The sequence below is a fragment of the Myotis myotis genome, unplaced genomic scaffold, assembly GCF_014108235.1.
Source record: "Myotis myotis isolate mMyoMyo1 unplaced genomic scaffold, mMyoMyo1.p scaffold_m19_p_4, whole genome shotgun sequence".
Classification (NCBI taxonomy): domain Eukaryota; kingdom Metazoa; phylum Chordata; class Mammalia; order Chiroptera; family Vespertilionidae; genus Myotis; species Myotis myotis.
The window spans coordinates 34,424,588-34,712,945 of NW_023416346.1; the positions used below are offsets into that span (position 1 = coordinate 34,424,588).

General features: G+C 38.1%; 1 non-coding gene and 1 pseudogene across 1 annotated transcript; one reads left to right on the plus strand and one right to left on the minus strand.

The window, feature by feature from the left end:
* Positions 1–48,434: 48,434 nt before the first annotated feature.
* On the minus strand, positions 48,435–221,220 carry LOC118654423 (annotated as a pseudogene).
* Positions 156,335–156,441, plus strand: LOC118654799. Its single transcript, XR_004967066.1, has one exon. It is a non-coding gene; the product is annotated as a U6 spliceosomal RNA (small nuclear RNA).
* Positions 221,221–288,358: the final 67,138 nt, after the last annotated feature.

A 288,358-nucleotide genomic window follows, 5' to 3' on the forward strand; every position in this document is an offset into this window, starting at 1 on the left:
GACAACATTAACGATGAAGTTATTTGGTTCCTAATTGCCCATTTTACCCAAGATTTTTAAAAATTCTTAGTCATTTTAGGACAACTTGGGTAAGGAGCATGTGACAGGCTCTGAAATCTGTATAGTTCCCTCCTTATCAGCACCATGCATCTTGCAAATTGCCTGTTCATTATTTTCCAGTTACAGACGCAATTGGTAGTGGTGGGTGGGTGACAATATTTACTAAATTTATGTCCTTTTGAATATCATATGGCATGCACTGACTCACATTTTGTGGGCCAGAAAATATGAATAAATCATGGGATAACTCTGAAACTAAATTTTAAAATATAAATCAATATTTCATTTTGAGCTTTGTTTATTTCAGACAGAATTGACTAAAAATTCAGTAATATTGCAATTTATTTTTAAAAATTCAGTTTGTGGTGAGGCCAAATATAAATCAAGAAAACCTACTAACCATTCCAGAAGGTGAGAGAAGGAGTGCTCAATAGTAAACCTAGAGCAAGGGCAGTTTTCCATATTTTACTGTATTTTAGTTATGGACAACGTGTGCGCTGAGTAAAGGACAAGGTGGGAGGGAGGAGTGATGGAAAACAGTGACTTCTGCTCATTTCACATGATTAATTTTAACTGTATTTCCACACTAGTATTGAGGTCATTACTTTATAAAGAGCACAGAATGCAAAGGAAAATATCAAGAAGAGCTACCTATTAAAGTAGAGAAATGCTAATTGAATTTCCTTATTCTTCGATAAGACCTAACAAAATTGTGCATCCTATTCTGGCCATCACATGAAGATAAAATGAGATAAGAAAAAGGCCATTGAAATCATAGAACTAAAAAAACTAGCTTAGCTTTTCCTTTCTAACTCCATTTAAGCATTTTACAAGTAGAAGAGAGAAGTGGTGTAACAAAAAAAACACGAAAAAAAAAGAGATAGTTCATTTCTCTCAATTGACTTGTTGAGAAAATATCAACTAAAATTGCAATCTTTATTTTTTTTTACATTTTAATGCAACACATATAGTTGATTTTTAAATAAGTAAAAAACATCCTATATAATAAAGACATAATATGCAAATTGACCCTCATGCCATAACACTGTCACAAGATGGCTGCCCTGCCCAGCCCCTCCCCCGGCCCCACCCCTGATCAGCCTCTCCCACCCCAATTGAGGGTGGGGCGGCTAGCCAATCTCCCCACCCCCCCACAGCCCCTCACCCAGGCCAGCCATGCCCCCACACTTTCCCAGGGCTGGGGTAACCTCAGGCAGGCTGCAGGCAGGGTGTTGGTCAGAGGCAAAGGTCCTGGCTTCCCTGGCCTAGAGAGTCTAGAAAACCTCAGCAGTGACCAAAGACCACGACCAAGTGGAAAGGTCCCTGCCGGCGCTTATGGCTCAACCTTCAAGGAAGAGGGGAGCATCTTGAACATGCAACCCTGGCATCTGCACACCAAGCTTTGGGGCACACCATGCCAGTGGCACCTGTGAGTGAAAGGGGGAAAGCAGGGAGCTGGGGTGCAGAGCTGGGAGGGGCCTAGAGTCTTCGGGAGCAGCCCGCCTGCCGAGGTTGCTGTGACCCACGTGCTCTGGCTTGGTCAAAGCCCCTCGTCAGTTCTGCTGCTTGCCTTCCAGATGCAGCTAGCCCTGAGCTGGCTGGCGTTGCACTAAGAGAAGCAGCTGTCACTGGGTTCAGTTAAATAATTGAAATCAAAGAGCCAAGAGTAAATATCCTCCCAGCCCCTTCCTACCCCACAGGTGAGGAGGGCTGGGGATGGGGGTAATGGAAAATGGCTGCTGCTTTGCATTTTGTAATGAAAAGACTCCTGCTATGTAGAGAGAAGAGCTGATTCATTTCCAGCAACACCTGGCATGTTCCCTGCTTCATCTCTGAAGCCTGACAGCACCTATCAAAGGTGTGTCCGCACAGCCATGTTGGCCTGACTCCTGGAATGTTGGGAGCAAGTTTGAGCTGCATTGATTAAAAAAAAATGAGTAAAGATTGAAAAATACCTCTTTGTACTCAAATGGCATATAAAATGCAGATTACAGCATCTGATTTTGTCTTCTGTGTTGATTTTGAGGCAGAACACAGGTAGGTTCATAGAAAAAGCAGAAAAAAAACAAAGGGAAAGGAAGGGGATTCTGCTGTTCACAGCTCTGAATGTTGTTTTTGATTTTTTTTGTTATTTTTCCTTCTGTTCTTCAAATCTGTATATGCCATTTAAACCACTTTATGGCCTTAGGTAATGAGCTAATGCTTCCTCTATTAAGAGCAAGCAGCAGTGCCTTTCATATGAGTCACATACATTTAATCCATTCAAATGGAGCATACTGAGTGGAGAGAATGGTATGTGTCATTATATAAAGAACTTGGCATTTTGATGCTATCTGGCTGAAGATCTTTATTTTTCAATTTAGAGAATGTAGACAATTCAGGCATTGAAAATGCATGTGCATGCTTAAATGCATGATTTTATTTTCATCTGTAACAACCAAACGACTGGTCACCAGGAGGTGCATTGATGGGTCCCATGTTGTGGCGGGTCTGGAGTCTCATGGTGTGGAGGGTCTGGGTGAGGCTGCATGGCATGGGCCAGAGCAGCAGTGGGCAAACTGGCCCATTTGAAATGAATAAAACTAAAAAAAAAAAGAGACCGTACCCTTTTATGTAATGATGTTTACTTTGAATTTATATTAGTTCACACAAACACTCCATCCATGCTTTTGTCCGGCCCTCGGTCCAGTTTAAGAACCCATTGTGGCCCTCGAGTCAAAAAGTTTGCCCACCCCTGGGCCAGAGCCAGGAGACCTGAGGCTGCATCCCCCACCCAGCGGGGCTTGAAGGGAGTGGGGCCAGCTGGGTCTTGGTGTCGCCCAATGGGAGTGGGGCCAGCCAGACACTTCTATTATAGAGAAAGGGCAAATAGCAATGTTAAAATATTGCCTTTAGCCGAAACCGGTTTGGCTCAGTGGATAGAGCGTCGGCCTGCAGACTTTAAGGTCCCGGGTTCGATTCCGGTCAAGGGCATGTACCTGGGTTGCGGGCACATCCCCAGTGGGGGATGTGCAGGAGGCAGCTGATCGATGTTTCTCTCTCATCGATGTTTCTAACTCTCTATCTCTCTCCCTTCCTCTCTGTAAAAAAATCAATAAAATATATTTTATATTTTATTAAAATATATTTTAAAAAAATATTGCCTTTAATTAATTCCCTTTTAATGTGCAAGAATTTTGTGCACTGGGCCACTAGTAAAATATAAAAATACAGAGATGTGAAAAAACTGCTTCAGCTCCTGAACAAAGTTGTAATAAAGGAAGCAGTGATTCCCCAAACTATGACTCTTATTCTGTTCCAGCTTATAGGAAATGCTGTTGAGACTTCTAACAGCTACCTGTTTGGGGTGACATTTGAGACATGAGTGAATGATTTTACAACACACACACACACACGTGCACACGTGTGCGAGGATGCTGGCACACACACACCCACATCCTTTAAAGAAGTCAGGGGCCAGAACAATGTAATGCTTATAATTAATGTACTAAAATGCAAAGAACAAATCTATAATTGTGCACAGAAATTAGAGTAGTGCTGAATATCCATGAGGCAGAGCTTCAAAGGGGGAGTGGTAACTGAAGGAAGGTGATGAGACAATGGAAGGCAAGCAGCTGAGTTGAATGGGGTGAAGGCAGAACTGCTCTCTTGGCCCTGGGAGGAAGAGATTGAGTATATGTTCTCCCCATAATAAAGTTTAATGAATTTGTGATTATCCCATACTAATATTATCAGATTTATTAATTTGTCTTTCATACTAATATTATAAGATTTATTAATTTGTCTTTCACATTGGTATTTACAATCCACTTAATTGTGTGTGTATGTGTGTGATGTGAGTTAGGGGTTCATTTTTATTTTGTTCCAAGTTAATATCCAATTGGGTCAGCCCATTTATCAAAATGTATTTTGTTTTCCCTCTTGTCTTTCATGCCAACTTTGTAATATAATAAATCTCCATGTATGTGTGTGTGTTTTTTTCTGGACTGTCAATTCTGTTACATAGCTATATTTGTCTATTCTTGAATCAATAAGATGCTGTCTTAATTACTCTTATTTTATAGTTATACATTTGCTAAAAGTTTTTTGGTTTTTTATTTTTTACCAGCCATCTATTTGACATCTAGTAAATTACATCCTCCTACCTTGTTATTCTTTTTCAAGGGTGACTTGGTCAATTTTCAACCTTTACATAAGCATTAAGTTTTTAAAAGAAATATGTCAGTTTTCACAAAAGATATAATGGAATTTTTCTGTGAGAGTAATGAGTGCATAGGTAAATTCAGGGAGACTATTTTTAAAAATTGAGATTTTTAAATCAATGAACATACTATATGCACCACTTATTTATACCTACATACATTTTTATATTTTATAGCTTTCTGTGTTGAGTTTTCCTATATTTTACTTTAACTTTATATTTGGGTATTGTTTTACATCTTTATCTTATTGCAAGGTATTCTTTACATGTACCTGAAGAAATATCTATTATAAGTGGCATAGTTTAAAATTCCTTGTTTTAATTTTTTTATAGTCAGGATGTAGATATGCAACTGATTTTGAAATATTTTCGTCACATTCTCCTATCATGCTAACTTCACTGATTAATTTATTCAAGGTATATTGCCTGTGATATTATGAGTTTCATTTATTTCATTATAATACCTATACTATACATCTTGCTGCTTTTTCTTGATTTGGCACTGGCTTTGTACACCACTAAAAATTTATGTAGCATGTGGAAGTGATGATAGACAACAAAGTCTCACTCTATCTTAAGGAGAAAATTTGCAACGGTTGCAATTAAGTATGATGATTGCTGTAAATTTTTGTTCATAGTTTTTAAAGATTAAGGAATTTCCTTTTATTAGCAGTTTGTTAAAAAGTTCTTTTATCATAATTCAATAGTAAATTTTATCAAATGCCTTTGTTGCATTTGATTGAGTTGATCATATCATTTTATTATTATTTTTAATTCAAGGGTATGTTGTTAAGGGCATACTGTTTTAAAATCTCTATATATTCATAGTGTACTGAAACTTTCATTATTATTGAGCATTGCTATTTTTCTCTAGAAAATATTTATCCCTATACTTAAAATATACTTTCTCTTATATTAATGTAACTATGTTATTTTCTTTTGGTACAGATTCCATGATATATTTTATCCTTAACTTTTGCTTAAAATTTTGTTTTTTACAATTTGTGCACATATTTTAAATAATATGATCATGTTTTAACATATAACTCACAATTATTTTGTCTTTTAATTGGAGAATGCAGTTTATTTAAATTTAATGAAATTACCAATGTATTTGATTTAAATCTACTATTTCATATTGGCCTTCACATTTTTTCTTCACATTTGATATTCCTTTATTCTCCCTTAAGTTTTTTGGAATAAGTCAATTTGATTCCAGCTCCCCCCCCTTTAATTGTGCAGCTATAAATTAATAACTATTGAAACATATAATCAATACTTATTTATATTTTATTACATATGTATTCTTTTTATTCCTTTCCTAATTGACTAGCTGCCATCTGGTAACATATTCCTACTTCCTAAAGGACCTTTTGTATTTCCTTAATGTGAGTCTACTGGTGACTAAATTAACAATTTTGTTTTATAAAAATCCTTATTTCAAATTCATTATTAAAAGCTGTCTTTGATTTATGTAGAATTTTATGCATGCAATTAAGTTGTGTAAGCACTTTGACAACATCATTTTATTATATACTGCTGCCATTACTGTTATTTCTTTGAAATTATTTTTTCTCTCATAAAGCTTTTAAGATTTGTTTTGGTCATTGGTTTATAGAGTTTCATGGTCTTGTTCCTAGATGTTCTTTATCTTGTATTCACTCTTGTTAAGGTTCATATGGATTATTGCACCTATAACTTGAGGGCTTTCATAAATATTTAAAAATTTTCATCTCATATCTTTAAATATATATTTGGCTTCCTTATCCTCCTTCTCCTTTTTGGACTATACTTACTAGTATATGTAAAAGCTTTTCACTGGTTAATCTCTTCCCACACCCCTCCCCTTTAATGCCACCATCACACTGTTTTGATTACTATAGTTTTATAATATAGTTTGAAATCATTAAGTTGATGCCTTTAGCTTTGTTGTTCTTTCTCAATACAGGTTTGGCTTTTCAGAAACTTCTGTGTTTCCATACAAATTTTGATATTGTTTTACTATTTCTGTTAAAAACGATACTAGAATTTTGATAGGGATGCAATTGAATCTGTATATCATTTGGGGTAATATGGACAGTTTAACAATATCAATTCTTCCAATCTGTGAACAAAGGATAACTTTTCATTTACTTGTATCTTTTTCAATTTCTTTCATCAATGTCTTATAGGTTTTAGAGTATAATCCTTTATTTCTTTGGTTCCATTTACTCCTACATATAGAGGTGGGCAAAAGTAAATTTACAGATGAGAGTACATGAAACAGAATTTATTCTTGTATTATTACTTATTAATTATTGTATTATTTATTTGTGTTACAACTGTAAATCTATTTTTGCCAAATCCTGTATTTTTTTTTATGCTATTGTAAATGGAATTTTTTTCTTAATTTGTTTTCTCAGATAGGTTTTCATTGGGATATGGAAATTCACCTGAATTTGGTATATTGGTTTTGTATCCTGTGACTTTATTGAATCATTGACTAGTTTTACGAGTTGTTGTGGTTTTATTTTTGGAATGTTAAGGATTTTTTATATAAGGCACTTCTTTCCATTGAGGGCTGTCAAATTATTGTTGCTGAGGGGAGATGTGAGTGAGCCACCTCTAATTGTGCTATCGTGTTCCATTATTGATATATTGAAGAGGATAATTCTTTGTAGTGGGTGTGCAGTATGAGGCCTGAAATAAAGGCCAAATACTAGGAAATGTCTTGATATCTGGTAAGATCAGGAGGGCCTTGAATAACCTAAACACAAGTTCTCTTCCCCACTTTATTCTGCCAGATAAAGTCCACTACAAACAAGCGTCTTTCTCAAAAGAACCAACCACAGTTCCTGCTTATTCCAGAACACTAGGTTTCAGTTCCTTGCCTGACCACAGATTATTTAAACAAGTCAATCACATCATCACACAGGAACTAGGGGACACCCCATCCTCTGTATACTATAAAGCCTGCCTCCCATAGCTCCTGAATTTTTACTCTGTTTTGGAACACATTCTCCATGTGGCCCTGCATGGCATGCAGTGCTTTCTTCCCCTGGACTATGAGTGACTAATAAACAGCTTTGAAAAGTGGGGTTTGCGGTGCAGACTTTTCTTTCCATGGGTTCTTGTCCTCCCTCATGAAGCTTGAAGAATAAACTCATGGACAAAAGGGGTTCTTTAATAAAAAATGTAGAAGTTTATTGGAAGCAGATACAAACTCCATATGGGCAGGGGTGTCTCCAAAGGGGACCCTATATAAAAAGCCCCCCCCCATTGGGGAAAGCCTGCTCTCTCTCTCTCTCTTTCTCTCTCTCTCAAATCAATCTACAAAATGTGTCTCGTTTAACTTTGTCTCCCGTTTATATATGCTGCAGTTCTTTGTCTGAACTGGACCCTTTTTAACTGGTCCTTTTCCTTAATTTGGGAACCCATTCCCTCCCCCCTCCCCCTTCCCCCCGCTTTCCTCATTGGTCGTTCTTCTACATTGAATTCCTTTCAAAGCTCAAAGCCCACACAGTGCCTCCCTCTCTCTCTTCCCTTATCTTGCAACATTCCTTTATCCTCTGTACAAGTAAGGTAAGCTTTTTGGCATCTCCAAGCCTCTATCTAAGCATCCCTCTCCCATGGACCCTCTTTATATCTAAGACTCCTTAAACCTGCCTGTTTTGTCCTTAAAATTCCTTTCACTATTAATCTCATCTGTAATCCATTTTTATAACATTAGGATGGTATTTCCTCCCTCTTCAATAGGCAGATACAAGGTGAATTATATAGGCAGGCTATCCAGTTCATGGCAGGACTTTTATAATTACCCCTAATGTTTAATCACTTGATGCCAGTAGCCCCCTCCCAGTCATAACAATAAAAAATGTCTATAGAAATTACCAAATGTTTGTATGATATGAAACAAAAAGCACAAAGCATAAAACAATAAAAAATTTGACAAATTGTGACTCATGAAATAAAAAGATTTTTCAGTTCTAAAAAGAAAGGAAGGCAGCCCAGCCAGCATACTTAGTGGTTGAGCATCGACCTATGAACCAGGAGGTCATGGTTCAACTCCAGGTCAGGGTACATGCTCGGGTTGTGGGCTTGATTACCCAGTGTGGGGCATGCAGGACGCAGCCAATCAATGATTCTCTCATCATTGCTATTTCTCTCTCCCTCTCTGAAATCAATAAAAAATCTATTACAAAAAAGGAATACAAGAAGAGAGCAGTATGCAAAATAGAGAGTAACAAAAATTACAAAACAAAAACTTCTGAAAGCATATGCTATAATTGAAGTTGTGGATATCCCATACAACATATGTTGCAGAAGAGCTTCCATGGTTTCTACTGCTCACTAACTTATCCCACTGGACTTCCTTTTGCAGTGACAACAAAGCACAGCACAGCAGGATACACACAATGGCTACACTATTCTTTTGTCCTGACTTTGGGTTAAAAATAGGAACAAAAAGAATTTTGTATAGCTAGATTTTACAGATTACTATAAAGTTTGTCTACTGATAGTACTATGCCTCCTCTTTGTTTAATCTTCTCCTGAAGAGTTAAAAAAAATTTTGCACTTTCTGGCCATGGGAAGCAGTGGCAATGTAAACAGTGTATCAAGAGTAAACACTTTTAAATATTAAGGATGTGTATTTTTCTTATTGGGTTCAATATGTTTAGGGAGACTATTATTTGTCTTGTAGAATCAGTTAGAAAAGTCAATATTTACATGTACACATCAAATAATATTTTAAAAGCACATGCAACGTATTGTGTTAATGCCATACCCAAAGAGGAAACTAAGCAGAAATATTCAATATCTGAATTAATTTTTATAACGTCAGCATTGCTTTGCCATCATATTGTATTTACTGCTTATTACCCATCTCAGAGAAAAGAGCCATTACTTACTTGCTAACAGTGTATAATTTAAATCAAATGGTACTTACATAGGAAGAAAACAGTAGTTGAATGGATGTGGGCAGATTACATTTTCAACATATACCTCTCTGAAATTATTGAGAAAAAAACTTTATCCTTTGGTAGGGTGACCACTTTTTCTTATTTCATCAAAGAGCTACAAAGTGTCCCAGCCAGTGTTGCTCAGTGGTTGAGCATCAACCTTTGAACCAGGAGGTTAAGGTTCGATTCCTGGTCAGGGCACATGCCCAGGTTGTGGGCTCTATCCCCAGTGGGGGACATGCAGGAGGCTGCTGATCAATGATTCTTTCATCATTGATGTTTCTTTCTCTCTCCTTCTTCCTTCCTCTCTGAAATCAATAAAAATATAATTAATAAAATAAAATAAAATAGGAAGTGTCATTGAGACCTTATATTTGTCTCTGCAATATCATTCTTAATGTTGGTTACGACAATGATATAATTCAGAGCTATGGCAAATTTGAAAATCTTTACAAAAGTATAACAAATCCCTGTTCTTACCTTCTATGGTCTGCGTGTTTGTGTTCCCCCCTCAAATTTATATATTGATATCTTAATGCCCACCATAATGGTATTAAAAGGGGGGTATTTGGGAGGTGATTAGGTAATGGGATTAGAGCCTTCATAAATGGGATTAGTGTTCTATTAAAAGAGACCCCACAGAGCTTTCTAGCCCCTTAACACCATGTGAGTACACAGCCAGAGATTGGCAGTCTGCAATCAAGGAGAGGGCACCCTGATCTTGGACTTGTATCTTCCAGAATTGTGAGTAGTAAACTTGTTATTTATAAGTTACCCAGTGTATGGTATTTTGTTTTAACAGCTTGAACAGACTAAGACACAATTATATAGAAAATTATCCCTATAGAGATGCATTTTAAAATGTCAAGATGATCATGATCCTCCAAAGTTCTTATTTCATTGACTTGTGAAATATAGGCATTTTCTATTACAAGTTGTTCTACATAAGTTCTGGCACATTTTTCTACAAATAATATACATTCAACCCCTGGTCTTTAGCATTAAGACTGGTGGTTGAAATATTCATGTGTAAAACAATCATTATGCAATTGTATCTGATGAAAGTTTTATTGCGTAATTCCAGACTCATGAAACTATAAAGCTTTCTTCCTCTAGGTTACAATTCTTAGGGAAAATCACTTTGAAATTACCTGTTTCACAATAGAGTGTATTTTCAGCATCTATTTTCTGTTAATTAGCCAATCATGTGTTTTGAAGGGTGTTTAACCTTTCTTTCATATGGTAATGTTTAAAAAACTGGAGGAATAGCTTGTTTATAAAATAAATTTTCCAGCCCAATCAGCTCCTGGGCTCCATTGCCTGGAGTTCAAAACTGTTGGACTTTAAAATATGCAACTGTAGAATTCAGCATTCTCAATGTCATTTTCCCCCCCAATAATATTCATTTGCTCAAATCCCAGAAGTGAAGCAATAGTATTCTAATACAGTAAAATGATAATCAAATTGCCTACATGATGAATGGACTAGGATTATATATGACTATATATGACATACTTATAATTAGATATAGGACAACTTTCTTAAGTTATGTAAGAAGTTCAAGATATAGTAAATTGATCAAAGCAGCCTTGTCCTTACTTCCCCTTACTTGCTACAGATGCGCATGATAGATTTCTCTCCTCTATTGTTTCCATCATGTAGCACTAGAATCCCAAGTCAGAGAGGAGGGTTTGCTGGAGTCAACACAAACTGACTGTGTGCTTCTATTCCCAACCCCATGGGTTTAGTGAGGTCACATTGGTAGCTTGGAATTGACATGGTAAGAATATATAGACCATAGAAAACAGCAAGCAGTATAAATCAAAACTTTTATGCCCAGGAGAGCCAGTTGTTAAACATTTAGCAGCACATCACTTCAATTTCTATGTATGGGGCAGTATGCTAGTGAGCCAGCTCTCTGAAATGTACACAAGCAACTTTATTGATCCAGTGTGAGCCAGCTCCAGCACACCCATTTGATATAACTGCATGGGCCCCATTTATATAAAACTTGTGAAAGTATCTGCCTGGCTCCTTTATTATGAACAAAGTTGGCATTATCAGCATGATAAAAATTTAAAAACACCAAAGAACAGCACTGCTTTTGTAGTAAGGATGCAGTGTATCACCCTCCTAGAATATGAATTCCCTTCCTGATTAAAGATTCAGGAAGTTATCAGCAGTGTAGAATGGTTGCATAGTTATTTCATCTAGATTCATATTCTCTCTCTTTTACTTCTAGATAATTATTTTAGTAGTTTGATATTCACTGTCTTCTATATTTTTTCTGGAGACCTTTTTAAGCTAAAAAGTATTTAACTATGAAATATTTAAGCGGGAAATACAGAGTATATAACAAAAAGTAGTTACCACAAGCTAAGTTTAACAAAGATTAACATTTTTCCCTATTTGCTGAGACTCCTTCCCTCTCTCTACTGTACTTTTGACTAAAGAAATGATGCCCGCTGAAACCAGTTTGGCTCAGTGGATGGAGCATCGGCCTGCAGACTGAGAGGTCCCAGGTTCGGTTCCAGTCAAGGGCATGTACCTTGGTTGCGGGCACATCCCCAGTAGGAGATGTGCAGGAGGCAGCTGATCGATGTTTCTCTCTCATCGATGTTTCTGGCTCTCTATCTCTCTCCCGTCCTCTCTGTAAAAAACCAATAAAATATATTTTTTAAAAAAGAAAAGAAATGATGCCCTGGCTGATGTGGCTCAGTTGGTTGAGTATCATCCTGTGCACCCAAAAGTTCCAGGTTCGATTCCTGGTCAGGGCACATGCCCAGGTTGTGGGTTCGATCCTGAGTAGGGAGTGTGCAGGAAGCAGCCAATCAATGATTTTCTCTCATCATTGATGTTTCTACCTCTCTTTCCCCCTCCCTTCCTTTCTCTCTCAAAATCAATTTAAAAATTTTTAAAAGGAAATTAATTATAAGCCTCACCACCACCACCCTGTCCATCATATCCATACTCTTCTCCAGAGTTAACCACTGTTTGATATTAGCATGTGATATCATCAACCATAATCAATGTGTGAAATAATACATAGTATATTTATATACTTAAAGTACTACATAAATGGTATTTCACTGTGCATATGTTTCTTTTCTTTCTATAATTTTTATTTTGTGATTTCTAAATTATTATATATCTATTATACTTAAAAATTATAATTCAAGCATAGATAATTGTTGAAAAAATAATCACCACATAGCTTCTATTCAGATCCAACAATAATCACCATTGATATATCTTATTGTGTACTTTTTCCTCTCTACATAAATATTTCAGCCTGGATCTCCTAAGAATAAAACCATTTTTCAATATAACCACAATATCATTATCACACCTAAAACAATATATTTCCATTATATTATCTAGTATCTGGTCTCTATTCATTTCCCCTAGTTATCACAAAATAGAACCTATCTTTGATTTTGTTTAACCATATCCCAAACAAGATTCATTCATTGCATTGGGTTATTTGTAAGTTTCCTTTCATTTTTAAAATTCAATTCATTATTTTAAAATTTCCCAGATAAGTTGCTTTGTAGAATGCTCCATTTTATTTGTTTGACTGTTCCCTTATAGCTTTAATAAAAAAAGTGTACCTTGTATTTTTGTGAACTGAGAATTTCCTTCTGGTGACTGCTTCAAATATATCTCATATATTGTAATATGTAGTATTGTCATAATCATTGCTTCGAAGGATGCCTGCAATTTTCCTTAGTATCCTTTGCTCCAAAAATTGTGTAATATTTACAGACAAAAGTGATTTTCAAGTTATTGCATTGTATTTTTAATTCCCAGATCTTATACATGAAGATAAGAAAATACTTATACATTTTCTCTTTATGACACTTCCTGATATGGACTACATATGTGATTACATCTGAGAGAATTCTGGGAGAACATGAACTGTCTATGTATCTATAAAATATACTCTATTATAATTTGTTTTATTTCCTATATTTTGACCTATTCGTGCCTATGCCTATTCATTCCTTTATACTGAGTGTAGTATATTGAAATTTCCCATTATTAATGTTTTCACATATTTCTCCATGTATTGCCTGTACTTTCTCCTTTAAATGGGTAGTTACTGTGTAAGTTGGTATTATACAGAGATATTAATTTCTGTTATGTCTTCATTTTTAATATGAGTTTTGCATTATAAAATATACTTCTTGCTCTAGTTTAATACTTTTGTCTGAATTCAACCTTTTCATTTTTTCCTTTTTATTTATTTATTTAATTATTTTTATTGTTGTTATTAAAATCACTCATTAAAAGTCCAGCTTTATTTACAAAATAACATTGACTATAGAGGCCGAATTCTATTCTGTAAAATAAAAAATACGATTTTTAAAAATCTTTATTGTTGAGAGTATTACAGATGTCCCCTATTTTTCCCCCATTGCTCCCCTCAACCTGGTTCCCGTCCCACCCCAGGTCTTCAAACATTTTTGCCTTCGTCCATGGGCTATGCATATATGCATATAAATCTTTTGATTAATCTCTTCCTGTGCCCCCCTTTCCCCTTCCCTCTGAGATCCTTCAATCCGTTCCATGCTTCTATGCCTCTTCTATTTTGTTCCTCAGTTTATTTTGTTCAGTAGATTCTACATATAAGTGAGATGATGTGGTACTTGTCTTTCTCTAACTGGCGTGTTTGACTTAGCATAATAACCTCCAGATCTATTCATGCTGTCTCAAAGAGTAAGAGATCCTTCTTTTAAACTGCTGCATAGTACTTCATTGTGTAAATGTACCACAGTTTTTGTTTTTGTTTTTGTTTTTTTTTTATCCAATCATCTACTGATGGGAACTTGGGCTGTTCCAAATATTATCTATTATAAATAGCACTGCTATGAACATAGGAGTGCATATATTATTTCTGATTGGTGTTTCAGGATTCTTATGATATATTCCTAAAAGTGGGATAACTGGGTCAAATGGCAGTTCCATTTTTAATTTTTTGAGAAAACTTCATACTGTTTTCTTTTTTTAATTGTTTAAAGTATTACAAATCGTAGTACATATGTCTCCTTTTTTCCCCCCACTGACCTTCCCCTGGCCTCCCACCCGCCTGGCAAATGCCCTCACCCCATCCCCCTCCCAGTGTCTTGTGTCCATTGGTTATGCTTATATGCATGCATACAAGTCCTTCGGTTGATCTCTCACCCCCGCCCCCGCAACATTCCCTAGCCTTCCTGCTGTAGTTTGACAGTATGTTTGATGCTTCTCTGCCTCTGTAACTATCTTTTTGTTCATCAGGTTATAATATTCTTTATTATCCATAAGTGAGTGAGGACATGTGGTATTTTTCTTTCACTGACTGGCTTATTTCACTTAACATAATGCTCTCCAGTTCCATCCATGCTGCTGCAAATGGTAAAAATCCCTTCTTTTTTATAGCAGCTTAGTATTCCATTGTGTAGATGTACCATAATTTTCTAATCCACTCATCTGCTGATGGGCATTTAGGCTATTTCCAAATCTTAGCTATGGTGAATTGTGCTGCTATGAACATGGGGGTGCATATATCCTTTCTGATTGGTGTTTCTGTTTTCTTGGGATATATTCCTAGAAGTGGTATTACTGGGTCAAATGGCAGTTCCATTTTTAAATTTTTGAGGAAACGCCATACTGTTTTCCACAGTGGCTGCACCAGTCTGCATTCCCACCAGCAGTGAAGAAGGGTTCCTTTTTCTCTGCATCCTCTCCAGCACTTGTCTTTGGTGATTTGTTGATGATAGCCATTCTGACAGGTGTGAAGTGATACCTCATTGTTGTTGTGATTTGCATCTCTCAGATAATTAGTGACTTGGAGCATGTTTTCATGTGTCTCTTGGCTTTCTGAATGTCCTCTTTCAAAAAGTGTCTATTTAGGTCCTTTGCCCATTTTTTGATTGGATTGTTTACCATCCTTTTGTTAAGTTGTATGAGTTCCCTGTAAATTTTGGAGATTAAACATTTATCGGAGATAACACTGGCAAATATGTTCTCCCATGCAGTGGGCTTTCTTGTTGTTTTGTTGATGGTTTCTTTAGGTGTGCAGAAGCTTTTTATTTTGATGTAGTCCCATTTGTTTATTTTCTCCTTAGCCTCTTTTGCCCTAGCATCTGTGTCTATAAAGATATTGCTAAGACATATGTCTGCTATTTTGCTGTCTATGCATTTTTATAAGATATTTATGGTTTTACATCTTTCATTTAAGTCCTTTAGCTATTTTGAGTTTGTTTTTGTCTATGGTGTAAGTTGGTGATCTAGTTTCATTTTTTTGCATGTATCTGACCAAATTTCCCAGCACCATTTATTAAAGAGGCCGTTTTGACTCCATTGCATGATCTTGCCTCCTTTGTAAAATATTAACTGAGTATAATGGTTGGGTCAATTTCTGGGTTCTCTGTTCTGTTCCATTGGTCTATATGTCTGTTCTTGTGCCAGTACCAGGCAGTTTTGAGCACCGTGGCTTGGTAATATAGTTTGATGTCTGGTATTGTGATCCCACCAACTTTGTTCTTCTTTCTCAGGATAGCTGTGGCTATTCAGGGTCTTATTTTATCCCAGATGAATTTTTGGAGTTTGTTGTAGATATTTGAAATATGCCATTGGTATTTTAATAAGTATTGGATTGAATCTATAGATTGCTTTAGATAGTATGGACATTTTAATGATGTTGATTCTACCAATCCATGAACATGGTATGTTCTTCCATTTGTTTATGTCTTCCTCTATCTCTTTTTTCAATGTCCTGTAGTTTTCTGAGTACAGGTCTTTTATGCTCTTGGCTAAATTTATTCCTAGGTATCTGTTTTTTAGGTGCAATGGTAAATGGGATTTTTTTTTTTAATTCCTTTCTGTGAGTTCATTATTGGTGTATAAAAAGGCCATAGATTTCTGGGCATGAATTTTGTATCCTGCTACATTGCCAAATTCATTTATTAGGTATAGTAGTTTTTTGATGGAGTCTTTGGGGTTTTCTATGTATAGTATCATGTCATCTGAGAATAAGGACAATTTTACTTCTTCTTTTCTAATTTGGATGTCTTTTATTTCTTCTTCTTGTCTGATTGCTATGGCTAGTACTTCTAAACAGAAGTGGTGAAAGTGGGCATCCTTGTCTTGTTCCTGTTCTTAGGAGAAATGAGTTTAGTTTTTGGCCATTGAGTATGATGTTAGCAGTAGGTTTGTCATATAGGGGTTTTATTATGTTGAGGTATGATCCCGCTATTCCCACTTTGCTGAGAGTTTTTATCAAGAAAGGGTGTTGGATTTTTTTCAGAGACTCTTTCTGCATCGATTGATATGATTATGTGATTTTTGCCTCTCAATTTGTTTGTGTGATGTATCACATTTATTGATTTGCAGATATTGTACCATCCTTTCATCACTGGAATAAATCTCACTTGGTCATGGTGTATGATCTTTCTAATGTATTGCTGATTCTGATTTGCTAGAATTTTGTTGAGGATTTTAGCATCTATGGACATCAAGTATATTGGCCTGTAGTTCTCTTTTTTTGTGGTGTCTTTATCTGGTTTTGGGATTAGGGTAATGCTGGCTTCATAGAAAGAGCTTGGAAGTGTGCCTTCCTCTTTTATTTTTTGGAATAGTCTGAGTAGGATAGGTTTTAGTTCTTTGAATGCTTGGTAGAACTCCCCTGTAAAGCCATCTGGACCACGGCTTTTGTTTGCTGGAAGCTTTTTGATCACTGTTTCAATTTCTTCATAGTTATCAGCTTATTCAGATTTTTGGATTCTTCTTGGTTTAGTTTTGGGAGCTTGTATTTTTCTAGGAATATGTTCATTTTCTCTAGTTGTCCATTTTGTTGGAATAGAGTTGTTCATAGTATTTTTTCATGATCATTTGTATTTTTGTGGGATCTGTTGTCATTTCACCTCTTTCTTTTCTGATTTTTTTTTTATTTGGGTCCTCTCTCTTTTCTTCTTGGTGAGCCTGGCTAGAGCTTCTTCAATCTTTTTGATCCTTTCAAAGAACCAGCTCTTGGTTTTGTTGAACTTTTGTCTTGTTTTTTTTTTGTTGTTGTTGTTGTTGATGTTGTTGGCTTTTTTTGTGTTGTTTTTTTTGTCTCTATTTCATTTATCTCAACTCTGATCTTTATTATTTCCTTCCTTCTTCTTATGCTGGGGTTTTCTTGTTGCTCTCTTTCTAACTCTTTGAGTTGTAGAGTTAGGTAATTTATTACCATTTTTTTCTTGTTTTTTTGAGGTAGGCTTGTAGAGCTATGAACTTCCCTCTCAAGACTGCTTTCATTACATCCCATAGATTTTGGATTGTTGTGTTTTCATTGTTGTTTGTTGCCATGATGATTTTTTATTTCTTCTTTGATCTCTCTGGTAACCCAGTCATTGTTTAATAGCATGCTATTTCGTCTCCAGGTGTTTGATTTTTTTCATTGTTTTTATTGTAGTTGATTTCTACCTTTATGCCATTGTAATCTGAGAAGATGCTTGATATGATTTCTATCTTCTTCAATTTGAAGAGACTTTGCCTGTGACCCAATATATGGTTTCTCTTTTAAAATGACCCTTGTGCACTTGAGTAGAATGCATATTCTGTGGCTTTGGGGGTGAAATGTTCTGAAGATGTCAATTAATTCCATCTGATCTAGTGAGTCATTTAGGATTGATGTTTCTTTGCTGATTTTTTGTTTAGAGGATTTGTCCAATGTTGATAGTGGGGTATTAAAGTCCCCTACTATGACTGTATTGCTGTCAATCTCTGCTTTGATATCCTCCAGAAGTTTTTGTGTTTTTTTTTTGTTTTTTTGTTTTTTTTTAATGTGTTTGGGTGCTTCCGTATTGGGTAGGTATATGTTTACCAGAGTTGCTTCTTCTTGTTGGATTTCTCCTTTTAGTATTATTAAGTGGCCTTTCTTACCTCTTGCTATGGCCTTCACTTTGAGGAATAATTTGTCAGATATAAGTATCACTACCCAAGCTGTTTTTTCATTTCTATTTGTCTGAAAACAATTTTTTCCATCCCTTCACTATCAGTCTGTGTAAATCTTTTTTTCTGAGGTGGGTTTCCTTTAGACAGCAGATATTTGGATCATGTTACCTATCCACTCAGACACCCTATGTCTTCGTATTGGGGCATTTAATCTATTTACATTTAAAGTTATTATTGATAGGTACTTGTTTGTCACCATTTTTTTTTCTTTAAACCTGTGTTCCTTCTTCGCTTTCTATTTCTTCTTTTTACAGCAGTCCCTTTTAGCATTTCTAGCATTGCTGGTTTGGTGGTAATAAACTCCCTTAGTCCTTTTTTGTCTGTGAAGCTCCTGATTTCCCCTCAGTTTTGATTGATAGCCTTGCTGGATACAGTATTCTTGGATTCAGGCCTTTCCTTTGCATGACTTTGTATATTCCATTCCATTCCATTCCCTTCTGGCCTGATGTGTTTCTGCTGAGAAATCAGTTGCTAGTCTGATGGGGGATCCTTTGTAGGTAACTTTCTGTCTCTCTCTGGCTGCTTTTAAGATTCTTACTTTGTCGTTGTTGTTTGCCAATATAATTATAATGTGCCTTGGTGTCAGTCTTTTGGGGTTAACTTTGTTTGGGACTCTGTGAGCTTCTTGGATTTGTGTGAGTTTTTTCTTCCCTATGTTAGGGAAGTTTTCTGTCATTATTTCTTTAAGCAGGTTTTCTATAACTTGCTCAGTTTCCTCTCCTTATGGCACCCTTATTTTGTGGATTTATTTCATTTTTTTGTTGTCCCAAAGATCCCTTAGGCTCTCCTCCTGTGTTTTATTTTTTTTTTCCTAGATGCTGCTCTGCTTGGGTATTTTTTCCTACTTTGTCTACTAGCTCACTGATGTGGTCCTCTGCTTCTTCTAGTCTACTGTTGATGCTTTCTATTGAGTTCTTTATAGCAGTGATGCCATTTTTCATTTCTTCTTGGTTGTTCTTAATTTCCTCTTGGTTCTTACACATACTGTTGAATTTGTCTTCCATTCTTTTCAGCGACCTTATGAACATTTATCAGAATTCTTTCTCTGACATATTGCTTGCCTCCATTTTGTTTACTTCCTTTTCTAGTGATGCCTCCTTTTCTTTCATATGTGGGCTGTTTTTTTGTGTCCTCATGATTTCTCTTCTCTGGGTATCTGGTTATATAGCTTTCTCTTGTGTTGATTTAAAGGCACAAAATACAACACAACAAGGCACAACACACAAGGCACTGGACACCAATGTATTAAGGATACTAATAACCTTAAATAAAGGTGACCATCAGAGAAAAGAGAATTAGGGGATCAGAGAAAATTATGAGGGCAAAAATGATATTGAGAAAAGGAAAAATGTTAGAGGGAAAGAAAGTATAAAAAAGAGGGGGAAAACTATTTATATGGGGAGAAAAATCCAATAGAACAACCCTTAATCCCAAAAGATGCAAACAACAAACACCCAGAGATGAATGCAAACTACAAACAACAACTAATGACTAGCAAGGAGAAGAAAAACAGAGGCAAAAAACAAACAAAAAGAAAAACAACAAAAAAAGAGTAACAATCTCACAAACAAGCTCAACAATAACCAGTCTAATCAACAATCAGGCAAACAACAACAATAGGACAAAGGGAAAGCAAGACAAAACAAAACAAAATAAAAGGGCAGAGAGAAAAAAATTTGGATAGTGAAGAAAGAGAAGAGAGTGTGTTTGAACTTAGAGCAGGGGATCAGAAATTAGATATATAAATAGGGTGAATTTTTAACAGGGTGTAAAAGAAGGAATAGGAAAAATCTAAAGCAGGAATAGGCTAAGAAAGACAGGACAACAAGAGGGGAAAAGTACCGAAGAGAGTGTTTGCATAAAGGTAGAGTAAAATGATGCTAAAGGAACAATGGAAATAAAATGTAGAACACTAATCCCAAGTAAAATAAAATAAAGAGAAAATAAAATCACATTTAAAAAAGGTAAAATAGTAGTAGTAATAATACTGATTAAAAATAAAAATATAATAATTAAAAAGGTAAAATCAAGTGTGGAAAAAAGAAAAATTAGTGTCTTAAGTAAAAGATGGAAAAATAAAAATGTACAGTAGTGAAGGTCATTCACTTTCTCTACTGTTCTGTTTTGCACACCTGTTTCCTGTCAGGCAGTCAGGACAGTATTGAAGTTCCCTGGGTTCCCCTGCTCCTCTGTGTTGTAAGCCACAGTCCTGATTTTCAAGCAGGCAGTATTTCTTTGTTTCTTAGACTCCTTTATTTGTGTTTACACAAGAATCAATTTGTGATTCAACCCCTGGGTGGCAGTGTTTCTGGATTGACTTCCAGGGCTATAAGTCATCTCTAGCCAGTATTTAGATTTTGTTTTCCCTGTCACACTTAATGCTGGTTTGGGAGAATGGACTGCCCCAGAGCTGGTTCTCTGATCATTACTCCCCACTCTGATCCCCAGGTTCTACAAAAACAACTTTCCCCTGCAGTCTCTGAGAGTGTCCCCAATTGGGTGATTCTATGTACTGGGCTTAGTAATCAAAAGCAAGGATTTAAAGAGAAAATAGTGCCAGAGTAAGTGCACGAACTCGCGACTTTTACCCTCTAGCACTGCGCGCAATTCTGTGAATGTCTCTGTGCATGTCTTTTTTTTCCCCTGGCACTAAGCAGCCAGCACACTGTTAAAATTTCAGGCTGCCTTTTTTGCACCCAGTCCAGCTGTGGGTTGCTTTTTAGAGTTCCCTTCTGCTAGCAGCCCTGCAGATCCCCTTCCACATTTGCGGGTCACACTAGCCCCAATGGCCGTGGATTTTGTGGGGCTACCACTTCCCCAGAACCTCTAGCTCCTGGTGTGTGCGTTTTTCTCGCCAGGCTGGCTCACAGACCTCACCTTTTCCTAGGGGAAATATGACCTTTCTGTGAGAAGGTGCAGAGCTCCTCCCAGTCCCCATATTCGCCCTGCTTGAGATCCAGTATTCCTGAGTTCTCCATACTGTTTTCCATAGTGGCTTCACCAGTCTGCATTCCCACCAGCAGTGTACTAGGATTCCCTTTCTCCATATCCTCAACAACACTTTCGATTTGTTGATGGTAGCCATTTTGACAGGTGTGAGTTGATACCTCATTGTCATTTTAATTTGCATCTTTCTCATTATTAGTGACTTTGAGCATTTTTTCATATGTCTCTTGGCCCTTTGTATGTCCTCTTTGGAGAAGTGTCTATTTAGGTCCTTTGCCCATTTTCAAATTGGATTGTTTGTCTTCTGTTTGTTAAGTTGTATGCGTTCTTTATATATTTTAGAAACTAATCCCTTAGCAGATATATCATTGGAAAATATGTTCTCACATACAGTAAGGATCTTTTTACATTTTGTTGATGGTTACTTGGGGTGTCCAGAAGCTTTTTATTTTGATGTTGTCACATTTATTTATTTTATCCTTTGTTTCCCTGGCCCTAAGTCCGTGGTCAGCAAACTGCGGCTCGCGAGCCACATGCGGCTCTTTGGCCCCTTGAGTGTGGCTCTTCCTAAGCCTTAGAAGTACCCTAATTAAGTTAATAATAATGTATCTAAGTATATAGTTTAAGTTTAAAAAATTTGGCTCTCAAAAGAAATTTCAATTGTACTGTTGATATTTGGCTCTGTTGACTAATGAGTTTGCCGACCACTGCCCTAAGTGATGTATCAGCAAATTGCTATGAGAGAAGTCTGAGATTTTGCTGCCTATGGTTTATTCTAGGATTTTCATGGTTTCACAACTTACATTTAAGTTTTTTTTACCCATTTTGAACTTATTATTGTGTATGGTATAAGTTGGTGGTCTAGTTTCATTGTTTTGTATGTATCTGTCCAATTTTCCCAACACCATTTATTGAAGAGACTATCTTTACTCCATTGTATGCTCTTGCCTCCTCTGTCAAATATTTATTGAGCATAAAGGCTTGGGTCAATTTCCGGGGTCTCTGTTCTATTCCATTGATGTATATGCCTGTTCTTGTGCCAGTATCGGGCTGCTTTGAGTACAGTAGCTTTGAAGTATAACTTGATATCTGGTATTGGGATCCCTCCAACTTTGTTCTTTCTCAAGATTGCTGCAGCTATTTGGGGTCCTTTTTGGTTCCATATACATTTTTGGAGTATTTGATCTAGATCTGTGAAATATGTCCTTAGTATTTTAATAAGGATTGCATTGAATTTATAGATTTCTGTGCACAGTATGGACATTTTAATTATGTTAATTCTACCAGTCCATGAACTCGGTATATTCTTCTGTTTGTTTGTGTCTTCCTCTATTTATTTTTTCAATGTCCTGTACTTTTCTGAGTATAGGTCTTTTACCTCCTTGGTTAAATTTATTCCAAGGTATTTTATTTGTTGTTGTTGTTGCAATGGTAAGTGGAATTGTTTTTTAAGTTTTTCTTTCTGAGAGTTCACTAGTGGTGTATAAAAATGCCATTGATTTCTGGATTTTAATTTTATAAGCTACTTGGCTGATTTCATTTAATAAATATAGTAATTTTTTAGTGGAGTTCAGTCTTTGGGATTTTCTATGCACACTATCATGTCATCTGTAAATAATGACGGTTTTACTTCCTCCTTTCCAATTTGACGAGATCGTGCGCGTTCAGGGTGGTATGACCGTAGACCCTCCTTTCCAATTTGAATGCCTTTTATTTTTTCTGATCACCGTGTCTAAGACTGCCAGTACTCTGTTGAATAAGAGTGGTGAAAGGGGACATCCCTGTCTTGTTCCTGTTCTTAAGGGATTGAGCAAAAAAGAAAAAAAAGAGAAAAACTCATGGACATAGACAACAATATGCTGATTGCCAGGGGGAGATGAAAGGGGGAGGTATAGGAGGGTATAGGTAGAACAAATGGTGATGAAAAGAAACTTGACATGGGGTGGTAATCACATAATGCAGTGTACAGATGACATGTTGTAGAATTGTGCACCTGAAACCTGTGATATTTTTTAACCAGTGTCACCACAATAAATTCAATAAGAATTATTATTCCATTCTCTTTTTGTTTGGTATTTTTGTTTCTAGAAGTCTCCAGAGGGTAAAATACCTGAACAACTTGAATTAATTTCTCTTTTTTGTCTAGATGCTTTTTATATTTTCATCCTGCCCTTGAATTACTGTATACTATGTCCATGTATAGATATATTTTTATTTATCCAATGTGAGTCATTTTCTTCTTCAATCTGAGGATTCCTATATTTTATTAGTTATTAAAAATATCAACCATTTTCCACTTGAGTATTGCCTTCTCAATCCACAGTCAAGGACTTTTTACCATTTTTTCATATCTTCTATTACTTTATCTCTCTGTGTTTCCTTAGGAAAACTTGATCTATCATGCAGTTCATTAATTCTCTTTTCAGCAGTGTTTAATCTTTTTTGTCCAATGACTGGGTTTTTTAATTCATTAATTATATATTTTGAAACCCTAGAAGTTTATCTAGAACACAAAACCTTTTCTCTTGTACTGTGTAAACTTTTATCCCATGACTTGATCATTTTAACATGTACTAATTTTGTTTCAATAGTTTTAGTATCTCAAAAATTTGGAGTGAGCTTCTTATTGGTTTTATAAAGCAATTATCCCTCAAGATAGATATTGTCTTTGCTTGGCTTAAGAATTTTATTGTGTGTTCACCTTTTGCAGAGATAAAAAAAAATCACTGCTTCCCTCAGCCAGTGAATATAATTTGGTTGTTTCTTTTCAAATCCATTATTCAGGGAGGAAATAGTTCTTTCGGGTCTCCATATTTATTCAGAAGTGCCAGTTCTACTTTTATGCATTATCACTCATCACTCTGTTCATCCACCAAACACACGCATACTTTTTCCCCCCCACCAGCCAAATGAAACTTCTTAAATTTTCTGAAGCAAGTCTTATTCTTTCTTGCCTCTGGGTTTTGGCTAGTGGTGTTTGTCTTAGTCAGCTCTGATTGCTGACTAAAATACTATAAACTTGGTGGCTTAAATAACACAATTTTATTTCTCACAATTATGGAGGCTAGGGAATCCAAGATCAAGGTGCTGGTAGATTCAGTTGTTGGTGAGGACCTTGTTCGTGGCTTGTAGACAGCAGCCTTATTGCTGTGGGCTTGCATGGTCTTTCCTTTGTGCGTATGCATGGTAAGAGAGATCTCTCTGTCTTTCTCTTCCTATAAGGGCACTAATACCATCATGGGAGATCTACAATTATAATATAATCTAAACCTAATTATTTCCCAAATGTTCCATACCGAAATACATTACGTTAAGAGTGAGAAAAAAGAGGATTTGTAAAAGGTGTTTTGGAATTGGTGTTTTGTTATGTGTGAGGTGTTTGAGCAGGAACATATAACAAAAGTTGGGACAAGAAGTCCTGGAGGCTCAAGTGAGGTTTTCCTCTGTCCTCACAAATGTATTACACTTTATATCAGAACTAGAGGCCCAGTGCAGGAATTCGTGCATTGGTGGGGTCCCTCTGGGTGGCCTGCAGGGATTGGACTGAAACCCGCAGTCCAACGCTGCCTACAGCTCCTGCCTGCTGTTCCTGCTCCTCCTTGCCCCACTGTGCCTGCTATGGGCTTGTGCCCAATCAGTCCCGACCAATCAGGAGAGGCTCATGCTGCCGCAGCTGCACTCACAAGCCATGAGCCCTGCGTCTGGCACGCCCCCTCCCCAAGGGAGTGGCCTGAAGGATTAGGCTGACACTGGCTCTTTGACATCCCCCAAGTGGTCCCGGATTGCAAGAGGGTGCAAGCCAGGATGAGGGACCCCACTGGTGCATGATCTGGCCAAGGAGTGACCGTGGGAGGGCTCCAAGGTGTGTCCGGCCGATGTCGCTCAGTCCCGATTGGCCAGACCCCAGCAGCAAGCTAACCTACCAGTGGGGGCATCTGTCCCCTAGTGGTCAGTGCATGTAATAGCAAGTGGTTGAGCAACTTTAGCATATCATTAGCATATTATGCTTTGATTGGCTGTCCGGTTGTTCTACCATTTGGTCTATTTGCATATTACCCTTTTATTATATAGGATAGCTCAATAAAGTGTAGAATTGAACCAGGTGTGTAACTCAGATGTAGAAGAAGAATAAACAAATAGCAAGTTGAGTTGTACTTAAATATAAAAAATAAATATTTCTGGAAATAATGAAACTTCAGCCAGAAAAGAAATAATTAATGTAAAAGGTACATGTTTTGATTAAATTCTCATAATGGCCTTAGAAAAGGAAAACGGTTTTGTGGAGGATGTTAGAGATAACCATGCATTAATGAGCTGAATGTAATTTCTTGTGAATAATTTTAAGAATTCTTGCAAGTGTATCTGTTTATATACTTATATAAAAACCCTGTGTGGTGTTCGTCATGACCAGAATCGCGACCAAGTGGAAGGAAGTCAATCCTGCAGGGGTTGTCTTGGCAACGGCTGCGCCCTCCCCCGAGCTGTTTCCCGGAGCTGTTTCCTGTAAGGGTGGGGTTTGAGGCAGGAACCCGCCCTCGGAGCATGGAGGCATATCTTTTTAAAGTGTGCTGAACCAGCACGGCCAAGGTTGAACCTGAGTGGGGGCGGCTGAAAGGCTTAGGAAAGACAGACAAGAGAATGAAAGCTGGGTCTCGGTGGGACACTGCTTCTCTGAGAGACAGCAACCACGCCCACAGCCATGTCTTTATTTTATAGTAGATGCTACAAGGCAAAGTAAGGGCATGACCAAGATGTTTACAACATTCTCCAGGGTTTCAATCCTTCTCAACTACATGCACCTTAACTCTATTAAGCCTACATCACTCAGGCACGTGGGGCCACGTGTCCGGACCATAGGTTCAAGCTTACAACTATAGCTGTTGGCTATAGCCCTGCCCTCCAAGCTGGGACTTGCACATGGCAATGAGAGGACTGTGCCTGCTCATCAGTCCAAGGCTGGAACCTGTCCAAAACACTGTAGCGGCTCCCCGCAATAAAGTTTTAATTCTGTTTTTTTATTAATAATGCTGTGGCCCCATCCCATAACAAAGAAACAATTTCCGGAGGATGAGGCCCAGGAATCAGGATTTTAAAAAGATTCCCAGGTGATTCTAATGTGCAGCCAAGGTTGAGACCCACTGCTATAGATAATATTAAACTTATATCTAAATGTGCAATTCTTTGCCCAAAAAATGAGCATGTTCAAAAATTAAATGAAGAAAATTTGGATATACTCAATGGAGATTTTCGCACATATTTGAGTGATGATTCCATTGATTCCACAGATGATGCTGAAAAGGAAAATTTTTCCATTGAACTTCTTAATAGTATTGCTCCTTCGGGAATGCCATGTCATAAATTAAAATTGAAAGTGGGTGCAATCATCATGCTATTGAGAAATCTCAATAGTAAATGAGGTCTTTGTAATGGTACCAGATTTATTATCAAAAGATTATGACCTAACATTATCGAAGCTGAAGTATTAACAGGATCGCAGAGGGAGAGGTTGTTCTGATTCCAAGAATTAATTTGTCCCCATCTGACTCTGGTCTCCCATTTAAATTGATTCAACGATGGTTTCCCATGATGCCAGCATTTGTGAGGACTATTGATAAATCACAAGGACAAACTATGGACAAAGTAGGCATATTCCTACCTGAACCCGTTTTTGCACATAATCAGTTATATGTTGCTTTCTCTCAAGTTTGAAGAGCATGTGATGTTACAGTTAAAGTTCTAAGTCCTTCATCACAAGGGAAATTAGTCAAGCACTCTGAAAGTGTTTTCACTCTTAATGTGGTGTACAGGGATATATTAGAATAAGTTTAATCACTTTATCAGTCATTGGTTGCATCACTGTTGTTTTTATATCATGTTTTTGTTGTTTTCATATCATGTTCTTGTTGTTTTTATATCATGCCTCTGTTGTTGTTATATCCTTTTGTTACTGTTTATTTATTAATAAATTTATATATTATTTTCATATACATTTTACTAATTTCCTTTTATCTCTCACACTTCTATTATAGAGAAAGAGCAAATAGCAATACTAAAATATCTCTGCTAATTAATTCCCTTTTTTAAAAAAATATATTTTATTGATTTTTTACAGAGAGGAAGGGAGAGGGATAGAGAGTTAGAAACATTGATGAGAGAGAAACATTGATCAGCTGCCTCCTGCACACTCTCCACTGGGGAAGTGCCCGCAACCAAGGTACATGCGCTTGACCAGAATCGAACCTGGGACCCTTGAGTCCGCAGGCCGATGCTCTATCCACTGAGCCAAACCGATTAGGGCAATTAATTCCTTTTTAATGTGCATGAATTTCATGCACCGGGCTACTAGTTATAAATAAATAAATAAATAATATAAGCATTGTTTTTTGGTGCTCACAAGAATGAGCAAATTGTATCACACCAACTCAAAATTAAATGTGTATGTTTATTTGAATACTTTAATCTCTGTTCATCAATATTCCTCCAATATTTTTAAGGGTGCTTGTCTATGAATTAATGACCAGAAGATAAAGTAGGGTCAACATGATGTAAAGGTAGTCAATGTTAGGGTTTTTCATAAGATGTGACAGTCTATGAAGGGTCCCATTGTTCCAAATAATCTTCCTCATCATGTTGCTGGTGGCTAAAATTTCTGTTGTTTTAATTCAGTAATTTAAGATATTATTATTATAAGAACTGAATACGAATAAGCAAAAATTCTTAAAAAAATGCTCATGAGTATATTAACTTAATTGATTATCAGTGCCTAACAACCACAGCCCATACTACTTAATCACAAAACCTTCAACTTGGGTACAAACAACTATAATTTTGTGAGGAATCAAACTGAGAAAAGCTCAAAAATACAGATCATGGGTCAGTATAATTAGCTGAGCAAACAGCCTATGTTTTATTTTCTTTATCTTCCTATTATCAGCTGCATGGATTTTTCAATGTCTCAGTTTTATCATCTGTAAATGAAGATAATAATAATACCTACTTAATGGGATTGTATATTAGGGATTGTATGAGAAAGTACATTAAGTTACTTGTCACAAATGGTTAGCACTCAATAAGTATTAACAACTGTCATCATCATCATCATCATCACTGGCTGTTGTGAAGATAGGAGATCCCAGGAATCAATGAAGGCATACTTTACTGATTACAAAGATTAATGATACAGTTACTGAAGAGAAACATCATATTGGTGCTAATTTTTTATAAAACAAAAATTCAGACAATACTACTCATAAGGTGAAAAGATAACCTACAAAATGGGAGAAAATATTTGCAAACCATCATTATAATAAAAGGCTAGAGGCATCACATCCAAAAGGACCAAAAGACTGGTCACCAGGATGTGCATGAAGTAGGAGCCCCTCCCATGGCCCTACCCCAGATATGCCTCTTCCACCCCAATTGAGGGTGGGCTGGCTAACCAACCCTCCCACAACCCCTCATGCAGGCCAATCCATCACCCCAGAGGGGACCTCCGCCACGATTGGGGGCATGGCAGGCCAGCAAACCACCTGCGGTCCCTAGCCCAGAGAGGCCTCCCAGCCATGGATGCCGGAGTCTGTTCTGGACCTAGGGCCGCGCTCTCCCCGCAATCGACTCTGAAGCCACCAGTGTCTAACTGCCAGTTTCCAGGAGGTGGGTGTGCATCCACCATCCACCAAAACATAGGACCATCAAGCCATTCACAGTCTCAGTGCAGACACGGGGTTGTGGCTGAGGGGATGGAGGCCAGACCAAAACAAAACAGCAGAAACACCCTGCCCACCTCGGTGGGTGCAGCTGCAATCCACAGGGACCTGGGCAGTGTAGAAAGCGCTACCTTCTCCCGGGTCCTGTTCTGGCACTGCCACCTCGTTCACCCTCAAGCCCCCCTGAGTCCTGACAGCATAGTGTGTAGGGCATCCTGCAGGAGTTGTGCTGTTCTGGGTGCTTTTGCCCAAAGACACCCTTTGGGATGAATTCAGAGCCACATCTCACTTCCCACGAGACGAGAAGAACTATGTAAAAGGAATTCAACAAAAGCTTTCCACATCTCTGTTTATTCTTTTGAATCCATAAAATGACCTTAAAAAAAGGGGCCACCTAAGAGAGAATGCACTTTCTGGCCGGAGCATGCAGGATTCTTTTGCCCTACAGGTTAAAGGAAGCAGAGAGCTGGCACAGTGGAAATGGCCCTGGTGCCCTATGAGGAGACTGCGGGAATGGGGTTGCAGAAATTCCACAAGCCTCTTGCCACCTTCTCCTTCCCAAACCGCACCATCCAGATCCGCCAGGACTGGAGGCAACTGGGAGTCGCAGCTGTGGTTTGGGATGCGGTAAGCAAATCCTAAGGGGCCTCTGAAAACATCTGCAATTGATTATAAGACTGGTCTTTATTTAAAAAGAAAAGAACAGCTTTGTTGAGATATAATTCATATACTTTACATGTCACCTAAAGTGTACAATGAACTGGTTTTTTAAAGTAAATTCAGACTGGTACAATCATCACCATGCTCAATTTTTAAATAGTTTCACAACCCCATCCCCTCCAAAAAAAAAAATCTTCTACCCATAGAATCACTTTTCTGATCATCTTCCCCAAAATAGATTGCATTTTAAGGGTGGGTAAAGGAAAGTTGAGGGAAGTTAAAATACTGCACAAAGGATATTGTAAAATGACAAAGCCCAAAGTGAAGACCATGTGTTTTCTTTGTTTTTTAATATATATTTTTTATTGATTTCAGAGAGAAAGAGAAAGGGAGAGAGAGATAGAAACATCAATGATAAGAATCACTGATCAGCTGCCTCCCGCTGGCCCCCTACTAGGGATTGAGCCTGCAACTCAGGCATGTGCCTCTGACTGGAATTGAACCTGGGACCCTTTAGTCCACAGGCTGATGCTCTCTCCATTAAGCCAAACTGGCCAGGGCCATGTGTTCTTTTAAGTTCTGCGTGGTTGTAATGGTCCCCAAATCTATACTAATAAAAGGATAATATGTTAATTAGAGTGGATGTCTTCCGGAAGTCCTTCTAGACAAAGCTGCAGTGGCTGCGAGGGCCAAGGCTCAGGCAGCTGTGGGCGGCTGCAAAAGACTGAGGGTCAGGCCGGCAGTGGCAGCAGCAGTGGGGTAATGGGGGCGGTGACTTCCCCTGATCTGCTAGGTTGCCTCCCGCAGAGGGAGGCCAGACTGGGGGCCAAGGCAGAGGAAGTTACGGGCTATCAGGCCAGCAGGGGAGCAAGTTAGGGTTGATCAGGCCAGCAGGGGACAAGGTAGGGGCAATTAGGCAAGCAGGCAGAGGGGTTAGGGGTGATTAGGCAGGCAGGCAGGAAAACAGTTAGGAGCCAGCAGTCCCAGACTGTGAGAGGGATGTCCAACTGCCAGTTTAGGTTCGATCCCACTTGGGCCTAAAGTGGCAGTTGGACATCCCCCGAGGGGTTCTAGATTGGAGAGGGTACAGTCTGGCTGAGGAATCCCACCTCATGCACGAATTTCATGCACTGGGCTCCTCTACACTCTCTCTCTCTCTCTCTCTCTTTCTCTCTCTCTCTCTCTCTAAATATATATATTCCCAGTGACCGTTATGGTGGAACTACTGCAACAACCAGAATGGTCACTATGGGGCACACTGACCACCAGGGGGCAGATGCTCAATGCACGAGATGCCCCCTGGTGGTCAGTGCGCTCCCTCAGCAGAAGCATCACTCAGCCAGAAGCCAGGCTTATGGCTGGCAAGTGCAGCTGCAATGGTGGGAGCCTCTCCCACCTCCGTGACAACACTATGGAGCAGTGAGTCAAGCAGTAAGGAGCTAGCAGGTGGGTGGTTAAGAGCGAGCAGGTGGGCAGTTAGGAGTGAGAGGCCCTGGATTGTGAGAGTGATGTCGGGCCTAAACCAGCAGTCAGACATCCCCCAAGGGGTCCTGGATTGCGAGAGGGTGCAGGCCGGGCTGAGGGATTCCCCTGCACAAATTTCATGCATCTAATTAGCTTCTAACCACAATACATGAAAAACTCTTACAACTCAACAATAAAAAATGAATAACCCGATTTTAAGAAAGGGCAAATAACCTGAAGAAATTTCTCCAAAAATTTACAAATGACCAATAGACACATTTGTTTGATGCCAAGTTACTAAGGAAAGGCATATCAGAATCACAATGAGATATGAATTCACACCAAGTAGGAAACCTAGAATAAAACAATTTCAATAATTGAATGTAGATATAAATTATACACCACAAATAAGTGGCATTTGCACCCCAGATATTCAAGCTTGGATCAATATTTTAAATCACATGATCATATAAGCAGATACAGAAAAAACATTTGAGAAAATCCAGTACCCATTTGTAATAAAAATTCTCAGTAAACTGCGAATAGAGGGAACCTTCCTCAATTTGATAAAGAATATTTACAAAAATAACCCTGAAGCTAACATCATACTTAATGGTGAAAAACTCAAAGCTTTCCAACTAGAATCAACTACAAGACAAAATGTCCCCTCTCACCACTCCTTTTCAACAGTGTACTAGAAGTTTGAGCTAAAGGGAACAAAACAAGAAAAGTGCATTAAATGTATAAAAGTTAGGAAGGAAGAAATAAAACTGCCACTGTTTGTAAATGATGTGAACATCTATGTAGAAAATCTGAATCACCTCCCCAAAAAAACAAAACAAAACAACAACAACAACAACAACAAAAACCACTTAGAGCTAATAAGAAATTATAGCAAGGTTTTAGGACACAAGGTTAATATACAAAGGCAAATGAGCTTTCTATAGACCTGCAAGGAACAAGTAGCCATTGGCATTAAAAACACAAAACCATTTACATAAGCGCACCCCAAAATGAAGTAAATAGGTATAAACCTAAAAAGATATGTACACAATCTATATGAAGAAAGCTACAAAAGTCTGATGAAAGAAATTAAAGAAGAATAAAATACATGGAGAGACAGTCTGTGTTTAAGAATAGGAAGACACATATAAATTGACAGTTACAAAATAATTACGGGGATATAAATTATAGCATAGGGAATATAGCAAATAATATTGTAATAACTCAGTTTTGTATTTGTTTTTTATTAAAAATTATGAGCAAAACCTGACAAAAATTGAATATGGTATTTGAATAATATACCATATTATTTAGTCTAGTATAAATTTAGACTTCTTCATTTGAAAAACACCCCTCACTGAATTAAATTGAATTTAGTTGAAAATGATGTTCCAAGAGTTTCTTTTTTATTTTTTTTTAAATATATTTTATTGATTTTTTTTTTTTTTACAGAAAGGAAGGGAGAGAGATAGAGTTAGAAACATCGATGAGAAAGAAACATCGACCAGCTGCCACCTGCACATCTCCCACAGGGATGTGCCCGCAACCCAAGTACATGCCCTTGACCGGAATCGAACCCAGGACCCTTGAGTCCGCAGGCCGATGCTCTATCCACTGAGCCAAACCGGTTTCAGCTTCTTTTTTATTTTTTAATTACAGTTGATATATAGCATTATATTAGTTTCAAGTGTGTGTACACCCCAATGATTAGACATTATAAAACTTACTAACTGATCATCCCAAAAAATCTCATATCTTTCTGACACCATATATAGTTATTAGAATATTACTGACTATATTCCCTATGCTGTATTTTACACCCCCATGACTATTTTGTAGCTCTAAGTTGTACTTCTAAATCCCTTCACTTTTTTCACCCATCCTCTTAACACCTCTCTCTCCCATCTGGCAAGCATCAAAATGTTCTCTGTGTCTATGAGTTGTTTGTTTCACTTGTTTGTTTATTTTTTTATTCCATGATTTATAGGTATGTATTTATTGCCATTTTATTGTTCATATTTTTAAAAATATGTTTTTATTGATTTTCAGAGAGAGAGGAAGGGAGAGAGATAGAGAGATAGAAACATCAATGAGAGAGAAACATCATTGATCGGCTAACCCTACACACCCCCTACTGGGGATTGAGCCTGCAATTGCGGCATATGCCCTGACCAGGAATGGAGTCAATGGCCTCTTGGTTCCTGGGCCGATGTTCAACTGCTGAGCCACACCAGCCAGGCTATTGTTCATATTTTTTTATCTTTTTTTTTCTTCTTCTTAAAGAAGACCCTTTAACATTTCATGTAATACTAGTTTGGTGGTGATGAACTCCTTTAGCTTTTTCTGTGTCCCCTCCAAATGATAGATTGAAGTTCTAACCCCCAATTTATTTGAAGATAGGATCTTTGACAAGGTAATTAAGGGTAAATAAGTTTAAAAAAGTGGGGTCTTAATTCAATAAGATTGGTATCCTTATAAGAAGAAGAAGAAACATGAGGAGTGCATGCACGTAGAGAAAAGACCATACAGTGGACAAAGAGACTGAAGTCGAGGAGAGGCCTTTGGAAAAACAAAACCTGCTGACATATTGATCTGGGACTTGCAGCCTCCAGATATATAAAAAAATAAATTTCTGTTATTTAAGCCTCCTAATCTGGGGCATTTTGTTATGTAGCTAGATGATTGATATACTATGCTAAAAATAAGTTATTTGAAAAAGCCAAATAGTTCTAGTATTTTTGATAGGTGATTTCATATTTCTTGAGTGAAGTTAGTTTAAGTGTTATTTAAAATGATCATTCTTAATGTAATTTCAAGAAAGCACAATTGGAACACCCACCTATCACAGAAACATAGCTTATCATTGTATGTGTTAAAAAAGAAAAAAAAAAACCTGTTGATTTTAGTAGAAAAGAAATGAGCATAAGGGCCGAAGGCATAAGTCTTCCATAAGCATTTATATTGAAGCTCAGGCCCAAATACAGTTTTCTGATAGATTTTTATATTCAGTCCTGAATATATGTTGAATAACAGGGCTGTGACAAAAGCAACAACTTCAGCCATTTCTTCACTGTCAGAAGGAATTTCTGGCCGAAACCGGTTTGGCTCAGTGGATAGAGCGTCGGCCTGCGGACTGAAGGGTCCCGGGTTCGGTTCCGGTCAAGGGCATGTACCTGGGTTGCGGGCATATCTCCAGTGGGAGATGTGCAGGAGGCAGCTGATCGATGTTTCTCTCTCATCGATGTTTCTAACTCTCTATCTCTCTCCCTTCCTCTCTGTAAAAAATCAATAAAATATATTAAAAAAAAAAAAAAAAAAAAAGAAGGAATTTCTGTTTGTCACTCTTGAACAATAAGCTTTTGGACTGTATTGTCAAACTTATCCAACTCAGAGTCTCCTCAGTTTGTTGAATGCTTTTGTCAAGTCTCTACATTATTTCAACTTATTATATGTTGATCATAAATCTCTTTAAGGAATCCCTCTCCATATTTAAAAGGAAAAAATCCTGCAAATAAAAAAATAAAGTAGGTGGCTCTTATACAATTCTGGACATTTGAAATTAAAAAAAAATTACATATGTGGCTCTAGCTGGTTTTGCTCAGTAGATAGAGCATTAGACTGTGGACCAAAGTGTCCCAGGTTTGATTCTGGTCAAGAGCACATAGTTTGGTTGCAGGGCCTGGGCCCTGGTTGGGGTGAATGCAGAAGGCAACCAGTTGATGTGTTTCTCTCACATCGATGTTTCTCTCTGTCTTTCCTTCTCTCTTCCACTCTCTTTAAAAATCAATGGAAAAATATCCTTGGTTGAGGACTAAAAATATTAAAATAAAAATTACAAAAAAATAAAATAAAATAAAAATTACATATGTGTATATTATATATATGAATACACACACATAGTACATGATTGGATTTTTTTTAAAATATATTTTATTGATTTTTTACAGAGAGGAAGGGAGAGAGATAGAGAGTTAGAAACATCAATGAGAGAGAAACATCGATCAGCTGCCTCCTGCACATCTCCTACTGGGGATGTGCCCACAACCCAGGTACATGCCCTTGACCGGAATCGAACCTAGGACCCCTCAGTCCGCAGGCCGACGCTCTATCCACTGAGCCAAACCGGTTTCGGCAATGATTGGATTATTAACACAAGACCACATGACTTCCAACTAGATTGACTACTTTGACAGAATTGATCAAATAAACTAAAATCAAGCAGTTCAGTTAAATAACTGTATAGACAGGGAGACAGAGAGATAGAGATAGTGAGAGAGACAGAGAGAGACATTTTACTTTCATTCACTACTAAATTCAGTTGAATAACATGAACTAAGGGCATGTGTAAACATGAATTCTATGTAACAAATTTGGAGCTATTGTTTTTGCCCTTTAATATGGATATAAGAAATATGTAGGTGTCATTCACACCTCTACCAAGGAAGACATAACCTTGCCACTTTTCTGCTGACTTTCTAAGTTATAGAAGTTGTTTGGTGACAGTCACACCTCCTCTGTGAGGTGCTGCATTTGAAGATTGCATTGTCCTTCAACATGACTAAGAATATTGGACAGTGATTGAATGTTGTCTAGTACTTATTAATATGCATGTTGTCATTTGTCATCTCAGTCATCACTGACACTTTGTCATTTATGTTACTGTAAGCATTATATCAAATCTGAGTTGCTAGATTTCAGGCCCTTCTCTTCCTTGCAAACTCATCAAAAATACAGATTACCATCTTCAAGAAGCCATGCTAATAAAAACAGATGGGTTTAAGATTGTTTGACTCATTCAGTTCTTTAATACAATACAGAAGAGAACTACCAAAGTTATAAAAGGGGAAAAAAAACACAGAAATTGAATTTTGCCTTTTTAATATATTGTATCTGAGTGTACTGATTACCATATGACAAAATTGAATCTCCTTTATCAAAGGTAACTAAATATGTTTTTAAATAAGATAGTGCTTCTAAGTCAAAGAGCTTTCATATCTATTATTCCATTTTGTTATCATTATATCTATTTAAATGATAATGTAGTTAAAAACACTGAGGCTCAGATATTTTTAATGATTTGCCTAAGAACACAGTATTTTGTAATTTGAGAAATGACAATAGATTTCAGTCCCTCATATATTCCACCTGATGTTTCTCTGCAATGTGTTTTTCTATTTCAACAAAGTCTATTATTTTAAAGCATTCTTCTTTGATATTCTTTTTTAAAAATATATTTTTATTGATTTCAGAGAGGAAGGGAAAGGGAGAGAGAGATAGAAACATCAATGATGAGAGAGAATCATTGATTGGCTGCCTCCTGCATGCCTCACACTGGGGATCAAGCCTGCAACCTGGGCATGTGCCCTGACTGGGAATTGAACCATGACCTTCTGGTTCATAGGTCAATGCTCAACCAGGAGCCACACTGGTCAGGTAAAAGGAATTATTTTTTTCATTTCTTTTTTTGAATTGTCATTGTTTGTATATAGGGAAGCAGTGGCTTTCTGTATGTTAATTTTGTATCCTGCAAATTTACTGTACTTGTTTATTGTTTCTAATAGTTTTTGGTTGGCGACTTGAGGGTTTTCCAAATACAGATACATGTCATCTGCAAACAGTGATACTTTTACATCTTCATTCCTAATTTGGATGCCTTTTATTTATTTCTATTGCTTATTTGTTCTGACTAGGACTTTCAGAACTCTGGTGAATAAGAGTGTTGAGAATGGGCATCCTTGTCTTATTCCTGATTTTATAGGAAAGCTTTCAGTTTTTTACCATTGAGCATGACATTGGCTGAGGGTTCGTCATATATGGTCTTTATTATGTTGAGGTACTTTCCTTCTATACTAACTTCATTGAGTGTTTTAATCAGAAATAGATGTTGGTTTTTATCAAATGCTTTTCCTGCACCTATTGATAAAACAATATGTCCATGTAAAGACAACATAAATGCTCAACTGATAATGAGTAAATACAAAGTGGTATACCCATATAATAGGATATTATTCAGCAATAAAAAGAAATGAAGTACAGATACATACTACAACATGATGAACCTTGAAAACTTAATGCTAAGTGAAAGAAGATAGTTACAAAAGATCACAGCCTATGTAATACAAATTTTATCAAATGTCAAGTTTCCTAGGGCTGGAGTTGGGAAGACTAGCAAGAAATGGGAGCAACTGCTAATGGGGAAGAGGTATTTCACTTAGGGGTTATGGGAATGTTCTAAATTCATTGTGGTGATGGCTGCTCATCTTTGTGAATGAATATACTACAGTTCATTGAATTATAGATTAAAAAATATTGTATGATATGTAAAATACATACAAATAAAGTTGTTTTAAACAATTTAAAAAGAATTTTAAGGGTAAAAAAAGTCAACAAAACCTTAATGTTCAAGTATTAGCTTTTTAAAAAATTCCCTCTGCATTTGGTTTGCAATCCCAAGAATATCATTGTTCAAAAAAACTTTAGTAATAACATATTTTAATAATTTATACTTATAAAAGGGTAATATGCTAATTAGACCAGAGACCTTCCGGACGTCCTTCTGGGAAAAGCCATGGTGGTGGGGCCAAGGCAGAGGTCTTGAAGCCAAGAGTTGGAAAGCATCTTGTTTGAACCTCCAGAACTGGTAAGGGATTAAAAAGCATCATGCACAGAAAGCGTTTACATAAAAAAGATCAGATCAGTATGAGAAACTCAGTTATGAACAATATACAGCACAATTTAAAAATATATATCAGAACATATAGATGTTATTTTCTGGGGTACAAAATTGAATACCATATAGGCTTTGTCTTCATGAAATGTAATATTAGCTTGAAAAGGTTAGGATGACTATTTGGCACATATTAAGTTTAGGTGCCTACTTTAGCCAGACATGGGCGCATTTAACAACAAACATTTATTTCTCACAGTTCTGGAGGCTGGAAGTCCATGATAAGGTTGCCCACATGGCCAGGCTCTTGGTGGGTGCCCTCTTCCTGGCTTATAGAGAGTAGTCTTGTTGTGTCCTCACATGGTAGAAAGAGAGCTAGCAAGGTCTCTGGCCTCTCCTTTAAAAGCAGGAATCCCATTCATATGGGCTCTACCCTTTCAATATAATTAAGCCCCAAGGCCCCACCTCGAAATACCATCACATGGCAACTAGAGTTTCACTTATGAATTGTGGAAGAACAACATTCAGTCCATTGTAGTGCCTCTGAGACATTCAAAGGGAGATGCCAACTATATCTGAGTTTTTAGGGAAATGTATCCCAGCAAATATATATTTGTAATTGATTAGCATAAAACTAGTAAGTAAAACAGTAGAAAATAGGGTGCATTGAAGAAGAGTCTATAGCCCTAGTTGGTTTTGCTCAGTGGGTAGAGCATTGGACTGTGGACTGAAGGGTCCCAGCTCCGATTCTGGTCAATGGCACATGCCCAGGTTGCAGGCTCAATTCCCAGTGCACAAGAGGCAGCCTATCAATGATTCTTTCTCATCATTGATGTTTCTGTCTCTGTCTCTCCCTTCCTCTCTGAAATCAATAAATATATATCCTATATAATCATAGAGGAATATGCAAATTATCCAAACGCCCTCACATCATGACTGTTCAGCAGGGTGGGCAGGGCTGTGAGGCTGTGGGGCCGCAGGGCACGACTCCGGGTCTCATGTGATTTCATCCCGCAGCCAAATCCCAACACGGACTCAGGGTTTACTAAACTTTACTGGAGCTGCTCCCCACACCCCACACCCTGCCCCAGGACCACCCTGCCCTCAGCAGGGTACCCTGGCAGCCTTCTGACAGGTGGGTGGCCGGGGAGAGCTGAGTGGGGCAGGGTGGCAGGGAGCCATGTTCCTGGGGTTCTGAGGAGAATGCCTGACAGGAGCCTGGACTGCAAAGAAAGAAGAGGAAGCGGCCATTGGAAGCTCTTCCAATCCCCCTGCACAGACACCATATCCCAGCCCCTGCACCCCCAGGGGGATGGGGAGGCTGACTTGAAGGGCGGGGATAAGACCCAGCCTCAGGGGTAGCTGCAGCCTACACCTCTGACTCCAGACCTCTTCCACTGCCACCCCTGCCAGGGGCACCCACAATAATAGCATGCCAGCGACCCATCAGTGCTTCCAAGGCACCCGGGGCCCATTGCCCGCCGCTGCCGGGCCCCCTCCACTGGGGCCTGGCATGCCTCTCTCCCTACAACTCCAGACCCAGGTGGAGGCAGGCACGAGCAGCCCCCTCCCCCAACCTCCCCTTGTCAGACTCATCCCCCCCCCACAACAGCGGTGCTGTCTTTGCACCAGAAGTGCACTGAACCTTGCTGAGGGCCACAGCTAAACCCGCCCTCTTAGCCCACCTGGCCCCACCCTGGCCCGGCCCCCACCCCACTCCAGGAGATTGGAGTCCCACCCTGAGCACCTACAGCTGCAAAACAGCCACATACAATTTAAAGAATGGCGCCAAGTGGGGAGGTTTGACAGTTACTCCCTCTTTGGCCTCGCCACCCCCCTAGCGTCCCCCAGCGCCCCCCTATCGCCCCCCCCCCCCGGCCAGTGCCTCCAGGGACAACCACCGCTACAAGGCTGCTGACAAGAGTCCACCTCTTCGATGCCTGTGGAACCCTCTGCAAAGCTTCGATACCTACAGTCCTGGGAAACTATCATACGCTCCTCCCCTAATCAGCACCTGCTACCTGTGAGGGTATCCATGGGCTTAAAATTAACAATCCCTTCCCATTTAGACATCACTTACTTTGTGAAACATTTCTAGGTTTATTAGCTCAGAACCTCCTCATGACAACCCAGTGAGGTAGGCAGAGAAGAGATTACAATTCCCATGATATGTATGTATTCAGAAATGAAGCTCAGAGAGGAAAAGTGTCAAGCCCAGTGGTTTCCAAGGTGCAGCACATGCTCCACAGGGGAACAATTTGATTTTCAGTGGGGGCAATTCAAGAATGAGTTAACAGTAAATTTTTTTGCATTTCTTATGGTTCTAGGGACCTCATCTACAGCGTATCCTATATAATAAAAGGCTAATATGCAAATGACCGAATGGTGGAATGACCGGTCACTATGATGCACACTGACCACCAGGGGCCAGACACTCAATGCAGGAGCTGCCCCCTGATGGTCAGTGTGCTCCCACAGGGGGAGCACCACTCAGCCAGAAGTTGGGCTCATGGCTGACGAGCACAGCGGCAGTGGTGGGAGCCTCTCCCGCCTCTGTGACAATGCTAAGGACATCTTACTGATGGCTTAGTGGGCCTAAGCTGTCAGTCAGACATCCCCCCAAGGCTCCCAGACTGCAAGAGGGCACAGGCCAGGCTGAGGGACTCCCCCCCCCCACCAAGTGCACAAATTTCATGCATTGGGCCTCTAGTATATATATATAATTTTTTTTAAAGAGCCTATAGAATGAAATGGCAAAGCACATAATGCTGGAGTATATCAATATTTATGGGTCAAGCAGTCTATAGATGTATTACAATGGATTTTTACATTGAAATGCCATTAAAAAGCAAACACACAACAACAACACAAAACTAGGCACAAACTGTTTAACCTGAAAAGAATAAGTGCATAAATACATACAATGTAATACTTATATCAGATGTGTTAAAAAGGGAAATCATGAAGTAAAATTATCTCTTAAAGGGACCAATTGATATTACCAGATACCCTATGAAGCAAACAGGTCTCTGCCTCCCAGCTGAATATCCTTAACAATTTCTGGCTCTCCCTTTACTTCCTTTTAATAGGTAGCTAAAGACAGTAACAACACAGCTGACTTCCTCCTTCCATTTTACCCATCCTCCAATGCCCTTCCCCTCTGTCAATCACTAATCTGTTCTCTGTATCTATGAGGTTATTTTTATTTTCTTTTGTGGATATATATATATATATATATATATATATATATATATATATATATATAATTGATTTCAGAAGAAGGGAGAGGGAGAGAAAGATAGAACATCAATGATGAGAATCACTGATCGGCTGCTTCCTGCATGCCCCCTACTGGGGGATCAAGCTTGAAACCTGGACATGTGCCCTGTCCAGGATTAGAACTGTGACCTCCTGGATCATGGGTTGAAGCTCTACCACTGAGCAACACCATTTGGGCTTTTTTCTTTTGCTTGTTTGTTGTTTTGCTTCTTTTAGATTCCATACATGGGTCACATCATATATATCTCCTATCTAATAAAAAGAGAAACATGGTAATTAGCCTTACCTCCGCTACCCTTCCCATTGGCTAATCAGGGCAATATGCAAATTAACTGCCAGCCAAGAAGGAGGCCGGCAGCCAGGCAGCTTGAAGCGAACATGAGGCTTGCTTGCTTCAGTGATGGAGGACTCCAACGTTCCCCGCCTGCCACTGCAGGCCTCTGAGTTTGCAGTTTGAAACATTGTTACAAATATAGAGTCTAAACAAAACCCCAGGAACCTGCTTTCAGCCAGCCAGGATCTCAGAGCTGGAGTTGAAACAGTGTTTCGATTATAGAACCCAAACAAACCAGATACCTGCTTTCAGCAGCTGAGGCCTAAGAGCTGGAGCCAAGCCTCAGAGCTAAAGCTGGCCCAGAATAAAAAAAAAAAAAAAAAAAAAAAAAGGAGTGGTTGGGAGTTTCAGTCCCCCGCCAGCCTGAAAACAGCCCTCAGCCCCTCACCCAGGCTGGCCAGGCACCCCAGTGGGGACTCCCACCCTGAAGGGTGTGGGACCAGCTGCAAACTGCCATCATCCCCTCATCCAGGCTGGCAGACACCCCAGTGGGGATCCCCACCCTGATCCAGGACACCCTTCAGGGCAAACCAGCTGCCCCCCACCCGTGCACCAGGCCTCTATCCTATATAGTAAAAGGGTAATATGCCTCCCTGCACCGGGATCAGCGTGACAGGGGGCAGCGCCCAAACCCCCTGATCTCCCTGCGGCTCTGTGTGTGGCAGGGGGCGGGGCCACAACCTCCCTATCCGCCCTGCTCTGTTCGTGACAGGGGAAGGCGCCCCAACCCCCTGATCAGCCCTATTCTGTGCCTGATAGGGGGGAGCTCCATAACCCACTGATCACCCTACGGCTCTGTGTGTGACAGGGTGCAGCGCCCCAAGCCCCTGATAGGCCCTGCTCTGTGGATGACAGGGGGCGGTGCCCCAACTCCCCTATCGGCCCTGCTCTGTGCGTGACATGGGGGAGCTCCCCAACCCCCTGATTGGCCTGGCTCTGTGCGTGACAGGGGGTAGCGCCGCAACCTCCCCATCAACCCTGCCTTGAGTGTGACAGCGGGTGGTTTCCCAACCCCCCAATCGGCCCTGCCCTGAGCATGACCGAGGGTGGCATCGCAACCTCCTGATCCACCCTGCTCTGTGAATGACAGGGGGTGGCGCCCCAACTCCCCAATCGGCCCTGCTCTGAGCCCAACCAGGGGCTGCACCTAGGAACTGGGCCTGCCCTCTGCCACCGGGAGTAGTCCTAAGCCAGCAGGTTGTTATCTCCCGAGGGGTCCCAGACTGTGTGAGGGCCCAGGCCGGGCTGAGGGGCCCCCCCTCCCCCGCTAGTGCACAAATTTTTTTGCACTGTGCCTCTAGTATATATATATATATATATATATCTAGTATATATATGCCTTTCTGCATCTTAACTTGTGATAGTGATAACGTTGTAGGGTATACAGATGCCAAATTATAATGCTATATCCCTGAAACTTATATAATAAAAAAATTGTTAGAAGTTAAATAAAATAAGTAGTATTTGAAAACATGGAGCAACCTCCATTTTATACTAGACCAATTTTGGGTGCTGTGTGAGACATTAATTTTAACTTGTTATGTATAATTTCTCTTCAATGTTTCCAGAAATGGATGTGACCAATGATAATTACTTAGCACCTTAATATGTAAAACTTTGCACCAATGTTCTGCAGATAGGATGTAAAAGATATAAATGACAGAACCTTCAATAAAAGAAGAGATTTAGCACGCATGCCAATGCTCCCATATATTATAGTATTAACAGGAAAATCAGAAACAAGTGCAAGTCATTAATAAAAAGAATCACACTTTAGCTAGCTCTTTCATTCAACTAATACTTTCAAGCTCCTACTATATTTTATAAACAATGTTAGTGACTCGGGACAAAATAGTGAACAAGTTGAATATGGTACTTACACCTGAAGAGTTTATAATAGAGAAAAGAACAAACAAAAGTCTTTGCTAAAACGCGTGAAAAGAAGGATGCACAATATCCTGAGAGCACTAGCCAATCTTTTCAAGGGAGTGAGAGAGAGCTTTCCACAGAATAAATAGTGTACATAAAAGTTCTGCCACAGATAGGTTTTTCTTTCAGTCAAAGGTTGGCAAAAAAAGAAACATTACCCGCAAAGTCTTGAAGGCAAAGAGGAACAGATAGAAATATGACTGCAACACTGAGTAAGTGGAAGGAATCTGGGGATGAATTTAGAGAAAGGAAGTAAAGTGAAGTGCTTAAGTGCATACATACTAAAAAACATACTTGGTTTTGAATACTGAATCTAAAACAATTTGTGTAGCAACCATTAAATTAATTATTTTTTAAAAAGAGCAGCAGCTGTTGTTTCCATCTGCAAAATGAAAATGCAAACAATTTTACCTCTATATAGTTTTGGTGTGAGAATGAAATAATATATTGGATTTAAAGGGGGTAGGCACACTGTAAGCAGTCAATAAAATATAGCTGTTATTAAAGGGTTTCTCCTCTCCATCACTGGGAATGTGACCTACCACATACCACATTCCAAAAGAAATTGAGCCAATTTACTTTTTGGCTTTTTCATCCTTTCAAGCTTGTTGATCATCACTACTAATAATAGTAAGCAATGTCATACTTAGAACACACTTTTTAGTCATATTTGTCATATTAGAGATCATTTCCACTGACTTGTTGCAGAAAAGATAGGTCTTTCTGATACCGAATGCCCATGTCTAAGCTGTACATTTCCCCTTAAGGAGAGTTGATAGTGCATATGATGCATGTTTCCATAACCTGTCAGTTTTCTAAAATCTTTCTAAGTAATTTTGTTAAAAATAGATAATGGTAAAAATAGATTTTGGTAAAAAATAGATAAATATTTTCTAGGTATGAGTTTTCTTAATGATACTGTAACTAGACAATCAAAGGGTCTGGGCTGCCTATCACTACTTGAGCCAATTCAGCAGAGACAGGGTTGAATCATGTATGAGCATTTATTCCAATAATGCCAGCATTATGGGAGAGCAGCATGTCATCCACAAAAATCTGCTCTGCACCCCACCGTAAGCCAGCTGCTTATATTGGGCAGAAGGACAAAGATTACTTGGGGAAGTAGGCAAAAGGGTAGCCAAATGAGCAGTTTACAGACAATGTGGGCTGGAGATTTTCAAAGGCCTGCGGAGTGTGCAAAGGCTGAGTGTCTTCAAAGGGCTGGTGATATACAAAGAGCTGGAGGCTATGATTTCTGCAACAAGGTTGTTAATCTTTCCATGATAATAAGCAGCTCCCTGATGAGGAGGATGGGCCTCATTTCCAGTTGAGCTCCCAGGTCCTGAGGGCAACTCCCAGTCAGGTTAGAATGTGCCTTTTTTAATCAATCAGAACAAAACAATCACGGTGAATAGAGCATGATTAATATTTCTTATAATTATAGCTGGTCCCCAATATTCTATTTCTGCCCCTATCAATAGTCTGGAGAAAAAAAGAAATAATTTAATGTCATAAAATAGTCTGAGAAATAACTAGTTCCTTTTAAACATCTACTATTAATAAACCTTTCATCTTTCTTATTGTCTATAACAATAATAAGAATAAAGATTCCACCATTGAGACTTTACCCAGTGCTGCTTGTAGTCAGTATTGAGTCTTAGACTTACCAGAAGTTCAAACAAAATAAACTAACTATTAAGTAATTATTTGTTAAATTCCTGAAAGACATTAAGCATACACCCTGCAAATAAACAAAAGGAACACAAGGGTTTCCTCTTGGGTCTGCCTAGTGAAATATCTCTAAACAGTATGTCTCAAACCAAAGCACTAAAAAAATTGTGCAATCTTTGATAGTTTTCATCCATGACATTAGAAGGAAGGCAGTGGGAATAACTCAGGTTAAGAAACAAGAATAAATGCCAAAGACAATGACAAAGAGAAAGAAAGCACAGCCCCAGAAGAATAAAATCACACCACTTCAGGTGATAGAGTTTTAAGGGAGGATTGCTACTGCCTATGACTTATCTTTTCTTCCATCTAAAAAAGAAATGTTAACTACTAGAAAAATGCCAGGGGCAGTGACGACCTAAGAAGCCAACAGGCATTTTGCCTTCCTGAAGGATAACATCCTTCTCGACAAATCGGTCAAGATAAATGACAATCTTCAAATGGTTCAGTTTAAATATAGATAATATGCATGGTGGATAAAAAAAGTAGCTTTGGCCATAACCGGTTTGGCTCAGTGGATAGAGCATCGGCCTGCGGACTGAAAGGTTCTAGGTTCGATTCCGGTCAAGGGCGTGTACCTTGGTTGCGGGCTTATCCCCAGTGGGAGGTGTGCAGGAGGCAGCTGATCTATGTTTCTCTCTCATCGATGTTTCTAGCTCTCTATCTCTCTTCCTTCCTCTCTGTAAAAAATTAATAAAATATATATATATTTTAAAAAGTAGCTTTGGAGTCAGTCTTGAGTTTAATCTCACATCCCCAGTTTACTAGTTTACTTGCTCCAGCTGTAAAATATGAATAATAATGACACTTGCCTCATAGGATAGTTGTGTACAATAAATGAGATAATAAATGCAAGGTGCTTATCAGAGTGTATGGTACACAATAAATACTTAATACATATTCTTTTTATTATTTTAAAAAAGAATGACTTTGAACAAATAGCTAGACAGACTAATAATGTTATGTGTATCAGCTCAAAGCTGCTCAATCAATTCTTATGGGCCAACAAGTCAGCATTGGCAGCCCCAGTTTGCAGGGAAAAGATAATCTCCACCAATCAAGCCTTTCCATGACAATATCTTAGAGAGAACAATAGTTTCTGCTAGATCTAGGTACTTAGTTAGACTGCTTATGATCTTACCATATGTGGACTTGGTAAGAACTCAGAATAGAACAAGAATGTGGGCTATTTATAAGTTGACAATAAATTAATAGAGATTAGAATTCTGATGATCCAGAACACTTATCAATGATAAGAAAATGAGTTACTAGTGAGCCACAGGCTTTCTCTGTTCCATGTTTTATTAGCCACATGAATGAAAATCTAAAAGAAATGCTTGTCAAATAAGCAAATCATACAAAACATTATAGCACAGTGGTTATGCAGACTCTGAGAAAGAAGATACCCACTAAGCAGGGCTCCTGGTGGCTAACTGGGCTCAAATTAAACAAACAACAAAAACAAAAACCATAGCCTAGCAGCCATTTCTACAAAGGGAACTCTCATGCAAACTGCACATAAGGAAGAAGCTTGTACTGAACTGATGGCCTGCACTGTGTTCCATCTGAGCCAGCCCTTATAAAGGAGTTCCTGGAATCCTATTTCAACCAATAGGAAAGAGGCTTTCCCCATCTGTCAGAACTGCACAGGGATACCCCCCCCCACCCCCGCATCAGCATCTTTACCAACCAATCAAAGCAGTTCTATGAAGACAGTGCCTTTAGGACCAATCAAAGTGTGAAGATTTTGAGTCCTCATTTGCACGAGGACAGACCAATCAAGGATCAGGGGATGGACTTCTGTCTATGTCAGTCATCTCCCCTCTGGCTTGGGAAGTGCAGTGCCCTATCCACTGAAGACTGCATTACCCCAGCTGGAGCTGAAAACCAAAAATGACTCACTGGAGCAGATCAAAGCATAGAACAGAGCTGAGCCCACAAGACCAAAGCAGGTGTAGCAGATCAGAGTAGAGCAGAGCTGTCTCGCTGGAGAAGATCCTCACCACAGGGCCATCTTGCCCCAGGGGCTTCTCACAGCCTTGCTGTAACACAACTGAACAGTTTGAACTGAATCAGGTTTCCTTCTTCACTGCTCCCCATCTTGGGGATTCCTGTTGGTGTTGAATTGGCACCAACCACATTAGGTTGACAGTTAAGAGCATGGATTTAGAGTTACTCTGGTGTGGGTTTAGTCCTGTTTAATCCCCAAACCATCCCCTACTGGTTTAAAATTATGAGTCTGTTAATTATTAGCTGTATAATTATAGGCAGGCCACTTACTACCTTTTGTAAAGTGGAGATAATCATAAGAGCCACTACATAGTTTTGTTTTGGAAGGGAGTGGGTGGAGATTATATGAGACAATGTGAAAGCTTTTATTCTTGTTCCTGGCACATGTTAAGTACACAATAGATGTTATTGTTATCACACATATACATACACATGCACGCATGCATGAATATAGCTTCACTAGAGGCCCGGCGCACGAAATTCACGCACTGGGGAGGGGTGGGGGGTCCCTTAGCCCAGCATGTGCCCTCTCGCAGTCCAGGACCCCTCCCTCTTTACTGCCCACCTGCTTGCTGCTTCCTACCACTCGGCTTGCTGCTCCTTAGTGCTGCTGCGAAGGCCTGGGGTCTGCTGGGTGCCAGGCCTGCGGGTTTGTGTCTCTGATACCCCCAGCAGCCCCAGCACCTTGGGGCTGCTGGGTGCCGGGTTCCCCTGCGTGTTTGTGTCTGTAATCTGGCCCCCAGCAGCCCCAGCAGCGCCAGCACCGCCTAAATTACTTAAGGGAAACTTTATTTAGTCTTCTTTTAAAAGCAATCTAGTTTAAAAATGAGTTGCAGTTAAGAGAGAACAAAGAACATGGTACCTAAGAGTGAGATAGACAGACAGAGGAGAGGCTGGGCACTGGTCAGGGGCTTACATGCCAACTGTTCTCCACCTGGGATATGATGTAAAATCGGTTTCTTTAGTTTTCTGCTTAATGGTCTTCTCCAGAGAGTGGAGTGGCATCTGCTCCCTTCTCCCTGGGGCCTGGCTTGGTGGTCGCCTTGGGGTCTGGCTACGCTCCAGCGGGCATCGCACCGGCCTGCCTGCTCCGCCTGGCCCTGTCCACACGTTGCTTTCTCTGAGTCTTCCTTGGGCACAGCCCCAGTCCATCACCTCCTCCTGTGTCTCCCACCATCAGCGCCGATAAAGAGGCCCACACAGAGTTCAGGTCTGCAAGGAGCTGGTCCTCTGCTTTCAGAAGCTTCGGGATCTCCTCTTGCAATTGTTCCTTTCCATGACCTTTCTTCCCTACCTCCGGAATCTTCCCGGAGCACCACATGCCTGCCTTCCAGTAGAAGGTTGTCTTTGTGTGACTTTCAGGGCAGCCTTCAGGACCTGGTGGCCGCACTGCAGCCCTTCCACGTTGGGCGCCGGGCCTGAGGCCCGGCGGGGAAGTTGGGCGGCTCCCCAGCAAGTCCCGCTGCACCAGGCACACATGCGCCCACCCCGGACCACGCCCTCCAGGCATGGCGGCTCCACACTGTGCTCAGGGCCTGGGAGTTAAGCAGCAGGGTGGTCCTGATGCGCCGGTGGCTGTGGCAGCCAAGCAGAGTTCCCACAGGCTGCGGCTGGGGGCTGGGGCGCCCCCTGGGTGGCGGCCTCTGCCAACAGCTGCAGGAGGCTGGCCTCAGATTTGGACTTGAGCAGGTGGGGCAGGCGGGGCAGCAGCTGGACAGGGGGGCGGTGGCGGAGGCAGGGCAAGGGCGGGGGTGAAGGGGCCTGTGGTAAATCTAGGGGCCGGGGAGCTGGCTCCACCACAGGGGCTGGGGTCGCAAAGTCTTGCAAGGAGGTGGAGGAGAGGGTGCCGTAGGCGGAGTCCATGGAGCAGGAGCTGCCCTCCCCGGGGCCCAGGGCCAGCAGCTCGCTGGTCAGTGTGACAGATGAGGCGGTGGTACTGAGGGACATCTCGTCCGATTGGGAGCTGAAGGGGCCGCCCTCGAACTCCTTAGAGGAGAGCGTCTCCCCTGGCTCCAGCACCACCACGGCCAGGGTCTCCGTGGAGCTGTCCGAGGCGCAGTGCTGGATGTCCAGGCTGTTGCTGCTTTTGCGCAGGATGGTGGGGAAGCTGGCGGCGGAAGTACTACTCTCCCCACCCGCCTCTTCCTCCTCATCTTCCTCCTCGTCCTCCTGCTCCTCCTCCTCCTCCTCCTCCAGGCTCTGTAGGTGCTGCTGGCTGCCCGCGTGCTCCTACGCATGCAGCTGCTACAACTGGTTCTGGGCATTGTAAATGGAGTCCACCCAGCCCTGGCACAGAGCCTGCCCGCTGGCCTGGAACGTGTAGGCCCCCACAGCGCTGTGGAACTCATTCAGGTAGATGAGGAGGAAGGAGCCAGGGTCCCGCAGCTCCCGGCACACGATCTTGTCCACCAGCAGTGGTGGCCTGATAACCTTGGTCCTCTCAGCTTTCTTCACTGCCTTGGTCACTAAGAGTAGGTCTCCGAAGAGGAAGCAGTACACATCCATCTTGCTGTCCTTTCCCTCTTTCATCCTCAGGCTGCCCTCCAACATCAGCTGACGTGTCTCCTCCGGGGAGGCACCTGGGATGGGCACGGTCAGGTCCAGGTGCAGAAATTCCTTCAGGAGCTTGTCCACCTCATCGTTGCTACCCTCCACCACCTCCTAGGCGTCCATGCAGCTCACCACCGCGGCCAGCTGCTGCCGCTCCTGTCGCTGCCGCATGCACGAGGTCACGTGGTGGATGAAGCGCTCCACGGAGCTGATCATGGTGATGACAGCCTCCTTGGCACGTGGCTCGTCCCTCTTCCTCAGCACCGACTTGAGCAGCAGCAGGTACTTGGTGAGCCTCTGGTGGGGCTTGGCGAGCATGTCACTCAGCTTCAGCCGCTGGCACTGCTGGTGCTTCTCGGCCCACATCACCTAGGCCGGGAAGAGGTTGTTGTCCTGCAGCAGGCTACGCATGTACCCCATGCAGCCCTCCTCCTCCATGCAGTACTGGATGTAGGGCTTGAAGAGGGAGACGAACATCTTGAAGCCTTTGAGGAGGTCCCGGGCTGCAGCAGCCCCTGCATGCGCAGCGCCTTCTCCACCATCAGCGCCATCACGCTGCCCCACAGCCCGCGGTGCAGACGTGCGATCTTGGGGATGTTGCTGAACAGGAGCAGGTCTTGGAGGTGTCCAGACTCCTCCCCAGAGCGACCCTTTTACCCGGGAGTCCCTGCGGCTCCATTCACCCCCTCGGCCAGCAGGGAGCGCCCTCGGTGGGTCCGCTGCTCTGGGCCCTGGGGAGGAGGAGACCGAGGAGAGGGCGAGGCCCTGAAGCAGGAGGAAGCCCTGGAAGGTGGGCGGGCGGCTCCCCAGCACATCCTGCTGCACCAGGCGCATGTGCCCCGCCCCCACCCGTGCCCTCCAGGCCTGCGCGGCTCCATGCTGCACTCAGGGCCTGGGCAGCTCTCCAGGAGCAGGGCATGGAGGTGTCGGGACTCCTCCCCAGGGCGACCCTTCACCTGGGAGTCCCCGCGGCTCCATTCACCCCCTCGTCCAGCAGGGAGCGCCCTGGGTGGGTCCTCTGCTCTGGGAGCTGGGGAGGAGGAGGCTGGCGGAGGGCGAGTCCCTAAAGCAGGAAGCCTTGGAAGGCAGGCAAGGAGCCCAGGACTCAAGGCGCCCCTGCCGCCACCCAGCATCCCGCTGGGGCCTGCACCCAGGAGTGCCATGGCTGCGGCACGGCCACTGGCTGGGCTTGGAAGTGAGTCCTCCACGAAAAGTCCCAGCAGCTTGCCTGGTGTGGGTGGGGATTTTGGGTCACCTTGAGGGAGGCTCCGGCCTTTCTCTGCTCCTCTCCTGGTGGAGCAGTGGGACTCCAGCACTGAAGTCAGAGGAGCCGCCTTCCAGCCTCCAAGCTGCTTCTCAGAGTCGGAAGTTTTGCCATTGGCCTCTTCCTAGGACAGGACCTCTGCACCCCCAGGGTGCATAAACACACAGGGCTTCCATCAGGCTCCGCTGATCCCGGGGCAGGATGCCTCTCTACTCTGCGGCTTCAGGGCTGTTTGGCTTCACTCTACTGCTTGGAGCCTGAGTATGCAAATTAACTGCCATCTTATAGCTTCTATAATTGAAACATTGTATCTTTTGGAGCTGTTGCTTCGGGAGCTCAGAGCCTCAGCAGCCCCAGGCTGGGAACCTTGGCTTCCTCCATCGCTGGGGCAACCAAGCCTCCTGTTCTCAGCTGCCTGGCTGCTGGTGCCATCTTGGCTGGCAGTTAATTTGCATATCGCCCTGATTAGCCAATGGGAAGGGTAGCGGATGTATGGCTAATTACCATGTTTCTCTTTTATTAGATAGGATAATTGATATAGAAGAATAGTTGATAATGTATATAGGTATAAGGTAAAGAGCTTTAACAAATTAGTCCAGATGAAACTGATTATTTTGTCTCCCACATCTGTGGTTTTTCTCAAGCATTCCTTAGTCTTTCTTATGCCAATCAGACTATCAGCACTGAGAAATGAAGAACATTTAGAATCATTTTGAGAAGATAATGGAGAGAAGAAAATAATACTAAGACTTCCACACTTTGGTGTCTTTAACAAATCCAACAGCCTACAATTTATAGAAAATAAAAAGTAATTTGTCATGCCTGGCCAGTGTTACTCAGTGGTTGAGCATTGACTTATAAACCAGGAGGTGATGGTTTGATTCCTGGTCAGGGTCAAGGCACATGCCCAGGTTGTAGGATCCATTCCCAGTAGGGGAGATGCAAAAGGCAGCTGATCAATGATTCTCTCTCATCATTGATGTTTCTATCTCTCTCTCTTCTTTCCTATCTGAAATAAAAAAAATGTATATATAAAAAAGTAATTTGTCATAATGAGACATTATTTTCTTATGAGGGAATCTTTCTTGTTATTTGGTGCTTGGAAGCAATGCATAATGCTTTAATAAGTTTATTTATCTTTCATTTGTTAAGGTGATTTTTCTTGCTCTGAGTAACATGAGGTAATAGTTTGCTAAACACATGTCTCATTCTTTTGAATTTAATGGGCAGATACTAGGGAATGGCAGAATCAGATGTGGGATAAGCCATTGCATAAAGAACTATAAGGAAAGAGAGGAAGAGAGAGAGAGAGAGAGAGAGACAGAGAGAGAGAGAGAGAGAGGGAGAGATCATCATTGTGAGAGAGAAACATACATTTGTTGCCTACTCTACATAATGGGATTGAATCTATATCTAGGTATGCGATGTGACAGGGAATGGAACCCACAACCTTTTGGTGTATGGGACGATGCTCCGATGCTCCAACCAGCTGAGCCACCTGGCCAGGGCAACCACTTCTCTTATTAATATTATCCCTGGTTTCAAAATGTTTTGTATTAATTTGCAATCACTACAACATGTTTTCTAAATTTTCTTAAAAAATATATGAGTTCAGGATGTATGAAAGATGGTTTTACCTACTGGGTGGGGAAAACATCCCATTGGACCTGCTGGCTATGAATCCACATTTACATTTCCTATTTAATGCTAAAATATTGAGAGACTGGTTCAACACCTAAGTTACAGAATACCTGTCAGAAAATAGCATTTACAACTTAAAGTTATGTTTTGGCAAAATATAATATCCTGTTATTTATTCAATGATGTATAACATAAGCCAAGTCATATTCATGCAAAACAGGCAAGTTAAATTGAACTTTGGTATAACAAATTTACAAAATTTTAGGATGTATTTTATTTATTTTTTAAAAAATATTTTTATTGATTTCAGAGAGGAAGGAAGAGGGAGAGAGAGATAGAAACATCCATGATGAGAGAGAATCATGGATCAGCTGCCTCCTGCAAGTCCCACACTGGGGATCGAGCCCACAACCCGGGCATGTGCCCTTGATCGGAATCGAACCTGGGACCTTTCAGTTTGCAGGCCAACGCTGTATCCACTGAACCAAAGCGGCTAGGGCTTGGATGCATTTTAAAAAGAAGATTGGGGAAATTTTATACAGCTAGGTTTTTCTGAAACTATGGGCAATTTTTGTAAATAAACCCAGAAAAATCTTTGTGGCTGAGTTGCTATGATTCCTGGTTAAGTCACAAACTCATTCAGTCTCACTTTTTTTCAGTTGTATTATGGAGATCAATATAGCTGTCACATATAATATTTACCTTGAAATATTATTTTTAAGATTATTTGAATAATACAACTTTAAAACAGGAAAATAACTTCTATTATCTCTCAATATATATTTCATTTTCAATTATAGTTGACATACCACATAATATTATATTAGTTTCAGGTACCACATAGTGATTAGACATTTATATAACTTACTAAGTGATCACCCCAATAAATCTGACACCATACATAGTTATTACAATATTATTGACTATATTCCCAGTGCTGTACTTTACATTCCCATGACTATTCTGTAACTATCAATTTGTACTTATTAATCTCTTCCACTTTTTCACCCAAACCCCAGCCCCCCTCCAATTTGGCAACCATCAAAATGTTCTCTGTATCTATGAGTTTGTTTCTGTTTTGTTTATTATGTTTTTCAGATTCCACATATAAGTGAAATCTTATAGTATTTTACTTATTTTGCTTAGCATAATATCCCCTAGGTCTATCCATATTGTCGCAAATGGCAAAATTTAATCTTTCTTATGGCTGATTCATATTCGGTTGTATAAATGAGCCACTTCTTTTTATCCATTAATGTTTTGATGGATATGTTGGTTATTAATGTTTTGATGGAAAGCATCACATAGGTTGCTTTCATATCTTGGATATTGTAAATAATGCTGCAATAAATGTATGGATGTATAAGTGTTTTCAAATTAGTATTTGGGTTTCTTAGTATGAATACTCAGAAGTAGAATTGCTGGATCTGTCTTTGTCTCTTGTTATAGCCTTTGTTTTTAAGTCTATTTTGCCTTGATTTACTTCAAAACTATTATCTCTAAGTCCCAAGGCCTGTGTTCTTTCTTTGGGCTACCATATCCAAGCATGTTTTACTGGACATATTGCAACACACTAAAGATCAAATAAAGTATAACCTCCTAAATCTAGATTTACATGAATTAGGTAAGTTTAGCTATATGGTAATCCAACTAATACAGAGAACTATCTTTAGAACTTTCAGTTACCTGGATGTGCACTGTTTCTTTGCCCCATATATTGAGGAGTTATGCTGCATTGCATACTAATGTATTAGAACAATTTAAACAGTTTTAAATAAATACCATCAACAAGCCTAAGATCTACAAAGAGAATACTGCAATTATTTGAGCTGTTCTGACAACTATCATGAGACATCATATCACTGTAGTAGTGATCTATAATAATAAAAGGGTAATATGCTAATTAGACCAGATGACCGTCCGGATGAAACCAGGGCTTCTAGGGAAGCCTGGGTCCTGGGTGCCTGAGGGAAGCTGGTGCTGACAGCCGGGGGAAGGAAGGCCTACTCTTGCATGAATTTCATGCATTGGGCCACTAGTATTATCATAATTATACATTGTATGATCAATATTGTTTTGGATATGTTTAATCCCTTCATAGATGCTACAGATGTTTTCTAATATTATACTGTAAGCATTAAGTTGGAAATCACTGGCTTATAATACATCTTTTTTGAAGAATATTTCATCATTCATGTGCATACAAAATTAGAATTATTTTCTTTTGGCATTTTATACTCTTTTGATTGACAGATCAGCCAGCAGGTTGGGTTTTCTTATGAATAATGTGACTGGTGCATTGAGGAGAGCATAGTAGATGGTGAGACATGATATTATCTTCTGTCTGTCTTTTACTCATTCTGCTTTATTGACTAATCTATGTTAAAAAATGGACGTCAGTAAAATGTCACTAAAACATTAAATTTTATTCTTTATCTTTGCATTATTTTTGGCTCAAGATGCAATGAAGAATTGCTTGGGGTTTTGTGTGAGTATTCCTTTGATTCAAAAGAAATTATTCAACTTTCTTTTGTGTAGTGGGAGATAGAAAAGTATTAAGAAGACTGAAAGACTCTATAAGGGAAAAAGCAAAATCACAAAGCACTGCTTTGTTGGATAAAAATAAGCTTTTATTACCTTCAGTTAGAAATAATGTGAATTAAGATAAAGCGTCTTGTGGCTCAAAGGATGCTAATAAAACTAAGCTAGAGAAAATAGTCAGTGATGAAACTTATGACTCGTATAAACATCAAATATAATAGGTATTAGTCTTTGTGTCATTTTCTTTTTAAATTAGCCTCATGATTTTCATTTTAGTTTATTTTCTTTCATGTTAGTTATTGTGGATAAAAGTATTGACTTAAATTGTCTGTATTAAGGCTATGAAATAAGACTAGTTGCTAAAAGGTGAATAACATTTACAACTTATAAAAAAGGAGAAATGATTGAAAGTTGGGTAAATAAGTTGAAATGAGAAAACTTAAAATATATGTTGGTCAAAGTAGCTAAAACAGTGTCTTCAAAGTAAATTCAATTAGAATTATTTCTTAAAGGAGCTATAGAAAAGTGTCCATACACTGAATTAATTGCTTGAAAACTTATTTGTCTTGAGTTACCAAATTTCAATTATGGACAAGATATAATATTTTAAATAATGACTAAAATTTAGATCAATTTAACAGATGCCATGTGAAACTGTATGATAAGTTAGTTTGAAATTGTCAAGGGAAATTAATACTATGTACAAAATATTTATATCAAATCATCAGTTTTGACCAGAATGTATGCTCCTCCATAATAATAATTCCACATGTGGCTACACTGGACATGATGCTGGACCTAAAACATTATTTTAAATAGTTTTAAAGAAACTATTGCTAAAATTAAATTATGGGTTTTAAGCAAAACAGTCCAGTTGCTGTGTCCCAAATTGAGTCTGTAGGCTACTGCCAAGTTTAAAAGAGTTGCAACAGAGATAACTCATTCATCCATCGGGCCTCATTCAGACAAAATTTGAGCTCCAATAGATATTGTTTTTAAGGCTACATCATTATTGTGAGGAAGAATCTCCAATTTTAACTTCTATTTTATTATTATTTTTTTTTTACAATTTACACTCTTTATTCAATGTGGACTAAAATCAAGTGGCCAATGTTGTCCTTTTAGGAATACACATTCAAAGTGTATTTTTTTTAGTGTTTAAAGTATTACATATGTCTCCTTTTTCGCTTATTGACCCCGCACCATTCCCACCCCCGAGGGCAAGTCGCCACCACTCCAGTGTCTGTGTCAATTGGCTATGCTAATATGCATGTATAAAGTCCTTTGGTTGTTCTCTAACCCCCCAGCTCCCCTGACTTCTCTCTGAGGTTGGACGGTCTATTCAGTGCTACCTTGTCTCTGGATCTATTTTTGTTCATCAGTTTATATTGATCATTATATTCCACATATGAGTGAGATCATGTGATATTTATCTTTCTCTGATTGGCTTATTTTGCATAGCATAATACTCCCCAGTTCCATCCAGTTGCAAATGGTGAAAGTTCCTTCTTATTTATAGCAGTGTAGTATTCCATTGTGTAGATGTACTGCAGTCTTTGTTTTTTAAATATACTTTTATTGATTTCAGAGAGGAAGAGAGGGATAGAAAACCAATGACTAGAGAGAATCATTGATTGGCTGCCTCCTGCACGCCCCACACTGGGGATCCAGCCTGCAACCTGGGCATGTGTGCTTCACGGGAATCGAACCCAGGACCCTACAGTCCACAGGCTGACGATCTATCCATTGAGCCAAACCAACTAGGGCTGTACAACCATTTTCTAATCCACTTGTCTGCTGATGGGCACTTAGGCTGTTTCCAAATCTTAGCTATTGTAAATTGTGCTGCTATGAACATAGTGGCGTATATATCCTTTTTGATTGGTGTTTCTAGTTTCTTGGGATATATTCCTAGAAGTAGGATCACTGGGTCAAATGAGAGTTCCATTTTTAACATTTTGAGGAAACTCCATACTGTTTTCCACAGTGGCTATACAAGTCTGCATTTCCACCATCAATGCACAAGGGTTCGTCTTTCTCCATATCCTCGCCAGCATTTGTCGTTTGTTGATTTGTTGATGATAGTCATTCTAACAGGTGTGAGATGGTACCTCATTGCTGTTTTGATTTGCATCTCTCAGATGATTAGAGACTTTGAGCATGTTTTCATGTCTCTTGGCCTTCTGTATGTCCTCTTTCAAAAAGTGTCTATTAAGGTCCTCTGCCCATTTTTTATTGGACTGTTTATCTTCCTTTTGTTAAGTTGTATGAGTTCTCTGTAAATGCTGGAGATTAAACCCTTATCTGTAATAGCATTGGCAAATGTGTTATCCCATGTAGTGGGCTTTCTTCTACATACTATTTAGCCTCCAAGTGTTTGTTGTTGTTTTTTTTTTCTGTTTTTTTTTTCATTGTAGTTGATTTCTAATTTTATGCCATTGTGATCTTAGAAGATGCTTGATATGATTTCTATCTTTTTGAATTTGAAGAGACTTTGCCTGTGTCCCAATATATGGTCTATCTTTGAAAATGTCCCGTGTGCACTTGAGAAGATTGTATATTCTATAGCTTTGGGGTGAAATGTTCTGAAGGTGTCAATTAAGTCCATCTGATATAGTGAGTCATTTAGGATTGATGTTTCTTTGCTGATTTTTTGTTTAGTGGATTTATCCAGTGGTGTTAATGGGGTATTAAAGTCCTCAACTATGACTGTATTGCTGTTGATCTCTCACTTGATATCTTCCAGAAGTTATTTTATGTATTTGGGTGCTCCCGTATTGGGTGCATATATGTTTATCAGAGTTATAGCCTCTGGGTGAATTGCTCCCTTATTATGAAGTGGCCTTTCTTACCTGTTTGTATGGCCTTCACTTTGAGGTGTAATTTGTCAGATATAAGTATTGCTCCCCTAGCTGTTTTTTCATTTCCATTTGTCTGAAATTCTTTTTCCATCCCTTCACTATTAGTCTGTGTGAGTCCTTTGTTCTGAGGGGGGTCTGTTGTAGACAGTAAATATATGGGTCATATTTTCTTATCCATTCAGCTACACTATGTCTTTTGATTGGAGCATTTAATACATTTATTTTTAAGGTTATTATTTATAGGTACTTCTTTGTCACCATTTTTATAGTTTATGCCTGTGTTCCTTCTTCCCTTCCTATTTTTACTTTTTACAGCAGTCCCTTTAGCATTTCTTGCATTGCTGGTTTGGTGGTAATAAACTCCCTTAGTCCTTTTTTGTCTGTGAAGCTCCTGATTTCCCCCTCAATTTTGATTGATAGCCTTGCCGGGTACAGTATTCTTGGATTCAGGCCCTTCCTTTGCATGACTTTGTATATTTCACTTCATTCCCTTCTAGCCTGATGTGTTTCTCTTGAGAAACCAGTTGCTAGTCTGATGGGGGATCCTTTGTAGGTAACTTTCTGTCTCTCTCTGGTTGCTTTTAAGATTCTTACTTTGTCATTGGTGTTTGCCAATTTAATTATAATGTGCCTTGACGTCAGTCTTTTGGGGTTCATTTTGTTTGGGACTCTGTGAGCTTCTTGGATTTGTGTGAGTTTTTTCTTCCGTATATCAGGGAAGTTTTCTATCATTATTTCTTCAAACAGGTTTTCTATTCCTTGCTCAGTTTCCTCTTCTTCTTGTACTTCTATTATGTGGATGTTGTTTCTTTTTATGTTGTCTCAAAGCTCCCTTAGTCTCTCTTGTTTTTTTTAAAGTTTTTTTTTTTTTTCTAGTTGCTGGTCTGCTTGGGTGTTGTTGTTTTCCTAGCTTGTCTTCTAGCTCACTGATGTGGTCCTCAGCTTCTTCTAGTCTACTGTTGATGCTTTTTTTTGGTGTTCTTTATTGCAGTGATGCCATTCTTCATTTCTTCTTGGTACTTCTTCATTTCCTCTCGGTTCTTACAGATGTTGAATTTGTCTTTTCAGTGTCCTTATGACCATTGCTCTGCATTCTTTCTCTGACAAATGGATTGCCTCCTTTTTGTTTACTTCCTTTTCTGGTCATTCCTCCTTTGCTTTTGTATGGAGGTTGTGTCTTTGTCTCCCCATTTTTGCTCCTCTCAAAATGGTTATGTGGCTCACTCTGACCAAAAAGCACAAAATATAACTTGACAAGACATAGCACAGAGGGAAAAAAACTCAAATGTATTCCCGACACTGATAACCCCAAGTAAATGTTACTACCAGAGAAAAGAGAATTAGGGGAGAGAAAAGAGTGCAAAAATGATATTGGGAAAAGTAAAAAGGTAAGAGAGAAAATAAAAAGAAGGAAAAAGAAGGGGGAAAATATACAGATATGGAGAGAAAACTCCACAAAACCAATAACTAAACCAAAAAATGCAAACAACAACACCCAGACTAAAAGGTGGAGGGGGGTGAGCTGAATCTGAAAAGGCAGAGCTTTTTTCCAGAGGGTAAGGTAAAGGAATTGAATGATTGGGGGACTGACCATGATTCAGTATAGAGGAGGTAGAAAGAGAATGAGTGTGTAAAATGAAAAGTAAAAAACAAAATACTGAATAAAAATAATAATTAAAAATAATAATTAAAAATATATTAAATATACATATTAAAATTTTTATATATAAAAAATTCCCATTTAATCTATCTATCTACATATTTATCTATTTTTGGAAAAGGAGAATAGAGTAGAGGGCAAATAAGCCTGAGTTTGGTCAGTGAAACTAATTAAGCTATTAGAAGAAGAGAGCTAGCGAGGAGAGGAAAAACAAAAGCATAAAATAAAAATCAAAAAAATAAACTAACAAACAATCAAACAAACAACAAGAAAAAAAAATTGATAGGCAGACGTGTCCCAGGTCGTGTCCCGGAGCAAATGGAATGAGCAGCTGAAACTAATAACACCCACACCGAATTGGCAAAATTGCTCAGCTGGTGAGACGGTTTGCAGCCAGGAAGAGCAGAACTCCCCTGGAAAGGTAAAAAAAAACAGGGATTTGGGCAGGAAAGTTTGCCAGACCTCTGAGTCCAGAGAGTCGGAGGGAGACCGCGTGGCAGACAGCTGCGTCCCTTGGGACAGGCACAGCCCTTGACGGGGGGGAAAGGAGAACTTCGGGATTCATGGCGCCGCCGGGGGAATTGAGAGCTGGGTTCTGTGATCACAGAGGACTGAGCCTAAAGGGGGCAGCCTGAAGAGCTGACCAGACCATGCAGTCCCGGTAAGAGAAGAAGCTTACAGAAACCAAGCCTTCCCCGTTTTCACGGCCGGCGTTTGTTTGTTTTCACTGAATCCTGTTCATGGGACATTTCGGATACAGACACTGACCTGTGCTGAAGAGAGGGAGAGTGTGCGGAGGTGTGGAATCTGGGGAGAGACTGAGGAGAGAAGGGGGGCCGGGAGAGGTGGCAGCCAACTAAGTGCTGAGACACCCCTGAGTCCAGGACTGGGGCAGCCATTCTCTCCGGAGAGTGAGACTCCTCCCCCCAGCCCCCAGGCAAGGAGCACAGCCACACCCAGATTCCACCCTGTAAGAGATCAAGGATTAAAATAACCTGATCAGTCCCTGGGAGTTAACAGGGTCTGGCCTATAGAGGGATTTTCAATCCCAGCAACAACACAGCGCCGGTAACTAACTATTACGCAGCCAGCTCTGGGCAGTGAACTTCCACTGGACAGAGAGGCCCTATAGCCTCAGAGGCCAACCCCAGAACACTGCCACCCAGAGGCTGACCCACAAACTGACTCTTTGCTAAACACAAAATAAGGCAGTCTGGGAAACAAATGCGGCCTGCTTTAAAATAAGGACTGTGGTTTACAACACAGAGGAACAGTGTATCCCAGGAAAACTCAACACTCTCCTGAATACCTGGCAGGTCTAAGGCGAGCCACACTGAAGAATAGAAGAACCGAAGGACCTTCACTACTGCAATTTTTTTTTCTTTTTTCACCTTTTAACTAAGAAACCAATTTTTTTCTTTTCTTTTTTTTTCTTCTTCTTTTTTTTCTTTTTTTTTCTTCTTTTTCCATCACCTGATTTTACCCTTTTAATTACTACCTTCTTATTTTTAACCAGTATTATTACTGCTACCATTTTACCATTTTTTAAAGTGCCATTTTATTTTCTCTTTATTTTATTTTGGGATTAGTGTTCTCCATTCTATTTTCATCATTATATTATTGGTTGTTTCTAGTTTGCATTCATCTCCAGGGAGCTGTTGCTGGAATTTGTTGGGATTAATGGCTGTTCTATAGGAGTATTCTCCTCATATAAAAATTCTCTTCCCTTCTTCCACTTCATTCTCGCTTTTCGCTCTTTTTCTCCCCTCTTTCTTTTCTTTTCTTTTCTCGCTTTTATTTTCCCCCCTCCTTTTTCCCAATTTCATTTTTGCACTCCTTTTTTTGGTCCCTACTTTTCTTTTCTTTTTTCTCTTTTATCTTTTTCTCTTCCTTCTTCCTTATCCCCTAATTCTCTTAATTCGGGTGGTCACCTTTATTTGGGGTTATTAATATCGTGAATATATTTGTGTATACTGCCTGGTACGTGGTGCCTTGTTGTGTTGTATTTTGTGCCTTTAAATCAACGCACAGATCCAAGCAACAACAACCTCCTGAGCACCACACCCTCTGCTGAGGAACAGCAGCTGTACGTGAAACCTCACCCCACCAGCCAGAAGAGCCACCACAGCTGTGAACAGCACCCACCAGAGGAGCTGCTGCCAACTGAAGAGCAGCTGCTACCGCAACCGCCCGAAGAGCAACCACAGACCAAGGAGTCACTGCCACCCAGGGGGCAGCCACTGAACGACTCAACGTCTAGATATGTCAGTGAGATCAAACATGTGTAGACAAAGAAACCCCCAAAGGAAAGAGGAGGACTCTCCAGAAAAGCAGCTAAGTGATACAGAGGCATGCAACATGACAGAAAAAGAATTCAGAATAAGGGTGCTAGAGTGCATAAACCGGATTGAGGAAAAAATCGACAACCTCTGCAAGAAGCAAGAAGAAACAGGTGAAAAAATCAACAACTTAAGTAAGACCCAAGAAGAAATGAAGAGTGATATAGCTGCAATGAAAAACTCCATTGAAAGTATCAACAGTAGACTAGGAGAAGCGGAGGACAGAATTAGTGAATTAGAAGACAAGGAAGCAAAACACACCCAAAATGTGCTGCAAATGGAGAAAAAAATTAAAAGACAGGAGGAGAGCCTAAGGGAGCTTTGGGACAACGTGAAATGAAACAACATACGAATAATAGGGGTACCAGAACAACAGAAGGATGAACAAGGATTAGAAAACCTATTAGAAGAAATAATATCAGAAAACTTCCCTGAGGTGGGGAAGAAAAAAGTCACACAAGCCCAGAGAGTCCCAAACAAGGTGAACCCAAAAAGACCCACACCAAGACACATCATAATTACCATGGCAAATGTTCAGGACAAAGAGAGAATCTTACAGGCTGCAAGAGAGAGACGGAAAGTTACATACAAGGGATCTCCCATTAGATTGTCAAATGATTTCTCAACAGAAACACATCAGGCCAGAAAAGAATGGATGGAAATTTACAAAGTGATGCAAAGCAAAGGACGGAATCCAAGAATACTCTATCCAGCAAGGCTATCATTCAAACTTGAAGGGGAAATAAGAAGCTTCACAGACAAAAAAAGGCTAAGGGAGTTTATCACCACCAAGCCAGCAATGCAAGGAATGCTAAAGGGACTGGTATAAAAAGAAGAAATAAAAAGCTCAGAAAGAAAACAGCCACACACAAAAAGAAATGGCTACAAACAAGTACCTTTCAATAATAACTTTAAACGTAAACGCACTAAATGTTCCAAACAAAAGACATCGAGTGGCTGAATGGATAAAAAAACATGACCCATAACATCTGCTGTCTACAAGAAACCCACCTCATTAGAAGTGACTCACACAGACTGAAAGTGAAAGGATGGAAAAATATCTTTCAGGCAAATGGAAAGGAAAAGAAAGCTGGGGTAGCAATACTTATATCGGACAAAATAGACCTCAAAGTGAAGGCCATAAGAAGAGATAAGGAAGGCCACTTCATAATACTAAAGGGATCAATACAACAAGAAGATATAACCCTTTTAAGCATATATGCACCCAATGCAGGAGCACCCAAATTCATAAAAAAACTCCTGGAAGATATCAAAGGAGAGATCGACAACAATACAATCATAGTAGGGGACTTTACTACACCACTGACAGCACTGGATAACTCCTCTAGACAAACAATCAGCAAAGATACAGCAATCCTAAATGACTCACTAGATCAGATGGACTTAATAGAAATCTTCAGAACACTTCACCCCAATGCCACGGAATATACATTCTACTCAAATGCTCATAAGACATATTCAAAAATAGACCATATATTGGGTCACAAGCAAAGTATCCCCAAATTCAAGAAGATTGAAATCATAAAAAGCATCTTCGCAGACCACGATGGTATAATATTAGAAATAAACTACAATAAAAACAACCCAAAATACTCAAACACCTGGAAGCTGAATAGCATGCTATTAAATATTGATTGGGTTACCAATGAAATCAAAGAAGAAATTCAAAACATCCTGGAAACTAATGACAATGAAAACACAACAATCCAAAACCTATGGGACACAATGAAAGCAGTCCTGAGAGGGAAGTTTATAGCTCTACAGGCCTATCTCAAAAAACAAGAAAAAATGGTAGTAAATCATATAACTCTACAACTCAAAGAATTAGAAAGAGAGCAACAAGGAAACCCCAGAGTGAGCAGAAGGAAGGAGATAATAAAGATTAGAGCAGAAATAAATGACATAGAGACCAAAAAAACAATACAGAAAATCAATGAAACCAAGAGCTGGTTCTTTGAAAGGATAAACAAGATTGACAAACCTCTAGCCAGACTCACCAAGAAGCAAAGAGAGAGGACCCAAATAAACAAAAAATCAGAAACGATAGAGGTGAAATAACAACAGACCCCACAGAAATACAAATGATTGTTAAAAAATACTATGGACAGCTCTACTCCAACAAACTAGACAACATGAAGGAAATGGACAAATTCCTAGAAAAATACAACATTCCAAAACTCAATCAGGAAGAATCTAAAAATCTCAACAGGCCAATAACTATGGAAGAAATTGAAGCAGTCATCAAAAAGCTTCCATCAAACATAAGCCCAGGACCAGACGGCTTCTCAGGGGAGTTTTACCAAACATTCAAGGAAGAACTAAAACCTATCCTCCTCAGACTACTACAAAAAATTCAAGAGGAAGGAACACTTCCAAGCTCATTCTATGAAGCCAGCATCACCCTAATACCAAAACCAGGTAAAGACAACACAATGAAAGAGAATTACAGGCCAATATCCCTTATGAACATAGATGCCAAAATCCTCAACAAAATCTTACAAATCGGATACAGCAGTACATCAGAAAGATCATACACCATGACCAAGTAGGATTTATCCCAGGGATGCAAGGATGGTACAATATCCGCAAATCAATAAACGTGATACATCACATAAACAAATTGAAAGAAAAAAACCACATGGTCATATCAATTGATGCAGAAAAAGCATTTGACAAAATTCAACACCCATTTTTGATAAAAGCTCTCAGCAAGGTGGGAGTAGAAGGATCATACCTCAACATAATAAAAGCCATATATGACAGGCCCACAGCCAGCATCATACTCAATGGACAAAAACTAACACCATTTCCCCTAAGAACAGGAACAAGACAGGGATGCCCCCTCTCACCACTCCTGTTCAACATAGTACTGGAAGTGTTAACCATTGCAATTCGGCAAGAAGAAGAAATAAAAGGCATTCAAATTGGAAAAGAGGAAGTAAAACTGTCCTTATTTGCAGATGACATGATATTATACATACAAAACCCTAGAGACACCATCAAAAAGCTACTAGACTTAATACATGAATTTGGCAATGTAGCAGGATACAAAATTAACCCCAAGAAATCTGAGGCATTTCTATACACCAATAGTGAACTCTCAGAAAGAGAGATTATAAAAACAACCCCGTTTACCATCGCACCAAAAAAATTAAGCTACCTAGGAATAAACTTAACTAAAGAGGTAAAAGACCTCTACTCAGAAAACTACAGGACGTTGAAAAAAGATATAGAGGAAGACATAAACAGATGGAAGAACATAACGTGTTCATGGATTGGTAGAATCAACATCATTAAAATGTCCATACTACCCAAAGCAATCTATTAATTCAACGCACTTCCCATTAAAATACCAATGGCATACTTCAGAGATCTAGAATGAACTCTCCAAAAATTCATCTGGAATAAAAAAAGACCCCGAATAGCTGCAGCAATCCTGAAAAAGAACAAAGTAGGTGGGATCTCAATACCAGATATCAAGTTGTATTACAAAGCCACTGTTCTCAAAACTGCCTGGTACTGGCACAAGAATAGGCATATAGATCAATGGAATACAATAGAGAGCCCAGAAATCGGCCCGAACCAATATGCTCAATTAATATTTGACAAAGGAGGCAAGAACATACAATGGAGTCAAGATAGTCTCTTCAATAAATGGTGTTGGGAAAATTGGACAGATATATGCAAGAAAATGAAACTAGACCACCAACTTACACCATACACAAAAATAAACTCAAAATGGATAAAGGACTTAAATGTACGACAGGAAACCATAAAAATTCTAGAAGAATCCAAAGGCAACAAAATCTCAGACATATGCCGAAGAAATTTCTTCACTAATACAGCTCCTAGGGCACTTGAAACTAAAGAGAAAATGAACAAATGGGACTACATCAAAATAAAAAGCTTCTACACAGCAAAAGAAACCATCAACAAAACAACGAGAAAACCCACTGTGTGGGAAAACATATTTGCCAATGTCATATCTGATAAGGGCCTAATCTCCAAAATTTATAGGGAACTCATACAACTTAACAAAAGGAAGATAAACAATCCAATCAAAAAATGGGCAAAGGACCTAAATAGACACCTTTCAAAAGAGGACATTCAGAAAGCCAAGAGACATATGAAAACATTCTCAAAGTCACTAATCATCAGAGAGATGCAAGTCAAAACAACAATGAGGTACCATCTCACACCTGTCAGACTGGCTATCATCAACAAATCAACAAACGACAAGTGCTGGAGAGGATGTGAAGAAAAAGGAACACTTGTGCACTGCTGGTGGGAATGCAGACTGGTGCAGCCACTATGGAAGACAGTATGGAGTTTCCTTAAAAAACTGAAAATGGAACTCCCATTTGACCCTGTGATCCCACTTCTAGGAATATATCCCAAGAAACCAGAAACACCAGTCAGAAAGGATATATGCACCCCTATGTTCATAGCAGCACAATTCACCATAGCTAAGATCTGGAAACAGCCTAAGTGCCCATCAGTAGATGAATGGATTGGAAAACTGTGGTACATCTACATGATGGAATACTATGCTGCTCTAAAAAGGAAGGAACTCTTACCATTTGCAACGTCATGGATGGAACTGGAGAGCATTATGCTAAGTGAAATAAGCCAGTCAATGAAGGAAAAATACCACATGATCTCACTCTTTCATGGATAATAGAGACCATTATAAACTTTTGAACAATAATAGATACAGAGGCAGAGCTGCCTCAAACAGATTGTCAAACTGCAGCGGGAAGGCCGGGGAGGGTTGGGAGGCAAGAGGTAGGGGGGTAAGAGATCAACTAAAGGACCTGTATGCATGCATATAAGCATAACCAATGGACATAAGACACCGGGGGGTAGGGGAGGCTAGGGGACTGTCTAGGGCGGGGGGATAAAATGGACACATATGTAATACCGTTTGTAATATTTTAAGCAATAAAAAAAATTACTAGTGAAGAAAGAGAAAAGAGTAGGTTCATGGACGTGGAGCAGGGGATAGGAAATTAGATATATGGGTAAGCCAACAGAGATTACTATAATAGTAATGCCTCAATAAAGCAGATAAAGAAGATCAATATTTAACAAGGAGTAAAAAGAAAGGAGAGAGAAAAACTAATGCAGGATCAGGAGAAGAGAAACATAATGAAAAAGGGAGCTGTGAGGAAGAAAGTGTTGGCATAAAGGAAAAAATTAGATAGAGTAAAACAATGATAAAAATAAAAATAGAATGTAGAACACTAATCCAAAAAAAATGAAAGTTTCTAAAAAAATTAATAATAAATAAAAATAATAAAAAAATAAAGAAAGGAGAAAAAAAATTAGTTTCTTAAGTAAAAAATAAAAAAGTGAAGTTTGTTTGCTACAGTTGAGTTTTAATTTCCCATGGGGGCTGGTTTAAGAACGCTCTCTACTTTTCTGATTGCCATGTCTCAGCAGCTAGATAGTCAGCACTGTGTTGAAGCTCCCAGCAATCCACTGCTCCTCAGCCTTGGTTTCAGCCAGGTGGGATCAATCTGCCTGCTTTCAGTCTTTTTTATACAAGCAACTATTTCTGACACTGCCTCTGTGTTTCTGTATTAGTTTCTGGGACCAAATGGCCCCTCAGCCCAGTCCCCAAGGGCTCCCTGGGAGTATTCAGAATATTTGTTTCCCTGCTGAGCTCAAGTCTGGGTGCAGCTGCACTACTAGGAGGGGCCTCATCTTGAGGAGAAAAAATGTCTGTTCAAGGTTGGAGGGATTGGACTGTCCGAGAGCTGGCTTCCTGATCGCCTCTCCCTATGTTGCTCCCCAGCTTCCACAAAACCACTTTCCCCTGCACTGCAGCCTCAGTGAGTGGGTGTAATTGAAAGATCCTATGCACTGGGTTTAGCGAGTAAAAGCAAGAGAAATATAAAGGCAAAGCAACCGCATCTCTCTCCCCCCGGCATTGCAGGGCCAGTGCAGAACTTCATTTATAATTTTTATGGTATCTAAATGTTCAAATTTTTCTTCTACCAAAATAGAAAAAAGCTTTACATAAATGTATAATTTTTTTTTAATATAGCAAGCTCTGCATTGCATAGGTTTCTATATAGACTTTGAAGTCCTTACCACAGTCTAATGCATATTCAAAGTAGGAGAACAGACAGAGGTATCATTCAAAAAATCGTTTTTCTAAGCACATCTGATCAAATTTTCTTAAGATTATGTAAAATATAATAATGAATCATGTTTACATGCATTAGTCATGTTATATTGTTATTATCTCCTAACCCAATACAAATGTATGCAACAAGACTGATCATGCACAAGGAAAGAGAGCAGCCGGGAAATTTGAAAACATTGCAATGAGAAATAGAGAGGCATTAGAATTGTAGCCCACTGGGGAAAGTGCTTATCTAGTTACTTGAGGCCCGGTGCACAACATTCGTGCACGGGTAGGGACCCTAGGCCTGGCTGGTGATCAGGGCCAATCTGTGGGGTGACTAATAGAGTGATCGGGGCTCCTGCTCACATGCACCTTGGCCTGGCACCACCCACTTCCTGGCCCTGCCCCTCGTTGCTGCTGCCAGTTGCCTCCCTCTGTGGGGTGACCAGTGGGGCAATTAGGGCCCCCTCTTGCACCCACCTTGGCTGGCCTGGTGCCACCTGCTCATCAGCCCCACCCTCCACCACTGCCACCAGTAGGAGCCTGTAGGCTGGGGGCAGCTCCTGTGTTGAGCATCTGCTCCCTGGTGGTCAGTGCGCATCATAGCAACTGGTCATTCCGCTGTTTGGTTGATTTGCATATTAGGGTTTTATATAGAGAGATACTTAAAAAATATTTACTTTTGGAGGACCAAGTTGGTGGCTTAGGTAAATGCCTATACTCACCACCTCCCACACCACATCAAAATTACAACTAAAATCCAGAACAACCATCATTCAGAACCATCTGAAACCTGGCTGAATGGAAGTCCTACAACTGGAGAAATAAAGAAAAAAGTACATCGAGACTGGTGGATGTGTGGCCCAACACCAATGTGTGTCATATTTTTAAAATGGGAGGGATATCTCGGGTGAAGAAGCCTTCTGTGAGGAGCAAGGGATCTCAGCACAACACCAGACCTCCAACCCAGGGTTCCAGACCTAGGAAGAGAAGGCCCTGTAATGTCAGGCTATAAAATCCAGTGAGGTTTGTGGCTAAGTGACATGGAGGCTGCTGGAAACCCAGCAGTGCCTTTTATTATTTTATTTTATTTTATTTTATTTTATTTTATTTTATTTTATTTTATTTTATTTTATTTTATTTTATTTTATTTTATTATTATTTGTCATATTAATTTTTAAAATATAGTTCTTTATTGATTTCAGAGAGGAAGGGAGAGGGAGAGAAAGATAGAAACGTCAATGATGAGAGATAATCATTGATCGGCTGACTCCTGCACTCCCCCTACTGGGGATAGAGACCACAACCCAGGCATGTGCCCTTGGCCAGAATCAAACCTGGGACCCTTCAGTCTGCCAATGCTCTATCCACTGAGCCAAACCAGCTAGGGCCCAGCAGCACCTTTTAAAGGGCTAGTGCACGAACTTATACATTCCTGCTTCCTCTGAGTTCCTGCACCTGGTGGCTGCTCTAGAGGATCCGGACACATATGAGGAGGAAATGGATTATCTAGCATCTGGGCAGACCTCAGGGGTGGATTTCTGCAGGGGTCATTGTTCTTATGCTGGGATAACATCCCCCCTGCCCCCATCACAGAGCAGACTGAGTTTCCATTAGCCTGGATCACACTGTTTGATTCCCTGAGACCCTGCCCCATCCAATTTGTAGCCCTACCCAAGCTGTTTGCAGTGGTTTGTCCATATGAATGGCCTGACCTGGCTCAGGTTTCAGACTTTCCTAAAACTCTAAAAAATAAATAGCAGTTGGAGTCAGTATGCCCCAAACCTATCATTAAGAGGCCCAAGACCCAGCATTAGCAACAGCCTGCCTTGCTTCACAGCTAGGCCTTGCCTGGACACTTTCAAGCCCAATACAAATATCAGCCATCTACTGATCTCTCTGTAGCTCCTATAAGGATCTTAGTGAGAATTTCAAAAACATGAAAAAGGACCAGCCAGAAATTAAGCATACACTAACTGAAATAAAGAATAATTTATAGGGATTCAATAGTAGAGTAGATAATTCTGAGAATCAAATAAGCGATTTGGAATAGGAAGAAGCAAAAAAACGCTCAATCAGAAGAGCAAATAGTAAAAAGAATAAAAAAATAAAGATAGTGTAAGGAGCCTGTGGAATACATTCAAGCATACCAACATTTGCATTATAGGGGTGCCAGAAGAAGAGTGAGAACAAAGATACTGATAACCTATTTGAAGAAATAATGACAGGAAACTTCCCTTACCTGGTAAAAGAAATAGACATAGAAGTCCAGGAAGTGCAGAGTCCCAAACAAGAAGTACTCAAAGAGGTCCACACCAAGATATATCATAATACAAAAGAAAAGCCAAGAGTTAGAACTGTTTTCTTAGTTTATTCAGTCTAGATATGATTATCAAGTTACTAAACACTTAGTAATCTACTACTGTGTATCAGTTATCATGGTCTTTATTCTTTCAACATTTAACTAGAATCTTTACCTCTTTGTTCTACAGTATATTTTTCTAATAAAACAACAAGTAAACAAACAGGAAAAACTCGTGGATATAAGGGAAAACAAATTAAAACTTAAAAAGATAAAATATATGAGTAAGCCATATTTTTCCATTATTAAATTTTATTTAATTTTATTTAATTAATTTTATTTAATAATACCCCATAGGTACCAAAAACTATAAGCAATAACATAGTTTAAAAATATATTATTTTCCTTTATTTTGCTCAAGAGACTTCCATGGACAGTTTTAATGACTATATAGTATACATCTATATGCTGTTAATGTAAAGATGATGAGTTATGTACATGAAATAAATGTGTCATTGCTAACCAAGGTAATAATACAGAATGCCATGGGAGATCATTGTTTGCATGTACTTCAAATAAGCTTCTCATTTCTCTAATAGTCAATACCTTATTTTGTGAATTCTTATGGCCATTAATATATTTCAGTTAATTCAAATCTTTCAAATACCTTTGAATTGCATAATAGAGATTGAGTCTTTAAATGCATTTATATGGATCAACCTCTTTGCATGGCCAAACAACATGTAGAATTTAAAACTAAAATATAAATGTGATGACAATTAAATATATATATATAATCATCACTAATTGGAAGTTTAGGCCACATAATTTTAGCAAAGTGAAAGACAAATAACAAATACAGTATTTTAGAGTGTACAAAATGCACTTTAAGATTACATTATTATCTCAGGGTTCACACCATTCATTCTTAACTATTTCAAGTTTTGTTTTTATTCCTAGTGAAGAAATAGGTTGGAAATAGTGGACCTTCCAGCACAAGTCAAGAAGTTCCTAGACCAATGTTTTGCAAACTGCACATAGAAATACATTAGTGAATGTTGCAATAAATTAAATGGGCTCTGCAAACAGTAATTTAAAAATACAAAATAGAACAACAAATGTCAGCATGCACCGTACACAGTAAAAAGTAGTTTCTTAAAATATTTCTCAGTGTGTGTGTGTGTGTGTGTGTGTAGAGAGTCTTTATGTAAAATGTATTTCTTACTATCTTTTACAAAAGGCCAACATAAAAACAAGTTGAAAAGCCACGGGTCTACATATGTAAAGCAGGTTCCATCATCTATAGATCCATGGCTAGGAAACTGGTCTAGGCATCAGAGCAAGGTGCTTTTTATAAGACAGACTTTAGGCTTGCTCCTGTCCATTTTGAGAACAGTGACCAAAATTTTAAAAGTGAATATGAAGGAAATGTGCTCCAGGAGTATCATGTTATGTCCAAATAGTCAACAAATAAATGTCACTTTTTTTCAAAAACTAAAATTATTGGATTGACATCTCTCTCTATATATATATAAGCCTAAGCGACCATCGCAACCAAACAGACGACCGACAGGCTGCGTGGAGTGACTAGGCCGGCAGGAGGTTTAGTGAGGGATGACCAAACGACTGAGAAGCAGGCTGCATGGGGAGACCAGGCTGGCAGGGGAGTTAGTGAGGGGCGACCAGGCCAGCAGGGGGGGCAGTGTGGGGTGACCAGACTGGCATGGGAGCAGTAAGGGGTGACCAAGCCAGCAGGGGGCAGTTAGGGATGTGACTAGGTCAGCAGCGGGGGGCAGTTGGGGGTGACCAGGCCAGCAGGGGGGGAGTTAGGGGCGATCAGGCAGGCAAGCAGGTGAGCAGTTAGGAGCCAGTGGTCTCGGATTGCGAGAAGCAGTCAGACATCCCCCGAGGGGTCCCAGATTGGAGAGGGTGCAGGCTGGGCTGAGGGCACCCCCCCCCCGCCCCGTGCACGAATTTCGTGCACCAGGCCTCTAGTTGGTTAATAAGATTATATAGGTATCAAGTATAAATTTCTTTGCTACATGATCGGTATATTGCATTGTGTGACCATCATCCATTCTCAGATCACCTTCTGCCACCATATATTTGACCTCCTTTAATCTTATTATTCCCAATCCTCTTCCCTCTGGTAACCACCATACTGCTGTCTCCATCATTTCTCGTGTGTACATCTCATGACCTTAGGGTATTTTATTTTATTTTATTGATAACTCAAAATAAGTCCTGATTGTTATACATTTTAAAATGAAATGAAAAATCCTTCCCCCATACATTGGTGAGCCATTTTCTGTTTTCATTACTAGCTCTATTTCTTGTGAAATTAGAAGTTCCCGTATATTTTTTATTTAATAATATGAGTAGAATCAATGATGCCTTCTTCTGGTAGGCTAGAAGAATCTTGAGACAGTACCATGTGTTGCTTGGGAGAGATTAAATAATCCAAACTTTACAAATAAACTATATGAACTGATTTTCTTTAAGCATAATTATTTTCTAATTGTGTTTTGCTGTCATTAAAATTCAATGTTTTCTCATTGCTTTACCAGGAAACATGACCATTTTTAGTTCCTATCGACAACAAATCATTTGTCTTGCTTCAAAACTGTTTATGTGGATCTAAACCATATGTGAATTAACTCACTGCCTTCTCACAGCCTAATATTTTTAATATGGGATTTGATTCTTATTGCAATTTCATTTAGTATCACACGATTGATTATTCTCATACATTTATTATTCTATGCACATTTCCCTTATAAGACCATTATGCTTCTTTCCCACACAAACTTTTCAGAACCTCACACAATTCTTGGGCTACAATATTTTTTTTTTTAATATATTTTATTGATTTTTTACAGAGAGGAAAGGAGAGAGATAGAGAGTCAGAAACATCGATGAGAGAGAAACATCGATCAGCTGCCTCCTGCACATCTCCTACTGGGGATGTGCCCGCAACCCAGGCACATGCCCTTGACCGGAATCGAACCTGGGACCCTTCAGTCCGCAGGCCGACGCTCTATCCACTGAGCCAAACCGGTTTTGGCTACAATATTTTTTTTATGCTTGTAATAGTCTGTTTCCAATTCACACATTCTTAGATAGTCATAGGTTATATGGCAGATTATACATGTAGGAAAGATATTGCAGGAAAGGACCAACAACCAAACATTATGATGATTCATTTATCTGCTTCAGGGAGACTTGGAGAGATAATGCTTTGTGATGAAAAGGAATCCTTATCAGAAGATCTAGTTTGAGTCCTCAGAAGTACTGTTGAGAAGGCACTCTAGCCAGTGGTCTGCAAACTGCGACTTGTGAGCCACATGCGGCTCTTTGGACCCTTGAGTGTGGCTCTTCCACAAAATACCGACTTCTGTGCATGGGCCACGAAGTTTCAATAGCACTGTACATGCACGCCCGCACATGGTATTTTGTGGAAGAGCCACACTCAAGGGGCCAAAGAGCCGCATGTGGCTAGCAAGCTGCAATTTGCTGACCACTGCTCCAGACTCAGTCCAGGTTGCGTACCTATTCTCTCCTGTCTTTCATAGTCACTGTGAAGCAAAAATGAAATAAAACATGTAAAGGTACTCAAATGACTGCAATATTCTATAAATGTCATTGGTTATCAAAGCCTTACTTTCTGTATGTAAATCTGTGTGTATTTATTAAAATGAGCACCTTCCTTAGTTCCTTTACTATTATTTTTTTCCTCCTCTATACCAATGAAGATGAAAAGGTCATCCTAAGACATAGCTAACTCATTACTGTGCATGAAGAACTTAGCCAAGGTATATTCTCTCTTAACTAGATTTTTTAGGTGTTTGTGAGACTAACAACTGGAAGTCATATTCAACCAGAAACAGGATAGGGATGAAGAACAAATGACTCTGAATATGTTTGCATGCATTATACATTATTGATAATCAAGTTGATCATATTTAGTTTAGGAGACAGGTTTTCAAATGCACCATGATGTCACTAAATTCTAGGAATGCAAGCTGGTCTTTTGGACTGGAACTTTTTCATCTCTCCCTTATGTCATTCCACTGCCATCAGCCAGCACATCTGTATTCATACTTCAGTTATCCACTTAAAAACACTTTATACATAAAACTTTTCATGACAACTTAAGTCTGCATCAGGTGCCTTTTTAATGTATTTTCTTATTACCCTGTATTATAAGTGCCTGTGTACCTATTTCAATCACTCACGATACTCTAAGCTCCTTAAGGGCAGGCACTTTATCTTTCATACATTTATGCAAAAAATATGTATCAGGTGCCTCTTTCATATACTTTAACTCTTAGCACATTGCCTCATGATATTAGAGGTATAATAAATAAATAAAAACCAAACAAATACTTTTGTTTCATGAAAATAAAAACAATTTTGAAAGCTCTAAAATCCTTCTCATAATCATATAATTTAGTTTTCCATACTTTCTACACTAATGGTAATTTAATGTGTCCTTCACTTCTCTATAAAACTTATATAAATATATGCATATTTGTAGAAACAGATGAAGTTTCGGGATTGCTGTTCTTGTGAACAATGTGGTTGGATAAATATTTTTTGTTCATTGCATAAGGTAGCTGACAATGAAATAGAGATCACAGAAGCCATCCTATTATATATATCAAATCAATGGGTCATATCAAATTTACAAAACTGAAGTTTTTCAGCATTTGAGCCACAAGCTCAACAGGTAAGATAAGCCATTAATGTAATGATAATTAAAGACATTTTAAGAGGTCCTAAAAATAACTTAAATTGGAAATATTAATATGTATAAACTATGTTAGAACACATTGTTTCTTTTGTTTCTCATAATCCATGTATTCTATACTATTGACTTTGAAAAATCATTTCTTAACAATGAAACTGAAATAAGTATCAGCCTTTATAGTACCATTTGATTCTTTTAATTCCTCAAAATTTTTAGAAATTAAAAGTCAAGGAATACACTTTAACAGAAATATATGTTTCAAAATACAATTCAAGTGCTGGCTTTTTAAAAGAGTCTAAAACTTACCAGAAGATAGATAATTGTGGGGTGTCTGTACTCTTTGCAAAGAAGGAAGAAAATGATTAATGGAAGCCCAGAAGTGTTGGGCGTATGAACTTTTTTTGTTATTTCCTTGTCATACTGAGTCAAGAAATTGCAAGGCTTAATCAATATGATGCTATAAATTGTAAAGCACTGTCAAATAAGGCATGGATAGTGTTGTCCAACAGATGCAATTTTGCCAAACAAGAAGAGCATTGTTGGCCAGCAAATCTTCCCATGTTAACATATAACATAAAAGGAAACAATCAAACAAACAAATAAACAAAATAGTAATGGGTCCATTACTTTTCTTTTATTCACCTGGAAGATGAAAATAATGGACATATTTAATAATTTAAGTATTTCTAAATCAAGTCTGAAAACCTAAAATGAGATAAATCATACTAGTTTGTATAAAATTCAGAGGGAAAATAAGGTATTCACTAGTTAGAAAAGCATACCAAAAAACATGGTTTAACAATTACCCACTAATAATGGGAATGCAGATGTTCTATGCTAAGTATTATCACTATTTTCCAAGAAATATGAAATGTTCATTTCAATTGCAAAACAAACAAACAAACAAAAAGAACAAAAATCCATTCTACATTGTACTGTGGGTATTTAGTGACATGATTTAAATCTTGGCATAAAGGAGGAGCGGGAAAAAGGAGTAAAAATTAGAATACTAATTTTAATGGTATGTGCAAGTTGTCTTCAACTGAATAAAAACATATCCAACTATTGGCTTAACAATAGAAGCATGGTCTGGTCTCAGGTAGAGTCCGTCATGTAGCTCAGAATATCTGTCTTAATAGAAAAACATGAAGTAGATACAAGTCATTGCCCTATTATCATAGAATATTAAAATTGTAAAAATGGAGATCAATTTTTATAGTTAAAATCTTTTACTATACATATGAGAAAAATAAATCCTAAGGAGCAAAAGTGACTTGTCCAAGATTAGTCAGCTAGTGATTACCAGAGTCGGGTTTAGAATCCAGGTTTCCTGTCTGCTAATCCAGACGTTTTTCCCCTGCAGACCCTGACACTATCTCTCTGTGTTCACCAATTTCCCTAGACATTGTGGTAATTATTTCTCTGGCTCCTTGCCCTAGTCCTTAAAGCTAGGACAATATAACTGATTTCCAGGCTCCACCCTGAATTAGATTCTATTAACAAATATAGTCAGAACCATTTAATACATAACTTGGTCACCAAATAACCAGTCTGACTTGACACTGCAAACTTATATCCTATTGCTAATACTGATCTTATTCTTTTTACCTTTCAACCAACACTGCCATCTAGGAATGGAATTATTGTCTTTTTTCCACGTTTGTGTCACTAACTTGGAGTCTAAGCAAGGGTGTTCTTTCCTCTAGTCTCTCCTCTTAAAGACTGAAGTCCTACTTCAGTCCTCACTCTGGATCTCAACTAACCCAAGCCCACTGCTGGACTGCTCAACTCATGCTTATTTATTAAATTATCTTTACATAATGTTCTTATATCAAGTATTACTCACATCTCTTTGATGTCTCCTGCTGGTTCTCCTTAATGGTAGTGGCTCATTATTCTTGGATATCTCGCATTTTCTGTTGCTTGATCTGCCTTGATCTGTTGTTCAAATTCCAGTTAATCTGTCAAATATTTGGTTCTTAGTCAAGTCCTGCCACTATCTATATCTATAAAAGGCTAAGTGACCAACCGTTCATCTGTCCAACCGTCTGACCAACCGACTGGCTAGTACATATGAGGTGCACTGGCAATTTAAAAATAAATGTTGACTCACGCATGTGCCATACATATAAAGCTTTCACTGGCGCCAATCATAAGAGTATTTTAATTTTATAATACTATATTATATGTACTATTTTGACATGTAATTTTTTGCAGTAACGTAATTACCACATGGATCTTTCTTCTAATTAATTTCCTTTCAATGTGCATGAATCTGTGCACTGGGCCACTAGTCCATTCATAAGACCTATAGTTGAAGGAAATTTTCTTTGGAGCTATTGAACACTTTTTGTGGGGTATCAAGAAATAATAAACAAGGAGAGGAATAATGTTATTTGGATCATAGATACTTGATATTGAATTGTATTTATTTCTTACTATATAGATAAGAATGTGTCTTATTTATCTCTGTTTTTTAAGTACCCAGTATTATCTTCACAACAGAAATACTCAGGGAAATTAATCATTAAATTAAGGCCAGCATTAATGCTTCAATGGCCCCCCAAAAAGCACCACATTGTTCGTCTGCACTTGGAATCAATTGAGAGATAACATTCTGGAGTGAGAAAAATAAAGATCAACATGTCAGTATTTTTTCCAATTAAAAGCTAAATTGAAGAATGTGATTTAGGGTTATAACTACTTGCTAGCACTCCACAAAATCATTTAAACTTGTCCACTCAGTCATAGACAGCTCTGAATAACTCATCCATCCACTTCAGAGATAGCCATTCTCTCTGCATTTATCATCTGACTTAGAGAGGATAACAGAATGCACTTTTTCTGAAGGCAGGCTGAGCTAAAGAAAAGACAGAGAAAAGAACTGAGTAAAATACCCACTTCTCTACTAAAGGAGTGGGGAATTAGTGTCACCTGATAAAAATAGATTTTGCCTTTACTCTTAAAGGTAAAGTTTGTTTATGTGAGTAAAACACTTTCATTCTGAGGGGTTTATTCATGATGGCTCTATAGAAAGCAATTTAATGCATGACTTGTGGAGGCTGGCTGACCTTGTTCTTACCCTGGTTCTGCCACTACCACAACACTTAATGTCTGTAAGATTTTATTTCTACATCTGTGAAATGAGGAAATGTGTGCCTACTTTATCTAGTGGTTGAGTAAATAAAGTTAATTATTTGATTTGTTATCTATAAAGTACCTATACATGAATGGGGATTATTACTCTTACAGAAAGCACAGATAAATAACTCCATGGCAGAATAAATCTCTAAGCAAGGAAGGGAGGTATGCTAATATTTTCTAAATAACTGTCAATATATTTGAATGACTAGATAATGTAGCCATGCCTTACTTGTATTAGGGCAAAAACATAGATTCTTGATTGCAATTGTTATGCCACCTCCAGGTGTCTTTCTTAGACTCCTTTTTTAATAAACTTTGCTTCCTATTTCTCCTAAAGTCATTAATCAAACTATTGATTGATGTTTGCAATAGTGCAGGTGCTGTTATTGCATATTCATTATTAATCAAATTATTTATTCAGTCCAGTAGATTTTACATACACAACACAAATCTCCAACAAAAGTCCTCTCATATTATTCAGAACATAAAATTTATTATAGGAGTATTCAGAAACACTAATTAGGGTTATATAAAATGCAATTTTTTTCAGTTAAAAGTCCCAGGACCCTAGTTTCTCTATTTCTACTTCTTAAAGGACATTGGTTCTGCTGTCTTTCATTTAACCTTCAAAACTTTAAAAAATAAAAATTTGTAAATGTACCACAGCATTTTTATTCACTCATCTACTGATGGGCACTTGGGCTGCTTCCAAATTTTGGCTATTTTAAATAACACTGCAATGAACAAGGAGATGTTTGCTTTTGCAACAGCATGTATGGACCTGGAGGGTACTATGCTAAGTGAAATAAGCTGGTCAAAGAAAGACGAATACCATATAATTTCAATTATATATGAAATCTAATGAATGAAATAAGCTAACAAGCAAAATAGAAACAGACTCATGGATATTGTGAACAGACTGACTGAGAACTGTCAGAGAGGAGGTAAGTTGGGCGGCTAGGTGAAAAATGTGAAGGGATTAAGCAAAGAAAAAAAAAACACCTTATAGGCACAAAAACAATGTGGTGATAATCAGAGGGAAAAGGGGTGGAGGGAGGTAAAAGAAGGTATAGGGGGGGACAAATGGTGATGGAAGGAGACTGGACTTGGGGCGGTATACACACAATACACAAGCTGTGGGGAAACTACAGCCCGCAGGCTGGATCAGGCCGGTTTGAAATGAATAAAACTATTGAAAAAAAGACCGTACCCTTTTATGTAATGATGTTTACTTTGAATTTATATTAGTTCACACAAACACTCCATCCATGCTTTTGTTCCGGCCCTCCGGTCCAGTTTAAGAGCCTATTGTGGCCCTCGAGTCAAAAAGCTTGCCCACCCCTGCAATACACTATATAGATGATGCATTATAGAAATGTACACCTGAAACTTATTTTTTTAACCACTATTACCCCAGTAAATTCAAAGAACATAAAATATAGTTTAGCTTTCAAAAATAAAGCTAGATTTTAATATGCAGATTCATACTTTAAAACAATTATTGTCTTTGATTGATTCAGGGACAAAATCTTCAGGATGATCTCGCTTAATGCCCTCAGTTTCCAGACAAGAAAAGCAGATCCTTAGAAAGGAAAAATAACTTGCTCAAGATTACAGTGTGCAAACAAATGTGGTCTGCTGATGTCTGTGTTCCTTCCATTGTTTCCCAAATTGGCAAGAGTTATTGATTGAAACTTTTAAAAATAGTATTTGTGATGCAGAATTAGCAGGAATGCCAATATGCTGATCTTGCTAAGACAAAGTATTTCAAGTTCTAGCAAGTGAAATTCTCACTGATGAGCTCAGTTCGGTAAAGTGCATATTAATAAGCTCACATTAAGGTGCCTTGTTTACAGTAAGTGTTTAATACAATTTTTAGGGACAATTTTTATCCTCCTTTTAAATTTTTTTAATTGATTTTGGAGAGGAAGGGAAAGGGGGAGAGAAGTAGAAACACCAGTGATGAGAGAGAATCATTGAGCCTGCAACCCGGTCATGACCGGTAAACCACTGGGCAACACTGGCCGGGCACAAGTTTTATCCTCTTAAGCTGTAGTTATATCTCTAGCTCATGAAACCACAAACCTTCTAGGCATATTGTAGATGCAAATGCATGATCACCATGTTGTTTAATCAGGCATAAATATAAGTAATGTACTTCTTTTTTAAAGTTTAATAGGTTTATTTTTTTAACTTTTTATTGATTAAGGTATTACAAATGTGTCTTTATCCCCCCATTGTCCCCTCCTCCCCTGTCTTGTGCTCACCCTCACCCCCTGTTGTCTGCATCCATCGCTTATGCTTATAAGTCCTTTGGTTGATCTCTCCCCTTTACCCCCACCCTCCCCTACCTTCCCTCTAAGGTTTGAGCATCTGATCGATGCTTCTCTGTCTCTAAATCTGTTTTTGTTCATCGGTTTATGTTGTTCATTATAGTCCACAAATGAGTGAGATCATGTGATATTTATCTTTCTCTGACTGACTTATTTCACTTAGCATAATGCTCTCCAGCTCCATTCATGCAGTAATGTACTGCTTCTTGAAAAATATCTTAGTTAATATTTTAGTGCAAGTAGATCTGTAGCATTATCTTTAGCAATGAAAATAGCATGTACCAAATTATTGCATTATATATAAAAATGAGAAAATATTAAATGAACTTACTTTTCAAATAGCAAATTTATAATAATAACTGCTACTTTGTTTGCATAGAGCTTAAAATATGTCATCTGTCACTCCTTTGTATTTAATCAACATCTATTGAAACTAGTTTGATTTATAGCCTATACTGAGTATCATGTGGAAATAAAAATAAAATAACAAGCACACCCTTTATGCTTAGAAAGTATGATCTTTATTGTGTCTATGTTGCATGTATGTGGGGTAGCAGTGGGGGGGATGCACTGCAGAACTTTTAAAGTGAGCTAAATCTGTTATATTTTATCATCTTTATCTAAGTCTTGCATGTATTAAAATTATAGTCTTAAACATGACTGGTAACTTCTAACCAACTAGAACATTTTATTATAATTATTAAATATTTGAAACATAAAATTCTAATATAACGAACAACTAAGTATCCAATACATAGTTAAAATATCAACCTCATAGTGTAAGATTAAATAACTTAATACATAAAAAGTGTTTATAACACTAATACTAAATATTGAATAAATACTAATTAATATGATATCTTCTTCATTTGTTGTCTTTTTCTTGATGTTTCTGAGAAGAAATAGGACCTTACTGTTACAATTAATATTTCTACCATAAGCTTCCAAAATCCATGTTTTTATTTATAAATTACCACATAAGTGTATGTATTTTCTTTTTAAAAATTTTTATTGTTTAAAGTAGTACATATGAATGCTTTTCCCCCCTTGACCTCTCCCTGCTAGTTCCTGCCGGAGTCCTGCCCCAGCAGGTCCTGGGGTCCCCAAAGGTGTGGACGGAGTCGGCGAAGAAGGAATGACACGGAGACAGCGTTCAGTTGATCAGCAGCCTTGCCAGGATCTCCAGCCAGGATCTCCAGCCAAGTTCTGGTCTGGATCTCCAGAGAGGTTCTGCTCTGGATCTCCAGCGAAGTTCTGGTTAGGATCTCCAGCCAGGTTCTGTGTCCATGTTCTCTTGCTAGGTTCTCTAGGTTCTCCAGCCAGGTTCTGTAGCCATGTTCCCTTGCTAGGTTCTCCAGCCAGGTTCTGTCCAGGTTCTCCAGCCAGGTTCAGTCACCAGGTTCTAGTCAGGTTCTCTTGCCAATTTCTGTAGTCAGGTTCAGTCCAGGATCTTTTGCCATGTTCTCTCCAGCGAAGTTCTTCTGTCTCTAGAGAACGTTCTGTGTAGGTTCTGTGCCTCCTGGTTCTGTCTTCTTCTTAGTTCTGTATTCTAAGCTCTGTATTCTAAGTTCTGTCTCTTGCTGTCTTATTACATCTGTATTTATACCAGTTGATTTAATCCTATCAATCTCTATTACAAAGGTTAGGGCGTTTCTTATCTCCATTCCAGGGAGTAAAGATTATGTAGCTTAAGCATGATTGTTCGTAGTTAAAGTGATTAATTACCCGCCTGGCACTTAGTTGAGGGGTTTTATTCCCTCCCTAACTTCAGGGGAAAATCCCTACCTGGGGAAACAACCTTTCTCAGAGAGGAGACCTTGGTTAAAACACATAGTGCCAAGAAGGTGAGCAAACATATTAAGAACAGTATGCCATATATGCCAGGTCCTTTGAAACAGCAAGGATGGACCGGCTCCCAGCAAGTTCCCACCCCTGCAGCACATGCCCTCACCCCCTAACCCCACTGACTGTGTCCATGGGTTATGCTTATATGCATACATACAAGTCTTTTGGTTGATTTCTCCCCTACATCCTCCTCCCCCCACCTTCCCCTAGAGGCTGGATGGTCTGTTCAATGCTTCTATGCCTCTGGTTCTATTTCAGTTCACCAGTTTGTGTTTTTCATTATATTCCAAACTAGAGGCCCGGTGCACGGAATTCATGCACTGGGGGGTGGGTCCCTCATTCTGGCCTATTCCCTCTCACAGTCCAGGATCCCTGTGATGGATCGCTCCAAAGAGGTAGGCCCCACCCACCTGGCTGGGGCTCCACAATGGATCGCCCCCCGCAGAGGGAGGCCCTGCCCACCCACTGCAGCCCACCGGTTGGTGACCTGGGCCTCCCTCTGAAGGGCAATCATGGGGCAATGGCTGGGCACCCGACTAATCACATGGCACCTGCCTTGGCTGGCCTGGTGCCAGTGGGTGTCAGTGTGGTTGCCTGAACTTGTCCCACTATTTGGCCGTTCGGTCAATCTGCATATTATGCTTTTATTATTATAGATATGGGTGAGATCTTGTGATATTTATCTTTCTCTGACTGGCTTATTTTGCTTAGTATAATGCTTTCCAGTTCCATCAATGTTGTTGCAAATGGTAAGAGTTCCTTCTTTCTTACAACAGAGTAGTATTCCATTGTGTGGATGCACCACAGTTTTTTAATACACTCATCTGCCGATGGGCACTTAGGCTGTTTCCAAATCTTAGCTATTATAAAACATGCTGCTATGAACATGGGGGGTGCACATGTCCTTTCTGATTGGTGCTTCTAGTTTCTTGGGATATATTCCTAAAAGTGGGATTACTGGGTCAAATGGGAGTTTCCTTTTTTAATTTTTTGAGGAAACTCCATATTGTTTTCCACAATGGCTGCTCCAGTCAGCATTCCCACCAGCAGTGCATGAGGGTTCCTATTGCTCCACATCCTCACCAACACTTGTCTTTTGTTGATTTGTTGATGATAGCCATTCTGGCATGTGTGAGATGGTAACGAATTGTTGTTTTGATTTGCATCTCTTGGATGATTAGCTTTTTATTTTGATGTAGTCCCATTTGTTTATTTTCTCTTTCATTTCTATTGTACTAAGAGCTGTATCAGTAAATATATTGCTATGACATATGTCTGCTATTTTGCTGCCTATGTATTCTTATAAGATTTTTATGGTTTCTCATCTCACATGTAAGCCCTTTATCCATTTTGAGTTTATTTTTGTGAATGGTGTAAGTTGGTGAACATATTCTTAGAAAAATACAAACTTCCAAAACTCAATCAGGAAGAATAAAAAAAAAAAAAAAAAAAAAAAAAAAACAAATAGGCCTATAACTACCAATGAAATTGAAGCAGTAATCAGAAAACTTCCAGCAAACAAAAGTCTTGGTCCAGATGGCTTCACAGGGCAGTTTTACCAAACATTCAAAGAAGAACTAAAATCTATCCTCCTCAGACTCTTCAAAAAAAATTCAACAGGAAGGAAAACTTCCAAGCTCTATGAAGCCAGCATTGGCCTAATCCCAAAATCTGATAAAGCCACTACAAAGAAAGAGAATTCCAGGCCAATATCCTTGATGAACATAGATGCTAAAATCTTCAAAAAAATTCTAGGAAGCCAGATCCTGCATTACATTAGAAAGATCATACACCATGACCAAGTGGGATTTACGCCAGGGATGCAAGGCTAGTACAATATCCGCAAATCAATAAACGTGATACATCACATAAACAAATTGAGAGACAAAAATCACATAATCATATCAACTGATGCAGAAAAAGAATTTAACATAATCCATCATCCATTCTTGGTAAAAACTCTCAGCAAAGTGAAAATGGAGGGATCATACCTCAACATAATAAAAGCCTTATATGAAAAACCTACAGCCAACATCATACTCAATGGGCAAAAACTAAAACCATTTCTGCTAAGAACGGGAACAAGACAGGGGTGCTCACTTTCACCACTTCTGTTCAACATAGTACTGGAAATGCTAGCCATAGTGATCAGACAAGAAGAAATAAAAGGCATCCAAATTGGAAAAGAAGTAAAATTGTCATTATTTCCAGATAACATAATACTGTACATAGAAAACCCCCAAAAAACTAGACTTATTAAATGAATTTTGTAATGTAGCAGGATATAAAATTAACACCCAGAAATCTATGCCTTTTTTATATACCTACAATGAACTCACATAAAGCAAAACTAAAAACACAGTCACAACAAGAAAGCCCACTGCATGGGAGAACATATTTGCCAATATATTTATTACAGATAAGGGTTTAGTCTCCAAAATTTACAGAAAACTCATACAAATTAACAATAGGAAGATAAAAGATCCAATCAAAAAAATGGGCAAAGGATCTAAATAGACACTTTTCAAAAGAAGACATACAGAAAGCCCAGAGACATATGAAAACATGCTCAATATCACTAATCATCTGAGAAATGCAAATCAAAACAACAATGAGATACCATCTCACCCCTCTCAGAATGTTATTATCAATAAATCAACGAACAACAAGTGCTGGTGAGGATGTGGAGAAAAAGGAACACTCATGCACTGCTGGTGGGAATACAGGCTGGTGCAGCCACTGTGGAAGACAGTATGGAGTTTCCTCAAAAAGTTAAAAATGGAACTCCCATTTGAACCAGTAATCCTACTTCTAGGAATATATCCCAAGAAATCAGAAACACCAATCAGAAAGGATATATACACCCCTATGTTCATAGCAACACAATTTACAATAGCTAAGATTTGGAAACAGCCTAAGTACCCACCAGCAGATGAGTAGATTAGAAAACTGTGGTACATCGACACAATGTAATACTATGCTGCTTTAAAAAGGAAGGAACTTTTACCATTTGAAATATCATGGATGGAACTGGAGAGCACTATGCTAAGCGAAATAAACCAGTTGGAGAAAGATAAATATCACAGGATCTTACTCATATGTGGGATATAATAATCAACATAATTTGATGAACAAGAATAGATCTAGAGACAAATGGTAGGGGTGTTAGAGAGCAACCAAAGGACTTGTATGCATGAATATTAGCATAACCAATGGACACCCCCCCTTCAGCCCAGGTGAAAATGGATGGGGGCGTGGTCAATTGGGGAAAAAGGAGACATATATAAAACTTTAGACAATAAGAAAAAATAATCCCATTTACCATTGGAACAAAAAAAATTAAGATACCTAGGAATAAACTTCACTAAGGAGGTAAAAGACCTGTACTTGTAAAATTACAGGACATTGAAAATAGAGATAGAGGAAGACATAAACAAATGAAAGTGTATACTGTGCTCATGAATTGGTAGAATCAACATCATTAAAATGTCCATACTACTCAAAGCAATATATAGATTCAATGCAATCACCATTAAAATACCAATGGTATACTTCATAGGTCTAGAACAGGGGTGGGCAAACTTTTTGACTCGAGGGCCACAATGGGTTCTTAAACTAGACCAGAGGGCCAGAACAAAAGCATGGATGGAGTGTTAGTGTGAACTAATATAAATTCAAAGTAAACATCATTACATAAAAGGGTACGGTCTTTTTTTTTTTTTTCCAGTTTTATTCATTTCAAATGGGCTGGATCCGGCCCGCAGGCCGTAGTTTGCCCACGGCTGGTCTAGAACAAACTCTTCAAAAATTCATCCTATCTAATAAAAGAGTGATATGCAAATTAACCATCACTCCCTCACTCTGACACAAAGATGGTGGAGGCCACGGAGCTAGAGGGAGCCAGAGGCTTGGGGTGGCCCTGGCAATAGAGGAAGCCAAGCTTCCCACCCACCCTGGCCAGCACTCGGCTCCGCTCAAGGTTACAAAGTTTCAATTATAGGGGATAAATAAATCCCAGATACCTGCTTCCAGCCAGTGTGGCCTCCACTCAAGGAGGGGCTGGAAACCTGGGTTGCCAACCCAGCCTTAGAGCAGGACCAAGGCTACAAAGTTTCAATTATAGAAAGTAAATAAATCCCAGATACCTGCTTCTAGCCCGCGGGTGTGGCCAGCCTGAAAACGGCCATCAGCCCCTCACCAAGGCTGGCTAGTCATCCCAGTAGGGACCCTGACCCTGAAGGGGGTGTGGCCATCCTGAAAACAGCCCTCAGCCCCTCACCCAGGCTGGCCACACACCCATGGGCTGAGGGTCCCCACTGGGGGGCTTGACCAGCCTGCAAACAGCCATCAGCCCCTCACTCTGGCTGGCTAGGCACCGCAGCGGAACCCCACCCTGATCCGGGACACCATTCAGGGCAAAACAGCTGGCCCCCACCCGTGCACCAGGTCTCTATAATATATAATAAAAGGGTAATATGCAAATTGACCCTAACAGCAGAATGACTGGGAATGACTGGTCACTATGACACACACTGACCACCAGGGGGCAGACGCTCAATGCAGTTGATGCCCCCTGGTGGTCAGTGCGCTCCCACAGGGGAGCTCTGCTCAGCCACAAGCCAGGCCGATGGCTGCCAGTACAGTGGTGGTGGGAGCCTCTCCTGCCTCCTCAGCAGCACTAAGGATGTCCGACTGCAGCTTAGGCCTGCTCCCCGCTGGCAAGTGGAAATCCCCCGAGGGGTCCCAGACTGCAAGAGGGCACAGGCCTGGGCTGAGGGACCCCCCTGATTGCACAAAGTTTTGTGCACTGGGCCTCTAGTCTGTAATAAAAAGAGATCCCAAATGGCCGCAGCAATCCTAAGAAAGAAGGGCAAAGTTGGAGGGATCACAATAACAGATATCAAGCTATAGTACAAAGCCACTGTTCTCAAAACTGCCTTGTACTGTCACAAGAACAGAACAGAGAACTCAGAAATTGACCGAAGCCATTATGCTCTTTTAATATATGACAAAGGAGGCAAGAGCATACAATGGAGTCAAGATAGTCTCTTCAATAAATGGTGTTGGAAAAATTGGACAGATACATGCAAAAAAATGAAGTGTATGCATTTTCAGAAATAGTATGTTTTGAAATTTTAACCTTACATAAATGACATAATATTGAAATATAATTCTTTATTTTTAAAATCATCTTTTTTTGCTATGTACAGAGGTTAATATAGATAAATGATAGATGATAAAGAGATAGTATATTTATTTTATGAACTGTACTAGAGGCCTGGTGCAGAACAATTTGTGCACTCAGAGGGGTCCCTCAGCCCAGCCTGTACCTTCTCCCCAGGAGATTGGGCCTAAGCTGGCAGTCAAGCAGCCCTCTGGCAACCCAGGAACCCTTAGGGGATGTCCGCTTTCCAGTGGGGAGCAGGCCTAAGCTGCAGTCAGACATCTTTAGCACTGCTGAGGAAGTGGGAGAGGCTATTGCCACCACCACTGTGCTGGCAGTTGGCAGCCTGGCCTGTGGCTGAGCAGAGCTCCCCCTGTGGGAGCACACTGACCACCAGGAGGCATCTCCTGCATTGAGCATCTGCCCCCTGGTGGTCAGTATGTGTCATAGTGACCAGTCATTCCCAGTCATTCTGCTGTTAGGGTCAATTTGCATATTACCCTTTTATTATATAGGATAGAGGCCTGGTGCACGGGTGGGGGCTGGCTGGTTTGCCCTGAAGGGTGTCCCAGATCAGGTGGGGGTCCTGCTGGGGTGCCTGGCCAGCCTGGGTGAGGAGCTGATGGCGCTTTGCAGGCTGGTCAAGCCCCCCAGTGGGGACCCTTAGCCCATGGGTGTGTGGCCAGCCTGGATATGGGGCTGAGGGCTGTTTTCAGGATGGCCACACCCCCTTCAGGTTGGGGGGGGGTCCCACTGGGGTGCCTGCGCAGCCTGGGTGAGGGGCTGAGGGCCGTTTTCAGGCTGACCACACCCCCTGGTGACCCAAGCTCTCAGCCTGTCCTTTTTTTTTTTTTCAGCAGGTATCTGGGATTTATTTACCTTCTATAATTGAAGCTTTGTAGCCTTCAGCAGAGCCAAGGGCCGGCCAGGGCAGGCAGGAAACTTGGCTTCTTCCATCTCCAGGGGCAACCCCAGCCTCCTGCTTGCTCCATCTCCGTGGCCGCCACCATCTTTGTGATAGAGTGATGGAGTGATGGTTAATTTGCATAATACTCTTTTATTAGATATGATGGTATTCCATCCTCTGCATTGATTTGCTATTGGTTAATACTATTTGTACTATCGTGGTGCATCTTTTTCATATTTTTGCAGTTTTTTCTCACTAATATATATCTGGATTGCATTTCTATCAGTCTTTTAAGATAGGGTTTAATAACTATATTTGTTGTGATATCTAAATAATTAGACCAATTTCTATTGTCTTTTCTTGTGATCTATCAAATCAATTGAATTTTTATCCTATATTTCATACATGTTTCCTTTTTGACCTGTTTGGAATTTGTCTTTCTAATACTTTACTGGTTTCCTTTAGGTTTGTACATGTGTGCTTAACCTAAAAGTATTATAATTAATCAGTGTCAATATCCTATTTCCCACAGTGATCTTAGAATACTTTGACTCGAACATCTCCTACTATTTTCATGTTATTGCTTTCTAGCATTTATGATGCACTCTGTAGCCCTAACCGGTTTGGCTCAGTGGATAGAGTGTCGGCCTGCAGACTGAAGGGTCCCAGGTTCGATTCCAGTCAAGGGCATGTACCTTGGTTGTGGACACATCCCCAGTGGGGGGTGTGCAGGAGGCAGCTGATCAATGTTTCTCTCTCATCAATGTTTCTGATTCTCTATCCCTCTCCCTTCCTCTCTGTAAAAATCAATAAAATATATTAAAAAATAAAAAAGATGCACTCTGTCTTTATATTCTCCAGTAATCATTATCATTATTATTAACTTTTGATTTAGAGTTACCCATTACTTGTGCAAATTTATGAACACAATTAACCAATTTGTACTTGTACCATTATTCTTGTATTTCCACACTCCTTTTTTTATACTCATGTATACTCTGTAGCAGTAAGCTCTGAAATTTTGTAGGTCTAAAAATTTGTTTATTTAAATCTCTTTCTTAAATGTACTTTAAATAAGTTTATACTTTTAAATTGAGAGTTATGCTTTCTCAACTTTGAAGATATTATTCCACTTACTTCTGACATTTTTTTTTTCTTTTGCTGACAAGAAGTCTTATATAAGTCTGAGTAGAGTTCCATGGTAGATAGACTTTTCTCTCTGGCAGGCATTCATATTTTATCTTTTTCTTTGATATTTCTCATTTTTACCAATTGATGAGTAAAGATGTAGGTTTCCTATTTTGAATTTTGTTCATTATCTAGTATATTTTTTTAAGGCTAAGCTGTTTTGTCATTCCTCAATTCTGGAATGTTGTGTCATTCCTCAACTCTGGAAATTCAGCCAATTCTTTTTGGAACATTGTCTGTTTCTCATCTTCTTTTTTATTCTTTTAGAACTCTGATTAAATACTACTTGATTGGATTTTCCTATATTGTCCCCCATATTGGTTGGATTTCTCTTTTATATCTTCCATTTCTTTAATCCTCTTTACTTCAATCTGTCTAAGTTCCTCAGATCTATATTCTATTTTACTAAGTATCTTTTCAACTATGTCTAATTTACTTTTATCTTTTCCTCAAGTTCTTTATTCAAATGCCTGTATTTTTATTTCAAAAATTTCTTTTTGATTGTCATTCTTGTTATCGTGTCTTGATCTTGCCTTTTACGTGGTATCTATTCCTTCTTTTAACTCTTGATCATTTAAAAAATACTTATTGTAAAGATGCTTTTAATTTTTTTCTATAGTGTATAGTTCACAATGTCTTACTTCTTATGTTTATTCTATTTGTTTACACTTTCATGGTGGTTTGCTTTCATGCGTGGTACTGTAACCTCATCTTCAGATTAGTTATTTTTATGGGATTCTTTTTTATGCACTGGATTGTGCTGACTTGCTTTAAGAAATTTCATATTTAATTCTTTTGAACCTCTATAGGTTTCAATGGTTCTAAGGTGAATTTTATATTATTTTGTTGATTTGTTCATTTTCTTTGTACAGTATAAATTGTACATTTTCCCACATGTGGCACTAGCTTGGGTTCTGATTCCTTGCAGGTGACTCTTTTCACAAAACTTTCAAGATGGCCAAATTTCTTAGTAAGTCAGTGGATAAATGCTTTTTATGCCTGTTTTACAAAAATGTGACTTCTAGCTTAGATACTTTAGTTCTAGTTCTCAGCCATTCAGAGATAAAAAAATAACCCCAAAACCTCTCCATATATATATATATGTATTGAATGAGCAATGTCTATACAATATTCCTGGATCTGTTATTAACCATTCAAATTCTATTCTCATGGTCCATATACCTCTGGCCATATAATTCTCGAACACTTAATTCTAATCTGAGTTCCAGTCCTACATTTATAACTGCTTACTAACTATTCCCACATTGATGTCTGCCATTACTTCAAACTCTATATTACTAAAATAAAATTATCTCATATGTAAAAAAAAATGGCTTACCTTCCTGAATTATCATCAGTCGGTACTTTACTGTAATGTATACTTAAGAAAACATATCAGGTCAAATATATCACAAGAATTTTGGACTACTTAAGTGCTTTTGTTAAAGGTAAAAAAATATATTGAAACAAAACTCTTATTTAGATACACATTTAATTGATATATTTTTGCCATGTACTTTTTAAACAAAGTTTTTCTTTCACAAGTTGATGCAAGTTTAAATCTAACAAATTTAGCCAGATTTTATTCCACTTGATTTTTATATTCATCTCATTTGGACTAATTTATGAGAATTGTGCTTCTGTTACAAACATGGAAATTTTCTCTTTTTTCAGCTCCTCTCATTTGTCATCAAATGAAATTATAACGTATCTAAGTATTCAACACTTATGCCACAGGTTCTGTTCTTCAGACATAGATGACAATGCCACCAAACTAAATTACTGGCTGGCAGGTTATACAAGCATGCAACAACTCATAATTATTATTTGTCAACTGGCATACAAAATTAGGCAAAAAATGAAATTTTAGGGTGTTCTTGTTAAGTGTATGAAAGTGAGGGCTAAGTATAACAAAGCCCATGATATTTCTTATTTAGTAGTTATCTTACTAATTACTCACATATAAATACTTGCTTTTCTCTTTCTCCTAGACCCTTCGTATGAAATGAGTCACAAAGGTCTATAGATTTTTCAATGAATGTGTTTTTTGAATCTCCATGTTATACCATCCTTACTGTGTCTGTTCTAGCTCAGGATCTGTGACCATCTATGCAGACTTGTAACTCATTTCAGTGATGCCAAATTGTTCATTTCATAGGGTTTATAATATGCTTTTCGCTTTACATCTGTTTTTTTAAAAAATCCTGTTCTTCTCTAAGAAAATACCTTCCCTCTTCTTGTCAACCATAATCCCAATTATGTTTATAAAAATTGCACGCTTCTTTGAAACCCTATTTCAAACTGTACTTGTTGTATGAGGCTTTTCATTACTATGTAACTTGAAATAATCTCAGTCCACTTAAGCATTATGCTGCTTATTTGACACTAGAGGCCCAATGCACGAAATTCGTGCAAGGGGCTCGGCTCTTGTAGCCCCGGCTTCATCTGGAAGGTCGTCCGGAAGGATGTCCAGAAGGTTGTTCGGTTGTCCTGTCTAATTAGCATAGTATGCTTTTATTATTGTAGATACTCTAAATCCTGCTATCATTCCATAATGTCTAGGATTTATAAATTCTTAGGATTGACTTGGTTTCTAAACCAATAGGATTTGCTTTATAATCATGCCATTCTATTTAAACATATTGGCCTCATGATCTATCTTCTTGCTGCTCTACACAGACAGTATGCTGACAACATATAATATACTGGAGTAGTATGGCATCTCTTATGAGTCTATTCTGGTTGCTTTTCTCTTGATAATCTATTCACAATACATTTTATCCTTATTTCATTTGCATATATCTAGAGAAGGAACATTCATGAACATTCATATTTGATAATACGTATCCCATTATGTAATTTTAATTTTTTTAAAGTAATACCTTTATTCCCAAATAGAGGATCAGCTCACTGAGGGTAAGAATGTTGCCCAATTTGTTCATAATTATATCCCCATCACCTAGCACTATATTTTACAGAGGATTTTGCTAAATATGTATTTGTTGAATAAATACATTGTGAACAAAAATCAATAAAATGCCATCATTAGCAGTGATCCTGACAGCTAAAATATTGAGTGGATGTTTATAAAGTTGAGTGTGAAAGTTTGGAAAGGGATGAAGAGAAAAAGTAAATGTGAACAGAAAACTAAACCAATGAATATGTTTTTAGCTCTGTATTGAAGAGCTTGTACTTTCCTTTCTCTTTACCATTTATTACCTAAATCAAGATGCAGTGCTATGTACGAATAAAAACAACCATCCTTTCAAATATATGTATTGTACCTCCTGTACTCTTCTAGAAGATGACCCTTGGGATTCAATTGACATCATTTTTCAAAGAGTGTAGTTACTAACTCATTCATGATCTTCAGTTCAGTGAAGCAGAATATTTCTCATTATTAGAAAAAGCATTCCTTGGTTCTTCTGATAAACACTATTTTTACCCTCTGTTTACTTGTTATTTCCCAGAATAAGATGAATTTAATACAATCTTGTGACACTCATTTTTATTAACCAAAATATTAATTAAAATCTCAAATATATTCAATTCAACATCACCAAAATAATTTATTCAGCTTTGTTTTCTTGTATAACTTATTAACTTTAATTTTTTTAGTCCAGAATCTTGTTTTCCATTTTTCAGTCTTAAATCTTATTTTTTATCTTTGATTTAATTTTTCTTTTGTCTTGGTATGCTGAATTTTTTTCTGTAGTTTTCTTGAACATGCTTTGTTTTAAACTATAAAAATTGATATAAACATAAGTGTAAAGTTATCAACATTGAATTACCATCACTAAAGCATAGGTAGATGTTTACCTGATGTTCTATTACCTATCAGGCTGTCAAATGGAGTTTCATTCTATGCATTATTTCTAACAACACTGAATTGTAGCCAAAGGAGCTTCTACACATTTTCTGTGGCTCTTTACTAGCTAGATCTTTCAAATTGTCTCTTTTTTTTGGTCAATGTAGTTAGTTTAAATGCAAATATATATTTTTAGATAAATATTTATACATATAAAATCAATATGTAAAAATAAAAATGTATATAGTTTTTTAGTCAATGGCCCTGCAAATATAATGTATGTAGTATTCTGAGCCCATATTTCATAAAATGCATAGATTTTTGAGTGTTCATTGTTACATTTAGTTTGTTAAAATCATGCCAGTTCCTTTCTGTGTGTTGTTGAGACAGAAGTGCCTTCATTGATTGCTTCTCATTTTCCTTGCTGATAGCTTCTATTAGACAGACAGGCGGACTCTGACCTAATTAGCAGAGCTTTGTTCTTGACTGCTGATTTCCTTAAATTCTCTGCAGGATGGAAACTTATGAACACTTTTTGAAATTCATCTACATACAAGATAATGATATAATAATAGTAAATATGCTGTAGTATTTGAATAGATTTGAGACATAATACACCAACCTATAAATTCTTAACTGGTAAAGGATCACTATAAAGGTAGTTGGGATAATACCCATGATGCAAAGCCATTGAATAAAATAGCCAAAGCCTCTTCTATTCAACAAAATTCAGAAAATTATAGTGCTCCATGAGCCACTAAGTCAGTTTCTTTGAACTGGCCCTATCTTATATTCTGGCTCTGTCATTAATAGCTGAATGTTTTAGGTCTAGGAACTTTCTCATCTGTACCTTTGGGATAATAATAATCATGTGCCATGGGGCTTTTAAATGTATTAAATGATGATAATAAGACACAAAAATCCATTTCATAGTATTGTATGAAATTATGAAGTTAATGAATACAAATTACTTGGTATAGTAACTTGAATACACAGTAAGTGCTTAACCAATATTAGCCATTGTTGTTGTCATGTTGCTTCTGCTGCTGTGTGGTGATTGTTATATTTATTGTCAATTTAGTGAAAGATTCCCATGTGAAAAGTATAGGACATTTATAGCATAGTTATAGTGACTGTATTTTCTCACCCATGTCCTGACTATTTTGATGGTACTTATAAAGTAAATCAAAGAAAATATTGAAAAGTCATTGATCAATAAACTCATTAGGTGTAGAACACAATGTCAACCCATTTTGTATCTACATCCAGGCTTAGGATCAGACAGTTAGTGTTCAGAGTCCTAGAGATTGCTCATAGAATTGCAATTTGACTTGGGGAAAGAATCAATACCATGCTTAAGATGTTAAAGATGTAGATTCATGCTTTGATGTATTTCCCCTGATCTTCCATTTGATATGAAGAGACAAAATAGTGACTGTTTGGATCTTAACTCATTCCTACACCTGAGCAACCCACTTAGAGTTCAGATGGAACTGATGAGAGGGTCTTGGAAATATTTCTCTGCATAAGGATATTATGTATTTCTCTACATGCTACTGTATTTCAACTATCTGAGAAATATTTCCAGAATCAGAATTCTATCAAAATGATTTTTACTCAGTACAGACTAATGTTAGCACACTTGTTAGGTATTCTTTTTATTATCAAAGTATGAATTTGAGTTTGTCTTTGAAATATATTTTAATGAAAACCTCCAGAAGGGAATTGTATTTATGATTTGAGATAATAGTAATTTTTATTACCCCTTTTCAAAGAGTCTTTCAATGCATCTTTATTTATAGTTTTATTAATGTAAAAAGTTTTCCGCCTTCAAAACCTCCGTCTCATTGTATTTTTAATCTCATGTGCTCTGTGGAACAACAATAGTGATTATATGCAACTAGAGCCAAGATGAAAATCTCTTGAACAAAATAATTAAGGTTTTTTACATAAGACCTGCACAGAGTTCTAGATCTGCCCTTCAGCTCTGAAATAAAGTAGAACCCCTTTTTGGATGAAGTGGTTATCAGAGAGTCCCTTAAAAAACCTTCTATCACTTTGTTTGAAGAAGCCTTTTTTTCTTAAAATCAGGTAGCTTTATGAAACTACGTAGTAAGGTGAAAAGCCCCCATAAGGTAACATCAGTACTGACAGAAATCACAATACTTGTTACTATCAGAAGCCAATCAGAAAACATAAACTAATCTCCTTGAGAGTACCATTATGGGGTGATACAGTTTTCATTTGAGTATTTGCTGACAAGGCTGCAAGTTTATTAATACAAATTAGCCTTAGGCCCCACCTTTTGGCAGCTGAACAAAATGCAGAGGAGTTCACAGCTGCCTTTCACTGTTGGATGGAGGCAATCCTCAAGAACTTCTTCAACTCCCAGGATGTGCCCAGAATAATGTGCTCTGAAATATGAGGAGCTACCAAAGAAATCACATGAATGACCTTTGGCTTTGAGGTGTATTCAGTCCAGTTGAGGAAAGAAGATACAGTCCCAGAGAACAATTTGAAGAAAATTATATAGCAGTATGCCAACAAATACAAAACAAATAGAAACTAAATACAAACTGTCTTTGTAGAGGAAAATGTAGGTTGATTGTGCAGTAATAAGGTGAGGCATTTGTGTGATTTTTCACGTATGCAATTCTCTGCCTATTTTACTGTAGCCTTTTTGATTTATATAGGAGATCACAAAGGAAGCTCCATGATGAACCAGAAAAGGGGTGAGATAAGTCATCTTGACATCAATTCATACCATCTGTGCTGTGCAGCATCTTTCATCTTAGATGCCCTTTTTTCAAAGCCCAAGGCCAAGCTTTCCTCTCTACTAGTGTTTGCATTCCCCTTTGTTTTGCTCCAAAAACTGGACAATGACCAGATTTATGAATTTTACTTCTGTCTCTTATATTCACTATATCCTTCCTAAAGCCTTCTACCCTAATTAGACCAGAATCTATGGAAAAATGTTTTCTGAACCTGACTTTCCAGGGCAAAAGGCACACATTTCTTTAATTCAAAAACTGTTGAGAAATACCAGGATCTCTTTCTTTGAAACTATATAAAGCAAAGCTCTCTTGAGGCAGAAGCATGAAGCATTTTGTTTTTATTTTTTCTTTCATCTATTTTTGCAATATGTCATCTGTATTAAACTGGCAGAAGAATCTTCTTAGAAAGTAGGAATGTTCTAAATAAATAATTTTTGAAACTCGTGGACTTTTCACTTTGAATTCTTTTTGGATTAAATGTTATGCTTCCATCCTTCAATTTTGTAAATATTGTAGAGGGTTCTTTGATTGCCCTCAATCCCCTTCACATTTTCCATCATATTAAAAGGTTCACTTTTCACAACCAAGCCAGTAGTTGCATGTCTACATGAATCTGGAGAGCAAAGCCCTTTAGTTTAAATATTGCCACAGAATCAATGAATCCAAGTAGTATTACTCAAACTATTGTCTTTGAACCATGTGCATTAGAATTGCATGGGTTACTCACTTAAAATAGCTATTTCTGATCTCTACATTGAATCAGAAGCTCTGAAGATTCTGCCTTTGTTCATACCGTTGCCTCTTTCTAGAACACCCTCTTTCTCTGTGGAAAAACTGCCCATCTCTAAAGGCTCAATTCAAATGCAGACTGTTTTATGAATCCATCCTTGATCTACTTCCTTTCAATAGATGTGATCTTCCATGAAGTTATTCTACAGGGTAACAGAAGCATCAGAACTTTAGTACTGGAGAATTTGGGGGGAACTGAGATAGGTCATCCAGGAAAAGGTGGTAAATAGCATCTAAGATTTGCACTTGAAATAAGTACTTACATTTGGAAGCCTGAGATGAAAATGCTATATAGTAACTAAGTAATAGCATCTATGTTTGGAGCATAAATTGGTAAAAATTTCAAAAGAGAATCTTAGGATAGAAGTGAAATAAAATGGCTAGACTTCTAAACAAAAACATGTACAATAACAGAGACAGAATTAGTGGTAAAGACCTTTGAGTGAGAATAGATAATACCTTAATTGAGCATGTGCATTTCTGAGAATATTATACCTTAGGGTAATGTGAGCATAATGATTTAAGATATGAAAACAGGAGGTTGACAGATATATGGAAAACAGGGCAGTGGATAATTATAAAATGGTAGAGCTGTGTGGTACATCTACGCAATGGAATACTACGGTGATGTAAAAAAGAAGGAACTCTTACCATTTGCAACAGCATAGATGGAACTGAAGAGCATTATGCTAAGTAAAATAAGCCAGTCAGAAAAATATAAATATCACATGATCTCACTCATTTGTGGAATATAATGAACTACATAAACTGAGAACAAAAACAGAACCAGAGTCATAAAAGCATTGAATAGACTGTCCAACCTATGATGGAAGGCAGGCGGGAGGGAAGGGGTAAGAGATCAATCAAAGGACTTGTATGCATGCATGTTAGCATAACCAATGGACACAGATGGGGGGTGTGGGCATGTTCTGGGGTTGGGGGCAGCTGGGGAGAGGTCAATTGGAGAAAAAGGAGACTTATGTAATACATTAAACAATAAAGAACTTAAATTAAAAATAAAATAAAATGGTAGAGCTGAAGTATGAGCCCAGGTGGGCTTGACTACAAATCTTATACTTTGAACATCTGAACTGTAGCTTTGTTCAAACTGCTGCTTCATCCTGGAATGTCCTTTCTCTCTATATTTGCTTGTGGGAACACTGTCCTGTGACTTGCCCAGGATGCTTGAGCTGTCCCATTCTGACAATAACAACTGTAACTAATCATGCCACCCCTTATATTTCAGGAATGTAGCGTACGCTTACCTAGATATTTTGCTGATATCCACAGAATCTCAGTGGTAGAAACAATCAAGGAGAAGTCCATATTCATTGGGATGCTCAGGATATAGGTAGATATAGAGAAGATGAGGTCTAGGGACCACTGTTACCAGTATCACATTTTTGAAAGGCATGCTTCTGGCCCTCACCCCACACCTACTCAATAAGAATCAAAAGAGATAGAGGAGGACATAAACAGATGGAAGAACATACTGTGTTCATGGATTGGTAGAATCAACATCATTAAAATGTCCATACTACCCAAAGCAATCTATAGATTCAATGCACTCCCTGTTAAAATACCAACAGTATATTTCACAGAACTAGAATGAACTCTCCAAAAATTCATCTGGAGAAAAAAGACCCCTAATAGCTGCAGCAATCCTGAGAAAGAACAAAGTAGGAGGGGTCTCAATACCAGATATATATATAAAAAAAACACAGATATTAAGTTGTATTACAAAGCTAGTGTTCTTAAAACTGCCTGGTACTGGCACAAGATCAGACATATAGACCAATGGAATAGAATAGAGAACCCAGAAATCGACCCAAACCACTATGCTCAATTAATATTTGACAAAGGAGGCAAGAACATACAATGCAGTCAAGACAGTCTCTTCAATAAATGGTGTTGGGAAAATTGGACAGATACATCCAAAGAAATGAAACTAGACCACCAACTTATATCATACACAAAAAATAAGCTCAAAATGGATAAAGGACTTAAAGGTAAGATGGAAAACCATAAAAATATTAGAGGAATCCACAGGCAGCAAAATCTCAGACATATGCCAAAGCAATATCTCCACCAATACAGTTCCTACAGCAATGGAAACTAAAGAGAAAATAAACAAATGAGACTACATCCAAATAAAAAGCTTCTACACAGCAGAAGAAACCATCAACAAAACAACAAGAAAGCCCACTGCATGGGAGAACATATTTGCCAATGTTATATTCAATAAGTGTTTAATCTCCAACATTTATAGGGAACTCATACAACTTAACAAAAGGAAGATACTCAGTCCAATCAAAAAATGGGTAAAGGACCTAAATAGATACTTTTCAAAAGAGGACATAAGGAAGGCCAAGAGAAATATGAAAACATGCTCCAAGTCACTAATCATCCGAGAGATGCAAATCAAAACAACAATAAGGTACCATCTCACACCTGTCAGAATGGCTATCAACAAATCAACAAATGACAAATGCTGGTGAGGATGTGGAGAAAAAGGAACCCTCGTGCACTGCTTGTGGGAATGTAGACTGGTGCAGCCACTGTGGAGAACAGTATGGAGTTTCCTCAAAAAACTAAAATGGAACTTCCATTTGACCCAGTAATACCACTTCTAGGAATATATCCCAAGAAATTAGAACACCAGTGAGAAAGGATATATGCACCCTAATGTTCATAGCAGCACAATTCACCATAGCTGAGATCTGGAAACAGCCTAAGTGCCCATCAGCAGATGAGTGGATTAGAAAACCGTGGTACATCTACACAATGGAATACTATGCTGCTGTAAAAAGTAAGGAATTCCTACCATTTGCAACAGCTTGGATGGCACTACAGAGCATTATGCTAAGTGAAATAAGCCAGTTGGAGAAAGATAAATATCACATGATCTCACTCATTTGTGGAAAATATTGAACAACATAAACTGATGAACAAAAACAGATCCAGAGACAGAGAAGCATGAATCAGATGCTCAAACCTCAGAGGGAAGGTAGGGGAGGGTGGGGGTAAGAGGGAGAGATCAACCAAAGGACTTGTATGCATGCATATAAGCATAACCAATGGACACAGACACGGGGGGTGGGGGGTGAGGGCATGAACGGGAGTGTGGTGGTGGGGCAATGGAGGGATAAGGTCACTTATGTAATTCCTTAGTCAATAAATTATAAAAAAAAAGAATATACAGCTGGTAGACATCTCCAAAGGGGACATAAAGATGGCCAATAGACATATGAAAAGATGTTCAATATCACTAACCATCAGAGAAATCCAAATTAAAACCATGATGAGCTATCACCTCACACTTGGCAAAATGGCTATCATCCATAAATCTGTAAACAACAAGTGTCATATGAGGATGTGGAGAAAAGGGAACCCTCGTGCACTGTTGGTGGGAATGCAGATTGTAGCAGCCACTATGCAAAATAGTATGAAGGGTTCTTAAAAAATTAAAAATGGAAGTACCTTATGACCCAGTGATTCTACTTTTGGCTATATATCCAAAGATCCAAAAACTCTAATTTGAAAGAATATATGCACCCCTATGTTCATTGCGGAATTATTTACAATAGCTGAAATATGGAAGCAACATAAGTACCCATCAGTAGATAAGTGGATAAAAAAAGTGGCCATACATATATACAATGGAAAATTACTACACCATAAAAAAAGGATGAAATCTTAACATTTGCATATACATGGATGAACCTAGAGGGTATTATGCTAAGTGAAATAAGTCAGACAGAAAAAGACAAATACCATATGATTTCACTCACATGTGAAATCAAATAAACAAAATAAAGAACAAACAAAATTGAAACACACTCATAGTTTCAGAGGACTGACTGATGATTGCAAGAAGAGGGGGTTTGGGAGGCTTTGTGAAAAAGTTAAAGGGCCCTAGCTGGTTTGGCTCAGTGGATAGAGCGTCGGCCTGCAGACTGAAGGGTCCGATTCTGGCCAAGGGCACATGCCTGGGTTGCGGGCTCCATCCTCAGATGTTTCTATTTCTCTCTCTCCCCCTTCCTCTCTGAAATCAATAAGAATATATTTTAAAAAAAGCTGAAGGGAATAAGAAGTATAGATTGGTAGTTACAAGATAGTCATGGGGATGTAAAGTACAGCATAGGGAATATAGTCAATAATATTGTAATAACTATGTATGGTGCAGGTGGATACTGGCGATATTTGTGGGAACAGTTTACAAAGCATATGATTGTCTAACCACTATGCTATACACCCAAACTAGCACAAAGTAATATTGAATACAAACTATAATTGAAAAATAAATTTAAATAAAATAATAAAAACAATCTTCAGCTTAGGGACAAGAATTTTCATTTTCAACAAGTATCTCAGATAATTCTGATGTATAATGAATTTTGAGGATAAGTAATTCTAGTTCTTATAGAGAGCCAACCAATATACTAAGTACTTGTTTATTCCAAATGCTCAATTTCATTGAGACAGCACAGCTGTCTAATTTTTTTTTTTTTTAATTAAAAAGCAGAGGTGTGAATTGTAATCATTTAATCTGGGGCAAACATCACTAAACAAAACCTGCCATTTCTCCTCTGTTTAGCTATCCCACTTATGGATTCCTACTTACACCAGTTTAAGAAAGAATTAATAGGAAGAATCAACTGAAAACTATTCATGGAAATAAAAACAACAAAATCAGGAAATCAGCTAAAATATCAGCTGAATGTGGAACTTGAGCTTATTTCCCAGTCATAATTCATAAAGAAATAGACATTATAGTGCAAATTATATTTCCAGATGATGAATTTCAGAATTCCAATAAGCTAGATTTTCCAACATTCTAAGAATACAAACTCAATTGATTGCAGTGTGGATAATTATTCTTCCAATTCCTTTGATAACATAGAAAAACAACAAAAATAACTAACTCTTGTTTTAGAAATGGAGGGGAATTACTAATTTTAAAACCATAATGGATTGAATAATGCTGCCAACAATGTCCCTGATTCCTAGAACAGTAATTCAGCAGCTTCCTCTTTCTTGTTGGAGAAAAGTGACACAATTTTTCATAAGCTGCCAACTGCCCTGATGAAATGCATGAACTAATAGAGACCCAATATTATACTTTCTCATATTTTTGCAGGAATGCTTATTCAACATAAATACACATACACAAATATCTTGCTGTGACTAGTTGGCATTTTAATAGAGACTCATGATTAATATTTTATCTTCTATAAAACAGAAAATAGTAATTGCATACATTAGTTTTGAGAACTGAATTAAAAAAGTAATGATTCATGAATGTAATGAATGTAAGGAGAATATTACATTGTGCTTGACACAAGATAAGTACTCAGTAAATGTTAACTGCTATTGTTAATATTATTATTTTGATTATTATTAGTTCTAAATTTGTGGCTAATTTTTTAGAGTGCTGTAATATAGGGGTCTAGTTTCATTCTTTTACATGTGAACATCCAATTTTCCCAGCAGCATTTATTGGAGAGACTGCCTTTTCTCCACTGGGTATTCTCAGCTTCCTAGTCAAATATTAGTTGACCATATATGCATGGGTTTATTTCTAGGCTCTCGATTTCATTCCACTGGTCTATGTGTCTATTCCACCATCATATTTATTTCATTACTATAGCTTTGTCATATAGTTTGAAATAAGGAAGGGTGCTGCCCCAGTTTTGTTCTGCTTTCTCAGGATTACTTTGGCTATTTGGAGTTTTTTGTGGTTCCATACAAATCTTAGATTTTTTTTTTCATGTTTGTAAAACAAATGCCATTGGAATTGAATTGAGTGTATATATGGCTTTGGGGAAAATATTTAAACAATATTATTTCTTCCAGTTCATTAACATGGGATATATTTCCATTCATTTGTGTCTTCTTTAAAACTTTCATCAGTGTCTTATAATTTTCAGTGTAAAGAACTTTCACCTCTTTGGTTAAATTTATTAATGTTTTCTTTTCTTTGATGTTTTTGTAAATGGGATTATTTTTCTTATTTTTTCAGATAAATTGTTGTTAGTGTATAGAAATGCTATTGATTTTTATATATTGATTTTGTATCCTGCAACTTTACTGAATTTGTTGATTTAACATATTAGATATAACAGTTTGGGTAGAGTCCTTTGGATTTTTTATATATATAATCATGTAAACTGAAAATAAAGCCAATTTTACTTCTTTCTTTTTTATTCTTATGCTTTCTTTTCCTTTTTCTTCTCTTATTGCTTTAGCCAAGACATGGCAACAGCCTTAGTGTACATTGACAGATGACAGGATTAAAAAAGGTGCTATACATAGATAATGGAATACTACTCAGTCATATAAAAGAAGGAAATCCAATGTTATCTCTGATAAGGGTTTAATCTCCAACATTTACAGGGAACTCATACAACTTAACAAAAGGAAGATAAACAAAACAATCAAAAAATGGGCAATGGACCTAAATAGATAGTTTAGAAAGAGGACATACAGAAGTCCAAGAGACATATGAAAATATGCTCAAAGTCACTAATCACCCCAAAGATGCAAATCAAAACAACAATGAGGTACCCAATCACACCTGTCAGAATGGCTATCATCAACAAATCAACAAATGACAAGTACTGGCGAGGATGCGAAGAAAAAAGAACCCTGGTGCACTGCTGGTGGGAATGCAGACTGGTGCAGCCACTGTGGAAGACAGTATGGAGTTTCCTCAAAAAGTTAAAAATGGAACTCCCATTTGACCCTGAGATCCCACTTCTAGGAATATATCTCAAGAAACCAGAAACGCCAATCAGAAAGGATATATGCACCCCTATGTTCATAGCAGCAAAATTTACAATAGCTAAGATTTGGAAACAGCCTAAGTGCCCATCAGCAGATGAATGGATTAGAAAACTGTGTTACATCTACACAATGGAATACTATGCTACTGTAAAAAGGAAGGAATTCCTACCATTTGCAACAGCATGGATGGACCTGGAGAGCATTATGCTAAGTGAAATAAGTTAGTCAGAGAAAGATAAATGGCTGAGAACCAAGATCAACAGTAATTAATATAAATGCGAGAACTCTGGTCAGAAGGCTGAATTCGGCTCTTTGAATATTCCAGGGTGAATATTTGCATTTTATTACCTACTGCTGACTCAATGGCCTAAAGTAAACTCCCCAACCTGATAATTTACTGTTTACTAAACAATCAGCTTTGATATGTCTGTTTGCATTCCTAAAAGGCAATTGTGTATTCTAATAAATAACAGCAGATGGGAACGGAGATTCCATGGAACTTTGCTACTACAGCTAAGCTTTCCCTGGCTTTCCCCATAATTCCAAATTTATATCTCTTGTCTTATGTTTTAAGTTGCAAGTCAGCTCTTTCTTCAAGCCTTTGGACCCGAAAGCCATGCTGGCCGTGGCTTTTCACAATAAATATCACATGATCTCACTTATTTTTGGAATATAATGAACAACATAAACTGATGAACAAAAACAAATCCAGAGACAGAGAAGCATTGATCTGACCGTCAAACTTCAGAGAGAAGGTAGAGGGAGGGTGGGGGTAAGGGGGAGAGATCAACCAAAGGACTTGTATGCATGCATATAAGCATAACCAATGGACACAGACACTAGGGAGGTGAGGGCATGAGTAGGGGGGTGGGGAGCAATGGAGGGATAAGGACACATATGTAATACCTTAATCAATAAAGAAAATAAAAAAATAAAAAATAAAAGAAGGAAATCCTGCCCTTTGTGACAGCATGATGGACTGTGATGGCATCATGTAAGTGAGATAATAACACAGAGAAAGACAAATGCTATGTGATCTCACCTATATGTAGAATCCAAAACACAACAGAAGAAAACAAATGCATCGAAAAAGGGATCAGATTTTTGGTTACCAAAGACAGAAGGTGGAAGATGGGAGAATTGGATGAAGGTTGTCAAATATAAAAACTTCCAATTAAAATGTAAGTAAGTTTTGGAGATTAGGCCCTTATCAGATATGACATTGGCAAATATGTTTTCCCACGCAGTGGGCTTTCTTGTTGTTTTGTTGATGGTTTCTTTTGCTGTGCAGAAGCTTTTTATTTTGATGTAGTCCCATTTGTTCATTTTCTCTTTAGTTTCAAGTGCCCTAGGAGCTGTATCAGTGAAGAAATTGCTTCGGCATATGTCTGAGATTTTGTTGCCTTTGGATTCTTCTAGAATTTTTATGGTTTCCCGTCGTACATGTAAGTCCTTTATCCATTTTGAGTTTATTTTTGTGTATGGTGTAAGTTGGTGATCTAGTTTCATTTTCTTGCATATATCTGTCCAATTTTCCCAACACCATTTATTGAAGAGACTATCTTGGCTCCATTGTATGTTCTTGTCTCCTTTGTCAAATATTAATTGAACATATTGGTTTGGGCCGATTTCTGGGCTCTCTATTCTATCCCATTGATCTATATGTCTGTTCTTGTGCCAGTACCAGGCAGTTTTGAGAACAGTGGCTTTGTAATACAGCTTGATATCTGGTATTGAGATCCCACCTACTTTGTTCTTTCTCAGGATTGCTGCAGCTATCCGGGGTCTTTTTTTATTCCAGATGAATTTTTGGAGAGTTCATTCTAGATCTGTGAAGTATGCCATTGGTATTTTAATGGGAAGTGCATTGAATTTATAGATAAGGGCCTAATCTCCAAAATTTGTAGGGAACTCATACAACCTAACAAAAAGAAGATAAACAATCCAATCAAAAAATGGGCAAAGGATCTAAATAGACACCTCTCAAAAGAGGACATTCAGAAAGCCAAGAGACATATGAAAACATGCTCAAAGTCACTAATCATCCGAGAGATGCAAATCAAAATAACAATGAGGTACCATCTCACACCTGCCAGACTGGCTATCATCAACAAATCAACAAATGACAAGTGCTGGAGAGGATGTGGAGAAAAAGGAACACTTGTGCACTGCTGGTGGGAATGCAGACTGGTGCAGCCACTGTGGAAGAGAGTGTGGAGTTTCCTCAAAAAACTAAAAATGGAACTCCCATTTGACCCTGTGATCCCACTTCTAGGAATATATCCCAAGAAACCAGAAACACCAATCAGAAAGGATATGTGCACCCATATGTTCATAGCAGCACAATTCACCATAGCTAAGATCTGGAAACAGCCTAAGTGCCCACCAGTAGATGAATGGATTAGAAAACTGTGGTATATCTACACGATGGAATTCTATGCTGCTATAAAAAAGAAGGAACTCTTACCATTTGCAATGGCATGGATGGAACTGGAGAGCATTATGCTAAGTGAAATAAGCCAGTAAATGGAGGGAAAATACCACATGATCTCACTCATTCATGGATAATAAAGACCATTATAAACTTATGAACAATAATAGATACAGAGGCAGAGCTGCCTCAAACTGATTGTCAAACTGCAGCGGGAAGGCCAGGGAGGGTTGTGGGGCAGAAGGAAGAGGGGTAAGAGATCAACCAAAGGACTTGTATACATGCATATAAGCATAACCAATGGACATAAGACACTGGGGGGTAGGGGAGGCCAGGGGATTGTCAAGGGCGGAGAAAAAGAAAAGGACACATATGTAATACCCTTTGTAATACTTTAAGCAATAAAACAATAAAAAAAATGTAACTAAGTATTGAGAATATAATGCATAACATAATTATAGTTAACACTGTAGGATGATATATTTGAAAGTTTCTTAGAGAGTAAATTCTAAAAGCTTTCATCACAAGAAATAAAACTTTGTAACTATATGAGATGATAAATGTTAACTAAACTTTCTGTATACTAGTTAAGTCATTCTGCTATATACCTCAAAATTATACAGTCCGTATGTCAATTATATCTCAATAAAACTGAATTTAAAAAACACTGTGACAATAACATTTCACTTTTGTCAAATATTTCTGAACACTTTATATCTCAAATCCATTTTGGTGAGGCATAACCTTTTTATACTAGCATTTAACTAACTTCTTGCTTGAGCTATACATTGAACAAATGTTGAATGAGAAGTAAATGAGATAATTTAGGACATTAAAGCAGAAGAGCCATAGAGTAATTAAAACTAACATTATTTTTCCTGTTTTATGCCATTGGGCTACCATATTATCATTTTATCTTTCCTTTAGTCACCTCAAGAATACACTTATAATTAAAAATAATAAATTATAAAAATAAAAATTGGTTAAAATGGTGAAAGAAAATAGCCCTATTTATTTATCTCAGTGAAATTAGTAGATGCTTGCCTTATTGGACAACGATGTAGTGACTGGGGAGGCAGGAATGTGTGTAGAGGTGGAAGAGGGTATAGAGGGGATAAATGGTGACAGAAAAAGATAAAAATAAATAAATAATAAAATAAAATAAAGAAAACTACACTCCTTTCCCATTTTATCTATATGATTCCAAATCTAAACTTGGTATTTGAAAATATTAGTCCAACTAATTAACTTTTTAATGTACTTTACTTGAAATTAGAGTTTAACAATTTTGTCATTAAAATTATTTATATTTGCAATTTGGTTTACTTTATACTTACTAATTACTGGTAGATTCAATTATTTTCATGTTAGATTGTTTTCACCACACTCTTCATAAAATAAGTGAAGAGGTAATGCTAAAGTTTATATATTAAGATCCATTTCAAGGAAACATTAACATGTTTCTGCATGAGAAATCACGTATTTTAAATATCTGACAGAAACAACACTATTGCTCAAGAGATCCATGAAATTAAAATATCCATACACATTAGAATGCTAGAATTTTGTGATTCCCATGCAATTAATTTTTAAACAAGAGAGATTTACAGTATTTATTAGGGAAATATGAAAAAACTAAAATCCAACAGAAAAAGAAATCACCATGAGACTAAGTACTGAATTGAAATGCAGTAAGAAGTCATAATAAACTTGACTTCACAGCTTGTAATGAAAACATTTTATGAAGTCCATTGTATGAAATAATACAATATACATAGGCCATTGAAACTCCTTTTGAAATATCATTATTTGAATCTAATGAAATTTGTACCATTGTCATTGTAGCAGGAATTAATCAGCCCATGTTGTTGTAGAAGCCTTAATATTTAGGAGAGGTACCACTTGATCTGGGGGCAGTTAAAACAATTTCCTTCTGAAAGGTCCAGAATATAAATCTAAAGATGACACAGAAAATTATAATTTGTAAAGAGCTTTTACACACATTATCTCATTTGGGTCTTATAACAATCTTGTGATGTAAGCATTATTACTTACATTTTACACATGAGAAATTTCAGAAAAGTTGTAACTTGTTCAAGGTCACATTGGTAATAATTGGTGAAGATGGCAATCAACTTCATATCTTCCATGTCTACTATACCACATGGACAATGAATGGCACATCATCATTATCAGCTTTGAATTCATCTTCATATTCATCTTCACATCATTATTTCCTCTGGCTAAGTTTCATTGCTCCACAATAAATAGGGAGCTCATGATTTCAATTTCTAGCCACAAATGTTGCCTTCATGTGCTTCATAGGTTCAGATATCGTGAATATTTTAGTCACATCTGATTCTTAGTGTACACAAGACACCCAATTCTTCCTGTTACAGATCAAATTGCTTGTACCTGATTCTCTACTACTGATCCTGATATTGTAGCTAGATGTGGAATTTTTTTGAATGTAATATTTAACACGCTAATAATCTAAATCAATTAGGGAAGGCATTGAATTCACACATATGTCTTCAAAATCATAGCAGATAATATAAATAAACTAATGTTTTTCAGATGGCCAACAGATATATAAAAAATGCTCAAAATCACTAATCATCAGGGAAATCAAAATCAAAATCACAATAAGAAATCACTTTATACCCGTCAGAATGGCTACTATAAAAAAGTTAACAAATAACAATTGTTGGGGAGGATGTGGAGAAAAGGGAGCCCTCATGCACTATTGGTGGTATTGTGTAGCCACTATAGAAAACAGTATGGAAGTTCCTCAAAAAATTAAATATAGAATCATACGACCCAATAATTCCACTTCTGAGTGTTTATCTGAAGAAAATGAAAACACTAATTTAAAAAGATATATGCACCCCTATGTTCTTTGAAGCATCATTTCTGATAGCCAAAATATGGAAGCAACCTAGGTGTTCATTGATAGATGAACAAATAAAGAAAATGTATGTATATATGTCACATATATACACATATATTAAAAATTGCCCTGACCGGTTTGGCTCAGTGGATAGAGCGTCGGCCTGTGTACTGAAAGGTCCCAGGTTCCATTCCGGCCAAGGGCATGTACCTTGGTTGCAGGCACATCCCCAGTAGGAGATGTGCAAGAGGCAGCTGATCGATGTTTCTCTCTCATTGATGTTTCTAACTATCTCTCTCTCTTCCTCTCTGTGAAAAATCAATAAAATATATTTTTTAAAAAAAATAATGGATGATTACTCATCTATAGAATAAATAAAAGTTTGCTATTTGTGACAACATGGATGGACCTAAAGTATATTATACTAAGTGAAATAAGTTATTAGGAGAAAGACAAATACAATATGATTTCACTAATATGTGGAATCTAAAAAACAAAATAAAGAAACAAACAAACCCATAGATATAAAGAACAAATTGATGGTTGCCAGAGTGGAGGGAAGTGGGAGATGGGTGAAAAAGTGAAGGAGAATAAGAGGTACACACTTCCAGTTATAAAATAAATAAATCATGGAGATGTAGTGTGCAGACAGGGAATATAATCAATGATATTGCAAAAACATTGTACGGTGACAGATGGTTACTAAATTTATTGTGGTGATCAAATTGTAAGGTTCAATTGCTGTATACCTGAAACTAATATAATATTGAAGGTCAAATATGCTTTAATAAAAATTAAAAAATAAACTCGTGTTTTACATTTCAATGTCTTTTTGACAAGCCATTCAATTTTAAATATTGAGTTCTTTATTTTGTTACCAATATGTTTTGTTTTTGAAAATATTAAATTTACAAAAATTTATGCAACATTCATTACAATAAATAATGTATCACTTAAGGAAAGCTGCTGATTAGTTATACATGTAGTATTTAGTAAGTATGTATATAATTCAGTATTGTAGTGCTGTAAGTATTTTATAAAAAAAATGAGATCAATATAGTATCTATTTATCTTCTATTTAAATTGTGTGTAATTATGAATTGGTCATCCAAACTCTTTGGGACACCCTTTTCAACTTTTCCTAATATGTTACTTGCCTTTTTATTCAGTAAGTTTTCTAGAGAGAGTTACACTATTATGAAATTTTATAGTAGTTTTGTGACATGGACTAATTTCAAATTATGACACACTGTATAATTAAATGTCTGTTGATTAAGCAAATAGATACTAGATTTACTAGTATGCAATGTATTTTAAGTACAAAAAGTTATGGTCTCAATATTGGGAGTTGGTTGTTATTTCTCTTATAAAATCATTAGTTAATCTGGAATGAACTGCTAATTTGTAATTTGTATTACCTAGTTGAGAGTGAACAGTTTTGTTTATTAAAAAAAACAGGTTGATATTTTCTCAAATAAATCTCACAGACCATCATATAAAAGTATTTTTTAAAACAGTCATTAATTATCTTATTTTTATATTATTTTATTTTAATTCCAATAAGGGTAATAAACTGGGCATTTCCTCCCAAATTACATTTATATTTATTAAATATTTTCATTTCTTGAGAGGGGCATTCATTCATTCCATATGAAATCCTCAAATTGGACACCTTCCTGTTCAACAGTACTATGTAGAGAAATATTCTATCACAGATGCAAAAATTACTTGAGTTGAGCTCCTTATTTTTACATGAGCAAATAAAACTAAAACTTGCTGTCCACTGGAGATCTCAGAATAGAAAATCAAAATGTTTCTTTAAGTTTTTAAACATTCCTATAGTAATAGCTTATTTATTGTATGTGAATCATGTATTAAGATCTCAGTGAGATATATTTATTTTAATAAATATGCTAAAACACTATGACCTGCCCTGATGCTGGCAGTAAGTTAATACTTGCAAGTTTGGGCCATCCAATTTTAGACCCAATAATGAATAAATATAGCAATTTATTAATAACTTTGTCTCACCAGTGAGTGGTATTTCTTTTGAATTCTAGTTAGTTTCTTATTGCCTCATCTTTAAAGTCATCTTTTTACACTGTTTATTTCTAAATGCTGATCATGGAAGAGAACCAACCCATAAAAGCCAATCTAGTATTAGCAATCATTTTCTTCCATATAAACATATAATGTTGTTGAGAAAATACTTAAACTGTAAATTTGACATTTGCATTAAAATATTAAAGTGGATAGAGGAAACTAATACATTAACAAGTACTGACATTTCTTCATAATTTGTTACAACAGGGATATGAAACAAAATGTGAAAGATTTATATTACATCTCTAAAATGTTCTAATCTTGTGGTCCTCAAAATTTTTCTTTCAGAAGAATCACCTGAGGATCCAATTTTAAGTGTAGTTCTCTGCATTCAAGATCAAAGATTGTAAAGTTTAGGCCTGAAAACTTGTCCCTATAACAACTTACCCACAAATGACTCTAATGCTCTTTATCTGGGCCCATCCTTCCACTATATTTTGAAATCAGAAAGCTTTGGAGATCATGATCATTGTCCTCAATTTACCAAAATTTCACACAATTTAAATAAATGTGTTGTTTTAAATGGAGATGAGAGTCTTAATTTAAAGGGCTATAATTAAAATGTTCTGTCTCACTTTTAATCAGGTATAGTTATTTTCCCAACAGAGCATAAGTGAATGGATATATATCCTCTATGTCATGGAAAGTAAGAGAGAAATAGTCCAGGAAGTATAAAAGTCCATGAGAATATGGCAATAGAATTTTGTGCTCCAGGCATGCACTTAGTAATGAATAAAGGTCAAGATAAAGTATCTGGACATCCCAACAGTAATTAGATTAGAGCACAGTAATTTGGGGGCAAGCAATGTTTCAGTGTCCTGGTAAGTCAGCAGTAGACATCAGTTAGGTATGGCAAAAGAGTCTCAGACTTGTAAAATCACTAGGGACTAGGCAAACTACTAGAAAATAAACTATTTAAAATAAACATACAAATATATGTCATCATTTTCCTTGTAAAAAACTCACTATAGATTTGATGACACATTCTAAGATTATTCAAATTTTCCATACTGTACATCTCATCACTTTGTGCATCATTTTTTCTTTATTTATTTTCAATTAAATTTATCAGGGTGGTAATCTATCCTATCTAATAAAAGGGAAACATGGTAATTAGCGTACGACTGCTACCCTTCCCATTGGCTAATCAGGGTGATATGCAAATTAACTGCCAGTCAAGATGGCGGCCGGCAGCCAGGCAGCTTGAAGGGAACATGAGGCTAGCTTGCTTCAGTGACGGAGGAAACCAATGTTCCCCACCTGCCGCTGCCGGCCTCTGAGCCGCAACTCTAAGCAACTATGGTACAAATATAGAAGCTAAACAAAACCCCAGAAACCTGCTTTAGTCGCCAGGCTTCAGCCAGCAAGATCGCAACATTGTTTCAAATACAGAAGGTAAACAAAGGCCAGAAACCTGCTTTCAGCAGCAGAGGTTTAAGAGCTGGAGCCTCAGAGCTAAAGCTGGCCCAGAATAAAAAGAAAAAGAAAAAAAGGAGTAGTTGGGAGCTTCAGTCACCCGCCAGCCTGAAAACAGCCCTCAGCCCCTCATCCAGACTGGCCAGGCACCCCAGTGGGGACCCCCACCCTGAAGGGTGTGTGACCAGCTGCAAACAGCCATCATCCCCTCATCCAGGCTGGCCAGGCACCCCAGTGGTGACCCGCACCCTGATCCAGGACACCCTTCAGGGCAAACCAGCTGGCCCCCACCCATGCACCAGGCCTCTATCCTATATAGTAAAAGGGTAATATGCCTCCCAGCACCAGGATCAGCGGAGCCGCGAGGCCTCCCGGCACCGGGATAAGCATGAAAGGGGGCAGCACCCAAACCCCCTGATCTCCCAGTGGCTCTGTGTGTGACAGGGGGCGGGGCCACAACCTCCCTATCAGCCCTGCTCTGTTCATGACAGGGGAAGGCGCCCCAACCCCCTGATCAGCCCTGCTCTGTGCCTGATAAGGGGGAGCTCGCAAACCCCCTGATCGGCCTGTGGCTCTGTGTGTGACAGGGGGCGGGGCCACAACCTCCCTATCAGCCCTGCTCTGTGCCTGATAGGGGGGAGCTCCCCACCCCCCTGATCGCCCTGCGGCTCTGTGTGTGACAGGCTACAGCACCCCAACCCACCCCCCACGGGCCCTGCTCTGTGTGTGATGGGGTAGAGCCATAACCTCCCCATCGGCCCTGCCCTGAGTGTGACAGTGGCGGTGCCCCAACCCCCTGATCCGCACTGCTCTGTGTGTGACAGGGGGCGGTGCCCCAACTCCCCTATCGGCCCTACTCTGTGAGTGAGGGCGGGAGCTCCCCAACCCCCTGATCGACATTGCTCTGTGCATGACAGGGTACGGAGCCCCAACCTCCTGATGGGCCCTGCTCTGTGCGTGACAGGGTCGACGCCCCAACTCCCCAATTGGCCCTGCTCTGAGCCCGACCAGGGGCTGCACCTAGGGATTGGGCCTGCCCTCTGCCACCCAGCAGCAGGCCTAAGCCAGCAGGTCGTTATCTCCCGAGGGGTCCCAGACTGTGCGAGGGCACAGGCCAGGCTGAGGGACCCCCCCTTCCCATCAAGTGCACAAATTTTTGTGCACCGGGCCTCTAGTATATACATAAAAGCCTAAGCAACTGTCTGACCATTTGACCAGTAGCTATGATGCACAATGACCACCAGGGGGCAGATGCTCAACACACAGGCATGGAAACATGGAACAAACTGATGAATCTCAGAGGGAAGGGTGCAGTGGGGAGGGTGGGAAGAGATTAACCAAAGATCTTATATGCATACTAGAGGCCCAGTGCACAGATTCGTGCACTGGTGGTGTCCCTCATCCTGGCTTGAGGGAAATGAGCCAAAACAGGCAGTCCAACATCCTATGAGGGTTCCCAGCTTGTGAGAAGGTGCAGGCCAGGCCGAGGGACCCCACTGGTGAACAAATCTGTGCACCGGACCTCTAATGGTTAATAAGATTATATAGATTTTTAACTGTACAATTCTATGATATATCATCTGTATATTGCATTGTGTGCTCACTATCCAAAGTCAAATCTTCTTCTATAACCACATATTTGACCCCCTTTACCCTTTACTACTCCCACCCCCTTCCCTCTGGTAACTACCATGCTATTGTCTATGAGTTTTTGTTTGTTTTCTTGTTTGTTCATTTGTTGCTTTCAGTTGTTTTCACAAATACAATTTTTTAATTGAATTTATTGGAGTTTCACTGTTTAAAAAAATTATATAGATTTCAGATGTGTAATTCTGCAACAAATCATCTGTATTCTGTATTATGTGTTCACCACCCCAAGTCAAGTGTTCGCCCATCTCTATTTATTATCCCTACTAGAGCCTGGTGCACAAAATTTATGCACTTGGGGGGGGTCCCTAAACCCAGCCTGCACCCTCTCCAATCTGGGCCTGCTCGGGGGATGTCCAACTGTTGGTTTAGGCCCAATCCCACAATCCAGGACTGCTGGATCCTAACTGATCGCCTGCCTGCCTACCTGATTGCCCCTAACCACTTCTGCCTGCCAGTCTGATAACCCCCTAACTGCTCCCCTGCCAGCCCAATCGTCCCCAAATGCCCTCCCCTGACAGCCCAGTTGCCCCCAACTGCTTTTCCTGTCGGCCCGGTCACCCCTAACTACCCTCCCCTGCAGGCCTGGTCTCCCCATAACTGCCCTCTCCTGCTGGCCTGGTTGCCTCTAACTGCCCTCCCCTGCTGGCCTGAACACCTACAAAAGCCTTCCCCTGCCAGCCATCTTGTGGCTGTGGGTGCCGCCATCTTTGAGGGTGTGGCAGTAAATTAGCATATGCCCTCCTAATTGGCTGTGGGCACCACCATCTTTGAGGGTGGGACAGCTAATTAGTATATTATCTCCTTATTGGCTGTGGGTGCCACCATCTTTGAGATGGTGTGAGGGTCAATTAGCATATTCCTTCTTTTTTAGATAGGATATCCTCGCACACTCCCCTCCCACAATCACCATGCTATTGTCTGTATCCATGAGTTTTTGTTTTCCTCCTTTTTTCTTTTTGCTCAATCCCTCCACTACTCCCAACCCATTACCCCAAGCCCCACCCACTGACTGCTGTCAGCCTGCTCACTATCTATGAGTCTGTCTCTATTTTGCTTCTTAATTCATTTTGTTCATTATATTCCACATATGAATGAAATCATATGGTACTGGTCTTTCTCTGACTGACTTATTCCACTTAGCATATTGCTCTCCATTATTTTTCCCCCTCTCCATTAATTTCCAATGTGTTTCACTACTTTTTCTCTTGCACTGTCTATTTAGGTCACACATTCACCCTCTGACATTATTCATTGTTCAGAAAGTCAGTGATAGGAACAATATTCAACTCTTTAGTTGGTAAAAAGCTGTTTTTTAAAGCCCACATTCCAGAACAAGAGCTATTCATATTACTTTGGCAGAGTAGATCAGAACAAATCTAGACCCTTTTCTGGTCTATTTCCCTTAGATATAGTACCTTTCACTATATTTCTCAATTTGTCTTCCTCTTGACATTTATGGCCACTTTACTTTGACCACTCCCTTTTTATTTTAGTCTTCACTTCCTTCATATGTGCATATGCAATTTTATTCTGTTACATTTTTTCTATTTCAACTGAGGCTTCTTATTTTGACAAAGCATAATTAAACTATGTATTAGTTTTCTATCACTGCATAGCAAATTACCACAAACTTCATTTAAAACAATGCAAATTTATTATCTTATAGTTTCTATGAATAGGATTCTAGGCATTGAGTATCTGGGCCCTATTCCCAGGGCTTCACTGAACTGAAATCAGAGTGTTGGCCAGACTGGAGTTTCATCTGATGCTCAGGTTTCTATTCCAAGCTCACATGGCTGTTGATACATCCCATTTCTTTCTAACTTTCAAACTCACAGAGGCTATATTTTCAAAACCAGTGGCAGCAGAGACTTTTGACACTTCATCTTCTTTTTTAAAACTTTATTTTATTATTGACACTATTACAGATGTCACCATCCTCCCTACCTTTGCTCACCTCCACCAACCCCCACATCCCCTTTCCCTCTGGTCATCACCACACTGTTGCCTATACCTATGGGCTATGTATGTATATATGTTCTCTGGCTAATCTCTTCACCTTTTTCATTCATTCCCCAACCCCTTCCCCTCTGACAAGGGTCAGTCTGTTCTATGTATCTAAGCCTGTGTTTCTGTTTTGTCAGTTTACATGGCTTATTAGATTCCACATATACTAGTAAGCGAGATCATATGGTATTTGTCTTTCTCTGACTGGCTTATTTAACATAGCATAATACTCAACAGGTCCATCCAGACTAATGCAAAAGGTAAGATTTCCTTCTTTTTATAGTAGTACTAGAGGCCTGGTGCACAAAAATTTGTGCACTCGGGGGGGAGGGGGGTCCCTCAGCCCGGCCTGTGCCCTCTCACAGTCTGGGACCCCTCGGGAGATAACGACCTGCTGGCTTAGGCCTGCTCCCGGGTGGCAGAGGGCAGGCCCAATCCCTAGGTGCAGCCGCTGGTCGGGCTCAGAGCAGGGCCGATTGGGGAGTTGGGGCACCGCCCCCTGTCATACACAGAGCAGGGCGGATCGGGAGGTTGCGATGCCACCCGCAGTCATGTTCAGGGTAGGGCTGATTGGGGGGTTGGGGCACCGCCCCCTGTCACACTCAAGGCAGGGTCGATGGGGAGGTTGCAGCGCTACCCCATGTCACGCACAGAGCAGGGCCCATCAGGGGGGTTGGGGCTCCATACCGTGTCACGCACAGAGCAGGGTCGATCAGGGGATTGAGGAGCTCCCCCTGTCACTCACAGAGTAGAGCCAATAAGGAAGTTGGGGCACCACCTCCTGTTACACACAGAGCAGGGCTGATCAGGGGGTTGGGACGTCGCCCTCTATCACCCACAGAGCAGGGCCGATCAGGGGGTTGGGGCGCCGCCACTGTCACACTCAGGGCAGGGCCGATGGGGAGGTTATGGCTCTACCCCGTCACACACAGAGCAGGGCTGATCGGGGGCTGGGTCGCTTCACCCTGTCACACACAGAGCAGGGCTGAACAGGGGGTTGGGGCACCGCACCCTGTCACACACAGAGCCACAGGCCGATCAGGGGGTTGGGGAGCTCCCCCTATCAGGCACAGAGCAGGGCTGATCAGGGGGTTGGGGCGCCTTCCCCTGTCACAAACAGAGCAGGGCTGATAGGGAGGTTGTGGCCCCGCTCCCTGTCACACAGAGACGCAGGGCGATCAGGGGGTTTGGGCACTGCCCCCTGTCACACTGATCCCAGTGCTGGAGGCATATTACTCTTTTACTATATAGGATAGAGGCCTGGTGCACGGGTGGGGCTGGCTGGTTTGCCCTGAAGGGTGTCCTGGATCAGGGTGCGGGTCCCCACTGGGGTGCCTGGCCAGCCTGGATGAGGGGATGATGGCTGTTTGCAGCTGGTCACACACCCTTCAGGGTGGGGGTCCCCACTGGGGTGCCTGGCCAGTGTGGGTGAGGGACTGAGGGCTGTTTTCAGGCTGGCGGGTGACTGAAGCTCCCAACCACTCCTTTTTTTCTTTTTTTTTTTTAATTCTGGGGCAGCTTTAGCTTTAGCTTTGAGGCTTGGCTCCAGCTCTTCGGCCTCAGCTGCTGAAAGCAGGTTTCTGGCCTTTGTTTACCTTCTGTATTTGAAACGATGTTGCGATCCTGCTGGCTGAAGCCGGGCGACTAAAGCAGGTTTCTGGGGTTTTGTTTAGCTTCTCTATTTGTAACATAGTTGCTTAGAGTTGCAGCTCAGAGGCCGGCAGCGGCAGGTGGGGAACGTTGGAGTCCTCCGTCACTGAAGCAAGCAAACTTCACGTTCGCTTTAAGCTGCCTGGCTGCCAGCCGCCATCTTGGCTGGCAGTTAATTTGCATATTGCCCTGATTAGCCAAAGGGAAGGGTAGCGGTTGTACGCTAATTACCATGTTTCTCTTTTATTAGATAGGATTCCATTATGTAGATGTCACACAGCTCTTTTTAAAAATCTTTATTGTTGAACGTATTACATATTTCCCTCCTTTATCTTCCATTGACCTCTTCCAGCCCACCACCCACAGGCCTTCACCACCCTATTGTCTGTGTCCATAGGTTATGCATATATGCATACAAGTTCTTTGGTTGATCTATTTCTACCCACCCTCCCCTGCCTTCCTTCTGAGGTTTGACTGTCTGTTCCATGCTTCTATATCTCTTGATCTATTTTGTTCATCAGTTTATTTTGTTCATTGTGATACCTATCTTTCTCTGACTGGCTTTTTTTCACTTAATATAATACTTTCCAAGTCCAATGAATAGTAAACATTCCTTCTTTTTTATAGCTGCATAGTATTCCATTGTGTAAACGTACCACAATTTTCTAATCCACTCATCTGCTGATGGGCATTTAGGCTGTTTCCAAATCTTAGCTATTGTAAATAACACTGCTATGAACATAGGAGTGCATATATTCTTTCTGATTGGTGTTTTGAGATTCTTAGGATATATTCCCAGAAGTGAGATTGCTGGGTCAAATGGGAGTTCCATTTTTAATTTTTTGAGGAAACTCCATACTGTTTTGGAGTTTCCACAGTGGCTGCACCAGTCTGCATTCCCACCAGCAGTGTGCTAGGGTTCCCTTTTCTCCACATCCTCACCAGCACTTGTTTGATGATTTATTCATGGTAGACATTCTGGCAGGTTTTCTATTATTGTATAGCAAATTACCACAAACTTAGTAGTTTAAAACAGTGCAAATTTATTATCTTACAGTTTCTGTGAATAGGATGTTCGGCATTGAAATCTGGGTCCTGTGCCCAGGGCCTCTCATTGTAGTTTAATTTGCGTATCTATGACACTTCATCTTTTAAAGCCTCCTTTGAAACATCAGGCCACCCAAGATTAATTTTGTTTACCTCCAAGTCAATTGATTAGTATACTAATCAATGGAATTTTACCCAGTCATATTCACAGGTCCTACCCACGATCAAGGGAAGCTAATTATATGGGCTATATATACCAGGGGGAAGGAATTTTAAGGATCATCTAGAATTCTTCCTACCACAGACTGTTCTAGGTAATTACTTCCACAATTGACAAGTATCTCTGTTTTTAATAGATTATTTATTTATTTATTTATTTATTTATTTATTTATTTATTGTTGTTAATCCTCACCCGAGGATATTTTTCCATTGATTTTTAGGGAGAGTGGAAGAGAGAAGGAGAGACAGAGAGAAACATCAATTTGTCACATTGATTAGTTGCCTCCTGCACAAGCCCCGACCAGGCCCTGGGCCATGGAGGAGCCTGCAACCAAGGTATGTGCTGTTGACTGGAATCAAACCCAGGACCCTTTGGTCCACAAGCTGACACTCTATCCACTGAACAATGCCGGCTAGGGTGACAAGTAGCTCTTGGATCTCTTCTGCTTGATTCTAAAGAGAGCACATCCTCACATTATCCTTTTATTCCAGGTAGAATGCAGGAGCTGGGCAGCCTAGGCTTCCATTGGGAATCTAGAAATATAACCACACCTTGGGGCTATAGAACTTTGCTAATCTGATTTGAGACATTTCCATTCTAACCATCAGATAAAAACCTTTCCAATCCTTTTGTCATCTAGTGTCAGAAACATATAATTTGTGTCTAAACAATAGGATAACATTAAACCCACAATGTTAGGATTCATAGGACTTTAAAATCTGTTCTTAGCAATTTCTTCTAGATTCCAGGTTTCATGTAAAATAATCTTTTATCCTAACTTTTAATATAGAAGTGATAGGTTGTCTATGTTTTTTTCAAAATATATATTGTTGATTTCAGAGAGGAAGGGAGAGGGAGAGAAAGATGGAAACATCAATGATGATGTTTGGCTGCCTCTGCATGTCCCCCCACTGGGAATTGAGCCAGCAACCCCAGCATGTGCCCTGAACGGGAGCTGAGCCATGACCTCCTGGTTCATAGGTCAAGCTCAACCACTGAGACACACTGGCTGGGTGGTTGTCCATGTTTTAAAGATTTTGAGAAAAATCTACTATGCACCATTCCATTCTATTTCTTCAGCTTTCCCTCTATAGTGGCTTGAGTATTTTTAATCTACTATTTGTTTTCTATGAATTTTGGAGTTATCTTTAACAATAATATTTATATTTGAAATAAATACGTTTTAATTGCATTAATCACATAAATTAAGCATCCAAGTTTGTAACAAGCATTCCTCCATAAAATTGGATTTTGCATAATAATGATTCAATGGTGAAGAGCTGTAACTATAGAACATCAAATTTCATGAATTGATCTGGGTCTTTCTGTTTCAAATAATATTTACACGCAATATTTCTTCACCCTAGAGAAATTATATACATTTATTTTATTTTTGGACATAAATCTTTGATTGCTTTATGAAGAGATGCTTGTTAAGAAAATTATGCAATGTGGTCTATATTTACATTTATAGATTTTTACTTTGAGCACAGCTATGGAAAAAAATAATACCTCAACAAAGAAGAAAGTACAATGTAGTCACAATATCTCATTTTAAAAATTATTCCACATTAGTTTACTCATCGTGCTCTCAAACATGCCCTATGCCATACATTTGTTTTATAGTTATTTAAGACTTAAAACAACTGTATTTCTAAAGAAATGAGAGTTGAACTTTCAAAAATAATAAGGCAATTTAATTTGAAATCAGGGAGGAAAGTTCACTGGTAACACTGTTTATTTATCAAAACATTCACTACAATATGGGTTTGCTTTTGAGTTCTTCCAAGGTAAACTCTCTTTGGAACTAGGAAAGGTAACAATAATCACTACCATTTACTAAACACACATATAGAGTACAAGATCTTTTAGCTATATTATTTCTAAGTCTTAAAACAATTCTACACATTGGCATTAATATTGTAATTTTAAAGACAAGGAAACCATGACACAAATTAGTTTGCGCAAGGTCATGGTACTAGTAAGTCCTCAGTGCATTCTACTACCTACATGTTTTCCTCACTAATTAGCCTTTTGCTTATAATCACACCATTCCTTTACCATTGCTAAAAGATATTGCTTATTCTTCCACTTTTCTTGAATATAGTAAGCTGGAAAATGTGGAGGACATTGAGTTATACTGCTTGCTCAATGCTCAGAGGACAGAATGCCACTAGAATGTTATCACTGCCATAGCCCAATTTTCCACCATTGTTCAGTTCCTATTATCAATTTTCCAGCTTTCAAATAAAAATAATTTTCTGGACAGGTTTCTTGCTACAGTGTCAAATGTTATTTTCTCTTATCACCTCGGGCTGAAACTAAATTTGTATAGAGTAGAAAACCTCTAAACAGAGAAACTATTGACTGAAAAGAATTTTCATTTTTTAGCTAGTTTTTCTTTAGTATTATTTCACTTTTATTTTGCCAATTTACTTTGCTTCATCACAAAGCCCATAGGAAAAATTCGGGTAAGAGAGCAGCTCTCTGTTATTCAGCATAGCTATAAAGAAAAGTATTCTGTTTAACCAGGTACTCTTACAGCACCTTTAAAAGCACTGTGTAAGAAAGACTATGAATCATGAAGTTAGAATTTTAAAATGCAACAATTCCTCAATAAAAATTCCTCAAATAGCCTCCAATAAAATCTCCCAGGTTGAGACAAATATGCATAAGTTCTATGAGGCAGAGTTACTTAAATTTACCAAAGTCAAGCCTACAACTATTACTTAGATATCTATTTGTCTTTGCCCAAGAGAGACTTAGATGCATCCACTGTAGTGAAGTTTGAAGTAATGAATATATACTCTTCTTTCTCCCTTTCTTTTTCTCTTACCAATATGCTCTTCACTCTCAGATCCTCTTTCATGCACTTTTTTCACTCCATTATCTCTTCCCAGAAAAAGTCATTATCAGTCTGTTAAGCTTTAGATTGATTGGCACATTGTACTTCAACTCTCAATTTGGAGGTAAGATTTTATCCCATTTTAAGCATTTTAAGCATAAATAAAACACAGAGATTATCTGATGATTGATCCATTTGGCTTGAGAGGTGGGTGTTGGTGAGAGGCAGGAGCACGTGGCTCAAATCACAACAGCCAGCGAACAAGTTCTGAAGATCAACCTGATATACTTCTTTCTGGGTTATTTGGGCATTGGAGTGAGGAGTAGTGTTAACCTCAAAGTTCTCTCATTTTATCACTCTCAGCCAATAGCTAGTGAGTTCTAGCACCCAGAGGCTATATCATAACATTGATTTATAGGAAATGATTTGGATTAATGATTATTTTTTGTGAAACTGATGGGAAAAGTAGACGTGCTATGTGTTTTCCATAACTCCAAGTTAAATATACCAAATGGATTATGAAGTGATTTGATTATTCTTAAGTTAAATTTAGTGGGATGGCATTGGTTACTAAGATCATACAAGTTTCAAGTGTACATTTCTAAGATGCATGATTTGCATATATTGCATTGTGTGTCCACCACACATTTATTTTTAACAACAACAACAAAAAAATCCTGGGAGAAAACCAACTTCAAGTGAAATAGGCTTCAACATGTTTGGGATAAATTCTCTCAAAGCATTCATGAATGCATACTCTGTTCCAAAATTCATTATACTAGCATTAATGGGATGAACGTTCTGTTCTGGCTTCTCTGAATCTGATAAATAACACAATATAAATATTAAGGGAAAACTGGAGAATGAATGCTTTGCCTGACTTCCTATTGTCTTTGTTCTTTACTTCAAGCTTTCCATTTAGTCCATGGTGGACTTTGTAAATTATTTAATTAAACTCATGGAAGAAGGCACCCTTGAGTATATACTAACTCCACCACATCAATATATCTTAACTAAGGGTAAAATGTCAGAATCATGTGTTAATATTTTATAAAATAAATCATGCCTGAGCCCCAACCCAAATCTGCCAAATCACATTCCCAGAGGTTAGTTCTTAATATGTGTGCTTTATTTTTTTTAAAACAGAACATGATTATATTTAATACACAAGTTTGATACAACCAAAAAGTAAAACACCAGAGTAAAGTAGCAATAAAAAAACATGGTATTTCATTTGCAATGCATGAGAAATTGTTAAGATCATATGTGTATTTTATTTATTTATTTATTTTTAAAATATATTTTATTGATTTTTTACAGAGACGAAGGTAGAGTGATAGAGAGTTAGAAACATAGATCAGCTGTCTCCTGCACATCCCCTACTGGGGATGTGCCCGCAACCAAGGTACATGCCCTTGACTGGAATCGAACCTAGGACCCTTCAGTCCACAGGCCGACGCTCTATCCACTGAGCCAAACCAGTTAGGGCCATATATGTGTTTTAAACAAAGCACTCTAAGTGATATCAGCAGTAGATTTCTACCTAGCAAAGAAGCAGCTACCATGTTAGGTAACATATTAAAAGAGATATCTCACTTGTTTTCTTTTTAACCTGTGTGAGTTTTTCTGAGTTAGAAACACAGGGATAAGATTGTAGGTATTAAGATATGCACATTAGCCCTGACCGGTTTGGCTCAGTGGATGGAGCGTTGGCCTGCGGACTGAAGGGTCCCAGGTTCAATTCCGGTCAAGGGCATGTACCTTGGTTGCGGGCACAACCCCAGTGGGGGGTGTGCGGGAGGCAGCTGATCGATGTTTCTCTCTCATCAATGTTTCTAACTCTCTATCCCTCTCCCTTTCTCTCTGTAAAAAAAAAACAATAAAATATATTTTTTTTAAAAAGATATGCACATTATTTTTTAAAATATATTGTATTGATTTCAGAGAGGAAGGGAAAGGGAGAGAGAAATAGAAGCATCAATGTTGAGAGAGAATCATTGATCGGTTGCCTCCTGCATGACCCACACTGGGGATCAAGCCTGCAACTTGGGCATGTGTCCTGACTGGGAATCGAACCGTAAGCTCCTGGTTCACAGGTCAATGCTCAACAACTGAACCACACTGGCAGGCAAGATATACACATTCTTAAATTCGATTAAGTATTGTAAGTTTGCTATCCAGAATGAGCATCAGTTTGCACTCTCACTAGCAATACATGATGTTTCCTAATACCCTACATTATTGCCAACACTTAATAATATGCCAAATATATCTCTATAAAGCTGTTAAAATATTTTTGGACAATTTAAGCATTATTTATTTTATATTTTCTGGAACTATTTGTACAAAATAGGAATATACATTATATGTTTATTGAATGTTTCATAGAATTCAATTCTATAATTGTCTGATTTTGGGGCTGTTGGCACTGATATGTGGAATCGCAGAAGAATTTTATTATCATCTTGATGTCTATAATGACTATTTGTGTTTTTCCATTTTGCTGTTTCATTGTATGTTTATCTTGATCCTATAGTTTTCCAGAAGTACATTAGCTTATTTTTTCAAACACTTGCATAGGTTTGATTATGTTATTTTACATTGCTATTACTCATTTATCTTTATCACTCACTTTTCAATATTTATTTAGTCTTTCTGCTTTTATTCATATTGGTTAATCTTGCTACCTCTCTACCCTTTTTTGAACTCCTTTCAATAAACCAGCTTTTGATTTGTAAATTATTTGACTGAATTATTTGCTATTTCTCATTTTATTTAAAAGTTTACTCTATTGCTTTTCTCTTGCTTCCTAGATTGAATGTGTAGCTCATTTATTTTCAGTCTTTCTCATTTTCTGATATTCAACACTATAAATTTCCCATAAAGTACTATTTTAGCTGGATACCACAACTTAGTATTTAATACTTTCTTTGTCAGTTAGCTCTATATAGTAATTTATAATTTCCTCATAAACTTGAGTTATTTGATAGTATATGATTTATTTATTTATTTGTATCAAAACACATTTTCTTTGGGGAGCTAGTTTTCTGTTGTTGCTTTTCTTTTATTGTGTTGAGATCATATAGTCTATAGTTATATCACTTAGGAAATGTGTCACACAAAATACCTAAACATCAGGGTGAGGAGAAATATGTAGTCAGCCTGTTACAATGCTATTGTCTTCTCATTCCAACTATGTATGAGCACTGCTCTCATATTACCACCTTTATATTAGGCATTTTCTCCACCCGGAAAATTTCCCCCAGGTAGATGACCACTGGTTGAAATTAATCCGACACTCTTGCTCTCTTCTCCATGGCAGCAATTATATACACAGAACCATATGTACAAACGGGGCACTATCTTCAGTTGATGTCTCATAGGAATCTCAAAATTAACATGACTAATTGTTCACCCAAATCTACTTTTTGCAAGCTTCCTAATTTCAATTAATGACAACCTCTATTCTTCCAGTTGTTAAAACGAAAATTCGTAGACATATGGATTGATCTTTTCTCTTATTCCACATAAAATTTGCCAGCAAATCATGTTGACTGTACCTGCAAGACATATGCAGAATATAACTTCTTACCACTTATCCTATAATTGTGCTGGAAAATGGTTCCCACAGCCGAGGGTAATTTTGCTCCTCAGGACATTAGGCAATATCTGAGGGCATTTTTGGTTGTCACAACTAGGGGAGGGCATTTCTACTAGAATCTAGTTGGAGAGGCCAGGGATGCTGCTAAATATCCTGCAATGCACAGGGCAGTGCCCCTCCCCAGTACATACACAAGAAAAAATAGTCTGTCCCAAATGTCAATAATGCTGATTGAGAAACCCTCTCCTGGGTCAAAGGAATAATATTGCTCACCTGAATTACTCAAGTAGCTTTCTTACTGTTCCCCAACCCCATTTTCCCACCTATTCCTACTCAGTCTGTATTTTAAACACAAGTTAGAGAAATGCTTTTTAAAACTGTCATATCATTTTAATCCCTAGTCACAGTCCTTCAATGGCTCCCCACGTCATTTAGATTAGAATAAAGGCCAAAGTCCTCACTTTAGCCTGTAAGGCTGTACATGATCTGCCTCCACTCACCATGATCTTTCTGACGTTATGTCCTCAATTATTCTATTGCGGTCACATTGGCTCCCTTTTATTTCATGAAAAAACACCAGAGCCGCTGTCACCTCAGTATATTTGTTCAGCCTGGAAGTCTCTCCTTTCAGAAAAACCTATAGTTCTTCTTCTCACCTGTATGTCTTTATTCAAATACTACAGGCCCTATGCACAAAATTCGTGCAAGAGTAGACCTTCCTTCCCCTGGCTGTCAGCACCAGCATCCCTCTGGCACCAGAGACCCGGGCTTCCCTCGCAACCCCAGCTTTGTCCAGAAGGTTGTCCAGAAGGATGTCGGGTCTAATTAACATATTATGCTTTTATTATTATAAATTGCCTCCAAACACAGGCCTTCCCTGGAGACCTTATTTAAATTTTCATGGGTTCCCTGCAACTCCCTATACTTTTTCCTGATTTATTTTTCTCTATATTGCTCATCACCTACTGATATGTTCACGTTTTATTTATTTAGTATGTTGTTTGGCTCTTATTACAGTGTAAGCTCCATGAGGCAGCAATCCTTGTTTTGTTCATTGCTAGTATAGTAACAGTACCTGGCACATAGCAGTTACCTAAAATACTTCTGCATTAGTTCATGAATTAGAAAGTTTCTCTGAACCTATCCTTACCTGCGGCCCATGTTTATTTTCTGCTACAGTTTGTAATACCCTGTGGACATAATTCCCATCTTTCCACCTTGGTCTTTCTAGAGATTTTTCAATATATTTGTGTTTATTGCTGACTACAGTTTTTAGAACTATTATCACTGACTCTCAGGTGTTAGGACTGATAAGGAAACCAAAACTCCAACTAGTTTTCTATCTTATTCAAAATTAGAATTATATTACATATTTTATATCCCTCAAGTAACTATTGTATTATGATATGGATGTAATAGAAGTGCAATAAATTTTGAATAAATGAATGGATTAATAAACCTTGAGAAAAGGAAATGTATGTTGCTTGAAGAAGTAACTGATATTCTTTTTCAGGCAATCACACAATCAATCCAGCTGCCTGGGAGAGAAAATTATATAATATCGTTATGTAACAAGTAATTCCTAGTATATGGGGACAACACTCTGAAACATTTAGACTAATCTCTCATGTTGCTATGTTATGCTACTCCACATAGACTCACAGAAACATTGCTGTTTAAGCAAAGAAGGTGAGAAGAGTATCCAGGAATCATCTAAACAAATCACATTACTTGAAACTGGCAAATGTTTATATTTTGCTAGACAACTTATTGTCTCTTTATTTCCATAAGAACTTGAAAGTCAGAGGACTGGTGAAAAGATTGGAAGACTCTTTTCCAGTTTTACTTCAATGTTTATGTTATTTTTTAATCATACTGATATTTGACAAATTCTTCACACATGCACATTTTGTGAATTATTCTATTCTTCACCTTTGAAATACTGGGAATAGGTCAGACTTATGCCACACAATATTATTAAAAAGATAAAATGTCCTTTTCAGCAGGAAGATATCTTTGTTTTCTGATTACACTTTTATCTTTTTAGATTACTGACTTTTAAATAACAAATTAAAATTGTATAAATTTAAACTGTATGACACAGTATGTTGATATACATATACATTATGAAATTATAACCTCAATCAAGTTAATTAACATATCCATCACCTCACATAGTTATCATTTTTTTTTAATGTGCAAGAACACAAGATCTACTCTCATCAAATTCTGAGAATACAATACAATATTAACTATAGTCACCATGCTGTAGATTAGATCTCTAGTATTGATTCATTCTGCATAACTTAAAACTTTATTCCCTTAGACCAGTGGTCGGCAAACTGAGGCTCACGAACCACATGTGGCTCTGTGGCCCCTTGAGTGTGGCTCTTCCACAAAATACCACATGCGGGCATGCATGTAAAGTGCGATTGAAACTTTGTGGCCCATGCGCAGAAGTCAGTAGTTTGTGGAAGAGCCACACTCAAGGGGTCAACGAGCCGCATGTGGCTCACAAGCTGCAGTTTGCTGATCACTGCCTTAGACCAACATCCTCCCATTTCCCCAAACCTCAAGCCCCTGACAACCACCATTTTACTCTTTGTTTTTTGAGTTTAAATTTTTTAAATTCCACATAAAGTGAGGCCATGCAGTATTTATATTTGTATGTATGACTTCTTTCACATAGCATAATTTCCTGCAGGCTCATCCATGTTGCCTCATGGCAGTATTTCTTCTTTTAAATGATGAATAATATTATATGGACATATAAATATAATATTATATATATACTAGAGGCACAGTGCATGAAATTCATGCATGGGGGGGTCCCCTCAGCCCAGCCTGCACCCTCTCCAATCTGGGACCCCTCCGGTGATGTCCCACTGCCCGTTTAGGCCCGATCTCCTAACTGCTCACCTGCCTGCCTGCCTGATCGCCCCTAACTGCCCCTTCTGCCAGCCTAAGTACCCTTAACCGCCTCTGCCTGCCAGCCTGGTCGCCCTTCACTGCCCCCCCTGTTGGCCTGATCACCCCCAGCTGGCTCCTGCTGGCCTGGTTGTGCCCAACTGCCCCCCCTGCTGGCCTGGTCACCCCATGCAGCCTGCTGTTCAGTCATTTGGTCGTCCCTCACTAACTCCCCTTCTGGCATTGTCGCCCCACTCAGCCTGTTGTTACTATTACTGTGAAGGCATCCTGGACAATTTGCATATTCCTCTATTATTAGTATAGATATGGAGACAGGCATATAAAACACATATACTAGTATATATTACATATAATATATGTATAAAGCACATTTTATTCATTCATCTCTCAATAGATACTTAAATTATTTTCAGAGAGTGAGAGAGGCTATTTTTCCAACTATCATTTCCCATTATACTCTCTTCTCATATTTACAGTATAAAGTGACTTTTCTACCTCACTATACAAAGCCTAGTTTTGAAATGTAATACTAAGTCATTGCATGCCAATACTTTGGATAAGCGTATTTCTTTGTCTTTCATTTAAACCTTTGAAAAGGATCTTTAAATTGTTAGCAGATTCCAAACTGCACCACTTCAAATTAAAATAGAGCCAATTAAGATAGAAGCCAAACTTACTCCAAAATACAATTAGCACTGCATCCAGGAAGAGGTTACATTATAAGCAAGTGTTAACAAATGATACACTAATGTTTTATAATGAGAGGAGAAATATATTGGCCAAAAGGTAAACATAATAGATTTGTAAAGATGCCATATAAATACAGAAAGAAGTGGCTGATTTTTAGAACAAGATTTTAATTTTAACATATTTTATTTTAGTTACTATGTTGTAGAACAATTATACATGCATGTAGTTCTGGAGTTTGTGAAATATACTTTAAAATATGTATGAAGAAGGGCAATTTGTTAGAAATCAAATTATTATAAACAGTCACATAGTAATTAGAAGAAGATGAAGATGAAGAAGAGGAGGCGGGAGAGGATGAGGGAACTGTACTATCTAAAATTAAGTGAAAACTATTTGCTAATTATTTTAAAGTAAGAATCCTATTTTAACCTTGGTATTTTGCATTCTGATTGACATGATGAGCTTCTGTGATAGAAAAATCACTTCCTAGGAAATCAGTGTTGTAGTCCCAACTCTGTTAGTAAATATGTATGTGAATATAAATACATATTTTTGCCTCATTGGATGCTTTACTCAAATGTAACATCAAAGGAGTAAATATGATAAATCTTCCTGGCCTTTTCAGTTACAAATTTTAAATGCCTGATATGTCTTCTAAATTTTTATTTTATGGGCTCTAGTGTTTTCAGGTCCAGAATCAAAATTTTCTCAACCAATTTGATTAAGGATTGATCAAGATACATGTGGAAGCTAACATATTCCCAGTTTATATCTAATTCCCCCAATGAAGAGGCTCTCTGTTCTATGATATGAGGTTACTTAATGAGGTTGATATACTTTGTTTCCTTAAGAAAGTCATTAGCCAATTCCAATTTTTCTTCAGTATATAAAAAGTAGTCATCATATTATAATGGTTCAGGTATAATATTTACCTTTTCTTGTCATATTTTAATTGTCATCATTATTTTTATACTTGTCTTTTAACATCTTTATCAGAATTAAAAGTGATTTCCTGAAAGACAATGTCATATATATATGTCTTTCAGAAAAATAAAAAAACACCTCTGAACTGATTTCTAAGAATCCAAACAGTGTTATAAGTTTTTAATGAGCAAAATATTTTTATCTGTAATGAGAAAAAAAAGAACTATAAACATATGCCAGGCTGACATTTCCATGTAATTAAAAAGGCCAGAACTGTTGCTTTTCCTCACCTTGACATTTTCAAAACAAAATCAAGTTTTATTTTGAAAAGTCATCCCCTGAATTGTTTTTATTTCATCACCACATTATTCTCTTCCTGAGTGCCACTGCCTCCCCCTACCCCACTTTCTCTGCAATTCTTTAGTAACTTAACAAAAAGTAACACTTTCATATTTTTTAAAACAATGGAATTTTAAATGCTTGACTTCCATATGTTATAATGACCAATTCCACTTTAGACCAGGACATATTGATTTTCCAGAAAGGCAGGTTTTTTCCCCTCAAAAAACTTATTTAAAATTTATCTGTTTCTTGCAAATCACACCACTTTTTGTTTCCAGACATACAAGATTTTGGAAAACACCAAAAGCATGTGGATTTATTTTATGAGCAACAGCAATGACTTACTTTACATTAGCCTGTAAAATTAAATGAAAACTTGCAGGAAGATACCAATTGACTTAATATTTACATTTGATCAATTTTTAGATAATGAAATATTCTTCATAAGGGGAAACACACTGCAGTAGTCCCTCCTTAGCCAAGGTTTCACTTTCTGTAGTTTCAGTTAGCCATAGCTAACAATGGTCCAAAAATATTAAATACAAAATTTAAAAAATAAAAAATTTTGAATTGCATGATTTTCTTAGTAGCATGATGAAAACTTGTCTGTCCCACTCCTCTGGCCAGGAAGTGAATCATCCCTTTGTCTAGTGTGTCTATGCTATATACATTATTTGCCCATTAGTCACTTATTAGCTCACTAGGTAATCAGGTTTGGTTATGAGAGAGAGAGAGAAATAAAACTATATTGTTAAAAATTGGTCTAATTTACATAGTTATTGTTGTTAATCTCTTACTGTGTCTAATTTCTAAAACTGTATCACAGGTATCTATGTATAGGAAAAAACAGTATATATGGGCTGCAGTATTATCCATGGTTTTAGGCATCCACTGGGGGGTCTTACATCTACAGATAAGTGGGGACTACTGAACTACCTTTAGATTCAGTTGATTGTAACTTAGGAATATTGTCTAGGCTACCATGTTTAATAATAACTAAAATACTAAAAATAAACACAGTTTTTTAGGTTTGTGATAATATTTTGTAGATAAGGGAAAAAATAAATTCTTATTACTTTAGATTCAGATTCAATATTTTGGATAACTTCTTACATGTCTGACCCTGATTACAGTAGTCATAAAATGATTGTATAAATGAATGAGAAGCATAGTGTGTGCAAATAAGTAAACTCATTTATGAATATATTTACTTGAAATTATTTAATATTACTTAAATATTAAATAATAATTGTTAGAAGAAACTTCAGACTAAGACAACTAACAAACTAATTTAAGCGTTACGTAATGTGCAAATTTAAATATGAGCAAGAAGATTTTAGATAAATTGACAAATGAAGATGTTCCAGATTTTCCTGAATTACTTACCTTTTTACTCAGAAAATTGGAGTTAACTAACTAAAATTTCTTTACTACCTTCCAGGCCCTTGAAACCACTATTTTACTTTCTGTTTCATGAATTTTACTTTTCTGGGTACTTTATCTAAGTGGAATAATACAATATTGTCTTTTATGACTGGCTTACTTCACTAATGATAGTATATTCAATTTCCCTTTATGTTGTAACATGTGTCAGAATTTTATTCCTTTTTATCACTGAACTAGAGGCCTGGTGCACAAAAATTTGTGCACTCAGGGGGGGCCCTCAGCCCAGCCTGTGCCCTCTCGCAGTCTGGGACCCCTTGGGGGATGTCCACCTGCTGGCTTAGGCCCGCTCCCTGGGGGATTGGGCCTAAGCTGGCAGTCAGACATCCCTCTGGCAGCCTGGGAGCCTTCGGGGAATGTCCACTTGCCAATGGGGAGCAGGCCTAAGCTGCAGTAGGACATCCTTAGTGCTGCTGAGGAGGCGGGAGAAGCTCCCACCACCACCGCTGTGCTGGCAGCTGGCAGCCTGGCTTGTGGCTGAGCAGAGCTCCCCCTGTGGGAGTGCACTGACCACCAGGGGGCAGCTCCTGCATTGAGCGTCTGCTCCCTGGTGGTCAGTGTGTGTCATAGTGACCAGTCATTCCCAGTTGTTCTGCTGTTAGGATCAATTTGCATATTATCCTTTTATTATATAGGATAGTACACTACATTTTGTTCATTCATTCATTGATAGATATCTGGATTTTTCTCCCTTCTGGCTATTGTTAATAATCCTATCTAATAAAGAGGGAATATGCAAATTGACCATCACTCCATCACAAAGATGGTGGCACCCATAGCCACAAGATTGTGGCTCCCAGTCCTCCAATTTTTTCAGCCCCTTCAGGGAGGTGGCAGGAACGCAGATCAGCTGGACCCACCCTCAGCCCCTGAGACCCCCAGGGCCAGCCCAAGGTGCAGGCAAGCGTTGGATGACAGCTGCCCAGCTGCCCAGGGCCGCCTGAGGCTCAGGTAACCAGGGCTAGCTAAGGCTTGCGTTGCCGGCAGTGGCAGCAGCACAGGTGTGATGGGGGTGTTTCCTTCCCCTGATTGCTGGGTTACCTCCTGCCCCTGAGGGTTCCCAGACTGTGAGAGGGGGAAGGCCAGGCTGAGGGCCCCTCCTCCAGTGCATGAATTTTCATGTACCAGGCCTCTAATATATATATATTATAAAATATAAAAATGGATGAAAAAATATATCTTCCAGGACATACTTTCAATTCTTTTGTGTATATATCCAGAAGTGGAATTATTGGATCATATAGTAATTATATTTTTAATTTTTTCAGGAACCACCATACTTTTCTACAGTGGATACACAATTTTGTATTCCCACCAGCAATATACAAATGGTTTCAATTTCTATACATCCTCACTAATACGTTTTATTGACTATATTTTTTCATAATTAACATTCTAATGAGCATGAAATGACATCTCATTTTGGTTTTGGTTTGCATTTTTCTAATGGTTAGTAATGTTGAGCATCTCTTTCCACATGCTTGTTACCCATTTTGTTTACTGTATATTTTTTAAATATTGAATTGATTGGGGTAACAGTTTTTAAATTACATAGATTTCAAGTGTATAATTCTATAATACACGATATATAAATGATGTCCATTTTTTATCTTCTTTAGGAAAATGTCTATTTGAGTATTTGACACATTTTAAATTGGGCTTTTTGTTCAGCTATTGTTGAGTTATAGGATTTTTAAAAATATTCTATATATTAATCCCTTATTAAATATATAAAATTTTCTCCCATTCCATGAGTTGTCTTTTTACCATTTCTAGTGTCCTTTAATGTAGAAAAGTTATTTTTTATAAAGTCCAATTTATCTATTTTTTTACTTTTCCTATAAGTTTTTGGTGTCATATCTAAGAAATCATTGCAAAATCCAATGTCATGTAACTCTTTTCCTGTGTGTTCTTCTAAATAGTTGAGCCTTTGCATTTAAATTTTTGACCCATTTTCAGTCAGTTTTTGTATATGGTATAAGGACACAATTTCTTTTTTTTTCTTTTTTTTTTTTTCCTTTTTTTTCTTTTTTTGCATGTGGATATCCAGGTTGTCCAATGCCATTTGTTGAATCTTTTGTTAAGTTTCTTAAATGCACAAGCTAACTCCTTCTTAAGGTCCTTTGTCCTTACTGTCTCTTCCACTTGAAATCTTCTGGCTCTAGATATTCATGAAGTTGGCTCCATCTACACTAATAAAAAAGAAACATGCAAATTGGTGTCACTCTGCTATGCCCACCAGCCAATCAGAGCGACTATGCAAATTAACCCAACAAAGATGGCAGTTAATTTGCATATGCAGGCACGGAGAGAAGACTGAAGGCTCCGGCCAGAGTGAAGACTGAAGACTGAAGACTGAAGACTAAAGACTGAAGAGGCTTGGGTCCCAGGTACCGGCAGCCAGGGGAAGGAAGGCCTATTGCATGAATCTTCATGCAACGGGCTTCTAGTCTTATTATAAAGGTTCAATTCAAATATCACCTTCTCAGATAAGCCTCTTGTTTATTTGCTTGTATCTGTTTTTGTTAATCCTCACTTGAGGATATTTTTCCATTGATTTTTTTTTGAGAGAGTGAAAGGAAGTGGGTGATACAGAGAGAGAAACATCAATGTGAGAGAGACACATCGATTGGTTGCCTCCCCCATGGCCCAGACCAGCCGTGGGCAAACTACGGCCCACGGGCCAGATCCAGCCCGTTTGAAATGAATAAAACTAAAAAAAAAAAAGTCCGTACCCTTTTATGTAATGATGTTTCCTTTGAATTTATATTAGTTCACACAAACCCTCTATCCATGCCTTTGTTCCGGCCCTCCGGTCCAGTTTAAGAACCCATTGTGGCCCTCGAGTCAAAAAGTTTGCCCACCCCTGGCCCAGACCATGGCCAGGGATCAAGCCTACAACCCTTCAGTCTGCAGGACAATGATGCTCTATCCACTGAGCCAAACTGGCTGGAGCAAGCTTCTTGTTCTTAAAAAGCCACTTTATCATCTTCCTAAAATATCTTGATCACATTACCTCATTTCAATTTATTTATAAACATTTTCCTTATCAAAATTTCTTAATGGTTTATTCAGTTTTTTAGCCTCCTCTACTCTCCCACCCCTTGAATCCAAATAATGTAAGCTCAGGTCAACTAGAAGAGGTCAATGGGGGGAAAAGGGGACAAATGTAATACTTTCAATAATAAAGATTAAGAAAACACACAAATAATGTACACTTCATGAGATCAGAGATCCTTATATAACTCAGGGAAGAATAAGAGGCTAGCAACCATAGGAGATCAGTAAGTGTTTGTTAAATTTTCAGTAAATTATAATTGCCAATAATAAACTATAAAAATGTCTTGCTGCTTTAGCATTTGTTCTATGTCTGTTTAAAAGTAAATGAATAAACATTGCATGCAGAGTCACAATATTATCTAAAACATGCATCCATATTTATCCTTTATAGAGTAAAAAAATATGTTTTATCATCAGAACAAAATTCAATGAACAAGAAACATAAAGAAAGGAAGTTTAGTTACTATTTCCTTACCAGTGTGTCTTATTTTTTTTGTCTCATTTCTTTTGAAGAAAATGCCATATGTTGTAAAGTTTAATGGGATGGCAAATGATTTGAATACAAATTGGTCTGCATTACTTAGAAAATACATCATTTGGTGATATAGCCTCCCTAAAATATATTTTGGAAAGTGTTTTTGTATATTTATTGGAAATACTAATTTAAATTGGGCCATATTTCTCAACAGGGTGCAGATATGATTTTCAGCCAAAACAGTTATCAGAGTACATTGTTTCAGGCTATTTATTCAAAAATAGAGAATAGAGGACAATTCTCCAATGGGAGTGAAAAGTTGCATAATGATGTCATAAAACATTAACTTAACAGTAGGAAATAGCACTTATGAACCACTTTAAGTTCGGCTCTCTTGGGTTTAATTTTTTTACCACCATAATAAATTCAATAGATACATTTTTTTTATTGAGTCAGAAATTGTATTTGCTTTCAAAAACTAGCAATCTTCTACAAGCACAGGCAAATACTCACACAGACCTATAGGCCACACATACATAAAATAAATCAAATATTTAGCATAGTTTAAAAAGTATGTTTTATTGACATTTAGAGAGAGAAGAAGGGAGAGGAATATAGAGAAACATCAATGAGAGACAACATCATCAGTGGGCTCCCTCCTACACACACCCTTTTGGGGATTAAGCCTGCAAGCCTGGCTTGTGCCCTGACCAGGAATGGAACTGGCAAACTCTTGGTTCCTGAGTCAACATTCAACTGCTGAGCCACACCAGCCGGGCTTCACCATGCATTTTCAAAATTAAAATACTCTGAGGGCATCTTCTCCTTAGGTAATTAATTAGAGATTGTATATTAAATAAATGTTCCTGTAGAATCTCAGAATGCCAGGATATATGTAAACCTTAAGAAAATACTAAAGGTGAAACACTATCTTAATAGTCAATTTCAGCCACTTACCATCATCTTAAATAGGTATATAAGATGATGAATGGTGGAAAAGTTTTCTTTCAGTTTCAATAACAAAAATGCCTACTTACCTGAGTGCCTTCAAGTGGAATGAAGTACAAATGTGTTTTCTCTCTATTTGCCTTACATATAGTAGTTGCAAGTGATAGCACACACTCCCCTATTCTCAGAAATTTCAACAGTAGGATCCTTTAAATTTCCAAGGTAAGTTTCTCTGCAAGTCTTAGTACTGCAGATTTCAAATGTCATGTTATCTGTAGAAGAAATGCTCAGATTCTTAAATATTGTAAAGGGTGTCCCAAAATTCATGCAAGAAGTAATTTTGATAGAAAACACAGGTTTATAATTAAAATTGTATTTTTTTATTGATTCATAAAGTATACAGTATAGGGTTATGTATGGAATAGCATATTGGGTAAATGGCCTCCACGGCTTTGCTGACACATACACACTCTTTTGTTGAAATTTTCCATGACCGTTTTGCATAAATGTGGCTGAATTTCGTTGATACAGCGCTCAATTTCCTTCTTCAAGGCATGGGTGGTCATGGACTTGGTTGGCATTAACCTTAGACTTCAAAAAACCCCAAAGAAAAAAGTCCAATGGCGTTAAATCGCATGATCTGGGGGGCCAATTCTGATCACCAAAACGGGAAATTACAGGACCAGGAAATGATTCATGCAGTAATTGAATTGTTTCTCGGGCTGTATGGCATGTGGCACTGTCTTGTTGAAACCACATGTCGTATACACTCATATCTTGCAATTTAGGCACAACAAAATGGATTATCATGTCGCAATAGCGAGCGCCATTAACTGTTATTGCCTGAGCAGCCGCATTTTCGAAGAAGAATGGTCCAATGATGTCTCCAGCCCAAAATCCGCACCAAACAGTGACAAGTTGTGGATGCATTTGTTTCTCAACAATCACTCGTGGATTTTCTGAACCCCAAATTCGATAATTTTGTTGATTAACCAAGCCATCAAGATGAAAATGAGCCTCATCGAAATTGAGCCACATTTATGCAAAACGGTCATGGAAAATTTCAACAGAAGAGTGCATATGTGCCAGCAAAGCCGTGGAGGCCATTTACCCAATATGCTGTTCCATACATAACCCTATACTGTATACTGTATGAATCAATAAAAAATTTACAATTTTTTAATTATAAACCTGTGTTTTTTATCTAAACTACTTCTTGCGTGAATTTTGGGACACCCTTTAGTACTTTAGTAAAGTCCCTCTTTCCATGATAGTTAAAAATAATATTCTGCCCTTCAATATTTAAAAGTTGTTTTACTTTATTATTCAGTGTTTAATCCCTCCTTAAAGAAATTCACTTCACATCACTACACTTCCACTGTCTCAAATGATTGCTTATTTTAGTTAATCCATAATCCTATCAATTTCACTCCATTATTTTTGCTCTGCTGTCAATGGAAATGGAAGACAGATATCTAGAGTTCTCTGTATAACAGGCCTCCATGCAATTGAAACCCATTATTAAGTTTTTCTTTAGTATTCTCTATTTCAGCCAAAATAATCTTAGTTCTTGTCACGTACTCTCATGAGTCTTATATTGAAAAATTTGAAATATTTTAAAAATTGTTTCATTATATCTCTAAGTTCTCTAAAGCAATAACATTTTTTAAAAATACTGGATGAATATAGAATGTTTTTACCATGGCATATTTTCATTAGTATAACTATAGAGATTTACCAAATGGTCACAATCAACAGGTAATTATTAACAGAAATATAGGGTACCTCACAAAAAGTATATACACACTTTGAATAATCATAAAGGCAGTGTTTATCAAAATACATTTTATTTTCAAAATTGAGCTATAAGCTGTTAAAGTGTGTACATATTTGTTGGGATAACCTTTATATTCAGTCATTGAAAATAAATTTTATTGTCCTTCCCATACCTTTAACTGGACTCTATTATGCCAACTATCCATCTTTAAATTATTTAGCTAGTTCCAGTGATATCACTATATATTTGCTTGAGTCTATGTCTTATTTCTGAATCAGAAGGGACTTAAACTTGCTTTACATACATGCTCCATTTCACCCAGCTCATTGGTACTACAGAGATTACTAGAGAATACGGTAAGTGATCATATTCTGGGTCAGTATTTTAACTAGTAAATTAGTTTTGTTTTTAAAATATTGTTGGCAACTGTGAGAATGGCACTAGGCATTAGACTAGTGGGGTCAGAGCAGACTTGGGTTCAGCAACCTCGGTACTTGAGTTCCGACTAGGAAAGAATTCAGGGCTAAGTCTCAAACTATAACAAATATTTATTTAGAAAATCACAACAGTGGATGAAATAAGTGGTCGAAGAAATGGGCTCAGGAAACAAGCTATAGAGGCAAAGGAAGGGCCCTTGGTGCTTAGAAATGAGGAAGATAAATGTGACATGCCTGGGGGAATGGAGAGGGAGAGGGGAAAGCCACAGGTGTGCTCCAGGGAAGGAGAGCATCCTGAGTCTTGCATCTTAAGGGTTTTAAGGGTGGGGATTTTAGGGGAGGTCCCAGGAAAAGATCTCAGTAGAATATTCAGCAGCTTTCCATGTATGTCCTTTCAGATTATGGTCTCCACTGATTGATGGGTCAGCATCAATCAGGGCAGGGGGGTCATTATTCAATGCAGCGGGTCCTGAGGGCAGCATTAGCATAGCTTTTCTGGTTTTGCTGCTTTTCTGGGCCTGGAGCTGAAATACAACTAAGGCCTAGATGTTATATCAAGGGAGGAAAGGTAAAGGGAGGTCTAAATTACATCCAGTGATATGAAAGGTTGGAAGGTCCAAACCGCATGATCAGGACCAGAAATACACTAGGGGAGGAAAGGCTCTGGCAGCAGGGTCCTACCCTACAAATGTCTGTTGCTAGGCACCCAGGGCTTTCTGCCTGGTGACTTTCTGTGCTCTGCTCATATCTATCTAACTGCCTACCACAGTAAGACCATTAACACATGATCATGAACTTTAAAAATAAATATACTATTTGTAGATTTTTGAAGAAAATGGATAAGTATATCACCAGAAGAGTTGCTTAAAGAAACAATGGTGTAATTGTATTTCTGAGAAATATTCTCCACAAGAGGTATTCATCAACAAAGACATTGTCTTAGTCCTAGGAATGTTACCATTATGGTTCTCTAGGGTTAAATGTCAAGTTTTATGAGGGCATAAATTTAGCAACACCACAGTTCTGGTTCTGTCCCTAGTCAGCTATTTGGTTAAATAAGTGGTATACACTGGCTTTCATGTAGGAATGATTGCCTTCATTAGAAGATAAAAGAAAACAAAATCACAAGGAAGAGTAACTTCCATAAAGATGTGATCCCTATCGTCTGGCTAGCCATCTATAATGCCTCCTGGAAGTCACAAGGGGAAGATTGTAAGAAAGTGTAAATGTTTTCATATGTCTCTTGGCCTTCTGAATGTCCTCTTTTGCAAAGTGTCTATTTAGGTCCTTTGCCATTTTTGGATTGGATTATTTATCTTCCTTTTGTTAAGTTGTATGAGTTCCCTATAAATTTTGGAGACTAAACACTTATCTAAGATAACATTGGCAAATATGTTCTCCATGCAGTGGGCTTTCTTGTTGTTTTGCTGATGGCTTCTTCTGCTGTGCAGAAGCTTTTTATTTTGATGTAGTCCCATTTGTTTATTTTCTCCTTAGTTTCCATTGCCTTAGGAGCTGTATTGGTAAAGATATTGCTATGACATATGTCTGATATTTTGCTGCCTATAAAATCTTCAAATATGTTTATGGTTTCCCATCTTACATTTATGTCTTTTATCCATTTTGAGTTTATTTTTGTGTATGGTGTGAGTAGGTGGTCTAGTTTCATCTTTTTGTGTGTATCTGTCCAATTTTCGTGACTCCATTGTATGCTCTTGACTCCTTTGTCAAATATTAATTGAGCATAGTGGTTTGGGTCAATTTCTGGGTTCTCTATTCTATTCCATTGGTCTATATGTCTGTTCTTGGGCCAGTACCAGGAAGTTTTGAGAATAGTGGCTTTGTGATATAGCTTGATATCTGGTATTGTGATCCCTCCAACTTTGTTCTTCTTTCTCAGGATTGCTGCAGCTAATCGGGGTCTTTTTTTATTCCAGATGAATTTTTGGAGAATTCTTTCTGGATCTGTGAAATATGCCTTTGGTATTTTAATGGGGATTGCAATGAATCTATAGATTGCTTTTGTTAGTATGGACATTTAAATGATATTGATCCTACCAATCCATGAACATGGTATATTTTTCCACTTGTTTATGTCTGCCTCTGTCTCTTTTTTTCAGTGTTCTGTAATTTTCTGAGTACAGGTCCTTTACCTCCTTGGTTAAATTTATTCCTAGGTATCTTATTTTTCTTTTATTTTTTAATTTTTATTAAGGTATTACAAATGTGTCTTTTTCCCCCCATTGTCCCCTTATCTCCTCAGTCCTGCCCTCACCCACACCCCCTGCTGTCTGTTTCTATCGCTTATGCTTATATGCATGCATACAAGTCCTTTGGTTGATCACTCCCCCTTACACCCACCCTCCCCTACCTTCCCTCTGAGGTTTGAGCATCTGATCGATGCTTCTCTGTCTTTAGATCTGTTTTGGTTCATCGGTTTATGTTGTTCATTATAGTCTACAAATGAGTGAGATCATGTGATATTTAGCTTTCTCTGACTGACTTATTTCACTTAACATAATGATCTCAAGCTCCATCCATGCTGTTGCAAATGGTAGGAGTTCCTTCCTTTTTACTGCAGCATAGTATTCCATTGTGTAAATGTGCCAAAGGCTTTTAATCCACTCATCTGCTAATGGGCACTTAGGCTGATTCCAAATCTTAGCTATTGTAAATCGTGCTGCTATGAACATTAGGGGTGCATATATCCTTTCTGATTGCTGTTTTTGGTTTCTTGGAATATATTCCTAGAAGTGGTATTACTGGGTCAAATGGGAGTTCAATTTTTGTGTTTTTTTTTGAGGAAACTCCATACTGTTCTCTATAGTGGCTGCACCAGTCTGCATTCCCACCACCAGTGCACAAGTGTTCCTTTTTCTCTGCATCCTCACCAGCACTTGTCGTTTGTTGATTTGTTGATGATAGCCATTCTGACAGGTGTGAGATGGTACTGCATTGTTGTTTTGAATTGCATCTCTCAGATTATTAGTGAATTTGAGCATGTTTTCATATGTCTCTTGGCCTTTCTTATGTCTTCTTTCAAAAGTATCTATTTAGATCCGTTGTTAATTTTTTGATTGGGTTGTTTGTCTTCCTTTTGTTAAGTTGCATGAGTTCCCTGTAAATGTTGGAGATTAAACCCTTATCAGAGATATCATTGGCAAATATGCTCTCCAATGCAGTGGGTTTTCTTGTAGTTTTGTTGATGATTTCTTTTGCTGTGCAGAAGCTTTTTATTTTGATGTAGTCCCATTCATTTATTTCCCCTTGAGTTTCCATTGCCCTAGGAGCTATGTCAGTGACGATATTGCTTTGGCATATGTCTGAGATCTTGCTGTCTGTGGATTCCTCTAATATTTTTATGGTTCCCCATCTTACGTTTAAGTCCTTTCTCTCTTTTGAGTTTATTTTTGTGTATAGTGTAAGTTGGTGGTCTAGTTTCATTTTTTTGCATGTGTCTGACCAAATTTCCCAGCACCATTTATTAAAGAGACTGTCTTGATGCCATTGTATGTTCTTGCCTCCTTCGTCAAATATTAATTGAGCATAGTGATTTGGGTCGATTTCTGGGTTCTCTATTCTATTCCATTTGTCTATATGTCTGTTCTTGGGCCAGTACCAGGAAGTTTTGAGAACAGTGGCTTTGTGATATAGCTTGATATCTGGTATTGTGATCCCTCCAACTTTATTCTTCTTTCTCAGGATTGCTGCATCTAATCGGAGTTGCTTTTATTACAGATGAATTTTTGGAGAATTCTTTCTGGATCTGTGAAATATGCTGTTGGTATTTTAATTGGGAGTGCATTGAATCTATAGATTGCTTTGAGTAGTATGGACATTTTAATGATGTTGATTCTACCAATCCATGAAAACAGGATGTTCTTCCATCTGTTTATGTCTTACTCTATCTCTTTTTTCAAGCTCCTATAGTTTTCTGATTAGAGGTCTTTTACCTTCTTAGTTAAGTTTATTCCTAGGGATCTTAATTTTTTTTGTGCAGTGGTAAATGTGATTGCTTTTGTAATTTCCCGTTCTGTAAGTTCACTATTGGTGTATAAAAATTCCATAGATTTCTTGGTGTTAATTTTGTATCCTGCTACATTGCCGAATTCATTTATTAAGTCTAATAATTTTTTGATGTAGTCTTTAGGTTTTTCTATGTACAATATCATTTCTGTGAATAATGACAATTTTACTTCTTCTTTTCCAATTTGGATACCTTTTATTTCTTCTTCTTTTCTGATGGCTATGGCTAGCACTTCCAGTACTATGTCAAACAGGAGTGATGAAAGCTGGCATCTCTGTCTTGTTCCTGTTCTTAAGGGAAATGATTTTAGATTTTGCCCATTGAGTATGATGTTGGCTGTAGGTTTGTCATATAAGGCTTTTAATATGTTGAGGTATGATCCTTCTATTCCCACTTTGCTGAGAGTTTTTATCAGAAAAGGATGTTGGACTTTGTCAAATGCCTTTGCTGCATCAATCGATATGATTATGTGATTTTTGTCTCTCAATTTGTTTATGTGTTGTATCACGTTTATTGATTTGCAGATATTGTACCAGCCTTGCATCCCTGGAATGAATCCCACTTGGTCATGGTGTATGATTTTTCTAATATAATGCTGGATCCGGTTTGCTAGAATCTTGTTGAGGATTTTAGTATCTATGTTCATCAGGGATACTGCCCTAAAATTCTCTTTCTTTGTGGTGTCTTTATCTGGTTTTGGGATTAGGGTAATGCTGACTTCATAGAAAGAGCTTGGAAGTGTGCCTTCCTCTTGAGTTTTTTGGAATAGTCTGAGAAGGATTGGTTTCAGTTCTTTTTTGAATGTTGATAAAACTCCCCTGTGAAGCCATCTGCTCCAGTGCTTTTGTTTGCTGGAAGCTTTTTGATTGCTGTTTCAATTACATCAGTAGTTATCAGCCTATTCAGATTTTTTGATTCTTCCTGATTGAGTTTTGGAAACTTGTATTTTTCTAGGAATGTGTCCATTTCATCAAGGTTGTCCAGTTGTTTTGGAGTAGAGTTGTTCGTAGTATTTTTTTACAATATTTTGTATATCAATAGGCTCAGTTGTTACTTCACCTCTTTCATTTCTCATTTTGTTTATTTGGGTCCTCTCTATTTGTTTCTTGGTGAGCCTGGCCAGAGGTTCATCAATCTTGTTTATCCTTTCAAAGAACCAGCTCTTGGTTTCATTGATCTTTTGTATTGTTTTTTTGTTTGTTTGTTTTGTTTTTTGTGTGGGGTTTTTTTTGTTTGTTTGTTTTGTTTGTTTTGTTTTGTTTTTTGGTCTCTATGTCGTTTATTTCTGCTCTGATCTTTATTAGTTCCTTCCTTCTGGATACTGTGGGATTTTTCTGTTACTCTCTTTCTAATTCTTTAAGTTCCAAGGTTAGATAATTACCTGTTTTTCTTATTTTTGAGGTAGGCCTGTAGAGCTATGAACTTCCCTTTCAAGACTGCTTTCACTGTGTCCCATAGATTTTGGATTGTTGTGTTTTCATTGTCATTTGTTTCCAGGATGCTTTTTATTTCTTCTTTGATCTCTCTGGTAACCCAGTCATTGTTTAATAGCATGCCATTTAGCCTCCAAGTGTTTGATTTTTCTTCATTGTATTTATTGTACTTGATTTATAGTTTTATGCCATTGTGATCTCAGAAGATGTTTGTTATGATTTCTACCTCTTGAATCTGAAGAGACTTTGTCTGTGTCCTAATATGCGGTCTATCTTTGAAAATGTCCTGTGCGCACTGGAAAAGAATGTATATTCTGTGGCTTTGGGGTGAAATATTCTGAAGATGTCAATTAAGTCCATCTGATCTAGTGAGTCATTTAGGATTGCTGTTTCTTTGTTGATTTTTTGTTTAGAGGATTTATCCAGTGGTGTCAGTGGTGTATTAAAGTCCCCTACTATGACTGTATAGCTATTGAGCTCTCCTCTGATATCTTCCAGAAGTTGTTTTATGTATTTTGGTGCTCCTGTGTTGGGTGCATATATGTTTACCAGAGTTATATCTTCCTGTTGAATTGCTCCCTTTAGTATTATGTAGTGGCCTTCCTTATGTCTCATTATGGCCTTTACTTTGAGGTCTATTTAGTCAGATATAAGTATTGCAACCCCAGCTTTTTTCTCATTTCCATTTGCCTGAAAAATTTTTTTCCATCTCTTCACTCTCAGTCTGTGTGAATCTTTTGTTCTGAGGTGGGTCTCTTGCAGACAGAAAATATATGGGTCATGTTTTCTCATCCATTCAGCTACCCTATGTCTTTTGATTGGTGCATTTAATCTATTTACATTTAATGTTATTATTGATAAGTACTTGTTTGTTGTCATTTTTATTCTTTTTTTTTTATTATATATATATATATATTTTTTAATTTTTATTGCTTAAAGTATTACAAAGGGTATTACATATGTGTCCATTTTATCCCCCTGCCCTAGACAGTCCCCTAGCCTCCCCTATCCCCCAATGTCTTATGTCCACTGGTTATGCTTATATGCATGCATACAAGTCCTTTAGTTGATCTCTTACCCCCCTACCTCCTGCCCCGCAACCCTCCCCAGCCTTCCTGCTGCAGTTTGACAATCTGTTTGAGGCAGCTCTGCCTCTGTATCTATTATTGTTCAAAAGTTTATAATGGTCTCTATTATCCATGAATGAGTGAGATCATGTGGTATTTTTCCTTCATTGACTGGCTTATTTCACTTAGCATAATGCTCTCCAGTTCCATCCATGACGTTGCAAATGGTAAGAGTTCCTTCCTTTTTAGAGCAGCATAGTATTCCATCGTGTAGATGTACCACAGTTTTCTGATCCATTCATCTACTGATGGGCACTTAGGCTGTTTCCAGATCTTAGCTATGGTGAATTGTGCTGCTATGAACATAGGGGTGCATATATCCTTTCTGATTGGTGTTTCTGGTTTCTTGGGATATATTCCTAGAAGTGGGATCACAGGGTCAAATGGGAGTTCCATTTTCAGTTTTTTAAGGAAACTCCATACTCTCTTCCATAGTGGCTGCACCAGTCTGCATTCCCACCAGCAGTGCACAAGTGATCCTTTTTCTCCACATCCTCTCCAGCACTTGTCGTTTGTTGATTTGTTGATGATAGCCAGTCTGACAGGTGTGAGATGGTACCTCATTGTTGTTTTGATTTGCATCTCTCGGATGATTAGTGACTTTGAGCATGTTTTCATATGTCTCTTGGCTTTCTGAATGTCCTCTTTTGAAAGGTGTCTATTTAGGTCCTTTGCCCATTTTTTGATTGGATTGTTTATCTTCCTTTTGTTAAGTTGTATGAGTTCCCTATAAATTTTGGAGATTAGGCCCTTATCAGATATGACATTGGCAAATATGTTTTCCCACACAGTGGGTTTTCTCGTTGTTTTGTTGATGGTTTCTTTTGCTGTGCAGAAGCTTTTTATTTTGATGTAGTCCCATTTGTTCATTTTCTCTTTCGTTTCAAGTGCCCTAGGAGCTGTATCAGTGAAGAAATTGCTTCGGCATATGTCTGAGATTTTGTTGCCTTTGGATTCTTCTAGAATTTTTATGGTTTCCTGTGTCATTTTTATTCTTAATGTTTGTGTTTCTTCTTGCCTTTCTGTTTCTTCTTTTTACAGCAGTCCCTTTAGCATTTCTTGCATTGCTGGTTTGGTGGTAATACACTCTCTTAGCCCTTTTTTGTCTGTGAAGCTCCTGATTCCATCTTCAATTTTGAATGATAGCCTTGCTGGGTATAGTATTCTTGGATTCAGTCCCTTGGTTTGCATCACTGTGTATATTTCATTCCATTTCCTTCTGGCTTGGTGTGTTTCTGTTGAGAAATCAGTTGATATTATAATAGGAGCTCCCTTGTAGGTAACTTTCTCTCTCTCTCTGGCAGACTTTAAAATTCTTACTTTGTCGTTAGTGTTTGCCTATTTAATTATGATGTGTCTTGGTGTCAGTCTTTTGGGGTTCATGTTGTTTGGGACTCTGTGCTTCTTGGACTTGCATAGTTTTTTTCTTGCCAACATCAGGGAAGTTTTCTGTCGTTATTTCTTCAAACAGGTTTTCTATTCCTTGCTTCTCTTCCTCTCCTTCTGTTACCCCTATTATGCGAATATTGTTTCCTTTTGTGTTGTCCCAAAGCTCCCTTAGGCTCTCCTTTTGCTTTTTAAATCTTCTTTCCGTTGCTGCTGTGTTTGTGTGTTTTTTCCTACCTTGTCTTCTAATTCACTGATGTGGTCCTCAGGCTCTTGTAGTCTGCTGTTTAAGCCTTCCGTTGTGTTTTTTATTGCAGCTATGTTGTTCTTCATTTCCTCTTGGTTCCTTTTTATGTTGGTGACATTCTCATTCAGCTCCTTGTAATTCTCATTGAGTTGTGTATGTTTGTCATTGAGTTGTGTGTATATGTTGCTAGCCTCAGTTTCATTTAACTCCCTTTATGATGATTTTTCTTTTTCTTTCCTTTGGGGATTGCCTTTTTGTCTTCCCATGTATTTCTGTAACATTTTAATTGTAAATCCGAGTGCTTTGCTACCAAGGTTCTTTTGGGGATGGTGCTACTGGTGTGATCTCGCAAGTATCCTGGGATTGGTAATCTAGCATAACTCCCTATTTGAGCTATTTGGGTTCTCTTGATGTAGGCCTATGAGCTGGAAAGTTGCAACTGTGGTGTCTAGAAGTCAGCAGCAGCCATGGAGGGGGGTGTCCCAATTTTTGCTGTTTTGTGCCCTTGGTTGAAATTGCACATGCCAAGTGGGGACTCACAGTGGCACCCAGGAACTGTCTGTTGGGGTGATGGGGCTCAGGAGGCCTGCACTCTTGAAAGGCGTGACTGTGGTGTCCAGAGTTCTGTGGTTTTGGGGTGGGAAGACCCAGCTTTTGATGCTGCTTCTGTGGTTGGAAACATGTGCCCCCAGTGGCAGCTCACAGGGGGGCACCCACAGTGCATCTGCCAGCAGGGTGTACTGATGCACTCTGAAGAGCCCTGGCGCTGAAGCCACAGGATTATGGTGTCTGTGGGCAGATATCCCAGAAGAGGGAATTCAGCATTTCTACAGCCCAGCAGTGTTCCCTGTTTGTATAAGTGCGTGTCCAGCAGGGGCCCACAGAGGTGCCCAAAGGCTGTCTGTGGCATGCTGGGCTTGGGAGGCTTGCGTGCTAGAAAAGTATGCAACTGTAGTGTCCAGAGTTCTGCAGCTGTGAGGTGGGAAGACTCAGCTTTTGCTGCTGCACCTGTGGTAGATAGGCACACGCTCCCAGTGGCAGCTCACTGGGTGCACCATCGGTATGTTTGCCAGTGCAGCTCACTGAAGTACTCTGAAGGGTCCTGGCACTGAAGCCACGTAATTGAGGCATTTGTGGGAAGATATACATGATCAGTGAATACAGAATTTCTACTCCCAGGGCGAATGTATCCCTATTTGTCCAAGATAGCACCCAGCGGGGGCTCACGGAGACTCCCATGTGCACCCTGTGGATAGATGGGCTCTGGGTGCCTGCTCATTGGAAATGCGCAACTGTGGCAGTGTGTTTGCTGGCGCAGAGCTCAGATGCACTCTGAGGGGCCCTGGTGCTGAAGTTGCACAGCTGGGTTGTCTGCAGGCAGTTATTCAGGAAGAGGGAATTCAGAATTTCTACTGTGGGGCAGCACACCCTTGTCTGTTCAAAATCACACCCAGCTGAGGCTCACAGTGACTCCTAAGAGAAGTCTATGGCGTGGTGTGCCTCGGAGACCTGCACGTTAGAGATGCACAAATGCGATGTCAGAGGTCTGCCGCTGGGGAGGGGAAGGCTGCACTTACTGCTGTGGGCGTGGTGCTTCTTTGGAGGTGGAGATCCCAGAGTCTGCGAGTCTGAGTCTTCAGGTGGGGCAGCAGGATTTTGGCTGGATTAGCTGCTGGGTCACTGGCAATGTCCAAGGCCTGTCTGGGTGGTGGTGCTGATGAGTTCCTACAAGAGGCTGCTCTCCCCTTTAAGATGGCATGGGTTCCATGCCCAAGTCCCACAGTCCGGGGAGTGCCCACAGAGGTCATAGTCTCTCCCTGTCCCAGAGAGCTTGGTCTGCCAGCCCCTGCTGTTCCTGCCGGATTTAACTGTCTCTCATTCACTCACACACACACCACACACATCCACACACTCTCCTTTCATCCCCTCACTCACTCTATTCCTAGGTATCTTAATTTTTTTTGGTGCAAAGGTAAATGGGATTTTTTTTTTTAGTTTCTCTTTCTGTTAGTTCATTACTGGTGTATAAAAAAAATCCATAGATTTCTGGGTGTTAATTTTGTATCCTGCTACATTGCCTAACTCATTGATTAAGTCTAGTAGTTTTTTGATGGAGTTTTTAGGGTTTTTGATGTACAATATCATGTCTTCTGTGAATAATGACAATTTTACTTCTTTTCCAATTTGGATGCCTTTTATTTCTTCTTCTTGTCTGATTGCTATGGCTAGCACTTCCAGTACTATGTGTAACAGGAGGGATAAAAGAGGGCATCACTGTCTTATTCCTGTTCTTAGGGAAAATGGTTTTAGTTTTTGCCCATTGAGTATGATGTTGGCTGTAGATTTGTCATATAAAGCTTTTGTTATGTTGAGGTATGATCTCTCTATTCCCACTTTGCTGAGTGTTTTTATCAGAAAAGGGTGTTGGACTTTGTCAAATGTCTTTTCTGCATCAATTGATATGATTATATGAAAACATGCTCAAAGTCATTAATCATCCCAGAGATGCAAATCCAAATGACAATGAGATACCATCTCACACCTGTCAGGATGGCTATCATCAACAAATCAACAAACGAGAAGTGCTGGAGAGGATGTGGAGAAAAAGGAACCCTCTTGTACTGCTGGTGGGAATGCAGACTGATGCAGCCATTATGTAGAACAGTACAGCAGTTCCTCAAAAAATTAAAAATGGAACTCCCATTTGACCCAGTAATACCACTTCTAGGAATATATCCCAAGAAAACAGAAACACCAATTACAAAGGATATATGCACCCCTATGTTCATAGTGGCACAATTTACACTAGCTAAGGTTTGGAAACAGCCTAAGTGCCCATCAGCAGACAAGTGGATTAGAAAACTGTGGTATATCTACACAATGGAACTTTATGCTGCTGTAAAAATGAAGGAATTCTTATTATTTGCAACAGCATGGAGGGAACTAGAGAGCATTATGCTAATTGAAATAAGCCAGTCAGAGAAAGATAAATATCACATGATCTCACTCATTTGTGGAAAATAATGAACAACATAAACTGATGAACAAAAATAGAAACAGAGACATAGAAGTATCGAATGGATTGTACAACCTATGAGGGAAGGTGAGGGTAAAGGGTAATATGTAGACCAAAGGACTTGTATGCATGCATATGAGCAAAACCAATGATCACAGACAGTATGGGGGGTGAGGGCTTGTGCTTGGGGAGGAGGTGGCTAGGGAGAAGTCAATGGGGATAAAAGGAGACTCTTGTAATACTTTAACAATTAAGAATTAAGAAAAAGAAAGTGTAAATGATTCTCTTGCCTGATAGTTCAAAGGCCTACAAATATGAGCTATCCTAGCAGGGATTCATTAATATGGAAAATTAGTTTAATTAATATGGAAAGGTGGTTTCATCACTGTGAAAAAAACAGTTTAGTGGAACTGTGAAGCCACTTTAATGGAGTGCAAATCCAAACCCTGTTTGTCATTCACTGATGTTTTGGAAAAATTTCTTAATTTTTCTTCCCTGACTTTCATCTTCTGTAAAATTGGGATGAAAATGGTGCCTGATTCATAATGTTGCTATGAGGATTAAAGTTAATAATTATTGCAAAGCTCTGAGAGCAGCATCTGGCCCATAATGCAAGCTATAACAAATTCATAAATAAAAATTCTTGCAAGGCTTGCAGTTATGTTTCTGAGCAGGAATATCTCATAGATGCCAGAAGCTCCAGAGTTAAAGGTCATGATAGTCAAATATAACATCAAAAATGAAAAAAAAAACACCTTTAGAACTCTTTAGTTGAATAGCTTGCAAAATATGTTTAGTAGTCAGATCCTGTTTACAAATAAAACTTTTTGTAACCCCAATTTATAAAATAAATAAAATATAAAGTCGCTTTGATTGAAGCAAGAATGGTTCTCTCTTACTTTCTTGGCTGCAGTAAAAACCTGATTCCACTTTTAAAAAGAAAACACAACAAGCCCTGGCTGGTTTGGCTCAATGGATAGAGTGTCAGCCTGAGCACCAAAGGGTACCGGGTTAAATTCTGGTCAAGGGCATGTACCTTGGTTGCAGGCTCTTCCCCAGCCCAGGCCCTGGTTGGGGCTCATGCAAGAGGTAACCAATTGATGTGTTTCTCTCACATTGATGTTTCTGTCTTTCCCTCTCTCTTCCACCCTCCCTAAAAATCAATGGAAAAATATCCTCAGGTGAAGATTAAAAAAAAAATCCAAAAGGCCGCCAAAATAAACAGCATTAAGAGTAAACCCTAGGTAAACTATGGACTTTGGTAATTATAATTGTCAATGTAGGTTCATCAACTGTAACAAATGTTGTTGGTAGACGATATTGATAAGGAGAGAAGCTTTGCATGTGTGGGAGCAGGAGTATAAGGGTACAGGGGAGATCTCTGTACCTTTCCCTCAATTTTGCTCTTACCCTTAAACTGTTCTAAAAAATTTCTGAATTTAAAAAACACAAAAGAAACATTATGTATTGACAAACTTATTTACTCTCTAGATGCCATTATCCAGATAAGTAGCTCCCAAGAAATGTGAATTTTCAACCTCCAAGATCCATTCTTTCCAGGTGGCCATTTAATCTTGTACAATGAGTAGAAGTGGCTATCTCCTGCAGAACTAGAGGCCTTCGTGAGTTTTTCAGGCATCTGACTAGAAATCATGCTCCAGAGGAAAATGCTTTTAATAATCTGTCTCTTACCATTTTTAAGTATACAGTGCTGTGACTTTTAGCACATTCACGATGTTGTACAATCATAACCACTATCTAATATCAGAATATTTTCCGCACCTCCCAAAGAAACCTGGTAGTCATTACATTGTCATTTCCCATCCTCTACCCCTTGCCTCTTGTCCCTGGCAACAACTAACCTTCTTTCTTTTTCTATAGACTTGCCTATTCTGGAAACATCAAATAAATAGACTTAAACAATAAGAGGCCCCTCTGTCTGGCTTCTTTCACTTACTAGTAGCATAATGTTTTCAAAGTTCATTCATGTTGTAGTGTATTCATTCCTTTTTAGGGGCACATAATATGCCATTGTATGGATATACCACATTTGTTTAGCAACAATGGACATGTGGGTTGTTTCCACTTTGGGCTATAACGAAAAATACTGCTATGAAAATCTGAACACCAGTTATTGTAGGAAAGTACTTTTTTAGTTATCTCAGATATATGCCTAGGAGTGCAAAACATGACTCATATGGAAAGTCTACGGAGAAACCAAGATGGCAGCATAGGTAAATACCTGACATTGCTGCCTCTGCACAACCACTTAAAAAATACAACTAAAAGACAAAACATACATCACCCAGAACCACAGGAAGGCTGGCTGAGTGGAAATTCTACAACTAGAAGGAAAGAGAAAAACACACTGAGACTCAGAGGAGGTGTGGAAGTAAAGTGCAGAAGTACAGAGGCACGTGCAGAAAGGGCTGGCAACTGAGGATGCGGTTGTCTTTTTCAATCAGGAGGGAGATACAAGCTCCCAACTGCTCTGAACCAGTTCCGGGCAAGTCTCTGGGGACACAGACTCATAAGGGGAGAAAATGGACTGTCTGGCATCGGGTGGAACTCGAGGGTGGCTTTCTCTCAGAGGTGCTTGCAGCGATTACCACAGGACACTGACACGTGGGGCCTCTTAGGGTAGGACTGAGGAGCAGCCATAGCTGCTTGCTCCACCCTGTTGATTCCCTGAGACCCCGCTCCACCCAAGATGTGCACAGAGGCTTTTGCATATGAATGACCTGGTGCTTTGCAGTCTAAAATTAGGTAACAAACTGCAGCTGGGTCAGAGAGAACCAGAACATCCAAAAGAAGGCCCAAGGCCCCACAGCAGCTTGCATTGCTTCACAGCTGGGCCTCATCTTGACACCTCCAAACCCCAAACAAAGAAGAGGAAACTGCAGATCTCTCCATAGCTCCTGCTGGGTAGCCTCAGGCAGAGGCTAAATTGGCACCTCCTTAGAGATCCAAGAGTCAGTGTGCCCAGTGGTCAGAGTGGGACCATCCAGATTACAACTCCTCAGATCCATAAGGGACACACTCAGGGGGCAGACTCAGTGAGCACCAAAGTCCCACTGAAGCAATTCTTTCCCCAGAAGGGTGTCTCCAGCACAGAAGTTCTCCCAACATAGACACAGCTGATTCTCACAGCCAATTGGCCTGGAGGTCAATTCCTCCCAGTGATACCTACAACAATCAAGGCTTAACTACAACAAAACTGTGCACAAAGTCCACAAAGGGGTGCACCAAGAGTGTCCACCTCAGGTAATTGGGGAGGCTGAGCCACTGGACCCTATAGGACACCTAGCACAGAAAGCCACTCTATCAACAGAGGGAAGCATAAAAAATGTGGATACAAAGAAACAGGTCACAAATGACAGAAATGGAGGAAAGCAAACTACTGGATATAGAGTTCAAAACCACACTTTTAAGGTTTTTCAAGAATTTTCTAGAAACCGCCCATAAATTTAGTGAGACCCTTGATAAATCTAGTGAGACCCTTAGGATATGAAAAAGGGCCAACTAGAAATTAAGCATACACTGACTAAAATAAACAATATTATACAGAGTTCCAACAGCAGACTAGAGGATCGCAAGAATCAAGTCAAAGATTTGAAATACAAAGAAGCAAAAAACACCCAACCAGAAAAACAAAAAGAAAAAAGAATCCAAAAATATGAAGATATTGTAGGGAGCCTCTGGGACAACTTCAAGCATACCAACCTCTGAATTATGGGGGTGCCAGAAGAAGAGAGAGAGCAAGATATTGAAAACCTATTTGAAGAAATAATGACAGAAAACTTCCCCTACCTGGTGAAAGAAATAGACTTACAAGTCCAGGGAGCACAGAGAACCCCAAACAAAAGGAATCCAAAGAAGACCACACCAAGACACATCATAATTAAAATGCCAAGAGCAAAAGACAAAGAGAGAATCTTAAAAGCAGCAAGAGAAAAACAGTCAGTTACCTACAAGGGAGTACCCATATGACTGTCAGCTGATTTCTCAACAGAAACTTTGCAGGCCAGTAGGGAGTGGCAAAAAATATTCAAAGTGATGAATAGCAAGAACCTATAACCAAGATTACTTTATCCAGCAAAGCCATCATTCAGAATTGAAGGTCAGATAAAGAGCTTCACAGATAAGGAAAAGCTAAAGGAGTTCATCACCACCAAACCAGTATTATATGAAATGCTGAAAGGTATCCTTTAAGAAGAGGAAGAAGAAGAAGAAAAAGGTGAAGATAAAAATTATGAACAACAAATACATATTTATCAACAAGTGAATCTAAAAATCAAGTGACTAAATAATCTTATGAACAGAATAAGCTGGTGAATATAATAGAATCAGGGGTATAGAAAGGGAGTGGACTGACAATTCTCAGGGGGAAAGGGGTGTGGGAGGTGCGGGAAGAGGTTGGACAAAAATTGTACACCTATGGATGAGGACAGTGGGGAGGGGGTAAGGGCAGAGGGGGCAGAGGATGGGAACTGGGTGGAGGGGAGCTAAGGGGGGAAAAAGAATAACAACTGTAATAATATGAAAAATAAAGATTTCATTATAAAAAACATATACCTACAAATATATATATATATATATATATATATATATATATATTTGTACATATATATATATATATCTGCATCTAAGCTTATGAGTTTATTAAAAAGTTTTATTTAGCTAGGTATGCAAATATCTATTCAAATGTAAGGTGTATGTTCATTCAATAATAATCATTGAATACTTAACTGTGCCAGATACATCACTAGTTACTTTTTGTCTATTAAATATGGTAATTTTGTATAGATTATTTAATATTTGCCTTTTAAAAAGAAATAAAACATAGTTAGAGAAAAAATAATTATAATGAGAAATTGAAGTTCATTTGGTCCTGGTTTACCAAGGTTTTACTCTACTTTCTGGTGTCAGGAATGTTAGTTCTTTGTCTTTAGAGCTTGAGCAGTCTTTAAAGTATTTCCCGGTGAACTTCTCCATCACAGTTTCTGATTTCCACAGATTTTGTCTTATTATTCTTTAGATTCTTGCAAATGACGAATACACATGCACACATGTATACACATTAATATAGACTATGTCTATATATAATTACAAATAATTTCAATTACTATTTAATGTTATATACTGTGTCACAATTATGGCCTGCATATCTAGATAACTTCAATCTCTAGTCTATTAATTGACTTTCTTAAGTAACAATATGCAATTATTATACTTTCTGAGATCAGCTATTTTTCCTTTGCCTATGAGGAGGAAGAGGCCATAAAGGTTTAATTAATCAAGTAATGAATGATTAAATATAGCCTGAGTCTATTGGCCTCAGTAACTTTTCTAAATTATGTGTACTTATTTAGCAGGGAATAGAACATCCATGGAATACTTTTGCATTTCTTAGGAAACAGGAGGGTTTTTGTATGTTGTATGGAGGCTTTGTAGTTAATGGCAACATGATTACAGAGTTTGCACATATTTGTCATCATGATCCTCCTCTACCATGATATTTCATCTTTTCTCATCGAGAAGTGTAATTTGTATCTTGAATCCATCAGATTCAAGATCTGGATTTGATCATATGACTTACTTTGGTTAATAATATTTTAGCAGGCATGACACAAGCCATGACTTGAAAACTGTTACAATAATGAAGCTTACCCTCTCATACTGCTCCTAGGAACACTGTAACTATCACCATAGGAAAAAAAAAACCAGGCTAGCCTATTTAATAATAAACTAAATATGGCAAAGTTTCCTTCATTACACCTGGTGACAAGAAGCCAACAACTGGACATATAAATAAGAGAATCAACGCCACCTGACCAGATGGCTCAGTTAGTTAGTATGTTCTCTCATAAACCAAAAATGTTGTGGGTTCTATCCCCACTCAGGATGCATATGGGAGGCAATTGATGGATGTTTCTATCCCGAATCAATGGTTCTCTCTCTCTCTCTCTCTCTCTCTCTCTCTCTCTCTCTCTCTCTCTCCCACCCCTCCCTCTCTCCCTGTTCCTCTCTGTCCGCCTCTGTGGGAAACTGATACAGGGTTAAGCCTTGGACTGACCTGTTGGCAAAGTCACAAACAAGTCCCAGCTTAGAGGGCACAGTCCTCTTAGCATAATTAGGCTTGACCTTATAACACTTCCTAGATCTTATCTGGGAAGCTAATGGGCTGAGGAAATGCAGGAAGTGTAACCATGGTCAAAACAAGAGAACCTCACAAGAACTGTGTAACTATGGTAACCACTACCTTGTTTACCTCTCACTATAAAAAGCTTGGTGAGGCCTGAGCACAGTGGAAGTCCTTCCTCGTGAATTGACTTACCCGCCTGGCCCCCCAATATTCCCAAATTATCTCGTGTCTTTTCCTTTTCATTTGTTGTGCGGCTCCTCTTCCAGACCCAAACCCTGAACCACGCAGGACGTGGAGGGAAACACTTACGACACCCCTCTCCCTTTCCTTTCCTCTCTCTCTCAAATCAATAAACATATTCGGTGCTCACTTCGGGAGCACATATACTAAATTTGGAACAATACAGAGAAGATTAGCATGGCCCCTGTGCAAGGATGACACCCAAATTTGTGAAGCATCTATCATTCAGAATTAAAGGAGAAATAATGAGCTTCACAGACAAAAAAAAAAAAAAAAGGCTAAGGGAATCTATGACTACCAAGCCAGCAATGCAAGAAATGCTAAAGGGACTGGTGTAAAAAGAAGAAATAAAAAGGGAAGAACAAACACAGGCACAAAAAATAAAAATGGCTACAAACAAGTACCTTTCAATAATAACTTTAAATGTACGTGGACTAAATGCTCCAATCAAAAGACATCGAGTGCCTGAATGGGTAAAAAAAAAAAAAAAAAAGGCCCATATATATGCTGTCTACAAGAGACCCACCTCAGAACAAGGGAATCACACAGACTGATAGTGAGGGGATGTAAAAATTTCTTTCAGGCGAAAGGAAAAGATAATAAAAGCTCGGGTACCGATACTTATATTTGACAAAATAGATCTCAAAGCAAAGGCCATAACAAGAGATAAAAAAGGTCACTTCACAATACTAAAGAGGTTGATACAACAAGAGGATATAACCCTGATAAACATTCATGCACCCAATGCAGGAGCACCCAGATACTAAAAAACAAACAAACAACCAAAAAACAAAACTCCTGGAAGATATCAGGGGAGAAATTGACAGCAATACAGTCATAGTAGGAGACTTCAATAGCCCACTGACATCACTGGATAAATTCTCTAGACAAAAAAAAATCAGCAAAGAAACAGCATTCCTAAATGACTCACTAGATCAGATGGATTTACTTGACATCTACAGAATATTTCCCCTTAAAGCCATGGAATATACATTCTTCTCAAGTGCATATGGGACATTTTCAAAGATAGATCACATATTGGGTCACAGGCAAAGTCTCTCCAAATTCAAGAAGATTGAAATCATATCAAGTATCTTCTCAGACCACAATGGCATAATATAAGAAATAAACAACAATAAAAACAATCAAAAAATTCAAACACTTGGAAGCTGAATAGCATGCCATTAAACAATGATTGGGTTACCAAAGAGATCAAAGAAGAAATTAAAAACATCCTGGACACAAATGAGAATGAAAATACAACAATCCAAAATCTATGGGACACAATGAAAGCAGTCCTGAGAGGGAAGTTTATAGCTCTACAGGCCTATCTAAAAAAAAAAAAAAAAAAAAAAAAAAAAACCCACAAGAAAAAATGGTAGTAAATCATCTAACTCTACATCTCAAAGAATTAGAAAGAGAGCAACAAGAAAAGCTCAGAGTGAGCCGAAGGAAGGAGATAATAAAGATCAGAGCAGAAATAAATGACATATAGACAAAAAAAATACAAAAGATCAATGAAACAAAGTGCTGGTTCTTTGAAAGGATAAACAAGATTGATGAACCTCTATCCAGGCTCACCGAGAAGCAAAGAGAGAAGACCCAAATAAACAAAATCAGAAATGAAAAAGGCTAATTAACAACAGACCCCCACAGAAATACAAAGGCTTATTAAAAAATACTATGAACAAATCTATTTCAACAAACTAGACAACCTGGAGGAAATGGACATAATCCTAGAAAAATACAACCTTCTAAAACTCAATCAGGAAGAATCTAAAAATCTCAATAGGCCAATAACTATGGAAGAAATTGAAGCAGTCATCAAAAAGCTCCTGCAAACAAAAGCCCACGGTCAGATGGCATCACAGGGGAGTTTTACAAAATATTCAAGAAAAAACTGAAACCTATCCTCCTCAGACTATTCCAAAAAATTCAAGTGGAAGGAACACTTCCAAGCACTTTCTATGAAGCCAGCATTACCCTAAACCAAAACAAGATAAAGACAACACAATGAAAGAGAATTATAGGTCAATATCCCTCATGAACATAGATGCCAAAATCCTCAACAAAATTCTAGCAAATCAGATCCAACATTACATCAGAAAGATCATACACCATGACCAAGTAGGATTTATACTGGGGATGCAAGGACGGTACAATATCTGCAAATCAATAAATATGATACATCACATATAAAAATGAGAGATAAAAATCAAAGTCATATCAATTGATGCAGAAAAAGCATTTGACAAAATCCTACACCCTTTCTTGATAAAAATCCAAAGCAAAATGGGAATAGAAGAATCATACCGCAAAATAATAAAAGCCATATATGACAAACCTAGAGCCCACATCATACTCAATGGGTAAAAACTAAAACCATTTCACCTAAGAACAGGAATGAGACAAGGATGCCTACTTTCACCACTCCTGTTTGACATAGTTATGCAATTGCTAGCCATAGCAATTAGACAAGGAGAAGAAATAAAAGGCATCCAAACTGGAAAAGAAGATGTAAAACTGTCATGATTCTCAGATGACATGATACTGTACTTGGAAAACCCTAAAGGCTCCATCAAAAAATTATTAGTCTTAATAAATGAATTCAGCAATGTAGAAGGATACAAAATTAATGCCAAGAAATCTATGGCCAATAGTGAACATATAACAAGAGAGACTAAAAAAACAATCCCATTTACCATTGCACCAAAAAAATTAGGATACCTAGGAATAAACTTAACTAAGGAGGTGAAAGACCTGTACTCAGAAAACTACAGGACACTGAAAAAAGAGATAGAAGAAGACATAAACAGATGGAAGAACATACTGTTCATGGATTGGTAGAATCAACATCATTAAAATCTCCATACTACCAAAAGCAATCTATAGATTCAATGCACTGCCCATTAAAATACAAACAGCATATTTCACAGACCTAGAAGGAACTCTTCAAAAATTCATCTGGAATAAAAAACAACCCTGAATAGCTGCAGTGATCCTGAGAAAGAAGTACAAAGTAGGTGAGATCTCAATACCAGATATCAAGCTGTATTACAAAGCCACTGTTCTCAAAACTGTCTGGTACTGGCACAGGAACAAAAATATAGATCAATGGAATAGAATAGAGAACTCAGAAATTGACCCAAACCACTATGCTCAATTAATACTTGACAAAGAAGGCATGAACATACAATGGAGTCAAGACAGTCTCTTCAATAAATGGTGTTGGGAAAATTGGACAGATACATACAAAAAAAAAAATGAAACTAGACCACAAACTTATACCATACACAAAAATAAACTCAAAATGAATAAACTTAAACATAAGACAGGAAACCAGAAAAATATTAAAGGAATCCGCAGGTAGCAAAATCTCAGACATATGCCGAAGCAATTTCTTTGCCGATACAGCTCCTAGGGCATTGGAAACTAAAGAGAAAATAAATAAGTGGGACTACGTCAATATAAAAAGCTTTTGTACCGCAAAAGAAACCATCAACAAAACAACAAGAAAGTTCAATGCACGGGGGAACATATTTGCCAGTGTTATCTCCGATAAATGTTTAATCTCTAAAATTCACAGGGAACTCATACAACTTCACAAAAGAAAGATAACTCAATCAAAAAAAGGGCAACGGACCTAAATATATACTTTTCTAAAGAAAACCTAAGGAAGGCCAAGAGACATATGAAAACATGCTCAAAGTCACTAATCATCAGAGAGATGCAAATCAAAACGACAATAAGGTACCATTTCATGAGAATGGTTATCATCAACAAATCAACAAACGACAAGTGCTGGTGAGATTGTGGAGAAAAAGGAACCCTCGTGCACTGCTGGTGGGAATGCAGACTGGTGCAGACACTGTGGAGAACAGTATGGAGTTTCCTCAAAAAACTAAAAATGGAAATCCCATTTGACCCAGTGATCCCACTTCTAGAAATACATCTCAAGAAACTAGAAACACCAATCAGAAAGGATATATAAACCCCTATGTTCATAGCAGCACAATTTACCATAGCTAAGATTTGGAAATAGCCTAAGTGCCCATCAGCAAATTAGTGGGTTAGAAAACTGTGGTACACAATGGAATACTATGCTGCTCTAAAAAGGAAGGAATTCCTACCATTTGCAACAGCATGGATGGTCCTGGAGAGCATTATGCTAAGCGGAATAAGCCAGTCAGAGAAAGATAAATATCACATGGTTTCACTCATTTTTGGAAAATAATGAACAACATAAACTGGTTAACCAAAACAGAACCAGAGACAGAAGCATTGATCAGACTGTCAAACCTCACAGGGAAAATAGGGGAAGGTTTGGGTAATGGGGAAAGATTACCCAAAGGACTTGTATGCATGCTTATAAGCCTAACCAATGGACACAGACACCAGGGGGGTGAGGGTATGAGTGGGGAGGTGGGGGGGGGGGACAATGGGGGAATAAGGACACATATGTAATACCTTAATTGATAAAGAAAAATTTATAAAAAGAAAGGGAAAGAGCAAAAATAAATAAATACATAAAAGGTGAATAAGATGGAGTTAGTAAGCAATTCTAGGGACATGATTCAAATCATAAAAAAATAAAACAAAATAAAATAAACATATAGTTCGGTGAGGATAAAAAAAAAAGAATATCAACTCCTAGCTAACTACAACGATATAAGGGAGCACAGATGACACAACAGAGAAAAACCATCCTAGCTTTACCAAGCCAAAATTAATTGCCCACACAACTGTGCATAAACAAATGTGTTTCTTTAAACTACTAAGTGTTAGGTTGTTTTCTCAAACCAAAATGAATTATTAAAAGTCTATATCCCCATGTCAATATTTCTCAAACTTTAATGGGCATTTGAATTACCCGAGGATCTTACTAAAATGCAGATTCTGACCCAGTAGGTCTGGACTTGGGCTCAATATTTTGCATTCTTAATGAGTTCCAATAGATAATGATAATATTGGTCCACTAAACACATTTTCATTAACAGTGGCCTGTGTGATAAGAGACATAAAATGGTTCATACAAATGTTTGCTTCTCTAGTCAATGAAGTCCATGATTTTTATCAATAAAATAAACCACAATTCACCATAGCTAAGATCTGGAAACAGCCTAAGTGCCCATCAGTAGATGAATGGATCAGAAAACTGTGGTACATCTACACGATGGAATACTATGCTGCTCTAAAAAGGAAGGAACTCTTACCATTTGCAACGTCATGGATGGAACTGGAGAGCATTATGCTAAGTGAAATAAGCCAGTCAATGAAGGAAAAATACCACATGATCTCACTCATTCAGGGATAATAGAGACCATTATAAACTTTTGAACAATAATAGATACAGAGGCAGAGCTGCCTCAAACAGATTGTCAAACTGCAGCAGGAAGGCCGGGGAGGGTTGCGGGGCAGAAGGTAGGGGGGTAAGAGATCAACTAAAGGACTTGTATGCATGCATATAAGCATAACCAGTGGACATAAGACATTGGGGGGTAGGGGAGGCTAGGGGACTGTCTAGGGCGGGGGGATAAAATGGACACATATGTAATACCCTTTGTAATACTTTAAGCAATAAAAAAAAATAATAATAAAATAAAATAAAATAAACCAATTTTAAATTTAAATAAATTTATATTGTCTTCTCATCTAACAAACAGGTAACAATTCCACCTCTAACTCAACACACACACAATTCATTATCAGCATGCAGTCAAATAGAAACCTTCAGTGTAGAAGTCTAGAAAACCATAGTACCATATACAAAAAAAAAACAATAATAGTAATTATGACAGCAGAAATACTTCAGGAATTAATTTGTTTTATAATAAATTTTATTTAAAGCCCTGTTTAAATATCTGAACTTTAAGTAATTATAGAGTTCCTGCTCCCATTGAGCGTGCAAAGTAGTACTTGGTTTGAGGGAATATAGAGTCATTTTTATTCATATAAATGAATAAATTTCTGTATTTATTAAGTCCCAAATAAATTTCCCTTGCAAGTATTATCATGGAAAAAATAAATATAGCATATATAGCACCCAATTACTATAGTCAAGATAATATAACTAATAGTTAACAAAGTAAGATGAACCTAAGCAATATTTCTATCTGGTTTTACTAAACATTACAGAAGGAGAATAAAGCTAGCTTTTTGAGAGCTTTAAATTTTACACATTTGATTCTTAATTTTTTTTCCAGGCTGCTTTCCATAGTGTTTGTACCAGTCTACATTCCCACCAACAGTGAATGAGGGTTCCCTTTTTTCCACAACCTCCCCAACACTTGTTATTGTTTGTCTTGTTAATAATGGCCACTCTAACCGGTATGAGGTGGTATCTCATTGTAGTTTTGATTTGCATTTCCCTAATTGCCAGTGAGGTTGATAATATATATTGGCTGTTTGTATATCTTCTTGGGAGATGTGTGTTTTTTAGGTCCTCAGCCCAATTTTTTATTGGGTTGTTTGTTTGGTGTTGAATCTTATGAGTTCTTTATATATTTTGGAAATTAAACCTTTGTTGGACCTACTATTTGCAAATATCATCTCCCATCCAGATGGCCGCCTCTTTGTTTTGTTGTCAGTGTCTTTTGCTATGCAGAGCTTTTAGTTTGATATAGTCCCATTCATTTATTTTTTCCTTTCCTTTGCCGTTGGGATCAAGTTCATAAAATGTTCTCCGTGACCAAGGTCCAAGAGTTTGTAACCTATATTTTCTTCTATGTAATTTATTGATTTGGGTCTTATATTTAGGTCTTTGATCCATTTTGAATTATCTTTTGTACATGGGGACAAATTGTAATCCAGTTTCATTTGTTTGCATGTGACTTTCCAGTTTTCTCAGCACCATTACTGAAGAGACTATTTTTACTCCATTGTGTGTTTCTGACTCCTTTGTCAAAATGTATCTGTCCATATACATGTGGTTTCATACCTGGGGTCTCTATTCTGTTCCATTGATCTGTGTTTGTTTCTCTGCCAATACCATGCTGTTTTCATTATCGTAGCTCTGTGGTTTAATTTGAAATCCCATAGAGTGTTACCTCCAGCTTCATTATTTTTTCTCAGGATTACTTTGGCATATGACCTAGCAGTCCCTCTCCCAAGTATATACCTGAAAAACTAGAAATCATGTATTTGCAAAGATATATTAACCCCTAAGTTCATTGCAGCATTATTCATGGTGGCCAAAACATAGAAACAGCTGAAGTGTACTGATATATAGGACTGAATGAAGAAGATGTGGTACAAATACACAGTGGAATACTACTCAGCCATAAGAAAGTATGAAATAATGCCATTTGTAACAAAACTGATGGACCTTGAGAACATTATGCTAAGTGAAATAAGTCAGACAGGAAAAGCTAAGAACCAAACTATTTCACTCATATGTAGGGTATAAAACTGAAACTCGTGAACACAAACTGCAGTGTGGTGGTTGCCAGAGGGTCGTGGGAAAAGGGAGAAGGGAGTCCTAATATATGGCGACAAGAGATTTGACTTTGGGTGGTGGGCACATGGTGCAATATACAGATCTTGTAACATAGAAACCCAAACCTGAAACCTTTTTGATTATATTGACCAATGTCACCCATTAAATTTAATAAAAAAATAAAATAAATAAATTTTACACTTTTAAAAAGTGCTTTAAATGAATTTGAGATAAGGGTCTCACAAATTTAATACTGAAACAAATTCAGCCCTTTTTGGACCATAAGCATCATAGAAAAAGTTGAATTAAATGATACTTAAGATCACCTCCAACTCTGTGATTGTATGAATTTTTTGAAGAGGAAATTGCTTAACTACAATAAATAATACGTGATGTTTAGAAACTAATGCTAGTGGTGTTCATTAAGAAAATATTTTCAAACTTAACAAATAAGAAGATAGTTAATATCTACTCATTTGGATTTTACTTCACAAATACATGAATACTTGCTAAAGTTATTTTAAGATAGCTGAAAAGTGTGTGATAATTTATTTACCTTTAATTAGATACTCTCTATATATTTTGTTTATATAGAGATTTCAACTCTGTATCTCCAGAACTACTACCATCACACACATATACACACACAAACACACTCACATAATATTGGAGAGATTTCAGTGGCTATAAAATTTCTTAATATCTTTTTTAGATAAAATTCACATATAATATATACCTATTAAAACTGTATAATTCAGTTTTTATTCATTATATTATTAATATTTTAATTACAAAATAATGTATAACAAAATTTGCCATTTTAAGTGTACAATTCAGTAGCATTAACTACCTTCACAATATTGTACTACCATCACCACTTCCTATTTCAAAAAATTTTCATCACCCCAATAGGAACTATGTAACAACTAAGCAATAATTGTCAATTCCACCCTGCCCCCAGTCCTCAGTAACCTCTAATCTACTTTCGATCTTTATGAATATATTTATATACTAGAGGCCCAATGCACAAAATTCATGCAAGAGTAGGCCTTTGCAGATGTGGCAGCTGCCTCAATCCTTCCCTCGCAGCTGAGTTGGCTGCAGCCCCAGCTTGGTCCGGAAGGACATCTGGAAAGCATATTATGCTTTTATTATTATAGATTAGATAGTTCATATATGTGGATTCATAAACTAGTTGTCCTGTGTCTGGCCAACTTTGCTTAGCATAATGTTTTCAAAGCTTATCTATTTTGTGGCTTGTATCAGAACTTCATTCCCTTTTACAGCTAAATAATATCCCTTTATATGTTTACTAGAGGCCCGGTGCACAAAAATTTGTCCATTTGGCCGGGGGGAGGGGGAGGGCATCTCTCAGCCCAGATTGCACGCTCTCACAATCTGGGACCCCTTGGATAGGGTCCAGTCCCATTGCAGCATGGTTCTGGTTCCCCAGAGCCTGAGGGCGGGGGGAGGGACCAAGAGGCCAGTCCAATGGCAGCATGGCTCCATTCCCACAGCTCCCTCCTGCTGCTGTGCTGCAGGCAGCCGGGAGCCACAGCTCCCTCCCACCACCGTGCTGCAGGCGTTGGAGACCCAGGGCTGACTCCTGCCATGGATGGCCAGGACTCAGGGCTGACTCCCGCTGTGCCAGCCGGGACCCTAGCCTGGTGTTCGGTCGTCCATCCAGATGTTTAGTTTGTGACGGACCCTGGCTCTTTATATATTAGGATAGCACATATTTTTCCCATTCATCTGATGTTGATATTGATGGATAATAACTTTCTGCTATTATTAGTAATGCTGCAATACACATTGATGTACAAGTATCTCTTTGAAACCCTGCTTTCCCAACTTTTAGGTAGATACCAAGGACTATTATAGAGTTATATGGTAATTCTATGAATGGCTATTTTAGGGACTGCCAAATTGCATTTTTACTTGCTGCACAATTTTATATTCCTACTAGCAATATACAAGGGTTCCAATTTCTCCACATCCTCACCAACACTTGTTATTTTAAGTGGTAAAAAAAATACCACAAGATAATATAAAATATATCAGATTAATAATTTCTAAACATACAATACAATATTGCTTACTATATGTGCATTGGTTTATTGCATACCTGGAAATTTTTAATCTCAATGACTGAAACTCTATATCCTTTAAACAAAAATTCACCATATGTTTCCTATGCCAGCCCCTAACAGCCACCATTCTACTTTCTGCTACTTTGAGTTTGAATAATTTACATATCTCATTTAATTGCAATCATGCTGTATTTGTTCTCCTGTAACTGACTTAACATAATGTCCTCAATGTTCATCCATGTTGTATTGACCCTAGCATTGCATATCATAGGATTGCCTTCTTTTTTAACCCTAAATATATTCAATTGAAAAACAGGAATGGATGTATCATGTATTTGTAAACATTTAAGTTGCTTCTAACTCTTGGCTATTGAGAATAAGGCTGCAATAAACATGGGAGTGCAAATATCTCTTTGAGACCGTGTGTTCAATTATTTTGGATAAATACCCCAAAACACAAATGATTAATTATATGCAATCTCAATTTTGCGCTCTTTAAAGTAGATCCATACTGTTTCCATAAAAGTGACACCATTTATATTTTCACCATCAGTGCAGTGCACAAATGTTCCAATTTTTCTACATCTGTTAATCCTATTGAAGATTCCTTATATACAATGAGTTTATTCTTGTTTCTTTCAAGATTCTCTAGGTCTTTGGCTTTAACACTTTGATTTCAATGTATCTTGGTATACATATATTTGGGTTTGTGTATTGTTACTCACCTTGCTTGTTGGATTTATAGTTTCATATTTCATAAAAACAGAAATTTTTTAGCCATGTTCTTCAAATATTCTTTCTGCATGCTTCTATTTTTTTTCTCCTTCTGGTCTCTTTTTAACATGATGGTATACCTACCAGAGGTTCTGTTTACTGCATTTTATTCATTTGCTGCATTTTACTTCATTCATTTTACTTAAGCTCTGTTAACAATTTTTTCATTCTTTATTCTTTCTGCTCCTCAAACTAAATAACTCCAATGATTCTGTCTTCAACTTTTCTATTTTTCTTCATTATGCTCAAATCTGCTGCTGAGTCCCTATATTGAATTTTTAATTTCACTTCTTCTACATTTAAGTTTTTTTTATTGATTTCAGAGAGAGGAAGGGAGAGGGAGAGAGAAATGGAAACATCAATGATGAGAGAGAATCATCAATTGGCTGCCTCCTGCACACCACCGTGAATTGAACCATGACCTCCTCCTGGTTCATAGCTCTAAGCTCAACCACTGAACCACACCAGCCTGGCCAGTTCTACTTTTCATCTCCAGAATTTCTATTTTATCCCTTTTTAAAAATTCCAACTCTGTATATTGATATTCTCATGTTATTTTACATCAATTTTAGTTTTTAGCTATGTTCTTTGTTAGGTCTCTGAGCAAATTTGAGTTGTTTTTTTAGTTCTTTCTACTAAGTCTGGTTTCTGAGCTTCCTCAGGGATGACATTTGTCAATTTATTTTGCTCCATTGAATGAGCCATAATTTCCTGTTCTTTTTATACTGTGTTATTTGTTTTCTTTGTCAAAAAACAGATGCTTGAATATTATAATATTCTAACTCTAGAAATCACATTCTTCTTCACCAGAGTTTGTTTTTGTTGCTCTTATTATTTCAGGCTACAGTATTTCATTTGTTCAGGTATTTTTCCAAACTCTTTTCAAAGACTGTATTCCTTGTCATGTGTGATGACTAAAGTCTCAATTCTTTTAGCTCACACTCAATCAATGCTTTAACAGAATTATTCCTGAAAGCCAAGATATAAAAAAAAGAAAAATATAAACAAACAAAATAGAAAAAAATTTAAAAGCACCTCTCCCAGTGTATGCTAATTAGCTCTTGCTAGGGGATTCTTTCCCAGTATTTTACAAAGTGATGGGATAAGCCTAAGTTGAAAGCTTAGGGTATATTCTGTTTCTTTTGTTGTTGTTGTTGTTGTTGTTGTTGTTGCTGCTGTTCTTTTTTAGTATGCATGTTTACCTTGACATATATGTGGCTTTTAAAATTCTCCCATACACAAGTAGTTTTGATTTTCATAATTCCCCAAAGAAGCTCTCCCAGATTTTACTCTGAGCATTTTATATGTCTATTATATGTTTTCACCAGTTATATTTTGCCCCAGGCAGCTTCAGTTTGTGAGTTAACCTTGCAGCACTTTTTAGCAATGTCTCCCACTTTTCCAGCCTGTGTTCCAAATTAGGTGAAATTGGGATGAGTGCCTCACAACAGTACTACAAGAAGCCCCTGGACATATTAGAGTAGGCATGCATGATATTTTGAAAATGAGATCTGCTCTGCTCCCTCTGTAACCCAGGACAAGAGCCCATCGTGGAACACAGGCTGGCATACTTTAAAACTTCTTCTGCTTTAAAACTACCAGCATACACAAGGGTGAGGGGTGCAAGGGCAAATGAAAATGCCACAAAACTTTTCTACCATTTTCAAATTGCCTTATAAAAAATTCAGTGTTTGCTTAGCAGCTATAAACCTTTGACTGTTTCCAGAGTACTGGCAATGTTGGTTCTGACAATTCCTGCTAGTTTTTTAATGTTTCTCTGTGGGAATGAGAGCTTGGGACTGCTTATTCTGCATTTTGCTGGTGTAATTTCTCTGTATGATTTTAATTTGAGCCTCCAGTATCCAAATTTAAATAAACAATATCAAACTAAATCCATATGCTTCCACCAGATGTCAAAAACTCAGAAATAGCAAAATTAAAACCACCAAATCAATAAATATTGTTTAGTAAGAATTTATTGTGAATATAAAAGAAGTTTGTAGGGGGAGGTGGATGGGAAGTGATCAACCAATGAACTTATATGTACATGTGCATAATCAAAGGACCCAGACAATAGGGTGGTGAAAGCCTGGAGCGGGGGTGCAGAGGCGGGATACCAGAGGTCAATGCAGGGGAAAAAGAGACATATGTAATACTTTCAACAATAAAAAATTTTAAAAAATAACAGCCCTAAGGAAAGAAAATAAAAGTTTGTAAACTGGGAGCTTTCAAAATCAAAGACTGATATGAAGCTCAGGGTCATGAAGTTACAGGATGAAAAATTGGAAGCTCTTAACCTTTGCATGATTGGTTAATAAAATGGAGGTTTCTGGATGGCAGGGGATTGGTTAAAAGTGATTATCTCATACCATTTTTAAGAAGATTATAAGGTTTTTTTTTATGATCTCAGAGGCACTTATAGGAAATAACCTAAGTTAAATCTTACTTATGTTCATGAAATAATATAGGTTTAATTTTGCTTGAGTGGCTTAAATTATTTTGTCTGCTCAAAGAATTCTCAAGTGTTGTCTCCATTTTGTATTTAATTTTAACACACACTAAAGAATAAGTAAATATTCTACTTCTGTTTGATGCATGTATGCATCAGTGTGTATATTTTTATTCTGCTGGTTATTTTATTAAAAATAAAAGTTTGTTTAAATTAGACATTTGAAAATGATAAATATTTTTCCCTATTAATTATAATTTCTGATCATTTGACTCATAATGAGTTTGGGAAATTTATAAACTATAAACAAATATTTCACTCAGCAGCACTTATGAGAATGTAAGTGAGAATTAAAAATAAAACCATTCAAGTGCTTAGTATGTGGCAGACACTATCCAAGATGTTTCACAGATTTTATCTTCACAACAACTTTATAGAAATTTATAATCAAAGAAAATATGCAACTTACCCAAAGTTACACAGCTGGTAAATTGGAAAATTACACTTAAACTGGGTTTTCAAACTTTAATCCTAATTTTCATTCAACAATCCCACAGCTGACTTATTTTCTTAGCTGTTTTAAAATAGGATTAAATATGGCATTACAAAAACATGTAGAGTAATAAGAAGATCAGTTTAAGGAGAATCTAATCTTTTAGATGAAAATATATGCAGTGGCTCAAGAAAGAGATAGAGAGAGAGAGAAGACAAGAGGCTTTTTTTTTAGTACCGTCCATTGTCATTTACACAGATATTATTGACTATATCTTGTTAATCACATTTACTTTTTGTTGCTTTTTTGTGGATATTTCTGTCAATATTTACAATGTGCCTCTAAGAAGAACAATAATAAAAAGAATGAGCCTAAGGATCCAGATTATATAGCTATGTAATACAAATATATCCAATTTATCAATTGCAAACTCTTTAAACTGAAAAACCACTATTATTTAACTGATTTTTCCAGCAACAAAATCATAGCAGTTTCTGACCTTACTACTGTAAAGCCATTTACTCATATTTTGTCAGAGAGGCTAGACATAAACGACAGAAAGGAAGAAAAATACACATGTGCATAGGGAAAGGATTGATATGATAATACCAAATAAGTAGTACTTGTGCCAATGTTCCTGCCATTTTTTGCCCCAGCAAACTTTGCTAATCAATAATGGCACTCCTCTGTGTTCAGGTTAGACCTCACATCAGCATCCCTCTCAACATAGCTATGCAGACAGCCACTATTCATCAGTAAGAGTCAGCACATGAGTTCAAGCTTCTTGGCTCTCTCTGGTATAGGCTATCATTTGTAGTTCTGTAATAGCAATATGTATTGCTTAGTAGACCAACACATTTCAGTGTAAAATGTATTATTCTATTTTCACTTGTAATTTTTTCATAAAAATGGGAACTCTTCATACAGATGGAAGAAAAAGGAATAACATCATAAACTGATGAACAAAAATAGGTACAGAGACAAAGAAGCATCGAACAGGCTGTCAAACTACAGTGGGAAGACAGGGGAGGGTGCGGGGGGCGGGTAAGAGATCAACAGAAGGACTTGAATGCATGCATATAAGCATAACCAATGCACACAGACACTGCGGGGGAGGTAGGGGAGGCTGGGGGGAGGTCAATGGGGGAAAAAGGAGACATATGTACTACTATTTGTAATACTTTAAACAATAAAAAGAAAAGGAAAAAAGGAAAGAAAAGAAAAGAAACCAAAATGAAAAAAAAAAATCTGTATTAAAATCTGTATTAAAAGTCGTTAAAAACTTTTGGTTCAAAGATATAGGCCATGAAGTTTTTTTGTTTTTTTGTTTGTTCAAAATGTCTGGTAATTGTCTGCTGATAAGAGGTTAGGACCTATGCTTCTTATCTTTCCATTTAAATGTTTTATTCAGGATGTCATGCTAACTTCCTTTGCTCAGTGTCCAACAAGAGATTCCTTACCTGGTTGAAACTGAACCAATCTCCTAATTTTGCAAGTTTATAATTCAAAAAGTCACTATGATTTGGAATTTATACAGGTGTAAGATAAATTGAGTTATTGTTGGCCTTTAGAACAAGAGCATACATATTTAGAAAGCTAGCATATCTATTTTTATGTCAAAGTTTTGTTTCAGATAGTAACTACTAAAGATCAGTATATTTGACTCTACTATTAGCATTAGATGAAATTTTTGGTCAGCAGAAAACAGTCTGACTTCCCCCATTTTTCTCTGTTCCAACCCACCATGATGCTATCTAATACTAGATGTGTGGTATATTCTTTTGTGTTGTGGCTAGGGGCTCAAGATATCATTCAGAAATAAAGAGCACACAATACTCCAGTGTGACCATCACCAAGTACTAAAATCTTGTCAAGGATACTTTGAAGCACAATGCAAAGTTATGTAATTCTGGGCCAATGAGCAAGAAACAAAAAGATCAGACAATACTAGAATATAAGTTTAGAGAGTAAAGACAATCTACATGTGGAAAATCCTGTGGTGGTAAATATCATATTTATTTGTAATAATGATATAAACCATGGATGTTTGTTCACTCTGGTTATATTTTCCCAAGTGTATGTACCCCTTCTCTGCTCAAGCTAGAATATTCAATTGTTCAATCATAACGCCAACATCAGTCAAATAGGCTGACTTTATATTCCTTTTAAATTTTGTGACAGTTTTGCAATAGAAGTTCACAGGGCTTGTAACCAACAGTCTGGCCAGGATTTGGCTTCTCAGGGGATCCTGGAAGTAACATGAAATAACATGCTAAGCTGTCTTCTCACAATTTGGCGCATTTCTGTCTGGCTGACAAGGCTGTTTGCATTGTATTCGGCCCTCATTCTCCAAAATGCTCTCCACTGGCCACACATTGGCAGGGATTTGACAGCTATGGGCCAGAATGCACAGCTCCTGAATAACCTTTCACAGAAAACAGCTTCTAGGTTAGTGGTTTCCCTTCCATGCTGATGATTTTTTGCTTGAGTAGCTAAGAATTGGTTCAAAAGGTTAAGACTCAAGACTCAGCCAGGCTGCTATTGGGATTCTTTGTCCCTCCTCAGTCTTACTCCCTCGTGCCTTTCTATCACATTTTAAAGGAAGATATTGAGATTCAGCTCTAGTACCCAGCAATAGGAGAACTGTCTACAGCATCTAAGAGTGTCAGAAAGCTACTGTATGATCCACTGTATACCTTGGAGTAGTTTATGGCTCAATGATAGGAAATGTTGAGGCTTTTGGACTACATATTGGCTTTCTGCTCCTTAAGCAAATATGGTTTGATTCCTGTTGCGTTTTTCTTCTTAATACGTATTTGTTTGTTTGTTTGTTTGTTTGTTTCTTTAGAGAATTTTTTTAAAATTTAATATACTATAATCTGACCCCCAAATAATCCTAGAGAATAAAAATAATAATAATACATATTCTTATTTTAGAAAATTTAGATTCTAAGTATAATAGCACATAATGAAATATCAAAGTTTTGTTTCTGAAACCTCTTAATGGTAAATCTATATTTGTATATATCTTTATAGTATTTATACAAAAAGCATCACACTGATATTTCTGTTTTCATTGCTTTTATTAAATGTTAAATAGAATTTAAGGTGTAAGCAAAGTAATGAAAGCATTAAACTTCCATATTCCTACTATTTTATTTAAAGGTAATAACAAAAGCCTTAATCAATATTGATGTTTCCTATTGTGTCACTCAAGTAACCCATGTTCCTTCTTGCCCACTCAGAGATACTCAGAATCTTGAACTTGTATTTACTATTCCCCTGCTTCTCTTTACAGATTCATCACATTTTCTTTAAAAAAAACTTTTTGTTTTTGAAACTTATATTAAGGAATTATTTTGTATCAGTTTTTTGTGACTTCTTAAACATTATTATTTTTACTTAACATTATATTAATGAGATCATTCATAATGATGTATAGCTATAGTCTACTATATTAATACTAGAGGCCTGGTGCATGAAATTCGTGCATGGGGGGGGGGGAGGGCGGGCCCTCAGCCCAGCCTGCACCCTCTCACAATCCGGGACCCCTTGAAGGATGTCCGACTGCCAGTTTAGTCCTGATGCTGCAGGGATCCCACGGGAACAGGCCTAAACTGACAGTCGGACATCCCTCTTGCAATCTGGGATCGCTGGCTCCTAACTGCTAGCTTTCCTGTTTGCCTGATCATCCCTAACCATTCTGCCAGCCTAATCATCCCTAACTGCTCTGCCTGCATGACTGCCTGATTGCCCATAACTGCTCACCTGCCTGCCTGATTGCCCCTAACCAACTCTGCCTGCCTGCCTCATTGTTCCTAACTGCTTGCCTGCCTGCCTGATTGTCCCTAACCACTCTGCCTGCCTGTTTGATCACCCCTAACTGCTCGCCTGCCTGCTTGGTCACCCCTAACCACCTCTGTCTCAGCCCTTGCACCTTCATCCAGATGGACATCCAGAATGACGTCCAGAAGGTTGTTCAGCTGTCCAGTCTAATTAGCATATTGTGCTTTTATTATTATAGATACCATAGTTTATTTAGCCCTTTTCTGTTTAGAGGCATTTGTATTTATATGATATAAATACACCTTCTTGGCCAGTTAAATATCTTTTAAATATATTCTCTGGTTTAAGGCTTATCTTTTCTCTCTTTTTATGGTATCTTTTGAAGAATAGAAATTGTTAATTTTAGTATAATCAAATCATATAACCTATTTCCAGGTTATTTTTTTGCCAACAGAAATAATGCTCATATAAATATTCTTATACATATTTCTTGGTGGACAGGAGTAAGACTTTTTAAGGATGTATACCTAGAAGTAGAATTGCTGAATCCAATGTTGTATACATATTTAATACTAGAGGCCCAGTGCATTAAATTTGTGCACTTGGGGGGGGGGCGGAGGCGTCCCTTGGCCTGGCCTGTGCCCTCTCATAGTCTGGAAGCCCTCAGGGGATGTCTGATTGATGGCTTAGTAGGCCCGCTCCACATGGGCTGAAGTCATTAGTCGGACATCCTTAGAGCTACCACGGAGGTGAGAGAGGCTCCCACCACCACTCCTGAGCTCACCAGCCTTGAGCCCGGCTTCTGGCTGAGTGGCACTCCCCGTATGGGAGTGCACTGACCACCAGGGGGCAGTTCCTGCATTGAGTGTCTACCCCCTGGTGGTCAGTACACATCATAGCGACCGGTCGTTCTGCTGTTTGGTCGATTTGCATATTAGACTTTTATTATATAGGATTATATGTAATGCTAAATTGTTGATCTGTTACAACTTATGCTCCCAACAGCAGTGTTTAAATCTACAGTTTTTCCCCATGACCTCACCAACCTTAGGTTTGACAGTTTAGCCACCTTGATGGGTATAAAATGACATCTCCTTTTAGTTTTAATTTGCATTTCCTACTAACTATTAGGATAAAACATCTTTTTAGACCAACATTTGCCATTCAGTTTTCCTCTATGGTAAAGTGCCTGCTCAAGGCTCTTATCAATTTTTTCATAAGGTTGCTTGTCCTTTTCATATTGATTTATGAGTGATCTTAATATATACTGGCTACATGACCTTTTTGGTTATATCATTACAAACATCATCCTTTTCCCAGTTTTTAATTTGTCTTCATACTCCCTTATTGGTGCTATTTAATGAACATGCATTCTTAATTTTAAATTAGTTTGAGTCAAATATATTTTCCTTTAAGTTAATATTCCTTATGTTGTTCTTAGAAATATATCTTCTTGACCAAGGTTGTAAAGATATTCTGTTCTATGTTCTAAAAGCCTTATTTTTTGTCTTTCACAATTTTATATGTACACTGCCTGGGACAGATTATTGCAAATGATATAGGTAGTCAATAACTGAAGTAATTTTTTGTTTACTGTCAGATGTATTTATATGATATGAATACAACTTCTTGGCCAGTTAAATATCTTTTAAATATATTCTCTGGTTTAAGGCTTATCTTTTCTCTCTTTTTATGGTATCTTTTGAAGAATAGAAATTGTTAATTTTAGTATAATCAAATCATATTAAAAAGATTTACATTTTTTATTTGTAAGGTTTACAAGTTTTGTATCTTCTATGGTTTCTCTTTTCTGAGTTTATAAATTTATTCTATGTTTTCCTAAAAGCTTAGCATTTTTCTTTTTAAAGTTAAATCTTTTATTTACCTATAATACATTTTTAAATGTATGGTGTGAAATACAGATTCAAGTTCATTTTAAAAAGCATACGGCCAAGCAGTTGCCTTAACAGCATTATTGACAAGTCTAAATATGTATGTATAATGTCAGCTCATTATATATCAAATTTTCATTTATATCTGGTTCTGTTCCTGGTTTCCCTATTCTGTACAGTTTATCAGCTTGTCTATCTCTTCTGATTGCATATAATGATTTTGGTATAGTTTTAAAATAATGTTTGGTCCCTAACTAAGCAAATCTTCCTACCATGGTTTTCTTCTTTATGCGTTCTGGATAGTTTTTGACATTTGCCCTTGAGTATAAAATTTAAATCATGTTGTTAATTTGCAGGGAAAAAAACAAACTGGTGGTATTTTTATTGGAATTGGATGGAAGTTTTCAAAATCTAGATTCTATAACCTAAAATAATTGACTCTGCACTTTAAGAACTTGTATGTAAACCTCATCTGGGCAGTGATTTTTATGTGATCTTCACTACTTTTTCCCATGTGCCTAAAATACTCCTTACTGAATAGTAGACTCAATAAACATTGCTGAATATGGAAAGAAAGAATAAATCCATAGATCATTTTAAGGAGATTTGATATCTTTATGATTTTCAGTATCCTGATCCGTAAACATGTTATATCTCACCTGAATTTTTATTAGTCTGTTCAGGCTTCAATAACAAAATACCACAGACTGAATGGCTTAAATAAAGTAAATTTATGTTCTCACAGTTCTAAACTTTAGAAATCCAAGGCTAAGGTTCTAGTAGGTTGCTTTCTGTTGAGGCCTCTCAACCTGGTTTGTAGATAGCCACCTTCTTGCTGTGTTCTCACATGACCTTGCCTCTGTGTGAATGAATAAAGATAGAGAGGAAGAGAGACCTTTTGTCTCTTTCTTTTTCTTATAAAGACACCAGTTATATGATATTAGGGCCCTACCCTTATGACCTTATTTAATCTTAATTATCTCCTTAAAGGCCCTAACTTCAAATATAGTCACATTGTTGTTTAGGGCTTCATCATAGAAATTTTGGGTGTTCACAATTCAGCCCATAACATCAGTACTTATTTAAATACTAGAGCAGTGATGGCAAACCTATGACATGCGTGTCAGAGGTGACATGCAAACTCATTTTTTTGGCTGATTTTTCTTTGTTAAATGGCATTTAAATATATAAAATAAATATCAAAAATATAAATCTTTGTTTTACTATGGTCGCAAATATCAAAAAAATTCTATATGTGACACTAGAGTTAAGTTAGGGTTTTTCAAAATGCTGACACACCGAGCTCAAAAGGTTCGCCATCACTGTGCTAGAGGCCCGGTGCATGAATTCCTGCACCAATGGGGTCCCTCTGCCTCGCCTGTGGGATTGGGCCAAAACTGGCTCTCCAACATCCCCCAAGGGGTCCTGGATTGTGAGAGGGTGCAGGCCAGGCTGAGGGACCCCACCAATCCACCGTCAGGGCCAGGGAGGGATGCAGGAGGTTGGCCACCTGGGGAGGGACTTTGGGAGAGGTCCAGGGCGTGTCTGGCCTGTCTCGCTCAGTCCCCATCGGCTGGACCCCAGCAGCAAGCTGACCTACTGATTGGAGTATCTGCCCCCTGGTGGTCAGTGCATGTCACAGCAACTGGTCGACTGGTAAACTGTCTGCCCCCTGGTGGTCAGTGCACGTCATAGTGAGCAGTTGAGCGGCCTTGGCATATCATTAGCATATTAAGCTTTGATTGGTTGAATGGCTGACCCAACAACCTGGACACAGTGGGCTTTTATTATACAGGATTATTTAATCTCTTTCAATAATGTTTTGTCATTTCTTCATAGTGGTAGATTTTCTAATAAGTATAATTTATATTTTTGTACAATTATAAATATATGTTTTATATTATATTTTCTTCCTGTTAGTTTTTAGCATATATAATTGGACTTTGATATTGTATAGAGTTTTATATCCAGTCACCTTGTTGAAGTTTTTACTTAATTCTATGGTTTAATCCACAGATTATTTTAAGTAGTTTTATCTACAGAATCACATCAGCCTTTCCAGTCCCTACAACTTTAACTTATTTTCTTGCCTTACAACTAACAGATCTTCAGTGAAATGGTGAAAAGAAATGGTGAAAACATGCACCCTTGCCTAGATCCTGAAGCCAGTAAACTATAGAATATATGTGATGTGCAATAACTATTAACATCAATCTAGACAGGTAAATAGTTTTTAATGTTTCAACCTTATGGATTATGATGGCTTTTGACTTTTTAGGTATTTTCCTTATTAAAAATTTATTATTTAATTAGTTTCTTTGGTCATAAATGGATGTTGAATTTTAGCAAATGATTTTTGTCTATCTAGAGTAGTGGTTCTCAACCTTCTGGCCCTTTAAATACAATTCCTCATGTTGTGACCCAACCATAAAATTATTTTTGTTGCTACTTCGTAACTGTAATGTTGCTACTGTTATGAATCATAATGTAAATATCTGATATGCAGGATGGTCTTCGGCAACCCTGTGAAAGGGTTGTTCGACCGCCAAAGGGGTCGCTACCCACAGGTTGAGAACCACTGATCTAGAGAGTTTGTTGATTTTTCTTACAAATATGCTAATATAATGAACTATGTTAATTAATTTTCTGAAGGCATTACAACCTCTCTAAATTATCACTGGTCTAGTTTACCATTACAATGGCCTTATACAAGCATGGGCAAGAGTAGGTTTACAGTTGTGAGTACAAAAAACCTGTATATATTTGTATTTTTTAACTATATTTTTTATTGACTTCAGACTGGAAAGGAGAGGGAGAGAGAGATAGAAACATCAATGGTGCAAGAGAATCATCAATTGGCTGCCTCCTGCACACTCCACACTGAGGAAGGAGCTTGCAACCTGGGCATGTGTGATCTCCTGGTTCATAGGTCAATGCTCAACCACTGAGCCATGCTGGCTGGACTATTGTTTTCCATACCAACAACTGTAAACCTACTTTTGCCCACCCCTGTATTCATTTCCAACATCAGTATAGGCTTAACTAGTCTTCTTTAATAGCTCATAATTTAAATGTCCCATTTTCTTTTTGACAATTAAACCATTCCATGACCAGGTTATAGTATAATCAAGTCAAGTTTCCCTTCATTGCCTATACAGTTGGTTTCTGACCAACATCTTTCTAATTTTAGACTCATGAGAAAATATTGTTTTTAAGTCTCTCTCTATACTCACATTTATTCAATATATAGGAACCTATATTTTCCCTCAGAGAAGATAAAAATCTAGAGTTGGCCAACTCCTCACATTAAAAGTTTAGAGAAAACAGTTCTGTTTTCAAAATGACTTACAGGTCAAAAACCCCAAGGGGAGGGAGTTTTGTTATGGGTACAAGTACAGGTGACACAAATTAATTGGAATCAAGGATTATACTGAAGTAGCATTGTGGAGAATTCCCTTTCTTTTCTGTTGTTAGCTAAATGGATTAGAACAAAAAAATGATGACCTTCATAGATAAGGTTAAAATGAAGTAAAAATGCTTTCATTTCCTTTATCACCCTGATGGTTGATTTTTATCAGAGCACTTAAATGCATTTAGAAATTATGTCTATGGGCAAGAGTGAAATTTAATTCACTTTTTTTCATTTCTCATTTTTGCCGATCAATTATATATACTTAGCATTATCACCTAGTACCTGTTTATTAGTTTTAATATTAAATAATTTTATTTAACTAGAAAACTAAGACTTTATTTTTACATGTTACATAGATGTGTTAGTGTTTATGCAGTCTATACAACTATAAAAGTGTGAGCCATCTAATGGAGAGTGTTAATATAGTCTCCTTACATATTATCCTCTCAATTCAATTAATTTTAGGGATGCAGAGATCTTTTTATTTTAAATATAGATTTTATGGATGCCTAATCCAACACCATTTAGTTTTATTTAACTACAGTATAATTTAGCTCTCTTAGTCTGGGACCAGTGGTAATAGTAACTGATTACTTGTGTGTTTGCTATGACCAGACACTGTACTAGATACTTTTCGTTATGGCATTTAATCTACACAGAAATTTCATAAGGTACATGATATTTAATATTCTCATTTTTTATATGAGTAAAACTGAATCTCAGAGAAGTCAGGTACCTTGTCCAAGGTCATATAGCCAGCTAGTAAAAGGCAGAGTGAGATTAAAACCCAGGTCAATCTGTTGTAAAAAAAAAAAAAAGTCTATCTAGAAATAGTTGAAGGGTATCTCTGTATGGTATCTTAAAAACTTCAAAAAGTTTAAAGAAAATATAGTAAATATCAAATCTAATTATGAATAGGCTAAACAAGAGACATTTCTCTGTTTTAGACTGAGATTTTATCAACACAGTGGTAAAAATCTTGTGTATAAAACTACACATGCAACATATAAATTCTAAAATCCTCATGTGGTTATTAATTAGGTGGCTATGAAGCCTGCAATTTCAAATTGAAACAACGATCCCAGAGACATGTTTGACAGATACAGCAGTGTAACTGCAAAATGATCTAAGTGATGCAATTTCTTATTTGGTAGCGTATAAAGGTTTGGTTTTCCAGAATTTTCCTAAATTTCAGTTTCCTATGGGTTTTTTACAAGGTTGCTATGCCCTTTGAAGGTTAGAAATATATTTGAGAAATGTATTTGCTGTAGTGAACAGCAAATTGTAGTTTTATTAGGCTTGGTTCTAGGGAGCTTGCACTTAAGGAAATATTTACAGTTTGTCGCCCTATTTTTTCACATAGTGTTATATCACCACTCAATAGACTAAGGATGAGACTAAGCTGGAAATACTTCTCTATAAAATAGATATAAACTTGGTCATTAGGCCAAGCAGCACAGAGTGACAGAATCTTTGAACAAACTCTGATTGGACCAAATGCTTATTTCTACACATTTCTGATGGCCGGAGCAACTCTATTTGGAAACATCTGGCTCTCCCTTGTTACAGACACATACTAGTATGTAGGAACCCATACTTCTAAAATTAGCCATTGCACTTTAACTTATTACCTCTTTCTTCTTTTCCACTTCAGGAACCTTCAGGATTTCACAGAACAGCAAGCCAGGTGCTGTGATGTAGCATGTCCAGTGACTTCAATCATATTGTGTTCATTATGCACACAGTTTATTTCAATATAATGTGACTGGTTTAATCAAATATGATGTATCACACAAAGATTATCACCCTGAGATATCTAGAAAAGCACATTTAAAAGTTGAGAGACAAGTAAATGAAAGACTCAGTTTGGAAATTTTTGGAAATTGTTATAGAAAAAAGCAAAAAGTAAAAATATGTTTCTTTTTCCAGTTCAGATAAACATTGTAAGGTGAATGTGATATATGTGTAAAAGAAAGAAAATTAAAAATAATTTAAACAATAATAAAAGTGGTACATTATAAAAACATCTTTGCATAGTATGTAATACAATCCATATAAATTTGTTTTTAAGACAATGTTTTATGTGGGCAGAAGTGAAATATAATTATATAGAGTATTTGCTGCTATTATTTCCAATATTACTATTATATCCTGTGATTATACCAAGCCATATATAACCGATTAAGAAAGACTTAGGATTAATCCCTGGAAATAGGGAGCAGTTATTAGCTCATTCATGAATTAGGGCTTCATTTGCTATTCTATTATGAACTAATAATCATTAGTTAGCTTAATAATTCTGAACCTAGTTGAAACCTGTCACTCTGGGAATATATTGAATAAAGTTGATCTATGTTCATAAAATCTCAACAAAACACTGTCACCTGCAAAACTACTATTTTAATGTGTCTGCTTTCCAAAAAGAAGACAAAAACTTGCAAAATATAAAAGCAAGAAGTCCATTCAGTGGCTTATTGTGATTATGTTAGCAAAACTGATGAAAACCTGAAATAAGACCATGACGATGAAGTAGTGGACCTCAGAGAGGTTTATAATTAATTATATAATTATAAACTTTATTCTTATTAATTAATTGGACAATAAACACTATATTTTTATGAACCAAGTTCACTGTGGGAAACATATCTATAAATTAATTTTGTTAATGGAGTGCCTACTGCTTTAAAACAAACAAAGCAATAACAAAAGTGCTAGCCACACCTAGCCACACAGAGAATAAAAACAGTAAAATGAGTTACCTACAGCCACTCAGAAAATAAGCAGTATTGCCGTTAGAAAAACTGTGCAATCTCCAGTTTTGTTTTAAACAAAATTTAATTTTTTAATCGAAATTATATATTCACAGAGTTTTAAAAGTCCAATTATTCTACATGGTTATAATGGAAAGAAATTGACTACTGCACTTCCCTGTCCCTCCTAATAACTGATCCCTTTACACTAGGTTTTAAACTTTAGCTAATATTTCTATAGTCCTAAATAAAATGCTTATACTACTAGTATTCATTTTTTCTCTTTTTATATTACTTGTTGACTTCCTACTATGGAAGATGAACCAAAGGCCAGTGAGATGCAATAAATTTAGCAAGTCACACCCAGATCATCTGGCTCCTAGTTCAGTGTTTACTCATATATGGTTAATTAATTGATCAATTAAATTCCCATATAATACCACCTTACAAAGTAAATTACAAGATGTAAAATATAAATAAGGCTATTTCACATTATGTAGTCACAAACTCAAACTAAAATTTTACCTTCCAGATTAATATACCTATTCAGAAGCATTTGATTATTAACAAACAAGCATATTCATTTGAAAAGAAAGAAGTACAAGTGAGAATATTTTTGAACCCTGAGAGGTTTCTTTTAGACCAATTAATGTTAGCTTAGGACATAGAGGAATGGGACTGGGACCATGATGAAAATAACAAAGCTTATTATTTACACATTAGTAACATTAATTATCTTATTTGGAATGTATAAAGATTCACCAAAGTTTTTGTATTTTATTTTTGTTTGTTTTCTTTTTACAACCACCATGCCCCCTGTTAACTATTGGTCTGGGTTTTTTCTTTTTATTGAATTTATTGGGGCCACACTAGTTAACAAAATTATGTAGGTTTCAGGAGCATAATTCCATAACACATCATTTGTACACTGTATTGTGTGTTCACCACCCCAAGTCCAGTCTCCTTCCATCACCATTTAACCTTCCCTTACTCTCCCTTATAAACAAATACTGATCTTGTAAGTTGGAGAAAATCCAGAAGTGTTATATCTATGTATATCATATAGCTCTTGTATCCAAATGGTAGGATCTTAAAATATTATTCATAGTTGCCAAGACATGGAAACAACCAAAGTATCCTTTGATAGATAACTGGATAAAGACGATGTGGTACATATACAATGGAATACTCAGTCATAAGATGAAACACTGCCGTTTGCAACAACATTGATAGATCTTGAGAATATCATGCTAAGCAAAATAAGACAGAAAAAAGTCAAGAACCATATGATTTCACTTATTTAGGGGACAGAAACTAAAATCAACAAATGAACAAACAAGACACACAATCAAAAACTCATAGACAACATTTTGGTGGTTGGTTACCAGAGGGAAGGAGGGTGGGGACTGGTAAAGAGTAAAGGGGGTCGAATTTATGTTGATGGAAGGAGATTGAATTTTGGGAGAATACACAAGGTGATACACAGATAATGTATTATAGAATTGTACACCTGAAATCTATATAATTTTATTATCCAATGTCACCTCAATAAATTTAATAAAAAGTTATTAAAATAAAATTATTTAAGGATTTTCCACACTAATGTCTATTTACATTTTTTCCTCTGTATATCTACACTACTAGATTAACCTGTCTTTACAACATAGAGATTTTGTTTCTTCTTTTACTAAATGCAAAGCTTAACTTAATCAGGGTAGTGATCAGGGTAGTGATCCTGATTCAGTAAATCTAGGACAGGTTTGTGGCCTGTATTACAACATATCATGTTTTAGTTAAAGATTGTATAGGTAAAATGTTTAGCACAATATCTAGAGTATAATAGATTTTGTTAAATGCTGGTTTTCCCTATTTTTTTCTGTATATTCATCAAGTTTCTTCCACCAGACTTTTACTTCCTCAACAGTGGGTTCCCTGGGGTGCAGATAATATGTGGTTTAGAATCTGACACATTTCAGGCACAGTACTTAAAAAGAGCTTGTGATATTACTAAACTATTCTATATTAAGACCTTGTTGTGTGAACTTATATTCTGGAATGGAACTGAATTTGTGGCCTATGTGAAAGCATAGAATGATAAATGAACCTATATGGGAATTCTCAAACTTGTTACTTACATGACAGAAAACACATATAAAATAATATTTATATAAATGCACAGTAGCGTTAAAAGATTGGGTTTATTAATAGGTTTATTAATTGTTATGGGTTAGATACCATGTCTTCCACTTTTTGCAGAACTCCCTAGTATCTAAAACAGTATCATGTTCCTAAAGGCAGCTTAAAAAATGTTCAATTGATTGATTGTAATTATATCTGCCTTTCAAAAACTGCTAAAATCTCCACCTCTCAAGTTAGTTTTCTTCCACCTCACTCATATTAATATGCACCCACTAGAAACCTGATGTTTAATGCACTATGTTATTTGGATTTTTTTAAAAAAGGAAATATCACGAACACAGTGAACAAAAGTTGGAATGTTGAACTTTGTGAATCTAGTTAACAAATGCTTTTAGATAGCAGAAAGCCAAGACAGTTATTTCTACACTATTCAATCCCTGCTTCTCCTATTCTTCCTTTAACAATCTGTATCTTGTCAGGTTCACTTATGAGAAAAAACCCAGACACAGACAATAGTATGTGATTACAGGAAGGAAAGGAGGTGGATGAGGTGGATATAGAAGAGAGTAAAGGGGGGATAAATGGTGATGGAAGGAGACTTGACTTGGGGTGGTGAGCCCACAATATAATACACAGATGATATATTATAGAATTGTACACCTGAAACCTATTATAATTTTATTAACCAATGTCACCTTAGTAAAGTCAATAAAAAAAGAAAGAAAATAAAAAATTATCAATTACTATTGATTTTAGACATGTTTGCTTGTCTGATTTTACTTATTTTTAGTTATAAATAATGTGTTTACAAGAGATAATAACAAAAAAATAGCTACATTTCTCTTGATCGTATGTTAGAATTGTTGCACACAACAGTGAGTAATTTTCCACCCTGGCCCTTAACAACGAGAAAGCTCAGCAAAAGACTTGTTGTGCTTGTTGATTATGCACTCCGGTAAACAAGTAGATCTGTGCTCAGTTATGAGGAAAATCGGGTGAAGGACTGCGTATAACTGTTGTGTTTCATGTACACCTTATAGCAGTTTAGACTTGAGGTTTCATAGAAAAACAAAGTTTTGAAAGTCATTGGACAAATTCAATTAAAATATGTGTACATAGAATATCTGATATTTTAAGATATATTGACAATAATATAGAATGGTTATTTCACTCAAGTGTTTCAAAGTCTAGAAGAGAAGACAGAGATATAAGCAAGTAATTACTAGAAAGGAGAATCTGAACAGTAACATAATAGAAATCCAGACAAAGTGCAGTGTGAGACAAGAGAATAAAGCAATTAACTCCAAGGTGAAAAGCTTAAAGGAGGATATATGTTTGGAACTGGTCTTTGAAAGATGGGTATGATGACCTTGGCAGTCAGAGATTGGGCATAGAAGGACATTCAGGGAGAGAGAACAGCATGAGCAGAAGCAAAGAGCCAAACAAGTACTGTCTAAAGTGCCTAAAGCAGAGGAAAAGATGATGAGAACACAGGCTGAGGAGGTAGGTGGAAACAGATGATGGGAATATGAGTACCATTAGGAGGAATTTAGATATTACTCAAAAGGCATTTAATGGCTTTAGAGAGAATGAATGGCATGATAAATTTTGAAATTTAGGAAGCTTACTGTGACAAGGGTATAATCATTCAGAACAGATAATAACTTGAGGCAATGGGGGATATTATACCATAAACCCCAAGCATGAAAGAAGGATGTGAATTAGGGAAAAAGGGATGAATAGAAAAAAGAGATGTGAAAATACTGTGAAGTGGAAATCGGTAGAGATAAGATATAGTCAGAGATCAAACACCAACACATGCAGCATAGATAATGTAGACACAGAGAATACAGGGAGAAGGAACTAGACCAGATGCCAAACCATTGCAGATTAACTGAAAGTGATGAAATTGAATGGATTAGGAGAAGGCTCAGATGGGAGCAACGGATCATTAAATATCCTGATTCCAAGATGAACTTCAAATCAAGGACTGGTAAATTAGCCGTATGCCCCACATAGACTTAAGAGATGAATAATGACCTATAACATTACTTGGACCCATATCTTTACATTTTGGGGACATTTCATTTGAAAAACATCTTTTAGAAGATCAGCGAATTATTGAGAAAGTACATGAGAAATATTTATTTATAAACTTAAACATTTACAGCTTCTTAAATAACTGAATCATCTTAGGCTCTGTATGTGCAAAACTTTAGTAGTGTGCATGGCTGGCAAATTTTTCCAGGGAGTTCTCCATATTCAAGTATGCTTTTTTTCTTCTTCTTTTTTTTTCTTTCCAGTGTGAGCCATCTCATCAGAAAAAGAATGTTTTCAGAAGCCAACAGTTACATTTTTTGATACATACCAAGAAATAGGGAACTTTTAGTGATAAAGTACATATTTCCAGGTATAGTTATAATTTTAGCAAAATGCTGAGGGATGGGGGTGGTGGGTTGCCAGGCAGAATTAAGGATTGGGGCCCTTTGGGTAAAGGGTAAAGCATGTGCCAATGCAGTAGGTGTTTATAATGACATTACAATTACACTATTAACTGCTGAGGTACTTCTGTGGCCTGTTCCCCAGTTATTAAAATTCTGCAGTCAGAATCCACTCTTGCAGACTATGGTGCCCAGGCAAGAGTAAATGAAACAATAGCACCCACAGCTGCAAGGAATTATAGTTCTAAATGGAGTGAAAACAGCTTTCTAGTAAAACCACTGTAGGTATAATTTAAAGGCATAAATAAAAAGGCAATGTGCATAATTCAAAATTTGCCCTGCCGGATGACAATTTGCAGTGGAAAGGGTAACATTTCTCTTGTAGATAGAAGTGCTTTCCAGGAAGCAGTAACCATTGAATTTTATGTTTCTCATGCATACTCCTCAGTCATAGGGACTGAGAGGAAAAACCTGCATTATTAGGTTATCAATGCTCATTGGTGTGTTTTATGTTGTTGTTTCTTTTTTTCTTTAACTATACCAAAATGTCATTGGCTCATACAAAAGCAGATGTTTCTGAATAAATATCTCTCTTGCACAGCTCTACCCCAAACAGTGACTTGGAGATCCAAGCTCCTTCGATTTAGTGGTTCTGCTATCCCAGAGGGCCTCTCCAGAATATTGCATACTAGATAATGCACATTTAGCCAGCAGATGAAAAGAGAAAGTGAAGTATCATGAAAGAGCATGTGGGTTTTTAGCAGTCCAGTGTGCACATGGTGACATCATCACTGCCCACATTTCATTGGCCAGAACCACACACTACTACATAAATGAGGCATGCGACCCGCCGGCCTTGAGTTTGACATTCTTGAAAGACAATTGGGAAATGTAGTTTTTTTGTATATATGGGAGAACAAGGAAATGGTATAAACACTGGATTCCCAGCACATCACAACAGGATGTGGTTTATATGAAATTTAATTATGTTCACGGGGGAAAGCACAAAGTATTCTGGATTGAAAAGGAAGATTCCAATATAACAACTACATGGGTGGTATTGAAGATTTAAGATTGAAGTACCCTATACAATAAAAGCCTAATATGCTAAGTGTCCGGTCATCCGGTCATCTGTTCAACCAATCAAAGCATAATATGCTAATGATATGCTAAGGCCACTCAACCGCTCACTATGACATGCACTGACCACTAGGGGGCAGACAGTCGACTGGTAGGTTAGCTTGCTGCTGGGGTCTGGCCAATTGGGACTGAGTGAGACAGGCTGGACACGCCATTGAGCCCTCCCATGGTCCCTCCCTGGCTAGCCAACCTCCTGTGTCCCTTCTGGTGTGGGGTCCCTCAGTCTAGCCTGGAGGATTGGGCCAAAACTGGCTCTCTGACATCCCCTGAGGGGCTGCACCCTCTCGCAATCTGGGACCCCTCAGGGTATGTTGGACAGCAGGTTTCGGCCAAGGGACCCCACTGGTGCACGAATTTGTGCAACAGGCCTCTAGTTTTTACATAAAAAGAGATACTTTTTAGTTATAAATAATGTAACTATTATTTATAGTTACATTCCTGAATTTCTTTGTCAGACACTGGGCTATGGTTTTAAGTACTTATTATTGTCTTAATTTAATCACTAGTTATGTGACCTTTAGCATAGTCCATAACTATTTCAGTCTCTTCCATCTGTAAATTAAAACTAATTCTAGCCTTCATATCTCCCAATTTATACAAGATCCCAAGTAAATTAGCACAATGCACAGGATATGTTAACCTCACCTGCCAAGTGAGGATAGCTCCTATGCCTTCCTTATTTTCCATCAATGCTGATTTCTCTCTGGTTTCCCTCTTATCACACAAGGGTAGTTGTTGAATAGAATATGATTGGCTGACAGAAAGGCTTTATGGTAATTTCCATCTGTGTCCCCAGGGTAGACAAATGAATGCTTAACAGAAGAAGAATACATATTTCACAGGTTGAGTATACTAAGAGATGCTGAAGATAATAAAAAAGAGGCAAAAATAAATTTTGTTTTAACAATCCTTAGCTGAATTTTTAGTTCTTTTAAGATAAAAATAAACATTTAATACTGAAGAAAGGCAATTGTATCTAAAATTAGAATAAAAATGGAGTGTTTCCCCTCAACCTCCTTTCCAGCTTATTTTTAGTACCACTTTATGCAAATATCTTCATGAAGCAGGGGAGCAGAGTTTCATATTAGCTTATTCCAAATACAAAAGAGGTAGATAGTCATTAAATAAGATAAATTAAAGTAGTTTCTGAATACATATTGATGACAGAAGTAAAATTAATAATTGGTCTTTTGCAATGGGCCCTTGTTTATTTTTTCCAAATAATTAAAATTCATTTTGTACTATGAGGTTTTCATTACATTCTAAGAGTTTGAAGTAGAACTTTGTATGAGGTAAACATAAATTTAAAATCACTGAATAATAATGGTCTTCTTAAGAATGTTAATGCAAGATAAACATGACAAACTTAAAATTGCCCACATTTCAATCAATGTAATTAACTTTGAAAATGCAATTAGTAAGCATCAATTTTCAGTTAACAATAATATTAACATTATTACCATTATTACCAACAATATTAATTCTGCCAACTATTGCTACTTCATTGGTTTGAGTAGGTGGCATATTTTTTCTGAGGATGAAGATAGAGCCCTAAATATAACCTGGTAATTCACTCTAATTCAATATTCATTGAACATTTGCTAAGTGTGTAGCATTACACAAAGATGCTAGAAAAATACACAATAATTATATCCTATCTAATAATAGACAAACATGGTAATTAACCATACCTCCGGCACGCTTCCCATTGGCTAATCAGGGCGATATGCAAATTAACTGCCAACCAAGATGGCAGCTGGCAGCCAGGCAGCTGAAGCGAACAGGAGGCTTGCTTGCTCCAGTGATGGAGAAAGCCAAGGTTCCCCACCTGCAGCAGCCGGCCTCTGAGCTGCAGTCTAAGAAACAATGTTGCAATTATACAAGCTAAACAAACCCCAGAAACCTGCTTTCAGCCGGCTGGGCCTCAGAGCTAGAGCTGCAACAGTGTTTCAATTATAGAAGCCAAACAAACCCAGATACCTGCTTTCAGCAGCCGAGGTCTCAGAGCTGGAGCTGGCTCTCAGTTCCAGTGACAGCTATAGAAGGTAAATAAATCCCAGAATAAAAAAAAAAGAAGAGGTTGGGAGCTTCAGTCGCCCGCCAACCTGAAAACAGCCCTCAGCCCCTCACTGAGACTGGCCAGGCACCCAAGTGGGACCCTCACCCTGCTCCAGGACACCCTTCAGGGCAAACCAGCCAGCCCCCACCAGTGCACCAGGCTTCTATCCTATACAGTAAAAGGGTAATATGCAAACTGACTCTAACAGCAGAAGGACTGGGAATGGCTGGTCACTATGACACACACTGACCACCAGGGGGCAGACGCTCAATGAAGGAGCTGCCCTCTGGTGGTCAGGGTGCTCTCACATGGGGAGCTCTGCTCAGCCACAAGCCAGGCTGATGGCTGCCAGTACAGCAGTGGTGGTGGGACCCTCTCTTGCCCCCTCAGCAGCGCTAAGGATGTCCAACTGCAGTTTAGGCCTGCTCCCTGCTGGCCAGTAGACATCCCCCGAGGGCTGCCAGGGCTGCCGGAGGGATGTCTGATTGCCATCTTAGGCCCAATCCCCCGGGGAGCAGGCCTAAGCCAGCAGGTGGTCATCCCCTGAGGGGTCCCAGACTGCGAGAGGGCACAGGCCGGGCTGAGGGATACCCTCCTCCCCCCCAAGTGCACAAATTTTTGTGCACCAGGCCTCTAGTAAGTATATAAAAATATATAAGAAGCAAAGCCTTGTCCCTATCTCTAAGTTAACAGGATTAAGAAGATAAAACATGCCTTTAGAGTAAAATGTTTAAATAAAACTATAAAACAATAGGTAAATACATTCTTCCAAAAGAAATATTTGATTATTCAAAGGAGTGAAATCACTGTACCTTAAAGAGATGGTGAAGCTTCAGGAGTGTTGATAGAATATAGAAATTATCCTAGGGGACAACATTACAGGCAGGGAGAAAGTGGCATTAGAAAATGTATAGAAGTTATAATGTGTGGGATAAAATGAGGATGTTTACTAGACCATAAATTATTACGTGTTAGATAGACAGGTAGGTAGACTAAGCAAGAGAGCTAGAATATAGTTATTATGGTCAGAATATTTGTGCTCCCCCCAAAATACATGTTGAACTCCTAATGCCCAATGTGATAGTATTATTAGATTGGACCTTTGTGGGCGTATTTAAGACCTAAGGATACAAATTGAACCCTCTATGAATGGGATCAGCACCTTATGAAAGAGGTTCCTAGAGCTCCCTCACCCCTTCCACCTTGTGAGATACAGAGAGAAGACACTATGAACCAGGAAGGGGACCCTCACCAGAGAATGAGACCATAATAGCACCTTGATCTTGAACTTCTAAACTCTGATAAATAAATTTATGTTGTTTATAAGCTATCCAGTCTGTAATAGTCTGTTAAAGAAGACCCAAAAGACTAAGAAAACAGTGTAGTTTGAATGGGAGGCTGAGGTTTGGGACTTAATTTTATAAGAGACTATAAGGATTTTGCAAAGGGAAATTCCATCATGAAAATGTTTCATGAAGCCATATACGATCAAATCCTGCTACATGTATAAAACTTTTGACTAATTAAAGAGGCTGAAACCCCACTCCCTCCATTATTTTATTTTGTTTTCTACTTTATAATTTTTGGATATGTTGAATGGAACAACCTAAGTTAAAGTAGTAAAGTGGTGGTTAAGAGCTTTCCTCTTAGATGGAAATGATTGGCATTTCATCCTGGTTCTACCACTTACTAACTGAGTGATTTTTGCCAAATTATTTAATCTTACTCTTTCTCAGTTTCCTTGTTTGCTTAGTACAGATATTCATATTTTAGGGTTGTTAGGTAGATTGTTATTCTCAACTATTGAGGAAGTTCTTAGGATTTTACAATGCTTGTCACAGAGCAAGCACTTCACACAAAGGTTAGCTATTTACATATATGATTGTAGTCCCTTCTGCCAAGAGCACATGTGGCTATTTGTGTGTACAAAGTGGTTTGAGCCATGTGGTTAAAAATTCACTTTTTCAGATGAAAATCAATAAATTTAGAGAAGAGACCTTATTTATGTGTCATAAATAAGTCAACCTGAAAATATACAGCAGAGCCGAAACCGGTTTGGCTCAGTGGATAGAGCGTCGGCCTGCGGACTGAAAGGTCCCAGGTTCGATTCCGGTCAAGGGCATGTACCTGGGTTGCGGGCACGTCTCCCAGTGGGAGATGTGCAGGAGGCAGCTGATCAATGTTTCTCGCTCATCGATGTTTCTAACTCTCTATCTCTCTCCCTTCCTCTCTGTAAAAATCAATAAAATATATTAAAAAAAAAAAAAAGAATTGTCCTTTTTTTAAAAAAAAGAAAATATACAGCAGACATTTCACCAGACTAAGTTTAAACTCAGAGAATAGTCAATTCCCATTTTAACTCAGCTGGTTTTTATACATTTGGGTGAATTCTGTTGAATTCAACAATCTTTTTATAAAGAATTTCTGCCAAGTTCCAGAAGTATTTATGGTATTTATGGAGCACTGAGATAGTCAAAGTAAATACAAAGTGTGGGCCCTGTTTTCAAGGAGTCACTTCCATTGTAAGCACATATAAATAATGCCACAGGTCAAAATCCATTTTCTTCCATGAAAACTCATATAACATTTACAGAAATACATTGATCTTATAATACATGTTATTATTTCCCCCAAATCAGTGATATAAAAAGGATCAACTGTTTTTTTTGTTTTTTGTTTTCTTACATGTGAGGATATGTAAATTCAGCAGAATAATTATATTGCTTCCTTTGTTTAGAATCAGTCTTGGGATATAAAGGGCCTAAAAATTTCTAATGTTGACACTATTGTAGATATCACCCCTATCCCTCCTCCTTTGCCTACCTCCAGCCCCTTACCACTCTCTCCCTTGGCCTTCATGGGTGTGTATATATGTTCTTTAGCTAATCCCTTCACCTCCTTTATCCAGTCACCCCTATCCATTTCCCCTCTAGCACCTGACCGTCTGTTCCACATTAGACTAAAATTTTCTTAAAGTAAACTTATTGCATTGATTTTGAGCATAGTATCAAAGGACATTTCCTCTTATGAGAAAATATTAGTGCAACAAATTCCTGATTATTTGTTATGAAATACAATTGACTCCTGAACAACATGATTTTTAAGAGCATGGATTCACTTATACTTGGTATGCAGATTTTTTATGCTGAGCGAAATGTCTGTAAAAAGCTAAGATTTCACTCACATGTGGGATATAAAACCAAAGCTCATAGGCACAGACAATAGTATGGTGGTTACCAAAGGGAAGGCAGGTGGAGGGGCAGTAAAGGATAAATGGGGCCAAATATTTGGTGACAGAAGTTGACATGACTTTGGGTGGTGGGCACACAATGCAATGTACAGACCATGTATCATAGAAATTTACACTTGAAACCTATATGATCCTGGTAACCAATGTCACACCAATAAATTTCATAAATAAATAAATAAATATGAAAATTTCTTGGATATTTACAACTGCTTGAATAAAACCTTGAAGACAAACTGCATAGCCGAGAAATATAAAAAAAATAATAAAAAGTTAGATATATTATGAATGCATCACATATATGTAGATACCAGTGTATTTTATCATTCACTACCACAAAATATACACAAATCCTACATAATAAAAGGCTAATATGCAAATTGTCCCCTTGACTGGGAGTTCACTGAGAGTTCAACCAGGGGGTAGAGCTGGCCCACCAAATGCCTGCCCGTGGCCTCTCCCCCCAGCTGGCTCCACCCCCAATTGTCCCCCTCACCCTGATCAGGGGTGGGGCCAGCCGGCTGGCTGGACCCTACCCATGCACGAATTCATGCAACGGGCCTCTAGTCTATTAGAAAAAGTTAAAAGTAATCAAAAGTTATGCATACAAACACTTACTGACAATACCTGGTGCCATTTCTAATTAAGAAAAATGTAAATAGCCCTGACTGGTTTGGCTCAGTGGATAGAGCATCGGCCTGCGGACTCCAGGGTCCCAGGTTCGATTCTGGTCAAGGGCATGTACCTTGGTTGCGGGCACATACCCAGTAGGGAGTGTGCAGGAGGCAGCTGATCCATGTTTCTCTTTCATCGATGTTTCTAACTCTCTATCCTTCTCCCTTCCTCTCTGTAAAAAATCAATAAAATATATTTTAAAAAGAAAAGAAAAATGTAAACAAATATAAAGATTCAGTATTAAATCATAAGTGCATAAATTAACTCTGGTACATACTATACTATGGTAATAATTTTGTAACCAACTCCTGTTGCTATTGCACTGAGCTCAAGCTTTGGGAGTATTTGTTTAAAACACCATATGATGCTAATCATTTCCATGTGAGCAGTTGAGTCTTTCCAGGAAAATGCGTATTGCAGTAAAAGTGATTTCTTAAGTTTCTCACATATTTTTCATCATGTTTAGTGCAATGCCATAACCTTAAATAATACTGTGGGACCCATATCAAGTGTCACTAATGATGCTGGAAGCGCTCCCAAGAAGCAGAGAAAAATCATGACATTACAACAAAAAGTTGAATTGCTTGATATGTACCATAGCTATGGTTACCCTCCACTTCAAGATATATGAATCCAGCTTAGAGACCATTATAAAAATAGTAAAGAAAAATTCTTGAAGCTATCAATGCAGCTACATGAGCAGGTGCAAAAATGTTGCACATCTGCGAAATACCTTTTAATCTCATATTGAAAATTCAGCTTTCATATGAGTGCAGGATTTCTATAAGAAATGTATACCTACAGACTCTAATATGCTTTGAGAAAAAGCAAGTCATTATATGACAACCTAAAACGAAAGAAAGGTAAGGGATCTAAAGCCAAGTAATTTAATGCTAGCAAAGGACGGTTTAATAATTTTAGAAAAAAAGTTTGGCTTTAATAAGTCAACATGCTCTGGCCAGTGTTGCTCAGCTGGTTGTGGGTTTGGGTTGTGGGTTTGATACCCAGTCTAGGCGCGTACACATCGATGTTTCTCACATCCATCTCTCTCTCTCTCTCTCTCTCTCTCTCTCTCTCTCTCTCTCTCTCTCTCTCAGTAAACTTATCCTCAAGTGAGGTTTAAATATATATATATATATATTTTAAAAGTCAACATAACAGGAGAAGCAGCTTCTGTTGAACAAGAGGCACCAGACAAGTTCCCAGGTGTTATCAAGAAAGTCACTGAAGAGAAAGGATTATCTGCCAAAACAGGTTTTTAATGCAGGCAAAAGGGCTCATTTTTTTGGGGGGCGGGGCGGTTAGGGGATGCCACAAAATATATTTTTAGCATGAAGGAGAAGAAGCAATCACCAAGATTTAAGGAAGAAAGGGGATAGGCTAAGTCTACTGTTGTTGCAAATGCAGTCGGGTTTATAATCAGGACTGCCCTTATCTATAAAGCTGCTAACCCCCAAGGTTCAAAAGGAACAAATAAACACCAGTTGCCAGTCTTTGGTTGTACAAAAAGAAGTCCTAGACAATAAGAACACTTTTCTGGATTGGTCCCATCGATGTTTGTCCCTGAAGTCAGGAAGCACCTTGTCAATAAGAAACTGCCTTTTGCTGTTGTGCAAAACTGCTAGTCATTCAGAAACCCATGAGCTCAATACTGAAGGCATCGAAGTGGTCTACTTGCCCCAAACACAAGGTCTGTAATTCAGCCTCTACATTAGGGGGTCATAAGGGCCTATAAGGCTCATTACACATGATACTCTATAAAAATATTTGTCAATGCTATGAGAGAGAACTCTGAGAGAACATCATGAAAGTCTGAAGGGTTATGCCACTGAAGATGATATCATTGTTATAGAAAAAGCTGTAAGGGCAATCAAACCTGAAACAAATTCTTACAGGACAAAACTATGTCTTGATGTTGTACAAGACTTCAGAGGATTTTCAACATAGCCACTCAAGGAAATCATAAGAGATTGTAGATATGGTTTCAGGACATAGATCTTGGAGAAATTCAAAAGCTAACAGACACCATACCAGAAGAATTAACAAAATACAACTTGAGGGAGATGAGTGCTTCCAAACCAGTACACAGTGATGACAAAGACAGAGAAGAAGCAGTGCCAGAAAATGAATTGACACTAGAAAATCTGGCAAAAGAGTCTGATTACTCAAAACTGCTTTTGATTTTTTTTTTATGTCATTGACCCTCTATGATATGGTCACCAAAACTAAAGCAAATGGCGAAGAAGGATTGGTACTGTACAGAAACTTTTTTTAGAGAAATGAAAAAGTAAAAAAAGACAGAAATTTTGATGTATTTCTATAAAGTTACACCAAGTGCGCAGAACTCTCCTACTTTCCCTTCCACCTACTCCACCTCTTCTGCCTCTGCCACACCCAAGAGAGTAAGACCAATTCCTAGTCTTCATCCTTCTCCTCAACCTACTCAATGTGAAGATAACAAGGATAAAGACCTTTATGATGATCCACTTTCACTTAGTGAATAGTAAATAATCATCATGCCATACAGTTCATGAAAGTATCTGTTGTGTATGCATACGGTGTCTTCATGCCAAAGTCTAATAACTGTACTACAAGAGCTGTATGAAATCTTTTGTCATCGTCTCATTATCATCACACCACCACCACCATCATCATCATTATTATTATAACCTAAGTAAAGATTCATCATGTAGAACATCATGTGCAATACTTGTATTGAAGTAAATAGTCAAGCCTACCTGTACAGAGGCATAATGTGAGAGGTATTTAATATAAAATTAATATGTGTTAGTTTTCTTAATGTTTTATAACTTTATATTCAAGAAATTATATTACCATATAGCATGCCTCTCTCTTGTAATACAACAAGCTGTGTATCATCGCAGGCATTTTTTAAAATGTAACATTTCCAATACTGTATTGTGAATATGAATGCAATACTGTATGCTATAAAATTTTTATAATAATTTAGTCATTAGTGTATAGGCTAGGCTACTATGAATCAGTAATATCAGTTACACTTAGATACCATAAAGTAATCATATTGCTGCTGTTTCATTATCAATGCATAAAGTTATACCTGTATATAAATATAAGCTTATTTTTCACATTACTTTTACGTTTTTATGTCTAGTGTTGGTAAAACATCTGCAGTGTTTTGTATCATATAAGACAATATTGATAGGTATTGACAGACAATTCATCTTGTAAAGAGATGATGTAAACTTATGGTATTGATAAATATAGTACAGTACTGCAAATGTATTTTCTCTTTCATATAATTTTCTTAATAACATGTTCTTTTTTATAGCTTACTTTCTTATAAGAATATAGTATATAGTATATGTATAAAATATAAATATATATGTTAACCAATTGTTAATGTTATTGGCAAGGCTTCCAGTCAATAGTAGGCTATTTGTAGCTAAGTTTTTTAGGAGTCAAAAGTTACACATGGATATTTAATTGCACAGGGGGACTGGTGCCCCTAATTACCATGTTGTTCAAGCATCAATTGTATAATGTTACTTTTGTATAAATAAGTGATGAGAACCCTTGAAAGTTTTAATAATTATATTAATGATAATTTTTCCTAGGAGTCCTATCTTAGAAATCATAAGGATGGTACTGTTTTCTCTAGGATTTCCAATTAAGGTTTAGTAAAAAACATTTTTACTTCAAATAAAAAAATTGCTTTCCACAGCTAAAGATGATATTACACATCCTTCTGTTTGCATCTGAAAAATATATACATTCAATGGTATATATTTGAATATATATAACCTCATAAGGTTGAGACTTAATAATCATATGTTGTTGTTGTTGTTTCTGAGTCACAGTGTCATACTTCAAGCATTAGTGAAATTAAAATTTATACATGCACACACACCTTGGCACACAATCACACATAAATCTTTGTGGTGTTATTTGTTTTTTCAGAAGTTTGAATCCAATCATTTTTACTTCACTTACTGCTATGCTAGCATTATTCATTTTCCTTTTCAGCAATGAGATCATTAGCCTATTTGTGATCCTCAGTCTCCATGTTATAAAAAAATAAAGGTTAATGTTTGAAGAAGTCTTTAAAAGTTCAGAGATACCATTCTAAAGTCCCGATTTATGTTGATACATATATATTAAGATTATTCCCTAACTTCCAAATTAGACTTTGTCTTCTTAATAGCACTGTTGACTTTTTTAGCTATAAAATTCTTCTTTCAGTCTTGTCACATAAAGTTTTGTTGACTTGTTATTAACTAAATAAAAAAATGGGAATTATAAAACATTAAATAATTCACACTGTTGTATTTCAAGAGATTGTTTCATGTATTCATTGCAAAATTCCATTTCCACATTCTCTCAAATATGCTGATGTGATATTATATCTAAAGATATTTATTTCTCAACTGAAACGTTGGCACTACAGTGCTGTCAAATTATATCTATGTAAAGAAACTAGTCAAATTTTTAAGATGTATATACTTTTTTGGCATAAAATGAGAAACACTTTGACAAATTTCTAAATTTAGTGATGTGTGATAGAAGTAGACTGATTTATGTCAGGTATGCGAGTTGCAGAGTTCTATTTCTGATAAAAAAAAAAATCCATGCAGCCCTAAGTATGCCATTAAAACTGTGTGAGTTTCAATTTTTTAATCTAAAGATTGGATAATATAATAACTTCCCAACCTTTCTCCCAGAAATGTTTTGACTTTAAATGAGATGATTATTATGAAAAACTTTGGAGTATTCAAGATATAACTATTCAATAAGCCATAATATACCTATTGATCATTTCAGATTTGTATAAGGGCAGAGGTCTTTGTTGTGCATTCTCAATAACTGTCAACATCACTGAATGCAAGTGCCATAACTGGTGCTGAAGTTGTGTCGGTAAAGATTCCGAAACTGAATTTAGCTGGGCATGGCTTTATTTTTTTCCAAAACAAATTTGATATTACCAGGACAAATTGGAGAGAGAAAATAAAAGAATTATATTGGTGAGAAAAAACCTGAAGCAGAGGAAACACGGGAGAGATGAGAAGTGAGTAGTAGGGCCTTGGAAAAAATGCTCTCTGGAATCTTTGCACTTTATAAAATACTTCTCTTTTTTTGCCCATACATACACCTCCCCAGGCATACTCACCACCTCACACAAAAGTGCCACCCTTAGGAAATTATTGTACCAAGTATCTTATAATGATAGTTATATATTTACTGATGAGGAAAACAACCGTTAGGCTAAATATAGTGAGGGTATGTAACCATTTAACTCTGAATCTTTCAGCTGATTTCAATTCATCTCACTTCAACAACATTCATAAATCACTTCTGTTGTGACACATGCAATGCTAGTTATTAAGAAACAAAAAAAAAAATGATCAAAACAAAGCTCCCACCCTTTAGAAACTTGGAAGAGCGGATCACATTAAACCTTGAGTGGGATACATTTCAAGAAACCACAGTATGAGTAAGAATCAAGAGGGCAAATAGCCACTTTAAAGACCAAAGGCAAGGAAGGCAATAAAACAAATATATTTTATAAATGCCATATTAACTATAATTTAATGACCCTGTGGGAACTTAATACTAATAGAGAGAAAAAGAATTATCTGTATATCTTAGGTATGATGCCTTATAAATGACTAGCTGGGATGATAATCAGTAAACCTAGAGAGAAATTCTCTATAAAGTTTCCATCAGCAAGTCTTTGATGGAAAAAAAGTGATTAGGATAAGCAAAACAACAAAATCAGTTCATCTATTGCCCTTATTAAACTGTGGCCATACTGACAGTACAGAAGAGAAGAGTTAATCTCAATATTGTCAGCCTTAAGTATTATTAAAATTAAAGACTCTGGAAGGTTTCATGAACATAAATGCTTTATAGCAAGAATCATTAAGTTATAAGAAAGTGGGCATAAAGCACATACCCATAGGAAAGCCATGTGAAATATGAAAGAGAATATTATAATAATAGACGAGATATAAAGAGGTGATGCCGAGAGCTAAGCCTTCTGCCTGCCAAACTTTAAGAATCATCAGCCAAAATGTCCCCATGGTCTCTCCTCTGTGAGTGTCCTGTTAAAGAAAACTGTGACTAGCATCATTGTGAAAATCCACTTCCTTACATAATTCCACATCAGTTCATTCTGTCCATTGTCCGAGAACCTGGGCCAAGAGGACACACCATAGTGTGGATTTGTGCACATGTTAATCTATTGGTGAGGAAGAAGTCCTATCACTTGGCATGAAAACGGGGCAAGTAACAGTGACACTATATTTTATCAGGAGCAAGACAAAGGAGGGAGGGTGAAGTAATACAGGCTTTCCATCAGGCTTAATTCTATTTCAGTTAGCTACAGGTATCTGATTTTGGAACATGCATTGCAAGTGGTTTGTGTATGTTCGTGCACAGACCTGGGCCTGCATGTTTTTCACTAAAACAGATAAAAAGCCACTCTTAGTGCTGAACCACCCACTTGCACAACCAGCTGGAACTTTAACTATGCCTTTAATAATTAAAGCAATTTTTGTGGTTATATCCACAGAAACAATCATTTATATGTATCTAGATTGGAGTCGATTGCATCATTTGAACCATATATTTATTGGTGTTTTAGGTGGTGAATGCACATGTACTAGAAGTCTCAGGGAAAAAAAACATAGAAAAATAGATCACTGGCTTGGCCAGTGTGGCTCAATTCTTGGGGGTCGACGCATGAACCATGTGGTCACCAGTTAGATTCCCAGTCAAGGAACATGCCTGGGTTGCAGGCTCGGTTCTTGGTAGGTGGCGTGCAAGAGTCAGCCGATTGATGTTTCCCATGCTTCCTCTCCCTTCCTTTCTCTAAAATAAATAAAACATCTATATTTTTTAAAAAAATATATCACTGCTATTCAGTAACAAGCACTGGAAGTAAATATATTACTCTGACTTCATCTGTAATGTCTACTTCTATTCTACACATAGTATAATGTATAAGCCTTTAGCTTGAACCCCATTAAAGAAAGCTCATTATCATATGAATTTTTATATATTTATTTCCAACTAGAGGCCCGGTGCACGAATTCTTGCACCAGTGGGGTCCCTTGGCCTGGCCTGTGGGACTGGGCCAAAACCGGCTCTCTGACATCCCACAAGAGGTCCCGGATCACGAGAAGGCACAGGCCAGGCTGAGGGACCCCACTGGTGCATGATTGGGGCCAGGGAGGAATGCGAGAGGTTGGCCAGCCAGGGAGGGACTGCAGGAGGACTCCATGGCTGAACCCCAACAGCAAGCTAACCTACTGGTTGGAGTATCTGCTTCCTGGTGGTCAGTGCACGTCATAGCAACTGGTCGACCAGTTGGCTGGCCCCTGGTGGTTAGTGCACATCATAGCGAGCAGTTGAGCAGCCTTAGCATATCATTAGTATGTTATGCTTTGATTGGTTGAACGGCTGACCAGACAACCAGACACTTAGCATACTAGGCTTTTATTATATAGGATAATACCCCTATATTTGAATGCAAAGCACACCCTCCATAAATCAAGAGCGTAACAAAAATTCTCAACTAATGGAATGTTCCCTTTTGTATCATTCAAGTTTTGTTCAGAAAGGAGAGTTTATATATTTTAAATATAAAGATTATTTAAAAGGATATTTGCCCTTATAGAATGGTGGAAGCTGATTAAACAGCCTATGTTCACATGTTAATTCCATGTCTGTTGCCCGAGTCTTGAAATCTGCAGGGGAGAGGAGATAGAAGTGTAGTGGGAATAGTAAAAAGCAAACCAGAAACTGCAAGAATAAACAGAATCTCACAATCATGCACTGAAATCTGCATGAGTACCTCACAGAACTACAAACACACCTGGCCTAGGAGTAAGAGAACCTGAAGGAAGAGATCCCATGGGAACTGAAGGAGCTGCTGCCTCATGCCAATAACGTGAGTTGGAAGACAAGAAATAGCAACCATGAGATGCAACAGCACTTCCTATCCTGAATCGATCTCCTGTGCCTTCAAATCCGGTGTAAAATATTTTTTGGGTCCAAATACACCCAGAACTATGCAGAAAAGGGGATTCTGAAAGAGTTCCAATTTAGCCAAGTGACACAATGCAAATCTACCACACCTGTACTTCACTTTGAAGAAAAAGAGGTAAATAATATGAAACCAAGTAGATATGGTTACATTTTAGTTTTGTCTTTTTTAATCAGTGAGCATTTGGATCATTATACATTCAGATACAGCCTTATGGGGAATTTTAAGTTCAGAAGATATTTGTGTCATAAGTGTTCTGAAAGGTCATTTACTACACTCATTTGATTCTTCAATGACCACTACAATACAATGGTGACATAATCACATAAACCCTGCTTAAGCATCTCCAATGTGGGGAAACTTACTATCTCTTTTTTGGACTAAGATAATACTTTAAAAATTCTTTCTTATTTTAAAAATGTGTTCATTGCTATTCATCTTCCACTTTTAAGCCTATGTAAACCCTCTGCAGTCTTAAAAAGTAAGTGGGCTTTTTTGTCTTCCACACAATATCTTTTCAAGTATTTTTAAAATAGTTTTAGGACTCTTCAAATCTCTACTGTAAGCATCCATAATTCCTTGAAATATTTTTATGTCAGTTGGCTCACATTATGTGGTCATCATCATAGGGTCAGGTTCTCTTATTTTCTCTGCCTTTCACAATTTTATCTTCATGGATGTGTCCTCTGAGATTCCAGTCCCTAAGGCATCCCTGACCAAAACAGAAAAACATCAGTTGTCTGGCTTTCTATTTCTCAATTTAGTTGGGTTCACATGAAGTCATCTTTACAGTTTTACCATCATTTCAAAGAGGAAGGCAATCTGATACAACAGAATGTAGATTTTGGAATTCTGGTTTTGAAACTTACTGCTTATGTGATTATTTTTAAAGATTTTTAAATTGATATTTTAGAGAGAGAAGAGGGAGAAGGATAAATAGAGAAAACATTGATATGAGAATGGAACATCAACTGGCTGCCTCCTGCATGTCACCTCCCAGGAAACAAGCCCAAAATCCAGGTATATGTTCAGACTGGGAATCAAACTGGCAACCTTTCTGTGCATGGGATGATGCCCAATCAACTGAGCCACACCAGCCAGGGTAGGTTATGTGATCTTAAATAAATCACTAATTTACATGTGTTGGTTTCTTCAAATTGGGAATACTCTTATCTACTTACCAGGAGTATTATGAAAAATAAATAAGATCAGATATAGATGCACCTGGCATGGGCCCTCGAACATGGCCAACACCCAAAACAATTGTGCATTAACAGTAACACATAGAATTCATAGAACACATTAGAGAAAGACCTGCTCCATTAAAAAAAAAAAGAAGAAGGTAAATAAGTAAGGCTTGCCCTTTTCTGGACCAAAACTTGATTCTATGTTATTTATATCGAGGAAGATATTTCTAAAATATGTACTGGTTTATTTAAAAAAAAAAACTATTTACTAAAAACCTACTATAGTAAGTCAACCTCCATAAACCATGAGTTGTAAATACAACAGAGAAAATGAATAAATTATATTCTTACCTTTGCAAAGTTTATGTTCTAGTGAATGAAATATTGAGAGGCAGGAGACTATAGGCAATAAACAAACAAATGTATGGAATATAATGAACAACATAAACTGATGAACAAAAACAGATCCAGAGACAGAGAAGCATCGACCAGACCATCAAATCTCAGAGGGAAGGTAGGGGAAGGTGGAGGTAAGGGGGAGAGATCAATCAAAGGACTTGTATGCATGCATATAAGCCTAACCAATGGACACAGACAACAGGGGGTGAGGGCATGAATGGGGAGGTTAGGGGGATAATGAGGGGATAAGGACACATACGTCATACCTTAATAAAAAAATTTAAAAAAACACAAAAACAAATTTATAAGACAATGGAGAGTGATTTGTTATAGAGAAATCAGAACAGTTTAATGTGAGATAATAACTAGACAGCAGAAATAGGAAATCTGTCTTAGAAATAATAGTCAAAGAAGAAAAATATGGGGAGAACCAAGATGGCGGCATAGGTTAACGCTGGAGTTTGCTGCTTTGAACAACTACTTCAAAAGTGAAACCAAAAAACGGAAGGGACATCACCCAGAACCACAGGAACGCTGGCTGAGTGGAAGTCCTACAACTAGGAGGAAAGAGAAACGCATACGGACACTCAGAGGAGGCACAGTGCTGAAGTCAAATTCTGAGGTGCGGCGTGTGCGGAGCGGGCTGGCGGCGGAGGGCGCGGTTGGCGTTTTCAATCGGGAGGGAGTCGCAGAATCTGAGCTCCAGATCCAGGCGAGTCTTTAGGGACCCAGACTCAAACGGGAGAAGTGGGACTGTCTGGCTTCAGTCAGAGCGAGTGCAGCTTTCTCTCTGAGCTTTGCAGCGGGGGCTGGGACTCAGAGAGGCAGAGCCCCTGGGGACAGGACTGAGAGCCGCCATAACTGCTCTCTCTGGCCCACCCTGTTGATCCTGTTCGACCCACCCTGCGCAAGCCCTGCACACAGGCATTTGCCGGATAGCCTCAGGCAAAGGCTAGATTAGCACCTCCCTAGAGGACAGAAGTTCTCTCACTGCTGACACAGCTGATTCTCATAGCCACTTGGCCTGGAGGTCAAACCCTCCCTGGAATTAGCTACAACAATCAAGATTTAACTATAAGACTGTGAACAAAGACCACTAGGGGGTGCACCAAGGAAGCATAACAAAATGCGGAGACAAAGAAACAGGACAAAATTGTCAATGGAAGATATAGAGTTCAGAACCACACTTTTAAGGTCTCTCAAGAACTGTTTAGAAGCCGCCGATAAACTTAATGAGATCTACAAGAAAACTAATGAGACCCTCGATGTTATATTGGGGAACCAACTAGAAATTAAGCATACACGGACTGAAATAACGAATATTATACAGACTCCCGACAGCAGACCAGAGGAGCGCAAGAATCAAGTCAATGATTTGAAATGCGAGGAAGCAAAAAACACCCAACCGGAAAAGCAAAATGAAAAAAGAATCCAAAAATGCGAGGATAGTGTAAGGAGCCTCTGGGACAGCTTCAAGTGTACCAACATCAGAATTATAGGGGTGCCAGAAGAAGAGAGAGAGCAAGATATTGAAAACCTATTTGAAGAAATAATGACAGAAAACTTCCCCCACCTGGTGAAAGAAATGGACTTACAGGTCCAAGAAGCGTGGAGAACCCCAAACAAAAGGAATCCAAAGAGGACCACACCAAGACACATCATAATTAAAATGCCAAGAGCAAAAGATAAAGAGAGAATCTTAAAAACAGCAAGAGAAAGAAACTCAGTTACCTACAAGGCAATACCCATAGGACTGTCAGCTGATTTCTCAACAGAAACTTTGCAGGCCAGAAGGGAGTGGCAAGAAATATTCAAAGTGATGAATACCAAGAACCTACAACCAAGATTACTTTATCCAGCAAAGCTATCATTCAGAATTGAAGGTCAGATAAAGAGCTTCACAGATAAGGAAAAGCTAAAGGAGTTCATCACCACCAAACCAGTATTATATGAAATGCTGAAAGGTATCCTTTAAGAAGAGGAAGAGGAAGAAAAAGGTAAAGATACAAATTATGAACAACAAATATGCATCTATCAACAAGTGAATCTAAGAATCAAGTGAATAAATAATCTGATGAACAGAATGAACTGTTGATTATAATAGAATCAGGGACATAGAAAGGGAATGGACTGACTATTCCTGGGGGGGAAAGGGGTGTGGGAGATGCGGGAAGAGACTGGACAAAAATCGTGCACCTATAGATGAGGACAGTGGGTGGGGAGTGAGGGTGGAGGGTGGGGCGGGAACTGGGAGGAGGGGAGTTATGGGGGGGAAAAAAAGAGGAACAAATGTAATAATCTGAACAATAAAGATTTAATTAAAAAAAAAGAAAATAGTCAAAGAAGACTATTTACAGGTGGTGATAATTGAGTGAAACCTGAAGAATTGAAAGGAGCAGTCTAGGAAAATGTATCATGAGCTAGAGGACAATAGGGACCAGACAATGCAGGGTCTTACAGGTTGTATTATTAAAAATTGTCAACTGATTTTGACAAAGGAGCACAGGAAATACAATGGAGCAAAGTTAGTCTTCAACAAATAATGCTGAAATAACTGGATCTCTGCTTGCAAAAAAATTAATCTAAGAGAAGATAGCTTTCACAATATTTAACTCAAATATGAATAACAGGCCTAAATGTAAAACGTAAAACTTCTAGAAGATAACAGAATAAAACCTAGATAGCCTTGGGTTTGGTGATGACTTTTTAGACACAATACCAAAGGAATGACGCATGAAAGAAATAATAGATAAGCTGGACTTCATTAAAATTAAAATCTTACGTCTGCAAAAGATAATGTAAAGAGAATGGGATGACATAACTACAAATTGGGAGCAAATATTTGCAAAAGACACAACTAATAAAGGACTGTTAACCAAAATATGTAAAAATCAATTATAACCCAATAAAAATGGGCCAACGACTTTAACAAATACCATATATACATATGGAGAGACAGAGAGAAAGGTGACAAAAAAGCATATCAAAAGAGGCTCCACATCATGTCATCAAGGAAATTAAAAACAACAATGAGATACCACTGCACACCTATTAGAATGGCCAAAATCTGGAACACTGACAACATTAATGCTGGTGAGTATGTAGAGCACCAAGAAATCTCATTCATCCCTAGTGGGAATGCAAAATTATACCACTACTTTTAAAGACAATTGGATAGTTTCTTACAAAACTAAACATACACTTAATGTAGTATCCAGCAATCATGCTCCTTGGTATTCACCCAAAGGTGTTGAAAACTTATGTCCACACAACAACCTGCACACGGATGTTTATAGTAGCTTTATTCACAGTTGCCAAAACTTGGATGCAACCAAGGTATCCTTCAGTAGGTGAATAAATAAACATACTTTAGTATATCCAGATAGTGGAATATTACTCAGTGCTTAAAAGAAATGAGCTATATCAAGACATGAAAAGACATGGAGAAAATGTAAACACAAATTGCTAAGTGAAGGAAGCTAATCTGAAAAGTCTATATACTATATAATTCCAACAACATGACATTCTGGAAAAGTCAAGACTACAGACACAGTATAAAGTTCAGTGATGGCCAGGGGTTGAGGGTGTAGAAAAGAATAAATAGGCAGCACACAGAGGAAATTTAGGGCAGTGAAAATGCTCTGTATAGAACCATAATTATGGATACATGTCATTCATTATATATTATACATTTGCCCAAATGCATAGAATGCACAGCACCAAGAGTGAACCATAATGTAAACTATAGACTTTTGGTAATTATGATGTATCAATGTAGGTTCATCAATTGTAACAAATGCACCATTCTGGTAAATGATGTTGATAATGGGGGAGGTTACACATGTGTGGAAACTTGGGGCATATGGAAATTCTGTAACTTCCCCTCAATTTTGCCATGAATCTAAAAATAGTCTCAATAACAATAATCCTATATAATAAAAGCTTAATATGCTAAGTGTCTGACTGTTTCTTCGACTGTTTGACTGGTCGCTATGACACGCTCTAACCACCAGGGGCAGATGCTCCGACTGGTAGGTTAGCTTGCTGCTGGGGTCTGGGCCAATGGGGACTGGGCAAGACGGACCGGACATACCCTGGAGCCCTCGAGCGGTCCCTCCCTGGCCCTGATCCTGCATTGGTGGGGTCCCTAGGCCTGGCCTGTGCCCTCTTGCAATCTGGGACCCCTCGGGGCATGTAAGAAAGCAGGTTTCCACCCGATCCCCGCAGGCCAGGCCGTGGGACCCCACTGGTGCACGAATCTGTGCACCAGGCCTCTAGTTAATAATAAAAGAAAGTCTCGTGTGTTTCAAAGGTCAGTGTGCTCTAGAGCAACAGTGAAAAGAGGGATGCCAATAGGAGGCTACTGCAGTAATTTAAGTCAAAGGAAAGAGAAAACAATGACTTGAGCTTAGGTGTTAGTAGTGGACATGGAGAAAACCCAAATGGATTTGGGATATATTTTAAAGATTGAATGAATAAAATGTGGCAATAGTAAATGTTTTTGGGAGTGGTGAGAAGAGAGATGAGGAAAAAAGAAGATTTTAAACCCTCAAGAAAGATTAATTCCCTACCAGCCTTCCCTTTGAATACTAAGTGCTTATGTAAGACAGGAATGTAACAACTATTCAGTGAATGAAGAATGCATGCATTTATTTTTACTACATATTTTCATTCTCAAACCATTTTCTTTTTCTTTCTTATTTTTGGCTGCTGTTAATAAGTTATGCAAGAATGAAGGCTTTATTTGCTTGTTTTTTTAAGTGATAAGGATTAGCAAAACTTATGCTTTATGAAGAAATATTGAATATCACATTCAAAGTTTTATTAGGGTCATCCTCTATGCTTTATGTGTTTTATGGATTGACAATATTCAGTGAGCTGTGAATTAAAATTTAGACTGTGATTCAGTTTTATTGGACAAAGAGCTTTCATCAACAAATTGTATAATTTTAGGAAATTTCCTTAACATTGTAACTCATTTTACTTATCTTAGTAAAGGGAATAAATAATATTATTGTATCTGATAAGCTTTTCTCTAGGAAAATAACCAATAAGAATGATCATTGAATGCAGTATGCAATATTATAATGCTTTGTGAAATAAAGATGGGTGAAATCACTCTGCAAATGGACATGAAAAGAATAACAAGAAATAGCCCCTTTTATTCTTTTTTTTTTTTAATGGATTGATTTTGGACAGTTCCACCATTGCTTTATTCTTTGAACATTTCACATTCCTATTCACACAAAGCTAACTTTTCTACTTTGTGAATGAAGAATTTCTCTGAATGTCATAGGTTGGGAGTAATTTCTTCTTGTCTGATGTTCTAATGGCTCAGCTCTGATGAAAGCTTCTTGAAGCACTTTGTGTTCACTTTTGTACCATCAGAGTCTTTCTCTCTAATGTCCTTTCTTGTGATGCATAGCACAAAGAACTTTCTTTTATACAGTGTAACAATGGATAAAATAATAGGAATAACACCTATTTATTATCATTTTCAATATCACTTTAGCAATTACCATTCATTGAGTAATTGTGGTGCTCTTGGCACCATATACACATTGATTAAATTAGATCTCGATAATGACCTGTAAAATCAGCATCTAAAAAGGCATATTTTTATTTTTCTAAGTAAGGAGATCATGTAACTCAGCTATAAAGTAAAAGTGCTGAGTACACAGATCTGTCTGATAATAAAGTGCACTCTCTTTTCAATCATCTCAGGACATTTTAAGATAGAAACTATCACTCTACACATTAAGCTGTCAATCAAAAATAAAATAGATCTCATTAATTAATGATCATCTAAGAATACAAAGAGTACATTCAGAAAATCCAAAAGCATGTGCTTATATTTACTTGTAGCCTCTGTGCTAAAAGTTCTCAAAGTGGGAGCCTATAAAACACTGGTGCTCTGAAAACAGTACCAGGGTATTCTACTCCTAATTAAATAACAGTGATGCCTTCCTAATCCACAGAAAAATCAGGCTAATTAATAGAATTTCTTTTCATTTGAACAGATTTCCCCCACATATCAGCACTTACAATTCCAATAGATGATCAATTTATTTTGGTCTTTCTATATCTAATCTTGCCCTTCTTCATTTTCCACTCTGCAGAGTGATTTTTTTAAAAGAAAAAAAATAGATCTGTTTACATCACTCTCTTGCTTAAAATCCAGCAGTAACTTCCCTTTGTTCTTGGGATAAAATCCATAATCCTAACCTACTCTCCTCTCTCTGAATTTAATGTTGTATTTATCTTCTCTTGCTCTATTCTCCAGCTTCACTGGCCTCAGAGTTTCTAAAATTGGCCATGGCTCTCTTTTGTTTGCAAGACAAAGACTTCCTTCAAGGTAGCTTAATTAAAAGAAGACTTAATATATATATATATATATATATATAATTTATTTATTTTTTACAGAGAGGAAGGGAGAGAGATAGAGAGTTAAAAACATCGATGAGAGAGAAACATTGATCAGCTGCCTCCACTGGGGATGTGTCCACAACCCAGGTACATGCCCTTGACCGGAATCGAACCTAGGACCCCTCAGTCCGCAGGCCGATGCTCTATCCACTGAGCCAAACCGGTCTCGGCGAAGACTTATTTTTATAACAAGTGATTTCACCTCATCTAAGGGTGGAAACAAGGAATAGCTGGACCTCACTGCACTAAAACCAGTGGTTCTCAACCTTGGCTGCACATTAGAATCACCTGGGAATCTTTTTAAAATCCTGATTTCTGGGCCTCATCCTCCGGAAATTCTGTTTCTTTGTTACTAATGTTGTGGCCCCAGCCCATAAGAAAGAAACAGAATTTCCGGAGGATGAGGCCCAGAAATCAGGATTTTAAAAAGATTCCCAGGTGATTCTAATGTGCAGCCAAGGTTGAGAACCACTGACTAAAACTATGAACCAATGCAACTCTTACCTCAAACATTTCCTAGTGCCTCCTCTCTACCCCCCTATCATCACCCCTATAGTCTGAGCACTAGTGGGTGGCACTTCATCCCACCTTCTATTCAGTCCCAGAAGCAGTGGCAACTCTGGAAGCTGTTCATACTATCTCTTCACTTTTGTTTTCCCCATCTTAGAAGTAACAACTGGTTTTCCTAGCTTCCCCCACACACACTTTTTTTTTTTTTTTTTTTTTGCTTCTCCAGCTTTCCAACAGCAATGTACCAAATTCCCTGAATTAAATCCCTTCTATATACACACTTTTTTTTTTTTTGCTTCTCCAGCTTTCCAACAGCAATGTACCAAATTCCCTGAATTAAATCCCTTCTATATAAAAATAAATAAATAAATAAATAAATAAATAAATAAATAAATAAATAAATAAAATTGGCGATGGCTTCTCACAGCCCCAGGATCTTTCTATACAGTGTTCTCTACCTAAAATATCTCATTCTCCCTTTGTTTGATTAACACCTCTCTATCGTTCATGTTTCAACTTTAACGCATCTTCCATTGCCGCTTAAAGGCTCCCCTAGGCTTTCTTAATTTATGTCACTCACCATGATTGTAGTTTAACAGTTTACTGTTAATTATTTTTTGGTCTCTCTTCCATGCTATACCCTAAGCTCTAAGAGAGTGGGGATCACTCATTCACACTTATCATTCATGCTTATCACATGCATGGAATATATTCATTATTCAGTAAACATTTAGTGAATGAATAAATGAGACTCAGAAAATAGCACTGAAAAACTCAGCTTTATCTAATTTACACTTTTCCATGGACCTTATTTTGTATGAGTATGTATCAGGTAAAAGAGCACCCTATATCTGAAAGCAGCAAAGAGAAACAACAAATTAAATCAGTGATCATCAGTGTATTTTGTATAAATCTCTCCTATGGGTAACGAAAATGTATTTAGACATTCTTAAGTATAAACATACTTTTACACACACTGTATTTTTAATAGGGTTCCAGACTCAGCAGAAACATTTCAGGGTGTCAAAAATTAATGAATAGAGTACCTAGATCAATAGAAGATTGCCAACTGCAAGATTGCACCATAAAGTAAATTTTGTGATTAATGCTTGTTATGTGTTTATTATGCACTTGGCCCTTTTCTGGGTACCACAATCTGTTCTTCAAAACTCTATAACTATTATTATCCACTTGTTATAGATGAGTTTCTGATAGGTTAAATAATTAGTGTAAACTCAAGAGATTCAAAATTGGTTCAAATTCCAAAGCCTATGCTCTTCTCAATATACCCAATTGCCTCTCTTGCCCTATGAATCTGTTCATTGTTTTTTTTATACCTTAGCCACTAGCTAAAATTTGATAGAACCATACTGTTTTATCAAATTTTTCAATACTTAGTTGGTATAATAGAAAGATATACTAAATTAATATATGTAAAGACTTTATACCATAAAAATGCAAATATTAGTAATACTAAAATTAATAGATACATTAAATGCAATTTCAATTATAACCCAAGAGTTATGTATTAGTAAATGTATATTTGCTTATTTTTAGAACAAAAATAATTTCAGGTTCATTTGGAAGTGATAAAAATAATCAAGAAAATAAACACAATAGTTAAGTCACTGGCTTTATTAGATATCAGAATATTCTATAAAACAACTATAATCAAATAAATATGGTATTGCTGTAGGAATAGAAAAATGTATCAGTGGAACTTAGTAAAGAATTCAGAAAATTATTTTAGGATTAATGGGAATTTAACACACAAGGGTAGGCAAAATTAGGTTTACAGTTGTTTGTATGGAAAGTAATACAATAATTAATAAATCATAATACAAGAATAAATTCTGTATTTTTAGCACTCACAACTGCAAACCTACTTTTTCCCATGCGATATATAGATAGAATTTCAAGTAAGTAATGAAATAATGGCTTATTTAATACTAGAGGCCTGGTGCACAAAAATTTGTGCACTCAGGGGGGTCCCTCAGCCCGGCCTGTGCCCTCTCATAGTCTGGGACCCCTCAGGGGATGACCACCTGCTGGCTTAGGCCCACTCCCTGGGGGATTGGGCCTAAGCTGGCAGTCAGACATTCCTCTGGCAGCCCGGGAACCCCCGGGGGATGCCTACTTGCCAGCGGGAAGCAGGCCTAAGCTGCAGTCGGACATCCTTAGCACTGCTGAGGAGGCAGGAGAAGCTCCCGTCACCACCGCTGTACTGGCAGCCATCAGCCTGGCTTGTGGCTGAGCAGAGCTCCCCCTGTGGGAGCGCACTGACCACCAGGGGGCAGCTCCTGCACTGTGTGTCTGCCCCCTGGTGGTCAGTATGTGTCATAGTGACCAGTCATTCTGCTGTTAGGATCAATTTGCATATTACCCTTTTATTATATAGGATAGAGGCCAGCTGGTTTGCCCTGAAGGGTGTCCTAGATCAGGTAGGGGTCCCACTGGGGTGCCTGGCCAGCCTGGGTGAAGGGCTGAGGGTTGTTTTCAGGCTGGCCACAGCCCCTTCAGGGTGAGGGGTCCTGCTGGGGTGCCTAGCCAGTCTGGGTGAGGGGCTGATGGCTGTTTGCAGACTGGCCAAGTCCCCCAGGGGGGACCCTCACCCCATGAGGGTGTGGCCAGCCTTGGTGAGTGGCTGATGGCTGTTTTCAGGCTGGCCAAGCCCCCCAGCGGGGACCCTCACCCCATGAGGGTGTGGCCATCCTGGGTGAGGGCCTCATGGCTGTTTGCAGGCTGGCCATGGCCCCCAGCCACCCAAGCTCTCAGTGGAGGCTGGCTGGAAGCAGGTATCTGGGATTTATTTATCTTCTATAATTGAAACTTTGTTGCCTTGAGCGACGCTACAGCAAGCCAGGGCAGGCGGGAAGCTTGGCTTCCTCCATCGCTGGGGCAACCAAGCCTCCTGCTTGCTCCAGCTCCGTGTCTTCCAGCTGCCATCCTAGTTGGGTTAATGTGCATATAGTTGCTTTGATTGGCTGGTGGGCGTGGCTTGGGGGCGTAGCAAAGGTGCGGTCAATTTGCATGTTTCTCTTTTATTAGATTAGATGTGCTATAAGCACAACTGGCTTGTTTTTTGTAAGAATATGATTTAGAAACCTATTCCTGAATATACCAAAATAAAAACATGTGTAAAGAAAATGTAAAATAAAGATCTTCAAATATGTATGAGAATAAATATGTAACTTAGTAGTAGATAAAAAGTCCTTCATCAAGATAATAAATACACTTAAAATTTGTAAAAGGATACAAAGTACACTTCAATTTGTCAAACATTAATGACTTTTCTAAGGCAAAGAAACGTATAAAACAAAATCAATACACAAAAATAAATTTAATGTAGAAGACAAGTAAAGGTGCAATACCTATACAAATGCTTCTCAAATTTTAAGGAGATCTTATTAAAATACTAGAGCCCAGTGCAGGGGGTGGGGGGCCTGTCAGCCCGGCCTGCGCCCTCTCACAGTCCAGGAGCCCTTGGGGGATGTCCTGCGGGGAGCAGACCTAAGTCGTGAGTTGGACATCCTTAGCACTGCCAAGGAGGCAGTCTTCTGGTCTTCTGGCTGAGCTGTGCTCACACTGTGGGAGGGCACTGACTACCAGGGGGCAGCTCCTGTGTTGAGCATCTGCTCCCTGGTGGTCAGTGCTCATCATAGTGACCAACTGGTTGTTTGGCATTTTGCCGATTTGCATATTATCTTTTTATTATATAGGATTATTATATATTATAGATTCTGATACAGTAGAGCAGAGGTGGATATTTTCAACCAACATATAGGTGAAGCTGATAATGAAGCTCTAAGGAATTTGTCAAGAGAAAAATAAGCATCCCTATGGGGAAAAAATGCACAAAGAGCGTGACAAGGCAATTTTATTAAAATATATTTTATTGATTTTTTTACAGAGAGGAAGGGAGAGAGATAGAGAGTCAGAAACATCGATCAGCTGCCTCCTGCACATCTCCTACTGGGGATATGCCTGCAACCAAGGTACATGCCCTTGACCGGAATCAAACCCGGGACCTTTCAGTCCACAGGCCGACGCTCTATCCACTGGGCCAAACCGGTTTCAGTGGCAATTTTAAAGAGAAAAGTCAAATGACCAACACATTTGAAAAGATGCTAAAATCACTAATGGAGAAATACATATAACAATGCGATATTAGCTTTCATGTATTATTTTTTTATTTGTAAAAATGAAAAAGAAAAGCCCTGCTGTGACGGAAGGCATATGGAGGAAAAGATTGCTTTCTGACAAGGCAGGGTTTGAATTTGAATTATTAGAGCCCTTTAGAAAGTAATTTGATAAATCTAATAACATTTAAAATATAAATATCTTTCAAGGTCACCAATCCACTACTGGGCATTTAACTCATGATAATAAAAACACCAGTATGAGAAAATAAATGCACATGTATGTCTATTACAGCATTGTCTATAGAGAGTAAGAATAAGAAAAAAACATAATGCTTATATTTATTTATGTTATTAAACAACTTATGAAACAGCTGCAACTTATAATGCCATATAACAATTAAAATAATAAATTAGATCTATACCAGTTGAGATGGAGTAATTTTCACAAGTTATTATTGAATAAGAAAAGCTAGAAGGGAATCTAACAAGTACAAAACCCACTGCACACATATGTACTCATTAAGATGTTAACTGTAATGTGTTATATGTTAGTATGTACTCACTAACATGTTAACTCAAGAATTCATTCCCACAAACACAGTTTATTTAGTAGTAGGCAAAATAGTCAGGAAACAAATACATCTATTTCAATGCTTGTGAGTCACCTTTTCACAGATAGACTAAAATGATTGCTTTTTTTATGGTTGGAGTTGGAGGTAAGCAACCTGGGGGAGGCAGTAAAATAGGAAAAGGATTGCACCCTCAAAACTTCTCCAACAATAGTGCCATACATTTATGTAAAATTGTATGAAAGAGTGTGTGTGTATGCACATTAGGGAAAATAATACAACTATATCTATTGACCCGTAGATATCAACAAGACATATTTTTAAGTGAAATGAGAAAGTTGCAGAGTGATATGTATATGTAGTATGCTTGTGTTTTAAAAAACTAATGAGCAAAAATAAAATCATATATATATATGAACTAGGGTGAAATATATAATCTAGGCTGTTAATATCAGTTGTTGGTTACCTCTAGGAGAAAGTCAGTAGGAAGAAGTGAAGAGGGAATAATTTCTCCTTACAATAAAAGGGACTTTTTCATGTACCTAATGGCCATTTGTACATCTGCTTTAGAATGATGTATATGTCGGCCAATTGCCTATTTTTAAGTTGGATTATTTGCTTTTTTCTGTTTAGTTGTATATGCTTTTTAATGCTTTTGGATATTGACCTTTTTAAAAAATATATCTTACTGATTTTTTACAGAGAGGAATGGAGAAGGATAGAGAATTAGAAACATAGATGAAAGAGAAACATCGATCAGCTGCCTCCTGCACACTCCCTACTAGGGATGTGCCCGCAACCAAGGTGCATGCCCTTGACTGAAATCAAACCTGGGACCCTTCAGTCCACAGGTCGATGCTCTATCCACTGAGCCAAACCAGCCAAGGCTGGATATTATCTTCTTATCAGATATACTATTTGCAAACATTTTCTCCAATTCTTTAGATTGCCTTTTCAATTATGTTATATTTTTTTTCCTTTTTGTTCAGAAGCTATTTTGTTTGATAAAAATCCCATATGTTATAACTATAGTATAGGTTTTCTGGAATTATAAAATCATTTAGACTTTAGGACTCAGTAGCTGGTTCACATGTTCATGCATATAAACATGCATGCAGAGTGTTTAGATTGTATATGACAAATTAATCTAACTGGAAAAAAGGGGAGTATATAAGAAAAAAGATAAATCTTATCTCTAAATTTCATAAATAAACAAGAAAGTCAAAGTTCATATAATAAACCTCAGACAATATATTCACTGTAAAATGCGTTACCACCAAATATATCATCTTGGTCTATACTCAGATTTTACATACTCATCTTTCCTTTCTCAGCCCACCACATTTAGAGCAGATATGCTTAACCTAAAAACAGGCACATTGGAAAACATACAAAGAATTATCTGGCAGCTAAGAGGTAACGGTCCTATTACAGTTGTCTATACTAATTTAAGAAACCCAGCCCTTGAGATCTGTTTAGTTTAGGGACAAATGGTCCTGATTTATTTACAAGCACCATCTTGTCTGCTTACTATTAAGGTTAAATCATTCCCAGAAAACTGTGTTTTATTTTATTAATTAAACTAGAGGCCTGGTGCACAATAATTTGTGCACTCGGGGGGGAGGGGGGTCCCTCAGCCCATCCTGTCCCCTCTCGCAGTCTGGGACCCCTCAGGGGATGACCACCTGCTGGCTTAGGCCCGCTCCCCAGGGTATTGGGCTTAAGATGGCAGTCAGACATCCCTCTGGCAGCCTGGCAGCCCTCGGGGGATGTCTTCTTGCCAGCAGGGAGCAGGCCTAAACTGCTGTCGGACATCCTTAGCGCTGCTGAGGAGGCAGGAGAGGTTCCCACCACCACCGCTGTACTGGCAGCCATCATCCTGGCTTGTGGCTGAGCAGAGCTCCCCATGTGGGAGCGTACTGACCACCAGAGGGCAGCTCCTGCATTGAGCATCTGCCCCCTGATGGTCAGTGTGTGTCATAGTGACCAGCCATTCCCAGTCCTTCTGCTGTTAGGGTCAGTTTGCATATTACCCTTTTACTATATAGGATAGAGGCCTGGTGCATGGGTGGGAGCTGGCTGGTTTGCCCTGAAGGGTGTCCAGGATCAGGGTGGGGATCCCGCTTGGGCACCTGACCAGCCTGGGTGAGGGGCTGATGGCTGTTTGCAGCTGATCACACCCCGTTTAGGGTGGGGGTGCCCACTGGGGTGCCTGGGCAGCCTGGGTGAGGGGATGATGGCTGTTTGCAGCTGGTCACACCCCCTTCAGGGTGGGGGTCCCCACTGGAGTGCCTGGCCAGTCTGGGTGAGGGGCTGAGGGCCATTTTCAGGCTGGCGGGTGACTGAAGCTCCCAACCTCTCCTTTTTTTTTTTCTTTTTTTCTTTTATTCTGGGATTTATTTACCTTCATGGCTGTCACTGGAACTGAGAGCTGGCTTTAGCTCTGAGGTTCGGCTCCAGCTCTGAGACCTCAGCTGCTGAAAGCAGGTATCTGGGTTTGTTTGTCTTCTATAATTGAAACACTGTTTCAACTCCAGCTCTGAGGCCCGGCTGGTTGAAAGCAGGTTTCTGTGGTTTGTTTAGCTTCTATAATTGCAACATTGTTTCTTACACTGCAGCTCAGAGGCCAGCAGCGGCAGGCAAGGAACCTTGGCTTCCTCCATCACTAGAGCCTGCAAGCCCCCTGTTTGCTTCAGCTGCCTGGCTGCCGGCTGCCATCTTGGTTGGCAGTTAATTTGCATATCACCCTGATTAGCCAATGGGAAGCATGTCAGAGGTACAGTTAATTAGCATGTTTTATTATTAGATAGGATAATTTTTAAATTCTTTATTATTTAAAGTATTACATAAAGTATTGCATATGTCTCCTTTTCCCCCCATTGACCTCTCCCCAGCCACCTCCACCCCCCAGCACATGCCCTCACCCCCCTGGTGTCTGTGTCCATGCATTATGCTTATATGTACGCATACAAGTTCTTTGGTTGATCTCTTACCGTGTCCCCCACCCCTTTCCCTCTGAAGTTTGGTGGTCTGGTCAATGCTTCTCTGTCTCTGGACCTATTTTTGTTCATCAGTTCATGTTGTTCATTATATTCCACAAATGAGTGCTATCATGTGATAAATCGTGTTTTAAGTGGTCAAAAGAAGTCATACAACCAGATCTCCATAAAGAAATACTTAAAAGTATTGAATAAGTACATTAAAGTTTTGGGTAAAATTCATTTATGGAAAACATCTAATTTGCTAAAACTGTCATATGCAGTCCACATATGTATTTAACAAAACCCCCTCTACTCCCTCCCTCCACCAGTTAGAACAAAAAAGCCATTATGATTTATTCATCTCACAAATTTGCCCTCTTTGGCCTCTCTTTCTCATCACGAAGTTGTGTCCTTTTTAGCAGAGTCTTGATAAAGCCAAGTGCCACCTGTGCCACTGTATTAGAAAAGAGAATTTAATTTGTAAAAACCATTGATTTTTTCCCAGTAAATAGGATAGACTGAGTTTACACAGCAGGACACACTCTAACCCCATCCACCAAAAACACAATAACTTTGGGATTTATAACTGAGTGTGGCATCAAGAGGGGGAAATCTCAGGGTGCCAGAAATGAAGAAAGAAATCAAGCCAGAAGGGTAACAGAATCTACAGCTAAAATTCAGATAAGAATCAGATATACACTGTAATGCTTGAGGTCCTGAGGATCTGTCACTCTCCCAAGAAAGGATATTCATGCTGTGGGGGCCTTCCCTATGCAGAGCTGGAACAAGGCTTCTGGCTACAGAATAGTTATCTTACCTTGAGATATTGGAACCCTGCATGTACCATGCTTGATTTTGGCGTCTGACAACACACTACTCATAAGGTGTGGAGCCCTGAAACCAAAAATATTTGTTTTTCATTGTTTTATAACCAGAAACACCTCAAGATTAACAGAACAGATAAACATGAAAATGTTTTGTGGGAACATGTAAGCAGAGCCAGAGCACATGAAATGTTCACAAAAAGCATCCTTAATATATAAGTGTATTTTATAACTCAGCAATTCTACTTCTAGATATAAACTCTTGAAAAACACGCACATGTTTTCCAGGAGACATAAATGAGGAACTTTATTAAAATATTGTAAAAGCAAAAATTTGGAAACAATACAAATTTTTTTAATGGGGGAATAAATAAATAACATTTTAGTATAGTCAAACAGTGGTATATCATTAACAAGTTAATATACATACTTACAATTCGTGCCTATTTTTTCATGTTTATATTTCAAGTATAATTTAATTAAAATAATGAGTAAACCAGATTTTTCTATATTGATATGGATAAATCTTAGAAATAATATTGTGTGAAAAAATTGCTGTCTAGTCAAATTGATATAATTTATGTTAATTTCAACAAGAGACTCAAAGAAGGCTATTATGTACTGTTTGTGTGTGTGTGTGTGTGTGTGTGTGTGTGTGTGTATTATATTCTAGAATGATACACATCTATCTAGTCATGATATCAATTACCATGGGGAAGTAGTATAAATAAAATTGTGAGGAACCCCAACTTGATCTTCAATATTCTATTGCTTTTATAACAAAAAGTATTTGAATCAAAATTACAAATATTTGCATTCATTAATTTTGGCAGATAAATGAAATTTTATTCTGTGTACTTCTCTAAATTTTAAAATTTGCAAATATTAAAATTATCTAGCTGAAACCGGTTTGGCTCAGTGGATAGAGCGTCGGCCTGCAGACTGAAAGGTCCCAGGTTCAATTCCGGTCAAGGACATGTACCTGGGTTGCGGGCACATCCCCAGTGGGAGATGTGCAGGAGGCAGCTGATCGATGTTTCTCTCTCTCATCGATGTTTCTAACTCTCTATCTCTCTGTAAAAAATCAATAAAATGTTTTTTTTAAATGAACTAATTCAACCGTTCTTTTCCCAACTTCAGAATAAGTAATGAGGCCACCAAGTTGGGTCCCACAACCTCAATTAATTAGCATCTTCACTTGTATATTGGGCATGTCAGATCAAACCAAACTGCTATCAGGAACTTACTTAAAATGGAACTAAAAGCCTTTCAAAGAATGTGTTTTAGACTCAATCAACATTCATCCTACATCATATTTCCATTTTTGGGTCTTAATGAATTCTGTAGTAATGCCCCACAGCCTTATAGATTTAGATAGTATAACAAAACATTACCTATTTAATAAAGTACATGAACTTAACTGAAACATTTCCAACATCAGGATGAATCAAGAAAAGGAGTTTAGGATTTTCCCCAATTCATTTGACATTCCAATTAACCAGAATGTCTCATACTCTAAGTATTATTATCTTGAATGTGAATTTAATAGTTGGAAATAAATTAAATAGTTGGAAATCTGCAGGGGGTGCATGTTTAAGCTGATGCAAGCATTTGGGGAACATTCATTTCCATATGAATAATTAACATGCTAATTATAAATGGGTCACTAATTCATAGAAGTCATATCCACAGTTCTTCAACTTGGTGACAATTTGCTAGTCATGAGTTTAAAGTTTTTAATATACTGGAAAGTAATAAAATTCTACTTTATTAAGAATTGTATTTAATTTAGAATTTGTACAAATCCATCTATTTTTTTAATTCACTTTATTTGTATGTATGTTTTCCTCAATTCAGATGAAGGTGTTGATAGACACTATTCTATATTACTGAGGTTCCAAAGATATCTAGATTATATAATATTAAAATGGAGGGGGAGATATTTCATTATCAACTTTAGTTATTTGGGTCAGTGTTTCCTAAGCTATTGGATTTCAAAGAGCAGCAATTTTATTTTTTAGATACATTGCAATCTACATAACAAAAGAATTTATTTTAATTAAATTTATTGTAGTAACCTTGGTTAATAGCATTATATAAATTTCAAGTATAGAACTTTGTAATATGACATCTGTATACTCAAACACAACAAGCAAACATACAGAAACTCAGAGATATAGAACAGAGAATGGTGATTACCAGGGGGAAGAAGGTGGGAGGATAAAGAGAGTAAAGGGGGTCAAATACAATAGTTGAATATTTTAAGACTTTGTTTTTTAGAGCAGTTTTAGGTTTACAACAAAGTTAAGAGGCCCACAAACTTTTCCCATATACTTTCTGCCCCCACACCTGCATAGATACCTTCCTCCATTATCAGCATCACTCATAGGCGTGGTCCATTTTTTATTAAGGATGAACCTACGTTGACACTTCATAATTACTCAGTCTGGAGTTTATCTTACAATCTGTTCTTGCTGTTGTACATTCTATTGACTTGAATAAATGCACAATGACATAAATTCATTATTAAAATGTCATATAGAATATTTCACTGCCCTCATAATCTTCTGTGCTCTACCTATTCAACTTCGACTGCCCCCCCACCCCACACACACAAACACATTCACAAACACACAGTCCTGGTAATCACTGATATATTTATTATCTCCATAGTTTTACCTTTTCTAAAATGTCATATATGTACTTAGAATCACACAATATGTAGACTTTTCAGATTGGCTTTGTTCCCCCCCACTTGGTAATATGCATTAAATTTTCCTCCAGGTATTTTCTTGGGTTGACAGCTCATTTTTTTTGCAATAAAATAATATTACATTGTGTAACTTTAGCACAATTTATGTATCCATCTTCTGAAAGACATCTTGGTCACCTAATGTTTTGGCTATTATGAATAAAGACTCTCTACACATTCATGTACAGGTTGCTGCATGGACATAAGTTTTAAACTCCTTTGGATAAATACCAAGGAGTGTGACTGCTGAATTGTATGGTAAAAGTATGTTTAGTTTTGTAAGAAATCAACAAATTGTTTTCCAAAGTAGCCATACCATTTTTCTTTTTCACCAGCAAAGAATGAGTGTTCTGTTGCTCTACAATCTCTCCTGCATTTTTGGTGTCATCAGCGTTCTGGATTTTGGCCATTCTAATATCTCATTGCTGCTTACATTTTTATTGTCCCAATGACATATGATGTAGAGCAACTTTTTATATGCTTATAGCTATCTCTATATCTTCTTTGATGAGGTGTCTCTTAAGGTTTTTGGCCCATTTTTATGTGTGTTGTTTGTTTTCTTATTGTTGAGTTTTAAGTGAGTTTTTTTTTAAAAAAAATATTTTGAGTAACAGTCCTATATCAGATGTACTTTTTCAAATACTTATTCCCAGTTTGTGATTTTCCTTCTCATTCTCTTTTGCAGACCAAATATTTTTAATTTTAAGTAAGTCCAGCTTATCCACTATTTCTTTCATGGATTGTGCCTTCGGTGTTGTATCTAAAAAAGAATCATCATACCCAAGGACTTCTCAGTTTTCTCCCATGTTATCTTGTAGAAGTTTTATAGTTTTGCATTTTATGTTTGTCTGTGATTGACTCTGAACTAGTTTTTGTGAAATGTGTAAGTTCTGTGTCTAGACTCTTTTTATTCTTTTTCCATGAGAATATCCCATTGTTCCAGCACTATTTGTTGAAAAGTCTATCTTTGCTTCATTATATTGACTTTAATCATTTGTCAGAGATCATTTGACTATTTTTTATTTAAGTTTATTTCAGGGCTCTTTATTCTGAATTTATCTTTCAGGAAACAAAAATAAGAAGGGCTTAAATTAGGTTGTCAAATTTTTTTTAAAATATGTTTTATTGATTTTTTTACAGAGAGGAAGAGAGATGGATAGAGAGTTAGAAACATCAATGAGAGAGAAACATCGATCAGCTGCCTCCTGCATACTCTCCACTGGGGATATGCCCACAACCAAGGTACATGCCCTTGACCAGAATCGAACCTGCGGACCTGAGCCAAACCGGCTAGGGCGGTTGTCAAACTTTTTGACCAGGTAAAAAAATTAAAGAAACATATTGATAATCATAGTTACTTCACAAAATAAATGTTATTTTAATATCCAAAACATAGGAAAGACATAACCTCAGAAACAGAACAAAACACATTAAGTTAAATAATTTTAACTTTATGTAAAAAATTTTACATTATTCTGGCTCTTCCAGCCATTGGAAACTTCATTTTCATGTAAAAGACTATGTGGTTTCTAAGATAATCTGCAGAAATTAAGTCATATGTTCATTAACAACTCATATGTATGGGTTCCACTTTTCATCCTTCTCTCATATACTGCTGCATTCAAAACATTTTTGGAAAGTGCAAACCTGACTGTCAAACCTCAGAGGAGAGGTAGGGGAGGGTGGGGGTAAGGGGGAGAGATCAACCAAAGGACTTATATGCAAGTATATAGGCCTAACAAATGGACACAGACAACAGGGGGGTGAGGGCATGAGTGGGAAAGGTGGGGAGTAATGTGGGGATAAGGACACATATGTAATAACTTAATCAATAAAAAATTTAAAAAAAGAAAGTGCAAACCTGAAAGCAATGATTGGCCATGATGAAATCTCAATGAGTACTAAGAATGATAAGTGATATGGCTTATCCATAAAGGATATGCTCATTGAAAAATGAATAGAAGTCAATCTTTCTATTATCCTCGTTGTTCTTTTTAGGAACATGACAGCTAGCTTTGTCAACTGTTTTATACTCAGATTTGCCCAAATGGACAGTAAAGTCCTGGAAAAGTTAAGTACTCATTTGAAAGTAAACTTCAGTAAGTTCATGAGCACAAGCCTGTTATCCATTCACTATTAATGGCAATTGACAAAATATACAACATTGTTATTTGATGTAGCTAACAAATCTTATTGATTCCATACTGACCTTTAAATTCTCTGCTGAATGAGGAGATTCAATGAACCAAATTTTCAGTTTTTCTTGTGCTTAAGGAATCTGTATTTAAACCTAACCATTGCCTCTTCTTTATTCCTCTAGAAAGGGAGAAAAAAAAAAGAAAGGAAAAAGAAACACACATCTATATATCTGGGATTTTGTGAGCCATCTTGGAAGCTCATGAGTTCCAATTTATTTGTTCCATGGGAAGAAAATTATGAAGTAGCTTTTTAAATCAAAGCATAGCCCATGTGTTTCCCAATGGCTCAGAATTATTTGGAATTTGGTTTATGCAGCTCTAAACATTAATCTGGGAAATTCATTAAGGATCCAGTCACATAATCTCAAAACTGCTCTTACTTTCTTCCTTACTAAAATATTAGACTGCCTGGTTTAGGATTTTTCATTTTTTCAGGGCACAGATATATATTTAAAAAGTGATAATTGCCGAAACCGGTTTGGCTCAGTGGATAGAGCGTCGGCCTGCGGACTGAAAGGTCCCAGGTTCGATTCCGGTCAAGGGCATGTTACCTGGGTTGTGGGCACATCCCCAGTAGATATGCAGGAGGCAGCTGATCGATGTTTCTCTCTCATCGATGTTTCTAACTCTCTATCCCTCTCTCTTCCTCTCTGTAAAAAATCAATAAAATATATTTTTAAAAAAAGTGATAATTATCTTTCATGATGCTAAGGGTTAGAAAACTCACAGCATTTCTTAGTTCTCATGAATAACTACTGTTGAAGAATTTTTCTGAACCTTTGTAGTGTTCTCTGATAATTCTATTCCTATCACTAAAGGTAATGAGCACTATACATTTTCTAGTATGTGTAAGAAAGATTTGCTTCAAATTTAGATTTTTTAAGCATGAAAAGATTTACTTTAGTTATAGTAATACCTGATGCCTTTTTTTCCACCCACTTACTTTTCAAGCACTACATTTGACACTTTATATTTGCTACCTTCAATCCTCACAATGATGATCATAATAACAAGGAGGGATTTATTAAATACCTATAAGTGCTTTACATGAATCATATTTAATACTCTTATCAGTACCCTGAAGTGACTATTGCCATAACTCCCACTGTAACTACAATTATGAAAGAACTGAATCTCAGAAAGGTTAAGTAATTGGCTCAATATCACATAACTGTTAAGTAGGGGAATCAAGATTAGAGACCAGGTCTGTCTGAACTCAAAGCCCTAGGCTCTTTCCACTACTTTATAATTACGTAATACACTGGGGAGGAAAGCCCTGATTAGAAGTCCAGCGGCAAGTTTTATGTCCCAGCACCCCACTTACTACCTGTATTATCTTTGGCTTGTCATTTAACTTCTTTGAGCTTTAGTTGTTTTAATTTTTTTAAAAATGGAGTAGGATATTGAATCAAATGACATCATGTATGTAAAAAACAGAACTCTGAATTATTATACAACAAGAAAACAAATAATCTTATATAATATAAGCATTATATACTAATTAGACCGGACCTCCTTCCGGATGGCCTTCCAGACGAAGCTGGGGCTGTGAAGGAAGCCCGGGTCCTGGTGCCAGAGGGAAGCTGGTGCGTGCATCAGGCCCCTAGTGTTGAATATATAAACTATGCCTAACACAATGTCTAAATATATTGGGTTCTCAATAGATGTTGGGAGGAAGAAAAAAATGTGAAAGAGAAAGAGTAGAAGAAGGGAGATGTAATGTTAAATGACTTGGGCTTTTACATGAGACAGATTTCTCATGTGCAAGATCATGTCAGGCCTTATGATGATTATGGAGAATATATGTAAACTATATAGCACAGTATCTAGAATGGATTAAGAACTCAATAATTACGATAAACTAAATTGTTAGATATGGCCTACTGATAAAAAGTGTCCTATCATTCCAAGCTCTAAGGTAGTGGTAGTTACATTGTGAATATGACATGGTTTGGCATAACCAATATTATATTTATTAGTAGTAGTAGTACTATTATTATCCATTTATTCAGAATTCATTAAGCTCTTACTCTGTGTGAGCACTGTACTTGGTATCAGTGGTTTAAAGAAACAAAACAAGGTCATGGAGGCTCAAATGCTTAGAAATGCTTACTAATATTCCTGGAAGAAAACAGAAAATCTGAAAGCAAGAATATCAACTTTACGTGCCAAACATATAGCCTTAATTTCTGTGAATTTAAATTAAGGTCTTATTGGAAGAATTTACTTTCTTTCTCTTGCTTCTGATCCAGAAGTATATTCGCCACTGTTTACCACAGCCCCTGCCATTCTCTCTTTGTTTTTACTTTTTCTGAGTGGGATAATTAGATATTATACTTCAGATGCCATTGATGATATTCGATAACAAAAAAAAGGAAAGAAGAGAGAGAGAAAGAGAGAGAGAGATGAAAGAAGGAAAGAAAGAAAGAGAGAGAGAGAGAGAGAGAGAGAGAGAGAGAGAGAGAGAGAAGAAGAAGAAGAAGAAGAAGAAGAAGAAGGAGGAGGAGGAGGAGGAGGAGGAGGAGGAGGAGGAGGAGGAGGAGGAGGAGGAGGAGGAGGAGGAGGGGAGGGAGGGAGGGAGGGAGGGAGGGAGGGAGGAAGGAAGTCTCATGTGTGGGATGAATTTCCAAGTCTGCCTTTGATTTGGGTGCTATTACAGGCCTACAGCATGGCATTTCACTTGGCTGGAAACCAAAATTCTAGGATTCTAAGTTTTAACTAGAACACAAATTTGAGCAATGTGATTATACACATAATTTACTCTGTGATCTTGCAGAAGCTCAGTAATGCTATGCTTTTCCTCTATTACAGGTACTATACTAAGTGCATTACTTTTGTAATCAAATGTAATCTTCAAAATAACCTCATAAGATAGGTACAGTTACTGATTTTATTCTACAGATAAAGGAAATTGAGGCCCAGAGTAATATCAGGAAGTATAACAGTGTAGGAGATAAGCATTAAAATAAGAGTATCACAACCCAAGTTGAGGTCTTAATCCTTACTTACTATTTGAAATTGGAGAAGTTTTATCCTCACTTTAGCTTTCTCATTTATTAAATGATGGTGCTGGACCAGATTGTCTCTACTTTTTCTTCCTGCCAAAATTTATAATTAATTGTTCCAGTTTTACAGGAATCAGAGTAAATTTTTAAAAATTATATGGCATTTGGTAAATTAGCTCTTTCCTACTTCCTATTTAAATTAGTATATAAAAACTATTTCTATAAAAATTAATAAAAGTATCTAATAAGAAATGAGTATAGAGATAGTTTCTATAAAGAATATAAACCACAATATCCAGATATTATCTATATTTAATAAGATGAAGTTTTATTTATCATTTATAATCCATGCACAAATATGAACTGCACACAGCTCAAAACTTCAATGCACACATTGCCCCAGAAGAATGGTTTCCAAGCATTTTTATTAAAGAGAAAAACAGCCACTCAGAACCACTTACCATTCATAATGGTATACTCCTTCCAGGTAATTTTTTAATAATATAAAAACAAGCCCCATAAAGAATAATGCTTTTTACAATTTACAATAGCTAAGATTTGGAAATAGCCTAAGTGCACATCAGCACATGAGCGAATTAAAAAACTGTGGTACATCTACACAATGGAATACTACGCTGCTATAAAGAAAGAACTCTTACCATTCACAACAGCATGTATGGACATGGAGAACATTATCCTAAGCAAAATAAGCCAGTTGGAGAAAGATAAATATCACATGATCTCACTCATTTATGGAATATAATGAAGAACATAAACTAATGAACAAAAATAGAGACAGAGAAGCATAGAACAGATAGTCAAACTTCAGAGGGAAGGCAGGGGAGAGAGAGGGGTAAGAGATTAACCAAAGGACTTGTATGCATGCATATAAGCATAACCAATAGGCATAGACACCAGGCAGTGAGGGCATGTGCTGGGGGTGGGGGTGGCTGGGAAGAGGTCAATGGGGGAAAAGGAGACATATGTAATACTATTTGTAATACTTTATTTTTTTATTTTTTGGTCTCTATAAGTAAACTTTTATTGGAACACTAGAGGCCTGGTGCACAAAATTCATGCATGGGGGGGAAGGGTCCCGTCAGCCCAGCCTGCACCCTCTCCAATCCAGGACCCCTCAGGGGATGTCTGACTGCCAGTTTAGGCCCAATCCTTGGGATCGGGCTTAAACTTGCAGTTGGACATCCCTCTCACAATCCTGGACCGCTGGCTCCTAACTGCTCACCTGCCTAGCTATCTGATTGCCCTTAACTGCCCCCCCTCCGCAAGCTTGATCACCCCTAATAACCTCTGCCTGCCGGCCTGATTGCCCCTCACTGCCCCCCTGCTGGCCTGGTCACCCACAATTGTCCCCCCTACCAGCCTGGTTGCCCCACACAGACTGCTGCTCAGTCATTTGATCGGCCCTCACTAACCCCCCTGCAGCCTGGTCTCCCCACACAGCCTGTTCGGTCATCTGTTTGGTTGTGATGGTTGCTTAGGCTTTTATATAGATAGACTAGAGGCCTGGTGCACAAAAATTTGTGCACTCGGCAGGGGGGGGGAGTCCCTCAGCCCGGCCTGCGCCCATTCACAGTCCAGGACAACTTGGGGGATGTCCACCTGTCAACTTAGGCCCACTCCCTGGGGGATCAGGCCTAAGCTTGCAGTCAGACATCCTTCTGGCAGCCAGGGAGCCTTCGGGGGATGTCCAACTAAAGGCTTAGGCCCCCAAGGGATCAGGTCTAAACCATTAGTTGGACATTCTTAGTGCTGCCACAGAGGTGGGAGAGGCTCCTGCCACCACCACTGCGCTGGCCAGCCATGAGCCAGCTTCTGGCTGAGTGGCACTCCCCATATGGAAGTGCACTGACCACCAGGGGGAAGCTCCTGAATTGAGCGTCTGCCCCCTGGTGGCCATCATAGCAACCAGTCATTCTGCTGTTCAGTCAATGTGCATATTAGCCTTTTATTGTTATTATATAGGATGTCCCTATTTCCCCCCTTTTGCCCCCTCTACCCAGCTCTTGCCCCCCACTTCTCTCTGGCCATCACCATACTGTTGTCTGTGTCCATGGGTTGTGCATATATTTTCTTTGGCTAATCCCTTCTTTAAATTCACTTCTTTAAATTTTTATTTTCAGATAAGTGCTTATAACTGCACTATTATATATTTTCTATTATATCATTTAGAATTAAGATATTTTTAATTGAACCCTTGTAAATTTTAGCACAATTTAATAAATTATGCTAGAAGCAATTAGGAGATTTTTCATGTAATGCAGATACATTTCAATTAATATTTTATTAATTTTTAATTTTGTAACACTTTATTTTGAAATAATCTCATATATGTAAAAAAATATATAAAATACTATATGTATTTTATAAAATATTATATGTACCCTTCACCCAATTTCTTAGGTGTTAATAATTTAAACATAACCATTTTACAACTAACAAAATTTGGAATATATTTTTCTTATAATCCCTTTAATGTTACTTAATCCATTTACTTTGTTTTTGTTAATCTTCACCCAAGGATATTTTTCCACTGAATTTTAGAGAGAGTGAAGGGAAAGGGAGAAACACATTGATTGGTTGCCTCCTGCACATGCTCTGATAGGGACTGGGGATCAAGCCAGCAACTGAGGTACTTGCCCTTGACTGGAATCAAACCTGGAACCCTTCAGTCCACGGGCTAATGCTCTATCCACTGAGAAAAACAGGCTGCAGCTTAATTCATTTACTTTTAATCTATTTGTGTCTTTATATTTAAAGTGTGTTTTGTTTTTGATTCACCCTCATAATCTGTCTTTTAATTGGTGCATTTATGCCACTGACTTTCAGAGAGCTTACTGATAGAGTTACTACCATATCAGGCGCCTTCTGGGTCTTCTAGGGCAGGGCTGCCTCACTGCCTGGGGTCTTAAGAGCATTTTTTTTTTTTTTTAAAAAATGAATACAGTGAGGAGTCACGCACCTTTTTTTTTTTTAACTTTTTAACATGAGGCACAAAAAAAGATTCTCTTCATGTGTGCTGTTTTACAGCTACAGGCTGGGGGGAGAATGGCTTCCAGGGAGCAGCCTTGAGGCAGTCACGGCCCCCACCACCTGGGACAGAGGAAGGGGAGGCTGCAAAACGACCTCGTTCAAGCTCAGATGGACGCCTGTTCCAGGGGCTGCCCTGGACATTCCCTGTGCCTACGGCCCGAAAGCGGGCTGAGCCCTCGAGGGAACTGTCTACCCCAAGCCTTCCATCTTTTCAGGGCTAAAGTCTCACTCTTCCTATCGACCAAGTGTAGCAGCCACTTAAAATCTAAGGGGTGACCCCAGAACCAAACCTCATCTGTGCCATGAACGTGAGGCCTGGCTGCCCAGGGGGTGGGCATGACTTTAACAGCCATGATGAGGGGAAGGGAATAAACTACATGCAACTACAACATCTGAAGTAATATTTACATTTGAAAACCTGGGCCGGGAAGCTTGGAACGGCATCGTGGCTGGGCCACCAGCCCTTTTCCTTCACTTGCCTGAAGCTGCACCTCCTCTACCTTGTGCTCCTCTCCCGCAGCTCGCATCCTGAGGCAAACACCTGGCCTTAGCACCTATCTCTCCCAACATAGCACCGCCTCGCTCTGAGCCATGCCCCTGCCTCTCTGTAGGTGGGACTGCCCCGCTCTGAGCCACACCTCCTCTCCATGTGCAAACATGGCGCCGCCTTGTGCTTAGCCACGCCCCCTGCCTTTCCATAAAGAAAATGGCGCCTCCCTCATTGGGCTTAAGCCTCCAGGTGAAGAGCTGACCCCTGCTTCCCCACAGGGTCGCAGCCCAGCTTCTGGCTGGTCTTCTGGGGCCGGGCTGCGTCGCCGCCCAGGGACCGGATCGGGTCCCTGGGCAGCAAGGCAGGCCAGCTTCTGGGTCTTCTCCGATCACCGATCATCGGCCAGTGACCAGTGATCAGAGATGCTGGGAGGGGCAGGGAAGAGGGGGCTGCTGGTGTCCACCTCTTCCCTACCCTGCCCGGCTTCTCCAATCTCTGGCCTGGGGGCGGGCAAAGGCAGCTTCTTCCATCCTTCCCCTTTTGCCTCCCAGCATTACACCTATGTATGCAAATTAACCACCATCTTTGTTGGCAGTTAATTTGCATATTGCCCTAATTAGCCAATGGGAAGCGTAGTGAAGATACGGTCAATTACCATGTTTGTCTATTATTAGATTAGGTGCTATGATTATGTTTTGTCTATGATGTTTTTACCCCGCAACAACAGAGCTGAGCAAGAGATCTGAGAGCCTGCAAAGCCTAAAATATTTACTATCTGGTTCTCTACAGACAATGTTTGTGGACCCCTGATATAGGTAAAACATCCTATCTAATAATAGACAAACATGGTAATTAACCATACATCCGCTACGCTTCTCATTGGTTAATCAGCAGGATATGCAAATTAACTGCCAACAAAGGTGGCGGCCGGCAGCCACGCAGCTGTAGCAAACATGAGGTTTGCTTGCTCCAGTGACGGAGGAAGCCAACGTTGCCCGCCTGCCTCGCCCTGCTCGAAGCTACACTCTAAGCAACAAAGTTGCAATTATAAAAGCTAAACAAGCTCCAGATACCTGCTTTCAGCCAGCTTCGGCCTCAGAGCTTAGAGCAGCAGTGATGGAAACAATGTTTCATTTATAGAAGCTAAACAAACCCAGATACCTGCTTTCAGCCAGCCGCAACCTCAGAGATGGAGCTGGGCCTCAGAGCTGGAGCCGGCTCTCAGCTCCAGTGACAGCTATAGAAGGTAAATAAATCCCAGAATAAAAAGAAAAAGAAAAAAAGGAGAGGCTGGGAGCTTCAGTTGCCCACAAGCCTGAAAACGACCCTCAGCCCCTCACCCAGACTGGCCAGGCACCCCATTGGGGACCCCCACCCTGAAGGGGGTGTGGCCACCCTGAAAACAGCCATCAGCCCCTCATCCAGGCAGGCCAGGCACCCCAGTGAGGACCCCCACCCTGATCTGGGAAACCCTTCAGGGCAAACCAGCTGGCCCCCACCTGTGCACCAGGCTTCTATCCTATATAGTAAAAGGTAATATGCAAACTGACCCTAACAGCAGAAAGGCTGGGAATGACTGGTCACTATGACACACACTGACCACCAGGGGGCTGACGCTCAATGCAGGAGCTTCCCTCTGCTGGTCAGTGTGCTCCCACAGGGGGGAGCTCTGTCCAGCCACAAGCCAGGCTGATGGCTGCCAGTACAGCAGTGGTGGTGGGAGCCTCTCCTGCCTCTTCAGCAGCACTAAGGATGTCTGACTGCAGCTTAGGTCTGCTCCATGCTGGCAAGTGGACATCCCCCAAGGGCTGCCAGGCTTCCAGAGGGATGTCTGATTGCCATCTTAGGCCCAATCCCCTGGGGAGCAGGCCTAAGCCAGCAAATGGTCATCCCCTGAGGGGTCCCAGACTATGAGAGGGCACAGGCCGGGTTGAGGGACCCCCTCCCCCTGAGTGCACAAATTTTTGTGCACCGGGCCTCTAGTATATAAATATGTGGTATACATAATATATATATATATATATATATATATATATATATATATATATATAATTACATTATATATTTTACGCTCTTTCTCTTAACATTTAAATACAAACAACTGTTAATAGCTGTAAGCTTTTTTTGTAACATGATATTAATGGCTCCCTAATATTACATTATTTAAATTGTACTATAATTTAAATATGTTTGTGTTGGACATTTGGGTTATTAAATTTTGTCACTTATAATTACTATAAACATCCTTAGGCATAAATATTTGACCATATCTCAGATTATTTCCTAAAGTTAGATTCCTAGAAGTTAGAGGACTAGAGTAAAGTTATATACAGTTATAGATGCTCTCAAAGTGTACAAATTCACATCCCCATTAATCAGTGAACAAGATTGCTTTTCTCTGTGTATGCTTCTGAGTAATCCTCATTAAAGGAGAAAAAGGGGGAGAGGAAGGAAAAGGAAGGGAAGGCTGATAGAGAGTAGGAGAAGGAGGTTAAGATTGAGAATTGAGGTTGATATTAGCTCCAGATTCATTTGCCTAGAACATATTTTCTCTTTTAATGAAATGGGGGTAAGAGTTTAAGAAAATAAACCGTTTGCTTTGATTATCAAAAAAAAGATGAAAGCACTTTGTAAACTGTTAAATTACAATCACTGTCTCACAATTCTTATGATTCTATGAAAGGTATATATATATATATTAACCAGTTAGTAATTCACCCTGAGGGGGAAAAAAACAACAACTGACCATAACTTCCCGTTTACAAGAGAATCAGGTCTTAACTTTACAAAGAGCATTTCATCTCTGTGTTACATTCCTTTTTTAAAATTTTATTTTATTGTTTAAAGTATTACAAATAGTAGTACATATGTCTCCTTTTTTTCCCCATTGACCTTCCCTTGGCCTCCCCTTCCCCCTCGCTGGCACATGCCCTCACTGCCCCCACCCCCAGTGTCTTGCATCCTTTGGTTATGTTTATATGCATGCATACAAGGCCTTCTGTTGATCTCTTACCTCGAACCATCCGCAGCATTCACGCTGTAGATCAACAGTCTGTTTGATGTTTCTCTGCCTCTGTATCTATTTTTGTTCATGAGTTTATAATGTTCTTTATTATCCACTAGAGGCCCAGTGCATGAAATTCATGCATGGGGGGTGGGGTCCCCTCAGCCCAGCCTGCAGCCTCTCCAATCCAGGACCCCTCAGGGGATGTCCAACTGCCAGTTTAGTCCTGAACCGGTGGATCGGACCTAAACCAGCAGTCGGACATCCCTCTCACAATACTGGACCGCTGGCTCCTAATCGCTCACCTGCCTGCCTGCCTGCCTGCCCTCAACTGCCTCCGCTGCCTGCTTGGTTGCCCCTAACTGCCCCCCGCTGCCAGCCTAGTCACCCCCAACTTCCCCCCTTGCCGGCCTGGTCACCCCCAACAGCCCCGCCCCCCTGCTGGCCTGGTTGCCCCCAACTGCCCCCCTGCCAACCTGGTCGCCCTTCAAAGCCCCCCCTGCTGACCTGATCACCCCACGCAGCCTGCTGTTCAGTCATTTGGTTGTCCCTCACTAACCCCTCTGCCAGCCTGGATGCCCCACACAGACTGCTGTTCAGTCGTTTGTTCATCCCTCACTAAACCCCTGTCAGCCTGGTCGCCCCATGCTGCTTGCTTGTTCAGTCATTTGGTCGTCCCTCACTCACCCCTCTGCCAGCCTAGTCGTAGGCAGCCATCTTGTGAAGGAGAGAGGGTTAATTTGCATATTACCTCTTTATTATATAGGATAAATGAGTGAGATCATGTGGTATTTTTCTTTCACTGACTGGCTTATTTCACTTAGCCTAAGTTCTACCCATGCTGTTGCAAATGGTAAGAATTCCTTCTTTTTTACAGCATCATAGTATTCTACTGTGTAGATGTACCACAGTTTTCAAATCCAGTCATTTGCTGATGGGCATTTAGGCTGTTTCCAAATCTTAGCTATTGTAAATTGTGCTGCTATGAACATAGGGGTGCATATATCCTTTCTGATTGGTGTTTCTGTTTTCTTGGGATATATTCCTAGAAGTGGTATTACTGGGCCAAATGGCAGTTACATTTTTAACTTTTTGAGGAAACTCCATACTGTTTTCCACAGTGGCTGCACCAGTCTGCATTCCCACCAGCAGTGCAGGAGGGTTCCTTTTTCTCCGCATTTGTTGATGATAGTCATTCTGAAAGGTGTGAGATGGTACCTCATTGTTGTTTTGATTTGCATCTCTCAGATGATTAGTGACTTTGAGCATGTTTTCATATGTCTCTTGGCTTTCTGAATGTCCTCTTTTGAAAAGTGTCTGTTTAGGTCCTATGCCCATTTTTTGATTGGATTGTTTATCTTCCTTTTGTTAAGTTGTATGAGTTCCCTGTAAATGTTGGAGATTATACCCTTATCAGAGATAACATTGGCAAATATGTTCTCCCATGCAGTGGGCTTTCTTGTTGTTTTGTTGATGGTTTTTTTTAGCTGTGCAGAAGCTTTTTATTTTGATGTAGTCCCATTTGTTTATTTTCTCTTTAGTTTCCATTGCCCTAGGTGCTATATCAGTAAAGATAACAATATAATAACAAATGTCTATTATTTTGCTGCCTATGGCTTCTAAGATTTTTTATGGTTTAAGTTCTTTATCCATTTTGAGTTTATTTTTGTGTATGGTGTAAGTTGGTGGTCTAGTTTTTTGGTTTTTTTTTCAAGTGTCTGTCCAGTTTTCCCAACACCATTTATTAAAGAGACTATCTTGTCTCCACTGTATGCTCTTGCCTCCTTTGTCAAATATTAATTGAGCATAATGGTTCAGATTGATTTCTGGGTTCTCTGTTCTGCTCTACTGGTCTATATGTCTATTCTTGTGCCAGTACCAGGCAATTTTGAGAACAGTGGCTTTGTAGTATAGCTTGATATCTGGTATTGTGATCCCTCCAACATTGTTCTTCTTCCTCAAGATTTCTGCAGGTATTCAGGGTTTTTTTTTATTATTATTCCAGATGAATTTTTGGAGAATTTGTTCGAGGTCTTTGAAGTATGCCATTGGCATTTTAATGGGGATTGCACTGAATTTATAGATTGCTTTGGGTAGTATGGACATTTTAACGATGTTGATTCTACCAATCCATAAACATGGCATATTCTTCCATTTGTTTATGTCTTTCTCTATCTCTTTTTTTAGCATCCTGAAATTTTCTGAGTACAGGTCCTTTGTCTCCTTGGTTAAGTTTATTCCTAGATATCTTAATTTTTTTGTTGCAATGGTAAATGGGATTGTTTTTCTAATTTCTCTTTCTGTGAGTTCATTATTAGTGTATAGAAGAACCATAGACTTCTGGGTGTTAATTTTGTATCCTGATACATTGCTGAATTCATTTATTAGGTCTAATAGTTTTGTTGGTTTTTTTATGGAGTCCTTGGGGTTTTCTATGTATAGTATCATGTCATATCATGTCATCTGCAAATAAGGACAGTTTTTCATCTTCTTTTCCAATTTAGATGCCTTTTATTTCTTCTTCTTGTCTGATCTCAATGGCTAGTACTTCCAGTACTATGTCCAATAGGAGTAGTGAGATTGGGCATCCCTGTCTTGTTCCTGTTCTTAGAGGAAATGGTTTTAGTTTTGCCCATTGAATATGATGTTTGCTGTGGGTTTGTCATATATGGCTTTTATTATGTTGAGGTATGGTCCTTCTATTCCCACTTTGCTGAGAGATTTTATCGAGAAAGGGTGTTACATTTTGTCAAATGCTTTTTCTGCATCAATGGATATGATTATATGGTTTTTATCTCTTAGTTTGTTCATGTGGTGTATCACATTTATTGATTTTCGGGTATTGTACCATCCTTGCATCCGGGAATAAATCCCACTTGGTCATGGTGTGTTATCTTTCTAATGTAATGCTGGATTTGATTTGCTACAATTTTGTTGAGGATTTTGGCACCTATGTTCATGAGGGATATTGGCTTGTAAATCTCCTTCTTTGTATTGACTTTATCTGGTTTTGCAATTAGGGTAATGCTAGCTTCATAGAAAGAGATTGGAAGTGCTCCTTCCTCTTGAATTTTTTGGAATAGTCTGAGGATAGGTTTTATTTCTTCTTTGAATGTTTGATAAAACTCCCCTGTGAAGCTATCTGGTCCTGGGCTTTTGTTTGTTGGAAATTTTTTTATTACTGCTTCAATTTCATTGGTAGTTATCGGCCTATTCAGATTTTTTTATTCCTCTTGATTGAGTTTTGGAAGATCGTATTTTTCTAGGAATATGTCCATTTCTTCTAGGTTGACCAGTTCGTTGGAGTAGAGTTGCTCATAGTGTTTTTTTTTTTGTTGTTGTTGTTGTTGTTTGTTTGTTTTTTACAATTCTTCGTATTTCTGTGGGGTCTGTTGTTATTTCACCTCTTTCATTTCTGATTTTGTTTATTTGGGTCCTCTCTCTTTGCTTCTTGGTGAGCCTGGTTAGAGGTTCATCAATACTTAAACAATAAAGAATTTTGTAAAAGAATATTGTTTTTTAAAAATACATTTATCAAAATTTTTTAATGTTGACATAATTTAGGTGTTCCCCTTTTCGCCGCCCTTTGCCCACCCTTGCTTCCCCTCCCTTGGCCTTCACCAAATTATTGTTCTTGTCAGTGGGGTGTGACAATCCCTTCACTTTCTTTGCTAATTCCTTCACCTTCTTTATCCAATCACCCACAACCCTCCCATCCGGCACCCTCCATTCTGTTCCATATATCCATGCTTCCATTTCCATTTTGTTTGTCAGTTCATTTTGTTCATTAGATTCCACATATTAGTGAGATCATATGGTATTTATCTATCTCTGACTGGCTTATTTCATTTAGCATAATACTTTCCAGGTCCATCCATGCTGTTGCAAAGTATAAAAGTTCCTTGTGGTTTTGTTGTTGTTGTTGTTGTTTTTTAACAGCTGCATAGTATTTTATTGTGTAAATGTCTATAGCTTTTTTATCCACTCATCTGCTGATGTGCACTTGGACTGTTTCTATATCTTGGCTATTGTAAATAATGCTGCTATAAACATAAGTGTACATATATTGTTTTATGATTGATGCTGCGGGATTCTTAGGATATATTCCCAGAAGTGGGATTGCTGGGTCAAATGGGAGTTCCATTTTTAATTTTTTGAAGAAACTCTATACTGTTTTCCATAGTGGCTGCACCAATCTGCATTCCCACCACAAGTTTACTAGCCTTCACTTTTCTCCACATCCTCGCCAACTCTTATTGTTTGTTGATTTATTGATGGTAGCTAGCTGACAGGTGTGAGGTGATTAACTCATTGTAATTTTTATTTGCATCTCTCTGATGATTAGAGACCTTAAGCATTTTTTCATATGTTTAATGGCCATCTGTATGTCCTCTTTGGATAAGTGTCTATTCAGGTCCTTTGCCCATTTGTAATGGGATTGTTTGTTTTCCTGGGCTTGAGTTGTATAAGTTCTTGCTACATGTACACAGAAATCACCTGGAGATATTGTAAAATGCAGGTTTTCATTCAGTAAGTAGATGAGGTGAGGGTCGTGATGTTCTGCATTTATAACAAGTTCCCAGATGCTACTAATGCTGCTGGTCCATAGACTACACTTTCACTAGCATGGACCTAAGATAAATTTTATGACCAACACGGAAAAAAAAACTTTTTTGTTCTGGAATGAAATCAAGTCTAGGCCAAGTCTTGGCCAACACAGGAATAGAAGAAAACGACTTCATTCTACTTCCAGCAATTATTTTGACAGCACTCTTACACTCTCAAGTGTCTGAAGTTTGTTTATCAAGATTCCAAAAACCGCAACTCCATACAGCCCCAATATTGGCTCATCTCACCCTATGTCCATACTCATTCTATGAATAAGGGTAGGGTAAGAATGCTTACTTTCAATCATATCCCAAACATACCAAAAGTATTCATTTTAATATTTTATGCAAAATAAATTTTGTTTATTCTCCTTTTTTAGTTCTCCGTGGAACTGCTTAGTTTTCTGCTTATAAAACATCAATACACCTATGACTTTTTTCTTTATTGATTAAGGTATTATATATGTGGCCTTATCTCCCCCATTGCCCCCCATCCCCACCCCACTTGCGTTCATGCCCTCACCCCCCTGGTGTCTGTGTACATTGGTTATGCTTATATGCATGCAAGTCCTTTGGTTGATCTCTCCCCCTTACCCGCACTCTCCCCTACCTTCCCTCTGAGGTTTGAGCACATAAACTGATGAACAAAAACAGATCCAGAGACAGAGAAGCATCGATCAGATGCACCTATGACTTTTAAAGCTTATATTAAAATTTCTCTTCAGTAAAAGTACTTTACCTCTCCCTAAGACAGATTCCATTGACAACTGATGTCACATTTAATTAATCCATTTTCAGAGAAATAAAGTATATATTAACCAAAACACAAATGTTTGTGTTAATCTATATTAAACATGAGCTGTAGGCATAATTAGTTTGTGCTAAAGTTCACTAATAAAACATCATCTAATTGTTATAAGCAAACTTGCTCTTAATTCTGCAAATGAGGTTCAGAGTCCAATATTAGTTAAAAATTACTGTAAAGGCAAAAACTTTGCTCATTTGCCTGGATTTCATGCAAATTGTCTGACATTATGGAAATGTATAACCTCAAGACCCCAAACAACAGTATTTTGTTCAGGTCGAAAACTTTGCTGTAAGTTGTAGAGCGGACCCTAATACACGTTATTGAGGAAATTTAGTCATTTAATTAGTCATCATGCTTTCTCAGTGTGATAGAGCATTGAACTATCATGTCAGAGGGCTCCTATCTGGTTCACTGACTCTAGAAAATATGTTAGTTGAAGAAGAAAACAATTAACACTTTTGAAGCACAATGAAAAAGACTGAATAAAAGAAATTATACAAAGACAATGGTAACAGAGACATATATGGTACAGGAAAAGGCAGCAACCATAGGGAATAATTTACAGTTTTATTCAGGCTAAGTCAATTAAATACAATGCAAGTCTTGATTATCCATGTACATATAAGCTGACAATCATACTTAGTTTCTGCTCCTGTAAATATGATTATACACAAAGGATGTTAAGTGGTTTTTGTTAAAAAGAAGTAATGTTTTTTTTCTGATTATATTCCTCAAAAGTTTCCATCCAACCATTACTTCTGATGATATGTGTATTTAGAGCTATTCATTGCTTGGTATTTGAAGTACCAGTATATCATTGTCCCTACAGAACTTTGTGAGTGAATAACCAATGATACTAATATAAAGTTCATAATCTATCTACACTTCCCTCTTTCTTGTACAGATTAATGGTATTTGAAAGGAAATTAATTGAACCAATAATCACTACTTATGACTCAAAAGGGAAAAAAATCACAAGGCAACATATTTTTCCCATGGCACAAGAGGTAAAGATTTAGACACAAATGGATTATACATTTACTAAAGAAACAACTTGTTCTGTCACACATGTCAAGGAAAATGGGGAGAAATGTGTCTTTATTCTGCTGTTCTTTGAGAACTATTTGAAAGCTATTGAAGAGCAGAATGTTTTCAAGACAACAGCAAACAGTGTTCTCAAGAATGAGCACTTCAAATCTAAATCGTCTTACATATATACAGAACACTTTTATTTCTCCATTTAAACATCTACAAAACTATGAGTCTAAAAATGCATGTAAATATTCCACATGGAGAAATTTTATGCTAAAACCTATTTTTTGGCACTTTTGACAAGAAAATAACATAATGTGTTAGTCTAAATTATGGATAGAAAGCACAAGAAAGGAATTCTTACAGAGAAATCAAAACCTGATTCAACTCTGCAGGCTCACTTGAATATTCTGGGAGAGTTTAGATGCACAGTAAAATGATATAATCAGAACATCTATCAGGTGAGGACATATTTGTGCCTTGAAAATGCATTTGCCTTGGCAAGCCAGATTTTATTATGATTTTGATGAAGTTGATAATAGAAGACAAACCATTCTGAATGATTTCACAAAATGTCATGCTACTGGGAAAAGATCTATACACATGACCATAACATTCATTTATTGACAGAAAAATTTTTGAATTTTTCAAAACCAAAGATGCTGCTTATTGCAATTATCATTTTACAGTAAACCAAGTAAATAACTCATAGTTTACTATCTCTTTATATATACATGGCATAAAATCAAATCTGCACTTAAAGATGAATAATGATGTCACCATCATTATAATATTTTCTTTAATATTCTTTCAATTTTAGGTTCACATTTAATTATGCATCGGTAATTATTCAAATGACTAACTTCAGCTGTTAAGATATCTTTCTGAACCAACTAACTAAAAATAACCCATATAATTTCAGAAAGTCAGCGGATCTTCAATTTACTTTTACTTTCTGCCAAAGACCACTTTGCCTCCCTTCAAGACAGTTCAAAATATAAGTGATAGCTACCTGGCTTTACAATGTGCACATAATTGATTGTTGGCAAGAAGAGGTGGGGAGAGAAAGCTTTTAAATTGGAAGGATAATATTGCTGAAGGACGGGAGATGGTTTCTCAAAATTGGCAGAGGTCTTATCAGTATGTAAGAAACAGCTGAATGGCAAACAATGTGGCAGGACAACAGATGTGTTTCTGGCCTATGGTAATTAAAACAACAAACTACAGCAAGTAAAAGATAAAATATAGATAATAAAAAACATCCAGCACAGCGAACACAAAAAAGATAGTGTCCTTTATTCCTTCCTTAGAAATTGGGAGACTTTTATACTATTAAGTTATAATACAATTCCCAATACTGTTCTCAGGTAGAATCCTATTTGTTTGTTACAATAGCAAAGAGTTGAAATGTTTTTTGATATAACAAACAGTAGTATTTTATATGTAAAGCTTTGATACAGTAATGCAGATGTTACTACACAATACTGCAAGCATTTTATGTTATTAATGCTTTTGTCCTCTGGTACCAATGATCTATTAAGCCAGGTTTAATCATATAAAATGAAACATTGAGGATAATGAAACTCAGTGGACCATACTAAGGCAAAAGCTTATGTAGACAAGGAAGGGAGAGGAGAGATTAAGGAGAAAGACAGGACATCAGAGAATCGGTGATAATCACTGGCAGTATATTGTATATTAGAGCTGTCTTTGAAGGGAAAGTGGTACCAAAAGGGCTTTCTTATATGGTAATCTGTGTGGATTGCTTTCCCCAACCAGATTAATAAAGGGAATAAATTTAGAGAAAGTTTCTTTTTGTCCCTTAATCTCCCTCTTGAGTATCTCATGAAGTATAGCACTTAAAACACAACCTTATATGTAATAGGAGCTCAGACAGTTCTAGATTTGCTTACTGATTTAATCAACCATAACCTATTCATTTAACACACCAGCATTTCTTAAGTATAAACACATGTACTGTTGGTTGATTATAATGCCACTAGTGGCCAGGTACACAAAATTTGTGCGGGAGTGGCGGAGGATTCCCTCAGCCCAGCCTGCACCCTCTCCAATCGGACATCCCTCTTGCAATCTGGGACAGCTCACTCTTAACCATTCACCTCCCTGCCTGCCTGATAACCCCTAACTGCCCTCCCTTGCTGGCCTGATCTCACCCCCAAATGTCCTCCCCTGCTGGCCTGATCTTGCCCCCAACTGCCCTCCCCTGCAGGCCTGATCTAACCTCCAACAGGCCTCTCTGCCTCAGCCCCCACCATCATAGCTTTGGCTGGAAGGAAGTCAGACATTCAGAAGATAGCCGGTCAACCCGGTCTAATTAGCCTATTACCCTTTTATTAGTATAGATAGATTATATAGGATAAAATTGCTTAAATGGGGGAGAAAAGCCTTTTTCAGCAGGAAGAGGTGCTCTTGGCAGACAAAAATACATGAACCCTATATCTGGACTGATAGCCAGCCATATGAACAATACTGCCAAACTGGTCATTAAACAATTGAACCACTTTCTTACACCTTACACCAAACGGCTGTTGCCCTTAAAACCCTTCCTCGGCCCCCACCTTAGGTTCTGCCTTCACAGTTCACCCAGATTAGGTTCTGATTGGTTCGTTTATATGCCAGTCAGTGTCAAAAGCTCTGCCTCCTAGGCAGTCATTGGCTCCTCACAGTTCACCCAGATTTGGTTCTGATTGGTCAGTTTCTATGCCAGTCAGCATCTCCAGGCCTATCCCCAGGCCTGATCAGAGAGGTGGGGCTGACCAGCAGCCTCCAAGGAGGCCTGGAGAGAAACAAAGGCGCAGCTGCTGGCAAAACCCGGAAAGAAAGAGAGAGGCAATGGCTGATCAACAGCTGCCACAGAGGCTGCGGATCAGACCCTGCCTTTCCCTTTGGGCCTCTCTCCGGGCCTGATCAACAGCCCCCTCAGTAGTCAGTGCTGGGTCGCCCTGCCCACAGCAGCGGCAACCCAGCACTGACTGCAGGACTGACTTCTGGTCAGTCAAGCTTTTGGTCATTATGGACCCTGGGTTTTTATATATTAGGATATTTTTCTGAGCTAGTTTTTGTTAATGTGTATGTTTCTGTGTTTGTATGACATATTAATTCACTCATATGGGCACTGATCCAGGACATGGGACACAGCTATCAACAAATCTAACAAGAGTAACAAAACTGGGAGAAACATATAATAAATAAATTAAAACATGTTATATGTTGAATATTTCATTTTTTTATATTTTAAATGCAGTAGTTAAGACAAGCCTCAGTAAGGTAAAAGTTAAAAATATTTGAAATTGGAGAAGGCTCAACAGACAGCAATCTGGAGGAAGAACATTATAAGTAGAGGAAATAGAAAGCTGTTAACAATGAGAAGAGATGAAATGGTATTTTCAAACCATGCAAAGTTGATTTGATCACCTAGGAATTGAATGGGGGAAAAATGCCACAGTACTGGGGTTAAGGTTCAGGACACACCAAAGTTTAAAGTCCTATGAGAGCCCTAGCCGGTTTGGCTCAGTGGATAGAGCATCGGCCTGTGGACTAAAGGGCTCCAGGTTTGATTCTGGCCAAGGGCACATGCCTGGGTTGCGGGCTACATCCCCCCAGTAGGGGGCGTGCAGGAGGCAGCCAATCAATGATTCTATCTCATCATTGATGTTTCTATCTTTCTATCTCTTTCCCTTCCTCAATGAAATCAATAAAAATATTTAAAAAATAAAAAAATAAAGCCCTAGGAGGTCTATTACACATATTTTCTGTGTCTATGTGCCTCCCCCCCTCTTCCCTTAATTCTCTGAGGGCTCTCATACACACTCAAGAATGAGCCTAATCTAGGCAACTATACTATCTGCATTCTACTAGCCATTAAGTGTTAAAAACAACTTACTTCCAAGTATTTTCTATCTCACTTTCCTGAGTTGAGTGGGCTCTGCCACATGCATTGTTTACTCTACTGCAGACTTAGTCCCTTTAATTTGGATTCTGGCCAACAATTTTGATAAAATATGTTTAAAGTAATACTGTCAGAAATGTCCCAAAGGGAAAAAAAAATAACCAAGCTGGTTGTTAACATAAAAGCTTTATAGAGGCTAAAGATACCTTCTATCAAATGGTAGACAGAGCAAGTTAAAAATAAGAACACAAATAAGAATTTGGGAAGCCCTTTTGATACCATAGTAATTAGTTATCAATAGTAGAAAAGGAGCAAAGAGAAGGCCAGACATTATAGACATGCTCCCTGCAAAACACTGGGGAAAGAAACCACATAGGGAAGATACTTGCCTGTCAATCACACCTGGAGACAGAGATGGTTGGCCAGAATGGATGTGGCCATTGCAAGATCACAGAAAGTTGGGGTATATAATCCCCTAAACAAAGAAGCTCACTCTCTTATGGTCTTGGATTCTTTTGGTTCCTTGGCTTGCTGGCTTCCCTTATGGCCCATGGCCATTTGGGATCACCACACATAAAGCACTAATGGACTGCAGCTAGCATGATGCAGTACTGAACCCAGCTCCAACATGGAAAGGAAAGTTTGGACACTGGTTCTGATTTTAGCTCTACTGAAACCCCAGCTACACTTCTTCTATGACTGGACTAAGAGAAATGGGACTTGGAAAAACCATTCCATAGAAATAAAGCTTTCTACTATATCGCATCCTCCCATGGGGGCCTCTGGAAATACTTATCCCAGCAGCACCCCAAGAATCCCACTCCCACTAGAAGTTGGGAAAGAAGAGGCACATTTTTCTCTGGTAACACTTTGATATTACAAAATGCATCACAAGCTGCTGAAACTTGGGAGGACTGACCAAAATAATGTGAAGGGTGGTTGGAAGCAACTATAATTAGAGACATTTTATGACTTCAGGGCATTTGAAGAAAACAACAACAAAATTATTGTTAATGGAACATTTTTGAATACTTCTCCATAGGTACTGTGTTGAGAAGGTTTTGGCTGATTCAGTTGGTGCTTCCATTTGCAGGAATAAAGGATGAAGTACACACACACACACACACACACACACACACACACACACACACATACACACTCATATGTTTTCTATTGGTTGGCAGTGCTTTCAATGGAAGTGTTCCTTGCTTTAAAAAACCATATTTTTCAATCCAAGACTATTGTGCCTTTTCAGGTGGAATTTGCTTGAAATTCATCTTGAAGAGGGATAATATCTCAAATGCTATCTAGTCCAATACTACTGTTTTACAAATGATGAAACTGAGGCCTAAGAGGTCAATACCTTGTGTAAGGTAACTACATCAAACTACATCAAATGAGTGACAGATATAGCAATTTAACTTGGGTTTCCAAACTTCTGCATGTGGAAAATTATACATAAGCAAATACAAAGCAAACAAGCCTATATGATATTTTTCTTTCATTTTTAAAATTCATAGCATGCTTTTTTCTTCTAGACTATTCTCATATGTATTTTAGTTGAAGAATCATAGCAAATGTCTGGAATTTTTGCTTAACTTCATCAGACTAAACACTAGTTTACACTTTGAAAAAAGAATCCATGTCTTACTCATCTTTCTCTATTTCTGTGACACATAACAAAAATGTTTTACATACTGTGAGTACCCACATAAAGCTGATTGAGTGACAGGGGTCACTTCTTGAAATATTATATAAAAATAAATCACAAGATATGATTCTTATCATTTATTTTCCAATGAGTAATAATTGCTAGCATTTATACAATGCCAGGAACTGTGCAAAGAAATTCACGTGCATGTTTTAAAAATCCTATGACATAGGTATTATTACTCTCTCCATTTTATAGATGAGGAAACTGTGGTCCAAATAAGATGGTACAACTTTCCAAGTCGTGCAGCTACTAAGATGTTATAGTAGTAACTAGAACCTGGACTCGATTTATTCTACACTGTACTACTTTGTAATAAAAAGGAAATATGAACATTAAAACAGTAATGAGAGTCACAATGAGCAGAACACACAAGACTGAAAAGTATCCCATCTACATGAGACAACAGGAGAATGAAATTTTCTATAAGGTTTAGTGGGGCTTATTTTCCACCATTTTTTAAATGCTTCCAGATTTTAGAAATGAGTACAATTATCTGGGCTGAGGATAAGAGGAAGGGTAGGATTCTAACTCAAACAATGATTCCACCAGCCATCATAAAAATGAACAGAGTAAATCTGTTGGCCCACTAATGACAGTATATGCAATTCTGTGGAACTGTTTCAATGAAGCATATGTCAAAGGTATCTGAACATTTGGCAAACCATGTTTCCAAAAACTGTATATTAGGTCAATTTCCTGGTTTATGTGTTATATAGCAGCATATTTTCCCTATTAAAGTTCTCTTCATGAGATCTACTTCTGCAGAACTACTCTTAATAATGGCCACTAATTAAAACCTAGATGTGTTTGGCATTTAGTCCTCATAGCAAGCATTCAAGAACATATTAGAATCTCCATTTTACAGAAAAAGTGTCATCCAACCATTATCATTCCAAGAAAACATTGAACATGCAGATTATACATTTGTGGCAGTTATCAAGGATTTCAGCCAAAAGTAGAGAAAGAATAGTTATCAAATTGATGCCAGTGACTTAGGCTGGGATTATTTTATTAGAACCTTGGTTGTAATCATGTCTTGTCCAATATTTTAGCAAATATTTGTTTAATCAGTGTACTTCTAAACATGGATTTTGGGATTCTAATCAATTAAACTACTTTGTAAATTGTGCCTCCACAGTTTTCTAGAAATTTGTCTACTTGTCTTTCTAGAATTTTTTGTCAGTCACTCTAGATAACTGTACTTTTCTGAAATGTCCATTTCTTTCATATGCTATTCCTGCATTAAAAGGGAGTGAAGGTCTAACATCACCTTCAAAAATCCTTCCAGGAGCAGAAGATGGGTACAAAGACACATTTGTCACTTTGGTGTATCAAGGGAGGCCTAGGCACCACATCTTGGGAAAGCAGTTTCCTTGGGGAACACTCTGCAGGTGAATAATAATGCAAAGCTTTGTAACTGTCAGTGAAAGTGGAATTTGTATGAATAAAACAAAATTAGGTTTCTCTAATGTGTCATCCACATGGAACTCAAAATGATCAAACACATACTTCTGACCCACTCAATACTATATTACTTTTCTACTCTCCACAACCCCCTACCAATCAAATGAACATAGCAGGTAACATTACTTGGTATTAAATCCTGTCTAGAAGCTTATAAAATCTCAACTGAAAAACATAAGTATTTCCTGTAGTATTATTACTGCCAATCTAAAATTATACATGAAAAATACAGTATTGCCCAAATCAAATAACACAAGGGTATTAGTGTAGTGTTTTGCTTTATCTAAATAATGTCATTTATAACTCAGGAAATAATATTTGCTAAAATAGTTTAAAATCTCTCTCTCTCTCTCTCTCTCTCTCTCTCTCTCTCTCTCTCTCTCTCTCTCCCCCCCTCCCTCCCTCCCTCCCTCCCTCCCTCTCTTTTAGAGGAACTCAATTTTGAATTACTGATTAGTTTGGCAAGCATCCACCTGACATCCAAATATCATTGATGGGAATTTAATAAAAAATGTAAGTCCTGTCCTAGCTGGTGTGTCTCAGATGGTTGGAGAGTCATCCCATATAAGAAGTTGCTGGTTTAATTCCTGGTCATGGCACATACCTGGGTTGCTGCTTCGATCCCTGGTCAGGGCATGTACAGAGGCAACCAATTGATGTGCTCTCTCACATCCATGTCTCTCTCTCCCTCTTTCTCTTTCCCTACCCTTCTCTCTAAAATCAATAAGCATGTCCTTGGATGAGGATTTTTAAAAAGTTTTTAGGAATTTCAAGTGGAATTTTACCAACACACTCACTACTTTACACACAGATTATAATAGAAAAATTATGTGTTTTAAATATTAGAGGCTTTACATTGTGATTCTGACTCTACAAATTAAAATCCTTTTGTCTTACACAGTTTTCCTAATTCTCAATTTCTTCATCTGTAGAATCAAGAAAACATTTTACTTGCCAATATTCCTACACCATTGTAAATATCACATGAAATTTAATATAAGATATGATAATGTGCTGCCCACCCAGTATGGCTCAGTGGTTGAGCATGGACACATGAACCAAGAAGTTACTGGTTTGATTCCTAGTCAGGGTACATGCCTGGGTTGTGGGCTTGATCACCAGCAGGGGGCTTGCAGGAAGCAGCCTATCAATGATATTTTTCTCTCATAGATGTTTCTATCTCTCTATCCGTCACTTCCTCTATCTCTAAAGATAAAAAAAACATAATTTTTAAAAAGATATAATAATGTCTTTAAGACTGTTGAGTAAAATACCAGGGTAAAAATTTATCACTTCATTGATTTAGAGGGAAACAATTATTAAATATTAACAGTTATAAATTCTAAATAATTTCAAGGTAACACAACTTTATTATTTTCAATTGTAGGAAGTATTTCCGACTGAGTTTACACTTTACTGACTGATGTAATGAATACTTAAGAATGATTTATAGTTAACATTTTATTGTAAATATAAATGTTTGTCTTGAATTGTCTAAAATTGAGTTGTCCAACTTTTGCCACATGCTTTTATTTACATTCAAAATAATTAAACTTTGAAAAATTAAATTCATCAGTTGCACTAATCTTATGTCTAGTACTCAATAGTCACATGTGGCTAGTGGCTACTATATTTTATAGTATAGACATAGAACATTTCCTTTGTCACACACAAGTTTTACTTTACAGGGCTACTACTATATAGGAAGGCGGTAATATTGGAGTTGAAACTTGAAAAATACGTGAGTTTACCTGTCAAAGAAACACATATACGTGTGTGAATGTAAGGGTATGTGTGTTTAAAGAAGGGGATTCTAAATAGTCTAAATAGTTTTAGTCCCCCAAAACTTTGTTGATACTTTTTTGTAGCAAAACCTTTATTCATAGATATCACAGGGTTAAAACCTAATCTAGCTCTAATGCAATTATTGTGCTTTAAAATAAAATAGTGTATTAAATACTAAGTTTTAACAATAACATATAAACAAATGGTACACTTTTTACTCCTGCACAATTTTTTAAAATGTTATTTTTTCCATCACCGTTTATCCCTTCTATGCCCTCGCCCATCCCCTTCACCACAATAACCACACTGTTGTCCATGTACATGAGTACTCTCATTCTTTTTTTTCTTTTCTGTTCAATCCCTCCACCTTCCCAACATCTCCCCCACACATACTAGAGCTGTCTGTCTTCTCTATATCTCTGACTTTGTGTCTATTTTGCTTGGTAGTTTGTTCATTAACTTCAACAGATGAGTGAAATCACATGGTACTTGTCTTTCTCTGACAGGCTTATTTCACTTAGTATAATGTTCTCCAGGCCCATCCATGCTGTCACAAACTGAAGCTAAATAACAGGCTGTCAGAGTTGTACAGATCATTAGTGATCACGAGTTAAATACCACTACTTTGCAGAAAAAAGGAAATTAAACCTCAAAGAGGATGAAGGTCTTGCCAACAAATTTTAGATTTTAAATTACCAACGTTGTTTAATTATAGGACTTGAAATGGAAATGCTTAAGTTTCATTACTGATTTTGACATAAATTTATTAATACCCTTGCTATTCTTATGTTTCTTTCCTTATGAAACCAAAAACATACTCTGTTACTCACTACACCATAAATATATTATGAATCTTTTGCTGCTGATAAAGCTTATCTAGACTGTTTATTAAAGGGATCATTTTTGCTACTCTTTGGATATATAAATAGACTAAAAATGTTAACAAAAAGTAGTGCAACCGCATAGGAATTTACAAATTTACCCATTTTATCTTTATTGGAAAATTCAGAATAATTGAGATTGAAAATTTTGAGAAATCACTCTATATCTTACTTGTACAAGTAGAAAAAATATTGATTCTTCAAGATCCAGATAAAAATCTAACCTTCAAAATCATTCATGTTTACTATTTTTTATTGAAGGTTTATGGGCTATTAGGCACAATGCAAGACTCTAGCTACATATATCTAGAATATAATTTGATCATAGTGCAATGGGTAAATAAATATATAAAGAGATCAATGAAATGGTTAATAAGCAACATACATTTATTAGTCAAATACTGTGTAAAGCAATATAGTATAATTTGGTAACTGGAGAAACAGAGAACATTCAATAGAAACCCACAGGAAAAATCACCTAACAAATAGTTCTCTCTCTGCTTTCCTGTAATGCTATTTATGACTTTACTATATCACTTATATTTTTACATTGTTTACTGTGGTTAGTTGTTTATGCATTTACCTCCTCTAATAACTCATAGCAATTGAATAACAAGGACATTGTTTCAGAAGGAGCCTAGTATCTTATAATGCACACTAGAGGCCCAGTGCATGAAATTCTGCACTTGGGGGGTCCCTCAGCCCAGCCTGGACCCTCTCTCAGTCTGGGACTGCTCAGGGGATGTCTGACTGATGGCTTAGGCTCACTCCCCACAGGATTCGGACATCCTTAGTGTTGCCATGGAGGCTGGAGAGGCTCCGGTCACCTCTGCTGTGCTCCACAGCCATGAGCTTGGCATCTGGCTGAGTGGCGCTCCCTCTTTGGGAGCGCACTGACCACCAGGGGGCAGCTCCTGCATTGACTGGTCGACCAGTGAACTGTCTGCCCTCTGGTGGTCAATGCACATCATAGTAAGCAGTTGAGTGGCCTTAGCATATCATTAGCATATTATGCTTTGATTGGTTGAATGGACAACCAGATGACCGGACACTTAGCATATTAGGCTTTTATTATATAGGATAGGATAGTAAGTACTTCATAAGTATCATCAGAATACTTTAGAATACTTTTCTTTGATTTTTTGTTGTTGTTAATCCTCACCCAAAGATATTTTCCCATTGATTTTTTTTTCTTTAGATAAGAGAGAAAGAGAGACATCTATGTGAGAGAGACACATTAATTGGTTGCCTCCCACACATGCCCTGACCAGGGCTGGATCAAACCTGCAACCCAGATAGGTGCTCTTGACCAGGAATTGAACCCAGGACCTAGTGTTGCATGGGCTGATACTTTAACCACTTAGAAACACCAGCCAGGGCCAGAATACTTTTTAATAGAGTACAACTAAGTAGGTAAAATGCAATGCATTTTTTATTGTAAATGGAATTTTCCTGGGTTTATGTTGACTTTAGGAAATAAATAAAACATTCTAAAAATGTTATAATACAACATTTTTGTTGCTTTTATTTTTCATATATGCAAAAAGAATAACATTTTCAACAGTCCATTAGACTATTTGATTAAAGCTACCTTTAGTTTTGAGTACCTTACTTCTTTCAGAAAAAATGTTGACCCTCTAGATAGGTTTTAGGCTTTTTTGTAATAAAATTGTTACCCAACCATATGTTTCTCTTTCGTACTTGTCAATAGGGATCCAGTTGCCATGGAAACTGAGTTTTGTAGAATGTCACAGAGCAACATTTGTTGACAATTTCCAGTCAGACTATTGCCCAGCCAGGCTCTTAGAAGAAAAGAATGCATATTCTATTTTGATAGATTAAAAAATGTACCCCTTGATCTAAGTTAAGTATATTCCCTATCCCAGATGTTCTTTTCATAGCAATGCACTTATATGTGGGGGTGGACACTTAAAAAATAAATCTGCTTGTCTCTAAAAAGAGTGACTTATCTGTCTAACTGATGCAATATACTGTGTAAAACCTTATTTATGGTGAAAAATCTCAAGAAAGTGTTTTTTGAATCTTTTCTCATTTAAACAAGCACCTTGTATAGGAGTAGTGTTATGTTGCTCAAACTCATGGTTCTCTCCTTATTTTTACAAATACTTTAAAAAATGATTACAGCCCAGCTGGCATAGCTCAGTAGTTGAGTGGCAACCTATGAACCATGAGGTCATGGTTCGATTTCCAGTTAGGGCACATGCCTGGGTTGTGGGCTCAAGCCGCAGTGTGGGGTGTGCAGGAGGCAGCCCATCAATGATTCTTTCTCATCATTGACATTTCTATCTCTCTCCCCCTCTCACTTCCTCTCTGAAATCAATAAAAATATATTTTTAAATAATAATTTTTTAAATGATTACAATGTAGAAGACATAGAGGATTTCCTTCAGTTGATGCTTTCTATATTTTATTTCTGACTAAAATTAAATGCATTACTCTATGGATGAAGAGGGAGACAACATTATAGGTTCGCCTTAACTTCCCTGGAAATTTCCTTTTTGCATATCAGGAATGGGCCAGAAGTTCACCTGAGTTGTGTTTAGTGATGCCTGCCTGTGTATTTCAAAAACTGACCATCCAGCTAGAACTTATATGCCATCAAAGGCAATAAAGAATAGTACAGCTCCCAATGTAAGCTACTTTATCACATAAACAGCCTTGCAGTTCAAACTATGAAAAAAAATAGACAGGTTCAGATTAAGGAGATGAAATGCAGGGATAAGTTTACAAGACCTCCAAATATAAATTCAGGCAGAACCAACTGATTAAACACCCCCTGAGAGTACCACAAACAGGAAAATTATTAATCTTTCGACACTTACAATGCTGGGTAAAGGCCTGTACATCCCTCCCTAAATGGGTATGTATTAATATACCCAATCTCTATTCTAAATTTCACCATCTTCTTCTAGTCTTACCTTTCTGTAGTGCTCTATTTGAAAGATTTCAAGAAAAAAATTGAAAGCAAAATTTCTTAAAGATGAGGTCAAGGTGCCCTTGAACTTGGAATAGAAAAAAAATACATTTATTTTCACTAACCTCTCATTGAAATTTGCCATTTCCTCAAGTTATAAATGTTGGCAACAAAATTAGTATTAGCAATAACCAGAATTTCAACGGTCGCCAATATAAATCATAAATATTATATAACATTACAGTTTTTGCCAATATTTCTAAAATCATTATGTTCATCATTACTTTAAAGTTGTGGTAGTTATTAGACCCACTGCTAGATATTTTATTTACTGTGTCAATAATGAAGTATATTTATTGCCATAATACATGTTTGTTTTTTAAATATTTTGAAAAATATTTCTATAATGGTTGGTTTTCTGTGTATTCCTTTGTATTCTACTTTATGCATTTAAAAATATTATTCGGTAAAGAGGTCTACTGACTTTACTAAATTACCAAAGAGATGAATGGCATGCCCAAAGGTTAAGGATCCTTCATACTTAGGAAGAGGAAGAAACCAGAAATTTGTTTTCAGCTTAAGTCTTTATTGCTTAGGGTAGGGGTATTACTTTACTCTTTAAATTAACTGAAATTTGCTGTGTTTCTAAAATTATTTTGAGGAAAATTATTTATATTTTTAAAAATATAAATTTCTGCCCCGACCGGTTTGGCTCAGTAGATGGAGTGTCGACTTGTGGACTGAGGGGTCCCGGGTTCGATTCTGGTCAAGAGCATGTACCTTGGTTGCGGGCACATCCCCAGTGGGAGGTGTGCAAGAGGCAGCTGATCAATGTTTCTCTCTCATTGATGTTTCTAACTCTCTATTCCTCTCCCTTCCTCTCTGTGAAAAATCAATAATACATATATAAATTTCTGAGTGCATCCCTAGACTTCCTGAATCTGAGGAAGGGGCTTGATAATTTGTACTATGCCAAGCACAAATATGTGTTTTTACTTTAGGAAAAATTAGGGAAATACTGAATTAAAAGAATCACAAGGGACTAAAAGTGAGAATTCAGTGGACTAACAACTAGGTGACTGGTATTTGACACTAGAATAATCAACATTGTTCTGTGAGCTAAGGAATTACTGACAGAGTTAGATAACTGGATCCCAAAGTGTGGTCTTCAAATTAGAAGAAGTAGCATCACCTAGAAACTTGTTAGACATACAAATTGAGATCCACTCTAGGATCCCTCTGTAACTACAGGATCACAGGCAATGAATAACCAAGGCCCACCTAACTGGCATCTTCTGGTTGTGGGATCTAAAAATTTGTTATTTAAAAAGCCCACCAAGTCATCCTGACTTAGCCTTATATTTGAGAACCAGAGGACTTAATTATGACTTTCTGCCTTCTTAAAGGGTTTGATCTTTCCAGGGAGAATGACATCAGCAATATGGCAAAATGGGTGATTCCTAACTTTAGTCTCCTTCACAGAAAGAATGACTAGCAACTATTCATAGACAGAACACCTTTGTGAAGATCCTAAACACAGGAGTGAGGCTGAAGCACATCCTTTGGACCACAACACTGAGAAAAACCACATTAAAAAGATAAGAGTAATGGTTTCCCTTTTACCATGTTGCTTCTCCCCCAGATCAGTACAGTGCTGCACTGAGGAGTTGCCCCTAGGCTTACAGTTTCTCCACTAGGTAAAGGAGACTCTAAGGCAGCCGTGGGCAAACTACAGCCCGCGGGCCGGATCCGGCCCGTTTGAAATGAATAAAACTAAAAAAAAAAGGATGTAATGTAATGATGTTTACTTTGAATTTATATTAGTTCACACAAACACTCCATCGATGCTTTTGTTCTGGCCCTCCGGTCCAGTTTAAGAACCCATTGTGGCCCTCGAGTCAAAAAGTTTGCCCACCCCTGCTAAGGTGAACATGGAGCTTCCTCAAAGTTCTGGGACACTTCCCAAGAGACCCACTTAGATATTGCCCAGAGAGATTTCTAATGGAATCACTTAAAGATGGAGAAAAGCAAGAGGGCTCAAGCAATGGGAATGTAGACAGTTCCTACTGGTGGCAGCACCCAAGCAGATATCCCAACTAGCAGCTCTGCTCATCTACAGAACTGAACCAGTGGTCCAGTCTGGCTAGGAAGCTCAGCCAGAAGTTCTGCCCAGTTTTGATCCCCAGCTGGTGGGCTATCTCAGTCATGGAGTCCTTTCTAAAATTCTGCTTGGATAGGGAAGCAAGTCAATAGCTCTGCCCAACTACTGGTAGAGTATAGACTTTACTCCAGAGATACAGGGCATCTATAGAAAACACTGTTAGGCCCACACCAGCAGGAAGCAAGTCATTGTTCCCACCCAATTGCTGAGAAAGGCTGGAATCAGAGACTGTTCCTTCAGATTCATAGATACCAATGCAAGTATATTAGGATCATGAAGAATCAGGTAAACAAAATACAACCAAAGTAAACTAATAAAGTTTGAATAGTGAGTCCTATAAAATGGAGATATATCAACTGTCTGACAAAGAATTTAGAATATTCTTCTTAAGGAAATTCAGTGAACCATAATAAAATACAAATAGACAATTAAATAAGATTAGAAAAAACTTGATGAGCAAAATGAGAAGTTCAAAAAAGAAATAGAAAGCATGAAAAAAAAAACACACAACAAATTCAGAACTGAAAAATACAATTACTACACTGAAAAATTCAGCAGAGGGTTTCAATAACAACTTGACCAAGCAGAAGAAATAATCATTGAACTCATAGACAGGTGATATGAATTAATCAAAAGCTTCCTTAGAAAGATAACCATAGAACCAAATGGCTTCATAGGTGAATTCTATCAAACATTTAAAGAAAAATTAGCACCAATCCTTCCCAACCTCTTCCAAAAAATGTGAAATGGGGGAACACTCCCAATTTTTTTTTTTTTATGAGGCCAGCATTACTCTGGATACCAAAGCCAAAAAGGACACTATAAGAGAAAAAATAACTACAACCTAGTATCCCTGATGAATATAGATGTGAAAATTCTCAACAAAAGCTAGCAAACCCAATTTAAGAGCATATTAAAAGATTATATACTATGATACAAATTGGATTTATCACTGAGATACAGGATGGTTAAACTTACACTGATCAATAAGTCTGATACATCACATTAACAAAATGAGTACAAATCTTAGGATCATCAAAGTAGACGCAGACAAAGCATTTGTTAATATACAACATCCTTTCACAATCTTTCACAATAAAAATGGTCAGCAAATTGGGTATAAACAGAACATACCTCAGCACAATAAAAGTCATGTATGAAAAGCTTACAGCTAACATACTCAAGAATGGAATATTGAAAGCTTTTTCTTTAATATCAGGAAAAAGAATAGGGTTCCAACTCTCACTACTCCTTTCAATAAAGTTCTGGAAGTCATAACCAGAGCAATTAGGCAAAAAAAAAATGCATCCAAACAGGAAAATAAGTAAAATCATCTGTGTTTGCAGATTACATTATCTTATATAGAGAAAATACTGAAGACACTCTTCCAAAAAATTGTAAGAACCAGCAAATGAATTCATTAAAGCTTCAGGATACAAAATCAACATACAAAATCATTAACAATGAACTATCTGAAAAATAAATATAGAAATCAGTCTCAATTTTAATAGCATAAAAAGCAATAAAAAAGAAAGAAATTGAAACAAAGTTTTGAATCATCTATAGGAAGACACAACTAAATTGAAAGATCTCATGTTTATGGATCAGAAAGTTAATATTTTAAAATGTACATACACCCTGGCCGGCGTGGCTCAGTTGGTTGAGCAGCATCCCACACAACAAAAGGTCACTGATCTGATTCCCACTTAGGGCACATGCCCGGGTTGCAGGCTTGATTCCCAGTAGGGGGGATGCAGGATGCAATCAACAGATGTTTCTCTCTCACATCAATGTTTCTCTCTCTCCCTCTCCCATCCTCCCTCTCTAAAATAACTAAAAAATATTAATTGTCAAAAAATGTACATCCTGCCCAAAGCCATGTATAAATTAAATTTAATCCCTATCCAAAATTCCAATGCCATTATCCCCATAAATAGGAAAAAAATTGTAAAATTTATATTGAACCACAAAAGAACCTGAATAGTCAAAGCAATGCTGATAAAGAACGACAAAGCTGGAAGCACCACACTTCCTGATTTCAAACTATATTTCAAAGCTATAATCATCAAAAGAGTATGGCATTAGCATATAAGCAGACACATAGACCAAAGGAACAGAATCAAACCCTGGCATATATTATGAACCAATATTTGACAAGTGAGCCAGGAATGCTCACTGTGGAAATGGTAGTCTCGTCAATAAATTATATTGGGAAAACTGGACATTCACATTCAAAACAATAAAATTGAATCTATCTTACATTGTGCACAAAAATTAAATTGAGTGAATTAAAAAACCTATAAGTCCTGGACCTGTAAAACTTCTATAATAAAACATAGGAAGAATGACTACATCGAACTAAAAAGCCTCTGCACAGCAATGAAACAATCAACAAAATGAAAAGGTAATCCATAATGTGGGAGAAAATTATATATATAATTTATGAAATATATAAGGAATTCAGAAAACTAAATCACAAAATAAAAAAAAATTATTAAAATGGACAAATGACCTGATTAGTTATTTTTCCAAAGAGAAATACAAATGTCATGAAAAGATGTTAAAATCACTAATAACCATGGAAATACAAATTAAAAGTACAATGAAATATCACTTCACATTGGTTAGGATGACTATTACTACTATTTTTAAAGAAAAGATAAGTGTTGGTTAAGAAAAGATAAGTGAGGATGTAGGGAAAATGGACCCATATGCACTTTTCGTGGAAAAATAAACTGGAAAAGCCACTATGGAAAACGGTATAGAGGTTCCTCAAAAGGTAGGAATAGAATATCAATCCCACCTCTGGATATGTACCAAAAGAATTGAAATCAGTCTCTTGTCCACTCATGTCCAAAACTTAATACACTAAGAACTTGACTTTAGAATGTTTACTAGGAATTAATAAGAATTGGGTATGCAGAATTACTTAAGTCAATATTTTTGTTTAGTCAAAATCACTAAATTTTATGTATATACAGTAGATCAGACAAGTTCCTACAAAACCATCATTCCAACATTGTTTTTTTGTACTCTGGACTAATAAAGGACATTAACAACTTATTGGGTGCATACAATTTTCAACATTTTGCTTTAAAATGTGCATGTTAGGATGTCCATAAATTTTCATGTACCTGACCACTGATAATACTTTACACTTGGTGAAAATGGAAGATCTGCCCATACATTAACAGAAAGGGAAAAATAATTTTTACACTCTTTGGTATTAAAAATTGCCACTTTTTATTTCAAGTATGAGAGACTGCCAGTGAAATTAGAGTGATATTCCTTCTTTAGAAAATCACAAAATCAGTATAAATTGTATCAATTATACATTTTCCTAGATAGTACTCTATCAGTGTCATATTTAACACTGAATAATAGAATTGCTTTGACCTATTTTTATGTTGAGACACTGATTCACCTGTCAACACCTTAAATCAATCAGAAATCTGTTCATATCCAAAATAAGAAATAAAAATCCAACTAGAAATGCAAACAATAACTTTTAAAAAGAAAAAAAGCAAATAACCCTCTGGGTGCTAAGAGGTTATATTCCAAATACTTAGTATTCAATCCTTCTAGCTCATGTAAAATATACGTGAACTTTATATAAAATGTACATTTCCAGATCTGAAATAACTTTTTGGTACATATCATTTATGTCTTTCAAAATGAAGTTGGATATTTTGGAGATTAGGTATAATATATTAGAGGATTATGATGAAAAACACAGGAATAAACAAATGACTAAATAACTGATGAAATAAATATATATAATTAGTTATAATCTAATGACTAAATAACTAATCAAATGAATAAACAAACATAATTTGTTATAATCTTATAGTGCAAACAAAAAAATTATCTTTGTCTTTATGATCTGCTATGTCAAATTTATACCAATAGTCATCAGTTATCAAAATACTAACAAACTCTATAAACCCTGCCTAGAATACATTTGAATTATTACTAGCAAATGACTATTGCTTCTACATTTTCATATATTAAAAAATTGCTGTTTTGTAAAGTACTCTAGTGTATTGATTTTAAATTAAGGGATGTGAGCTGCTTACATTGTGTTCTGCTGTCACGTTGTAACAAACATACCATTTGCTACTTTATCATGTGTCACAGATCACAGATGTACTTAAATAAATCAAGTTGCTCTATATCATTATAATATGTATGTCCAAATCCAACAAATGATCATTTAGGAAAATTGACCAAATTGAAAGTAAAGTCTAACTAACTTGACCTTGTAAATCATACAGTATGACATCTAAAATTTAGATAATATTTATATTTTCCACTCAGGACTATGTAGGATACATATCTGTGAGCACTTTGTAGACATTAAAGTTATTAGGAAGACTTCTCTTTTGACAGGTCAATATTTACAACAGAAGTGGTTTTCAGTTCATTAATATTTTAGTGAGTCCCATTTTTAAGACTTAGTCAAACCTAACTTCTGAGTATTCCATGTGATAATTCCTTATATTTCTACAGCATTTTGTATTTTTCAAAACACTTTCAAATTCATTATCCTGTTTTCTCACCTCAACACCTTGTAATGTAGGATAGCTAGTATCATAATTATTGCATAAGAAGAAAGTGAGACCCTTTTCTATTGGTCAGACAGTTGGGACCACAATCCAGGATTCTTGACTCTTGGTTTAATGCCCCACTCTTTACAAAGCACTACCTTCCTTTATTGATATATAAAAATGCCTTATTGTTTTACATATGCAAGTCATTTCATGTAAATTTATACAACTCAATATATTTATATATACTGTTTTTATAAAACTAGATTATATATTTCCTAAGTATGCATTTTGTATCAATTATATATATATCCTCAACCATATATATATAAGGCCTAAGGCACACAGTAAATGCTATAAAAAAATTCTCACAGACTTGAAAATATCTACTTTTCAACTAATAATGATTATTATCTTGGAATAAAGGTCTTAAACATCCTAATATTATCTTTAACCTTAGTGCCAGATGTTGCAGATTATAATTTATCCCATCTATGTATACAAAAGGCTAAGCAACCGTCCAACCACCCAACAATCCGACCAGTAGCTATGATACGCAATGACCACCAGGGGGCAGACGCTCAATGCAGGGGCTGCCGAGTACCTCCCTCTCACAATCCGGGACCCCTCGGGAGATGTCAGAGAGCTGGTTTTGGCCCGATCCCCGCAGGCCAGGCCAAGGGACCCCACCTGCTGGAGGGATTCTGCTTACTCCACAGAAACCCTTGGAGTCACAGCACTGCCCCAGGTGTGGCCAGCTGAGGATGGACTGCAGGAGGTTGGCTCCAGGGCATGCCTGGCCTGTCTTGTGTAGTTCTGCCCCACCAGCCACCTTATAATTAATTTCCTTTTGATGTGCATGAATCTGTGCACTGGGTCACTAGTTTCTAGATAAACGATTGTGTGTTATGTACCCTGACATACCAGTAAGAATTAGTGTGCTCTCATATCTACAAGAAGTAAGCTACTTTTTATTATTAGAAATTTCAACAATAAGGGTATATTTATTACCTCCAAACCACTAAATATATTTAATCATGTAGTACAGAATGAATAAGAACACAAGGAGAATGGCTGACATATTAACATTGCAGATATGAAATGCAAATGTCATTTGGGCAGGTAGAATATTGATTTATATTTATTATCCAAATGGCTAGATACCATTGTAAAATAATTATGGTATTATCCATGGTATTATTTTTCTTAGCATTTCTAAGTGCCTTGATGTAAAGGTGCTGAAAGTCACTGGTAGCACTGCAAGTCAGAATATTCTTAAGTACTGATTTTTTTTTCCATTTAGAGCATTAAGATATCTCTGTGAAATTATGTGAATATAACTGAGTCCATTCATCTGGTAATGACATTTTGTCTGGCCTTGAGCTAATAATTACTTAGTATGTATAAGGAAACTTGTAAATTGTTGAATATTTCAAAGTAAATACCTTTGTTGATGTATATTAATCACAGGTGTTTCACTATTGGAGACTATTGTTCACTAGCAGTGGCAGTGGGTCATGAAACTGATTGTAAGAGCAAAGCCCTTCCAGATAATTCAAAATCATTGAAATAACCAGTGTGGATTACTAATAGAGCAATTGAAACTCTAGAAACTATTTTTATTCCTAGATTTTGTTCCAAACTTTTCTGTAGGGGTAGTGAGTTTAGATAACTGAATGAGAGATCTGTACTGAAGGAAGAGGGATTATTTTCAAAAGTTCTCCCAGGAGGCCAGTATCAAAGCTGAGATCAGTGTATGATATACCCACAGTTATGACAATAGAAACGCAAATGCCAGATGTGCCCAAATAACCTACAGCACAAAGTTGATAATATTCCAGGGAAGCTGTTAAGCACAAAGCTGTCATTATTATCCATTTGCAGTGATAAGCTCCCAAGCAATTTTAAATACAATGCGATTTGGAATGACATCTAACATTTTACTAAAGTTGAAGTCTTTGAACTGTGGATTTGCCCTATTCTAGAGACCTGAGTTGCTAATACAGATTAAGCAACTGGGACTGATAGCATAAGAGATTCAAGTAACAATGCAAATAGCTGGGTGAGCCCATGAGAGAAATACAGACACACCTGCACCTCTGGAAAGTATTTGCTTTGTGAGAGCTGGAAATTGCCTTTGGTGAGAAGAAACTCCATGCTGCTTGCTCAGCTTCACTGTTGAGCCTTATTTCCTGGCACAGGAGAAGTGGGATGCAGGGTCTGATGAGTTTGGGGATTTAACTCACATTATAAGAACAAAATTGTTTCATTTGGTTCAGACAGATTTTACTATTCAGCATTTTGTAAACATTGCATCTGTGATAAAATCAAATGGAATGATTCCTGTCATCCCTGAAATTCTCCTCTCTTCTCTCCCCTCCAATCCCATTAGGATCCATTTTGAGTGGAAGATTCTACAAAATGTACATATATTTGTTATACATAACATGTAGGATGATGAGGGGGAGTAATCTTGTGCCAGCAATCAGTGTATATGAAACATCTGCAGCCACACTGCTTACAAATAATTCAGTTCAATAATTATATACTCAACACTGTTCTAGGCACTGTAGGTGAGAAAAATGTGAAAGAAATGGATTAGTCCTTTAGTAACAGGAAATTCACTGGAAGACAACATATAACTGTATAATAGGAATTTTTGATGTCTATTTGATTGAGATTTTTTTTTAGGTTTGAAATGGGTATCAGTTAAACATGCTTTAATCAAATGAGGTAATTTTGTAAAACATCTCCGTTTCTCTCTATTGTTCAATTATAGTTGGCATTAAATGTTATTTTATACTAGAGGCCCAGTGCACGAAATTCTTGCACGGGTGGTAGGGGTTCCTCAGCCTGGTCTGCACCTTCTCCAATCCGGAACCCCTCGGGGGATATCTGACTGCCTCTTGCAATCCGGAGCCACTGGCTCCTAACTGCTCACCTGCCTGCCTGCCTGATTGCCCCTAACCACCTCTGCCTGCCTGATCTCCCCTAACCACCTCTGCCTGCCTGCCTGATCACCCCTAACTGCTCCCCTGCTGGCCTGATCGTCCCTAACTGCCTCTGTCTCTCGCCACATCCGAGACCCAGGATTCCCTTCTCTGGCTAGTTGCAGGCACCGGGGATCTGGGCTTCCCTCCCTCTGGCTGGCCATAGGCACCCAGAACCTGGTCTGGATTTGCCTGGGCCAGCCACAGCCACATGGGACTGTGGGTGAGTGGCATTGCCCAGGCCACAGCCACAGGCACCTGGGACCACGGGGCATTTGGATTGTCCCATGGGGCATTTGGCTGCAGCAGCAGGCGCTGGTGTCGGGGACTGTGGGGTGGGCAGCTTGTCTCTCTGCCGGGCCACAGGCGCAGGTGCAATCACTGGCACCCAGTACTGTGGGGCAGGAAGCTTGTCCCTCTCCTGGGCCACAGCCCCAACCGCTGACACCTGGGATCATGGGGCGGGCAGCTTGTCCCTCTCCTGGGCTGCAACCTGGATGGTCCCCATTCCTCTCTCATGAGCTCATTTGTGCCTGGCTGGTCCCCATTTTTCTCTCCCCAGTGTTGAGTGTCTGAGCAGTTCCAGCATGAGGGCATGAGGGTGCGAGGGTATGAGGGTGTAACAACCATTTGCATATTAGTTCTTTATAATATACGATTAGTTTCAGGTATACAACATAGTGGTTAGACAATATATAATTTACAAAAAATGCCCCCAATTCCCCTGGTCAATGAATAGTTATTACAATATCAATGACTGCATTTCCTATGCTAAACTTAACATCCCTGTGACTATTCTATAACTAACAATTCATACTTGTTAATCCCTTCACCATTTTTATGCATCTCCTCCAACAACCCACCCCTCTAGCAGCCGTTTGTCCTATGCATATATGAGTTTGTTTCTGTTTTGTTTGTTTGTTTATTTTGTTATTTAAACTCCACAGATAACTGAACTCATATGGTATTATTGGTAAAGGACATGATACTATATAGAGAGAAACTAAAAGACCTATCAAAAAACTACTAGAATAGATAAATTAACTTAGTAAAGTAGTTGGGTACAAAATAAATATTCAGAAACCAGTTTCATTTTAAAATTAATTTTAGGGAGGGAGGGAGGAAGGAAAAGAGAAAGAAACATAGATCTGTTGCCTCCAGTACCCATCCCAATGAGGACTCAAACTTGAAGCTTTGGTATGTGCTCTGATCAGGAATAGAACCCATGACCTTCTGGTGCATAGGATGATGCTCCAACCAACTGAGCCACACTGGGCAGGGCAATTGGTTGTATTTTTATACATAAAAATGAACTATCAGAAAAATAAACTAAGAAAACAATCCCATTTACAATGCATCAAAAAAATGCCTAGGAATAAATTTAAACAAGAATGTAAAATACTGATGTCTAGAAATGGTGGCATAGGTAAATGCCTGTACTCATCACCTCCCACAACCAAATCAAAATTACAACTGAAAAACAGAACAACCAACATCCAGAACCATGGGGAAAATGGCTGAATGGAAGTCATACAACTAGAGAAGTAAAGAAGAAAGTACACTGAGACTGATAGGAGGTGCATAACGGACTGGTCCAGCACCCACGTGGATCGCTTTTTTAATCAGGAGGGAGACCATCTCTGCGGAGGCCTCCTGGAGGAGCAAGGGGTCCCAGACCCACACCAGACCCCCATCCCAGGGTCCCAGGGCTGGGAAAAGAAGTCCCTGCAACTATGGGCTATAAAAACTAGTGTGGATTGGAGCTCAGTGACACAGAGGCTGCGGGAGACCCAGCTGTTTCTCTTAAAAGGCCAGCATCATGAACTGAACTTACAAGGTCCTGCTTCCTCTGAGCTCCAGCACCAGGGAGAGGCTCTGAGGGACACATTTGTCTAGCATCAGGGCAGTAACTTGGGGGCAGCTTTCTCCCAGACAGAGGTACTTACAGGGATCATTGTTCCTTTGCTGGGACCTCCCTGGTTGCAGGACTGACTGGCAGCCATTTCTGATTGCTCTGTCCAGGTTATTCCCTAGGACCCCGCCTCATCCAATTTACAACCCCACCCAAGCTTCCTGATTCAGAAGTGGCTTTTGCATATGAATGGCCTGTCCTTGAAAATCTCAAACAAGCTACAGCTGGGTCAGGGAACCCCAAACATATCAATAAAAGGCTGAAGACCAGGCACCAGCACAAGCCTGCTTTTCTTCATAGCTGGGCCTCATCTGGGCTCTTCCAAACCCAATACAAAGAGGAAGAATCTGCAGATCTCTTTATAGCTCCTGCTGGGTGGCCCCAGGCAGTGGCTGACTTTGCATCTCCCTGGAGACCCAAGAGCCAGAGTAGCCAGTGGTCAGTGTCAACCACATCAGATTACAACTCTACACATCCATAAGCGACACACTCAAGGGGCAGACTCAGTGAGCACCAAAGCCCCACTGAAGCAAGTCCTGCTCCATAGGGGTGTCTTCTGCATAGCCGTTCTCCCACTGTAATTGCATCTGGTCCTCACAGCAAATTGACCAGGAGGTCAATTCCTTCCAGTGACACAAACAGCAATCAAGTCTCAACTACAACAAGACTATGTACACAGCTCACAAAGGGGTGCACCTAGAGTTCCAAGCTCAGACGACTGGGGAGGCAGGCCACTGGGCCCTATAGGACACCTACTACACAAGGCCACTCTACAAACTCAAGGAGACATAGCCGCTCCACCCAATACATAGAAACAAACACAAGGAAGCAAACAAAATGTGGATACAAAGAAACATGTCACAAATGAAAGAAATGGAAGAAAGCAAACTACTGGATATAGAGTTCAAAGCCACAGTTACAAGGTTACTCATGAATCTTCTAGAAACCTCTAAGGGACTTAGAGAGACTTTCAAGTATCTTAGTGAGAGTGCCAAACACATGGAAAAGGACCAGTCAGAAATTAAGCATATGCTGACTGAAATAAAGAATAATATACAGGAATTCAACAGTAGAGTAGAGGATTCTGATAAATCAACTATTTGAAATATGAGGAAGCAAAAAACACCCAACCAGAAGACCAAAAAGAAATAAGAATCCAAAAATATGAAGATAGTGTAATGAGCCTCTGGGACAACTTCACACGTGCCAACATTCGCATTATGGGGGTGCCAGAAGAGAAAGAGCACTATATTGAAAACCAATTTGAAGAAATAATGACAGAAGACTTCCCCAGGCAGAAGACTTACAAGTTCAGGAAGCACAGAGAGACCCAAACAAGAGGAACCCAAAGAGGAGCACACCAAGACACATCATAATTAAAATGCCAAGGGCTAAAGACAAAGAGAGAATCTTAGAACCATCAAGAGAAAAGCAGTTAGTTACCTGTAAGGGAGTACCCATACAATTGTCAGCTGATTTCTCAACAGAAACTATGCAAGCCAGAAGGGAGTGGCAAGAAATAGTCAAAGTGAATAGCAAGGACCTAGAACCAAGATTACTCTACCCAGCAAAGCTATCATTTAGAATTGAAGATCAGATAAAGAGCTTCACAGACAAGAAAAAGCTAAAGGATTTCATCATCACCAAACCAGTATTCTATGAAATGTTGAAGGATATTCTTTAAGAAGAGGAAGAAGGAGAAAAAGAAAAATCCGGGATATGCTAATTAGCCCTGATATGCTAATTAGTCACAACCAGTATGCCAATTAACCATCATTCCAACACACAAGATGGCTGCCCACATGTGGTCAAAGATGGCTGCCACAAGATGGCCGGCATGGGAGGGCAGTTGGGGGTGGCCAGGCCTGCAGGGGAGGGCAGTTTGGGGAGGGACAAGACCTGAAGGGGAGGGAAGTTAGGGGTGACTGGTCCAGCAGGGGAGGGCAGTTGGGGCAACCAGGCCTGCAGAGGAGGGCCATTGTGGGGGACCAGGCCTGCAGGGGAGGGCAGTTAGAGGTGACCAGGCCTGCAGGGGAGGGCCATTGTGGGGGACCAGGCCTGCAGGGGAGGGCAGTTAGAGGTGACCAGGCCTGCAGGGGAGGATTGTCAGGGGCAACTGGGCTGGCAGGGGAGGGCCATTGGGCAACCAGGCCTACAGGGGAGGGCAGTTGGGGGCGATTGGGCTGGCAGGGGAACAGTTAAGCATCGATTAGGCTGGCAGGGGAGTGGTTAGGGGGTGATCAGGCTGGAAGACAGAAGCGGTTAGGAGCAATCAGGCAGGCAGGCAGGCAAGCGGTTGGGAGCCAGCAGTCCTGGATTGTGAGAGGGATGTCCAACTTCCCATTTAGGCACAATTCCTGTGGGATCAGGCTCCCCCCTAGTGCATGAATTTTGTGCACCAGGCCTCTAGTATAAAAAATATGAACAACAAAATGGCAACAAATATATACCTATCAAAATTGAATCTAAAAATCAAAATAAACAAATAATAAATCTAATGAACAGAATAAACTGGTGAGTAAAATAGAATCAGGGGCATGGAAATGGAACAGATTGACAATTCTCAGAGGGAAGGGTGTGTGGAGGGTGCAGGAAGAGATCAGACAAAGATCTTATATGCATGTATGCAATACGTATGGACATAGACAATAAGGTGGTAAAGGCCTGGTGTGGAGCGGGAACCAAGTGAAGGGAGGCAATGAGGGGGGAAAAAGAGGGACATCTGTAATAATCTCAATAATAAAGATTTTTTTAAAAATAAAAGAAAAGAATGTAAAAGACATGTACTCAGAAAGTTATAAGACATCGAAGGAGGAAATTAAAAGTACAAATAAGTGGAAGCATATATTGTACTCATGGATAGAAAGAATTAACATTGTTAAAATGTCCATATTACACAAAACAATCTATAGATTCAAAGCACTCCTTATCAAAATACCAATGACATTTTTACAGAACTAGAACAAATAATCCAAAAGTTTATGTGGAACCACAAAAGACCCCAAAGAGCCACAGCAATCTTAAAAAAGAAGAACAAAGTTAGAGGTATCACACTATTTGATATAAATTTATACTACAAGGCCATAGTAAACAAAACAGCACAGTACTGGCATAAAAACAGACATATAGATCAATGAAACAGAAAAGAGCACAGAAACAAACCCACTGCTATTTGGTCAATTAATATTTGACAAAGGAAGTAAAAACATAAAATGTGGTAAAGATAATCTTTTCAATAAATGGTGGTGGGAAAAAATAGACAAATATTTCCAAAAAACGAAACTAGATCACCTTCTTACACCATATACAAGAATAAACTCAAAATGGATTAGAGACTTAAATGTAAGACTCAAAACCATAAAACATCTAGAAGAAAACATGGGCAGTAAACTCTCTGACATTTCTCTTAGCAATATTTTTCTGACATATTTCTTCAGGCAAGGGGGGAAAATAAAAAAGAATAAACAAATGGGACCACATCAAACTAAAAATTTTGCATGAACAAAATAAAAAACTAACCCACTGAATGGAGGAAATATTCACCAATTATACATCTGATAAGGGCTTAGTATCCAAAATTTATAAAGAACTCATATAACTCAACACCAACAAAAAAGACCCACAATACAATTTAAAAATAGGCAGAGGCCCTGAATAGACACTTCTCCAAAGAGGGCATACTGATGGTCAATATACATATGAAAAGATGCTCAATATCATCAGTCATTAGAGAAATGCAAATTAAAACCACAGTGAGACATACAGATGGGTAGTTACAAAATAGCCATGGGGATGAACAGTATAGGGAATATAGTGAATAATATTGTAAGAAGTATGCATAGTGCCCGGTGGGTGATAGAAGTATCAGAGGGAAAATTTTGCAAAGTATTATTTATTGTCTAACCCCTATGTTGTATACCTAAAACTAATAGAAAATAATATGGAATGTAAACTGTAATTATAAAACAAAAATCAACAATTACATTATTTCTGATTGGTGTTTTGGGCATCTCAGGATATATTCCTAGAAGTTGGATCACTGTATCAAACAGTAGTTCCATTTTTAATTTTCTGAGTAAATTCTATAGTTTTTTATAGTGACTGCACCAGTCTGCATTGCCACCAGCAGTGTGGTAGGGTTCCCTTTTCTTCACATCCTTGCCAGCACTTGTTGCTTGTTGATTTATTTATGGTAGCCATTTTGGCAGGTATGAGGTGATATCTCATTGTAGTTTTAATTTGCATCTTTCTGATGATTAGTGACACTAAGCATTTTTTCATATATCTATTCACCATCTGTATGTCCTCTTTGGAGAAAAGCCTTTTTTAGGTCCTGTGTCCATTTTTAACTGGGTTATTTGCCTTCCTTTTGTGGAGCTGTATCCCATACCTAGGAATATATCCTAAGAAGCCTGAAACACCAATCAGAAAGAATATATGCACCTCTATGTTCATAGCAAAGCCATTTATAATAGCCAAGATCTGGAAACAGCCCAAATGCCCATCAGTAAAGGAGTGGATAATAAAACTGTGGTACATCTACACAATGAAATACTATGCAGATATATAAAAGGATTTCTTACCATTTGTGACATCATGGATACACCTGGAGAATATTATACTGAGTGAAATAAGCCAGTCAGAGAAAGACAAATATCACGTGATTTCACTTATATGTGGAATCTACTCAACATAATAAACTCACTAACAAAATAGGTCCAGATGCATGGAGGCATGAAACAGACTGACATATCACAGAGGGAAGCAGGGCGGGGGGGAGGATGTGAAGAGATTAATCAAAGAATTTATATATTCATGTGCATAACCAACGTACACAGACAATTGTGTGGGGAAGGCCTGAGGTGGAGCAGAGGCTGGGAGGATGGTGGTAAAGGGGAGGAAATTGGGGACATCTGTAATACTGTCAATAATAAACACACACACACAACAATTAGATATTGCCTCACACCTGTCAGAATGACTATCATCAGTACATCAACAAACAATAAGTTTTGGTGAAAACGTGCAGAAAAGGGGACCCTTGTGCACTGTTGGTGGGAATGCAGAGTGGCGCAGCCACTGTGGAAAACAGTATAGATATTCCTCAAAAAATTAAAAATGAAACTCCTTACAACCCAGATATCCCACATCTGAGTATATGTACCAAGAGAACCAAAACACTAATTTTAAAGGATATATGCACCCCTCTGTTCATTGCAGCATTATTCACAATAGCAAAGATATGGAAATAGCCCAAGTGCCCATCAGTAGACAAGTGGATAAAGACGTGGTGGTTCATATAGTCAATGGAATATTATTCAGCCATAAGAAAGAATGAAATCTTACCATCAGTGACAGCAACGGTTGACCTAGAGCACATTATGCTAAATGAAATAAGTCAGATAAAGACAAGTACCATATGATTTCACTTATATGTAAAATCTGAAGAACAAAATAAATGAATAAACAAAATAGAAATGGACTCAGAGATGCAGAGAACAGACTGATGGTTCTCAGAAGGGAGGAAAGTTAAGGGGGGGGGTGGTTTAAAAAGATGAAGAGATTAAGAATTTGTACTTATAAGCTAGTCACAAGAATGTAAAGTACAGCATAGGAAATATCCTAATATATAAAAAGCCAGAGGCCATCATGACCGAAACAACCGTACAAAAGATCAAACATCAGGCTGCATGGGGCGATAAGGCCAGCAGTCAGGGTTAGTGAGTGACGACCAAACGACTGAACAGCAGGTTGCGTGGGGCGACCAGGCTGGCAGGGGGGTTGGTGAGGAATGACCAAACGACTGAACAGCACGCTGCATGAGGTAACCAGTCCGGCAGAGGGGGCAGTTAGGGGTGGCCAGGCTGGCAGGGGTGTGCAATTGGGGGCAACCAGGCTGGCAGGGGGCATTTGGGGCTGACAAGGCCAGCAGGGGGTCAGTTAGGGGCGACCAGGCCAGCAGAGGGGGGCAGTTGGGGGCAACCAGTCCTGCAGGGGGGGTAGTTAGGGGTGACCAGGCTGGCAGAGGAGGACAGTTGGGGGTGACCAGGCCAGCAGGGGGAACAGTTAGGGGTGGCCAGGCTGGCAGAGGGGGGCAGTTGGGGGTAACCTGGAAGGCAGGGGGGAGGTAGTTGGGGGCGATCAGGTCGGCAGGCAAAGGCAGTTAGGGGTGATCAGGCTGGCAGGCTGGTGAGCAGTTAGGAGCCAGCGGTTCCAGATGGTGAGAGGGATGTCCTGGGGATCAGGCCTAAACCAGCAGTAGGACATCCCCCGAGGGGTCCAGGATTGGAGAGGGTGCAGGCTGGGCTGAGGGGACCCCACCCCCATGCATGAATTTCATGCACTGGGCCTCTAGTAGTAAATATTTTAATGACTATGTATAATAACAAGATTGGTACTTGAAATATCAGGGGGTCAATTTGTAAAATATATCATTGTACATCCAAAACTTACACAAAATAATATTGACTGTAAAGCGTAAATGAAAAATAAAATTGTAAAAAACACACACACTATTTTCCCCTAGAATAATTTTAGCCACTTTATAGATAATAAAATGACAATATTCAAGCAAAAAAAATAAAGTTTGGGAATTTTTTCTAGTTATATGCATAGTGAAATTATGAAGTCCATTCTCCTTTCCTTCCTTTTTTTCACGAGGTCATAAATGCTATCCACAAATGTTCATTTGCCTAAAATATCTGTAGTCCCCATCTTATCTTCTGCACTTTTATGCCAGGCTATGACTTTATCATCCTACTGTTTTCCTTATTCTTAATTTTAAAGCTTGCAAAAATTAATAACCTAAGGGAACATTGAAGTAGAGCATTTACTCTTACCTATGTATAGTGAAATCCCTGGTAGAGAGCAACAATTTCTGTTGGGACTTCCTATAGGCCTCAAAGCAATTTTCATAGTGCAAAATCCCACTTTAAAACTGTTTTACCTCCAAGCTCAAGTAATGTGTTCTAAGAGAGTTTCAGTACCAAACCAAACATAAGTAAATCCTGTGAATATAAAATTTAAATAAAATCCAGGGTGTGTTTTGTCTTTAGAGTTTATTGAGAAATATTACTCCTCAAACTGAAATAATTTGCATCAAGACTTCAAACATACATACCTATAGGAAGGTTAGGTTTAAACTCTGGTTTGAAGATTTATGATGAATATTTGTACTCGACACAATATTCTACGACAGTAATAACACAAGATATTGTTTCAATAAATTTAAACTACATCTCTCTGACAACTATTATTAACTGGAACTTATAAAAAGTAGAAATTTGGGGGAATATTTGCTTAGTTTACCTTTCACTAAAGAGTCTATCACCCAGATGTAGGATAAAAACCTGTTCAATATTACATGTTATAGCCTCTGATTGTCACTTAGCTCAGAATTATTTCTCTGATGCCAAAAGAGCTAATTAATTCAAGATGTTTGTTTCTGACTTTATTTTTGCTCTTTATTTAATGTCAAGTCTGTCAGGAAATGTCATCCGTGCTGTTATTTGTTTCATTTTGATTTTGACATTGAGTTATATAGGTGTGGCCTGGGGAGAGAATCAATGCACTATTTCCTTTCTCTTCTGTTCGCTTCTATTCTCATGTTAGTGACACAGCATGTGGAGGAATATCTATTATTGTAAAGTGATAAGAACATAGATGTCATAATTTTTTGTAGAAATCGGTGATTCTTGAGCTTTGGGGGATAATGATTTAATTTTGGTGTATTGTTTTGGGTTTAGGTATGGAGTCATATTTAGAAGGGAGAATATTGACCATCTTAAAATTGAGAGCAGGCCATTAAATTAGCCTAAGAATTTTAGTATACAGATATGTACAGTTCTTCTTTGATAAAGAGAAAGAAGTAAATAAAAAAGGAAAAAATAAGAAAGATAAATACTAACAATTACAGCAATTATAATTTATTGAGCACTTGATCTGTTCTCAAAGCTTCACGTTGATTATTATATTATTCTAATTTTACAAATGACAGAAATGTGACATACTACAATAAGGTGAATTCCCGAGGTCACACAGCTAAAAAGCAGAAAAACTATTCTAACTCAGTAGACATGACTCCAAAGATGTTGCTTCAAAATCTGATCTTTACAACATTGCAGTAAGTAATAATTAATTGAAATGTATATATTTATGACTCATGTTTTGAAACATTTCAAAATGCATATCAGAATACTATTTTTTACAAAGGAGGAAAATCTGGTTTCTTTATATTTTACAAGTTGCTCTTCAGGTAACAGTGTGTGTAGTAGCAATTGTTGAATTTCTGGTACATATAATAATGAATGTGGGGGATTAATCTAACATTAATCTATTAATGTTATTTTTCTGATTATCACTAGTTATAGCATAGTCATTTATAGTAGCTTTTGCTAAAAATATTTTCTATTAAACACCTACTAGTATTAATCTATAAAAGAGATAATTAATAAATTTCATTTGATCTAAATTCAAGCCTTTAACACTTTTAATGGCATCAATCAGAGCATAAAAATCTATGTATCTATCCATGGAGAAAATATTAGTATAATATACTTGAAAATGACATATTCAGAATATATAAAGAACACTTTACACACTGATAAAGAGTGAAATAACTGAATTAAAAGATGGGCAAAATATCTGAATAAACAGCGATCAATTGGCGAAACGACCAGAGCGACCGGTCACTATGATGCACACTGTAGTGGCCAACTGGCCCAATGGGGGCCCAATTGACCCCAACCCCTTTCTCCCGTTCCAAAGTATTCAAGAGCTGCCCTGAGGCTTGGAGCCCCAGGGGCTCGGGGCTCGGTTCCTAGCTGTGCTCCTCCAGACCTCAAGAGCACCAAATTACAAATGCAACTGACACCAGGGAGGCCCAGCCAGGAAGTGGGAGGAACACACAGCAAAGAGAGCGAGAACTGAAGAAAAGCCTGCCTGGCAGAACCCGCACTAGGGACAGCCACATCTCCCACCCCAACTCCAGCAAAGCCCCACAGGCTGCCTGATGGACCCTACTGTGAGGTGGGTGCAGAGAAGGCTCCCCAGGCATGCAAGGGGGGCGCACTGCGTCCCCTGCATGCCACCGCTGCCCCTCACTAACCTGTGCCGGCACTGCAGCCACAGCCTCTTTGCGCCCACACTGCCGCTGCAGCCACTGAAGCCTCCTCCTGTGCTGCGCTCCTGGCTGGCCTTGGGTGCACCATTCTCATCCCGCCCTGCCTCCACCTGTTTATAATGATTGGGATGAACAGGACAGGCTGGCCCAGTGCGCAAGCACATTCACTCCTCCCACTGCAGCCAGCTTCCCGGATCCTCCACTCTGCCCTGATGGATAAGGCCGACTTGGCAAATGACCGGTACCCTCACAGCGGGTACACTGTGAGGCTTAGTTCTCAGAAACCCAGAGCCCAGTCTACAGGAAGGCCCTTTGTGGAGGAAGCACACTACAACTCCCAGGAAGCACCGCACCACTTGCAGACCTGAAGCTCAAGGAGGAGACGGAGGGAGCACTCTAAAGATCTTGCTGCACTGGTGCTCTGGGGGCGCCTGTGCAGTTCCTGGTCTTGGGGGACTGGGTGGGATGTACACCAACTGCCCATGGCCCCTCCCCCCACCTGACCCCTTTCCTGGTCAGCCCCCCCACCCCGACCAGGAGCAGGGCTGGCCAGACAACCTCCCCCAGCCGGCCCCACCCCTGATGATCACCCCCCCCCATCAGGGGCAGTGCTGGCCCCTCCCCTCTGCAGGCCTGGCCTAATGGCCCCCATTGGGGCAGGCCGGGGGACCCCACCCATGCACAAATTTGTGCACTGGGCCTCTAGTTCAAAAATAAGAAAAAATGAAGTACAAATGCAAACTACAACATGGATGTCTTAAAAAACATGCTAAGAAGCCAGACACAAATATGACATATTGTGTGATTACATTTGTTTAAAATGTCCAGAAAAGGCAAATTTATAGAGTCAAAAAGTAGATTAGTGTTGCCTGGGTCTAGGAGTACAAGAGGGGATTACTTGCACTTGAGCATGAGAAATTATACAGGATGATGGAAATTTTCAAAAATTAGATTGCATTGATAGATGTACAACTCTGTAAATTTACCAAAATATAATGAACTGTATACTGAAAATGTATATTTCATGGAATTCAAATTATTTTCATAAATATACTTGACTTTTTTTTTTTTACTAACTCTTGGGTCTTTGATACTACTCATTTGAGGACAGAAATTGTAAATATCTTGTCCTTGAGGGTAGCCCAATATTTAAAACAGTGTCTGGCACAAAGTTGGCATATAATATGTATGTGTATATGTGTGTACATATTTGTATTTATATATTTCCCAATCAAATTTGTTATTATTTCCCAACTTCTTATTAATATGACAATTTTCAAACACAGAATAGTATAATGTACATCCTTAAATTTACCATCTTAATTAAACAATTGTCAATGTTTTGTCATAGTTGCTTTATTTACCTTTCCATCTGTCTATATGGCACATTTCTGAACCATTTGAATTTTAATGTTGCTTCCCTAATTACTTTCACATATATCCCTTTACTAGCCAAAAAGTATCTTCTTTCCTCTAAGAAAATAAAATAATTCCTCAATATCAAATACTGTCCAATCCATATTCAATATTCCCCAATTAGCCATAAAATATTTCCATTTTTAAAAAGCACATATTTTGGTTGTTACCAGTAAGTCTTCTTGCTCTCTTATAACTTAACATAGGTCCTCAAACACTTTGTAAAGTATATGAGTATCTAACCACTATACCATACACCTGAAATTAATATAAAATAATATTGAATGCAAACTGTAATTGAAAAAAAAATAGGTCCTCAATTTTTTCATGATATGGAACTTTTGAAGAAACTAGAGAAGTTGCCCTATAGATTGCCCCATTTGCTGGATTTACTTTTTTCTTTGTGGTACATTTACCTTGACCCTCTATCCCTTCCATTTCATGTTAACTAAAAGTTACTTCTGAAACTTTGATTAAAATTCAATTGACTATTTTTGTCATGGATAGTTTTAACTTATGCTGTGTAACTATTAAATATTTTAATGAATGAATTGTACCCAAATTTTGAGTGGGAAAATGGAATAATGAAAGGTATTTCTGAAAATATATTTTTTCTGAAAAATAGCACCTATTATTGAGAGTTTTAGACAGGGAAGACAATACCTCAAAATGATTTTCAGAAATAGTCATTCTGGAAAGTATTTTTGAGTGTATCAAGTTTTCTTTTTTCTGAATATGAACTATGCATTTCTTTTCTGAAAAAAAATGTATTTCCTGTTTTTTAAAAAATAATAAAAAAACATTTTTGGGGGGCTAGGATTTTTATTTGTTTGTTTGTTTTTACCAGAAATACAAAATTTCCTTATGCATTTCTATTTCATATATACAACAAAAGACCATAGTCATTTTCATTGAGAAGCACAAAGAACTGGTAACAGAGACTGCTTATGAAGTGCAGTATTTATTTAGATCATTTCAGCAATGGATATTTTTTCAGCAATGGATATTTCCCTTTTATCCTGCAAGCATTTTAACTAACAGGATTTTTTCCTATTCAAAAGAACATACCCCTGAACAGCACTTCCTGGTGTCACTAACTGTGTTAAAAATTGTCTTGGTCTTAGCTGGTTTGGCTCAGTGGATAGAGAGTCAGCCTGCAGACTGAAGGGTCTCGGGTTTGATTCCAGTCAAGGGCACATGCCAGGCTTGCGAACTCAATCCCCAGTAGGGGGCATGCAGGAGGCAGCCAATTAATGATTCTCTCTCATCATTGATGTTTCCATCTCTCTCTCCCTCTCCCCTCCCCTCTGAAAACAATAAAAATATATTTAAATTTTTTTTCTTGCTTTTGATCAGCCCTGCACCCTTTAGGATGATCCTTTGAGAGCATACAAAGCTAGAGCTTTGCTTCCATGGCAAGCACCTTAAGCAGTGGCTTTGTCAGTGACAGACAATCTCCAATTGTCTTGATCCCTTGTTGGATTATAAAACCTAAAATGTCCTCAAATTTGTGTTATTTAAAATCTGCCTAATTAAGTATAGCTGAATAACTTAACTAATATTTATTGAGCACTTTCTATATGCAAAACATTGGACGAGTATAATTCTTTTGTACACTGAAATGCGTTCTACCTTTGTTATAGATTTTCCCTCTATGTACCTCCCTATCTCTTTTTTACTTCTGTTTCATACCTGCTTCAGGAAAGTTACTAGAATACACATGAATGACATTCTCTGAATTGCATGAAGAGTACTATTCTTATAGGTTTCATTAACAAATTTGATTTGCAGCATAGATTCAATTGATGGATCTGTAGGTCAATTATAGCAACTTGTTTGGAATAAAGGCTTACCAGTAGCTGACAGGGTTGGCTTTAAATTCTCCTTTAAAAAAATGAGGTAGCCCTAACTGGTTTGGCTCAGTGGATAGAACGTCAGCCTGGGGACTCAAGGGTCCCAGGTTCAATTCCAGTCAAGGGCATGTACCTTGGTTGCGGGCACATCCCCAGTAGGGGGTGTGCAGGAGGCAGCTGATCTATGTTTCTCTTTCATCAATGTTTCTAACTCTCTATCCCTCTCTCTTCCTCTCTGTAAAAAAAAAAAAAACAATAAAATACATTTTTTTAAAAATGAGGTATAATTGATATATTAATATTATATTAGTTTCAGGTGTATAACATAATGATTTGACATTTGTATATATTGTGAAATAGTCACTACAATGTGTAGTTACCATCTGTCTTCTTACAAAGTTAATAGAATATTATTGACTATACTAGAGGCTCAGTGCACGAATTCATGCACTAGTGGGTCCCTCAGTCTGGCCTGCGGGATGGGGCCAAAACTGGCTCTCTGACATCCCCTGAGAGGTCCTGAATTGTAATAGGGCACAGGCCAGGCTGAGGGACCCCACCGGTGCACAGTTGGGGCCAGGGAGGGATGCGGGAGGTTGGCCAGCCAGGGAGGGACCGCTGGAGGGCTCCAGAGTATGTCTAGCCTGTCTCTCTCAGTCCCGATTGGCCAGACCCCAGCAGCAAGCTAACCTACCAGTTGGAGCATCTACCCCCTGGTGGTCAGTGCACGTTATAATGACTGGTCAACTGGTGGACTGTCTGCACCCTGGTGGTCAGTGCATGTCATAGCGAGCAGTTGAGTGGCATCAGCATATCATTAGCATATTATGCTTTGATTGGTTGAACAAACAACCAGATGACCAGACACTTAGCATATTAGGCTTTTATTATATAGGACTCCCCATGCTGTACATTTCATCTCATGACTTATTTATATTATAACTGGACATTTATACTTCTTAATTACATTCACCCATTTGGATAACCCTCAACCCTCCTTCCCTCTGGCAACCTCCCAGTAATGGAATTGCTGAATCATATGATGGCTAATTTTTAATTTTTTTTAGGACCCTCCATACTGTTTTCCATGGTGGTTTCACCAGTTTACATTCCCATCAACAGTGCACAAGGTTTCCCTTTTCTCCACATCCTCCCAATGCTTGTTATTTTTTGTCTATTTACAACAGCCATTCTAACAGGTTTGAGGTGATATCTCATTGTGATTTCCCTGATGATTAGTGGTAAAGTGCATCTTTTCAAGTGCCTGTTGACCATCTGTATGTCTTCTTTGGAAAAATGCTTATTCACATCCTTTGCCCTTTTTTAAATTGAATTATTTCTCATTTGTTACTGAGTTGTGTGAATTACGTATTTTGAATGTTAACTCATTTTCAAATATATGATTTGCAAATATCTTCTCCCACTCACTAAGTTGCCTTTACATTTTGTTGATGACCTAATATGCTATGCAGATTATTTAAAATCTGTTAGTGTCTCATTACAGAGACAGAGATGAATAGTAGTTTTATTGTTCCCATAACGCAAAGGGATCAATTCAAGGGTCTGAGAGAAATATTTGGCCAAAATATTTAGTGTGAGCAAAGAGAAATGATCCAGTTATTAATAGAGTTGTCATTTATTTAATTTATATTTACATTCTCTCAAGATTCTTTATATCCTTCTTAGATGGAAATAAGCCATATTCATGTTAATAGAAGCTGAGTTGATGAAATAATAAAGAACACTGATCAGATCAATATCTTCACATTTATAAGACAATGAGCTCATCATTCAGCTTTACAGTTATTATTAATGTTGTTCAGTTTACTTCAAATAGATCTTCTCTTGCCATTTCTAGTATTCATATTGGCATTAGTCTACCTCTGTATCCTAGAACAAATGTATAAAATTTAATTCGATTTAAGAGAGTTTAACCAGTTAAATGTTGCTTGAACAATTATTAGCATTTTAATTTGTTGCATTATGGAGAAGAGTTGTTCTACTGCATTTCCCCCTCACTTTCAACCTTATATAGTTTCCTAATGGCTTAATGGTCCATCTGGATCATTTCCTCTACAAGAGTTTAATTCTATTTACTAGTTTTATCATCTGTAGATTTCCAATTTAAATATTTAGAAACATCACATGATGCCATATTGCTTAAATGGTTTAGTGTAATTGTTTTGAAAGCATGAACAAAACATGCCTCATGTCTTATTTTTTTTAAAATTTAAATGGAAGTTAATTTATACAGAAGAATAATCAAACTCCTGCAAATATACATATATATATAATTTCAAATATCCTGCTCTGCATGGAACATCAAACATGAACAACTAAAAAATATGCTTTCCTTTCATACTATTGATGTTAGGTCTCAGATTTGTATATTAGATGACTCATCTTACACAATTGTTTCCTAATTACCTACTATTGGATGACATGAAAGAAACCAAAAATATCAAATGTTACATATTTCTTGGATTTTTTTTAATTGAAAAACAGGGAGTAGAATTTGCATTTAAAAATGGTAACAAGCCCTAACCGGTTTGGCTCAGTGAATAGATCGTCTGCCTGCGGACTCAAGGGTCCCAGGTTCAATTCCAGCCAAGGGCATGTACCTTGGTTGCGGGCACATCTCCAGTAGGGGGCGTGCAGGAGGCAGCTGATCGATGTTTCTTTCTCATTAATGTTTCTAACTCTCTATCCCTCTCCCTTCCTCTCTGTAAAAAATCAATGAAATATATTTTTTAAAAAGTAGTAACAAATATGCTCCTCCAAATTCCTTGTTATACTGTAGATAAATAGGTTTTATCAAGGAAACATTTCTCCTGGGACTAGAAAAATCCAGAAAATAATCCAACTCTGATGTATTAATTCTAACATTCCAGAGGGGTATATGTGATTAAATACAGCAGGGCACTGATAAAATAAAGATATGGTAGCTGTCCTCAAGTATTTAAGATTGTTCTATAGGAGAAAATTCTACTATATTTTCATTTCCTCAATGGCAATATTGAAAACAGTAGGTCATAGGTAAGACAAAATGTGTTGATTTTGTAAGAGAAGTCTTTTAAGTGCCATGAACTGCCAAACAATAACTTGACTTTCCATAGAAAGATTTCACCGTACATTGCTGATCTTTTTAATCAGAGACAATCTCCTCAAGATAAGTACATATACAGGGAATTCATATATTGGGAGAAGATTGGGCCAGATGACCTCTACTATACCCCTTTAATCTACACAATCCATGATTTTGTACTCCTAAAAACAACCAGGAAAAACAAACACGCAAAATCAGGAACCTTCAGAGAATTGCTAATGGAGTACTCACCTAAGTCCTTTTCATACCAATAATAGGAGGTCAAAAACACCTTCTTATCTTACCTGCTTCAATGCAGGGCATTTCATTCCTCTTTAAAACTTTCTGGATGCATATTTGACCTAGATGTAGAAAGGAGAGTTTATATATGAGTTATGGAATCATTCTAAAGGTATTAGTTTACTTAAGAAAACCCAACCTATTCTCCCTCAACACAAAGTTGAGCATTTTATCTTATATAGTGCCATTAATGATCCATCATTATCTACAAACTAGAGGCCCATTGCACAAAATCTGTGCACAGGGTGGAGGGCATCCCCTAAGCCCAACCTGCACTCCCTCCAATCCAGGACCCCTTGGGGGATGTCTGACTGCCAGTTTAGGCACCATCCTGGGGATGGGAACTAAACTGGCAGTTGGACATCCCTCTTGCAATCCGGGACCACTGGCTTCTAACCGCTCACCTGCCTGCCTGCCTGATTGCCCCTAACCACTATGCCTGCTGGCCTGCTCGCCCCCAGCTGTCCTTCCTGCCAGCCTGGTTGTAGGAAGCCATCTTGTGAGGGCATGAGGGTCGATTTGCATGTTACCTCTTTATTATATAAGATAAGTATTAACTTCTTTGATGAGATTCCACAAACCTTTATAATCTGATGTGAATTTAACTCTCAAACCTCAACTCCTGTTGTGTAACCACATGCTCTAGATCAGTGGTTCTCAACCTTCCTAATGCTGTGACCCTTTAATACAGTTCCTCATGTTGTGGTGACCCCCAATTTCATTGTTACAAATTGAACATAATTAAAGCATAGTGATTAATCACATAAACAATATGTAATTATACATGTGTTTTCCGATGGTTTTAGGTGACCCCTGTGAAAGGGTCATGAGACCCCCAAAGGGGCTGCGACCCACAGGTTGAGAACCATTGCTCTAGATCAAGCTACTTGTCATTTCTCTCAAATTCGTTGTTCTTCCATAGCTCTGTGGTTACATGCACAGTATCCCCATGGCAGGAGTATCAATTTACCTCTTTCTTTGATAAGTAAATGCCAGATCATTCCTCTCTCCCCTAAATATAAAATTTTATCATGGGCCTTTCCTGATGTGCTTTGTCACTCCCTCTTCCATTCTCCCATGGCTTTTTGTAAAACCTCAACTATAACACTTTTCTATTAGATAATATCCGGATTTTTTTCAATCTCTCCATTATATTGAGCTCCGTAGGGTCAACAGAGAGTACTTTGGTCATTCTCTATATCTTCAGTGTTTAGTATATAGCCTCAAAGAGTGTTGGTACTCAGTGAATCTTTTTTTTTTAATTAAATCTTTATTGTTCAGATTATTACATTTGTTCCTCTTTTTTTCCCCCCATAACTCCCCTCCTCCCAGTTCCCGCCCCACCCTCCACCCTCACTCCCCACCCACTGTCCTCATCCATAGGTGCACGATTTTTGTCCAGTCTCTTCCCGCATCTCCCACACCCCTTTCCCCCCCAGGAATAGTCAGTCCATTCCCTTTCTATGTCCCTGATTCTATTATAATCAACAGTTTATTCTGTTCATCAGATTATTTATTCACTTGATTCTTAGATTCACTTGTTGATAGATGCATATTTGTTGTTCATAATTTGTATCTTTACCTTTTTCTTCCTCTTCCTCTTCTTAAAGGATACCTTTCAGCATTTCATATAATCCTGGTTTGGTGGTGATGAACTCCTTTAGCTTTTCCTTATCTGTGAAGCTCTTTATCTGACCTTCAATTCTGAATGATAGCTTTGCTGGATAAAGTAATCTTGGTTGTAGGTTCTTGGTATTCATCACTTTGAATATTTCTTGCCACTCCCTTCTGGCCTGCAAAGTTTCTGTTGAGAAATCAGCTGACAGTCGTATGGGTATTCCCTTGTAGGTAACTGAGTTTCTTTCTCTTGCTGTTTTTAAGATTCTCTCTTTATCTTTTGCTCTTGGCATTTTAATGATGATGTGTCTTGGTGTGGTCCTCTTTGGATTCCTTTTGTTTGGGATTCTCGGCGCTTCTTGGACCTGTAAGTCCATTTCTTTCACCAGGTGGGGGAAGTTTTCTGTCATTATTTCTTCAAATAGGTTTTCACTATCTTGCTCTCTCTCATCTTCTGGCACCCCTATAATTCTGATGTTGGTACGCTTGAAGCTGTCCCAGAGGCTCCTTACACTATCCTCGCATTTTTGGATTCTTTTTTCATTTTGCTTTTCCAGTTGGGTGTTTTTTGCTTCCTCACATTTCAAATCATTGACTTGATTCTTGCGCTCCTCTGGTCTGCTGTCGGGAGTCTGTATAATATTCGTTATTTCAGTCCGTGTATGCTTAATTTCTAATTGGTTCCCCAATATAAGATCGAGGGTCTCATTAGTTTTCTTGTAGATCTCATTAAGTTTATCGGCGGCTTCTAAACAGTTCTTGAGAGACCTTAAAAGTGTGGTTCTGAACTCTATATCTTCCATTGACAATTTTGTCCTGTTTCTTTGTCTCCGCATTTTGTTATGCTTTCTTGGTGCACCCCCTAATGGTCTTTGTTCGCAGTCTTATAGTTAAATCTTGATTGTTGTAGCTAATTCCAGGGAGGGTTTGACCTCCAGGCCAAGTGGCTATCTCAGTGAATCTTTATTGAATACTGTGTAGTAGAAATATTCTATTTAATAAGTTGGTTGATTAACTAGAATATGCACATCTTTGTGAGGGGGAATGTAGGGACATATCCAGTGCATTGTGTTCCACTGAAATTCTGGATGGACCCCCCCAAAAAAAGAGTGATCATACAGGGCAAATAACTGGGAATGGAAGAAAGTGGAGAATAAGGAGAAAAAGAAAGCCTTAAGGGGACAGAGGAACATTGAAATGAAAGTTTTATGATAGGAATGCCAAAGAAAGTATACTTACCCATGCCCAGGTTCTGAGGACTAGTTTTTTCAAAAGCTCCAAACTGAAGGGCTATGGAATTTCTCCATCAATAAAGAAGAAATTGCCTTGTTGGGAAATTGGCACATCTGGCTTCCATGTATCTAGAGTTCTAAATTTGGGAGTGCTTTAAGAATTATAATGAATTGCTGAAGTTAAATTGAAATCATAATTCTGTTTGTCTGTATTGTAGTTATACTTTTTCACTCCTGCACTAGTATTAACTAAGCAAACGTATAATAAAAATGCCCATGTGCCAGAGATAAACCCAATTAAAACAATACTTTCAGAGTTGTTTTTTTTATTCAATTCTAAGCTAACACATTTCATACCTGTTCCTCTAGCCAAGGGACCTGTCAATCACACTGAAGGATATGTCAAAGATAAAAGCATTACTACTTTGGCAAAAACAAACAAAGAAAAATTTGCAAAATAATGTATGTTTAATTAATAAAAATGTATTATTTAAATAGTATGCCTCTGATCTATAAAGAGAGACCAAAGCGTTGTTAGAAGTATGGAATAACAACTGTTGTCATTATAGCAGAAAAGGAAATTTTTGTGGGTTTTTTCCCATAATTTCTAATTACTGGAGATAAAGGGTATACCTGGCATATTATTTTATACTAGAGTCCCAGTGCATGAAAATTCATGAACTCAAGGGTTCCCTCAGCCTGACCTGAGCCCTCTTGCAATCCAGGAGCCTTCGCTCCTTACCGCCTGCCTGCTCAGTGCTTCTTACCACTGGGCTCACTGCTCCTTAGCACTGCCTCAGAGGTGGGAGAGGCTCCTGCCACTGCCGCTGTGCTTGCCTGGCTTCTGGCTGAGCGGTGCTCCCCCTGTGGGAGTGCACTGACCACCAGGGGGCAGCTCCTGCATTGAGCATCTGCCCCCTGGTGGTCAGAGTGTGTCAAAGCGACTGGTCGTTCGCTGTTCCATTGATTTGCATATATATTACCTTTTTATTATATAGGACTTGAGGGGGTACAGGTGGGATATGCACTCACTTGAGAAAGAAACCCAAAGACTAGAGAATGTGATTAAAGCAGTAATTGACCTCTTATAAAGATTCTCATTTTATTATTTATGTTTAAATACAACAAACATTTTGCATACTTATGATTGGAAAGTAACCTAGCTCTCAGACTAGCATTTCAGGAGACAGAGGAATGAAGAAAACATCATCCCTGACTTTTACAAAAGATTCTCTCTGAATCTCAATCTCTCTCTCTCTCTCTCTCTCTCTCTCTCTCTCTCTCTCTCGCTCTCTCTCTCTCTCTCTCCAGCATTAACCAGGTAAGCAAAGTTCTCAAAAACAAATACATGGAATTCTTACATCATAATATTTTCTTTGTATAATATAGTGTAACAAAGAGATAATAAGTTATAAATATTACAGATAATTTTGGATAAAACCTCTTTATATATTTTTGGTACAGAGTCTAATTTTTTAACTTTCTTTGTCTATGAATAGAACCCAATACCAAAATTTTTCTTACAATAACTGAGCAGGCTATTTTCAGTTGCTAAAAATCTAGTAAAGAAGCTATAGATCAAGCTATTTCTCCAGTGGGAGGTTTTCCTGTTCATTTTATTTTCACAGCTTCTGCTCCATATTTCAGGCTAGGCATCTTACAATCAGGTAAGGCAAGATCAAGTTGGCTGTCTTTCTGAGAGTCTATGTAATATTCTGTTTGTATCAGGGATTCCAGATGGTGGCAGATGATGAATTTTCTGTATGATAGATTATGTGTCTTTAATAAGATTGTTATGAAGAAATTAAAATCAAATAGATTCAATTGAGATCTAATCTCTGTCACCTGCTAGCTAAGTGTCCTTGGATGAGTCATTTATCTTCTTTAAGTCTCAGTGTTCATGTCTATAAAACAGAGACAATAATTTCTATTTATTAATATTATTTTTAGTTTCTAAATATTAAAACATCAAGTACAGTTCCTGGAATATAATAGTTATTAAAAAAAAATGTCAGTTTCCATTTTTCCCCTCTGATATGTACAAAATCTTCTGTATAAGTAGGTCCCCCTTTTTTTAGTTCATGGTATCATACTGTTTCTTAACTTTAGGGGGTCATCTTGAAAATATATACCTTATGTTTGATGGACACTGAACAAAATATCTGACTCAAATCCTTGCTAGAAGTCTATAGACACATGTCACATAAAAGCTAGGGAAAGTCTTTAAGCATCGGATACCTTGTTTCTGCAACTTTAGAGGCAGTAATAATCCCTGCTCATTAGAAACATGACATTAGCATTTTATAGTGTAATAAAAAAACTTGTTAAAGTATTAGTATTGTTACTGTTTTTAAAGGATTCTATAACAGTTAAGGCTTTTCTAAAATAATTAGATTTTAGGAATTTTTTAGGATGAGCTTGTAATGAATTTCTCACACAAAAGGATTTATATTATCAGAAGTTTGTCAGTTGAAGGAGTGAAAACATTATTGTGGTCATAGAAAACACACTTGTTAGAGACTACACCTATTTTTATTTTTAAAAAACTGTTAAATATTGCAAAATTGTGTTTAGAAAAAAAATAACCAAAATCATTTTTTCATAGGAGGAAGCATTTAATATATATTAACAAGTTACCTACTATGTAATCCCACAGATATAGGGACAGGGGGATTCAGAGGAGATTCCATATGCATTCCTCATGCTTACAAAACATGAAATCTAATTAGAGAGATAAGATTAACATGCATGAAACAATAGTTCACAGCCTTAGCCAGTTGGGCTCAGTGGATAGAGCATCAGCCTGCAGACCGAAGGGTCCTGGATTTGATTCTGGTTAAGGGCACAAACTTTGGTTGGAGGTTCCTCCCCTGGTCAGGAAGCATGCAGGAGGCAACCAATTGATGTGTTTCTCTCACATCAATGTTTTTCTATGTCTTTCCCTCCCTCTTCCATTCTCTCTAAAAATCAATGGAAAAATATCTTCAGATGAGGATTAAAAACAATAAATAAATAAATAAATAAGTAAGTAAATAAATAAATAAATAAATAAATAAAATAAAAAGATCACGTCCATGTGTTGGATTCTCAGACACATGTGCATGCAGGTATATGTACCCACCCCCACCAACATACACATAAACTTACTCTTGAGCTGTGACTTTAATGGGAGGGGCTGGAGGGCACCACGGACAAGGAAAAGTGGCCAGGGTGACTTTTTACCCATTTTTTGTTGTTGTTGTTGTTGATCTTCACCCTAGGATATTTTTCCATTGATGTTTACTTCAATGAAAATGTTGAATTTGGATAGGCAGAAGGGGGCTGTATTTATATGCCAGATCATAGCCATATAAACAAACTAATTGGTGAATGAGCATGGTGGGAAAGGAACTATAGACAACAATTTATTGAGGATGAAGGCTGTAGAATTTGATTAGGACAGATTTAAACTATGAAACACAGGGAAAGCTTTTTGACTTGATATCATAGAAACAATATAGGATGGCGTCAGTTGCTAGAGATTGCCTGGATGTGGTGGATGGGAGACTAGATGCAGAGATACTAACAAGTAGCCTGCAGTAAACATGCAATCATAACTTGAAGAATTGAGACAACTTAATAATTAAATACAGCCGAAACCGGTTTGGCTCAGTGGATAGAGCGTCGGCCTGCGGACTGAAGGGTCCCAGGTTCGATTCCGGTCAGGGGCATGTACCTGGGTTGCGGGCACGTCCCCAGTAGGGGATGTGCAGGAGGCAGCTGGTCGATGTTTCTCTCTCATCGATGTTTCTAACTCTCTATCTCTCTCCCTTCCTCTCTGTGGAAAATCAATAAAATATATTTTAAAAAAAATAAATAAAAATAATTAAATACAAAGCTAAGAATTTTTCTGGTGAGAGTTTACATATTACAGTTTGCAGAATATAATTCCAAGATGTATACGTACTCCTTAAAATAATTGAACCTTCAATTAGAGTATACCACCAACAGATTGTAGAGGTGCCTCAGTCACAATAATGCAAGCTGAAGAATAAACTAAAGATAATGCTGCTTTACATAGATTGATGTAAGCTTGTTTTTCTGTATTTGTGAAAAAAATAGAGTATGCTATTAAGACAACCAAAAATTGAGCATTATTAGATACATTTTATAAAGAAATATGTAAATGACTACTATTAGATGCATTTCTTGATAATCCTATCTAATAAAGAGGGATTATGCTAATTGACCCTCATGCCATCACAAAGATGACAGTGCCCATAGCCAATAAGGAGGGAGTAGGCTAATTGACTGCAGTGCCCTCAAAGATGTCAGCTCCCACCGACATCAAGGAGGGAATATGCTAATTGACTGCCCTGCCCTCAAAGAAGGCAGTGCCTACAGCCACAAGATGGTGGTGACCAGTCCTCTCAGCCTCCCAGGGCTGGCCTGAGGCACAGGCAAGCCTCAGATGGTGGCTGCCTAGCACCCAGAGCCGCCCAAGGCTTAGGTAACCAGGGACGGCAGAGGCTTCTGCTGCTGGCAGTGGCAGCAGCAGAGGCGTGATGGGGTGTCACCTTCACCTGATTGCTGGGTTGCATCCCGCTCCTGAGGGCTCCCAGACTGTGAGAAGGGGCAGGCTGGGCTGAGGGACCCCCCCTCCAATGCATGACTTTTCATGCACCGGGCCTCTAGTTTTTTGTAATTAAACTAGAGGCCCGGTGCACAAAATTTGTACACAGAGGTGAGGGTTCCCTCAGCCCAGCCTGCACCCTCTTCAGTTGGGGACCCCTTGGGGAAATGTCCAACAGGGAAAGGGCCAAAACTAGCAGTTGGACATCTCTCTCTCAATCTGGGACTGCTGGCTCCTAACTGCTCACCTGCCTGCCTGCCTGATTGCCCCTAACTGTCCTCCTCTCCCAGCCTGGTTGCCCCCAACTTCCCTCCCCTGCTGGCCTGATTTCGTCTCCAACTGCCCTCCTCTGCTGGCCAGTTTGGTTCTGATTGGTCAGTGTCTATGCCAGTCAGCGTCAGAAACTCCACCTCCTAGGCAGCCATTGGTTCTTCACAGCACCCACATTTGGTTCTGATTGGTCAGTTCCTATGCCAGTCAGCATCTCTGGGCCTATCAATGGGGTCTGATCAGAAAAGTGGGGCTGATCAGCAGCCGCGGTGGAGGCTTGGAGAGAAATGGAGGCAAGGCTGCTGGCAAGACTGGGAGAGAAAGAGAAGCAAGTGCTGATCAAAAGCTGCCACAGAGGCAATAGATCAGTCCCTGCTTCTCTCTTCAGGCCTCTCTCTGGCCCTGATTTGCAGCTCCCTCAGCAGTCAGTGCTGGGGCATGGCAACCCAGTGCTGACTGCAGGACTGACTTCTGGTTGGTCAAGCCTCTGTTGTTATGACCCAGGGTTTTTATATATTAGGATTTATCCTAATCTAGCCTCTAGCCCAAGCATGTCAAGCTCAAAGGCTAACATGGGCCAAATAAACAAGTTTTAAGTTTATGTGGGCTGCAAAAAAACAAAAGCTTCAATTTTCATTGAAACATAGGTTTATTTCAATAGAGATATGCTGAATACTAAGGGCTGAAATAAATGAGTAATAGTTAACATAAAATAATAGAACATTTTAATAAACATTAATATTTTTTCTTGAACATTAACTTACCAGACACTGAATAACTGCACAAATTAATAAACGTAATGCAAATAAACCTATTTTTCTTGTTATCTGAAAGCAAAATATTTCCTGTCGTGCACACCAAACAAGTCAGCCCAAGACTAATGACGTGGCAATCAGCTGTTAAAATATTCACTGCTAGTGTTAGTGGAGAGAAATGTGTGCCTGCATATAAGGCACATAAGGGAAATGAATGCAACATGATTATAGTAATCAGTCATTAGCAATCTTTGTAATTCATTATTAATAACTAGAGGCCTGGTGCACAAAATTCGTGCAGGGGGAGGGGGTGTCCCTCAGTCCAGCCTGTACCCTATCTAATCTGGAACCCCTTGGGGGATGTTTGACTGCCAGGATTGGGCCTAAACCAGAAGTCAGATATCCCTACAGTCCAGGACTGCTGGCTCCCAACCGCTGACCTGCCTGCCTGCCTGATTGTTCCTAACCACTTCTGCCTGCCAGGCTGATTGCCCCCTAACTGCTCCCCTGCTGGCCCAATAGCCCACAACTGCCCTCCCCTGCCGGCCATCTTGTGGTGGCCATCTTTTGGTGACATGAGGGCATTGTGCGAGGGTGAGAGGACCACCTAGGCTTTTATAAGTATAGATTATGTGTAACAGGATATTGTAAAAATTAAGTTATGAATTTTTTATTAAAACATTTCTTACATACCATTATATTGGCTGGATGAGTTTAGCCTCTCATTTATCCAGCAAAAGTCCTATTCAGACCCTCAAAAAACAATTTTAATTGAAAAGCCAAAGTTAATAAG